The 235,168-nt window shown below is 40.2% G+C and overlaps 3 protein-coding genes and 1 long non-coding RNA gene across 5 annotated transcripts; 2 read left to right on the plus strand and 2 right to left on the minus strand.

The window, feature by feature from the left end:
* The first annotated feature begins 64,058 nt into the window (after positions 1–64,058).
* On the plus strand, positions 64,059–65,546 carry adrb2a (adrenoceptor beta 2, surface a). Its single transcript, XM_066649791.1, has 2 exons — positions 64,059–64,210; positions 64,329–65,546. The coding sequence occupies exon 2, from the start codon at positions 64,332–64,334 to the stop codon at positions 65,544–65,546; it is 1,215 nt and encodes a 404-aa protein (XP_066505888.1). The 5' UTR covers positions 64,059–64,210; positions 64,329–64,331.
* A 26,572-nt stretch (positions 65,547–92,118) lies between these two features.
* On the minus strand, positions 92,119–116,184 carry sh3tc2 (SH3 domain and tetratricopeptide repeats 2). The gene is made up of 18 exons (XM_066649394.1): positions 116,145–116,184; positions 109,208–109,306; positions 107,971–108,099; positions 107,511–107,638; positions 106,323–106,428; positions 106,051–106,194; positions 104,049–104,244; positions 103,420–103,493; positions 101,827–102,022; positions 101,229–101,362; positions 101,084–101,134; positions 99,276–100,994; positions 98,190–98,367; positions 97,550–97,700; positions 96,225–96,347; positions 95,930–96,080; positions 93,283–93,479; positions 92,119–92,851 (listed from the first exon to the last, which is right to left on the minus strand). Exons 1-18 carry the CDS (start codon positions 116,182–116,184, stop codon positions 92,324–92,326), a joined length of 4,344 nt encoding a protein of 1,447 aa, XP_066505491.1. The 3' UTR covers positions 92,119–92,323.
* A 9,505-nt stretch (positions 116,185–125,689) lies between these two features.
* Positions 125,690–232,545, plus strand: ablim3 (actin binding LIM protein family, member 3). Its single transcript, XM_066649198.1, has 21 exons — positions 125,690–125,911; positions 138,594–138,731; positions 169,141–169,324; positions 183,437–183,552; positions 184,702–184,828; positions 185,031–185,124; positions 191,857–191,944; positions 206,912–207,042; positions 210,445–210,474; positions 211,401–211,530; positions 211,979–212,077; positions 213,603–213,653; positions 219,351–219,470; positions 219,883–219,953; positions 221,609–221,762; positions 225,947–225,976; positions 226,649–226,704; positions 227,746–227,806; positions 227,918–227,925; positions 229,445–229,525; positions 230,709–232,545. The coding sequence occupies exons 1-21, from the start codon at positions 125,899–125,901 to the stop codon at positions 230,820–230,822; spliced, it is 1,896 nt and encodes a 631-aa protein (XP_066505295.1). The 5' UTR covers positions 125,690–125,898; the 3' UTR covers positions 230,823–232,545.
* Positions 193,231–203,990, minus strand: LOC136673614 (uncharacterized). 2 transcript variants are annotated; one of them, XR_010795948.1, is made up of 5 exons: positions 203,337–203,990; positions 202,870–202,971; positions 200,338–200,439; positions 198,251–198,345; positions 193,231–194,164 (listed from the first exon to the last, which is right to left on the minus strand). It is a non-coding gene; the product is annotated as an uncharacterized lncRNA (long non-coding RNA). The 2 variants fall into 2 exon arrangements; XR_010795947.1 differs by lacking the exon at positions 198,251–198,345 and having other exon boundaries at positions 193,233–194,164; positions 203,337–203,907.
* Positions 232,546–235,168: the final 2,623 nt, after the last annotated feature.

Here is a 235,168-nt window from a genome sequence, read left to right on the forward strand (position 1 = left end):
GAGAAGCTTCATTATTCACCCAGAACAGTAAGGGGGGATGATGATAAAAGAAGATGTAATATAAGGCCAGAGGAATTCAAACAAAACAATATGAGAAAGAATGTGAGGTGCGCTTTAATATAGAATAAACAGTTAGAATACAGGGGTACGTACAGGGGTATATCTACAGTGAATTAGCAGTTTGTTTGTTTTTTGATCTTCAATTCTGACATTAAGAATTCCCCTGTCCACTCCTTCTGAAACATGTAGAGCCAAGTACTGCTTCTTTTTGAGTTGCTGTCAACCCAACACACATGGACAGTTTAACACACTTGGAAGAGAATGCTAACTGGTCAGTTTTGTCATGTCCGCTAACAGACCTCTGACTGTGCTTGCAGTTCCAATCGTTGTAAAAACAGATGTTGAACTGTGCACTGATTAATCTTCAATAAAAACAATGGAATAAAATGGAACTGTTTTGAGCCTAAAGTCAATATGCCCAATGCCAAGTTTTAAAGCCCCCCAGTCATTGGGCTGTGTGTTTCTGTAGTAATGGCGCTCCATGCATTATAAATGTGTGTGTGTGAGAGAGAGGCACTGAGACACTCATGGCACTCATTCTCATGGTCTGCAGAAACTTGATATTGATATTGACAGTTTGAATCAGAGATAAGTTCTGGACTTGATCTGTGATCAAGCATGGGTCACACATGCAGCACCAATCAGCACAATGACCACCACTTGTTTCTACTGTCACTGTCCATTCTCTTAGCTACACTGACCAGACATGAGCAATTTGTAGCTCTACAATTAAAGCCTGTAGTCCACCTGTTTCTCTGTTTCTAATCCCTCTCAGGACCACCACAGTTATGAGCAGGTGTGAGTAGGGTGGTGGATCACTCTCAGTGCTGCAGTGAAACTGACGTGACGGTGGTGTGTTAGTCAGTGTTGTGTACGTTTAGCAGACCAGACGCAACAGTGCTGCTGGTGTGTCATGAAAAATGACACCACTTCAGTAATTTGAATTATTAGTCACAGCACATGAAAGCAGTAAGAATATATTTGCTTAAAAAACCTAATATTAGAATAAATACCAATATTATGATTACAGTAAGTCGTGATGTACTGTATGTGAATGTGTTGGTTTAACCCTTTTGAAACCTCTCATCATAACAGCCCAGTTATTTGAGGTTATTGCCCAATACCTAGTTTTACTGGTTAATAAATACTTATTATATTAAATTAAGTGTGCTGTTGATTGAACAAATCCATACAATCAAGGGGAATATACGGAAACAAACTTTGTTCTTCACTGTCGCTCACAACACATCTACTACCTTTAGTTAAAAAAAACATCTTTAATATTTAGTGTATTTGCTTTTGTATTTTTTGATATAATTGTATATATATATATATATATTATTTTACATTTAGCGCTCATTTCACAATATCTTAAATGTTCACACACACACACACACACACACACACACACACACACACACACACACACACACACAAGACCTCTGGATTGAACTTGACTTGAGGGCATATGAACTGAGCTGAGAGAACAGCCACTAATGTAAACAGTGGGGATTAGAACAGTTATGACACACCTGTCCTATCGCCCCTTACACACTACTCATTAATATGGATGACCTGAAGTAGTTTGGGGCGACTGTTTTCCCTCAGAGTTTTTATTCTGTCTGAGTGGTGTTTACTGAACTCTAGCTGTGTGTTGTGAGATAGCTCAGAGCTTAAATATGCATGCAGTGTTCCTTCTGTCAGCTTTAACACTAACAATGAAGCTGGGAAAAACAAATTATACTGCAGCAAGGGTCAGTAGTACGCAGAGATTCCACTCCCTGCCCAGGCTACACAACTTCGCTTAATGCATTGACTGAAAATGTTGCCCCTAGTAACACTTTCTATGAACATTCTGTAAATGCATACATAAGATATAACATATTATAACTCCTTCATAAAGCATTATATACATAAACGTGCTTAACAGTTTTAAACATTGTTTATGAATGGCTAATACACTGAATAATAATTAATGTACGTGGTATATCATTTGCCCTGTGAAGGACTGGCGTCCCCTCCAGGGTGTATTCCCGCCTTGCGCCCGATGATTCCAGGTAGGCTCTGGACCCCCCGCGACCCTTAATTGGATAAGCGGTTACAGATAATGGATGGATGGTATATCATAAGCCAATTCTGTAAGCTTAAGTGGGGGTTAGAGGAATACTTTTATGGGGGTAATAATTTCATTTTATGAAAATGATTTATGTTTTTGATGAGCTTTGTTTGAAACAGGTTTATAGATTATTTTAAACTTTATATTTGTAGAAAATGCTACCCTCACATTTTCTAATCACCCCCCCCCCTTCTCTTTCTTCCAAATATAGACTTTTCAAAGAGTGTTTGCATAGAAGGACACCCCATCACATTTAAATTGAGACATTCAAATTAAGCTTGTTTATTTGATCATTATCTGAAGTCCATACACAGAACTGATAAAATATATAGATACTGTTACTGAAACGTCACTTAAAGCAATGTTTTCTATCTGAGCTCCAGTGAAAAAGGACAGTTTGTCCAGTGCAAATTTTTTTTTATTAAAAGAAATCATTTAAATCTTGTTATTTCTGATTATTAAATATTTTGAGTAGATTGTAAGATTATTCAAAGAAATGTGCCAATATCTGCCAAGACAAATAAATACACTTTAATAATAATAGTAATAATAATAGTAATAATAATAATAATAATCATATAATGAGAAATATTTAAATAGTTGGCTGATTCGTGATGTTTTCTCTAAATCGAATATTATTTATTGCAATGTGTATGCATCGTCTGGGTAGATCCATATGTACCCTCCACAGCAGATCCAATCCCAACCCATTAGCGCGGTCCATCTGTCCCATTTGTACACATTTATAGCCTGTTTTCTCCTCTGTCAGCCAAGAGAGTTTAGTTGGTGATTGACAAACAATGCACAGTTTTCTCCCCTCTTTTATTAAACCCTCCAGCTATTTGTTTATCTTTTGGACAACAGCTGTTGTAGCAATATGTTCCTACTGGTTTCATCCTAACTAATAATAATTGTCCCAGTTCAACCAGGTCATCTTACCATTGCATCAGCAAAGAAAGCATGATGCATTTTTCTTAGAGTGAATGCCAGTAACTTCAGCATCAGCATTCATTAAAACATCATTTAAAACTCTAAGGAGGGATGTCTACTCTGCTTAGATCATTGTTCTGTACTGTGACTAAATATTAAACAATGCAAATTTCTTCAAAAAACTGTACCAGCTGAGACATACATCTCCACAATCTTTGAAATGTAAGGAATGTTAAGAAATTAATCCAAAAGTTTTAAGACTCAGGAACAGATGTGCGTAAACCTGTTTTTAAAAAGTCCAAAACAAAATCTGAGGTAAGTTATGCATTTACAGTACACAGCAGACAGGGGGCGGTGGACAACAAAACCTGTCTTCAAATTTTTGATTCATGGTATGAAAACAAATGGACAGGAGCAGGGATGCAGGCTTTGTATCTTAGAAACCAGTTCCTCTTGTGATATTGTTTCAAACTGATTAGAAATAACTATATTACAAGGGGCAGGGAGCACAGTTGAGGCAGTCGCAAGCAAAATGAATAAATAAAAAAATAAAATGTTAAATGTATATATATATATATATATATATATATATATATATATATATATATATAAGCTGTGTATTTAGTATCCTGTGTTATTATTATTCATTCATTCATTCATTATCTGTAACCGCTTATCCAGTTCAGGGTCGCGGTGGGTCCAGAGCCTACCTGGAATCACACACACACACACACACACATTCACTCACACCTACGGACTACCCACTTCAAACCCACACAGACACAGAGAGAACACACCACACTCCTCACAGACAGTCACCTGGAGGAAACCCAAGCGGACACAGAGAGAACACACCACACTCTTCACAGACAGTCACCTGGAGGAAACCCACGCGGACACAGAGAACACACCACACTCCTCACAGAAAGTCACCTGGAGGAAACCCAAGCAAACACAGAGAGAACACACCACACTCCTCACAGACAGTCACCTGGAGGAAACCCACGCGGACACAGAGAACACACCACACTCCTCACAGACAGTCACCTGGAGGAAACCCACGCGGACACAGAGAGAACACACCACACTCCTCACAGACAGTCACCCGGAGGAAACCCAAGCGGACACAGAGAGAACACACCACACTCCTCACAGACAGACACCAAGAGCGGGACTTGAACCCACAACCTCCAGGTCCATCGTGCTGCCCTATTAATATTTTAATTATTATTATGTATATTATTAAAACAATCACTAATATTTGTTTTATTTGATACTTTTATTTACTACAAGAAAATTGAGTTTTACAAATCCAATATAGTTGTATAATATGCTTAATGCAAACTCATAATGAAAAATATTAGACATATTGACTAAGTTTAAGATGATTTTACTTGCCTAGATTACCATGCATAGATTTGAGCATTTATGTAAGTATTTATTATTAATTTATAAAATGTGCATTTAATGTATATATGAAGTGAATGAGATCTATTTAAATCTGACAGAGAAATTTCCGCAGCAGCCTTAGAAAATCCCAAATGTGTCTCCTTTTAATACAGTTTTTAATACAGAGTGACTCCTGTATATCTCCTTTTTATCTGATGTAATTTCTCTTGAGGATATTTAGTGTTATATGCCACTAAAAAGCAACATTTCAGAAAAAAAAATCCCTCTAACACCAGTATGCTACAGGCATTAGGTGCACAATTCATAAAGGTTGATTTTGTGTTAGTGGTATGCAAATGTTGAGAACCATATTTAGGAAAATAATTAAGTACATATGATGTAAGAGCAACAGTTCTGGTGTCAGTAGAGGGCGTTTTTGCTGTGTGCTGAAGTTGGTCTGGGAAGCAACTTTTGAGACAGAGAGCATTCCTTTAGATAAGGTCAGGTCAGAGGGGAGCTGACCACTTGAACTGGCCTTCGGTACAACATTTCAACACATAGAGCTGGGAGAGAAGGTCATATTTCATCTGTTCAGAGGCTCAGATGCTTTGAGTAGGGCACAGTGCCTTTGGAGGTTTGGAGTTGCTGTCCTGGAATGGAACTGATGGGCTAGAATTAGCCCTTTATAATAACTATCACAACAATTCACAGTTGTGTACTGATTACATTTTGAGGTGACTGTATTCAATTTTGACACTAATTCAGCATTCAGTTTTTAAAATGCAAACCTTCGTGTATTGTTTTTCAGTAAAGAGTTCAAGCAACGTTAAAACAAAGTAATAGCAATTTTGCTTAATGATGTGTGTGGATTGTAGTAATTGCTTTTCAATTTGGCACTAAATCCTCTCCATATATTACAACTAAATATTATTGATTCTAAAATTGTTGCCATAGTATCTATTATTCTCTGACGTAAGTCACAGGTGGTACTTATTGTGATTATTATTTTAAGAAATTGCAGGTAATTATTTTGAATTAACAGCACTATATTAACGGTGCATTACTGGTAGATGAGCTATCAGTAAATGATTGCAAATGTACAGGATGTCATTTTTTACACACCATGAGTAAACTAGAGGACATACTGAACCTAATCATCTCTCTCTCTCTCTCTCTCTCTCTCTCTCTGTCTCTCTCTCTCTCTCTCTCTCTCTCTCACTCTGTATCTCTCTCTCTCTCTCTCTCTCTCTCTGTCTCTCTCTCTCTCACACACTCTGTATCTCTCTCTCTCTCTCTCTCTGTCTCTCTCTCTCTCTCTCACTCTGTATCTTTCTCTCTATCTCTCTCTCTCTCTGTCTGTATCTCTCTCTCTCTCTCTCTCTCTGTCTCTCTCTCTCTCTCTCTCTCTCTCTGTCTCTCTGTCTCTCTGTCTCTCTCTCTCTCTCTCTCTCTCTCTCTCTCTCCCTTTCTCTCTCTCTCAAGGAACAGGTGAAGATGGAAACACAGGCTCATTAATTCAAACATTGCCTGAAAAAAATGAGATGAAATTGGGATTAAATATATGTAGCTGATGACCTATTTGCCAGGCAGTTTTTCCCACATTTTAAAAACCTGAGATAGATTTTTTGTTTTTTTCTCAGAAACATGTTTTTTCCCTTTAACAACAGCACCATGTGTAACAGCTTGACAGAGTCTAAAACCTCCAAGAGATACTGAAATAGATTTATCTACACACTCCAGTGGTTAACATTTCGTGTTAATTATTCAAAATTCTTTTACATTTATTTACATATTAACACTGCAATCTCTTTGTCATGTACTTGCACACTTACACAACTGACCCAGTCACTCTTTCTTATTTACAACAGTTCTACCTTAAACACAGATATCTGTCGAGTGTAATGTAGTGTGTGGGAGGGAAGTGCATTCTCTCAGAGTGATTCAACTTTGAAAAAGAAAACTCTTTTCTGTCTTTCACTTCTTCTTTTTTTCATTTGAAACCCCATAAACACTTCATTGTGGAAGTCCTTTGATAAAGTTTCATGTGAGTCTGAAAAGACATTTCATTACTGTCATCGGTGGAATAAATGTAGAATAGTTGGCAGAGCCTTACGCATATTTTTGGGAGTGGCCTTCTAACAATAGCCTGTGGTCAAATGTTTGATGTGTGTTTGTTCTCATGTCTTCCCTCCACCCAATGTCTCTTTTAAAGTTTCTCTACCACAGAATGCTATACACAGCACAAAATAAAACCTTATCTAAAGAAGTCATTTCAAATCTAGTCGAGGTAGCTAACGGCACTTGTTTTGAGATCGTCGTAAGAATATTGCATGACTATTAAACCTTATTCCACTTGCTGTTTATCCAGTGTCTAACCCTAACCCTAACATACCAAATTATTTTACAGTGGAGTAAAACCCTCTTACTGGATATAATCATTTAAAACAAGCAAAAAAATCTAGTAATACATTGATAAATCTTATAATATTCTTACTTACAATCCCATAACAACTGCTGCCGTCTAAAATGAACAATTCTGTTGGATATAAGTCTGTTTCTGCCTGGATAAAGGCATTGATTTTGCTGTTCATCTGCCAGAGAGAAAGAAACAAACCCAGCAGTGTGTAGACTCATATATATTATATAAAAGCCAACAGCTCAAGACATTTAATGAAATATTGTGTGATGACTGGACTTTCACCAGAAGTAACATACAGAAACAATACACATTTTATTCTATCATGATTCCAGACCTGATACATCTGTCTTAATGTTCTTATTTTTATTTTAAGGGAACTCCATGCTCCATGCATCTGAAATGAACAAGCACCTTGGTTCCTGAATGTACACTGGGTATGTTCTGTGTAACTCATGTTTGATGGGAACCACAGCAGACTGCGGGAAAGTGGCACAGATGAGTGTTCCAGTCCAACTACAGCTGGAATGCAGCTTCCACAATGGCAGGTAAAGTACACTGAGGCCAGTAACAATTTTATCTATGTATCTGTCTGTCTTATTATAGCTTCAGTTAGGAATACATTTAGAACAATGTCTAAGTTCATAATTCAAATCAAATCCAAATAGGAAAAGAAATAAAGCAACTTTGTTAATGTTGCATTTATTGATATAAAATCATAAACAAACAAACAAACAAATGGCTGGGAGGGATTTTTCCCCCTGTAAAAATCTAAAGTGTTTATAGCAAATTTGCCAGTGTTGAATTAACACTTTAACACTCACAGTGTTGATTTAATACTAACAATGTTCATTTGACTTGGCAGATTTGCTCTGTATGCTCAATGCTATGTGTGGATGTAATTTGACTAAAGCCCTCCAGCACTAAAATCTCTGGAGTGATAGAATCCAATGCACATCCACATGAGTTTACGTGGTGCTTCTGTTCTAGGACTAATTGTCTAACATCGGTAAAAAACCCATTCATAACCACTGTGGCTGTCATCAGGCCATCACAGTCATGTTCCAGCATGAAGAGTAGAGACTGATACTGCAGCCAAGCCTGTGTAATTTCTTGTTAATCCCATTGAGTTCAGAAGATACTGTGTTCATATAGATTATTTTTAGACGTCTTGATTAAACACTGCTCTTATAATGTATTGGGAAAAAATATAGCCATGAGCTATTATTGATAAAGATTAAAAGTATCAAGTAGAAAATAATTTAAGCTGGACATTGAATAAAGATCAGAGAATAAAGATCAACTAAAGTTCTTATGAAGCGTTTGGCATTTAGAAGAAGCTAATTGAAGGTCAGGCATTTGAATCACCCCTTTGCTGCAAAGGAGAAGACATTAACAATGCTGCTGGTATTTCTGAGGACAAGTCAATAGCCTTTGTGCTGACTGACCCTATATGGGATCTAAGTGAATGTTGTAATCACTTTCAGCTGGAGGTTAATGTAGTGTATGTTAGCCTTGTGGGCTTTCTGTCCTTTAACCTGACTGGACACCAGGGGATTGTATGGTTAATGCACCATTGTAAGAAATAAGAAAGAAAAAATATTCATGAGACAACATTAAAGTAATTTGAGCCAAGGGCTCAACACTAACCCAAAACACTAACAAGGATAGTACAAAGACCAATGAAACAAATGAAAACACAGCAATACAAAAATTACCAAGCAGCATGGATTTCAGTGGTGAGTGTACATAGCCAACCAGTGAGCAGCAAACCACATATAAAACTGTCACTAAATTGACAGTCACCCTCAGTTTACATTAGCAGCAGCTAACAGCAGAGTTAGCACGTCACTAGCTTAATATGGGCTCCCTCAGTGGACATTAGCAGCAGCAAGCAGCAGAGTAAAGTGAAAACAAAAGACCTTGGTCAACGGTCACAGCCCACACAAATGGCAAAGCAGGCACCCTCTGAAAAGCAGTGATGGTTAGCAAGCACAGCTATTAGCATTGGTAATAGCAGGCTGAAGACATGTAGAGAGCAGCATTGGAGACAAAACTGCTACACTCAGATAATTTCAGAGACAGTTATATATCAAACAAAAATGATTGTACAAATAAGGAATAAGCCACAGGGAGCAGCAGGAGTCAAACAGAGGGATGCCAGCCTGCTCTCATCCACTATCATTCACTGTAATCTCAATGTCACATTAAATTCTTGCAATAATATTTCAACATCAAGTGCAAAGCCTTCCCAGAAGATCAGAGGCTCCTTCTGCAGTGAAGAGGGAACAATTTCAGAAGAAATACTGGAGGAGCCGGTATCATCAAATATTATTCCATATACCTTATAACAGCAGTTGGACCATCGTTTTGGAGAAAAAAATAGACAATGGATATGGCCATTTTGCAGAAGTGTGAGTAGGTTCGGGTCAGGTCACACATATGTTTGAATTCAAACATTTGGAATTTACGAAAGGCTTTAGTGTTTTAGGTAGGGCTTAGGTTCGGGTTTCCTTTTCATGTCAGTGAAGGCCTCATACACAGAGAGCCACTGTCCAGAGTAAGAAGTAGAGGAAGAGAAAACACAAAAAAAGACAAGAGGGAAATCACCTCTTCCCCATAGTCGCTGGTGCGTGAAATGAAAGCGTCCAGTATAATCAACAGTTAATAATAAAAAAAAAAAAAAAAAATGAGAGGCAGCTTCAACAGAAGAAGCACTGAGTGCAAAAACATTGCAACGTCTCATTTGTACTCCTGTGCACTTTCTTTCACCCCTCTCTCTCTCTCAGGTTATTTGTACAGAATATTTAGAGAGCTATCCCACTTCCTCACTGCTTTTAGAAAGAAGGAAACAGTGTGCCACACCCACAGGCTTTTTGTGTGAGTGTGTGTGTGTGTGTGTGTGGGGGGGGGGGGATTAAAACATGCAAATCGGAGGCTTTCGGATGCAAAGGTGAAAAGGGCAAGGGGATGGAAATAAGGAAAGACCAAGGGATATGAAAGGGATGGGGGGGGGGGGGGGTGTTTACACAAGGGGTGACAGAAAACATGCCATTAAATTATTGATGAAAAACTAATCATTACAATGAAAGGAAGATTACTTACAGTAAATAATGCACTGAAAATATGAGCATATTTATATTATATTCATACTAACATCACACATTGACATTTCATTTATTCATGTGGTCATAAACATCTGGGAACACCTGCTTATCCAACATTTCTTCTGAAATGAAGGGAATGCTTTTTCTTTTCTAGTGCATCCCTTTTGAAAACTGTTTGTGAGAAGTAGCTTAACACCTCACTGTACCAAGTGTGTTAATAGAGACTTTGTTTATTGTTTTCTGTTGAAAATGCTTTACTCTAGATGTTGGAACATTTCTATTAGAATCTGATGGACGTTTTTTTGGACGATTACTTCTAGGTCATTAACCTCACTACAAACCATTCATTGTTCTTCTGTAACTGCTTCGTCTTTCTCAGGGTCACAGTGGATCAGGGGCCTAGAATCATTGGGCGAAAGGCAGGAATAAAACCCGGATAGGGCACCATTCCATTACAGGGCACTACAGTCTCATCCAGTCACATATATTCGCATGGTCAATCCACTGGCAATATGTGTTGTTGGACTTCAGGAAGAAATCTGAGCACATGGAGGAAACCCATGCAGATACTGGAAAAACACAGTAAAGTCCTCAGACCTGAGGTGTGGGTTGACCACACAAACCCAGGAACCTGGAGCTGTGTGACAGTGACTCTGCCTGTAGCACTACCAGGCCAACCCACTCCGAAAAATATTGGATGTGGCTCCATCACTCCGCAGAACCTGTAGCCTGATGCTTTATACCACGCTTGCTGACAATTAACACTGAGAATGGTGAACTTACCATGCAACCAAGCCTGTCCCTGGCATGGAACATCCTGTGCCTTTCTCTAGAAATTTGCTTGGGAATTTGTTTGCTTGTTCTAACCATTACTGATCACTCTTCAGATACATATGCATCATTCAAATCTGTTATGTCTAATCAAATATATCTGTGCTGTGGCTTGAAACTTGTATTAAAGAGGGCATGTACAATTGTAGGGAAATACCATTTTCTCTTGTATATTTACATTCAGAACGTCTGTGTCTTTTAAGATGGAATGGTATGTTTGGGGAAAAAAAAGAGTAATATATTTGGGGGAAAAAAACTTTAGATTGTGGCTAAAGTATAACAGCAGGAATAAAGAAACATTTTAGTTCATGCTTTTCAAAGTTCTTTCCATTGTTTAAAAAAAATCTCTTGATGCTTTTAATTTGCCCTTGAGTAGAGAGTATGAAGGTCTTGTAATGTGGGGCTTTGTAAACACATTACACACACATTTGAGCATGCAAACAAGAAATAGCAAAAATAGCAAATGGTAAGGAAACATCCTCAGAATAAAAAAAACGAACAAACAAACAAAACGTTTTTTTATTAATTTGTTATGTGGCTTGAATTCACCGCTGTGAGATTATTGGAGATCGCTGGAACATTCATGTCTACCTTTGTGTCTAAATCAGCAAAAAAAGATGCTTTAATAGCAGGAATCTAAAGTGTAAAAAAACACACACACACACACACACACACACACACCACCCCTCCACAACGTATCCTAGATGCAGGATGTGATACCAAACACAGAAAGAATAGTTTGTGCTCACTATGACTTCATTGTGTACCAACAAAAAAGACTATAATACAACAAGGAAATAAATTACAGTCTTTAAAAAAACTAGTCATTGGGACAGGAATGCTGAAACCTGACCTGGTCTACCATAGAGTCTGAGCAGTTTCACCATTAAAATAGAACTTATTTAATTATTTTTATACAATGTAAGGACATGGGGGTTCCTATAAACTCTATACCCCATAGTTTTTACATTGATTGCCAGTTATGGTTGTTACTCTAAATCTTTCCAAGGCTCGTAATTTTCAATGTGTCCTTTGTGTCCAAAGGTCTGTAGACACATCTTGTAATGAGTGTATTTAGAATATTTAAGGAGCAACACCCCGGCACTGGACTAGAGTCATAAAAACATCTATACCTGATATCAGTACATTTTATGAGATTGTAACATAAATGTTTCCTATATCAAACCTAATACTTGCAGAACAGCAGTCGTTTTTAAATGGCAAATATAATGGGAACAAACATGCTTTGAATTTAGAAGAGGTGTGGGTTATGTTCAATTTGATTTATTTCTATATATCCATTCAGCACAACTGGGCATTTTCAAACCCTGTAATGAATGAATCGATGAATGAAAACAGAAATGGACACATTGATGTAGCTTTTTGTCTGACACTTGTAAAATGTAGATTTGTAAAAAGCACATTATAAAGTGTGTCAGGTCTCTCTGTTCTACACTGGTTTTGAGATATCACCAGACATGTCCTGTACATGCTTAAAAACAAACATGTGCATGCTACCAAACGCAGGAGAAACCATGCAGATGAAAGGTCACTAAAACAAAGCGTTTGTAGTTTCCCATAGAATTCACACATCCCTGGATTATCTCAGTGTTAGAACCAGACGTACTGACTTAGAACAGAGTATTATTTCATGTAAAACCCACGCTACAGCCATGGTACACACTCCACTCAACTCTCCTTTGGCTTAAGTGAAATAGTTTAAATGTAAATCTAGTCAATATAGTTTCATTTCTCATTATGAGATTTTCAGGACGCAATTACAATTAAAATTAGAATTAGTCGGTACATTGACTAAATTTAAGATCTTTTCACATTTTTTTGTACTGTGTGTTATCAGTACAGTCCAGCATGAGTCTCCATTACAGAAAGAGGGTTGTAGTGTTGTGTTACATGGCTGAAAATGTGTCCCCACATAATGAGTCAGTGATGTGCTGTAATATTGTTAGCAGACATGTGTAATGTGATAGGGCTGATATCGCCAGATACCTCTGCATGCAGGTTATTCTGTTTCGTTCAGGAAAACATCATTAGCCAAATATACACCATAAGTCCAAATATTTTTAGATACCCATCATAACTAGTGAATTTAGGCACTTTAATATAGATCCATTTGTGACCACATGGTATAGCATTCATAGAACGCATTATGTACTGTGGGACACTCTGGAGCAGCTGCCCATGAGCCTACAGCCTCTGTGCCCAATAATAAATATAAATAAATATTTATATGCTTTTTTTTCGCAAATATTTGAAAGTTAATATGTTTTGGCAGCACCTTGTGACTGTTCAAACTTCAAGCTGCTCCAATCAACAGCTTCGCTGGCCTCCTATTCACCGTCAGAGTCAGGTGTATAAAGTTAGTTTGTACCATGGGCTTGAGGTCAGTAACTCAAGCTCAAACTGTGTCAGTATTTACATTTGCCATTTAAGCATTTGCAAAAAAAAAAAAAGAGGAAACCATCACAAGACACAACTTGTGAACTTTGTTTACTGAAGTTCTTTTTTTAAAAAAAAAGTAGTGTTAGCGTAAGAAGACCATAGGTTTTATACAAAAGGACAAGACCATAATCAGTCATTAACCTAGACTAGTTGTACGTTATTTTAAACATCATGTCTTATTAGGAGAATGCTGGTGGAGACAGGGAGTGAGGTGAGGTTCAAAATGGATTAGTGATGGAAAAGTTTTTTCCAGTATTGCTTTGTCTGAAATATCATATATTTTATAAGAAGAACCCTGATGCAGAATGTATTAGAGACAGGAAAAGAAGCTGCAGTGTGCTTAGTTTCTTATGAGCCTCTTGTGTCTTTTTCTGAATTGTTTTCAAGTGCCTATAAAGTTCTGTGACCTCAGTGGCAGGGACTGACTAAATATGAACACACACGTATTGCTTATAAACATAGCATTCCTCTCGGCTCATGTTGCACATGCTGTAATGTGATGTGATGAATAAGTGATTTTATGCCTTAGTTTTAAAATGGACTTATGGGTTTAAAGTAGAAGTTCCTCACAGCTTTCAGGTTATACTTTAGGATCAGAGTGCAGTATTTTACTGCTTTTTCTAGATAGGATCCGGCTTATAGCTAGCTAATATTCTGGGTATGGGGTGGGCTTTAACTCAGCAATATCAAACTCACTGATGAAGCTCTATCCAGTATTCTAGGGATTAGTTTGAGTGCTCTTTGTGATCCAGAACTAATCATGCAACTTCAGTTTCTCACTAATGTTCATGCAGCTGAGTGCTTTCGAATTCTCAAAAACAATGTTTCAGTCTGAATCCAATCTAGTCTAAAGCTATCCCAGAAGAGTAAAAGCTGTTACTGCAGCAAAAAAAGATAAAAATCGTGTTAACACACCTCATTTCAGAAGAACTGTTGATGAATAGTAATCTACAAACTTTTGGGCATACAATGTTGGTTCAGTGTTGCTTTCCAGAATCACCAGATGACCATTCGCAAACCTTGTGACTTTTTTTTTTTTTAATGTTTCAATGTCACACTCATACTTGTGCATTTGTTTATACACAGCCCTGCACTGTTCCAACACAAAACCACAATGGACTGTATCTGTTTATCAGATCGTTAGAGGCAAGTGATACAAAGAACATTTTGTTGGACTAGAGGCAGAGCAACATTCATCAAGTTAATTCATCCTCAGTTATTAAAGTAATCATAATGGCCATCTTTAAAGTGAGTGCTTTCCATTTGGAGCGCAAATCTATATGAGAACACGCCAGGATACATTTGTCTGTCTGCATTCCTGATGTTCCTGATTGTGTCCCAGTAATTTTAACAGTATTAAAGGCCTCTATATGACTCCCCCATCTAATGAAGTTCTCACACACCCTGTTAACCTAACGCAATTTAGACCCTTTCACTTACCATCAGATCAATCATGCAGCATCAATTGGAGGGACGATAACAGGAAAGAGTAAATAGAACTGGAACTCTTTGAGACCAAATGGAAGCTAGAGATCTGTAGGGGCTTGCTGAGATGATATTAATTAAGCATGCCCTTGCCAGTGGATTATTGATCACCTGGTCGATGGCTTATTTTTCACCATGAAGCTAAACACATCAGGACTTCAGGTCGTAAGACTGCATTAAAATAGAGCGAGATGACAGGGGGGTTCAGAGGTCACAAATCATTAAAAAATGCTGAGCATGACCTTTAGTCAATCTGCTTTGTTCACAATGTTCAGAATGAATTTAAGAGCCCACACCAGTGTTTAAGACACATGAGCCAACTCGTTTTGCAGAGTAGACAGCAGTGCAAATTAGGAAACCATATCAATAGCAAAGATTATATTATATTACATTATATTATATAAGATTATATTTATATTATTTTTAATCTTATATAAAATCAAGGCGTCATGTTGGTGCAGCAGGTAGTGTCGCAGTCTACAGATCCAGGGGCCTGTCTGTGAGGAGTGTGGTGTGTTCTCCCTGTGTCTGCGTGGGTTTCCTCCAGGTGCTCCGGTTTCCTCCCACAGTCCAAAAACACATGTTGATAGGTGGATTAGCGACTCAAAAAGTGTCCGTAGGTGTGAGTGAATGTGTGTGTGTGTCGCCCTGTGAAGGACTGGCGCCCCCTCCAGGGTGTATTCCTGCCTTGCGCCCAATGATTCCAGGTAGGCTCTGGACCCACCGCGACCCTGAACTGCATAAAAGCTTACAGATAATGAATGAATGAAATCAGTCAGCTTTATTGTCATCACAGATGTATTAAGGGAAAATTAAATTTAGTTTCTTCAAGACACCATGCTAAAATAAGATATGTAGTTTTTGTAGTTATGCCAAGTGAAAATGGAGAATCGGACAGAAGCTCAAGCTCAATAAATCTTATAGAGATCAGTAAAATAATGCTGTGATTGGCCCCGATACCGATCCTTGAGATCGGATAGGAACATCCCTAGCAAGAACTGAACAAAAAGAATGCACATCCCTTTACAGTGCTTTCCTTGATGGAACACACAAATGCAGTGAAATATTTTTTTTTCCTCCCTTGCCATTTTTAAATAAAAAATATAATTACATCATATGTGACTGGATACAAGACTTCAGCTGCTCAACAGTCCACGATCACCATTACCTGATTCTCCTCTTCATGATCCATAGATCTGCACCGCAGGGAGACCAGTCAAACACATGCCCTGTGGGTATATGAAGCCAAGTTGTTGTAGCACATACTGAAGGATGTATTGCTTTGTCTTCCTGAAAAAACAATATAATGGTCCTATGGCTCCCGCCATAATCATAATGGTCCTTTATGTCATTTGCACAGAAAATACAACATTCATTTTTTCTGAAAACAAGCTGAAGCATGGACTCTTCTGCCAATGCACACATTTCTACTAAATTTACGGATCATCTGAAATAATTGTGGACCTGGAGAACCTGTTGGGTGTTTCTCATAGAATTGATGTATGGCTTTGTCCTTGCCTAATTTACTAATTGAGTTTTAGGTTCCATTTATTGATGCACTGGTGGACTCAAAATGACAGAGTACTCCCAAGCCCATATGGCGATATTCATCACTGCAACATGACGGATACTTATGCAGTGCCATCTGAGGGCTTGAAGGTCATACTCATTTAACATTATTGTCCAGCCTTATTTGTCATTTGTACAACATCATGACATTAATGCATTGACCTGTGGTGAGATACAGGTAAACTCTCTACAGGAGGTAGCATTAATATACATGTGTAATAAATATATTAAAGACCAGAAAAATGAATACAAAATATTCAATATACAAATACAAATAAATTAATCTAAAGGTAATTCAAAATGGCTCTGATATTATTCATTCATTCATTCATTCATTCATTATCTGTAACCCTTATCCAGTTCAGGGTCGCGGTGGGTCCAGAGCCTACCTGGAATCATTGGGCGCAAGGCGGGAATACACCCTGGAGGGGGCGCCAGTCCTTCACAGAGCAACACAGACACACACACTCACACATTCACTCACACACTCACACCTACGGACACTTTTTTGAGTCGCCAATTCACCTACCAACGTGTGTTTTTGGACTGTGGGAGGATACCGGAGCACCCGGAGGAAACCCACGCAGACACAGGGAGAACACACCACACTCCTCACAGACAGTCACCTGGAGGAAACCCACGCAGACACAGGGAGAACACACCACACTCCTCACAGACAGTCATCCGGAGGAAACCCACGCAGACACAGGGAGAACACACCACACTCCTCACAGACAGTCATCCGGAGGAAACCCACGCAGACACAGGGAGAACACACCACACTCCTCACAGACAGTCATCCGGAGGAAACCCACGCAGACACAGAGAGAACACACCACACTCCTCACAGACAGTCATCCGGAGGAAACCCACGCAGACACAGGGAGAACACACCACACTCCTGACAGACAGTCATCCGGAGGTCCCTGGAGCTGTGCGACTGCGACACCTACCTGCTCTGATATTATATAATACAATAATACTATAAGTGTCGAAGTGAAATGGTATTGGTAAAGCATACATTGCTTCAGAACTTTTTCAGAAGCATGATATCCTGTGGGTAAAAACTGTTTATTAGCTGGTCTGTTCTAGCTTGGACGCTGCAGTACCTCATTCCAGATGGTAGAGTGGTGAAAAGGCCAAGTGCTGGATCACTATTTCCAGTCAGATCTTTTGTTTTTTCAGCCGGAATGTTCTCTTTGTTGCCTATGATGCTATTTCACAATTTTAAGTATTGTAGATGATAAAAGACATAAACTAAAATTTGAAATAATTTAAATTTCTATCATGAAATCTGATATAAAGTGATGAGTAATAAGCAATTATTGTTTGCAAATCATGAGCCTTTGGTGAATGCTTCTTTAATACCTTTAATATTCACCTGAAACCTTTCTATGTGCATTTGTCAGTAAAATAAATGTCGAAGTGTATTCACAAATTACAAACTCTTATTATTATTGTATTTTACAAAATGTCCCAGCCTTTGGGACCAGGATAAATGCAACTTCTGTCTCATATAAGACTAGCTTATGAATTACAAGGTCTTGTTGATGGCTGTTAGAAAATCTGTGGATTTTATTCTAAGCCATTTTTTGGTTTTGGGACTAATTTCTTCAAGTAATTTTCACACAAACTTATTAAATGATGTAAAATATTGGCAATATATTTATGTTACTTATGAGTTATATTACTTATATGTTCCTTCAGAATATATAATGGATGTCCCGTAAGCTCTGTTCTGCTGAGTGTAGTGATTGTAGCATGTCCTGCATAGCAGCAGGTGAAGATTCTGTGCTTGGCGCCTAAAGATAGAAACAGACAGAATGCAAGTGTTGACTAATGCTTCTCTCACAAATGCCTCAGGTGCAACAGGTGTGCACCCAGCTATAAATTATTTCACAGAAATTCTAGTAAGAAAAAGAATAGCAGCAATATATATATATGTTCTGCTTGAGATTTAATTCTATGAACAAAATAAATGTTGAATACTGTGTGTGTTGTAAAATAAGACATAAATATGAGTTCAATTCTCTAGGTTATTGGGCATGACCAAACATATACGCTTGAGCTCACAGTAGGATGGTGTGTGAGTGTGTGCTGGGGGTTGGGTGTGGGGTAATTGTTGTCTCTCTCTCTCTCTCTCTCTCTCTTTCTCTCTCTCTCTCTCTCTCTCTCTTTCTCTCTTTCTCTCTCTTTCTCTCTCTTTCTCTCTCTCTCTCTCTCTCTCTCTCTCTCTCTCATACATATTTATAAACATGTGATGATTGTAATCTGATGTTATCAAGGTGCTGTCTTGTGGTTTTAATTCGGATGAAGGCGATGTTTCACTACGAATGAGTCAGCGAGGAACCAAATGCAAGCAATTCTTAACAAAAATAATATTTTATTCTTATATACCACCTTTTCAGAAAACCAACTCTGAGTAACAATGAGATATTTAATACACTGGTGAACGCCAAACTACAGGTAACAGTATTCAGTACCGTTCTACTGAGGAACAAACTGGAAGGCTGAATGCAATGAACCTCTTAGGCCAGGCGATGCCTGTTTACCAGGCAAATATTAATGCAGAAAGGAACATGCCTTCCAGCCCCGTAAAGGCATGCCAAAAAAAGTCCCTAAGAACAATCTTCACCAGTTGCCTCAAAAGGGCCAAAGACAGAGAACAAACCAAATGCATTATGAGTGGGAAATGTTTTAATTTACCATGAACTAATCAGTGGAACCCAGACATTTAATACTGCTACTAGTATTAGTTTGGCTCATACATGCGTTTTCCAGCATGGTAATTATATCCTCATTACTCATAATGGCTTGGACTTATTAATATAAAGAATCACCCATTTAAAAGACAGTGATTTAATTTTAGACACAAGCTGTGGAAGCTGTGTTTGCCCCTTCCCCACAGTTTGTGTTTAACAAACATTAAATGACATTAAAACAAATGGCCTTATATGGTGTATGTTCCCCTCATGCTGCTAAAGTAACACGGACTTTCTGACTGTTCAGCACAAGATGAAGATGTCCTGTGGTGTTTGACCTAGATGTCTGCAGCAGATTCTTTATGTGCTGTAAGGTGCAAGGTGGGGACTTCATGGATGGGACTTGTTTTACTTCCACATGCCACAGATACTTGCTACGATCTGAAAAAATTGGAGGCAAAGCCTTGAAATCTTTATGTTCCTCTAAGCCAGCGTTTCTCAAAGTGGGGCGTGTAGGTATTTGGAGGTGGGCCGCACGGAATCTAAAGAAATGGGCATTTCTTTATTAATGAGCTCGTCTTTATTAATGCCTTTCTGTTTTGCCTATAAAGCTTACTCACTAAAAAGCACCCACTCACAATGGATTCATTAATAGCTCTTAAACATAATAAAAGAGGATTAGAGGGACCCCAGAAAAATATAGCTTGTCTGGAACTAAAATATGCTTTTATTTGCAAACCTTTATTTTGAAAATGTGCCACAGAGATTAATGCGTTTTGTCTGCAGGTCTTCTTTCAAATCAAATCAAATTTATTTGTATAGCGCTTTTTACAACTGATGTTGTCACAAAGCAGCTTCACAGAATTCCAGTAAGACAAGATTTGACATGAAATGTAAAGAAAACCCAAAGTGAGCAAGCCAGGGGCAACAGTGGCAAGGAAAAACTCCCTCTGAGCTGAGGAAGAAACCTGGGGAGGAACCAAGGCTCACAAGGGGTGACCTATCCTCCTCTGGTCAATCTACTGGTAATAATAGTTAGGAGTCAGTGAGAACTGGTGGCTGGAGCGTGGGCAGCTGGTCTGAAGCGTGGAGGAGGATCTCGACAGTCATCCATCAGTGTCCAGATGGACAGGTGGGACTCAGAAAAAGGTAAAGGGATAGAATTAGTTTTGAACTGTTTGGGTGAATGTAAAGCAGAGAATGTGAACATTTCCAGAGTGTGTCTAATGACTCCGGCAGATCTGACTATGACAGCTTTAACTAAAAGGAGAGAACCAGGAGGACACACAGACACGGGAGCATCCTGAAACACTGGCATCCCTCCGCTCCACCGTCAACAAACCTGAGTGATCGTGAGAAGCGGCGGACGACACCAGCGTCTCAGTTTACTATAATTCCCTGTGTCCATGGACCCCCCGAATCTGCCGCCTTTATCTATGGGGGAACATTAGCTACCAAAAGATAAACTAAACAAATGAGTTTTTAGCCTCGATTTGAAGATTGCGACTGTGTCTGAGTCCCGAACATTTTCTGGAAGATCATTCCAGAGTTTGGGGGCTTTATAAGAAAAGGCTCTTCCCCCAGCTGAGGCCTTCTGAATTCTGGGAACAATTAAACATCCAGTATTCTGTGATCTGAGTAAACGTGGAGGCTCATAATAGGAAATAGTATCTTGAAGGTATTCAGAGCTTTATATGTTAGTAACAGAATTTTGTAGTCGATGCGGAATTTAACAGGCAGCCAATGAAGTGATGATAAAACTGGGCTGATATGTTCAAATTTTCTAGTTTTAGTGAGGACCCTAGCTGCAGCATTTTGAACTAGTTGAAGTTTTCTTAAATTGCTGCTGGTGCGTCCTGACAGTAGTGCGTTACAGTAGTCAAGCCTTGAAGTAATAAAGGCATGTACTAATGTTTCTGCATCCTGAAGGGATAAGGCATTTCTAATCTTGTTGATGTTGTGAAGATGTAAAAAAGCTGTCCTAGTGATTATTGCCTATGTGCTGATCAAATGATAAATCCGGGTCAATTATGACACCAAGGTTTTTTTCTGCTGAACCAGGTTTAACTGGAAAGTCAGCGAGATTTAAAATTAAATCTGATCATTTATTTCTTGCCACCTTCAGACCCAAAAGCAGGACCTCTGTTTTGTTGTTGTTTAGAAGGAGGAAGTTACGCAACATCCAGCCTTTCACGTCTTTTACACAGTCCTCTATTTTCTTTAATCTGTGTTTGTCATCGGGCTTTGGCTGAAATATACAACTGCGTGTCGTCTGCGTAACAGTGAAAGTTAATGTCATGGTTTATTATAACTGTGCCTAGCGGTAACATGTATAATGTAAATAATAATGGTCCTTTCAGCCTTCAGTAAGGCACCTGTCCAAATATAGAGCTGCTCCAATCACCAGCTTCACTGGCCTCTGATTCACCATCAGAGTCTGGTTTATAAAGTTAGTCTTTACCAGCTCTGCGCTTGAGGTCAGTAGTGGGACTGTCAATTACAGTTATAACAGCAGCTTGTATATAACGGTTAGGGCAACAGTAGAGGATCTGAGAGTTGGTTAACATTAACATTAGTTGTGTTTAGGTTGTGAGCAAGCGGTCTAAATATGCAACAAGTTAATGTTAGTCTCTGGCCATGTCCCAAGCTGCACACTACTGCACTGAATAGTATGAATATATATATATATATATATATATATATACACCACCCTTAGCAGTGTTTCTGTAGTGCAGTATGTAAAGATCCATAGTGTGTTGTTTGGGACACAGCCTCACTCTCTAACATTAATGTTAATCAAATGCTGTTCCACATCATTGTAAATGCAGTATTTCACTGCCTTATTTACATTCACTTATAGCTATCTAATATTTTGACTCAGCAAATCGATATCAAGCTCACTCCTACGTCCTTGCACCTTTCTTGGTGAGAATCTGAAGCACAGTTTAATTAGAGGCCAGTTTTCTGTATATTTCAACATTGCTGTTAATGTTGTATCTGGTGTTATGATGTTAAGCTACTGATGTAGAGATAGAAGTTGATGTTACTTAAGCAGTGGCATAGCCAAAAAATGAACAACGTGTGGGCATAATTTTGTCTCACCTGGAGGAGGGAGTTGGATTATTAGTTTGGGAGTGTTGTGGTTTATGATTTGTCTTTGTCAGAGCCTGGGGGCACCTTGTGTAATATACAGAAAGCAGTGGCAACATCTCAGGTGCCTTGCACTCTGGCTCTGTATCTGACTCGTGGAATGTGCATGAAACAGTCAGGAAGGAGAGTATGCCCACATGCACCAACATGCATGCAAGGAATCAGCTATGACCGACTGGGTCGACTTTGGGTCAGTTTAGGCCCACCCATGGCTAGGACCCTTCTTTAAACCATTCAGACCAAGCCATCATTTACCATTTCCCACGGTCCAGTTCACATGACCATTAGTGTTGCGCGGTATACAGATAAGAGAAAAGTATTTCAATACATTTAAACGGTACAATACCCCTATATAATGAGTACTGGTACTTTAGGAAGGGTTGTTTTAAAATAAGAGCGACATTTCCAACGAGTGCCACAGGGGGCAGTGTACGTCCACAGTGCTTTGCTTCCTCTCCCTGCTTCATTGATTTTACCGCTATAGTTTTAGCGATTTTTCAGACTTTCTAGCGAGTTATTTAAAAACAAAAAACCAGACTAGCACCAGCGACTTTCTGCACAAACCTTAAGTACTTTTTATAGAAGAGAATCGCCGGTAGCACAACCCATTAGAACACCGGGACTGACCGTGAGCAGGAGAGAGGTCTCTCTCCGAAGATTCTCTGCTCCCAGAGACAGAGCTTCCTCGATATGGCTCGTTGCTCCAGAGACGGAGCAGCACGGTCGGTCAGAATGAGCTGCTAATGTGCTAAAAGTGCTGCCAAAGACACGTTTGCTTCCTCTTATATTGAATTTATTCCCATATAGCATCACACTTAACAAGCAGATACCAGCGATTTTGCTGACCATCCTCAGCTTGTAGAGAAAGTACTTTTTTACTTTTCCTGACGTTTTAGGTTTTTTGAGATGGTATCGTTTCAGTATCAAAGTCATAATTCTGGCATCGTGACAACACTAATGCCCATTATAAGCACTTCTTATATAGGGGTCAGCATGGAGACTCTGAAAAGTCTGTGGCTGCCCCATACACAGAAAGCTTGTGTTCTGAACATTTTTCTGTATTAGTACATTCACAATGGCAAACCAGGGTGGTTCCTGTGTTGCAACATAAACACCATAATGTGTGCCCAATATTGTGACATCACACTTTTCAACCACCATGGGAAAGTCTATGTCATGGCTCTGGAAATGAGATTCTGGTCATGGAACCGGCAAGTAACTCTTTCACAGATAACTGAGGAAGCAAGCAAGTTAGCTACTCCACTCTGTTTTGTAGATCTGAGGAAGCATATGACTGCATTCCCTAAGATATCCCTAAGAATGTGTATTGTAGATAATGCTGTCCTGCTGGATTTTTCATTTGGAGGCCTCCAATGTGCACTTGAGTGATATGCAGCTGAGTGTGAAGCTGTCGGTATGCGGATCAGCACCTCCAAATCTGAGGCCATGGTTATCTCCCAGGAGCATATAGCATGTTCCCTTAAGATAGGGACTGAGAACCTAGGAGTTTAAGTATTTCAGGGTCTTGTTTATAAGTAAGGGGAAGCGTGATTGTGAGATTGACTTTATTATCTGTGCCGCGTCTGCGGTAATGTGGTCAGTGTACTGGACTCCCATGCTGAAAAGGACCAGAGCCATGAAGCAAAGCTCTCAATTTACCAATCAATAAACCAAGGCCATAGTCACATTGTATTTTGCGGGATACTTCCACCAATATTCCGATATGCTCAGAAAAAAATATATTTTACTCAGTAATCTTGGCGGCAGAGCAGATAAGCCAATCAGCACGCAGCACACTTCAAGGAACAATATGTAGTCTACCTTAAACAGCTTCCAAATGAATGTGTTCCACGGAGCTGTAATAGGGAAAATAGAGCCTCTGTGGCAGCTACACCAGGTCCTCTGCTGGTTTGCTACACTAAGCAACTTCTGAATCACGGGACGGCGGACTCTCACAAGAAATGTGTACCTTAAACAGCTTCCAAATGAATGTGTTCCACGGAGCTGTAATAGGGAAAATAGAGCCTCTGTGGCAGCTACACCAGGTCCTCTGCTGGTTTGCTACACTAAGCAACTTCTGAATCACGGGACGGCGGACTCTCACAAGAAATGTGTAACGCTTAATGGCACATAGCTCATAGGTGAATTGTTGCCTAGCTACAAGAAGGTCTTCCTAACTTTTCAGCTTGCTTTAAGTATCTTAAGTGAGACCTATTTTCCCAGCCTCCTGTTCAAAAAGATTGAGGTGGTTTGGTTATCTGATAAGAACGCCTCCTGCACACCTCCATCTGGAGGAATCAGGTACGACTGCAAGGAGATCCAGGACCTGCTAGAGAGTTTATTTTTTCTCCCAGGTGGCCTGGGGATACCAGGGAATCCCACAGGAGGAGCTAGTTAAAACTGCAGGGGATAGAGATGCCTGGGCTTCTTTGCTCTTCCTGTTGTCACCATGACCCTGAAATGGATTAAGTAGAAAATAAGATGATGAGGAGGAATTAAATTCTTTCCACGAATTGTTATTTCTCACAGAAATAGTCTGTAATTTTCCCCTGAGGCCTGGCTGATAGCTAAGCAGGAATTTGCATGTTTATATCAAAGGGAATGCACCACTGTTGCTGAGAAGTGTGTGGAAGATCTTTTCGAGCACCTGAGCTATACGTCAACCCTGAAACTTTATGGCTGTTCTCCTCTCTGCCTTTTCCAATTACATGAGTCACTGAACTCATCCCATGCTTAGAGCCACATATCACCCCCTCCAGCTCCTCTCGAGCAGAAGAAAAGCTCTCTGTGAACATGCATCCATTGTTTGTATAGGAGTGTCCTCAAGGTGCTGGAGCCCTTCATGGAGGAGTGAAGCACGGCCCTCCCTCTTCTTTAACTTTTCAAGTTTCTTTGTGCATGTTGCTTCCAAAATGAAATGAATTACTAATTTTTTTTCTTTTTCCCTTTGCTGCAGTAAAAGCTTTTAATCTTCTGGGAAGGTTTTATAGGAAATATTGAAAAATTACTCAGGGTCTGATGAGATTCAGCCACATAAATATTAGTGAGGTCAGGCTGATGTTGGCTGATTAGTTCTGGATCACAAATGCTACTCCATCTCTTCCCAGATTAGACCAAAGCATCCATAGCTAGCGGCTATAGGGTGGTATATTGATAATTGAGAACTTAATGCTCTTAATCTTCTAAAGGTGGCTAGCATGTCCTTTTTTGGGTCATCACAACATTGGACACCCTTGAACTGGACAGCTATACATGGAGTGATGGGAAAAAGAGCTAGAGACATTCTTTCCACCAAGAGACAGCAAGGATTATTATGCCATGACCTCTTAATAAAAATATCTGGCAATACATTCTATGAATTCTATATTCACAATGCTATAAAAATGTATTAATAAGGCATTGTATCTTATATGTTAGTCTATAAATATAATTAAATATAAGCTTGTATATTTCCTAATATACAGTATATAAAACTTAATGAAATGACAATATTAAACACAGCAATGAACTATAGCAAGACTTAGCTGGCGCATATTATTTTCACATATTAATGCATTATGAATTTATAAAATCTTGTACGTTTATTTTATAAAGTGCAATGTATGTATTCAGCTATCATGAAAGACATATGTCTGTGTAATTTAGCCTCTTGGAAGGTCACCTACAGTAAATTATCACCACTTTTTTCTTTTCTTTATTGTAGGTCAGGCCTTGGTACTGCTTTTGAAAGTGGAGATGGATCACGTGTCCATTTGCTATGTGCGTAACACTGTGTGATTGATAAGAATAGTGTTACACTTATGCAAAGAGCCAGAACCCTTTTCCAGGCATTGCTTTGTCAGACATGATGCCAGGGAACATAGCGTCTGATGGGCATGGCACACTGGGGGTGCCATGAGCCATAAATATAACCCTTTCCTCTTGCTGAGAGAGTACAGTTCACCGTTAGTGTTTAAGATGTGGAGGACCGGATGATTGGAGGATTGAGAGAATCTCAAGCATTACATAAGATTCAAAATACCAAGAAAGTCCCAGGCATTACTGTGAATGAGCTGGAGGACAGAGACAGAGTCTCAAGAGCACAGAGAGATGTCAAAAGGTTCATTCTCGCTCTGTGACATATCAAAGTGTGTTAACATTTAATCATTCTTATCATCCATTTAGTCTGGACTACATTTAAATATAGCTCTCTTTACAAAAGATTTGGTATTCATAACGCATAGCACTTTATAAAGTAAGAGTCTATGACGTGATAAAATCACTTCTCTTCCCTTCTGTACATTTCTGTGCCCTTAAGGCCACAATAGTTAAAAAAAACTTTAAAAAGGTGGATCATGGCTCACCACTTTGTACCAAACTTTATGAGAGAATTGAAAAACAGTTTAAAAAGAACATTTCTTTACCCAAGATCACAAAACAACCAGTCAGTCAATATCTATTTATAGTATCATAATGAATGTTGTCACAAAGCGTTACACAGATCAGCGCAGGAGAAAGAAAACAAAGAATGTAGCTCTTTCATCTATATATATATATTTTTTAATATTGAGAAAAATTGAATAAATACAGGGTGGCACGGTGGTGCAGCAGGTAGTGTCGCGGTCACACAGCTCCAGGGACCTGGAGGTTGAGGGTTTGATTCCCGCTCCGGGTGACTGTCTGTGAGGAGTGTGGTGTGTTCTCCCTGTGTCTGTGTGGGTTTCCTCCAGGTGACTGTCTGTGAGGAGTGTGGTGTGTTCTCCCTGTGTCTGTGTGGGTTTCCTCCGAGTGACTGTCTGTGAGGAGTGTGGTGTGTTCTCCCTGTGTCTGTGTGGGTTTCCTCCGGGTGATTGTCTGTGAGGAGTTGGTGTGTTCTCCCCGTGTCCGCGTGGGTTTCCTCCGGGTGCTCCGGTTTCCTCCCACAGTCCAAAAAAACATGTTGGTAGGTGGATTGGCGACTCAAAAGTGTGTGTGTGTGTGTGTGTGTGTCTGTGTTGCCCTGTGAAGGACTGGCGCCCCCTCCAGGGTGTATCCCCGCCTTGCGCCCAATGATTCCAGGTAGGCTCTGGACCCACCGTGACCCTGAACTGGATAAGGGTTACAGATAATGAATGAATAAATACAGAGAATTAATATCACTTTGGATCCCTCAAATAGCACAGCCACATGGGCTTGGGAGTACTTATGGAATCTGTTGTCACTTAACACAACCTGCCGCTTCATCAACCTGAAAGCTAAACTCAGATCTATTCCCAAATGGTACCAAGCTTCACATCAAATTCTGCATTTTACTGCATTCATGTCCCAAATATTTTGCGATATGGGGTTTGTATTATATGAAGATATATGTCATGTAATGACTTGTGACTGCATTTATGAAGTGTTATTGATGTAGGTTTCATAAGAAGTATTTCCCAACATCTTTTACCAAGTGGAGGCCTACTGTGGAAAAGACTTGTAATTTATTTAAAATCTTCACTGAACTGTGAATGAGGAATGATTGATTAACTATCACTGGATTTTATCTGAGAAAAGAGCAGTGAAATCTGGCCAATGTTCCCAAAGATTACAGTAAACACAAGGCAGAACTAATGAAAGGTTTTTAGAGTGCTTGCGTCTGCTCACATTTTTTAGACAGTGTTTAAGAAATGGATGTCTAGGTCATGGATAAAAAGCCTACACTTTTTCCCTTGACGTGGGTTAACCAAAAGTGTCCATCCCTTCAGCTTCAGTTTCACACCAATAATGAAGTAAAAGCTGTGACAGACCAAATGCAGGGTGTTTGGTTTGTCAGCAGATTTCTGAAAGAGCCTAGCAACGGAAAAGGTGACTGACCTGCCACAACCTTCCATTTAAAACAGAGTACATCTACTAAAACCATTAAAATCCACAACACATAGATTTATTAGATATATTAAATCTATTAAAGACTGTAAATTTCCCCAAAGAAATAAATGCCCAGCAGGAACAAAGCTATTTAAAGCACATATCTAAATTCTAGATAGCAGTTATTCAATTAACACAGACACATAACTTCATAAAAAGGACATAAAATGGGTTGCTCTGAAGCAGAAGAGGCCATAAAGTCAACATACTCAACACTAAGCGGCACATAGAGGGGTATCAGACCCTCCTGTGCTGGGCAGTGTATACTCTGGAGAGAGGGAGCTTCATCATAGTTTAAAAATATAGAGAAGTAAAAACTGTAACTTCTGAAAATACCAAACAAATTGCCTTCTGATTCCCTTCATCACAGAAGAAGCACTGGAATAGAAAGCGTCCGTTAGCTTCTGACAATAATGTGTTTGAAACAGATTCAGAGTTCCAGGTTTGCAATGAAATCTAGTTTTGGATAAAGAAAACCTTTCATCCTGAGAAAGACCAGAACACGCAAATACCACATAATCAAACACAGTCCTGGGCTCTCTCACAGTTGGGAAGTTCCATTCCGTGGATACTGAATGTGCTGAAGACTTTTCACACCTAATAAACATGGATCCATGCCTTGGATTTGGAACTACACTGTCACAAATAAACTATAGACTATACTAAAGACTGTAGACTAAACTAAAGACGATAGTGTGCAATTATTTGTCATTGTACAACATATAATGAAATATGTGTTCCGCATTTAACCCATCTGTGGCATTGAACACACACAGACACACACACACACACACTAGTGCATTAGGGGCTGTGAACACACCCACAGTGGGGGCAGCCATCCCCAGCGCTGAGTGTTATGAGGGTTCTGTGCCTTGCTCAAGTCCTAAACACATGCTGGTAGATGGATATACCCACAGGTGTGAATGACTGGATATGTGTGTGTGTGTGTGTGTGTGTGTGCGATGCCCTGCAATGTACTGGTGCCCTATCAGGTGTGAGTTCCTCCCTTGTTCCCAATGTTCCTTAATAGGCTCCAGACCCAATGTGTTTGACAAAGATGGATTGGTTTTAATGTAATCATGTTCTTTCATTAAGCAGAATGCCTCAGTGGGAGTTTGTGAGTGTAATTATGCATTATTATAACTTAAAAACAAGCAGCTGTACTTCAGCAGTACAGGTACATCCAAAAACACTTGCATGTTTGCAGAATTCCAGCTGCCAGAATGGCTGCATATCAACTATTTGGATGGACTAATAGTTCATAGTTTTAACCTTGGCTAAAACAAACAAAAAAAATGACTCACAATATATAATCACAAACGTCCAGCCTGCAACTATAACCCCAATCCATAAAAATGTTTTATAATGTTGGTGAAGGGTGTGTTTCATGTCTCTGGTTCTGACAAAATATATGATAGGAAATGTATTAGAAGTATCCTTTGATATCAACCACATGGCTTTTTTTATGAACATGAAATTTTGTCATTTACCTTAAACTATCAAATTAAGTTTTGTGAGTTTTCAGCTTTTCAGCTCAAGTTTTTAAATTACTCCAACGAAGAGGAAATTCGAAGGAGTGAAATGAACCTGAAACTGTCAGTTATGGCTATGGGCGGGGCTTTGGTACGCTCAGGAAGTGCTCCCAGCATGCACCGTTGTCACGCCCTTGTCCTGTCGTGTCTGTTTTCCCTGCCATGTGCTCTCTTAGCACATGGCTCTGTTTGTTATTGTTCATGTCTCCGCCCTGGTCCAGCCTTTGTTCCTCCTCCTTGTCAGTGTCATTTGTAATCCTGCCCTCACGTTAGCTGTCCCAGGTGTTCCTTGTCTGTGGTGTGTTTGTTTGACATTCCTCATTTGCTTGTCTGTCTCTAGTCTGTTTGTCTTGTCTGATTCTCATTCCTATCAAGTTGGTTTGTGCCTCTCTAGTCTCTTTCTCTGGTCTGTTTAACTTTCCCTTGGTGTGTTTGTCTGTTTCCTTCTTTTCCTTTGCTGCGTGTGCTCGGTTTGTCTATTTCTCTCTCTGCTCTGTTAATGTTTCCTTTCCTGAGCTTTGTGTAACTTGTGGTTTTTGTCTCAAATCTATTAGCTCTTTGTCTAAGGATCCTGTCGTGTGATCCAAGTCTATCTGTCCTTGTTTTGTTATCTTTTGTATAAATAAAAGTATTTTTGTGTTATAGTGAGTGCTTCCGCCTCCGTCAGTCCGCGCGATACTGACAACCATGAACCTGACAACCACCTTTTTCAATTTTTTTGAGGTTTTCATTGTTGTGCTGTGAAGGTGGGAGTAACACATATATGATGCTTTGAGGTTGTTTATTGGTGTTTGGACCTATTAAACATTTCTTTGTAGCGAGAACTGTGTTTCATCAGAGCCCTCACCCTTAGAGTGAAACACTGCAGCTTTGGTAAGGTTCCCGCTGAGTCTCTTTACAAGCCTTTCCCAAATAGTACCTATTTCTTATTCTTAATCTCTGATTCTTTTCAGACAGTTTTAATAAAGAGTGTTAAAGGCAACTATGATGCTGGACATTCTTCTTGACACTGGTCTTCACAAATAATTAACTTTAAATACTTAATGTCAATACCACTTAACTTAAATACCTATGTTGGAATGAGTCGTGTAATTTCAGCATATGTAGTTAAGTTGAAATAACAAGCAGTTTAAAGTCAAATCAACTTGCAGAAAGTAATTAAAAGCCAAACTTGACTTAAATGAGTTGAAATAAATAGTAATTCTAATGGGATTTAACTTAAAGGGAGCTTTTGAACTCATGTTTTTGAGTTGAAGCTGGTGAAATGTTTACAGTGACTTGCAAGTGATAGCAACTGAAATGTGTTAAATGCTGGGTACAACCTACTATAATTGGTCTTGTCATGCACCAAAATATAGTTTATTTATTTATTTGTTACTGTTTAAAACAAAGTAGGTGGAAGATTTGAGGCAGATTAAATATTATGAAACACAAGTGACACAGCATTCAACGACCATAGTCACACTTCTGATTTCTCAGAACACATTTAACATTCACTGCAAAACTTAGCAGCTGGTGGCAGAGATGAGGAACTAAAAACAAAATGTGCAAAAAAAAAAGAATTACACATCCATCCTAAAAACCCTCAGTGCCCTAGTGTGTGTAGAGAACAACCTGCTGGTGCATACCACTGCACATAGACAATACTTTCCATATAAAATCATATGGCTCCCATTTGTTTGGTCAGTTTCTCATTTGGAACAAAACCATGCTACACTATTTAGCCCTTTTTTGTGTGTTATTCTCCGGCACTCCTTTGTTTAGATACTTAGGTATCTGCTGTAAATGAGAATAGGTTCGCCATGCACAATGCCAGACATGAGCTAGAAGTGTTAATAAAGGAATAAATACTAGGCGGTGGACCAGTTGTACTGCATTCTCTGGAATCATGGAGCTCTATCCAAACCTTTGTGTTCCAGATCTAATGATTCAGCATCACTGACCTCATTAATATTTCTGTGTTAATTTTCCTGTTAACTACATTTTAATAAGAACAGCAAACTTAGAACAATGTCCCTGTTTATGCCCCTTATTGCAGAAAACAAACTTTGGGCAAATGACTGTATTTAATGGCATGGCAGTTTACACAGGATTAATATGAGCTGGGGTTATTTTTATTTATTTATTTATTTTTTTTTTTAAATGTAGGTAAAAGCTGAATATTTGCTGACATAAATTGAATTCAGTTGGCACTAAAATTACTGAGCAACCTCCCTCTATAAAACTAATCTTATCCTAACAATACTGTGGCTTACTGAAAAAGATGAGTGAAAAATGTGAGTGTATAAGAGTTTACTGCTAATAACAGCGGGTCATAAAGTGCAGAATCCCAGACAGACAGGAAAATTGGAGGCTGATGGCATGTTAACTCCTAAATCTAAAGAATATAGGACACATCTGTGAAACACGTCTTATGCTCGCCTGCCAATATTTGCATGTGTACATTCCGTCTGGATGCAATCACATAACACCATGTACAGAGCAGGAGAATGTACGAAAGAAATACAATACATAGTTACAGTACGTTCTTCAGGGACTCTACAGTGCAGGATGTTCCACTGGGCCTCACCCTCTAGTCAACCTCTAGCTCTGAGGCGTAAATACAGGACTCCAGAGTCATTATGAGCTGCTTCCCTTTCTTTTAAACCTCTTCCACCCTTTTTTGCCCTCTCTAAACAGGTCAAGTTCCCTTACCCATGACCACCAGGGGCCCAGCTGAAGTAGGCCAAAGGACACATTAGAGAAAGAAAATGAGGCTGTCCAAAGATGTTAGTGTTGTGACATATTCATGATATTGTAACCTTCTCCGATAACTCACTGCTTGGTTTCATGGCATACAACCATTTTAAAGACAACAGTAGATAACAGAAGGTGGTGAATGTGAAGATACATGTGAAATAAGAATATTCTGTACCTGTCTTCGTGTTTGTTTTAAATTATTACACTTGCATTGTCCTAGAATGTTAGTTTTAAACTTTTTATTTTATGTATTTATTCACTTTTTCAGGGTGAATAAAAAAGTGACTATATCCCTGTATAAAAAAAAACACCATTGACCATCAGAACTGAGCTGCGAGTTCCCTGAATTAATGGAGCCCCATCTGATATGGCGTGTTTGTGATCCAGAATTTATCATCAAATATCAGCACCTAACCTAACTAATGTTTACACTGCAGCCATCAGATCCTCATAGCAGTGTTCCAACATCTGTTACAAAGACTTCACACAACAGGAGACAAATTCCTGATTAATACCCTTTATTTTTAGAAGAAATGCTGAATGAAAATATGTCTACAAACTTTTGGCCTTATTGTTTAGCTAGTCATGAAGCGTGTATTACAAGAAACATTTCAATTTCACTTCCCTTCGGCTTAAAATGCTGAGAAGGAACTGTATCTCGTGTGCTTCAGGGTGATGAGTGTTAGACTGGGATTTTCATAAAAGTAGCTGCAGGCACTACTTCCATTAATGAAGATGCAAATTATATCAAATACAGACAACCATCCCCATTCTCAACTGTGCAGCGACACTGAGAAAAGTCCAACCAAATATATCCAGCCCACAATGTCCACTGATGCAGGACTATACACACAATGGCCACGTCAGTGCTGAGAATGATCAACCAAAATCACACCTGCTCTGGAAGAAATTAGGAGCTGTTTATATTGTAAGATGTCCTCTTGTAAGTAAAGAGTCACTGTGCTCTAACACTTGCTGAGATAATATCACTCTGTACTAAAAACAGGAACTCAGCAATTTCTCGTCACTGCTAAGAATATCTGCCCTTGTTGCAGCTATAGTATATGAATGCCGTGCCACTGAGTGTTAATACCAGTCGGTTCAGAAACAGTTTCTTTCCCTCATCAGTCACACTACTTAACTCCTATACACTGGACTCCATTCCACATTAGCTACACCACTGCCTCATTATACACTGGACCTATTTAACAGTATTTATGTTATCAATATTCTCATTCATCAATATTTAACTCTTGCACTTTACTGCCATTTTGCACCCTGCCTACAATTGCACAATACTGACATTTTTGCACCCTACCAGTTATTGGACAATACTGCCATTTCTGCACTATGTTCCATTTTTGTCCTATCCCAGTAAACAAGGAACGTCCCTGGACGTTCAAAATAGGTCTAAAAGTAGTCTGTCCATCAAAGACATATTTTAGACGTCAATGGACGTCCAAAATCCATCTTAATAAGTTAGTTAAGTGGTGACCAATTAATAACGTCAATGGACGTCCAAAATACGTCTAATAGTCGACTTTTCAATGTCTGTGTTCTTGGATCAAGATGGCGCCGGTGTGTGTGGCTGGCCGTCTGCTGCTCTCACTTTGCCTTGTGTTGTTAGTGTTGCTAAGCTTTGGCACTTCACATGTGAAGTCTCTACTGGTGTATGATCGCCAGTTTCTCCTGGATCTTAGATATAATACCTGTGATGTAGGTGTTTTTAATCACAGTGGACAGAATCCTCTGCCCCCGCACCTATCGGGTATTCCGAATCACCTGCGCCGGGCCTCGGCCCAAACAATTCAGCGAAAGCGTCGCCGCCGCCGCGGTAAACGTGGCGGTCGGCTAGTGAAACTAAAGGTCTACCTCTCACAATCGTCATCCAGTTCCCGGCCACGACGTGGATTATCCCCCCAATTCGTGGTGTCCTGGCGTTTTCTGGAGCCCATCAGCATCTCCCTGGTACCTGTCATCGGCCTGGATGAGGGATCCCGTCCCCGCCGCCCCTGCTTTTCCCGGCTCCGCGAGCGTGGGGTGAATCCCCGCAACCTGAGGACGCCGCTTCGTGCACCTAATCTGTCTAAAGCACAGGCCTCAGCTCCTGCCAGGATCGGCCTTGTGAACGCCAGATCACTGGCAAATAAAACTTTTATCCTGAGGGACTTCTTCTCTTCTCAAAGCCTGGATTTTCTTTTTGTGACAGAGACTTGGATTGGTGCTGGTGAGTACAGTGCTCTCGTTGAACTTCTGCCGGCTGGCTGTGGTTATTTCAATACCCCGCGGACGTCAGGCCGGGGAGGAGGAACGGCGACTGTTTTTAAAAATAATTTTAAATGTAAACAGCGCACTGTATCACCCTCATTTTCCAGTTTTGAAGTCACTTTATTTGAGGTGGGCCGCTCTGACCCGGTGCTGTGTGCTGTCATCTATCGACCCCCTAAATACAATAAGGATTTCATAAATGATTTTTCTGATTTTTTGGCGGGACATATGCCGAAATATGATCGCATCCTTATCGTCGGGGACTTTAACATTCACGTGTGCTGTCCAGATAAACCGCTGGTGAAGGACTTTGTTGACATCATTGACTCTTTTAATTTAGTGCAGTATGTGTCCGGGCCCACACATGAACATGGACACACCTTAGACCTTGTTCTGTCTTATGGGTTGTCTGTGTTAAATTTAGAGATCCATGATGGTGGGTTTTCTGATCACATGCCTGTTTTATTTGATGTTGTTTTCTCCTGTGCTGCTTTTAAACCTTGCGCTCCTGCTCGGCTTGGTCGGAGTTTTAACTCTTTCACTGCCGGACAGTTCACCTGCGCTTTCGACCAGCTTTGTCCTCCTCCTGACTCAGCCTCTGTTAATACGGAGGAGCTCAGCTCCTGGTTTCACTCCTCCTGCCGAACCATACTGGACTCAGTGGCTCCATTAAGAACTAAACAGCCCAAAGTTAAACCTGAGCCCTGGTTCAATGACCAAGCGCGTGCAGCAAAGCAGAAGTGTCGCAGAGCTGAACGCCGATGGAAAAAGGATAAGCTGCAGGTTTCATTTCAAATGTTAAAAGACTGCTGCCGTTCTTACCAGAGCACCATCAAAGAGGCTAAGAGAGAACACTTGTCAAATATTATTATGGCAAATTGTCATAAGCCACGTGTGTTATTTAAAACCATTGACTCTGTTCTTAAGGCCCCTCAGCCCGTCTGTTTGGAAGCATCTCCTGACATGTGTAATGACTTTCTGCACTTTTTTATTGATAAGATTGTTACTGCAAGAGCTCTTATCACAGCTCCTGCTGTTGACCCCTCTGACTCTGCCCCTTGCTTGGCTGTGTTTGATAGGTTTGAGCCGGTGACTCTGTCGCACTTGGAGGATGTGGTGGGCCATTTAAAGCCCTCAGGTTCTCCTTGTGATGTTTTGCCTCCTCACTTTCTTAAAGAGATTTTTCATACTCTAGGGCAGCAGGTTCTGGCCATTATTAACAGCAGCCTGTCTTCTGGTGTTGTTCCTGTGAGTTTTAAACATGCTGTAGTACAACCCCTGCTCAAGAAACCTAGCCTCGACCATACAGTATTGGCTAATTATAGGCCTATTTCCAAGCTGCCTTTTATTTCAAAGATCTTGGAGAAAGTTGTTTATGCTCAACTGAAATTATTTTTGGATGAGCATAATATTCTGGAGGTTTTTCAGTCTGGTTTTAAAACCTTGCATAGTACAGAGTCAGCGTTGCTCAGGGTTTTTAATGACATTCTCCTGGCCAATGATTCTGGGGACCATGCAATTCTTGTCCTGCTGGATCTAACTGCTGCTTTTGACACAGTGGATCACAACATTTTAGTTTCCCGCTTGCAGCATCTAGTCGGCATTTGTGGTAGTGCTTTGGACTGGTTTAGGTCCTATCTGACGGACAGAACTTTGTGTGTGAGTTTTGCTGGCTCAGAATCCTCCTCAGCTCCCCTATCATATGGAGTTCCACAGGGCTCAATCTTAGGACCCCTCCTTTTCTCACTTTATCTGCTCCCATTGGGCTCTATCTTGAGAAAACATGGCATTGCATTTCACTGTTACGCTGACGACAGCCAGATATATGTCCCTTTAAAGAAGAAAGATGCTTTCTCAATTAAACCACTGTTGTTATGTCTCAATGACATTAAAGACTGGATGGCTTTAAATTTTTTACATTTTAACGAAAACAAAACAGAAGTGATGGTGTTTGGTCCCAGTGGTCCCTGTGAAGCCCCTCCAGTTGATTTGGGCCCCTTGACTTTGTATGTGAAGCCAACTATCTTAAATTTGGGTTTTAAGATGGACAGTGATTTTAAATTGGACCGCCAAATAGGCACAGTAGTTAGGTCCAGCTTTTTCCACCTGAGGCAGCTGGCAAAGGTGAAGCCAATTCTCTCTTACAAGCACTTTCAAACAGTAATCCATGCCTTCATCACATCCCGATTGGATTACTGCAATGCACTGTATTTTGGAGTCAGCCAGTCCTCCCTCAGACGTCTCCAATTGGTGCAAAATGCTGCTGCCCGACTCTTAACGGGATCACGTAAGAGGGAACATATCACTCCCATTCTGGCCTCTCTCCACTGGTTGCCTGTGCATTTTAGAGTACATTTTAAGATTCTTTTATTTGTTTTCAAATCTTTAAATGGACTCGCCCCACCTTACCTCACTGAGCTGCTACACCCCCACGTCTCTGCTCGGTGCCTCAGGTCAGCTGATCAGCTGCTCCTGGAGGTGCCGAGGTCAAAACGTAAGCTCAGAGGAGATAGAGCTTTTTCAATTGCTGCGCCGAAACTGTGGAATAGCCTACCATTACAGATTAGGCAGGCTTCTTCACTTTCGGTTTTTAAAACTTATCTTAAAACCCATTTTTATTCCTTGGCTTTCAACTCAGCATGAGACGTTTGTTTTCTTTTATTAATTTTATTAGTGTTGTTTTTATTTAAGTTATTTATTTTTCATTATTGGTTATTTTATTTTGTTTTAGTTTGTTTTATAAACATCTTTTGTACAGCACTTTGTTTTAACTGTTGGTGTTTTTTAAAGTGCTCTATAAATAAAGTTGAGTTGAGTTGAGTTGAGTGTTTGGACGTCTTTTCAACTTTCATTTTCAACCTCAAGAGAACGTTGATTAGACAGCAGTCATTACGTTATTTCAGCGTTCAATCAACGGCTAACTGTTTACTGGGAAGCTACTATTTGCATTTCTGGTAGATGCTAACTGCATTTCGTTGTGTTGTACCTATACAGAGCAATAACAATAAAGTTCAAACTATCTATCTATCTATGAATAACTCATCATCATTTTTTCTTCCAGGCCAGAAGTGTCTAATGTCTCATTATTGTCTAGAGTTGTTTCTCCCAAAAATTTTAGGAGAATCACTTCAAGTCTCCTGAGGAATCCACAAGCAACTTTGTGCAGTTGGCTTTTCCTGTGAGTGGACTTTTGAGGACAGATCTGTAGGAGAGTGTGCAGACAGTCAGCAGATGGATTATAACAGGCCGTTTCCTCTGAGACTCAGGAACGTGGGTTGGAACTTTAGACCATATGAAGAAAGAAACGTTCCAGTCAATGCTTTTTACGACTCCCTGCATTAACGAGAACTCTGATAAATGTGTTCTTTTAGATTTCTATCTGGACATTAGTGTAAATGACATTGCTGTTATTGCATAATAGGAACGTAGATTAGATGAGGACATAAACCTTGAAAAGACGTCTTTGACTTTCAACATTCTAATATGCATTTTGTCACTGTCGTCCTGAAAAGCTTCCAGTTAATGACACCTGCATAGTACAGTATTAAAAGTTTGTATACAACTCTTAGGGCTTTGCAGGAAGAAGTATATCTTTCTTTTTTTATAACCTGAGACTTAATTAATAAGGCCTTTGTGAAAATGTGTGACTAGTATACGTAACACAGCTGAAACTTATTGTATACATTTATGCTGACCTTGCCTTTATTGCACATACTGCTGTTGTTTGGAGCTGAGTGAAACGCTTTGGATTAATCTTACAGCTCTCAGTTATCACACCCTTCTTGTTTGCATCGAGGCTGCTGGAATTTTTAAGAGTCTTCAGGACAGCTGCATGCAGAGCTTTGGATACTCAGGGTCAAATTCCATTCTTTTCAAAGTAGCATATAGTGTTTTAAGCACGTTGTTTTGCTACTAAGTTTAGTCCATCATTTCTCATCTGATTTATTGGGAAAAATAGAAAATAAAATACGTATGTTGCCATGACTTATTTACAGACCATATTTAATTTTTTCCCCATAGTGTTGAATGCAGCAAGTAAAACTACAAAAGTACTGCCATAGATAATGAGCCTCTGCAGAACATGTGTATTTTCCATTACAAAAGGCCTGTACTGTGTTCCCTGACTCCATTCCCTATTACTGTATTGCATGGTGGTTGTGTGATGGCACCAAAGGTAGAGTTGCTGCCAACAGGTCTAGGGTTCTAGGTTAAATCACTACCTCAGGCCACTCACTACCCTGTCTTAAGGTGTGTTCCTACCTTAATCTTCATCGCACAAACAGCTGAAACACACCAATATTCCTCCTGCAAATGTACTTCAACTATGTCCAAATATTAAACAAATTGTTACAGTGACTGAAGACAAAGAATAACTGCTTTTAACTGTAAAAATGAACTAATGTGGGATGCAGATCATGAGTGATGTGCATATACATGAAGCTATGACTGATGTGAGGAAAGTGGAAGTATTTCAGATGAGGGCAGGACTCAAAAGCATAGCTTTGTTGACAAGGAGTGTGTGTTTGAATGACCTACCTGTAAGTCCAGAACTGTCTCTTATGGTGCATCATGAAGAAAAAACAACAGACGTTGGAGATCCACCTGCAAAACTTTAACAATTAGTTAAACTGAAGATCAGTTACCTTCTTAGTAAGCCTCTGTTTCCAAAAGATTGGTTTATATTTACAGAATACCATCAGTTTGTTATGTGAAAATACTGTGAATCTTGTGGTTATACTTTAAATTATCGCCCTCTAATTACTGGGTAAATACAGAGAAAGTACCTGTTAAGTAAAAGGTATGATTCTAGAAATATGTGGATGTTACTGGTATCTTACAAACATTTTACAAATAAGGAAAAAGAGCAGAAGGGAAACACCCATTTCATCATTAGTCAGCTGTGTCCATATAATGCCTCAATATGTAGAGGTAAATAGTGTAAAATATCTCAAAAGTATGTGATGATGATTATTGTGGTAAATCACATCTCCTGAACCTAATGAGTATAAAGCACCCTGAAACTCTGCTAATGCCTGTAATGACCATGTCCTTCTCTGAATGTGCACTGTAAATAATTTTAAAGGATCCATAATTACATTCAGAACTACAATCAATACAAAACAGTAGGTGAACTCCTTATATTTATATATAATGACAGTAATAGTCACTTTCATAAACTGCCATACTTTTAATTACATTTTGTAATCTATAAAGATGCTTAGAAGTACAATGGATTCAGAACGTGTTACTTTGTAAAATGTACTTGTAAGATACCCAGTAATTACCACATATTTCTAGTATCATACCCTTTATTTATGCAGTACTTATTTTATCTTATGGCTAACTTTTACCCAGTAATTAGTGGGCTGTATTTTAAAGTATTGCCCTTTTTGTTATGTGAAATAAATGTTGAAGAGGCTTCAAAAAAATCACAGATTCTAAACGTTTTTGGAAATTAGGTTGTTTTATCAAACGTCTACATCTAGTGTTAAAGGGAATATGGGTATTTTACCGTTCTCTCTCTCTCTCTCTCTCTCTCTCTCTCTATCCTTGTGGGGCAATGGACTTGTGCCAAGCCTAACACAATGCCACAGTGGACTGACCACAGACCACAAAGGAGCCTTAAAATATGTTACACAGCTCTCAGCTACTGACAGCCCTTTGACATTCCCGTGTTATAAAGACCTCAGAGACGTTCTAATACAGCATTGCTTATGTCCACAAAGAAATTTGCCACATGTGAGAGAACCTCTGCCCTCCCTGAAACCATCCAAACAAATGAGCTACAGAAACTACAGATTAAACTAACTCATGAAATGAACATAGGGAGTCCAGTCAGCCAATAAGAATAGTTTTCTTCTTGCATTTAAATCATTTGTGATTTAGTGTTGCTACTTTAATATGATTTTCTGCCACATTTGTACCCTATACATGGCTAAGCAATGGCCCTACATGGCCCTACAGTGCTCTTTCATTTGGTTATGATGAATTGTAAATAAACTTCAGTGCTCTATTAATACAAGATATCTCTCTTTAATCATAGTTTATATCATAGTACTTGTGCTTATTCAAGCATAGAAGAGTTTCAAGAAACAAAAGACAGTTCACAAGTTACTTTTAGACTCATTAAACAACGCAGAGCACAAAATCGATGCCAGGGGCCAATACTGAGGCTTTCTGTCATTCCTGCTTTAATGAGCTGTGTCCAAAGACCAACCACAAGCAGCAATCTGTCACCTACTGACACCTCATATGAACTCTTAATGTCATTTGCACTAACACCTCATAATCTCTGTAGATAAATATCAGATGAAAACGAGAAACTGCGCTAAGTTCACTATGCCCTACCAAGCGCGCACTAAAAGCGTATAAAGCCCTGACTTGAACTGTGTACAGGGTGGGCCATTTATAGGATACACCTTAATAAAATGGGAATGGTTGGTGATATTAACTTCCTGTTTGTGGCACATTAGTATATGGGAGGGGGGAAACTTTTCAAGAAGGGTGGTGACCATAGTGGCCATTTTGAAGTCGGCCATTTTGGATTTAATTTTTGTTTTTTCAATGGGAATTTTATTGGGAATTTCACAAGAAAAACAATGGTGTGCTTAGTTTTGTATCCATATAAATGACCTAGCCTGTAGAAGTGCATCTGTGTTCACTGAGGTTATGGTGCTTCATTCACTATGTTCGGGATGTGTTGGAATAATGTTTGAGATCCAGAACAAACCATCCATTAGTAGCACCTGACATCAGTAATATTTATGTGGATAATGTCAATTAGCAAAACAAAAAAAGATCTTCCCACACTTAATGTAAATCCTATTCAGAAGTTTAGAGGGTGTTACTGGAACAAAGAATATGACTAGCAAGCCCCTTTTAACACCCTCCATTTGAGAAAAATGTTGCCAATATCTACAATCTTGAATCCCAGCATTTGGCCCCTCACTGGTACGGACCGAAATGTCCGTAAATGTCAAAATGTCAGTTCAGGCTCACAGAAATATTTTGAAGGCAGCATCCTTATAATCTCTTTATAATAAGCGGAAAAAGAGGGATTATAATAATGTGTTTCAAAGAGCTGGTGTGTTATCTGATAGCTCCAGTTATAAGCTTTCCTCAGTCTCATCAATGCGATTCATTCTTTAGCCGTGGGTCATAACTCAGCACTGGATTCCCAGACAAATCCCACTTTAAACATTGATAAGCGTCTAGCAGCATGGCTAACAGCTACCTCACTAGCTTTTGAATTTATTACTTCAGTATCTCCTCAAGTCCTTGAATTAATCTTAGAGATGTATGTTCCATTTTGGCCAGAGCTTGTAGCATGAATTTTTGACCTTTTTTGCCTTTTTTTTTTTTTAAATCACAGAACAGTCCTCCTTAATATTTTTGAAATTTCTCATATCTCTGGATTTTTTCCTGTACAACAAGATTACAAAGATTACAGAAAGGAGACTTATGCTGAAATATCTTACTGCTCAGAAATTTCTTCTTAGAAAAAGAAAAACAGTGCCCTCAAATCTCACCTGTGTCTCCTCCTTAGTTTTGTCTGAGGTCTCACTAAAGACTTAAATGTGCTCAGATTTGCTGAAATAATAACACACTCATTTAAAAACTGGAAATCAACCGTTTCTTACAAAAACTAAGAACCTTCTCAGTTTTGATAGATTTAAAATATTTGCCAGACCTCCTACAAGGCCGACCTAGAAAAGGCATTTTCACTTACTGACTGACTGACTGACTGACTGATGACTCCTAAAGTAGAAACGCGCATGCGCTAATAGGAACTGTTAGTTCAGCCACATTTTCACAAAGAGAACTTAAGGTGGCGCTACCACACCGTCTGTTGTTAATTCAGCCATATTTCACATTCCAGTTCGTGAACTAATTTTGGAACCCTTCACCACGTTTCCACTGACATAAACAGGTTCACAAACCAAAAAAAAAGTTCTTCAGTGCAAACCATGGCTGAATAATAAAAAATAAGACAGGAACAAGCTCTGTTTGTGTATGTTTCTGGGGCTTTGTTTGGTACGACACCATGCGCGTTGGCCACAGCCTCAGCTTGGCGTTAGTTAGTTCACAAGTTCAGCAGGACGACTCAGAACTCAGCAACATTTACACACGTATTATATCTCCATATAGCTGCACACACCTTCTTTAAACTTCACATGCTTTAACCTGTTAATTGATTAAATATGTAAATGTAATTCTTAAAATCAACAAAATGTTCTGGGTCTTCTTTTTTCTTTGATGGTAGATCATCTAGTATTCATTTTTAAATAATATGAACAAGAAAAACATTGATGTTGGTGGATATTATGAACAAAACTTTGTGCTCTTTTTTATTTCTGCATTTATTACCTGCCCTCCATATTCTCTGTAAACACAATCACATAATAAAACCACATGTAAACAAAGACATTGATATGAAGCACCAAAGCTTCTCCAGACCTTCCAATGACAAAGGGATGTATTTTGGGCATTTCCTGCTTTTGAAATGTCAGAAACACTTCTGTGAGTATGGCTAAGGGCGGATGGCAAAACTAGGCTTGCCCTTGTTGTCTCTTGTTGATATGTGGACAGGAGTGTCTCAAGGAGTCCGTCTGATGCATTTTCTCCTGAGAAATTTAAGAGGGATCATTATTAGGTTTACTGAGCCCATACCTGTCAAGATTGGCAATAGAAAATAAGGTACATTTTCTGGAACTCCAGGGCTATCTCACCACCCTTATCCACATACTCCTTTCCTTTAGACTCCTAGTCAAGTATTTGCTTAAAATATCAGTGTAACCAAGACTGGGTTAACTAATGTTCAGAAACAGATACTGCATTGAAAGTGAAATGTTGTTAACACCCCTGTATTATTGGATCATCTCAGGTGGAAGCTGGTTGAAGTCGAACTGATGCGTGAATCCGGTGTTTGTGCAGTGAATGTTAATTTCCAAAAGTGTCTGTCTGTCGTAGCTGTAGTTCGCAAGAGTTATTTGCGCAAGAAAACAGGAGATAGCTAAGTAAATAAGTGTAATATTACTAAAACTGGTAAGACGCTGAGCCTCGCGGTGTGATCGCGACGCCATCTTGGTCTTGGAGCGATGCCATCTTGGTCTTTGTGTTTTTATTAATAAAAACACAAAAGGGCATATACATTCAGTACTCAGAAGCATATTTGTGTATTTATTTCAATTAGGATATGTACATATCACTTCAACTGTGTTTTAACTGTGATTTTAATAGAGGCTACTGATGAATGAGAAGTTTGGTAGGGGAGGGGGATTAGGGAAATGGATGTTAGATTGACAGTGGGTAAGAGTGTTAGAGATAGAGTAGTTGGGTGAGTTGTATTCTATTTAAATTGTTACATGACCCTGCCAAATGTTGCTCTTCATTCCATACGGGTTAACCTCCACCTGAAGAAGGAGATACAGTTAAAATGTTTAGCCTTTCTGGCATGTACCCCATCCTCCATCTCATGTTAATTCATTTCCCCAGCCTTCGCACTTCTTCCTCTCTGCGGTCATCTTCTTCTCCTCCTTTTATGGCACTTACAGTTTTTTTGTTACAGCTAATGTTCTGCATATGCCATCTGCTTTACCAGAGGGAATGAAGTGAACACATCTATCAGGAGGTTATGGCTTGTTTTGCCTACCATCAGCATTGCTAGGGTTAGGAGTTTTTTAGAAAGGTAAAAAGTACAGGAGATTTACAGGGAAATGTTTTAAAAGGAGGACAGCAGAGGAGAGGGGTAAAATATAAAAGAATCCCTGGAAAAAAGGGAGGGTTGACAGCTATGCATGAGCCATTAGTGAACAATTTTGGAGCAATCAAATTTTCCTTTGGGCTCTGATTAAGAAAGACGTAAGCTAATCAGCAGTGCTACCAGCTCATTCAAAAGTAAAGAACCACTTCTGTCATTTAAAATGTGATTAAATTTAGGAAAATCAAATAAAGACACAGCTATATGTTAAATCTCTAACTCTGATCGTGAATTTAACTGTTGAGAAGGTAAACACATCATCAACATTAAAGTCATCCACTCAGCACTATAAGCCGCCCCCACACACTTTGGAGACAAAGAAAACTGAACACATCACTAGACCAGAGTTAGTAAAAACAGCTTGTACATGTCTCTGATTTTGTTCCATTTATGGTTTCAGGGGAGAGCCCTAATGCAGGCAGGTTTAATGAAAAGACCAAGATTACAGCTTTGAATCATCTGAACATGGCAGGTCCTTAACCCCTGGCCCTGGAAATGCTGAGGTTCTTCTGATGCTCTCTCTCTGTCCAAGAAAAGCCTGCTCTGTATCACAGAATTCAACCAAGTATCAGAGACTCTAATGCTTCCTGATGTCATTTCAGACATGGCGAATGTGCCCCAGTTCTCAGAGCTTTAAGAACCTCACAGTGTCTGGATGATGATGTTCCAAGAACTAAAAAAAAAGTTGAGAAAAAAGCACATGAATGAAAGATGAGAGATTATTAGTTGCTTGAACAAAATGCTATAGCTGTATATTTAATACAGCAGATTAGCACTAGTATAACCCTAGATCATTCTAGTCTTCCACACCACTCCTTACACTTGTATCCAATGGTAAATTTCTACATAGTGTAATATCATATGTCCACAATGTGCCTCAAATTTTGGAGTACAGATAATGTACAATCACAATTCAGCGCTCATGAATCTCAGACTTGGAGACCCAGTTCTTGACACATTTATATGCTTTGTCTCACCTAAATCAACGTAAATAATTAGAAAGCTTTCAATGAGGCGTGTCCCACAACCTAGGTTGCAGCCAATGTCTTCCAAAGACTCTTACTTGCTGTGTTTTCTAATGGAGAAACTGTAACGAAGGAGCACTGGTCAAATACAAATGCCTCAATATCTTAAACCTTTTTTTCTTCATGTAGTTTATGCACAAATAACTGGCTAATTTAAGGCCAGAAGGAAATGTAGGTTGCTTCTCTCTGTGTGACTGCATATATCTGCTGTATTTAAAGAAACGTTCACTATTTAACAGCCTTCTATAATGAAGAGTATAATTTGGGGTTATTTATTTATTTATTTATTTAGTTTTATTTATATATTTATTTATTATTTATTTTTATTTTTATTTTTAATGACATTTTCTTGTAGTTTTTGGAGGTAGCTCTGTGAATAGAATATTAAAAGCCTTGTATGCTTTAGAGAATCCACTCTATCCACTCTACTCTATCTATTGGTTGTGTTGTTTGTGACCAAGAGTGTTGTGTCTATATTTATATTAAAAAAAAAACAACAACAACAACCTTGTGATCTTAGTCCATTTCTTTTCCTTTCACAAGACTTGCCCTTACACTGAGTTCTCTCAGTGGGCCTTTTAATCCCTTGACACTTACTTTCTCAGGACAGTGAATGGACAGAATAAAACAGAGAAAATGAAATGGAATAAATAAGAATGAAGAAATACCACTCTGCAAATTAGGCGTTTTAATTAAGTGAAAACATCTTAAATATTGTCAATATCTAATATTTCTCAATTTCAGACTTCTAAAAATAGTGTGATCATTCAAACATATTTCTCTATGTTTTTTTTTCTTCCAGCTTTAAGTCATTTTAAGCCCCTGGGAACACTGAGCAATTCACTCAGTGCAAGCCTTAAGTGATTGTGAGCTTTGGAGCCAGTGCAGGCAGCGAAACAATCAGTGGTTTTACTAAGGGTGAGGCTCCAAACGAGTCCTGGTTTTAGTCAGGGTAAGTCACTCAAGGGTAAGGTACTGTCGCTCTGACAGGCAAAGGGCAAGAGACAGCAGACAGATGATAGCCTTGTGAATATTTCACAAGTAAATATTTTTAACACAAGTATTTGCTGAAGCACTCAGATTTCACAATCAGTTAACGATGGAGAAGGTCATTTTATCCTCGTTCCAGTGTACCAGAATGTCCAGTGCTTGACTACAGTCCATGTCACTGAGCTATGGACTTTTTGTGGTATAGGTAGTCTAGACAGATGGATGACTAAATCTTTTTTTTTTGTTTGTTTGTTTTTGAACAGCCCTTAGACTGCTATATATATTGTTTTTATTTTATTTATTTATTTATTTTAATATCATTCATTCATTCATTCATTCATTCATTATCTGTAACCCTTATCAAGTTCAGGGTCGCGGGGGGTCCAGAGCCTACCTGGAGTCATTGGGCGCAAGGCGGGAATACACCCTGGAGGGGGCGCCAGTCCTTCACAGGGCAACACAGACACACACACACATTCACTCACACACTCACACCTACGGACACTTTTGAGTCGCCAATCCACCTAACAACATGTGTTTTTGGACTGTGGTTGGAAACCGGAGCACCCGGAGGAAACCTACACAGACACAGGGAGAACACACCAACTCCTCACAGACAGTCACCCGGAGGAAACCCACGCAGACACAGGGAGAACATATCAACTCCTCACAGCCAGTCACCCGGAGGAAACCCACACAGACACAGGGAGAACACACCACACTCCTCACAGACAGTCACCCGGAGCGGGAATCAAACCCACAACCTCCAGGTCCCTGGAGCTGTGTGACTGCGACACTACCTGCTGCACCACCGTGCCGCCCCTATTTTACTATCAGTGCATTTAATTTATGGCTTATTCTGTTGATGTAAAGATTAAAATGACCTTCTCCAGATTTACTATAACATTCTTGAAATCCTTAATTGAAATATATATAAAGGGCCAATTCCAAATTAAATTCCCAAACACTTGTTTTTTTTTTTTAATACTAACTAGATATATAGTAATTTCTACAAAAGTGTATTTTAGTTAAACACTACTAGCAAATGTTGTTTTAATATGATAAAAAGCGAGGATGTAGAACACAACTATGGCCACCCTGTATCAGTTACAGAAAAAGAAAAAAGTTTTAATGAAAAGCCCAATAGTGAGGTACAGCTGGAATTGATTTGCTTGATGATTTCCATTACAAGGAATTTCAGCATAAATTGCAGGATATTTGTTTCTAAGTGGCGGCACGGTGGCGCAGCAGGTTAGTGTCGCAGTCACACAGCTCCAGGGGCCTGGAGGTTGTGGGTTCGTTTCCCGCTCCGGGTGACTGTCTGTGAGGAGTTGGTGTGTTCTCCCCGTGTCTGCGTGGGTTTCCTCCGGGTGCTCCGGTTTCCTCCCACAGTCCAAAAACACACGTTGCAGGTGGATTGGCGACTCGAAAGTGTCCGTCGGTGTTAGTGAATGTGTGTGTGTCTGTGTTGCCCTGTGAAGGACTGGCGTCCCCTCCAGGGTGTATTCCCGCCTTGCGCCCAATGATTCCAGGTAGGCTCTGGACCCCCCGCGACCCTAAATTGGATAAACGGTTACAGATAATGGATGGATGGATTTGTTTCTAAGTTCCTTAAATGACTTTAATGAAGAATAGATCTCTAGACTGCAGGCAGAGCTGTTTGAAACTTTGTGCAGGTGCACCGTTAGTCAAGCATGCAGACTTTCCTCTGAACGTACATGCTTCCGTCTGACTGTTCTAACTCACCAGATAGGAACTGCGTTAACTGGCCCCAGGCTATTTATAAGAGCTGGAAAGCAGCCCACGACATAGCTACAAAAACAGGCTCTGGGTGTCTGTACTAAAGCCAGGGGGTGGTGAGGGGGTCAGCAGCTGAACACTTGTTTAAAAAGAGAGAGTGCATGGCCAGACATTGAAGCAGAGAGAGGGAGGAGTTGTCTGGGAACAGGAAGTTCAGGAGAAGACGGATCTCCCTCTTAACAACACAGGATAACAAAAACAACGGCCAATTTCTATTTATTAGCTACTGCCAAAACATAGAAGTTAATGACTTTTTCCTACTTGCATTTAACACTGCATTTACCTACACAGACCCTTGCTCACACTATAGCATTTTTATGTGCTCTTTCTGAGCCATAGGTCCCAATGTATATGCAACTTTTGGAGGTATCCTTTGTAAACAGTGATTCCAGTGCTTGTATTTTGCACAAGACTTTTATTGTGTAACATTTTTATAATCTCTATAGAAAAGCTGTACTTTTCCGTTGTACTTGCGCTATGAAAATAAAAATATGATGATCTTTCCCACAGTTTTTTCCCCCTCAATGCCCAATTCCTAGTCTTGTATAGATAGGATTGTGTTGTGTTCTCTGGAGTAACAGCTCTCCACCCAGTGACTTTGGGATGAGTTGCAGTGATGTTTGTGGCCCAGAACTGATTATACCTTACCACTACCTGACCTCACTTTTATTAATGTTAAATACTTTCAAATCCTCCTGGCAATATTCAAGCATCTTGTCTAAAGCTTTTCCAGAAGAGTTGAGGCTGTTACTTTAGTAGAAATTGACAAATTCCCTATTAGTACCCTTCGTTTTAACACAAATTTTAAAAAAGGTGCCTAGAAATTTGAGTTGTGTTGTGTAGTTATTTCTTTAAAACAAGAAATATGAAGACGTTTGCTGCAAATCTCTCCCTCTGGGTGAATGAATCAGAGTTATGATAGTATGAATAGTATGAATAATGAAAATCAAGGAGGGAAAATGGATGCCTGGAGAATAGTGAAATGCATTATTCATGCCATCAATAGGCCTCACCCTCATGAAGCCCTCATGCAAATGAAGGGAGTTTATTCATCACTCATTCACTTTCATGGTGTATAAATATTAGCAAGAAGCAGAGGAGTTGGAGTATTGAGGTGAATGCCTTTATCACTATTCGCTTCTCAGAGAAGAGGTGATGTTTATAGTTGTTTTATTTATTGATATGTTTATTCTTTTTCTCAGCTGCACGCACAGCTTTCTAAACTCTTGCTTCTCATTCAAACAATAAGGTTTAACACTGAAGAGGAAAAGGGCATGACTTGGTCTTACCTCACTCCTAACTTTCACTCACGCTTTCCATAAGGTGTCATGCAAGATAAGTCCAAAAGTTTTAGACATTCTGTTATAAGTGATTTCTGTTGTTTTAAGGTGCCCCTTAAAATATCACATGTTCAATTTTACAATATAATGCTGTAGTCAAGACCAAGACTTTTAGTATCAAGTCAGAGTTACTGAGACATGGAGTGGATGAGAATGAGACAAAACCATGATGTTTCATCATTCATTCGTTGTCTAAAACCGCTTATCCAGTTCAGGGTCACGGTGGGTCCGGAGCCTACCCAGAATCACTGGGCACAAGGCGGGAACACACATTCACTAACACAACAGTTTTTGAAGTCGCCAATCCACCTACCAACGTGTGTTTTAAGACCGTGGGAGGAAACCGGAGCAGCCGGAGGAAACCCACGCATACACAGGGAGAACACACCACTTTCCTCACAGACAGTCACCCGGAGGAAACCCACGCAGACAAAGGGAGAACACACCACACTCGTCACAGACAGTCGCCCGGAGGAAACACACGCAGACACAGGGAGAACACACCACACTCCTCACAGACAGTCACCCGGAGCAGGACTTGAACCCACAACCTCCAGGTCCCTGGAGCTGTGTGACTGTAACCTTTGAAAGAAAATGATTGTGATGATCCTGTGTCCTTCTGATGAATCTTCTGATGAATCAGGCATGACCACAATTTATCAACTGAATATTAACCAACAGTGTCCATTCCACCCATTTTTTTATTAAATGGAAAAACATAAACATTTCAACATGCCTTTGTGAACTTATATACTGTCAGGACAGAACAGAAAGCTGACAGTCGCGGAACACAGTAAATAGTTATTTTAATGACGTTATCCAAAAGAGTAATCACAAGGCAGGCAAAGTTCAAAAAACAGGAGCAAACAGTACCTCAGAGGATGAGCAACAACTGTAGTCAAAAAACAGGCAGAGTTCAAAAACCAAAGAATACAAACAGTACCAAAAGGGACAAGGCAGGAGAAGTAAACCGGGAAAACAGGCAGGAAGTAGGCAACAAGAAATCGTCAGACAGATTACAAGAAAACACGTTGTATACTGGGGTGACCCAAAGCAATACTCGGCAGAGAACAGTTCACTGAAATGGGTTTAAATAGGGAGACAAACAGGTGTGTGTAATTAGAATTCTGGCGAGGGAGACAGGTGGGTAGTCATGTGACTGACGGGTGCATTCTGGGAATTGGAGTCCTGAGATGTAGGCGTGACACATACAGGGAATTTGCTATGGCTCACTAGGTGGGCCTTGGCCCATATGGTGGCCATTTTAGGACATTTTCAAAGGTATATATTTTCAAATGAATATGTTGAAACCTCCTCTCTCAGGTACTCAGGTATCATAAAATACTGCTATAAGTCTCAGTTATTGCTACTTGTTCAATACTTGTGAGCCATTTGGCTCACCCATGAGTTCAGGGCAGCTTCCTGGTCCTGCCTGTCCTCAAGCAGACTCAAAATTCTCATATTCATGACTACAAATCCCAGAAAGTGGCTGCCAGCTAGCTACAACAGGCTAGAGAGATTAGTGATTAGTGGATTAATAACTTGTTACACCTGTTCTCTGGTGTATTTAGCCCCGTCATTCTGTATGTAGGATTACGAAGTATTGCCTTTGTTATGTTTCAGTGCATACCAAGCTTGTCTGTTTCTAGTTTTTGTACTGCCCTTTATATCAGTTCCTTTACTTTTTCTGAAAATATATGGGACCCATTACAGAGAAAGGTATGAAATAATATTTCCCTGTTAGCCAATCTGTCAAAATCTGCAGCTTTGATTTAGTCATGTACAGAAATGAATCATTTTCAATAATGGCTGAAAAAAGTTCAGTTTCTAATTAATGTTACCTCAGTCAGATTCAGGTGGCAGGGTATATTGTTCAACAAGTAATTTTTCAAGCTTAGCCATAAAAAGCCTTAAAGCTTAAATACCTTACACCTCACACCTGGCCACTAATACCTGACAACTGACACCTGATAAGGGCAACATGGTGGCACAACAGGCAGAGTCACACAGCTCCAGTGTCCAAGGGTTGTCGGATTGAGCCCCACTCTGGCTGACTGTCTGTAAGGAATTTGGTGTGTTCTGCCTGTCGGTAAATGGATTGGCTACTTAACAGTGTCCATAGGTGCAATGAACTGAACTGGACAGACGGTTACAGACAATGAATCAGTGACACCCGATAACTAATGCTGCATTCGAGTGATGTCAGAAACAGGGAAATATAAATTTTCATATTTACGACTGGTAAGCTCTCAATCTTAGATGATACACAGGTTTACAAGATGTGACCTATATCACAACCTGTTACAAATCCCCCTGGAGAAAATGCGGAATATGCATTTGAATCATTTTTTATGTACATTATCTGTAGATAAAAGTCAATTATGATTAGATGTGTTATTACATTTTGGGGAAATGTTGTGTATAGTTGGGTGGATTTTCAGTTGGAGTATATACAACCTCCCGATGAGCACCTGAACACAGCATAATGCCTGATACCTGCCACTTGAAACATTATATGGACAAAAGTATTCTGACCTCAGCACTCTGACTCTGCTTTGTAATTTTGTGGTCTAAAGCTTTGGGCTGAGTTGTTGTGGTTCCTAAATGCTTTCACCATAGCACCATGCTCAAATTCTGTGAGCTTTTCACAATGACTAAATTCTTTCACAAGTGTTTGCAAAGGCATACTGCATTGCTTGGTGCTTGATTTTAAACAGCTGTATCAATCAGACTGAATGAAAAACCTGAATTCAATTATTAGGAGTATGTCCCAATATATTTGTCCATAGAGTGGATCTGACAACTGACACCAGGTGACAGAGGTGCAATAACGGAAACTTGAAGCAATGTTTTATGATACCTCAGTCAGTCAGCGTGGAGTCAAGACTCAAATTCATTTGAAACTGTACACCTTCTGATACATAAACTTGATTAGGGAAAGACTGAAAACTGGCAAGGATCTATGTCCACATCCTAAAATGGTCAGCATACGGTGCCATTTGGTTCACCCATGAGTTCAGGGCAGTGAATGACAATGTAACGCTTCCGGGTCCTGCCTGTCCTCAAGCAGATTCTAAATTCTCATATTCATGACTACAAATCCCAGAATGCACGAGTGGAAGTGGCTGCCAGCTAGCTACAACAGGCTAGAGAGATTAGTGATTAGTGGATTAATAACTCGTTACACCTGTTCTCTGGTGTATTTAGCCTTGTCGTTTTGTGTGTAGGATTACGAAGTATTGCCTTTCTTATGTTTCAGTACATACCAAGCTTGTCTGTTTCTAGTTTTTGTACTGCCCTTAATGTCATTTTTTTTATTTTGTTGTCTGTCTGTTCTCTGATTGTTTGGCTGCCCATGTTTGATCCTACTTCTTTTCTTTGATTCTATAATAAGTATTTCACGTTTTACTTTTTCTTAAAATATATTGCACACATTACATGGAAAGGTAGGAAATAATTTTTCCCTGTTAGCCAATCTGATAAAATCTGAAGCTTTTATTTAGTCATGTAGAGAAATTTGTTAGTATTCAGTAATGGCTGAAAAAAGTTCAGTTTCCAATTAATGTTACCTCAATTAGATTCATTGGTCTCTACAACAATATCCGAGTCCACCTCTCCCCGACACAGAGCAAGTCCAAATATACCTGACACCCTGTCACCAAGGGTCATCCTTGGGCCGGGGGGGCCTGGGGTACCTGTGTGTGAGAAAAGAAAAAAAAACAATGTATAAAAGAGTTTAATCTGGGTGAGCTATAGTGTATTTAAAGGCAGGAGAGCACTTTGCTGCAGAGTTGCTATGACATGGTAGTATCTATCCCACTGTGGTACTAAATGCCTACCAGAGTCATTTGTGTAAATAGTGTGTATATCTTTTGGTTATTTTTGTTTTGCTGCTGATTTTGTTTGGTGGTGTTAAAGGGAGATTTACCTGCCTTCTGAGCCTTTTTTGCATCTCAGCACCACCTCTCTCAGGTAATTTACTGACCACTCCTCCCCACATAACCCTATGCTCATTTAAAAAAAAATGTGTTGGAGTTGTTAAAGGTGTCTTCAAACATTTGGTAATTTATGACTAGATATTGTCTGGTGGTCCATTTAAGTACTTCTCCCCAAATTAACCCAGTGTTTTGTTACTGTTTGTCAGGTTCATGAAAAGGAAGGTGAAAATAATATTCTTGAAAAAGACTGGCTTGAGGGAGGCCAAATTGCAAATTACTTTTTTTTCTATTAAGGATATTGAATTTATTCTGGATGAAAATGTGTATGTGCTTTATCTCTCTCTGGCACGCTGTGAACAGAGCACTTTTACGATAATGAAAAAGTGCAGGTGTTTTGGAGACTCTGATGGAAAACAGCATGATGAAAAATGAGGTGAAATGATCACAAAATCACAAGGGATGATGTACCATATGCTGATCAGCCAAAACATTAAACATTGTTTCTATACTCCATTTTGTTAGCTCCACTAACCATATATGTACACTTGGAAGTTTTACTTTATATCTGTTGTCCTACATAGCCTGTTAGTCCTTTTTACCCTGTTCTTCAATTGTCAGGACCACCACAGGACACTACACTGGCATGGTTATATATTTTGGTGGTATGTGTGACCCGCCTGACGTCTGACCCGCCTGCTAAGAGCTCTAAGCGAATCCCTGTGAGAGCAGCGTCCCGTTCATTGGTCCAAATAACACTGGAATCACAGAGGGAACAACCTAAGCTTTCGATTCACAATAATTTTACGTAGAACCATACGGAGCTCCAGAATGCTGCGTGATTCTTACACAGAAAGTAAAAACACAGTGGCCTGGTGAGTGAGTGAAGTGTTTTCGAAATATAACAGATATTTCCCTCAGTGTAAAAGTTAGCTTACCGGTTAGCTTCCTTTTCTCTGAGGGAAAAAATCTACCACCACTGTAGTCCTTACATGTAGAGTACGGATACCAACACAGGACAAACGTAATCTCATTGTGAACCTCTCAAAACCACTGAATGTGGTAGCAACTGTCTCATTTGACTGTCACAAGCAAGGGAGGTGGCCGAAGTTAGGGGGCGCTAATAATCTTAGCAGTATTAGCACCTACTTAAACAAAAGTGATTTAATCTAAAACATATTTTCTTTAAAAGGCAAGCAAGTCTTTGACAATAATCTACACACATTTGACTCCTGAAAAATGTTGATTTGTGTGAGTAAAGTCCTTCTATTTATTTACATTTAGCTAAGATTTCCAATATTGTAATTAAAGTGGCTGGAACTAGCAGTATCGACGCTAGTGTGTCTAGTGTGATGTTAGAGTGAACAGTTAGTGGGTACAGTGTTTAAAAACTCCAGCAGGACTGCTGTATCTGAATCACTCTGAAACACACCACTACCACATCAGTGTCACTGCAGTACTCCACCAACCAAATATAACCTGCTTAATGGGGGTGAAAGGTGTCTAGCAAAGTATGCAAAGCAACAGATGGACTACAGTCTTTGTTTGTAGGACTACAAAGATATGCTATATGGTAAAGTGAGGTGAATACAAATGAATGAAAATTTTAGCTTGGTTTGTTTCTAAATGCATCACAATCCAAAGCCAATCAGAACCAATTATTTCAGATTCAGATCTGAAATATCTTAAATATCTTAAACGCACAGTAGGCCGCCTGTTTAGTGCTAAGCGATAAACAGATATGGAGAGCATAGAGAGCTTATTTGTAACAGTGCCAGTAATATGAAGCTACGGTTAGTTTTAAAATAAGCAGATTTAAAAATGTTTGAAATAGACGCATTAAAGTTGGCAGTATTCATTTACCAAAAAACCATTGAGCTATTCATGAACAATAACATAATGTGAGCAGCCTTAATTCCTGATAGTGGCATGTACATCAGACAAAAATCTCCAGTGGAAGTTGAACATGCAACAAGGAACACTGATCTGTGAGAACTGGGGCGCAGAGCCATATTCAGTCCCAAAAAAATAATCCCATGCAAACACAAAATGAGTAAAAAGCAAGATGGAAGAGAGACTTCCAAGTGTTGAAAAGAATAAAAAAATAAGAGGATGTTTCTCTACTCCTGCTCCATGGGTGGGTAATATATATATATAAAAAATAGCGAGACAGCTAAATGCATGAAAGTAAACGCAGACTGAAAGTGCAACTCGAGTTACAAATGATATTCTGTGGTGTTTTAAACGGTGAATAAAACCTTCATCCAAGTAGAAACAACAGTCATTTTTTTTCCTCAACCCTATCATTCCAGCCTTATAGAAGCAGAGCATCTACACATAAACAAATTGAGAGAACAGCAGTTCCCCACAGTCATGGATGATGCCTTTAAAAGATGCAGAGGACAAAGTGCATTGCAATACACTTGGGGTTGAAGCTTCTGAAGGCGATTCTAAAAGGGAGTGAGTTTTGCTGTGAGAATTGGACATGTTGCCTTTTTAAATCCTCTTAGCGGGACACACTCGAAGGTGATGAGCCGTTTGTAGCATGTATCACAACGACTGGAGGATTTGGAGAATATAAAACACACGGTTGGTTACATAACATTCAGAAGGAAGTACAGTAAGTGTATCATCATATACAGTGTAACCAGAGGTTTGTGGACACCTGCTCAGTTTTGTTATAAAAATTTCCACTTTTCTGGGAAGGCTGTATGCTGCATGTTGAAACATTTCTGTGAGATTTGGATTGCACAAATACATGTTAGTGAGCTCAGGTACTAATTTTGGGCGATTACTTTTGATCACTCTGACTTATTTCAAATATAGAGATGCTACAGAGAGAGAAACTACAGACTGACAAATAGATAGACAGAAACTACTGTCTAATTCCAGGATGTTTGGCAGGTATCCTGAGAGAAAGCATGAGGAAATGGTTTGACCATCTGTGTGCTGCTCCAGCAGATATGCAGCCATATATCTCTCAGCAAGTGTCAGAGAAACTAGGCCAAACCTATAACACTCCCCCTTCCCATTTACATCCGTCACTCTCATTTTCTCTCCTTTTTTTGCCTGCATCTGTCCGTGCTAGTCCCTCTCACTGTTACTATGTGTTGTGGCTTGACATTTATCAGATATTCTCAGATCCATGTTTTGCTTTTATTTCCAGAATCATTCCTGGGTCTGATCTTCACTGACAGGTCCTGTTTACATTAAACAAGCATGCAACTAATCAGAAAGAGTGATAAAACTGCATTTCCCAGTTGTTACAGGCCTTATTGATTATTTTAAAGCAGACAGAACAGTGACTATTTGTGCGTTAAATGATCATTAAAAAAATTCAACAAATTTTCTTAATGTGAAGCAGATAAAGATTGTAATTCAGTTACTTACACATTAACAGTTTTGAAAGGATTTGGCCAAGACCGTCATATTTCATTAATTATTACACAGTTGATAAAGCTCAATGCTCTAATGTACAAACTGGGTCACAGTTTATTCCTTGATTACATGTGGATTTAGTAATGAACACAGCATAAGGCATACACCTCCATATATTCCATACGTTTCATTATAAATTTGTAAACATAACTGGGTTACTGCAGTGTTTATTACTATTCCACTTATGCTTCATATACATATAAATACTGTGAATTACCAAAGGTTTTTAAAATGAGGAAATGTGACAACATCATAAGTTATAATGAGATGTTTCATTCAGATATACTCAAGCTTGAAACAAGTAAAGATATAAAAGCAGGCTTATTTTGTTACTGTGAAATTGGGCCACGTTACATAATATTTCTGATAAAACATTATATGAACTTTCTAAAAGCCTTTTACTTCCAATAAATGTGTTTATTATGCTTCTTGAATACTAAGACCTTATAAGGTTTAGCATAAGCCTGTATATTAGCATGTGTAGCACCTTGTAAAGCAGTAGTATATTAACTCACAGTCCATTATATGTATTCACAAGAAAATTTTAGTCCAGAGCCTTGTAACAGTGTTACAGTGCTTATTTGATTCATTTTGAATCCATCTTATTTTGTTGTTTGCAGGTATTTATAACTTCTATACAAATTTAGGCCAAGTATTATGAACAAACCACATTTCCATACAATTTAGGAAGCTTTGCAAAACATCTTAAAAAGAGCATCTCAGAGAAGCTGAGTCAGAAGTAAACATGAAGTAGGATTTTGTCATTCTGCCAAAGACGGTACGGGCAAAAAGAGTAACACTTCTCAACATAAAATAGCAAAATACATAAGGGTTACATTGTCTACAGCACAACATCATTAAAAGTTTCAGAAGATCTGGAGAAATCTCTGTATGCAAAGGACAAAACCCAAAAACAGACTCTGGATTAGAAACCACTGCATGGGTTCAGAAAATATTCCCAAAATAATTAAAACTCACAAATGCAAAGAAGAGACCATATATAAACAGGATTTAGAAATGCTGCCGCATTCTCTGGCTCCAAGCTCATTAAATGTGTCCTGGGGCCCAACAAATCAAAATTGTTTTGGAAATTATGGATGCCACATCCTCTGGGCTAAAGAGGAGAGGGACCAACCAGCTTGTTATAAGCACAGGATCCATGATGATATGGGAGTGTAGTAGTAAACCTGTCATGGGTGACTTTCATATCTGTGAAGGAACCATTGATGCTGAAAGATACATATTTAGATACATGTTTAGGGCAAAATACTGCCATCCATTTTTTTTGTTTGTTTTTGGAAGGCCTCCATTATTTCAGTAAGACAAGCCAACTCACATTCTACATGGATTACAGCATTATGGCTCCTTAGTAAAAGAGTCCAGGTATGAAACTAGTCCAGACCTGTCACCCATTGAAAACAACTGGTGTGTTATGAAATGAAAAATGAAGACCCTGAACGGTTGAGCAGCTGAAATCTCAGATTGTTAAGGGGCTAAAGTCACTCTTGTTAATTATGTTAACACTTAATGTTATCCTGCATTGAAAGGGAGAAGAAGAGGGTCTAGGGGGAGAGCAGTGGCTCACATCTATTGTTCCACTATGCATTCATGTATTCTTGAGGTTTGATTGTAATGGCAAATCCACATCAATGATTTTCAATGTAAAATACAGAATGCAGGAAAACAACATTAAGCACGGCTTGGAGTCAGATATTACTTCCAGGACTTTAGAGCTTGCTTGCCACAGGTTTATGACCCCAGAACACTATTCCATGGAACATGCCAAAGCAGTAAATCTCACATGGCATTATGCAGGGGAATGATATTTCTGAAATGCACAGAATCACAAGACACATCTGCAAAAGCAGTGTGTTTATTTCTGTCCTGGTCACATGATTTTATTAGAAAAAAAAAAGCTGGGAGCAAATTAGGTTACATCCTGTTTATATGCTTCATGTATGGAATTTGGAACATGATTTGAAGTGTTTCTGAGGTTTGAAAATATGAATCTAATTTGTGTTTAAACCTAAGTTTGGCTTTGGACTGGTGCATTCAGAAAATAAAACCCATTATGTTGCACATTTTAATAAGTTATTTTGAAGTGTTTTTCTAAGGTTTGAATAAATGAAAAAATTCTATTTGTTGATTATAAATGAAATATTAATTTGTTATTTCTTTGCATCAAATTTCTGCCACATGGTCATATTTTTAACAGGGCAGTTAGAGAGAAAGTTGACAGCAGAATGTTAAACAGGTTTCTTCAGGACAGACAGGGTAATCCCAGACGCTGCATTATAAGCTTCTGGCAAAAATATAGAAGCTGCAAGAAAATCAGAGGTGTGCTGTGCACGAAGCTGGAGCTGAAATTGTTGATGTCAGAGATTTTGGAGAATAATTGTGTATAAGGGGTGGTATATGGGGGGATTTAAAGTTATTGGGATCATTGGAACTTCTACCTTCATAGTCAGAGGTGTTTCCTCTGACGTCCACTTAAAAAAATTACAAGGCTATGAAATTTGCTTGATTAAAAATTGGGTGCATTTGTTGCACAGAAATACACAATTTTCGATATAGTCAGGTTTAAACATGTGGCAATAGTATGTGTCTGAAATTATACACATATGGAGCACTTTTCATTCATTCATTATCTGTAACCGCTTATCCAACCCAGGGTCACGGTGGGACCAGAGCCTACCCGGAATCATTGGGCGCAAGGCGGGAATACACCCTGGAGGGGGCGCCAGTCCTTCACAGGGCAACACACACACATTCACTCACACACTCACACCTACAGACACTTTTGAGTCACCAATTCACCTACCAACATGTGTTTTTGGACTGTGGGAGGAAACCGGAGCACCCGGAGGAAACCCACGCGGACACAGGGAGAACACACCAACTCCTCACAGACAGTCACCCATAGGAAACCCACGCGGACACGGGGAGAACACACCAACTCCTCACAGACAGTCACCCGAAGCAGGAATCGAACCCACAACCTCCAGGCCCTTGGAGCTGTGTGACTGCGACACTAACCTGCTGCACCACCGTGCCGCCCTTATACAGCACTTTTGCATATTCTAATTATTGTTTAGGGGGAGTTTGTAAGTGGGGCAACAGTCCAAGTGTCTGCCGTGGTCTTGCCCCTGCACATTTTTGAAAACACAGGACCAAGGCAATGAATATGTACAGGGAGGAGCAAACAAAAAACACCTGGGAAATAACACGGGGCAGGGCCAAAGACATGTGAGGGGTGTGGCAAAATGGCAGCAAATAGAAGAAGCATTTATTCATTGTCTGTAACTGCTTATACAGTTCAGGATCATGGAAGGTCCAGAACCTACCTAGAATCGTTGGGCACAAGGCTGGAAATCACACTTAATGGGGCACCAGTTTCTTTCAGTGCATCACATGCTCAAATATTCACTCACACCTATGGACACATTTGAACAGCTAATCCACCTACCCACATGTGTTTTGGCAACCGGAGGAAGCTTGGGCAGATACAGGAAGAACTCCTCACATGCAATTCCCCAAGGCAGGGATTGAACCCAAAACCCCATGACCCTGGAGTAGAGTGACAGCGACACTACCTGAGGCGCCACCATGTCATCCTTATGGAAAGAGGCAAGGCAGGTTTATTTATAGAGCACCATTCATACACAGGGGCAATTCAAAGTGCTTTACAGAGTCTAAAGAAACAATAAAAAAGAAAGTTAAATTAGGAGCAAGAATAAAAATAATAAAAGTAATTTAAAACAATTCAAATAATGCAATAAAAGAAAATACATAAACAGAGCACGGACATTTAGAAAAATAAAAACAAAATGCATGCAATGTCGAGCAACACTGAATTTCTTTTCAAACACAGCCCATAAACTGCACACGTTGGCATCAATTATGGGCAGATTGTTCCTTGGGAGAGCAGGTAAGGCACATTATGTTCTATGCAGATGTAATTTCTCCATCTCGTTCAAGAACAAGACTGAAGAGCTATGCACTTACAGTGAAGAACAGTGACACAGAGCCAATACAAACGCGCTACCGAGCTGAATATACACACAACATGTCATCTGTGCCCCTGTCCCAGAGCTGCAGTTTCCTGGTATATGTCAGCCTTCTATTTTTCCTTGTTGTTGTCTTTGGCAACAACATTATGGTCAAGCCTAGCGGGGTGTTCGGGTGTATTTTGAGCAAGAACATTGTAGAGATAAGAGGATTAGAAATACACTTTTCTTCTGGTCCCTTCCACATGTGTTGGACAGTAATGAGGTCTGTGATAATGCACATGCCTTAGCAAATGAAGGCTGTTTGATCCTCAGGGAGAGCAGCCAGCTTTGATAACAACAGCAGAGGCTCTGACCCACACACCGCATGGATATCGTATGACACGTCACAACATACTCCCAGCTGCCTGTTGAACACCAGCTCATCCAGGATTTCTTCTGAAAACAAGGGCATTAACAGGACGTTTGGCAGCCAATTGCTGGGGGGCAGCCAATACCATATGCTTGGTATTGAGCATGATGACCTTTAGCTAAGGTGCAGCTACTTGAGCTACTCCAGAGTTCCATTTAAAGAAGCATGCATGTAATACAGCATGCTTTTAAAATGGCTACTGCAGTCCAATACATGGGAGAGAGTTGTCTACTCCACCCCCATCCTCCCCAGATGCAAATCCTACACAGGTAGTTCAGTGTCCTGAACCTACACCAGTGAGCGTAAGACAAGTACAAGGACTTTGAAAATGCAAAGCAATGATGAGTCCTGCACTACAAATGTATGTGCTTGCAATTTTTAACAGAGTTCAATAGCAAAGCAGCGAAGTGCAGCGAAACGAGACAAGTCATTGGATGAATGCTGGGCTTTGTCCCGCCCATCGGACGCTCAGCATCTCTGGGGGTCTATGGGGCAGTGGGCGGGCCTCGGCTGGCACGGACGCTCAGCTTCTGCATGATGATTGGATGATCTGTCTGAGGCTGAATCCCTTTTTGATTGACAGCGAAATGAACGAATCAGCGATCCTTTGGTGTAAAGATCCGTGGGAGCACAGGCGGACACACTTCACATGGGCCAAGGCTGTTTAAGAAGCCTAGCTCTGCTGGCCACTGAGAGGACACAAGTCAAGTCCCTGGAAAAGACGCCTTGTTGGTACGACAGGGTCACAGATCATTTTCTTAAAAAGGAACGGAGGGTAGAATTTACGTATAAATAAACCAACACATTTTATGATGTAGGCCGAAATTGAACTTCCCCTCCTTGAAAGAAAGGTAGTAGAATCTGTTGTTATCTCTGTTCATTTTCTTGCTTCCATGGCTGCAGCATGCTGTTTGTCTGCTACTGCGTGGCATACCTGGCAACTCGGCGTGGAAATAGTACTGGGGATTGGGCAGTGGACAGGATCCCAAGTCGAATCGCAAAAGGAGTTCCACTCTAGAATAGACAGTTCTTAAAATAGAGCACACTTTTGTGATACCAGTGCTTAAACGTACCATGTTTCCTTAATCTCTGATGACAGTTCTGGCTCATTTTACATTTAGTACAGTAAATGTATTATGTATTGCTCCTTTAATATTATGTCTATCTTTGTACACTCATTTGAATGATTTTTGAATGAATGTGTCACTAACACTGAAATGCAAAACCCATTTCTAGAAAAGTTGTGACATTTGTAAATTGCGATATATGTTTTTTAAAATATCTTTTAATTCTCTTGAACATTTACAAAACCTCCACTTCAAAAATGTAATAATTGGTGCCCTCAATTCCCAAGTGGTATTACAGTGAAAGGAAAGATGGTGTAACCATTTTTTGAAGCCTAAATCTAAACTGAATGAAATTCACAAAGTACCATCAAGTTCAGTGAAACCGCAATTTTTTTCTTTGTGCTTTTATAATTAAATAAAACTAAGCCTATAACAAATCACAAATTTTTGGTTTTTATTGCATTTTACATTATCATTATTACATTTTATCCTCTACTGTAACAGACAGGTTCCGCTTTATCACGAGTGAGAGCACTTTGAGCGAATGTAATTAGAATAAAAGCTGATTGATTTTTCAGATGGACCTTTGTGTACCTCCTCAACGTACTCAAAATGGGACATGTGTTCCTACCAGGCTAAATATTCTGACATCTTATGCAGTTAAATTACAATTGAGCTTTGCTTTCTCCATGGCTGAATGTGTCAGATTTCTAATAATGCCATGGAAATAAAGGGCCAGCAGTCACACAACATGGATGGACATGTTTCTTCCAAAACGTAGGCAAGAATTATTTGCAACACAAAGAACATTTTTAGGAATTGATCCATGAAATAGTGCACAGTTGTTGTGAGTTAGACAGTGTCTTTAGTGTCTTAATACCCTCTGATATTATTCTGCAGAATGTTGAAAACACATTTTAGCAATCAATAGAATCAATGATTCTATTCTTTGCTTTTAGTTTTTTAAGACATCTACATGTTTGTAAACATTTCAGATGCCCAGTTGTGGTGGGGTTATTTCTAAAAGAGTGCTGTTTATCTAATGGGGATTAGTTTTGGTGGTCTGCTAGTTTCTGCATGGTTTTCCTGTTTGTGTCTTTTAATAACATTTAAACTCCCCCCAATCCTTGCTTTCTTTCACTTTTTTTCCTTTCTAAAAGATGAATGGGACTTCAGGGCAAAGTTAGAGTCTAGGTTTTGCTAAACAAAAATATTTGCTGCATTAAAGTGTTGAATTCTATATAAAATGTATATAAATAAATCTTCTACCTCCACTAGATCCAGTGTTTCTGGGACTGAGATAGCACAAGGTACACATACAACTGAATTCTTTCAAGTTTGTTTATATACATGGGCGGTAAAAACATAATTGTAAAGTTAATGTTTTAAAAGCTAAATTTTGGAAATGTCAAACTACAAAATTTAATCATGGAAAAAATATATTTATTGATATAATGTTGAAATGGTGCATATGTCTGCCTGTTGTTTTGCAGCTGTACAATGAGCCTTCAACTCTAGCTACAGAGCAGGCAGCTCATTGGCTACAGATCAGCTGTGATGTCATGACAGAATGTTATAAAAGCACTGACAAATGGTCTGAGAGCCACATTCAGTGGAGCTGTGCGTACACGGAGTGTGTATGTGCGTAAATGAGACAGAGTGCAAGAGGGGATTAGAGCAAGCAAGGGCTTGAGAGAGAGAGAGAGAGGCAGAGAGAGAGAGAACATGTAAAGAACAATCAAACAGGAACTAGTTAAACTCTCCAAAGCTAGAGATTTGTTTGTTACTTTGCATGGGAGGAAACCAAGAAGCAGAAGGTTTGTAGATTGTTTACTTTTTTAACACTTAGTGCTTATTTTCTTAGGCTCTGGTTTGAAAATATTTTGCTCAAAAATCTTTCTTTGTGTTTTCTTTCTTTATTCCTTTTCTTTTAAGATCATGGAAGTCTCAGAGAGTCCTTCACAGAACTCTTCTAACGCAACTAACTTTTCTGGTTACACTGAGCTCCAGATGGTTCTTCTTGGAAGTGCCATGTCTCTGCTGGTCTTGGCCATCGTCCTGGGCAACGTTCTGGTCATCACAGCTATTGCACGTTTCCAGAGGCTTCAGAATGTGACTAACTGCTTTATTATGTCGCTGGCTTGTGCTGATTTGGTCATGGGCCTTGTGGTGGTACCATTTGGTGCCATTCACATCATCCTCGGCACGTGGTACTTTGGAAGGTTCTGGTGTGAATTCTGGACGGCCACAGATGTGCTCTGTGTGACTGCGAGTATTGAGACGCTTTGTGTCATCGCCCTGGATCGATACCTGGCCATTACCTCTCCTTTTCGCTACCAGTCAATGCTGACCAAGTGCAAGGCTCGGGTCGTTGTCCTGCTGGTGTGGATCATTGGAGGACTCATCTCCTATTTGCCCATCCACCTGAAGTGGTGGATCTCAAACGATCCAAAGGCGATTCAGTGCATGAATGACACCAGTTGCTGCGAGTTCCAGCCCAACCAAACCTACACCATCATCTCCTCCATCATCTCCTTCTACATCCCACTGATCATCATGGTGTTCGTCTACAGTCGGGTTTTCCAGGAAGCCAGACAACAGCTGAAGAAAATCGTCAGGAGCGAGGGACGTTTCCACCAGAACGGATGTCAGCAGGAGATCAGCAACTCAGGAGGGGGCAGCGAGGTCCAGATCATCAAGAAACCCAAGTTCTGTCTGAAGGAACACAAGGCTCTAAAGACCCTGGGGATCATCATGGGCATCTTTACACTATGCTGGCTTCCTTTCTTTGTGTTAAATGTGGTGGTGAGCATCCACAAGTTGGAAAACATGGAAAACCCGTACAAAATTCTGAACTGGATTGGCTATGCCAACTCTGCTTTCAACCCACTCATCTATTGCAGGAGCCCAGAGTTTAGATACGCCTTTAAGGAGATCCTATGCCTGAAGAGGGCTCGGAACCCCAACCCTAAGACATTCAATGGATACAAATACAGCGGGCACAGCTGGCAGAGTGAGCGCCAGGGACGGAGCAAGTGCAGCTCTGATGACAGTGACCCAGCCGAGGGAGGCTGTGAGAAAGAGGGATGCATTTCTGCCGATAGAACGGACTCTAATGGAAACTGTAATAAAAAACTCACAAGTGTACCATGAGCCACCTCATCAGCCCAAACACATTCCACTGAGACTGATATGCCAAAGAGATGAGGCATTTAAAAAAACAAATACTACAAATCATCTTTCTGGTAAGTGCTCCCGAGTGAGGAAATGGAAACGCAGAGAGTACACTTTCATATTTAAGTTTTCACATGCATCTGTTTTGTGTCATCTACCTCACTTCTGTGCATATTTTCCACTACTTTATTTGTGTTTCTTTACATGCCCCATAGTTGTGCCACTCTAAAAAATGCTGAAACTGCTGTATTCTCTTTCAAAAAAAAGTGATACGCACATTTAAAAAAACACCAACACACATTGAGGAATAAAACTTAAACTTAATAAATTTAAATGACTGGTGATACATCTGCGTTCATGTGGTCAGAACATTTAAAGACAAAGGCAGGTGGTGTACTTTTATTTTTTAACTTGTTCCTGAATCATGTTTAAATAGATTTGATGTCACTGAGAGGCTTTCAGCTCGGGAACATGTTTTAATCTGTAGAGTATGTTGTAGAGTACCATTCCTACGGTACTATTTTTAATACAAAATGTCTTTACAATTTGTTCATAAATTCAGAGTCACCTTAAGCAATGTCCTCACCCGCAGCGTTGTAACGTACAACACAAGAACTGTTTGACACAAGACACCATACAGCTGCCAACACCCAGAGTGTCGCAACACAGTGAGGGACACTAATCTTCATACCAAATCTTTTTTCCACCTGACACAAGTGCATTCTGTCACTTTTTTTAAGTGTGAAAACTGTAAAGTTTATACTGTAGCACCTTGTTTGTGAAAGTTAGGGTTTTTTTAAGCTCTTAGAGCCATTGAGGACCATGTGATTGTTTGTCAGCCTTTTCTTATATTAAAAAAATATATATAAACCAACGCAGTGCATTAATTGGACAGTAACATACACAGTCTTTCTTATTTTGATTTCTCTTGTTTGTACGTCAGTGAACTGGACTTGAAACAGTAAGGGATAGGTGCAGAATGTCCTAAGGCATAGATGCAGAAATATATTTAATGATACCTATAACTGTTTTGTTTTTTTTATAGAAATCACATTTCAGTTGATACACAGACCCCTCCTCAATCTTTATGGCAATTACCAGTGATCTAAACTAACTGGACAAATGAACATTTACCTACTATTTAATACCAGATGTTGCAATTCCAATGAGTCTCCAACAGTCTTCAATAGACATCACTCCATAGACAGCACCAAACACTTGTGATGCTATGCCAGACCTGTTATATAACGGCTTGATTTGTTCCAGCTTGTTTTGGACATTAGTTTTGTGTTTAAAAAATGTAAATAAACACTAAGTCGATTTCATGTTGTAAGGACAGTTTCAGATATTACACTTTTGGCTCTAAAATAGACCATACAACATTGAACATTGTAAGATTAATCACTATCCAATGCATTTGTTTGCATCAGGTGCAGTTAAGTGAGTTGTTTTTGTTCATTTGCCGAATAATATCGTAAATCAATACAGGAGCATATCATTACTTTTTATTAGTCTAACATTTATGAATTTATTCATACTCACCTGCTGTATTTAAGGGACTTAAATACAAATTGAAAGGCATCAAGATTCATGTTGTTTGGACAGCGTTATGTGACACTATATGCTGTCTTTTTTTTTTTAAAGTTCTCAGATGAGTCCCCTGTCCACAAAACCTATAGATATAAGTTTAAATGTATGACCACATCATTTATTTCTTGGAGGCTGACTAATGGTTTGTGTCTTGTGGTAAACCCTTTTTTTTTCTTCTTTACAGCTGTCTTAACTACAAATGTGTCCATGTCCTTGATGTTATTTTTGATCGTTTTATTCTGGTAACACTTCACTGTGAGTGGCCGTTCACAATGTTACATGACACCTACTGTACATAAACCTTTAATGACAACTAACATAAACCTGCTTAAGAATCTTCAAAGCCTTCTTCCAGTCAAAGCGTCCGTTGTCATAACACTTTTAGACTGAAAGTGACTAAAGCAGTTTTATTATGAACATATGCTTGTAGATGTTTTTGTAGGTTTATGTCAGTCATCATGAAATGCTAACGTAGGTGTCATGTAGCCTTGTGAATTACCCTCCCATAAAGTGTTTATGTCTTTCTTTTTGAATCGAAACATTTGTGGTTTTCCTGAACGTTAGCTAAGCTCACAACTCAACCAAGAGTGGTTGATGAAATAATTATCCTACAGCACAGCTGGCTTAGAAATGCCCCAGTGGCCAATAGTATTTTAATATGTTTCCTCTAAAGTGAGGAATGTGGTATCAGTGGTAATTATTATTTGAAGATATATTCACAACGAATCTGACATTCTGCAGTTTAATCCCTTAGCCTTTGTTTCCATCCAGTGCGCAGGAGTGCACAACTGTGTCCAGATTCAAATGCACTGTAAGAATATTATGAGGTAAATCATGCTGTTCTTTGAGAGTTTTGAATCTAGTATTTCATCATTTGGGCTTGTTTCAAGCTTTAATTCATTGAACATTAAACTGATTTGAAACCAATTTTCTGTTAACGGATTAAGAAATGCTTACTATATAAATTCCATCCATCCATCCATTATCTGTAACCGCTTATCCAATTTAGGGTCGCGTGGGGTCCAGAGTCTACCTGGAATCATTGGGCGCAAGGCGGGAATACACCCCGGAGGGGCAACACAGACACACACACATTCACTCACACACTCACACCTACGGACACTTTCCAGTCGCCAATCCACTATATAAATTCACTTAAGCAAATGAAAACTAAATAGATTAAATACATTCCATCAACATTAGGTTCAAGATGGTTTCCCTTGTAGTGAAGAACTCCACAGTATCTACAAATCTTGGTTTATATTTTTATATACGTCTGCTTTTACTGCTCACATTCTCACTCTTTTTTTTTATCTCACGTTATTTTTCAATCTCTCTCTGTGGGCACAACTATGGACATTGCCAAATCTTGACAGTTTCCCCCAGGGAACTTTCTGAACCCAGTGGAGAAATGTCCAAGAAAACATATAAATTCCCAAAACTGTGTTTATCTAAGGAATGATGTAACCACCAAGATTTTTTGGGGGGGAATTAGGAGGTACTGACTTTCCTGACTGTAGGTGATGATGGGTTTAAATAATGCAGACAAAGCACTGAACAGACTGCAGAACTTCACTGCAGAACTTCACAGGACTTTAAGCTGAAAGGAGCAGTCAGTCAGTTTTACCACTAAAACTAAATTTATGAATGTAATCTAATATAGTTTTTACATGTTTTAAGTGCACTTTAAATTCTTTGTAGTCCCTTGAATTAACTAATTTATGTCCCACACTGGTGCAGCCCTGTTTTAAGATTTAAGTTTAGCGCATCTACCCAGACATATTCAGGCTATTAGGTGCCTGAACATTATCCGTTCCATATTGTGAAGACTGACTGAGTGCTCCTTTAATGTTATATATTTGATGGTAAATATGTGTATGGATAATTCCAGTGCAATCTGAAGTCTATTTGTGAGCTTTGAAAAATACATATGTCTGAGCTGTGGTGTTGAAACTGTGAACTTTGTTCTTTCTGTGTTGTATAGTTTGTTTGTGCTATTGTGTCTGTCGTACTGGTTTGTGTTGTTTAAAAATGTTGTCTTGCTCCCTGTATAATGAATGTTTATAGTCGCCAAACATGTTCGTGGGCTCCAATTCTGATAAACCCTTATCATTTAATAGTGTCCTTAGTTCTTCAAAATGTAATACATCAAAATGCAATTCTAACAGGATTTACTGTGTACAATATGCCTTTCCTCTGCAGACAGCACTGTAACGCAGAAAGAATGCATGTTTTTTTAATGCCAGCTTGCACTGCTCCCTTCTGGCAGCTCTCTGCACATGCTACACTGTATGGTCAAAACTTGTGGAAAATTGTGGACACCTGTTTATTCATTGTTTCTTCTGAATGAAAAGGAATTAATCAGGGGTTTGTTCTTAAGATTAGATGCTGGGACATTGCTGTAAGTGTTTGATGGCATGCAGCCATGGGAGCATTGGTTAGGTCAGGTACTGATGTGGATGAGTACTCCGTACACACCACTCCAGCTCGTCCCTGGACGGAGCTCCGTTACTTCAGACAATGCCGTTTATACTGTTTATGATTGGCATTGAGCATGGGGAAATTCTTTCTATGGAGAGTTTAAAAGCTGTGTGTTCATAATGTATGTCCGTATGCAGGGTTTACAAACTTTTCACCATATAGTATACACAGTAAATTCCCCCGTGTTAAATCAACACTATTAGTGTTACATTAACACTGTTAGTGTCATAAAAGTGTTGATTTAACACGGATGAATTTACTGTGTGCTCACATAAGTGTCCAATGTACATTATTAATGAAACCCATTAGTAAAATATAAAATATGTTTTTGAATATCAAGCACTCGAGCAAAAATATCCTGTTGACACGTGACCTAATGGGCTCATTTGGGCAGTCAGATTTCAAAAGAAATCATCAAAGCTGTAACTTTTTTTTTTTTTTTAAATACCTTTGACATATTTCAGATCTAATCCCATCTTTAAATGTAAATGTACATGTGTAAGTAATATGATGCAGATATACAGTTTATTATTATTATTTATTTATTTCTGTTATTTGGTTATAAAGCTGTGTTCATAACCACTGAGAACTTTTTTTTAAACTTAAAATGCAGAGAAAAGTGAAAAGTGGATGCTCCTAGTACTCAAGTTTAAGCTATGGGCTTCTAAATGGCTCATAAAAAGTGTTTACAATGTAGTTAACTAGCTGTTTGGTTAGTGCCTTTTTATTTGTAAAGTAGAAGAGTAGATAGTGGTAATTCAGAGATAGCACTGTGCACAAATACACACATATTTCTGGAACATTTTAATTGGAATGTTTTTCAGTAAACTGTAAATGTTTACTCCCTAAAATGTTTGCAAATCCCATAAAATAAAAACATGAAATGGAATGGCACATGGAATGGCACCCTGTCTGCGGTGTGTTTCTGCCTTGAGTCCTGTGATTCCAGGTAGGCTCCAGACCCAGTGCCAGGATGAAGCAGTTAGATTATATGAAGTAAATTAAGTGAAAAAACAAGCAAATTTGCACACTGTAAAATGAGATGACAGGACCAATAGAAGTGGTCTACAATTACTTGAAAGTTAATGCAGAAATTATTTATTGCATTACAATTTAAAACAGTTTTGTGAATTTTTTATTTTGGAGACACAAGGATTTGTTACAACAGTAAAAATGAACTTGTACCTTGTTTTGTGGGCACTGCCACTTTATTGTGAGGTAAATCTGACTTTCCTGACTTTTCTTTGGAAGCTGGCAATGACAACTCTCACTTGGCTTAGACACAGCTTTACTAACACTACATGCTGAAATACCATGGGAGTTAAATGATGTAAACAATCTGCTAATCTAGAGCTTCATTCTACCCATCTGTAGGCTTCCCTGTCAGAAGAATGTAAAAAAAACTGCATGCATTAATATAAATACAGACAACAAACCATTCCAAATCTGCTTAATCCATGGCATGTGTACAGTGTTGAAGAATGTACCAGTTTAATGTTTACTTTTTGCCCTTCTTCAAGCTACTATCGCACAAGAGTTATCACTGTTTTGTAAAATGTCTGTTGTCTAGTGATATTTATGATGTAAAAAAAATGTTATGGCTTTTGTATTCAACAATAAATAATATATTTAATGCAGTTCATGAGGCAACAACCTTTCTTTTGTCTAAAGTTCTTGGGACAGTGTGAAATAGGTTTAGTAAAGACAAGTACTGTGAAATGTTTTGCAGTGGAACACACATGAAACTTCATATCAACATACGACTAGCACACCCTGTACTTTTTATACATTTTATATGAGGATGTTTTTGCTGTACTGACTCTAAATTCAGGAGAGCGCTAACTGCATGAAAGTAAACAGACCAGGCATGCTACAAAATTAAAAAACACTAAGTAAATGAGTAATTTTAAAAAAGTAAATCTTACAGTCAAAAGTAAATAAAAAAGTAAATCTTACAGTCAATTTTAACTTCAGCCACGTACAAACAACTGTCATTTTATTCCCTCAAACATACCGTATCACCTTTAAAAGCATGGAGCTTCTGAACGCAAACAAATGAGAACAGTGTTTCTCCACAATCACTGATGTTGCCTTTAATCATCACTTGTTTTCTCTCTTTCGGTTTAAATAGCTACTTTGTCCAAATAATGGTGAACGTTGTTTAAAATAAGATTACTTAGTCATATACAAAAAGTGGACGAGCCTCATCAGAATGGGTTTAATACTGTCACAATACAGCTACACAGACCAGACCATTAGGAACAGCATTTCCTTTGTTTTGCTTTATATTTACTGCTGAGGATATGTGCATGTGTGCATTTCTAGCAGGGACCAATAACGTATAGCACACTTACATGAACAGGGGAAGCACAAAACCCATAGTGGAGATGCCAAATAGTGATCCAGACACTCATGGACATTATTCCGACTTGCTGGTGCCTGTAGTAAGCTAGGTCTCATGGGTAATAAGGTTCTCGTCATACACAAATATGATCAGCCCAAAACAACATAGCTATGTTACTTATAAACAGGTAAATATGGCCTTCATTATGTCACAGCCTCAATGTCTTAAAGAAACACTTCTAAAAACAAGTGTATGTATATATAGGATTGTTTCTGAGAACGGTCTAGGCTGCCCATGACTGTTTATCATGGACCTGAAGTATTTGAAGTGTTATTTTTCCTCTTGGGATGTATTTCATTCCCGTATGAAAACCCCCACCTCTCAACGGGGAGTCGTTTGCTGCCAATGAGTGTTTGCTTCAAAATGTGGAGGAAAATCTGTCAGATTTATAAGACTACATTCGTTCTTTATGCATTAACCATTCAAGTAACTCCCCCCAGACAAATCGGACCGTATACTGCTCTTTAACGGAGCAGAAGCTATTTCAGTCTGGGAAAGGAAGCCCAAAGCATGTGATCTGAATAGGCTTGATATTATAATTTTCCATTCCCAGCTGAAACATTCTCCTTTTCTTGGATTCCATCAGGTCTCATTCTCATTCTCTTCACTCATCAGATTTGGCTTCTACAGGTTGAATTCAGCACATCAGGAGATGCATGAATGTTAGCAGTCCTGGTACAAGCTCATAATGAAAAGGCAAGGACTGATTTTAGTGAAAGCATTGTCTGATTATCAAAGGAAAGAAGCTGTGTGATTTCTATGAGAATATACACAGTAATTTCACCAGTGTTAAATCAACACTGAGAGTGTTAAAATATTACACTAACAGTGTTAATATAACACTAATAATGTTGATTTAACACTGATGAATTTACTGTGTATGCGGAGAACATTTGTAAGAGGTGAATTCAGCACCTATCAGAGATACTGACATTCAGCTGGGTGCACATAGCTTGTATAGGCTCACAGACAAGCATGAAATAAAATATGATGCTGTGGAAGAGCTGTACACAAAGCTAAGTTTACCATGCTCAGTAGCAAGCATGAGCTATAGGGGATAAATCCTCATAGCCGTTTTCTCTGGAGTTATAGATCTCAACCTTCAAGATGCACTGGAGTGGAGTTTGTGATCCAGAACTAATCAGTCCCTCATTATGTTCTCATTATCAAACGTCATCAGTTGCTCAAAGCAACATTTCAACATCTAGAGTGAATCCTTCATAGATGATTAGCCGTTTCTAAGGTGGGGAAACATTTCCTATAAATGTTCTTCTTTTACTGATTCACAAGCGTTTGTGATTGCAGATTTTGCACATATTTAAGATAATACAAACTAATTATCAAATTTAAAGATATGTTTGTTGTTAAGCCCAGTAAAGGGTACATAAAATAAGTATGGTGTAATCAGATCCATTAATAAAATCGATACATGTTCACTTTAACTTGCTTCATTTATTAGAGCAACATTTCACGGCCACTGACTGGTGCAGTTTATAATTATTCATCTGTTTGCTTGATCAAACAATAAAAACACCTTTAATCTTTGATGGATATTAAATAAAAGATGGACCTATTTCAAACACAACAGCCAGTCTTTATTTTTTTAAATGCAAAAAATAAAAGGGTCGTAACAAGTTTATAGCAGATTCACATGTATTTACCCACTAAATAATAACCATAAGCCACCTCCATATCCTGAATGTTCTTTACGCTAAACAATAAGACCCTTAGCTTTAGCTAAAATGGCTGTCAACACAAAAAAACCATGACATGTTTAACTGCAGATTAAGGGACATGAAATCCTAAAGACAAACAGAAAACATGACCGCCAAACAAGTAAATTAAATAAATAAAATTAAATTAAATAAATAAAAAATGTATTCCATTGACTTCAAAGTAAAACTTTTGGAAGGAAGTGTGGGTTGAAACATGGGGGAATGTTGACTTTCTTTTTCTAAATAAATTGATTTGTTTGTAAATTTACAAGATTGACATAATCTCACGGGTTGTTTGGGACACTACAAGCATGAAATAAATAGGATATTTTGAAGCATCTACCATAAGGTCACCATGCCCAGTGCCAAGCATGAACTGGAGACATATAAATCTCCTTTTATTTGTCTCTGATTCCTCTGGAAAGATGGAGTACATTCCAACACTTTTGGGATGAGTTGGAGTTATGTTTTTGATCCAGAACTCGTCATCCAACATCAAAGCTTGTTTATGTGACAAAAAGCCATTGCATCCTTAGAGAACCATTCCAGCACCGTCTTCTAAGATGTCCTAGGAGAATGGAAATCTTATTATTCATGGTTCCTGGTTGTATAGTTCATAAAGAAACAATGGATTGTATAATGCATGTTTTTCTCACCACCAAAAAAGACAAAAAGAAAATGTAGCCACTTCAGAACCCACTTAATATTTCTGCTCAGGGGTCTATAATTTGATGATCCCATCTAGAAAAATGAATAAAAGCCAGACAAGGCCTAGAGTCAATTTACAGAGTGCAACTAAGAGCGGTTATAGTCAAATAACACAAACCTCTAACTGAAGTAAGTGTGTGTGTGAGTGTGAGTGAGTGAGCCATTAACCTGTGCTCTCTGGCCAGCTGTTAAGTAAATACAGTTCAGCCCGGAGGACTTCAGATGGAGAGAGAACAGCCTTCTGTTACTGCCCCAACCATAATGACTATCATTAAATATAACGCCCTCAGGAGCTGCTTATCCCCCACTTACCGCTGAATAAAAGTCCTACTGTTAACTAGTGCCCAGGGAGTAATGTGAGTTTATGCACAGGGAGCTTATTATGGCATCCTTATTAGCTCTGTTTAATGAGTAATTTCTGCTGTTATTTATATACACTGGTTTTATGATTAACCCAGTTACTGCAATATTCTGTCAATGCTCCAAACAGCAGGTTTTTCCACGTTTAAAAATCCCAGCAACCTTCTTCACCTCACATGAGACTTCAGCAGTGGCTTGCAATGAAATTACTAAACCTTTTCCTCTATGGCTTTACACTTCCATCAGCGTAATACACATAAGGTTAATGTGTTCTGTTGATTTCCAATAACTCATGTCAAACCCTGAGTACTATGCTTCTGTCCTTCACACCTTTTTTATTTTTATTTCATTTATTTATTTTTATTTATTTATTTATTTATTTATTTATTTATTTATTTATTTATTTAACTTTACCTGCCTTTTTTTAAATGAATATTATTTGCTGAAAACTTAATTTAGGGCAGCAATTTTGCACTACAGGTAGTTCTGCAGCTATGAAGCTCCAGAATATTGGGTTAAACAGGGTCAGAATGCCTTAACTGTCTGTGAAGAATTTGTTGTGTTCTGCCCATGCCTGCATGGCTTCAATTTCCTCACACAATTGTCCACAGTTTTGTGTGTGTGTGTGTGTGTGTGTGTGTGTGTGAGAGAGAGAGAGAGAGAGAGAGAGAGAGAGAGAGAGAGAAACTGTGAGTGTGTGATTCCGTGCAATAGGCCTGGGCCATGTTTGGGGTTGTGTCTTTTTCCTGTCGTTTTTAATGTATTTTTATAATATTTTAGTGTCATTTTACACTTACATTTGAAGATTGTAAAAGTGTACGTCCAACGGTTTGTGAACATCTCATAATTAGTGGATTCATCTGCTTCCATACACCCACATTATGGACACAGATGGCACAGATTCAGTTGGCATCTCAGATCACAGTGCCCAAAGCCATTATATAATATTCATTGATTCATTGTCTGTAAGCGCTTATCCAGTTCACGGTGGGTGCAGAATCTACCTGGAATCACTGGGTGCAAGGTGGGAACACTGGAGGTGGCGCCAGTGCCTTACAGAGTGACACACACACACCTACGGACACTTTTGAGTTGCCAATCCACCTTCTAACATGTGTTTTTAGACAGTGGGGGGAAACGGGATAACCTGGAGGAAACCCACAGGCAGAACACACCAAACTCCTCACAGACAGTCACCCGGAGCGGGACTTGAACCCACAACCTCCAGGTCCCTGGAGCTGTGTGACTGCAACACTACCTACTGCACCACCATCCTGCCCAATGTAGACTATATATATATATATAGGGGAATAAAGCCCCACAGCACTGGGCTGTGGATCAGTGGATACATGGCGCCTCATTCTAGTATCTTTGGGATGAGTTGGAGTCGAGTTTTCAAAACTAATCGTTTTACATCTGTACCTGATCTCACTAATGGCTTTGTAGCTCAATGCCATCAAATCCTCACGAAATTGTACTCTTAGCAAGAGCTGAAGCTGTTACTGCAGCAAACGGAGACAGAGGGCAAATTGATACATTTTATTTCAGAGGAAGTGTTGGAGGGGCAGGTGTACACATAATAACACATAATACGTTGTGCCCTGCTCTCCATACCTCTCATGTTTCAGTCTTGAAATATATTGTACAATGTAACGATACAACAATAAAACTTCTAACTCTAGCTTCCTGACTCTCTGGGTGATGGGCATTTGCTATGGTTGGTTTGTTGGCCCACAGGTAAAGGAGAACAAGAGTGATAACTGTCTACCCCCTGGGAACAGTGTGATGACACACTGCAAGGCACCACTCAGTCTGCAGTACTGGACTCTGAGGGACTGCAGGCCACCAGCAGTTAAAATCTTTCCCCTGCCCCAGGGTTAAATCAGCAAAGACTCAGGGGTTGGCTTTACACTGGGTCTGAGAGTCCAAGAAAAATACTCTGCAAAATTCAGCTCAAACAAGAAGCATGTATCCACAGACTGTGTTCTTTTCCCACTTTGGGTACAAGCACCTTACATTTTATGTGTAGTGCAGTGTTTACCATGTCAGAGTCTTGTTTCTGGACATATTCCACATAGAAGGATTTCTCAGTTAAAGTTACACTAAGTAGATTTATTGCCTTAAATGTACAGCTTCTAAATCATTGTGATTTTTCACTGACATGTAGTAAAGATGTAGTAATTGTTGCTACTCTAGGCGTAGCACTGCAGAAACTGCACATTGTAATTTTTAGAGGAGGGTAGGATATCACCCCACCTCACTACACCACCCTTTTGATTTCATGACAGTGCTGTAAAAGTCAGTCACATTCTACAACTGTAGGGGGAGCCCAGGAGCAAAAATACAAAATCTTATAAAGTTTATCTTTAGCTTAAAGGTGATGTTCACAATTTTAATAAAAAAGCACCTTTTACAAAACTCTGAATGCGTTTCCTCACAGTTTTTCTAGTTCTACAGTTTGTTGCATGCAAAAAAAAATCAGTCTGATGTATTTCGAATCACTAGTGTCAGTAAATGGGTAAAAAAATCATCTTGGTTCAGTAGATGAGGCTTTCTCTCTCTGCTCGTGGCTGTCGAAGTTGTTGAAATGTTGTCACCAAATTTTGAAAAGCATGAACTGAGATGAATGTTGGTGGATTGGTGACTCAAAAAGTGTCCGTAGCTGTGAGTGAATATGTGTGTGTGTGTATCCCTGTGAAGGGCTGGCGCCCCATCCAGTGTGCATTCTAGGTAGTCTCTGGACCCACCGTGACCCTGAACTGGATAAATGGTTACAAATAATGAATGAATGAGTAGTATACCTCCAGTGGGAGGCGCCCAGGAGACCACCTCAACTGACTCCTCTCAATGCGAAGGAGCAGTGACTCTACTCTGAGCTTCTCCCTAATCACTCACGCTCCTCACCCGATCACGGAGAGTACACCCAGTAACCAGTTGGAGAAAGCTCATTTCGGCCGCTTGTATCGGCGATCTCGTTCTTTCAGTCATTACCCAGAGCTCTGAACAATAGGTGAGAGTCGGGACATAGACTGACGGGTAAATTGAGAGCTTTGCTTTATGGCTCAGCTCTCTCTTCACCACGACAGTCCGGTACAGTGATCACATTACTGCAGACACTGCACCTAACCTACGGTCAACCTCACGACCTCTTCTAATCACTCCATGAGTGGGTAATATTGTCTTATTTTTGATTTACTAGATGGAACTCACTTTAAATGCAGGAGAGCGCTAAATGTATGAATGTAAACACAGATTCAAAGTGCTGCAACCCTAAACAACTCAAGGAACAAATGATTTTTTGTTGCAATACAAACAGTGAAAATAAACTTTAACTTCAGGCACGAACAAACAACTATTTTTTCACCCTCAAACCTACCATTCCACCTTAAATGACACAGAACGTAAACCAGCCAGAGAACTGCATTTCCCCACATTCATAGATGTTGCCTTTAAGCCCTAAGTTGATGATTTTTACAGTAGGAATAGCCCATTTCTCTTTTGCAAATTTGATCATTTGACATTGAGCTTATCTGCCTGAGCTCTGAAATCCTGCTTCGTGAAACAAACCCTTGCTCGTTCAAAGGCTCCCCCTTTACTGCAGCTTCATCTCTTGTGTCAAAGCTTTACAATAGCTGTTGGAGGCGGCACGGTGGCGCAGCAGGTAGGTGTCGCAGTCACACAGCTCCAGGGACCTGGAGGTTGTGGGTTCGATTCTCGCTCCGGGTGACTGTCTGTGAGGAGTGTGGTGTGTTCTCCCTGTGTCTGCGTGGGTTTCCTCCGGGTGCTTCGGTTTCCTCCCACAGTCCAAAAAACACACGTTGGTAGGTGGATTGGCGACTCAAAAGTGTCCATAGGTGAGAGAATGTGTGTGTGTGGGTGTCTGTGTTGCCATGTGAAGGACTGGTGCCCCCAGGGTGTATTCCGCCTTGTGCCCAATGATTCCAAGTAGACTCTGGACCCCCGCAACCCTGAATTGGATAAGGGTTACAGACAATGAATGAACGAATTAATAGCTGTTGGAACATTTCGATGAGTGTTTAATTGCATTCATCACTGAGAACCTTAGTCAAGGCAGGTACTGTTGGGTGTTGAGTGATTTACTGTGTGTCACAAATGTCACATCAACGTATTCCAGAAGAATTTAGAGAACAGAGTTCCTCTGCATTACAACCAAACCTCTTCTGCCCATGCTTGGTATTGGGCATGGTGAACCCAGGCTCATGGACATCTGCCCTAGAGCATCCAATTGTATTATTCTGTATGGGAATTATACAAACTGTGGGCACACATTTGGACATTTGTTCCCACAAAAGATGCATCTTAATATAGTTGTATCCACTTATTATAAACATTTGGTGGTATTCTGTATACAGTAGCCAGAGGTGGAAAATATGTGGAGGAATACGTCAGAGAACAATGAAACAAACACATACTCTAACATAAGCGTCATGATGCCATAAGCGCGCACACACACACACACACACAGTGAGAGAGACATAAAACCAACGAGAAAAGTGGAGCTGAATGAGACGCCAGAGAAGCGCTCTCAAAGAGATTATAGTTGCTCTCAGGAGCCATTTTCTCAAAATAAAAGCCCTGGGTTCCTATTGCTGCTTAATGATTTTGCCATTAGAGTAATTCCAGTGTCTTATTTTCTTCCTTTAGAACATGTTGTCCACTGTGTTTTTCACACCATGCCACATGGGCCAAGAAGGAGCTGTGACCACACTGTGGTCGGCAAAGAGACAAGTGGTTTTTATCAGTAAGGAACAAAACCAAGAGAACACAGAAACACATCATGATAATATTTTCAAAATATTCACGATTACAAATGTTATATACGTACTATCTTTTTTTTTTCATTTGACTGGAACAAAGAATAACAAACCACCACCACGTCAATATCCCGCAGTGCTGAGAATGATCCACCATCCAAATAATATGTGCTCTGTGGTGGTCCTCTCGGGGTCCTGATTATTGCAGAACAGGAAAAAAGGGGACAAACAATGTGTGCATAGCAACAAATGGACTGTAGTTTGTAAGTGTAGAACAAAAGGCTCTTGTACGGTCAGTGGAGCTGAGAGAATGGAGTGAGTGTAAAGGCACCATGTGTAGCAAAGTAAAATGAAGGAAAAGTTCATCTAGATTCTACTCACAGAATGTGTAATGGAGACTGGATGGAAGAGTTTGTTCATCGAAATGGAAAATCAGTAAAAGCCCCATCTACAGGTTTAATAATGAATGACTTACATTAATTTTGGGCATCTTTTATTCAAGAATATTAAAACACTTTGCACTGTGACTAATTTCCTGTTTTACTGATGTACAACGCAAAGATCTTTAAATATCAACTCAAATGTGCAGCGAGTAGCAATTCAAAGTCTACCTGAATGAAAATGAGACTCTGGCGCAGCAGGTAGTGTCGCAGTCACACAGCTCCAGGGACCTGGGGTTGTGGGTTTGAGCCCTACTTGGGGTGACTGTCTGTGAGGAGTGTGGTGTGTTCTCCCTGTGTCTGCGTGGGTTTCCTCCGGGTGACTGTCTGTGAGGAGTGTGGTGTGTTCTCCCTGTGTCTGCGTGGGTTTCCTCCGGGTGACTGTCTGTGAGGAGTGTGGTGTGTTCTCCCTGTGTCTGCGTGGGTTTCCTCTGGGTGACTGTCTGTGAGGAGTGTGGTGTGTTCTCCCTGTGTCTGTGTGGGTTTCCTCCGGGTGACTGTCTGTGAGGAGTGTGGTGTGTTCTCCCTGTGTCTGCATGGGTTTCCTTAGGGTGACTGTCTGTGAGGAGTGTGGTGTGTTCTCCCTGTGTCTGCGTGGGTTTCCTCCGGGTGACTGTCTGTGAGGAGTGTGGTGTGTTCTCCCTTTGTCTGCGTGGGTTTCCTCCGGGTGACTGTCTGTAAGGAGTGTGGTGTGTTCTCCCTGTGTCTGCGTGGGTTTCCTCCGGGTGACTGTCTGTGAGGAGTGTGGTGTGTTCTCCCTTTGTCTGTGTGGGTTTCCTCCGGGTGACTGTCTGTGAGGAGTGTGGTGTGTTCTCCCTGTGTCTGCGTGGGTTTCCTCCGGGTGACTGTCTGTGAGGAGTGTGGTGTGTTCTCCCTTTGTCTGCGTGGGTTTCCTCCGGGTGACTGTCTGTAAGGAGTGTGGTGTGTTCTCCCTGTGTCTGTGTGGGTTTCCTCCGGGTGACTGTCTGTGAGGAGTGTGGTGTGTTCTCTCTGTGTCTGTGTGGGTTTCCTCCGGGTGACTGTATGTGAGGAGTGTGGTGTGTTCTCTCTGTGTCTGCGTGGGTTTCCACCGGGTGACTGTCTGTAAGGAGTGTGGTGTGTTCTCCCTGTGTCTGCGTGGTTTTCCTCTGGGTGTCTGTCTGTAAGGAGTGTGGTGTGTTCTCCCTTTGTCTGCGTGGGTTTCCTCCAGGTGCTCTGGTTTCCTCCCACGATCCAAAAACACACGTGGAAGATCTATAGGTGTGAGTGTGTTTACCTAGCCACTGGAATGCATCGCATTGCAGTGCCAGCCCGGATAAACAGGGAGGGTTGCATCAGGAAGGGAATCCAGCATAAAAACTGAGCTAGATCAATGGTGTGGATCGCTGTTGATCCACTGTGGCGACCCCTGACAAAAGGAAGCAGCTGAGAAAAGGTTGCCAGGACAATAATGCCTCTTCAAGGGCATTACCATCTTCAGTTTTATTCATCACTATAGATATTGCTCTATATTTTCCTCTCTCTCACTCTCTCTCTCACTCTCTCTCTCTCTCTCTCTCTCTCTCTCTCTCTCTATGTATATATATATATATATATATATATATATAATTGAATTTTCATTTTACAGAACAATTTCCCTTGGTTCAGACTTTACTAGAACCTAAATCATGTAATGTTTCTGTTTTTGTGAACGTGAGATTTAAAGCTTTATTTTTATTAAACTTTTCTCCCTTTTTTAAATTTGCTGACAGCTGACTTATTTAAAAGAGGCCAATTTAAGGTTGAGATGTAAAATACAGCTGAGATATCACATATGTAAAAATCAAGTCTATTTCTTTAATTTCAGGAGAAGTAGACGTAAGCCTGCAGCCGTCGTTAATTACACACTGTTTCTGTTAAATGTCATTCAGAGATTGGGAAACATCCCATCCGTTGTGGCAATGTTCTCTGTTTGACATCACTTGCACTCTCCATTAGTGTAAAAGACTGTTCCCTTGGCTGTAAGTCAATGGTGAAATTAAGCTTAAAAAACATAAACTCAAAGTTCAGATGGCATGGGTAGAAACAGAGATCCTTAAACTACACACAGGAATCTTATGATTAAAAGCAGAAATGTGTATAACATATACAAATATTCTTTTATATATAAATTAATAATAAAGATTATAAGGGATCAGACTTCCATATGATTACTTTCACAGTACTTTGCACTTTAATAGTTAAACTCCTGCAGATGTCCTCATAGTACTTTGGCACAAAATATTTAACAACAAACATAGAGAGTGGCACAAATTCTTAGTTCATCTGCCCTCAAATTGACCTCTAGGTTTCAGCAAATTGAATCTAGGTTAAATGTGATTAATGGTAGCTAGGTAGTGCATAAAAAGTGCATCAGAGATTAAAACTATTTTAGGAAGTGGTGGGTCCTCATTTCTTTTACTGACACTAACAATATAGGAACATTATTAGCACCAGAGGCGATTGCTCTAAGACTGCAAGGGAAGCTCAGCTTCCCCTAAAATGTCAAAAAAATAAGTGATCAAATATATACTGTTGTGTGTACATGTCAGTGAATAAATATGCACTACAACACACTCAACTTTTGTTCAGAATCAGCTTCTTATCACTGGTAAAGACGCGGCTTTCCTCTCAATCATTCCCACAGCTTCACGGTGCTTTAAACAGAGTTCAATAGCGAAGCAGCGAAGTGCAGTGAAACGAGACGAGTCATTGGATAAATGCTGGGCTTTGTCCCGCCCATCGGACGCTCAGCGTCTCTGGGGGTCTATGGGGCAGTGGGCTGGCCTCGGCTGGCCCGGACGCTCAGCTTCTGCATGATGATTGGATGATCTGTCTGAGGCTGAATCCCTTTTTGATTGACAGTGAAATGAGCGAATCAGCGATGCTTTGGTGTAAAAATCCATGGGAGAATTAAATTTTCATTCTGTTCTGAGATGAACCGGAGACTTTCTTAATCCTCTTAGCTGCATTTTCTTTGTAAAAAACGACTAGTGACAAATCGAGCTTTTATTTCTGGTGGGTTTTTTGTAGCTGCCTGTGTTTGGAGACTGACTTCTATCACTCTTTCTGACTTCTATCGCAGTTTCTGTCCAGCGGGTGCTGCTGAGCCCCTCCACCGTCACAAAGCACTCACAGGGGGACACATTTCACATGGGCCAAGGGAGTTTAAGCAGCCTAGCTCTGCTGGCCATTGAGAGGACACTAGTCAAGTCCCTGGAAAAGACGCCTTGTTGGTACGACAGGGTCACAGATCATTTTCTTAAAAAGGAACGGAGGGTAGAATTTACGTATAAATAAACCGACACATTTTATGATGTAGGCCGAAATTGAGCTTTCCCTCCTTGAAAGACCAGCATCCGCCACTGATTAGCACGTATATATAAATACTAAACTATTAAAAGTTTGGGATTCAGCCTAAGTTGAGTTTCATCAAGAATAAATTCAATTTGTTATTAATAGGAGTGGCTTCAGTTGATTAAAAAACAACACTTACTATAAAAGTAAGCGTGAACTCCCTCTTTTTCTCATCAAATACCACCTCGTTCGCAATTCCCAATAATCTGAACATCTCATCATTATCATAAGCATTTATTTTCCCCTTGTATATTTTTATTGTTCTGTTACTACCACTTGGGGGTCCTGGGCTGCAGCGTTTAAAGAATTGATGTAATTTTTTTAATTATTTGACATGATGAATTGTGTTGAATATGCCTAGAGACATGAAATAACAAGAAGAAAAAAGATCCATTTTTATTTGAGGAAGACTTTAATAATGAAACAGGGAGAGGTTTCTAACAGTGCGCCCGAATGTCCACTGTCTTTGAAAGTTAGGAAACCAATAACTGAATTATATGATGGCATAAAACGTGTCTTTTCTTGTGGAATGACAGGAAAATCTTTAACTGCTTCTTTATGGTAGATTTCTCATGGCTGAGGTAAAAAAATGCAAACCTGTGCACTGCTGTGTACAAATGATTCCAGCAACTAAGCAATTATATAATATATTAGCTTGCCTCTTTAAGCTTCTATAGAAAGAACCGAACCAAATTGACTCAGCCAGGGAAGCATAGGGAGACTAAATTCTAAAGATATTTAAGCAAAGGACACTCCTTTATGTTTATGGGTGAAAACCCTTAAACCAAATCTTCCCCTTTTCTCTGACCTGAAGTGACCCAGACTGGTTTAAAGTTTCTCTTTTCCGTCATTGTTTTTATATTGCTGACATTAATTATAGAGCTAACTAATACAGAAAATAAAATAAAACAAATATAATTGATCATATCTGTTATTTCTGTGCCAATAACAGCATTCTGAATGCATTTCATAAACATAAACACAGAAATATAGATACCAGTGACTCAGTTTTTAAGATTTAAAAACAAACTCTGTATAATGAGACAATCTTTAGTCAAACATGTTTTAAAAAAAAAAATAAAATTCGATGCACAGCAAAAATACAGCACAGGTCAATGAATGAAAACAAGCAGTTATCATTTATATGTTTCAAAAATCATTTGCAAGTAAACTCATTTACAAAACCAACAAAGAGTTTATTTTAATCCAAGTTGAAGAAAATATTCCCAAAAATACTCCTATGGTTTGCAGCATGGACTTCCATATTACTGTAAATCCATTCTGGTCAAAATGCTGCTTCTCTACAATACAGCTTAATGACGAGGACAAATGTAGTGGAGGTCCACACCCCTAAAATTAGCAGCAATGTATTGATGGGTTTTAATTGTTATGTAACTGTAAGTTGGATGAATTCAATGTCTTATAATGACTAATTTTTTATTATTTACTCCTAATGTAACAGCAGTTAGGGGAATCCAAATGTAAACATAAGGCGGATATTAATGGGATTCTCAAAACCTCTGCAGGAGGAAAACAGATTAAACGCTGTACACTATTTTGACAAAGGGTTCCAATTACTCTCGTTGATAAATGCCATTAAATTCTCATTGAAAAATCCTCCAACTTTTACTCTGCAGCAAAGAATGCATCTGCAGGATGAGCACATGTCCACATATTTTTGACGACTAACATAAGCATGACACGTTAATTTTTTCTGTACTAAGTCAGAGTAACGTTTATATTTGGAAATGTGGCTTGTGTATAAAATGACTATATTCACTTTAAACATTGCCCCCACATCTGACATGACAAATCACTTGCTATATAAAATATCCCAGACCTTCACATGTGACACTGGATAACCTAGGCTATTCATTTAATCTAGGGGTGGTCTTAATGTTCTGGGTCATTTGACTATAAGGTAAGAACAAATAAGAGGTGTTTCCAATAAATGATGGTGATTGGCAGGTGTAGATCTTCTGATATTTTGCAGCTTCATTTTGAAGACAAACCCAGTTCTAATAATAAATGGAATACTCTGAGGAATGTGGGCTGTAAGGTGAGGTCAGGTCATCTTAAAACAGATGGGTTAATGGAATGTCTTGGCATATCACAGCACTCTGTTTTCCTTGGTTTCAGTGGTTGTACGTGGACACGGTGAAGTGGGATCGAATTTCACTCAATATGAACATCTGGCAAGTTTTAAGTATTAAACGTCAGTCGCTTTCTCCAATAATTATTCACATTATGAGTCAGCCATTATACAGACCCCTAAAGGCCTACATCAGGGATTCTAAGTCAGTTTTAAAGGGTACATCGTTATGAAAAACAGATGTTCTCAGTGGTTGTACACATTCATGTTTACTGTCTACCAACCCATCACCTTTGAAAGACAATCAAGTCAGTTGTTTGTGTCAACAACATGCACATCAACAAGCCATTCAGATTTGTACAGCCCCTCATCTGATGTGTAATATATCTCCAATCACAGAGCACAGCCTGTTTTTGTAGTGAGACTTCAAAGATGTGGTAAGAGAACTCAATAAATATGTGAACAAGAGAAATTTGTCTTGCTGAGTTCTCACTCCTGCACCCCCAAGGTTGAGGTGAGCAGTGGTTCATTGTTATTTGAAGAAAAATGCGTTCAAAAAGGCCGTTCTGAATGGAACTGTTTAGCTGGAGTGAGAAAGCTGATGTTGTGTTTGATCCTTGTGGTATTTTGACCAAAGCATGTCACAGACCCTATGTCATTTTCTCATTTTTCACGTGAATGTCCCATAATCCATGCAGATCCACTGAGAGACTAAAAAGCAGTTTGATTCCATGTGAATTCCATGTAAAAAATGAATAAAAAAAATAACCTTTATTAAAAACTCTGTTCACTACTTTTTATACTGACACCTGTTGGCCTGTAACAGTGGTTCTGTATAAAATCTACTTTAAACATGAATGCTCTTCTCATTCAGGGGCTTTTGCTTTGATTCTCCAACTCATATGTGTCGCTTTTATTCACATTATAAATGAGCACATTCAAAGGTATTGTTTACCACTTTTTGGTGGTAACGATGGCTTATTGATCCTTCACATTTTCACCGGAACCGTGCAATGATTGAGATTCTTGCCCACATTGTGTGAGGGAAAAAAGAACGAAAGATGCCCTTTCTGAGGTCAGATCTTTCTTTTCCAGACTACGCAAGGGCATTAATATACAGAACTGATACATGGAACAAATCCCAAAGCACGGATCATGTTTGAGAAGCAGTCCCTTGCTGAGCCGAATGTGAGAAGCTCAGCAAAACATTACAGTTCTGACGGAGGCTTACAGATTTAAAGTGTGCTTCTGTATAGACAGGAGTTGGTACATTGGTAAAATCAGATCTTCCTGTGGGGAGAGTAATAGAAGCCATCAGCTGGAGACACAAGAGTAATGCACTGAGTATAATGACGGCTCAGACTAAGCTATAAGTATCCGCTGAGATGATATGATTAGTGTTCTCTTCTACAAAGACACAGGCCACCATTACCGCACAAAAACACCACTGATTTCCCCGGAGAAGAGCAGATAACACTCTACCTGTTCCTATTCGTCGTCTTTCTTTTTTTCCTCCTCAATTTCCCACAAAGCGTCATCAGGGACTGAATGAGATCAAACTCAGCTCAGATTCATTTCGGCACGTGTAGCAAGGAAAATACATTGACATCTATATACAAGGGCCATTTCATTGTTTATGTTCACTTTATTTCTAAGAGTATGCAGCCAGTCCTGAGCAGTAAAGGGGTAGTACATTCACTGCATGATCCCAAACTCCACCCACAAGGACAACCATTGGCTAATGAGTTGTTGAATGTTCTGTTTTAATTAGATGCCTTTCAGAACATCTCCAAAAACAAACAAAAACAAACAAATGAGATGAATGCCAATATAAGTAGGTGTGGAAAAATATAAAGAAACCTAGAAGCCATAAATGTACTTAAGTGAAAATTTCAAATATAATTTAAATATACATTTAGGGGCGGCGCAGTGGCACAGCAGGTAGTGTCACCGTCACACGGCTCTAGGGTCCTTGGGTTGTGGGTTCGAGCCCCGCTCTGGGTGAATCTATTAGGTGTGTTCTCCTCGTGTCAGTGTGGGTTTCCTCCGGGTGCTCTGGTTTCCTCCCACAGGTGGATTGGCTACTCAAAAGTGTCCATAGGTGTGAATGTGTGAGTGTGTTTTGCCCTGTGATTCTTGGTGGGCTCTGCAGACAACGGATGAATGAATGTACATTTAAGGTGTACAAAAAGAATTGTTATAATATGTTTGTGACAAATTGGCTGATCTAATCCACATATAAAACAGAAAAAATATATACTCTACAGAGAACTTGGACATGCTGGAGGAAAACAAATGTGGCATAACATTTTTAATTAATGGAGCAAATACATGTGCAGAAAGCGAGCATAGGTGCAGGAGAAAGAGAGCAGAAACTGGCTGAGGCTCTTTGCCCAGTGTAGAGGTTCTGCTGATATTTGGTTTAGCCAGCTCACTTTATATGCTGCTCGTGTGTGTCCTAATGTTAGAAAAACAGACATACAGCAACAGAAGACTTTCTCATCCACTGTTTCCACTGAACATCAAATCTCCAAATGAAGCAGAACTAATGGACATTAACGTTTACTGATGCAAAACAGAAAACACTCGATTGAGGCTTCATGCAGAGTTAAACTAAGCGTATTCCCTCTGAAATGCAATGCTTAAAATGACTCAAACATTTCTATGGGAATGGGTCAAGGCCCTGCAGAGACAGAGGGAGAGTTTTCTTCTCCAGTTTCCCCAAAGCCACTATTCATTGGCTCAAAATTACACATCATGTGTCCAAATGTGTGTAGGAATCTTTTACATTGCCCTCAATGTGGTCACAGCCTTTCAATCATTAGCATAATATCTGTGAGAACTCCACATAAAGTCATGACATTAAATTGGCCACTCTTAAACAGCTCTTGAAAATGGGTCAGAAGCTGCCAGGATCAGTGCCAACACTGGCATTAATGAGATCATTCAAGTTCATGATCAAATGTGATCTCACTATGTGGCTGAACGCCATCAAATCTTCATAACAATGTTTGAATATCTACTATTAACCAGTCCCTGAAGAGCAGAAGATGTTCTGTTCTCCAGAAAAGAGGCAGAACCTGTATATGCTTTTTATTTCAAGAGAAAATATATAGCGCAGTGATCTCAAACATTAAGACTAACTCCGCCTACCACCACATAATAACCTTCCGCTTAAAGCTCAGTCACATAGAGACATTTATAGTCAAGACTGCCCTCTTGTGGCGTTTTTCAGAAAGTGATTTCTACCCCTTTATTTAAGTACATTAGTCTGAATGAAATGAATCAATTTTTCCTCACCTCGATTTCAGCCTTTTATGTTTTGTTCCCAGTTTCTTCTTTGAGGGATGTGGAAATATTTTTCGTTTTACATTTCAAATAAATTATTATTTTTTTTCAATTTAGCATTATTCATTCATTCATTATCTGTAACCGCTTATCCAGTTCAGGGTCGCGGTGGGTCCAGAGCCTACCTGGAATCACTAGGCGCAAGGCGGGAATACACCCTGGAGGGGGCGCCAGTCCTTCATAGGGCAACACACACACACACCTACGGACAATTTTGAGTCACCAATCCACCTTCCAACGTGTGTTTTTGGACTGTGGGAGGAAACCGGAGCACCGGAGGACACGGGGAGAACACACCCACTTCTCACAGACAGTCACCCGGAGGAAACCGACGCGGACACAGGGAGAACACACCACACTCCGTCACCCGGAGAAAACCCACGCAGACACAGGGATAACACACCAACTCCTCACAGACAGTCACCCGGAGGAAACCGACGCAGACACAGAGAGAACACACCAACTCCTCACAGACAGTCACCCGGAGCAGGAATCGAACCCACAACCTCCAGGCCCCTGGAGCTGTATGACTGCGACACTAACCTGCTGCACCACCATGCGAGTGTGGATCTAACACAGGAGCAAGGTGAGGGTCCAGGACCCCCTAAATTACCATTTGGACCCGTGAAAATGATAAAATATTTATTATGGGGTGTCCCTAAAAAGAAACGTAAGGAACAGGTTAAAGTGTTATGGTATGTGTAAAACATCACTTGTGAATAAACGACTAAATGTGAATTTAGAAAGGTTCAGAAATTCAGGTTTTGCCTTTGAAATGGAGGTATACTGCTTTTATGTTTCTTAACTAACCAGCACAGCAGCACTGGTCTGTCACAGGGTGGCGCTGTAGCGAATTGTTCAGTTGGTCAGTCTTGCTAGTGTTTGCCCTGCTTGAGAAAATATCAGCCGTGTTTCTCACTCTAAGCTGAGTTTCTCCTCTCTCCTCTATCTTGTTATACTGAAAAAAAATTAAATCATAAGGAGTGTTCAGCCGATAGTAGAACATTGGGGCCCAATCTGATTCTAAGTGGGTATGTCACACACTGCATAGGGGAATATTTAAAGGAGAGAAAAGATACCTTAGAGACAGCAACAAATTACAGCTCATACAACATTCAGGACAAAAGTACTCCACACTGAGACATTGTGAGAGGCTTCTAAATTAAAGCAGAGTTCAACCAGGTTTAAACTGCTTTCAACATAGGTTGAAAACATGAATTTACATCAACCCATTTGCCACTGAGCTCTACTCAGTGAAAATCCCCTCAAAACTCTCCATCTCTGTTGCACTATTGAAAATATTGTGTTTGAACGTGCAGTTTCTCCATATTCATTGTGGAAACTGCTGTAAATGGGTCTGCGAAAGTTAAAACGTTTTCAACATTTGTGTAGAGGCACATCAGTTGAGTCTCAGAGGGGTCAGGAGGACAGCAGTGGGTGCATCTGGTAGTTCCATTTCCATATTTGTGCCCAACCAGCAAGCTTCACGCATACCGCAAGTGAACAAGCACACGACAGTAGCTTCCACTATATAAAACATTTAGTGAGAACGCAGCTTTAGACTGTTCCCAGTAAACAAGGAACATCCCTGGACGTTCAGAATAGGTCTAAGAGTAGTCTGTCCGTCAAGGACATATTTTAAACGTCAATGGACGTCCAAATTCCATCGTAATTAGTTAGTTAAGTGGTGACCAATCGATAACGTCAGTGGACGTCCAAAACGCGTTTTATACGAGTAATTTATTTCGGGACCAATTAATAACGTCAATGGACGTCCAAAATACGTCTAATAGTCGTCTTTTCAATGTCTGTGTTTGGACGTCTTTTCAACTGTCATTTTCAACCTTAAGAGAACGTTGATTAGACGGCAGTCATTACGTTATTTCAATGTTGAATCAACGGCTAATTGTTTACTGGGTTTTGATTATGGTTCAGAATATGTTTTCTATGCCTATCTGGGGGCTGAGCAAGGTTTAGACAACTGCCTCGGGTGGTGGCAGTTTTTTTTGCCCCAGTTCATCGCTTTGCATGGCTCCTCCAGGCTGAATGTTTGTCAGGTTTGACATTAGGGAAACAAGGAATCTGCTGCTCTACTTCAGCTGTTATCACACAGGAAATAGTGGGATTTATTCATGCTGAAACATGACAGATGAAGCTGGAATTCGGCCTGGTCCTACATTTTAGTGGGTTACATTTAAATAAGGGCGAAAATCATTTCTGCCAAGTTTTAAGACCCCTATCGACAGACTCAGAACAGTGATTTTATAGCATTACTGCTCTTCTTACTGTACAAGATACTGAGGCTGAAATTTCTGCCAAATTATCTGCCACATGGATTGTGATTTCACAAATTTGTTTACCAGCTGGGTAAAAGAACATTGGAAATCAGGATTTTTCTACTTTAAATGTTGTGGTTTGATGAAGTATGCTTCATATGGATCATCTTCTTGAAAAACATCAGTGAGAAAAATGATTAGAATTTGATCTGAGCGTTGCATTCATGGTCACTTTAATAATTCATGTTTTTTTTTTCATTAATAAGTAGAAAAAACATCATAAAATGTTGACAGTATAATACAGTTAAGGAATAGACTGCTTTATTTGCAAGTCATATATCACACTTCAAGTGCCAGCGCCCTGATAATAATTCAGAGTACTCAAACAATAGAAAATATTTCCTCCTTTGTTTGTAGGAGAAATCAAAAATAGAACTAATCAATATTTAATATTAAGACACTTAAAAAGAGAATTCCACAAACGGATCCAGATATTTACACAATATAATCAAGATTTAAATAAAGTCCGAGTGGTTTCATCACCACAATAAAGAAATATATTAGAACATATCAATCACACCACTCTGGGACTGTGAATCTGAAAAAAAAAGAACACATGAACGTAATATATAATGGAGTCATGAAATAACCAAACACCTCCTCTCCATTATTGGCTTCAAGTCTCATCAGCTGAAGAGACCCTAAAAAGCATCGAGCAAAGTGTCTCAGACTTCCCCCTTCCTTGCCCCCAGTCTACAGTGAGCTTGGTCCCTACTTTGCAAGCTACTCCTTTTCCACAAATTAACAAAGTTTCCCAGGGTCTCAACCAAATGCATGTGACCTGCTTTGGTGAAAATTCCACAAGGATCAAGCACCATAGCAGCATTCTCACCCTGTCTAAGCAGCTCTGTTCAGAACAGCCGAGTTCAGCACATGTTCCTTTGCCACATACAGCTCACTTCAACCCTGGAAATGAGACACAGAATATCTCTTATTTCTCGCTCCTGTTGCATAACTTGTACATGATTTAACCCCACATTTAGGCAGCTAACAAAAACTATTTTGTGGGTTGGGCGGCACTCTAGACACCCAAATCAGTTCGCAAATTCAGTGAAACATTTGTTGCCTTCGTAATGTCTCCTTTAAACATTTCATTTTCATAAAGAAGTCTTCTTTGAGGAAGAGAAAGACATTCGGAGGCAAATCGTTTTAGTCAAAACTTTGTGTTTAGTACTCTAGAGTCTGTGGGGTTTGTCTGGTTAGTTTGATTGAAGCAGTTTGTTTCTGGATGGGTTTGATTCTGTGATTCAGACTCAGTCTCTTCCACGTTCAAATTGTCCATATCCTCAGAGAAAGCCTGATTGTGTTCGGTATCTCTGTGGGCAGTGATAGTGTGGCTTGTGTCCGTTGTAGTGGACCCTACAATCGTGCTGCTTCCACTGTTCACACTCCCTGAGTCTGCATTAGAAAAATTCACAGATTCAGAATCAGCAGCACACTCAGGACTAGCCTGGTCCATATTTTCCTGCTCTGTATCTGTAGTGGAGGTTTGTCCATCCAGCTCCAGCTTCAGACTCTGAGCACTGTCCATATACTTTTGGCTCAGCTCTACATCTGGTAAGTGGTTGGCATGGATCTCTGCCAGCTTCATGTAGATGATGTAGAGAGCTTGAGGGTTTCCTCTGTCCTCCAGAGCTGCTGCAAGTGCCAAATGGAAATAACCCACTGCATCAAATGCATCCTGTGGAGAAATCACAGAGTGCATTTATCTGTATCGTACACTCTATATCCCAAGACTTAGTGAATTCCTCTACTATAAGGTGCACTCATTATAGACATAGATGCACAATCTCCATAGAAAAGCAAGAGCCGAAATGTGTGTGTGCTCAAGGTTCAAATTTACTTTGAAAACATGCAGACGTGTGCCCTAAAAAACAAAAGCCATTTTATAGCTTGGCCTAGTTTAGTAAATACACAAGGACTTTTACAATAATTATATATTAATGCTGCCACAATCACTTGGAAGTACTTTAACATTTAAACAACTGATATTTAATAGAGCTCATTAAAGTACCATTTAATTTACTAAAAGCTTCTTTAGGGAATCTCAAGTGTTTCTACTTGTACTTATAACACCACATTATCCCAAAGGCCCCCTTGTGGCCTACTCACCTTCAGCTTGTGCAATGTTAGGTCTGCAAGTCTGCAATACACTTTAACGTAATACTGAGCCTCAGCAGTGTTCTCCAAAGCAGCAGGACACAGAGATAAAGCCTTCAGGTAATAGTTCTCTGCCATTTCATAATGACCCAGACAGAAATAAACAGAAGCCAAACGGTGGTACGCTGCCTTCTCATTCACACGCACACCTGCAGTCGGGAGAGTCATTTATTAGATGACTGATAGCTGTCAGTTAAAGATTATAAATAGACCTCTATATGGTCAATGTCCTAAATAAGTTTACAGCAGAAAACAATTAATAATAATAATTAATGCAAAGAGATTTTATTCTGTCTATCAAAATTGTTCACGCAATGTGTGTCCATGCAGAAAACAGTACATTTGAAAATATGGAGGAGAAATACATAAGAAAAACAAATACATGTTTATGATTTTCTCAGAATAGAAATTCAATAATTCAAAATTTGAAACGGTGGTGCAGCAGGTTAGTGTCGCAGTCACACAGCTCCAGGGACATGGAGGTTGTGGGTTCGATTCCCGCTGTCGGTGAGGAGGTATAGTGTTTTCCCTGTGTGTGTGTGGGTTTCCTCCGGGTGCTCCGGTTTCCTCCCACAGTCCAAAAACACACGTTGGTAGGTGGATTGGTGACTCAAAAGTGTCCGTTAGTGTGAGTGTGTGAGAGAATGTCTGTGTTGCCCTGTGAAGGACTGGCGCCCCCTCCAGGGTGTATTCAGCTCCACTGACCATACAGAAGCATTTGTTTGTAGTTCTACAATTACAGACTGTAGTCCACCTGTTTCTCTGCATACTTTATAATCCCCATTTCACCTTGTTCTTCAATGGACAGGGCACTAGAGGACCACCACAGAGCAGGTATGATTTGGGAGGCAGATCATTTTCAGAGCTGCAGTAACATACACTGACCTGGTGGTGGTGTGTTAGTGTGTTTTGCTGGTATTGCATGGCTGCTAGAGTTTTTTTTAAAGCCCTCAGTGTCATTGCTGGACTGAGAATAGCCCACCAACACAAAAAATCCTGTCATGTGTCCACTGATGCAGGACTAGTGGACGACCAACACAAACTATGCAGCAACAGATGAGCTTCTGCCTCTGACTTTACATCTACAAGGTGGACCAAATAAGGTAGGTGTATCTAGCAGAATGGACAGTGAGTGGACACAGGGTTTAAAAACTCCAGCAGCACTGCTGCGTCTGATCCACTCTACACCAGCACAACACACACTAACACACCACCACCACGTCAGTGTTAATGTAGCGCTGAACAGGAGCAAGGTGAACTGGGGATAAGTATGCAGAGAAACTATCTGTTGAATAAGAATTAATTTACATACTTTGATACATGATTATTTCATTAAAAGGCATCTGTGGAGGGGTTGGATATATAAAGTTAGTCCTTGAAGCTGATAAGTAAGAAACAAGAAAAAAGTTGTCGCTGATTGTTCACTTCTTGCTTAATATATCCCACCCTTGACAAATGCTACTGTATAATGAAATATGATCAATGTTCAGGTCATTGTTATTAATTTCATGCCTAATCGATGTATACGAATATGGGTGTTTGGTATAGATGTGGCACGGTGGTGCAGCAGGTAGTGTTGCAGTCACACAGCTCCAGGGGCCTGGAGGTTGTCGGTTTGATCCCCGCTCCGGGTGACTGTCTGTGAGGAGTGTGGTGTGTTCTCTCTGTGTCTGCGTGGGTTTCCTCCGGGTGACTGTCTGTGAGGAGTGTGGTGTGTTCTCTCTGTGTCTGCATGGGTTTCCTCCGGGTGACTGTCTGTGAGGAGTGTGGTGTGTTCTCCCTGTGTCTGCGTGGGTTTCCTCCGGGTGACTGTCTGTGAGGAGTGTGGTGTGTTCTCCCTGTGTCTGCGTGGGTTTCCTCCGGGTGACTGTCTGTGAGGAGTGTGGTGTGTTCTCCCTGTGTCTGTGTGGGTTTCCTCCGGGTGACTGTCTGTGAGGAGTGTGGTGTGTTCTCCCTGTGTCTGTGTGGGTTTCCTCCGGGTGACTGTCTGTGAGGAGTGTGTTGTGTTCTCCCTGTGTCTGCGTGGGTTTCCTCCGGGTGACTGTCTGTGAGGAGTGTGGTGTGTTCTCCCTGTGTCTGTGTGGGTTTCCTCCGGGTGACTGTCTGTGAGGAGTGTGGTGTGTTCTCCCTGTGTCTGCGTGGGTTTCCTCCGGGGGCTCCGTTTTCCTCCCACAGTCCAAAAACACACGTTGGAAGGTGGATTGGTGACTCAAGATTGTCCGTAGGTGTGAGTGTGTGAGTGAATGTGTGTATGCGTTGCCCTGTGAAGGGCTGGCGCCCCCTCCAGGGTGTATTCCCGCCTTACAGCGGTTACAGATAATGAATGAATGAATGAATGAATGTTTGGTATAGTGTATAGCTGACATGGGTCAGTGGGTCAATTATATCTGTTGTTAGGATTCCCAGCTCAGACAGGAACCACATGCTATACTCCTGACACTCCCTTTGCCTACATTTGTAACATGATTAGAATTGTAAGTTGCATATGAGTTTGTCTCAAATGCTATAAACGAAAATGTCCTAAACATTATGGGCAACAGTATATCGTCATGGATCTATGCCTATTATATATAGCCTAACTGAAAATATATTGTCTTACCAGTAGTGGTGCTGATCTGTATTGCCAGCGTTGCGTACTGCAGAGCTTCGTCATACTGTCCTTCCTTCAGCAGCAACTCGGAGATTTTGCTCAACAACCTAAACTCTGAGTGAATATCTTTAATGCACCTCGCAAATGGCAGACTCCCATCCTGCACACAGCACATTTACACAGTACTCACTCAGGCCTCATCATTTAAAATCAAAGTTTACTTCTAAAGCACTGACATGCAAGTTTAAACAACATTACAAATATTGTTTTCAAGTATATGCTGTGAGGTCGTAATGACACATACTCTAAAAAATGGCAGTGCAGCCAATCGATTTCTGTGTCCTTTGAAGAAGACATCTCCAGCTTCTTCATAAATGCTCAAGGCAAATCTTGGATCGTTCATCCTCAAAGCCGTCTTTACTGCTGCCTGGAAAAGTGCAGAGAGGCCATTAAAATTCTGCACGCAAAGTTTGTATAATCCCATAGAAAAGCATGAAACACAATGGGATGCTATGAAACATCCACGCGAACCTAAGATCGCCATGCCTAATGCCAGACATTGAAAAGAGAAGTGTGTATGGAGCAGTGAAATGGATTTGTCTGAGTTGATGAAACACTATCCAGAATCTTTGGAAAGAGAAACTTAGGAAACACTCACACTCAGATTGTTATTCATGCATTTATTACTTTAGTTAGTACTGTTTTATATGTGCTCCTGTATTTGGGCTTGGGAAAGTAAAACTCTCGCACTCAAACACTTACATTATTTACGTGTTCAGATCTGAACAAACCATTGTGCAAATCATTTAAACTATAATTGAAAACAAATACAATAACTCAAATGTTGAAAGTGAGAAACTGTGTCGATTTTTGAAAAGTTTATGCCCATTTTGAATTTGAAGCCAGCAACACACTTCAAATAAGTTCGTACAGGACAAGAAAAGAGTGGTAGGATTGTGTAATGCAACAACAAAATAGGTTAATTGTCAACAGGTCAGTTATATGATTGGATTTAAAAAGAGCATCTCAGAAGTAAAGATGGGGAGGTGTTCACCATTCTATTAAAGACTGCACTGGCAAAAAATGAAACAGTTCAAGAATAACGCTTCTCAACATACAATAGAAAATAACATTAAGATTCTTCATCTACAGTTTAGAAACTGTCCTGGGGTCCAAGTAATCAAATTTAAAAATTCTTTTTGGAAATCATGGACGTCACCCAACAGGTAAAGAGGAAAGGTACCATCTGGTCTGTTATAAAGTCACATTTCAAAAGCTGTGATGGTATGGGGGTGCATTAGTGCACATGGCTTCGGCAAATTGCATATCTGTGAAGGCACTGTTAATGCTGAATGATGGTTTTGAAGCAGCATGTTGCCATGCAGATCTTGTTTTTCAGGGAAGACCTTGCTTGGTTTCCTCCTTTCCCAAATGTTTACAGTGTCAATTTAAGAAGAAATAATTGGCAACACATTGGTAAATATGCCACTGTACCACATTTTTTTAAACAAGTTGCAAGCATCACATTAAAATTGACATTAAATTATTCAAAATTGTATTAATTATTTTAATGTGAGCACTTTTTATGTATAGTTTAGCTCATATATATACTTATATACTTTCCCTTACCTGGAGGTACATGTCAGCCAGCTCGTCCTCATGGATCAGGTAATAGATGCGTCCCACCTGCAGCCATGTCTCTGACTCTTCCTGCCTCTTCCCCAAGTCTATGGAAATTCTCAGGCTCTGCTTAGTGTAGTCCAGAGACTTCCTTGAGGACCTAAGACCCGTGCCAAAAACTCAATAAAATACTGACCCTAACAAAGCATCACATATTCTGTAAAAATTGTCTGAAACAACAATTTTAGGACTAAAACTGTTTAGTTCAATCTAATATGCAGTTTAATATTTGCTTAACACATTTGACTTTCAAGCAGGTAAATTTGCTCCTGTGAGTTAGGAGAACACAGCCCTAGACAAATGATGCACACTTTGAAACATGTATATTACAAAATAAAAAAGAAATGTCTCAATTGTCAATAACCATGTTGTCTGAGTGACTAGATGTAAGGCATCGCCAATAATGATTCATTCATGATGTGAGCACTCAACAAGAGACTTGGCTTTACAGCTTATACAGTTTTAAAATACAAAGGCTATAGGCTATGCTTTTCAAATACAGTGAGTTGAGCATCAACAACGTAAATATGCATCAGTCAAATGCCCTATAGTACAAGCAGCACGCACAAACAGAAATGCTTTGGCTTACTTCTCTGTGTTGAGCGAGAGGTAGAGACTGCTGAGAATCTCCAGATACTCTCCCTCTAGACGTTTGTCCTTTAGCTCTCTGGACAACCCAACACAGTGTTCATAGTAAATGATGCATTGTCCATAAAGGAGCAAATCAGCGTAGTGACGACTGAGGACCTTAGCCACAACCATTTGACCTGGAAGAGAAATATATATATATATATATATATATATATATATATATATATATATATATATATATATATATATGTGTGTATATATATTATATATATTATATTATATATTATATATCATTATATATAAACATATAAGTAACGATAGCTGAATATATTGGTGAATTCAGTTCATATTCCATCATCGTCTTCAACCGCTTTTCCATTTCAGGGTTGTGGTGTTCATATTCCAGTATTTTTAAATATTCAATCAAACCTTTTAATGATATAACCTTAATATGCCTTATGAAATATAAGGCATAACATGTGCCTAGTTAACCACTTACAATGATATTAATAAGCTAAGATGTATTGGCTGCAATATTTAATGTGGAAATGGCCAGAATGTGTGTTACAATAACACATGTATTACCACCATTTTTGATGTTTTAAAGTCCTAAATTTAGTAAAGTTTTGGCAAAGAATTTAGCTACATCACTAAAATATTCATTCATTCATTCATTCATTCATTCATTATCTGTAAGCGCTTGTCCAGTTCAGGGTTGCGGTGGGTCTGGAGCCTACCCAGAATCATTGGGCGCAAGACAGGAACACACCCTGGAGGTGGCGCCAGTCCTGCACAGGGTGACCCACACACACAAACATTAACACCTACGGAGTCGCCAATCCACCTACCAACGTATGTTTTTAGACTGTGGGAGGAAAATGAAGCACCCGAAGGAAACACACGCTGACACACACCACACTCCTCTCAGACAGTCACCCGGAGCGGGACTTGAACCCACAACCTCCAGGTCCCTGGAGCTGTGTGACTGCGACACTAACTGCTGCACCACCATTCCACCCATCACTACAATATAACTTCTGTATAATCTGTAAACATCCAAAAGCAATATATTTCTTTCACTCACTGTGCAGGTTTTTAGCACTTATGGCGATCAGAAGTCCAATTTCATAGGACAGTCTGACCTCTTGACTTTGTCCTTTGTCTTTGTAGCTTCTGCCAAGCCACAGCAGAGTCTGAACATGCTCTTCATCACACGGACTCTCTGAGAGAAACTGAAAGAGGTGCAGAGATCTGAGCAGAAATCTCTCGGCAAGGTATGGAGCTCCTATCGACAAAGCAAGGCAGCCCAGATTAGAGAGAGCTAGAGCCTCATTTCGCTTATTCCCATTCTCCTGTGAGACCTTAAGAGCACAGTGTAAGTTCTTGGCTGCTTCTGTAACCCTGCCTCGTTTGCGGAGGCAAAGAGCCAGGAGGTTGTGGACTACACCACGTTGTGTTGGACTGTCGGTTTCATTCAGAGACTTAAGTAGAGGTTGTAAAGTAGACTGAGCTTTCTCTGGATTCCCTGTCAACACCAGGAGCCAGGCATGTAGCACTGATGCCTCAAAGCTCTCTTCTTCATTAATATGACTGCCTGTATCTACAGCTTGTCGAGCAAAGGGCACAGCCTTGTCCAAAGCTCCGTACTGCTGGAAGACATTGGCCAGACATAGGCATAGGTCCCTCTTGGTCTTCAGGTCATCTCCAAGGCTAGCTATAGCCAAGGCCTGCTGCAAGTAAACCACCACTTGGGCTGGAGGAAGTGTGGTACCATCTCTCCACCTAGGATTCAGTCTGTATGAGTTCTTGATGAACAATTCTATCTTTTGAAAGGCATCTTCCAAGGAATGGTCATGTCCCGAGTCCAGACTGAGAGAAGCTAATGCAAGGTAAGGTAAATACTTCTTGTGGTAGAGTCTGCATAGTATCCAGTTAAGATCCATAGGCCCTATAGGCCTCCTTTCCTCTGCAGAGAGAGTGATAATCAGGAACTGGAGTCTCTCCACAAAAGGCAAAGCCTCTTCAATCTTCCGGTGCTGCAGAAAAAGGCAAAGGATGAGGTAGCAAACCCGTGCCTCAAGAAGTTTGTCGTTGTTAATTACAGCTTTCCGTAGGATAGGTTTGAGCAGTTCAAATTCTTCTAGAGAGCAGAAGTTGTGAGACGGAAGGCATAGTATAAGAGCACTGGCCTTCTCCAGAATAAAAGGCAACTTATCTGTCATCTTTTGCTTGAGGTAAACAGCAGTGAGGTTGGTGTACAGCGCAATCAGCAAAGGTTTGTCTGCAAAGCCCTCCACGGGTATCTTCAAAGCCTCCTCAAAGTAGACTCGAGCCTGCGAGTACTTGAGTTTTTTGGCACATAGCCTACCCAGAAGGAAGCAGGCTCTCCGGTGGGCCCACAGCATCCTGCCTTTTTTTGCTCCCTCCCTCAAGTTCTCCAAATGCAGAAGCACCTCGTCCTCCGGAAGACCACCAAATATCGTGTCCAGGAAGGAGTAGGAGTGGTCAAAAAGTGGCTGGAAAGTGTCCTGGAAGTGGTCCAGATTCAAGAGCATCAACACAGGGTCAACAAACTCAGCCTCATCGGTTTCCCAGATGCTTTCATCCATGTAGTTGGGCGGATCCTCCTCATATTCATCCATCTCTCGGAAGGTGTCATCCAGGCTGAAGGAGAAGGTCTCTGGTTCCCTTTCTAGATGAATCTGAGATGCATAGAAGGAAGTCCGAGGGGAGGAATGGTAAGGTGAGGTTTCACTCTTTTCCGATAAAGTGCTCTTCCTGACATCCACTGGGGTTTTGTGTTCTAGGTAATCATAAAAAATGAAATATAATATTTTTAACCAGATCAGATAAAAGTAGAACAGTTATGCTTCCAAAAAATAAAAGGGTTACCTTGCTTAGGTTTATTTCTGATATACATGAAGTCTGAATCATCCAGTTTATCTGTAAATACATAAAAAAGATTAATTATAGTTACCTCTAACAGTGTCAATGTATCACTCGGACCTCAAAAAATGTAGTCCCTGTGTTTTTATACCTAATCTGTACACAGTACTGATGTCTGTGGAGAAGCGTTTCTCCAACAATCCACAGTGGAACTGTTCCTGGCAGGGGTTAAACTGCGATAGAGCCACTCTCTCCTCTTCACTCAGAAAGACCAATTGTCTGCTGCTGTGAGAGTCCAACAAAGGGGGCATTATCAACCACATGACTTCTATTCTGACCTCTTCATCACATCACATAACTGTACTCCCCTCTACCCCAACCAACAGCCAATGACATAGAGACACATTCAGTTAAGGTAAACAGAAAAATAAAATGATTGTTTACTACTTCAGTTCATCAGACAAAGTTGCTTTTTTTCTGGAGCAGTGGAATTATCTTCTGTGGAGTAATGGAGAACTCCACTTTTGGGATGATTTGTGATCTTGAAATAATTGTTGACCTCAGTAATTTTCTTACAGCTAACTGCTGAAAAATCGTCACAGCACGATTCTAACATGCAGTGAAAATATGAGACTGTAACTTCAGCAAAAGTGGACAAACCCCCCCCATTGATAGTATTCAGAAAAAATGCTAGAAGTCCGCACATGTTTGGCCACAGTGTAAGTTTCATTTGTTCTGTGTGTTCTTACAGTGGTTTTACGTTCTCAGGTCTGACATGGGCCTTGTGGACAAATCCTGTGTGTCCAGTAGAGAGGTGTTTTCCTATGAACATGGTCAGGGAGCTGATGAGGAAGCCCTCCACCTCAATCAGATCTCCCTCGCTGAAATGCAGTTCGTCTTTAACCTGTGGGCAATGATCCACCACCGCCACACACACACCTGTTACTGTAGACAAAGAGAGAGTGTGTAGAGAAATTTAAAATGTGCTTACTGAATAAATTACATCAGGCAGCTACACGAGTGAACCATGATTCTAGATATCACTTAGAAATCTAAAATTTAGAATCATTCATTCATTCATTATCTGTAAGTGCTTATCCAATTCAGGGTCGCGGTGGGTCCAGAGCCTACCTGGAATCATTGGGCGCAAGGTGGGAATACACCCTGGAGGGGGACCCAGTCCTTCACAGGGCAACACAGACACACACACATTCACACATTCACTCACACCTACGGACACTTTTGAGTCGCCAATCCACCTACCAACATGTGTTTTTGGACTGTGGGAGGAAACCGGAGCACCCGGAGGAAACCCACACAGACACAGGGAGAACACACCACACTCCTCACAGACAGTCACCCGGAGGAAACCCACTCTGACACAGGGAGAACACACCACACTCCTCACGGACAGTCACCCGGAGGAAACCCACGCAGACACAGGGAGAACACACCACACTCCTCACGGACAGTCACCCGGAGGAAACCCACGCAGACACAGGGAGAACACACCACATTCCTCACAGACAGTCACCCGGAGGAAACCCACGCAGACACAGAGAGAACACACCACATTCCTCACAGACAGTCACCCGAAAAGGGAAACAAACCCACAACCTCCAGGTCCCTGGAGCTGTGTGACTGCGACACTACCTGCTGCGCCACCGTGCCGCCCCATTTAGAATCACTTATTGATAATACTTCCTACAAATTCAAATAGGCATACAAAAGCTTTAAAGCATTTTTTGTAACATATCATTTTAATTTACAATTCTAACATTCTCTTTTTGGCAATTTATGGTAACTGTTGTGTAGTATTAAAAATTGCCAGTTGTCATTTTATTCAACTTAAGACTAACTTAATTTAAGCTGTTTGAAAATAAAAAATGAAAGGAATTTATCTTCTATTGTATTCGTAATGAGTTCTATTAAGTAAAGACACTGCAAAAGCATGTGTATTGATTTGTTCTGTTATGGGGAATACTATTGTATCTGAAAGTACCTATAGTCAGGTCAGTAAGCTACTATTTAGACAGGGCTATGTCCAGAACATGGCCGCCATCTTGAAAGCCGCCATATTGGTTCAAGGGCAAGTTTTTCCAATGGGAAGTTGGTCATGTATCATGTCAAAGAAATAAAAGGGTGTCCTGTGACTTTTAACTCAACCTTTCTAATAGCTTACTGACCTGATTATATGAAATCTTATTGTTATCACATTCATATTCACTCACTTATATCTATGATATATAAGCTACTATTGAATATCGGTGATCAATTCAAAATGACAGGTGACTGCAAACTTTTAAAAGTGCATATATTCGTGTGTATAAAAAGCACCTCACCCATGTGCTGATCAAACAGACTTTTTTCAGGTGAAATCCCACCTGCACTGCCAGGGTACTTCCTCAGAAACCACCTTTAAAACAGAATAAACCAGTTCTGTTACTGCATGTCATGTCATACAAGATCTATACATTCTTCTACATAGTGATGCCATCTAAATGGTTCCAAGTGAATGGTCTAGCATTGCTTTAAAGTTTGCATTGTCCCTGAGGGAGTCGTCAGTGTTATGTGAGGCCTGGAACACCTCTTAAATATACTTCACATAATAAGGCATGAAATGGTTATGAATGTGCTGCTAATGCATGTGTTACTGCATATTTATAGCTTTGAGATAAGCTTTTGAACTAAAAGGTGGAATTGTATGTAATGGGATTTGATAAAACAGTCCAGAAAGAAAATAGTTGAAACTATTTTACTATCATCTACTGTGCATATAAAATCACAAAAGACATATGGATTTTCAGTGGTGTTTGTGAATAGTACATAATTAGCTATCATTTGAAATCCCAAATGATTTGTATCAGCACCATTGCGAAGGAAATCTTTTTCATATTACAATTCTCTGAATGAGTTTATATGCTGTGTATTTAATTATTATTAACTGATTACTGTTCCAGTGGAAACTCACTGGTAGAAAGGGTATGGTAAAGGCTGCATGGCGTAGACAGGCACTAGTCCATGATGACCATTAGACAGCAGTGTTCCCTCCCAAATTCCTTCCTGTCCAATATCCTTAACCATAACCAGGTCATTCTTCCTGTAGCTCAGTTCCTCTTCCTCCTGTGTACACTCTCTGTTCTGCAGAGCTTTGGCAAAGAACGAACCTGCAAATCAACACATACCAGCCTGGTTACATTTCTTCACACATACAGGTCCATAGATTTGTAAACAGGCAATATTTCTTCTGATAAGCTGATGGGAATTTTGTCCCTGTTTACTGCCGTAACAGATTTTAACCTTTAAACTTTACGCTGGAACATTGCTGAATTGTTCACAGTCATGGCAAATTGAACCACATCTCTGGAGTGTTTCACTGGAATGTGCTGCTATTCAGCATCCCCACCCCACAAGAATCAGCTGCTGTTCAGCCACAGGGGCATTAGTGAGATCAGGCACGACTGTTAAATGATTAGTTCTGGATCACAAGCATCATTCCAGCTCACCATAAAGGTATTGGCTGGAGGTTTGCTGGGGGTTTCATAACTCTATAACTCATATTTGGCATTGTGCATTGTGGCATTAGGCTTATGTTTGCCTTTGCTAGAGCATTCCATTCTATTGGACAAATCTATATATATGGAGATTATACAAGCTCTTTGTGCACAAATGGTCATCTGTATCTTTCTGCTTGTCCTCAGTCTGTTTCCCCTGATTATTCTGCCTCTGTCTGACTCACTATTCATATTGTTTTGGATTTCTCTGAAGTAAGAGCTTTTTTTGGTTATGTGTGATTTACTGTTTAGGAAAATGGTAGAAATCTGTGTTCCCTGGCTACATTAAATGTTCTCTGATAATATCAATTTAGTCTCTATTGACTGTGTGTTAAACAGAAGTTTTCCTTAAGCACTAAACAAGTTTACACCTGCTATTAAAAGCATGTCTTAAAATGGAGAAAATAACTTATTTAGAACTAATTCTTGTTCTAATAAGCCCTGGCACATAACTCCATGTTGATAGTGTTGGTAGTGTTGATTTCCAGGAAGAAAGACAGAGGCTTTTTGTTTACATTTACACACAGAGAGAACTGTTGCGTCTTCAAGGGCAGGCTAACCCTTCATCCTGGAAAGAAAAATGAGAGCTCAAAATGTCATTGCTTCAGTTTCACCACATTCATTTTTGAATATACTCACTGAGAACAGGGAAGTTTGGTGGAGCTAAAGAGGAAGTTTGTCTTTCACTAGACCAAAAATGTCCGCATTAAAAAACATTGCAATCATAACATTAAAAGTGGTTTGTTTGCTTTGTGAAATTCTCCTTTCTAGATAGGTCAGTGGTGGAATGCAAATTAGTCTAGAAAGAAACCACTGTTTTTATATTTTACCCCTATATTACTATAATCAAAATTACATATAAAACCCAGACGACATGGCTACATATGTGTTCTTTGTAACGGCTCGCTCTGATCACCACCACTGTAAAGAAATTTGTAGAGAGTCAGAGAGTCTTTCTACAGTCAGCTATTTCACATCAAAACTCCCTGAAAAACGTTTACATCTCACAAATAAAGGACAAATAAGATTGTCCGCATGCTGTTAAACCAATTCTCTCTTATTTATTTATCAGTTATAAACAAATAAGTGAGCTTTAGTTTAAAAAAAAAGGCAGACACTGTTCTTTAATTTTTGGGCATTTATATTTTTTGTGTGTCTTTCACATTTGAATATGGCATACATCTCACTCAAACTATAGGTGGTGTGGTATTGTGGTAACAACACTGGCTCACATGTGCAAGACCTGGGTTCAATTCCAGGTTTGGGCAACCGGTCTGTGCTGCACCAGTAAGAGTCCTTAGGCAAGACTCCTAACACTTTGTTGGACTACATGTAATAGCTGTAACCTTGTAAGTGACTCTGGATAAGGGTGTCTGCCAAATACCTTGATTGTAAACGTACACTTGACTGAATTCTTACCTTCTTGTAGAAGAAGCCCCAGGTAAAGGGTTGCCAGGTGTTCCTCATCCACCGTCACACAGATTTCCACATCACTGAGCAGAACAGGGTCCAGCCAGAAAGACTGGTCACACAGAAAGTTCTCTAGGCACCTTGCCACATATCCTGAGACACACACATCAATATTACACACTGTAGTAGTTGGGAACAGTTCAGTAGAATATTCACTGTATCTGGTGTGTGTTTGTTTGTTTATTTGTTTGTTTGTTTGTTTGTTTGTTTGTTTGTTTTACCTAGAGCCAGGTAAGTGGAAAATTTCCAAATTTCCTCCACTGTTTTGAAGGTGATGACAAAATGGTCCTTATCGGCATGAACTGAAACCAAGCGTGCAGACAAATCCTGAAGAAAGAACATTGCAAAAACCAAAAGCTGTAAACAAAGTATTAAATAATAAAGCTGAAAGCTTACTTGGCTGGTAAAAATTTGGATTGCAACATGTCCATAAACGTGTGAAGAGTTGACTCATCAGACCACAATAAACACCTCCCATTTTAACAATGTGTCTCAGCTTTGTTGATAAATGTATGCTATCGTGCGCAGTAAAATCATAACATTCAAGGTTTTCAACACAATTTGTATTGTGTATTGTAGATTGTGAAATACCTAAAATCCATGTAATTACACTGCTGAATTACGCTCAATTTTGGTGAGGCCAATCCTACACTTTAGCTATGACGCCCCAGTTACACATAATGCCACCAACATGGGAGGGTAAGCGCAACCACATGTTACTACAAGACAAGTATATAAATATAATGTGAATATCAAACAGAAAAAATATATACCTTTTGAATGAAAATGTATTACTCTGAGCTGTGAGGATAAAAATCCCCTGACACTCTAAAATGCCTCCTTTCATCTTTGTAAATCTGAGGCAATATCAGAGTGAGTTTATATTAACAAAACCACATAGTTGATAAGATAAAATCTTGCCTTTGTACTGGAATACTTTCTTGACATGTTAATGTGAACTATGTCCCGTTTTATTGTTTTCTTCTTTCCATTAAGTCCCAAAATTCATTCATTATTCATTCATTATCTGTAACCGCTTATCCAAGTCAGGGTCGCGGTGGGTCCAGAGCCTACCTGGATTCATTGGGCGCAAGCCGGGAATACACCCTGGAGGGGGCGCCAGTCCTTCACAGGGCAACACAGACACACATTCACTCACACACTCACACCTACGGACACTTTTGAGTCGCCAATCCACCTACCAACGTGTGTTGGACTGTGGGAGGAAACCGGAGCACCCGGAGGAAACCCACGCGGACACAGAGAGAACACACCAACTCCTCACAGACAGTCACCCCGTGCGGGAATCGAACCCACAACCTCCAGGTCCCTGCGACACTAACCTGCTGCGCCACCGTGCCGCCCCTAGATCCCGACAGTTTTTGGGAATTCAGAATAGTAAATCTTACCTTAAAAAGTTGAATAACATCTTGGCTGTTGCTCTCTACGACCCTCAGTCTGGTGCGTAGTGCCTCCTGTAGCTCACTGTCAGGATCTACACTCGACCGCCTCTTTCCACTGAACAGAAGGATTACATCTAGCCCACACATGAATAAAGGCGGGTGACAGTTAGAGGTTGAACCTATGTTTATTATCAAACATGGCTTATGGCTTCATGTAGAGCCATAAAAGGAAGTATAATGTCTATTCTGAGTAGCTTACGTGGCTTTTGGACTGATGTTATGCCTAGCATTGACAGTACGCTTCCCTTTGTGGGCAAAAATCTCTGCTACACTGTGCTAGGATATGATTATACAGAGTGGAGACATTATGGCTGGCTGAAAGAGCATTAGTTCTGAGACTGTGCTGAATCAGACCCGGCCATTACTGTCCATTACAGACACTTTGCCACTCAGCTTATGCACATACCTGAAGAGTAGCGCTCTCCCACAACTGAGGAGACAGTGTTACTCCCATAAGTTTCCTTAGTCTTCCAGTAACTCTCTCCAGTGATGCCTTCTTCCTCCACCTCAGCTTCTGTCTCCACATCCTCATCTACTGCAGCAAACAGAGAAAAGCTGACTCAGAAAACAGTCTCAGAAATTAGCTTCAGAACTCTGTCTGCTACATATGAAAAAACCCTAAACTCATTTGAGCATAATGAAACTGAAGAAAGTGTTTTCAAACCTTAGTAGGCCATGTCAAATTGTGCAACCAGCCCTTATAACTGGTGAATGTAGCTGTTTGTATGTGCTGGCATTTATGGCCACAGCAAGGAATTAAATGAAATGGGACACTGTAGTAACTGCACAGAATAATAAGATCTCCATGTCCAATGCCAAGCATGGACTAGAGAGTATATAATCCCTAAGCTAAGGGTTTAGGAGAAGTGAGATATCTGTGCTCCAATATCGAGTGCAAAGAAGTTCCAGAAATGTTTAAGACGTTACTGCAAAAAAAGGAGACAAGCTCCATGTTAATACACTCCTAAGAGAATTGTTGGATGAGCTGGTGTCCACAAACTTTTGGCCAAAACATAGTTTTGTTTATACTCTTAAGCACCAGTTCTATATTTTGGAACAAGCATGTTAATTGAAGTGCAAATTATCCCTTTAACCTCCTATAAACGTGTTTTACACATTCCCTATGTGTGAAATACAATCCTTTGCTTGTTTATAAGCGAGAGCTAATCAGAACATCAGCTTCCTTTTGAGGAAAAACAGGAAGTGATGGCCATATCATAGCAGTCCTATTAATATCAATCAGGTGCTCTTAATAATGGGGCATTTTCTCTTCAGGGTGGATATGAGGACATGACCTTCCCAGTTTTGAGCATTGTATAAAAAGGATGTTCAGACCTTGTTGGGATGAAACGGGATGTACACATTTCTATCATGTAGTGGTGTAGTCGGTTAATAAATAAGTTCAGCATAAGTATTTTCCATAAGTACACACACCCCCACACACACCCACACACACACACATACTTATGACTTGGAAAGAAATACTTTCTTGTGTCTAATGTTTCTTATTTTGGGATTTTTGTAAATGTATCGTGTGCCAAAATGAGAAATATTGAGACATATTGAGTTGATTTCTCTTTCCAAGCTCTACATTTGTTCTGTTGCAGTGCGGTGTGTTTAAGTGTCAAACGTGACATTCTTACCACTGGCCATGACATCATTTCCTGGGAATAACACATGGGCTCCGGTTAGTGTGTAATGGGGCTCGTTCCATAAAGCATCGAGTTCAGCAGTGGATATGTCTATGAAGAAGGTGAGGGGAGGTAACAGTTAGGCGTTAAAGCAGATTAATTGAATGAAATCCTGAGACCATTTCAAACAGAAAGGTGTTGAAGGAAAGGGGGATTTCATCATGCATCTGGATGAAAGCTATGAGAGCAATACAAACCTCTCAGGGGATGGACAGCATTAGACACAACACATTGACATGCACTCTGAGGCAAAAGCCATTTAGCCTCCGTCAGCTTCCATCGCATCAGTGCGGTCTATAGCTGGATTTTTTCAGATCCCTTGATTTCCCAATAATTTGGGATTAAAATTTAAATGATTTCCACTGCACACCGATGCTTCAGTGACAAACCCATCAAACGGACTGGAGTAAAACATTTTAAAACTATCCCGATAAACAACGTGCCATTCTATTAATCACAACAGACGACAACAAACCATTATTCTCACATACAAAATTAGTCACAGGGAAGAAGAATAGTACAAACAGGATGCAAACAGTAGCCTTAGGAAGGGTCACAGTACAAATAACATTACCTTCATGGGTAGGACTATTACCCATGTTTCCCTGAAATACAATGAAGAGCGCTTCTGTAAGTTACTCTTCTCTCTCATGGCAAAAATCTATGAGAACCAGGGCAGGACCAACCTGAAAACAAGAAGCAGTTCCTCAGACACGGAGCCGGGCAGCAGCAGCAGCATGCCATTGTGTGGATGAAAAATTTGCTCGGTTCACAGAATCAATGGCTCCAGATTGAAAAGTCATCCAGGAGATACTGGCCACTGGATTAACTCTCTCTCTTCCTCTCGGTCTCCCCCTCTTTCTGGCTCTCTGCCTTCCTGACTTTCTTCTTGTAAGCACTCGCTCTCACTCCCTGTTCCCGTCCGTATGCATCTGATGCATTCACTAGCCCTCATCTGTGTATTTCTCCCTCTCCCCCTCTCTCTCTCTCTGGCTGGATGTAGTGGACAAAGAGCATTTTACAGTTGGCATACTGGTGTGGGCTGGTCAGTGTGTGTGAATGTCAGTGGGGAGGGCTTCTATAAAACAAATGAACATGTTTTGTTGTCCTTGATACAATAGGCAAGGCAAGGCAAGGCAAGTTTATTTATAGGGCACCTTTCGTACAACAGCAATTCAAAGTGCTAAATTAAAAACAAGAATAAAAATCATAAAAGTACAGTAAAACAATTAAAATTGTGCAATAAAAGGAAAAGCATAAAAAAGAGTAAAAGACAACATTATTAAAATGATTAAAACGATTAAAAATGAAACAACAAAAGAAAATAACTAAAGTGCCATTACAGAATGAAAAGTGAAGAGTATTTTAAACTGAACTGTAAGCTGCTGAAACAGGAATGTTTTAAGTCTTGATTTAAAAGTGTCTAAATCAGGGCTCTTCTAATATTCTCAGTCGGCTGGATCCATTTAGCTCTTAGTCAGCTGCTTCTCCATGTTTAGTTTTGACCTGAGGCAGGACTAAGGGACTAGTTCCTAAAGATCTGAGAGCTCTGCTCGGCTCATATTTCTGTAGCAGATCTGAGAAATACACTGGTCCTACCCCATTTAGACATTTATAGACCAGTAATAACACCTTAAGGTCTACTCTGTAACAGACTCGTCTCCAGTGTAAGGATTTGAGGATGAAGGGGGGGTGATGTGATCTCTTCTTTTGCTCCGAGTGAGAACTCTGGCAGCTGCATTTTGAATCAGCTGAAGCTGTTCAATGGTCATTTTTGGAAGTCCAGCTAAGAGACCATTACAGTAATCAATGCTAGATTGGTTAATGGTTTAGTCAGAAAATCTCTAATCTTACTGATGTTCTTAAGATGGTAAAATGCTGATCTAGTAACCGCTTTAATATGAGACTACAACTGAGATCTGTCCATTGAGATGAGTCCATTAATACACCAAGGTCTGAGCCAGTGCTTTAGATTTGAGGGCCCTCGAGTCCAGATACGCAGCCAATCTTTGTCTCTCATTGCTGTTCCCAAAAAGAAAAATCTCTTGTTTCAGAAAGTTGTGTCCCATCCAGTTTGTGATGTGTTCAAGGCATAAATAAGGCATGGATAAATTAAATAAAAGTGGACCAAGAATAGAACCCTGAGGGACACCACAGGTCACTGGAATGTTCTCAGAAATATTATTTTCTATTTCTACAAAGTTGTTCCTGCCTTGCAGGTATGAAACAAACCACTTTAGGGCTGTTCCTGAGAGTCCAACCCAGTTTGTGTGTCTATCTATAAGAATCTTATGGTCAATGGTATCAAAGGCAGCACTGAAGTCAAGAAGTAATAGAAGAGATACCTTTCCAGCCTCCGTATTTAAGCGAATGTCATTAATTACGTTGATTAGAGCAGTCTCAGTGCTGTGATTAGACCGGAACCCGGACTGGATTTTGTCTAGGCTGCTGTTTAAGAACAAGAAACTAGTGATTTGCCTGAAAACAAATATTTTCTCAATGATTTTGCCACTGAACGGTAAATTAGAAATTGGTCTGTAGTTACTTATCTGAGATGATTCTAAATTATTCTTTTTTAGAAGAGGCTTTACAACTGCAGTTTTTAGTGAGCTTGGAAAGACCCCCGACACTAGTGAGGTGTTTACAATGTGGAGTATGTCTAGTGCTATAGTGTGAAACACACTCTGTAAAAATTTGGTTGGTAGTGTGTCAAGACTTCAAGTCGATGGTTTGAGATGATTAACTGTGTCAATTAAAATGTAATTATAAACAGTACTGAACACTGACATTTTAACTAAGGAGTCTTTATGAGGTGATGGAGAGGGTACAGACTCACTGTAGGATATATATGTACTAATTGCTTGTCTGATATTCTGGATTTTAGTGTTAAAAAAGAATGCAAACTCATTATCTCACTAGTATCTCAGTTGATACTAATTCAGGGGCCATTGGTGTGGGTGAATTAGTGAGTCTGTCGACCACGGTGAAGAGGATTTTACAGTTATTAATGTTGTTGTTGATGATGCTAGAGAAATAGGATTGTCGTGTTTTGCATATTGTTGTGTTGTATTCACGTAGCTTATCTTTGTAGATTTCTTTGTGAATATGAATACTTCTTTTACGCCATCTGTGTTCTGCCTTGCGACACTCCCTCTTTTGGATTTGAACAACAGAAGCGTTTCTCCATGATGCCTTCTGTTTGCAAGACAAAGTCTTCACTATTACTGGCCCAATCTCATCCATAACACTTACGATTTTTGAATTAAAACTATTCAGCAGATCAACAACAGAGTTGGACCATTCACATGGTGTAGTGCACATTTTACTCATGAAAAGTGTAGCTGTGCAGTCTTTAATAATCCTTTTCTTGATACAAACTCTTCTGCCCATGATGACTGGTGAGGCCCACATATCAAAGAACACACAGTAGTGATCTGACAACGCGACATCCTTCACAGTGGTCGATATGTTAAGACTCTTTGAGATAACGACACCCAGCGTGTGACCATGACAACGTGTACTCCCTGTAACATGCTGTGAAAGGCCAAAAGAGTCCAATACAGCATGTAGTTCCTTGGCGATTGTCCTTGGGATTGTCGATATGTATGTTAAAGAACCAGATATAACAAAATGGTCAGTAGAAATAAAAGACAGCATCTCTGTAAATTCATCAATAAAATTAGCACTGTACTTCGGAGGCCTGTAGGCCTAGTAATATTTGTGGTGTGGGCGGTATCCATATTTTTCATACCGTCTCAATATATTATCACGGTATACGATATTACCGTAGGGAAGAGGTGGTCGGTTGGGCTTCGCTGAGCCCTATATCTGTGAACACCGACACGTGTTGACAATAAAAACCTGTTTCTGAGAGTATATTTTAGCAACTGGTACTAAAGGAACAGAAGAATAAGTGAATTAAGACAGTGTATACTGTTTAAAAGCGCAGCTAGCGCTAACAGGCTAACACCACAGCAGATTTTTCAGTGAACTGAGGCTCAAAACACACATATTTAGAGGACAAAGCCATACACCTGTGGAAACAAAGTCGAGTGAAGTATTTTCTGAGAATTTTGTCTGATTACAGCTTTCATCCTCTCTCTTTTTTAACCCAAACTCAGCGCTAAAATCACACTGCAGTGGGAGACGGGAATTGTGTTTTATCCGCCACCCATTTTCAGACTGTGATATCAGCGATCATTGAGCTCCCACAGTGACCCCTCCCTGTGGCTCTTTTAAATACACATGAACATTTTAGCTGACTTTTAAAGACAGAGAACAGAACTTTGATGCACCACACACGTCACAAATACCGCCCTCATTTTGAGATACCGTCCGCATTTTTAATTACCATGGTATACGGTATTATCATTATACCGCCCAACCCAAGCGGTGTCCTTTTCAGAACTGCACAGAGGTACTCAAATGTTGTGAAGTCACCAAATGATAAGTGCTAGCACTAAAAAGAACCATGGCACGAGATATGTTTAAAAAATGAAAGTTTGGAGGAGCCTACACTGTCTGTGAGGAGTGTGGTGTGTTCTCTCTGTGTCTGCGTGGGTTTCCTCCGGGTGACTGACTGTGAGGAGTGTGGTGTGTTCTCCCTGTGTCTGCGTGGGTTTCCTCCGGGTGACTGTCTGTGAGGAGTGTGGTGTGTTCTCCCTGTGTCTGCGTGGGTTTCCTCCGGGTGACTGTCTGTGAGGAGTGTGGTGTGTTCTCCCTGTGTCTGCGTGTCCGAAGGTGTGAGTGTGTGAGCTAATACTTGAGGGCGTGTTGCCCTGCGAAGGACTGGCGCCCCCTCCAGGGTGTGTTCCCGCCTATTTAAGCTCTTACAGACAATGAATGAATAAATTATTTTATAATACAGGTAAAGTGTTACCCATTTTGTGTCTTCTGTAACATCTTCATCCTGATCTGATGCTAACTCATTATTTTCATCTTCTTTCCTCTGTAAACATACAGTATGAGGGAAAACACTGGAGACAAGCTGCTCTCAAGCATGGTGTCCATTTCTTTGTGTTTTTGGGTTTTATGTTTATAGGTGAGTAGTGATAATTAGAGGGTGCTTGTGCTGTTTCGTAAGCATGCAAAAGATACTGCAACAAAATATCAATTAGTGTGAGGTATGTGGGTGTTGTATGTCTTTATGCTTTTAAAAGAAATGCTGCAAATTAACGGTCCTTTGAGATTTGAATAAATTAAACTTACACATTTTATTATTAATAGTAGTATTATTAATTTATGTTCCTTACATTGTATCATCATGTGATGGTGGGGGCCAAGCCAGTTGGTAGAAACTGGATTTTACTCATTTTGGGATAAACATGTGCAAGTGTGCCACTTTTGAAATGTGGAAAAACAATCAGAGAATAAAGGCTGCATTCCAAGGTTTATGAATTCTATCATTTTAAGATCTCCACTTTCATTTATTCATTATCTGTAACTCTTATCCAGTTCGCGGTGGGTCCAGAGCCTACCTGGAATCAATGGGTGCAAGGCAGGAATACACCCTGGAGGGGGCGCCAGTCATTCACAGGGCAACACACACACACACACATTCACGATTGAGTTGCCAATCCACCTACCAATGTGTGTTTTTAGACTGTGACACAGGGACACAGACACAGGGAGAACACACCACACTCCTCACAGACAGTCACCTGGAGGAAACCCACGCAGACACAGAGAGAACACACCACACTCCTCACAGACAGTCACCTGGAGGAAACCCACGCAGACACAGAGAGAACACACCAACTCCTCACAGACAGTCACCCGGAGGAAACCCACGCAGACACAGGGAGAACACACCAACTCCTCACAGACAGTCACCCGGAGCGGGAATCGAACCCACAACCTCCAGGCGCCTGGAGCTGTGTGACTGCGACACTAACCTGCTGCACCACCGTGCCACCCAGACCTCCACTTGTTCTTTTTCATTTATCTTAAAATTTTCATTAAATAGAACCAAATCTCTCTGTCACTTGTTCTCTCTTTTGCTGACACGGTAGATGCTCTTCAGTAGCGTGTAATACTCTCCGTTCTGTGGTGTTTCTGTGTGAGAACAGACTCTCTTAGGGTGTAATTAAATAAACAGCTTAGACATGCCTCAGTATAACTCCACAATGGCATATAACACACTTGTCTGTCCTGTCATTCAGAAGGAATTTTGATCATCTCTAATCTAATAATAGGCTTTGAATGGCTGTGGAAATGACAAAGTCATGTACTTTTAATAATATATAAGTTAGCACAAGGTAGCACATTCGTGGATGGCCACAACTGCTGTATTAAGATATCCACACCATCATTGGCTCTTTTGCCAAATTCATGTCACGGTTGCTTACATCTAGTGAATAATATGTTTCACATAGGAAGTGTGTTGTCCATTCATTTCAGCAAAGCAGTGTGGCATGATCACACACACCATCAGAGAGAGAGCGAGAGCGAGAGAGAGAGAGAGAGAGAGAGAGAGAGAGAGAGAGAGAGAGAGAGAGGCAGGCTTGTAACTTGAGTAAAGGGAATGGGCTCTAAGTTTAGAATATCTCTGTCCTGGGTCAGTGTGGTCTCCCAATATTACAAGCTAGCGAGTGAGTCCTGAAACCAAGCTAAACAGAGGACCAACAGAAATGGTCTAAAAACACTATTTACATTAAACCTATTTGCCTCCATCTGACTAATGTACTGTTTTTAGACAATGACAATATCTAAATGATATTACAGCTGGACAGGACAAAATGAATTGGAGCAGAAGACAGAATGTGCTGGTAACTCAGTAACTCACACACAACTGTTTACAAAGTTCTAACAAGAGGAATAAAAAGCGTTTAAACCACTTATTCTGTTTACACACATACACTCTCAGCTGTCAAATCAGTGTCCACTGTACCTGTGTCCAGCTGGCTGCCTGCTGTGTGTTTGTTCCTCATGGGAATGCCTTGTACCGTGAGACACAGAAGAGTTCCTCTAAAGTTATTAGAAATGCCCTGTGACTGTGAAAAATCTGTGTGTGTGTGTGTGTGTGTGTGTGTTTGGGGGCGGGAGTGTGCGCTTGTGTCCTTACCGCATGCGTGCTACAGGGGAAGAAGATTACACTGAGGAAGTGTATAAACTCCACCTCTAAAACTCACCGCCCCCCCCCCTCCTCCTCCTCCCTCTCGCTTTTCATTTCATAGTCTTTTTTGCTATGTTATCTCTTTTTTTATATATCTCACCCTGACTCAGTGTTGCTCACAGTATTTTCACCCTTTCTCTCTCTCTCTCTCTCTCTCTCTCTGTGTGTGTGTGTGTGTGTGTGTGTGTGTGTGTGTGTGTGTGTGTGTGTGTCTGACTCTGGGTCAGGGTCAATATCTCCTATTTACTTTCTTAAGATAGTTATCACTGGCTACAGAGGAATAAAAAACAAATCTCTCAGAACATTTATAAAATTTCAAATAAACAAAAACCTTTGCACAAAGAGAGCTAGAGTGGAACCTTCCACAATCTAGAAATACACAGCATGGGAATGAAAGGCAAACGACAAATAATAAAGCTATCCGTCTGGTTGGGCTTGTTCTCTATTCATAATAAGCAACATATGCACCTTCAGCAGTAAGATATGTGTTGTTACTCACTTTACTGTTAATTGCTCTCCGTCCAGACACCTGGTTAACGACAGCATTCCAGTCATGTTTTAGATGAAATCCTTTTGATCTTTTTATCCCACTTTGTTTTAGTGACTTGTGAAATAGACTTTCGGATTTAAGCTGCAACCCCAGCTGAGATTTTCCGTAAGCTGTTTCTGGGACAACTCCTTTTTAATGCCTGACCTCTGCTTTGCAAATTCTTCTCCTTCACAGCTTATCGTTTTATCTCCAGAGCAGATAATAGGCTGAGCTTTGGCACTGCTGTGGCCATTTCTAGTATTTCTGTTAAACATAAACCAACTTGAACACTTCAGGTCTTATGAGGCTTCTTGGTAAGCCTTTAGATACGTAGCCTTAGCAGACATATGGAGGTCAGCATGTGATTGGCCACTTGACTGGAGTTAGAGGGTGGTACCTAATCCCACTCTGGACTGAAAATCACAAATGTGTGGACACACACACACACACACACACACACACACACACGCACACACACACACGCACACACACACACACACACAGGAAGAGAGAGAGCCCACCACTAACAGAGACATATTCTATCAAAACCAAGAATGACAATCAGCCTCATGCCTAAAGAGTGGGGTTTAATTTCATGCAAAATACAGCTGGCAACATTCACATTTGGCTTAATGATTAAATGGTTAGTGATTGTCCCCAGGACTAGAGTTAAAGAGGCTATAGAAGACTGTTCTAATACACTTTTCAGCTGAGAGTTTGTTAAAGAATGGATTGGTTTGTTTCAGGAACCCAATGTATTCCCTCTATGACAAGACTTAGTAGACCTCTATATTTTTATGGGTGGACAGTTTTATAATTTTTTTGAGGGGGATTGAGGTAATTGAATATCTCATTTTAAAGGCAAGGCACTAAAGCCCAGGGTTATTTTTCTATTACTTACCTCAGAACATATTGTTCAATTTTTTTCATTCATTCATTATCTGTAACCCTTATCCAGTTCAGGGTCGCGGTGGGTCCAGAGCCTACCTGGAATCATTGGGCGCAAGGCGGGAATACACCCTGGAGAGGGCGCCAGTCCTTCACAGGGTAACACAGACACACACTCACACTTTGGAGTCGCCAATCCACCTGCAACATGTGTTTTTGGACTGTGGGAGGAAACCGGAGCACCCGGAGGAAACCCACGCGGACACAGAGAGAACACACCACACTCCTCACAGACAGTCACCCGGAGGAAACCCACACAGACACGGGGAGAACACACCACACTCCTCACAGACAGTCACCTGGAGGAAACCCACACAGACACGGGGAGAACACACCACACTCCTCACAGACAGTCACCTGGAGCGGGTATCGAACCCACAACCTCCAGGGCCCTGGAGCTGTGTGACTGCGACATCTACCTGCTGCGCCACCGTGCCGCCCTATTGTTCAATTTATTGTATTAAATATATTTGCTTTTTACCTATAGCTTTATGCTTCAATGTCTATTATAACCATAAGTAATGATGGCTGTGAGTTATGAAATGCTCTCATTGGAATGTTATGTTTCAAAGCTGAGATATTGACTGATATTACTATAAAGGAAGTGCAATAACAGGCTGAGGTGTTTACCTAAGGGCAGAAGTGATGAAGGGAATTCAGGGAAGTTTTGTGAGAGAATATTCCAGTGCCCTGCACCCTATGCCCTATTGCCTGCAGGAAGAACAGTTTCCTGTTGTTTTGTGCTCCGTCAATTTCAGCACAATGGTAAACCCACTGCACCACACTCAGCCCATGAAATACTTCAAAAACATTCAAAAGTGATAAATATAGGTTTAATTTTTAATTTTAGGTGTTTTTTTAATCACAAAAATACAATATTTGCCATATTCAGGCCAGTAGGTGTCAGTATAATAAGTGTGAAATGTGAAATCATCAAAAACTGTGCTTTGTGCTCATTGCACAATAGTAAAACCACATTTGGCCTCTACATTTCATTAATCTGTGGCAGTGAATACCCACACTAGTGAATTAGGGGCAATTAACACACACCTGGAGCCATAAGTGATTAATGATTTGTAAAACTGTAGCCGTTGCAGTATCCTATGGTCACTTTCTTATATCTGGTTATATATGGAGCTCATATATAAAAAATTGAAATGAAATGTGTGTAAACTTGTCACACTTAGTTGTTCTGTTAACTGCATTCAAAGTTTGCAGGGCTGGAGAGACCCCAACATTACGGCCTAACTGTGGACCATCAGAGAAGGTTTTATAAATGCAGTGAAATAAAAACATGCAAAGTACCACTGTAATTTTTTGCTCATTTTAATTTAATATGATCATCGGTGGCGCAGCAGGTAGGTGTCGCAGTCACACAGCTCCAGGGACCTGGAGGTTGTGGGTTCAAGTCCCGCTCCGGGTGACTGTCTGTGAGGAGTGTGGTGTGTTCTCTCTGTGTCCGCGTGGGTTTCCTCCGGGTGACTGTCTGTGAGGAGTGTGGTGTGTTCTCCCTGTGTCTGCGTGGGTTTCCTCCGGGTGACTGTCTGTGAGGAGTGTGGTGTGTTCTCTCTGTGTCTGCGTGGGTTTCCTCCGGGTGCTCCGGTTTCCTCCCACAGTCCAAAAACACACGTTGGTAGGTGGATTGTTGACTCAGAAGTGTCCGTAGGTGTGATTGTGTGAGTAAATGTGTGAGTGTGTGTTCTCCCTGTGAAGGACTGGCACCCCCTAATGGGTATGAATGAATGAATGAATTGTGCATTTGAAAATAATGCAGCTATTTTGACTGGAAACACAAGAGTTCTTGAACAAAATATTATGAGTAGTACAGCGGAGTATCACTTGTAGCCTACCTAGTGCTTTTTGGTGATATATAACCATCAGCTTTGTAGCAGGGCTTTTTAAATGTAAAAAATGTCTTGTAAAAGCTTTAAATGTCCATGATTCATTTTGAACAGCCAAAAAGTCTTGTTTGTATATTTGCAGTAACATAGTATTAGTGCCTTATAGGTGCAGGTATTAGCATTAAGAAAGAGGGTTTTTTTTCTCTCTAGTCTTAAGTGGTGTAGTGTTGTCCGAGTTGCAGCTCCCCACCAATGCATACACTGAATTAAAGAGCATCTGAAGTAGAACATTGCTGAAGTCTGCTACATCTGTCTCATGCAATAACCCTAAGACCCTGTCAAAAAGAGAGAGAGAGAGAGAGAGAGAGAGAGAGAGAGAGAGAGAGAGAAAGAAAGAGAGAGAGAGAGAGAGAGAGAGAGAGAGAGAGAGAGAGAGAGAAGGTTGTGGGCCCATCTCATATCCCTCCATTGTTCTGCTTCCTCCTTTCCCGAAGGCCTTTGTTTGGCTCAGGACTTTGGACACTCCACAGAACAGAAGAGTCACAGAGGCCTCAGTAAAACACACAGAAAAAAGAAGAGAGGCAGCAAAATAAGAGCTTCCTGTTGAATGCAATCCCAGCAGTCTCTCTGTCTCCACACGCAGAAGGTGATAAGAGGTGCTAAAATGTAAAGACATCTTTTGAATGGGCTTATAATGCTTGTAACGTAACCGTACAACAACAAGAAGTGAATATGATCAATAAAAATGCTGACATATCTGTCAAGTTAAAAGGGCTTTTATCATAGAAAATCCCCCTCGTACCCCTTACAGTTACTGAATTAATTTACAAACCGGAATCCCAAAAAGTTGGGACACTAAACAAATTGTGAATAAAAACTGAATGCAATGATGTGGAGACGGCAAATGTCAATATTTTATTCGTAATAGAACATAGATGACAGATCAAAAGTTTAATCTGAGTAAATGTAATATTTTTAAAGGAAAAATATGTTGATTCAAAATTTCACAGTGTCAACAAATACAAGTAGCAACAAGTAGCAATAAGTGGCTGGAAAAAGGAAATTGAGCATATAACGAACAGCTGGAAGACCAATTAACACTACTTAGGTCAATTACAACATGATTAGGGATAAAAAGAGCTTCTCAGAGTGTCAGTGTCTCTCTGAAGCCAACATGGTAAGAGGATCACCAATTCCACCATTGTTGCGCAGAAAGATAATGCAGCGATACCAGAATGCTGTTACCCAGCGTAAAATAGTAAAGACTTTTAAGTTATCATCATCAACCGTGCATAACATCATCAAAAGATTCAGAGAATCTGGAACAATTGCTGTGCGTAAGGGTCAAGGCCGTAAAACTCTACTGGATGCTCGTGATCTCCGGGCCCTTAAACGTCGCTGCACCTCAAACAGGAATGCCACTGTCAAGGAAATAACAGAATGGGCTCAGGAATACTTCCAGAAAGCATTGTCAGTGAACACAATCCACCGTGCCATCCGCCGTCGCCAGCTGAAACTCTACACTGCAAAGAGGAAGCCATTTCTAAGCAAGCTCCACAAGCTCAGACGTTTGCACTGGGCCAGGGGTCTTTTAAAATGGAGTGTGGCAAAATGGAAGACTGTTCTGTGGTCAGATGAGTCACGATTTGAAGTTCTTTATGGAACACTGGGACGCCATGTCATCCGGACCAGAGAGGACAAGGATAACCCAAGTTGTTATCAACGCTCCGTTCAGAAGCCTGCATCACTGATGGTATGGGGTTGCATGAGTGCTTGTGGCATGGGCAGCTTGCATGTCTGGAAAGGCACCATTAATGTAGAGAACTATGTTCAGGTTCTAGAACAACATATGCTCCCAACTAGACGCCATCTCTTTCAGGGAAGACCCTGCATTTTTTAACAAGATAATGCCAGACCACATTCTGCAGCCATCACAACATCATGGCTACGTAGGAGAAGGATCCGGGGACTGAAATGGCAGCCTGCAGTCCAGATCTTTCACCTATAGAGAACATTTGGAGCATCATAAAGAGGAAGGTGCGACAAAGAAGGCCCAAGACGATTGAACAGTTAGAGGCCTGTATTAGACATGAATGGGAGAGCATTCCTATTTCTAAACTTGAGAAACTGGTCTCCTCTGTCCCCAGACGTCTGTTGAGTGTTGTAAGAAGGGGGGATGCCACACAGTGGTAAAAAATGGCCTTGTCCCAACTTTTTGGGGATTTGTTGATGCCATGAAATTTTGAAACAACATATTTTTCCCTTAAAATGATATATTCTCTCAGTTCAAACTTTTGATCTGTGATTTGTGTTCTATTCTGAATAAAATATTAGATGTTGGCACCTCCACTTCATTGCATTCAGTTTTTATTCACAATTTGTTTAGTGTCCCAACTTTTTTGGAGTCTGGTTTGTACATGTAAAGTAGCTGAAACATAACATAATACGATGCGTGCACACACACACACACACACACACACACACACCCACAAATTCAATGTTATTGGATTCTGAAGGGCTATGTTCTGGTCTATGGCAACACTGGGGTCTGTCTCAAAGATGGATTCCAACCTGTAGAACCAGCTGAACCCAGTTTTGGATTTCAGATGTCCACTGGTGTAAAAAAAAGGGCCAATTATATCCCAATCCCCGTCCCATTCCCACACACACACACACACACACTTTGTAATGTTGTAGACATGTCTGAAATAAACTGAGCAGCCTCAGATGAAACTAAAAACACCACACCTAATGCCAGACATGGGTTAGAGGAGTAGTAATACCCCCAAGTGTTTGATTCTCTTCATAATTGGAGCTGGATCCACTATCTTTGGGATGAATTAGAGTAGTGTTTGTGATCCAAAACTAAAACTCACACATGAAGCCCTGCTTTCAGTAATGTTTGATGCGACTGAACGAAGTAAGCTCCTTACAGCACTTCACTTTCTACATCTACGAAGTTTACATGTTAAATAGAAAGACGTTACAACGACAAAGAAGGAGAAAACTAACATGTTCTCCATTTATATAAAAAAAAATTGTCTACATTTAAGTTGTGTTAAAGGTTTAAAGTTCCCAGGTGTTTGTTTTTTACAAGTATACAAACCCTAACTGTGAGTTATTCCTATAAAGAACAACTCTTTAAGTGCACTCTGAACAAATTCCCCTCTAAACACCTTCAAAAAGGGCAGAAAATGATTTGAATTACAATCAGCATTGCTCTAGTGTAGTTTTTGTAATTTTAATGTTGTTTTAACTGTTTATGTTTTCTCATTTTTACTATGTACTTTCTTTTTTTTTTTTTTTTTAATAAAAGTCCTGTCTATTTACATTTTATCTTATCTTAATTTCTTTTCTAATTATTTTAATTTTAAATTGTGGTTACATTGTTAATTCATTTATAATTCTAATTTTGTCATATAGAAAATGTTTAAAGCATTTCGAGCTGCATTTATGTATGCACGTGCTATATTATTATTATTAATGTTGTTGTTGTTGTTGTTACTGCGCGGTCCTCATAATGCAAACTAATAAAACAGCGACCTCTAGCGTGTATGTAAATAAACGCGTGTGTTCCTCATATTTCCTGCATGATTGATTAAATAATAGTAATAAACAAACGAAATTTGTTTAATTAGCAATTCTATATCGTCGTTATTATTTCTTATAGGAAAGCTATTTGTAAATTAAGGACTTTGTCCAATCCTTTGTCCAGGGGTGTCATAGTGGACTCTGGGGGAGGGGCTCTGAGGAGTCTGGAATTTTATTTTCCTTTAGATATTAATACCATTTAAAGATCACAATAAATATTGCTAACAAATGTAAATGTAATGTGTCATTTCAAGACGAAAATAAAGAAAAAACATTCATTGAATTACTGTTACAGTCTTTAATGAACCAAAGTGAAAAGCCACTGAGGCACTAGTTGAAATAGCATTATGCTGCAGAGGAAACCTGGTTATTGATGAAGGTAAAGTAAGCTGCTAAAAAAAAGCCAGTTACAATGTTCGTGATTAAACACTGCAGTATGTAGCGCAGACTGAACTGATGTTTATGTTCTTTCCTGACGTTACGACTGTGTATTTTACAGACACCTGTATATAATCAGTTAATTGTTGTTTTTCTACCTGTAGATGGATATTCAATTTTTCCTTTTGTTGTGTTAAGGCAGGCAACTCCTTGAGGCTTTACTTAATCTGTACAATATCAAAGAAATGTGCTGCTATGTGGCAATTATCCCAGACCCCCTTGGTTAAAGCTTAGCCCGCCTAATCATTAATCTCTAGTGACGGCCCTGGGACTGTGTTTTGAAAAAACGTTTTCTCTTTTTATCGTGCAGTATTAGGACGCACAAAGGGAAAAGGCAGGGGAAGATAGACTACGTTTTCAAGCAAACCCAAGTAAGTGAAGTTGACAATTCGCTACCACAGGCTTGCAATGTGTCATCCCTCATGTGTGTCTGCTTTTTGGTTTTCACTCAAAGATCCAGGAGATGTGGGACCATGGAGCAGTTTTATTCACCTGGCACAAATGATAAAACGTTGGGACTCCACGCAAGGGAGCATAAGGTGAAATGCATGACTAATGCTAGTCTGGGGAAAGAAGGAATAGTAGCTACCTTCACGTGATTTCAAAACATTGACAAAAAACAAATTATTTCCATATTGTAGGCCTAGATATACATAAAATACAGAAATTCCAGAACTTTTAATTGGTTGTAATTGTAATTATAATTTGGCTATGATAATTTCAGAGAGAGGGTGACATGGTGGTGCAGCAGGTAGTGTCTCAGTCACACAGCTCCAGGGAACTGGAGGTTGTGGATTCAATTCCCGCTCTGGGTGACTGTCTGTGAGGAGTGTGGTGTGTTCTCTCTGTGTCCGTGTGGGTTTCCTCCGGGTGACTGTCTGTGAGGAGTGTGGTGTGTTCTCCCTGTGTCCGTGTGGGTTTCCTCCGGGTGACTGTCTGTGAGGAGTGTGGTGTGTTCTCCCCGTGTCTGCGTGGGTTTCCTCCGGGTGCTCCGGTTTCCTCCCACAGTCCAAAAACACACGTTGGTAGGTGGATTGGCGACTCAAAGGTGTCTGTAGGTGTGTGTGTGAGTGAATGTGTGTGTGTCTGTGTTGCCCTGTGAAGGACTGGCGCCCCCTCCAGGGTGTGTTCTCGATTTGCGCCCAATGATTCCAGGTAGGCTCTCGACCCACCGTGACCCTGAACTGGATAAGCGGTTACAGATAATGGATGGATGGATGGATGGAATTTCAGAGGGGATTGTACTTCTCCCTACACCAGAACACCCCCACTTTTGAAAAGCTTGAATTAACCCCCTGTACCGCACCATTGCAATAGTATACTAATTTTAAATATATATATATTTATTATTGTGGTTTTATGGGATTGTGGGATTGTGGTTGAGGGGGGCCCATGGATTCTGCTTGTGCATAGGGCCCAAATTTTGGTGCTACGCCCTGTGTGTGTGTGTGTGTGTGTGTGTGTGTCTGTGGTGAACTGAGATGGACTGGAGTATCGTCCAGGGTTTGCAGGAAATAAGCGAATAAACACACGTTTCTTCTGGGTGTTTATGTACCCCGAACACAGCAGCAGGGGGAGCTATAAGCTTGGTTGTTGTTCCTAAGCTCAGTTTCGTGTATACAGTGTAGAGGGGTGTGTAGTGTGAGAGCGTAAAACCCAGCCCTCACCCGCTCCACCGCTGACCGCGCGCTCCCTCCTACGCCACTTTTCGCGTGACGTCACTCCCTCTCAGCCGGTAGCCGCTCGCAATGTGAGTGTGGAGTCTCTCTCTCTCTCTCTCTCTCTCTCTCTCTCTCTCTCTCTCTCTCTCTCTCACCTGAGAGAGAGACATCCACTAAATGCACGGAATGTGAGCAGGTTGATAACATTTCATTGCATTATTGGACTCCATTATTTGAAGCCAGGATCCTAGCAGTTGGCAGGGGTGCACGCGGAGTGTGTGTGGTGTATATGCGTGCGCGTGTGCGTTTTTTTATTTTTTTTATTTTGTGTGTGTGTGTGTGTGTGTGCGGGAACACCCGGCCGTTTCCAGTCGGAGAACAGCGCCAGCACTTTGAGAAAATGCCGAGCGGATTGCTATTTTTATTCCTTTGAAATTTCGTCTCACGTGAGGTGTTTGTGTTTTTACCTGAACTTCCTCGTAAGGACCGGGCTGAATCGTTAAAGGCTCATCCTCAGCATCATGAGCGCGAGCGGTGAGTAAAACGCTTTCCTTTACCTCAGGTGAGGCTGTGGTCTGGAGGGACGCCCACTTCATCACACATCTGTTATTTAGTAAGACCTCATCTTAATAAAATCTCATAATCCTTGACTCACTTAGTCATGACTTCTCGTCTCAAAAGTAAGACTTAATAATTACCAAGTTTTTTCATACTTCTGACCTACTATTCCAAAATATTTTTTTGCTATCCCATAATTATGATTATTAACTCATATTTACGACTTTTCTATCCCTTAATAGTGACTTAATTTATGACAATAATGAGAAAGATCTTCATAAGTATGTCCTAAGGTCTCACTGTTAAGATTTAGCATCTCAACGTTATACTTTGCATTTTATAATAATGACATACTGTAAGTGCATCTATAAACATGGGACCTATTTTATATATTTTAATGATATATTTATGGGACAGTGTATTCAAACTAATTATGAGATTAGTTCATCTTCTGCTGCATAAAGGATGACCCTCACCAAACCAAACTGTTATGTTTAGATTCAGCTTTAGCAGTCTTTACAATATTCTTAAATATATGTTCAACGTGCAGAAAACTACTGCTCATTTATTTATGCATGCCATGTGTTTGGCCAGAAGTGTGTACATTTCCTATAAATTCATATCGTTTATTAATGTGACATTTATAAAAAATGTAAAAAGTTAATGCAATATACTTTTATACAAAATAAATCTGTACTACACACACTTTGGTCAGAGCTTTGTCTAAACTCACACACACACACACACACACACACACACGCACACACACACACACACACACAGAATATATATTTTATATTCTTGTGCCTTGTGGGAAATGAGGGTTTGGCCATTTGTGTCATTGAAGCTGCTTTACTTTGACACCTATGTGAATGATTATGGGTCAGTTACTGCTTAAACGCCTTGTTTGGGATTTGACTTCTATAATAGCAGTATTAACAGTCAGAGTTGTAGGTACAGAATGTAAAGAACAGGAAAAAGTATATCTAAGATAAATAGATAGAGAGAGAGAGAGAGAGAGAGAGAGAGAGAGAAAGAGAACAACTACTTTCCAAAGATTGCTGTCAGCTGATGTTGTTACTTGCCCAAAGGCAAGGGCACTTTTTCTCTATCTTTTCATCTGATAATCAGTATTTTATTTGGGAAATCGCTCCTGCTCGGCCTGAAAAAGCACATATTCTTCAGTCAATAAGGAAATGACCTCGTCTGTGTAATTCTGTTGAATGATGCTATTCATCTGCCACCTTTGACATCATATGTCTCACATTCCTATGGTGTGCTGCTGAATTCCACTCTCAGCTGACGAGGCCAACTCTGGGACCATCCCATGTGTGCGTGTGGCTGTCACATTTACACAAATGTGTTTTACAAACTTGGCACTGGGACCCCCAGGACCTTTCTTTTTTTTTTCTTTAGTAATTTTTAATATTTAAAGTATACAAACAACATTTCTGAAAAACTTAATGATTCATTTTTAGGAAGATAAACTCACATTGATATGAATAATGAATTGCTTTACAATGCACCATGATCATTTTATTAGAACCTGTGCTTTGTGGTCCTAAGTGTTTAAAGTGATTGAACCCACCATATTCACCTTCTCTAAGACATCACTTTGTCTCTTTGCTGGAACTATAACCGTTTTTATGAAGAATCCGGTGTTTTCTACTTCACAGAGTTTGTTAAAGGGCAATTCGTCTTTGCTCTGGTTTACAGCAGGAAAAAGGCAAGCAGGGAAATATTCCAACACATGAACACTCAGTCTGGTTTTTGTTGTCTCAGTCTTAATTTCTTGTTATGGTCTACTTTTTTAAAGAAGTAAATTATATGTTTCTTTTGAAATGATTGGCAATGCTAGATTTTGTGTGAGATTTGATGGCATTTAGCCCCAGACATTAGTAAGGTCAGGTCTGATGTTGCTTGAGTAGCTCTACATCCCACATTCCACAACATTCATTCATACATTCATTGTCTATAACTGCATATGCAGTTCAGGGTCACGGTGGGTCTGGAGCCTAACTGGAATCATTGGGCGCAAGGTGGGAACACACACTCACACATTCACTCACACCTATGGATGCTTTTGAGTCACCAATCCACCTAACAAACGTGTGTTTTTGAACCATGGGAGGAAACCGGAGCACCCGGAGGAAACCCACGCAGACACAGAGAGAACACACCACACTCCTCACAAACAGTCACCCGGAGGAAACCCACGCAGACACAGGGAGAACACACCACACTCCTCACAGACAGTCATCCGGAGGAAACCCACGCAGACACAGGGAGAACACACCACACTCCTCACAAACAGTCACCCGGAGGAAACCCACGCAGACACGGGGAGAACACACCACACTCCTCACAGACAGTCACCCGGAGGAAACCCACGCAGACACAGGGAGAACACACCACACTCCTCACAGACAGTCACCCGGAGCGAGACTCAAGCCCACAACCCCAGGACCCTGGAGCGACACTACCTGCTGCGCCACCGTGCCGCCGATTCCACAACTTATCCCAAAGATACTGGATGTTGTGCAGTTCCACAGTCCAATGCTGGGGGCTTCATAGCCATAGGCACTGGGCCTGGTGACCTTAGGCTCAAATGCATCTGCTGAAGATCGTCCCCTTCTGTTAAGGGTGCTTTTCTAGAGATTGTGTGAAAATTGTAAACTGTTTGTGCGCAGCTGATTGTCTTTGTCAGTTCTGGGTGCACCTTAGAATAGCAGAAATCACCCACCAATATACATTTGGACATATTTTGCAATTCTTCTTTGTTGAAATGGGTAGTCTTTATACAATTACACAGATGACTCAAGGTCTTGATCTTACCTGCTGCTCAATGCTATGGACACATGGCTACTCCAAGCACAATCTCCTAGAGGTATCAGAAAGGCACTGCAATTGCGCTCAGGTCGTTTTGTCTTTCTTCATTTACTGCTCTCTCCATTTCTATTTGTCACTATCACATCAACCACTATAGCCACTATTTTCTGCATCACTGGAAATCCAGCTTAGCACAAGATTTCAAATCTTCTTTCTTTCTTCACTACATCCCTCTTTATTCTTCTTCCTTCCTTAATCCTTAATACTTTCATTCCTTCTTTCCTTTATTCCTTACTGAATGCCATCATGGCTAAGTGTGGGATAGAATAGTATAAAGTCTTCCAACACTGTGTTATGGAGCAGGGGCTCTGTGTTCTCTAGAGTGATGGACCCGCATCCAGTAAGTTTGGAATGTTTTGGAGTGGTGTTTCTACAAACCCAATTCCAGTGAATTTGGGACGTTGTGTAAAACATAAATAAAAACTGAATATGATGATTTGCAAATCCTTTTCAACCTATATTCAATCGAATACACTACAAAGACAAGATATTTAATGTTCTAATGGATAAATGTTATTGTTTTTGTGCAAATATTCACTCATTTTGGATTTGAGGCTTACAACATGTTCCAAAAAAAGTTGGGACAGGGGCATGTTTACCCAATAAGCAGGGAAGTCCCTGAAAAAGACGTTGCTTAGATGGCAGCATATGTTGCTCCAAAACCTGTTTGTACCTTTCAGCATTAATGGTTCTTTCATAGATGTGTAAGTTACCCACGCCATTGACGCTAACACTGACCCTATGTGATATGTTTTTAATGCAGTGCCGTCTGAGGGTTTGAAGGTCACGTGCATTCAATGTTGGTTTTCGCTTGGTGCTTACTTGGAGAGATGTCGCCAGATTCTTTTAACCTTTTGATGATATTATGGACTTTAGATGATGAAATCCCTAAATTCATTGTATGATTTGCTCACACAGTTATTTACAAAGTGGTGAACCTCACTTCATCCTTTTTTGTGAGCAACTGAGCCCTTCGGGGATGCTCCCTTTACACCCAGTCCTGACACTCACCTGTTTCCAATTAACCTCTTCACCTGTAGAATGTTCCAGACAAGGTTTTTTTTTAGCATTCCTCAACTCTCCTTGTCTTTTGTTGCCCCTGTCCCAACTCTTTTGGAACGTGTTGCAGGCCTCAAATTCAAAATGAGTGAATATTTGCAATAAAAAAAACAATAAAGTTTATCCGTTTGAACATTAATTATCTTGTCTTTATAGTGTATTGAATTGAATATAGGTTGAAAATAATTTGCAAATCATTGTATTCTGTTTTTATTCATGTTTTACACAACGACCCAACTTGGGGTTGTAATTCAAAACTGATTTTCTAACGTCAGCACCTTACTTTACTAAGTAAGTACTGGCTGAACACAATCAAATGTTCACAGAAATGTCCCAACATTTACTGTAAATTCTTCAGTGTAAAGGATGTTACAGTAGAAAATGGGGACAAACCCTATATTATATACTGTTTAAACTGTGTCAGCACTTTCACAGTCTATTGTGCTCTCTCTTACCTGAGATTTCAAACCTGCCGCAGAGTGCAACATCCCCTCTCTCTCCAGTTTATCTGCGTCTCTGAATACGGCTGCTGCTGATGGACATGGGATTGCATTTCTGACACCATTCAGGACTGAGCATTAAGTGTGAAGGTGGAATAAAAAATAGCGAACTTTATAAGGTATAGCGAATATTAGAGAACTTACATTTAATAGGTCTTTTACTGCCAGCAAAATACAAACAATATTCTTGATACTGATTATGACTATGCTTTTTTGTTTTCTTTGCATCAGCCTGGGCTCATGTTAACATTGTTTAATAGAATAGCGCTAGATAAGAGTTTCCAGACTATGAATGAATGATTGCTGGGTGGCGGCATGGTTGTGCAACAGTGTAATTGTTACACAACTCCAAGATCTTGGGGTGGTCGGTTTAACCCCTGCCTTGGGTCATTGTCTGTGGGGACTGTCTGGTGTGTTCTCCCCATGTCTGCATAGGTTTCCACTGGGAGCTCTAGTTTCCTCCCAGAGTTCACAGGTGGATTGGCTATTCAAAAGTGTCCATAAGTGTGAGTGAATGTGGGAGTAGCTGATGCCCTGTGATAGACCAGTACCCCGTCCAGGGTGGGTTCCTGCTGGACGCACCACGACCCTGAACAGATGGAGCGATTTAGATGAACTCATCTATTACCCATTCACACTTTCCACTGACATCTAGTTGGATTTCATGGCTAAACTAATTGGAATTGCGGCTTTGACCTTCACAATCAATGATGCTTGCAATTAATGAATTTCATTTAGTTGTAGGTCCACTTCATCACTGAAAGTTTCTGCTCAATGCCATCCCTAATTATGAGACATTTCCTAGGATGTTCTTGTTTGGTTTGGTTTGGTGTAAAATGCAACATTACTACACTGAACAATCACTGCTTGCTTTATATCTACAGTCATTTTCCATTTTACCAGCTCTACTGACCATACAGGAGCACTTTTTTATTTCTACAATTACAGCCTGGCATCCACAGGACCACCACAGAGCAGCTATGATTTGGTGGTGAATCATTCTCAGCGCTGCAATGACATTGACGTGATGTTCGGTGTTAGTGTGTGTTGCACTGCTATGGGTGGATCAGACACAGCAGTGCTAATTGAGTTTTAAAACGCCTTGTCCACTCACTGTCCACTCTGCTAGACATACCTATTTCATTGGTTCACCCTGTAGATGTAAATTCAGAGACAGTAGCTCATTGCATCTTTACATCTACAAGTTGCTGCACAGTTTGTGTTGGTCATCCTCTAATCCTGTATCAGTGGACACAGAACGCTGTTTTTGGGATATTTTTGGTTGGTGGACCAGGTTGTCCAGCAGTGACACTGAGAGCTTTAAAAACTCCAGCAACCCTGCTGTGTCTGATCCACGTCACCACGTCAGTGTCAGTGCAGCGCTGAAAAAGTCCCACCACCCAAATCATACCTGCTCTCATGTGGTTCTGTGGGGGTCCTGACTATTTAAGAGCAGGGAATAAGAAAGTATGCAGAGAAACAGGTGGACTACAGTCTGTAATTGTAGAACTACAATGTGCTTCTGTATGTTCAGTGGAGCTGGTAAAATGTACAAGAAATGTAGATACAAGTTAAGTGTTTCATTCAGTGTAAATTACAATGCAGTGTTAATATATTGGGCTAGCAATCAAATCTAAACCTGATCTGTTGAGTCAGTGTGAGGAAACACACTAAGGCTCTGTAAACAGTGGCATCTGGAGAACTATCTCAGCCCAGAGAGAACTTGGTGCTCGTACATCTTCATGCCGCCCAAAGCTGTGATTTAGCATTGCTCAGAACAAAAGAAGGAGAGAGAAGCATGCTGCCACACTAACACCTGTCAACATGCTGTTCTTCTGCAGATTTTATCTTAAGATCTATTGCCTCATCTCTAGAGTGTAGCTGCTCCAAGGCTTGCATTATGAAATTACTTTAATTTCCCCCAGAAATAATATGAATCCCCTCCTCCAGTATACACAGTGTGTACAGTTTCTTTGTCCTAGCTTGGGTGGGCAGAGGAAATGCCACCTGATGACGAATCTGTTTCTGCTAGTATAAAATACTCAACTTAAAGAAAATTAGCTAAAACAACAGACTGTTGATTTTTTTTTCTATTACTTTAACTTACAGCACTCCCCATGGGAATTTTAATTTAAAGTAGCAGATGTTGAGTTTCAGTTTAATAATAGAACCCAAAATAACCCATTTGTACTGCACAGCATTTTCTACTCATAAAAATGCCAGACAGCATTTTCCTCTGTGTATTTTTGGCTCCTTAATAGGCAGCATTGTTTATTTCTCTGATTGTCTAGCACTGCTTTTTATATTAAAAGGACAGTGCCTCTTGTTAGGCACAACAAGAGGTAATAAGTCGAAATGGTCAGTTTTGGTCTCTTATAACAGCACTGAGTCTTCCAAGTCAGTGAACAAGGCTTGGGTCTATTTTCCTGATAATAAAACTCCTACTGAAGCTTTATAATGATTCTAGTTTCCTTGGGAATATACAGTTCCTCTATGGAGTTCCCATGGGAATAGACAGCAGCTCATATAGACAAAGACTAATTTGCACTTACAGTATAGGTACAGCAGAGGTAGAGCACTTGTCTAATCCTAGTTTAATAACACAGACTCCATATGGCACTCAACTGTATTTATGACCGTGGTGTCCTATGAGCCAATCATAGGCTTTGGACAAAAAAGCCTAGTGTGGAGATGGTGGAAGCTTGATATTCTCAAGTACGCACATCCTCCTGGTTGAGTGAATGAGTAGCACAGAGCCATATACATCAATAGATTCTCAATTAATCCTCCCGTCAAACCTCTGTCTTAGACCTCATCAGCTGAAACATCATGCCATTTATAAAGTTCAGTGTTGGCTGAAGGCTGGTTCGAGTCCTTGAGGCCTAACAGGTCACAACTCATTTGATATGACCTTGGGTTTCAAACACGGGTCAATTTGACTCCTGTCACTGGAGCAACGTGGCACTGATGTAAGAACAGCCATAAATCACCTGTGGGTGGATTCTCTATTGTAAGGCTGAAACATTCAACATTTTTATATCAAAACCATAATTTGAAAGTCTATTTTTGCCGGCCCGCCATTAGCCACATAGCCATTGTCACAGACCCTTGTCATTGGAAGGTCTGGAAAAGGAATGGTGCTTCATATCAATGTCTTTGTTTACATGTGGTTTTATTATGTGATTGTGTTGTAAGTTTTGTTCATTTTATAAAACACCGCCATCAGTGTTTTTCTTGTTCATTTTATTTAAAAATAAATACTAGATGACCTACCACCAAAGAACAAAGAAGACCAAGATCATTTTGTTGATTTTAAGAATAACAAATACTTATTTATTCAATGTAACAGGTTAATCATGTGAAGTTTAAGGAGGCTGTGCACAGCTCAGTGTCTCCCCTCCACTTCCCTTTATGATATTTCAGGCAAAGACACACACTCACATGAAATAAGACAAATTCAGCAGTCCCCCTCTCTCTGTGAGATATAATACGTGTGTAAAAGTTGCTGAGTTCTGAGCCGTCCTGCTGAGCTTGTGAACTAACCATCGCTGAGCCGAGGCTATGGCCAACGTGCATGGTGTCGTGCCAAACACAGCCCCAGAAACACACACAAACAGAGCGTGTTCCTGTCTTAGTTTACTAATCAGACACGGTTGGTCGGTGGAAACACGCCAAATGGTTCCAAATTCACAAACTAGAATCTGAAATATGGCTGGACTAACAGTTCCTACTCATGCATGCACGTTTCAACTTTAGGAGTCCGTCAGTCAGTCAGTAAGCGAAAATGCCCTGTAGGCGGTCCAATAAAAAGGAATATGTTAGTCCTCGAGAAAAAATAAAAGGCCTCTTTATATAGTAAATAGTGTGGATCCTGAAGCAGTTTTCCCAGCAATAGGTGTCTGCACAGTTTGCTGATTGCTCTAAAGCTGTCCTTTAGTCAGTTAGAAAAGTTGTGACACTTCCTAACACTGCAATAATGACTAACAACTGAAATGTATTAGATTTCCTGAACATTAATTTAACTCATAAAAGTAGAATGAAAGTATTTTCAATGTTTTCACTGACAAACTCTAATTGTATTTTGACATAGCGTCTTTTCAGGAAAATGTCTGTTTCAGCAGAACAATGCCATACCTCATTCTGCACGAGTTACAACAGTGTGGCATCTTAGTAATAAAGTGCATGTGCTTGAATAGTCTGTCTCCAGATCTGTCTCCTATTGAATTACAAAAATTTGTTGTAAAAAACGTATAAATATCTCTCTGGCCCAGCTTTGAGTGTTTTGCAGGCATCAATTTATACATTTATTTATATTAAACTAATAGAATTTGTCATTAAAAGGCACTGGCAAGTAAAATCATAATCCAAAAAAGCAGCATTTTGCCCCAACAAAAAACTAAATGAGTTGAATCAGGTGTGGCTACATTCCAGTGCTCTGGGATAGAAATTGATGACCTCTGCCCTGACCCTGTAACGGCTCTACCTTTATCTATTAGTATCTGTCTATATTTGCTTGCTGACAATTGCATTCAAGGTTAATTGCTTTTTTGTCCACTTAGTTCATTCTCACTGCCAGCACTCAGTGAACTACTGTGAAATTTATAACAGCACTTTTAAAAATAATTAAATTGGGGACTAAGGGATTCCATTTTAGCTAGTTTTTATTTGAGTTATCAGCAGAGTGGTGGACTCTGTTCAGCCCCTCTTGTTTACACCTATCTCTCTTGTCACTGCCCATGAACCCGTCCTGTCATCTCTACTTTCCCACAATCCTCTGTGACTCTAATCCCTTTGGAGGCTTCTGAGCCCAGGGCAGAAATAGCTGCAGCCCCTAAGGCCCAGTGGTTATCACCTTACACCTTGGGCCGGATGTCACTTAGCTCTGTGCTAAATATTACTCTTCATAACCAAAGTCAAAAGCAAACTTTTCTATACCATGATCTGACTTTCGGAGTTATAGAATAAGAACAAATGTTTGTGGACACCTGCTCAAACAGCATGTCTTATTAAATGAAAGTGGTTAATAGAAGGTTTGTCCACCATTTTCCTGCAGTAACAGATTCTACTCTTTAAAGTAGAATCTTTAAAGTAGGCAGTGAAACTCTTCTGTGATTTACTGCCATTAAGCCACATAAACATATGATACATTGTAGATCACAGACTCCAAATAATTGCAAAAATACCCCATTAGCTGATGCTTGGCATTGGGCAGAATGGCTTTTTCCCCATGACAATTTTTATAAACTGTCCACATAATAGTTTTCTTAAAGTTTGTACATTTGTTTAGTGTAAGGTAAGTGCTTGATGCAGTAACATCAATTATTCATTAGTTTTAATGTTATTTTTTGTGCCAACAAGAAGCTCAACTCAATGTCTGTGCATGACAGGTAGATTGAATAGGACGTTTTCCTATTCAAACCATATGCAAATATCTCTTCTTGCTATGTATTACACAGAAGCTTTCACCCGTTTGTTAATGAAAGGCCTCTACTTTGAAGGAAATTCATTTAAGTGCCATGATGGGATTAAAGGCTTTTTAAAGGCTTTCTCTCTCTCTCTCTCTCTCTCTCTCTCTCTCTCTCTCTCTCTCTCTCTCTCTCTCTCCCTCTCTCTCTCTCCCTCTTCCTTTCACCACCCCCCTCTCTCTCGCTTGCTCATATAGAGATGTATTGAGTGTGAGGTGTGATAGTGCAGGTGTGAGGGAAGAGTGACTGAGTGTACCCTCCTGTGCACTGTGTCAGCTCAGTGTGTTATCAGGGATTACACAACCTCTCAGCCAGAGCCTCTGAATACATACATCCTACACACACACACACACACACACACATTCTGAAAACTCACAATCCACATTAAAAGATGAGTGATGGCTGTGTTTTTTAAAGCCTGGTACTGTCTGCTAAAACCCTTCATTTAAGGAGGAATGTTGCATATGCTTTATACAAACTCAATTTCCCAAAAAGTTGGGACATTTTCTAAGTATTAACTTTAATGTAATTTCAGTTTCATTTGGAATTCAGTAATTACAAGATTCTGTGGTTTGTTATTCTCTTGAAGCTTGTTTGTACTGAACAACTTAATTGTATTTTGGACTAACAGAAACACTCCAAAATTACGTTGAATAAAATCTTTTTACATTGACTTCCAGTGAAAATTAAGAAGGTTTTTTTTTTCCTTCTCCTGTAAAGTTATTTTTTGGAGATTCATGTGTTGAACAATGACACTATGTCTGAATATGTAAATACATATGAAGCAGTGCTTGACTTTTTGGGTTGTCTTTCTGTTGTATATTTTGCATATGCTCTGTTTGTACATTACTGAGGCCGAGTGCCCCACACACTTTGCAGAAAACAATGTTGGTGGGTGTCTGTTTCAAATCCAAAGAAGTTACTGCATACAATGTTGCTAGTGTGAACATGAGCCTCTGTGGGAGAAAAACTGTATTAATGGGTCATTGTTCTGTGACTTTGAAAGAATGAGAAAACAGTGGAACTCTGTTTTTTTTTCAGTCGGCTGACAGCTTTTTAGATTATTTTTTAAGAACAAGACCATGTTTGTTTCAGTAATGGCTCTGATGGAGGTTCTTATGGATGAGATGGTGCTCTTTAGATCTAAGACTGCAGTGTAAGGGTCTAAATGATTGCCAACCTGTTATGATCATAACTTGTCAAGGAGCATTTGGTTTAGCAGTTTTTAAAATACAGAATTTGTGGTCGAAATCCAGAAGTGTTGAGTGCTTCTAAGATCATTTGTACGTTTAATTCAGAATACCAACAAATAACAAATAAATCTAGTTTCTAGATAAATGTATTGTTGTCTGGTTTAATAGTTGACACAAAGCTTCTATAGTCTCCAAAGGAAAGCATTGGCAAAAAATAAATAAACCGTAATACTACTAATAAGAGCCCCCTCCAGGGTGTATTCCCACTTTGCGCCCAATGATTCCAGGTAGGCTCTGGACCCACCGCAACCCTGAATTGGATAAGGGTTACAGATAATGAATAAATGAATAATAATAAGACGCTTTTGTGTGGGCTAGAGGGTCATAAAGCCCTTCAGCACTGGAAGTGGTGGAACAGTGGGAAGTCTATGAAATGATGAAATGCAATCCAATAATTTTGGGAAGATTTCTACTCTCTTTTAGAAGAAATATTTCATGAGCAAGTGTCAAAAATGCTGTCATTTTCACTGTATTGTGGTAAAAATATATATATATATATAATTTTTTTATCCCAGCTCTAATGATGCTTTTGCCAATTGTGATAAAGAAAATAGAACCAAACAAATATGCAGGAGGGTATGACGGATCAGTTGCAAGATTATTTTGATCACATCTGTATCCTTCTCTTAACTTGATGGTTAATTATTTTTCTCACATTCAAATTACACTAATCTCAGTGTGACACCGTTTCCACCATGCTCAGATTATTTATTTACCCCCCCTCCCCTGACTTTTGGAGCTGTGAGAACTACGATTCAGTGAGCCTTTTAATTGATGTGGTGGTTTTGTTTTGTTGCCAGCATTGTGGCCATAACAATGCAGCTCCAAATGAAAGTGTAAGGCTCCTAGAAGTCTGCAAAAGCGCCATGGAGAATTAATGTTGGATGCAAAATGCACCTTAAAACCTGTGGGAAAACTCGTGGGAGTCTGTTTTGGAGTTTGGACTGGAACATAGAGTTTGGGTGGGGAATTTCAGTATATTTAATTAAATACTAGGCCTGTTTAGCCCCAGTGTTGGTAGCATGATAGGGAAATTTACCCTGGACCCTGGCCTGGATAATTGTTTGCACTGCATATCCATGCCCTTCTACAATATTTCCCACTTACACCAATCCATTTAAAATAAAGCCAGGGGAAGGGGGGTTGTCTCGTTTTAAGGCGGTTTCTCAGTAATTGATTCACTTGCTGGCAGAATGTTTGAGTGCCTCTGATGCATTTTTAATAGGATAGAGATCAGTAAGGAACCCTCAGCCATCAATAAGAGTCAGCAGAGATGGAGAGAAGAGCAGAGAGAGAAGGAGAGAGAGCTTTAGACAATGGGAAAAGGAGAGGGTTTAGACTGCATGCTCTTGCCTCAGGCTCCATGTGTCTCCATGTGTTGCCATAAGATGACATCGACTCAAGCAGCTCCTTTTATAACCTAGTCACTGTGCTTATTTACCCTTAATTACTGTGTGATGTTCCTTAGAGCCGTCTTTCTTGTTCCCAGCAGTTCCTCATCAGCAAAGCTCTTACGGCAATGAGAGAAGCTCTGGACCAATCTACTGCTTCCGATGCAGAGAGGTGTGTAAAGGGGAAGTTGTACGAGTGCAGAGCATTCATTTCCATGTCAAGTGCTTCACTTGCCAAGGTAAGGTCTTGTCATCCATCTTTAACTTTAACACTTGGTCTGTTCTCTTGCTGCCTTAAAGTTGTGTTGTCAATACTGTATTTACAAGATGAGTGCATATACACCTCACCACAAAGCCATAATTACAACTGGGAGAGGCCCTTACTCTCATTCATGTGCAATTCTGGATGGTTTATACACAATGATATAGTGCACATCTACTCTTTATTTTGTTGTAGTATCACAAATTAAATTAATCATATTTGTCCATTAATACTTTTAATCTAATAATCATTTGAGAAATTTGTATACGCACATACATCCACATTAATGCATATACTCATTTACATTGTGAATGCACATAATATGTGGATATGCTGTATATGTTGTATAATGTATTAAAATTACAATTATTTTTAAGTGCTTATTTTCAAGACATAAGTTTAGGTCTAGGCCAGGACTAGTAAAACATTTTAGTAAAACATTTTCCAGTGATGGGAGCATACACTGAACGATCACTAGGTTACGACTTGTATCTGCATTCATTGTCCATTTATCAGCTCCACTGACCATACAGGAGCATTTTATTCTACAACTACAGACTGTAGTCCACCTGTTTCTCTGTATATTTTCTTATCCCCATGGAGCTCCAGCTGCACTGCTGTGTCTGATCAACTCGTACCAGCGCAACACACACTAACACATCACCGCTATGCCAGTGTCACTGCAGCGCTAAGAATGATCCACCACCCAAATCATACCTGCTCTGTCGGGGTCCTCTGGGGTAAGAGCAACTACAAAGTGCTCCTGTATGGTCAGTGGAGCTGATAAAATGGACAGTGAGTGTAGATATCAGGTAGGTGTTTCTAATTCAGTGATCTTTCAATATATTAGATGAGGAAATACATTTTAAAGGGTTTATCGTACATTTGTATATGTATATAATTTGAAATGTAAACATTCTCCTTCTCCTTTTTTTATTTTATGGTAATAGTTTTGGAGAATTAAATATGTGTTAATTCATTCATTCATTATCTGTAACTGCTTAACCAGTTCAGGGTCACGGTGGGTCCAGAGCTTACATGGAATCAAAGACAGTCACCCAGAGGAAACCCACGCAGACACAGGGAGAACACACCACACTCCTCACAGACAGTCACCCGGAGGAAACCCACGCAGACACAGGGAGAACACACCACACTCCTCACAGACAGTCACCCGGAGGAAACCCACGCAGACACAGAGAGAACACACCACACTCCTCACAGACAGTCACCCGGAGGAAACACACCCAGACACAGAGAGAACACACCAAACTCCTCACAGACAGTCACCCGGAGGAAACACACCCAAACACAGAGAGAACACACCAAACTCCTCACAGACAGTCACCCGGAGGAAACACACCCAGACACAGAGAGAACACACCAAACTCCTCAAAGACAGTCACCTGGAGGAAACCCATGCAGACACAGAGAGAACACACCACACTTCTCAAAGACAGTAACCTGGAGGAAACCCACGCAGACACAGGGAGAACACACCACACTCCTCACAGACAGTCACCCGGAGGAAACCCACGCAGACACAGGGAGAACACACCACACTCCTCACAGACAATCACCTGGAGGAAACCCACGCAGACACAGGGAGAACACACCACACTCCTCACAGACAGTCACCCGGAGGAAACCCACGCAGACACAGGGAGAACACACCACACTCCTCACAGACAGTCACCCGGAGGAAACCCACGCAGACACAGGGAGAACACACCACACTCCTCACAGACAGTCACCCGGAGGAAACACACCCAGACACAGAGAGAACACACCAAACTCCTCAAAGACAGTCACCTGGAGGAAACCCATGCAGACACAGAGAGAACACACCACACTTCTCAAAGACAGTAACCTGGAGGAAACCCACGCAGACACAGGGAGAACACAGCACACTCCTCACAGACAGTCACCCGGAGCGGGACTCAAACCCACACCCACCAGGTACCTGGAGCTGTGTGACTGCCTACGATACCCCTCTAAATATGCATTAAAATTGTTATTTTATAAAAATGACATTCATGACCTCTAACATGAGAATCCCAAATTTTCATTTTTAAAATCAAAACTCAGAAATATTTTTTGATACATATATTATCCCCAAGAATAAAGCCAATAGCTACACATGTTTTTGCAATGCTTTTTTTGATGGAAAAAATGCAGTGACAAATCCGGTGACTTAATCTTCTAGTTATTTTGTATTGAATATAATGAAAATGGTCATTTTTAATGCTACTCAACAGTTACAATAAAATGTCAATAGCAAAAGAATGTTTGAAATTTCAATTACAATTATATACTTTAAAAAAGAACGTATATGTACATGTAATATATAATGGCTATGGTAAATGTTATGGCATATGTTTGAGAGATTGGCCCATATTATTTTGCTTAAATACTACAGAAGCTTATATTGTGTATGGTCTTTTGGCTTCTGTTGAAGAAGGGAAATGGGTTTGTTGGCAGATTGTAATATTCAGTGTTACTCTGGTGGCTGCTCGTAATTTAGGTAACGGGGCTGGCCAGGCTGCTTGGACCACAATAAGGAAATGCTGTATTTTCACTATAATAACGGTTTACTTTAGGTGAGAAGCAGAGTGGATAAACTGGATGTTAGAATGGCTGTCTGGGCTCTTGTGCTCCTGGGACTCAGCAGTGTTTGTTTGTGTCTGACTCCCTGGTCGTCTGAAGCAGTGGCTTGTTGTATAATAACATCGTCTGGTCTTGCATCATCCAAACAGCTGGGAGACGATCCCTTGTCTCAGCATATGCTTGACTTTCTTGTTTTTGCAGCAACAATATTTTAAACGTACTATATTGGAATTTGTTTTAGACACATACTCATCTAATGTTTCACTACATGAAAGGTATTATTTTACCCATTTAATCCCAGATTTTTTCCAGACACAATTATCCAATTTATTATTAACCCTTTGAAAAAAAATCTCTCTGTATTATTTTACATTTTTCCAGGAAAAATGTATGAAAATGTTTGTTTTTTGATTAGCCACAATTGTGATCTGTGGGATGATATGGTGCATATGCATTTAACAAATGTATGCTATGCAGTCACATACATTCTTGTATGTCCTAGCCTTGTTCATAGCACATTTAACACTTTGTCATTAGCAGACCCCAGTATTTCCACAAGAATGCTCTACTATATTCTAGTGTGACTATTTAACACAGGGCGGCACGGTGGCGCAGCAGGTAGTGTCGCAGTCACACAGCTCCAGGGACCTGGAGGTTGTGGGTTCGATTCCCGCTCCGGGTGACTGTCTGTGAGGAGTTGGTGTGTTCTCCCCGTGTCCGCGTGGGTTTCCTCCGGGTGCTCCGGTTTCCTCCCACAGTCCAAAAACACACGTTGCAGGTGGATTGGCGACTCAAAAAGTGTCCGTAGGTGTGAGTGAATGTGTGTGTGTCTGTGTTGCCCTGTGAAGGACTGGCGTCCCCTCCAGGGTGTATTCCCGCCTTGCGCCCGATGATTCCAGGTAGGCTCTGGACCCCCCGCGACCCTAAATTGGATAAGCGGTTACAGATAATGGATGGATGGATGGACTATTTAACACATTGAAAAACCCTTATGAGTACTGAAAGCATCAGACATCAACATTGTTTCCATTGTACAACATGTATTGAAACGTCCAATTATCCATCCATCCATTATCTGTAACCCTTATCCAGTTCAGGGTCGCCGGTGGGTCCAGAGTCTACCCGGAATCACTGGGCGCAAGGCAGGAATACATCCTGGAGGGGGCGCCAGTCCTTCACAGGGTGACACACACTCACACACTCACACCTACGGACACTTATGAGTCACCAGTCCACCTACCAATGTGTGTTTTTGGACCGTTGGAGAAAACCATAGACGTAAGTTCAGAATATGCATTTAACTGCCTGGCTGATGAATGACCTGTCTCCTGCTCTTACTCCAGGTCTGATCCATCGCTATCACAATCACTGAGGACAGCATCTTACTCATTTTGAGAGATAACTGCAATTTTGCATGGCCTTGTTTTGATGCACTTTAATGTGTATGCACTGGTTTATGTTGCACTAGATTGTACTAGTTGCACTTTAATGTTGTGTATTGTTTTGTGTTCTATGTCCTTTGCACTTTAATGCGTGTGCACTGTTTCATGTTGCACTAGCTTTACACTAGTCGCACTTTAATGTTGTGTATTGTCTTATGTAGCACCTTGGTCCTGGAGGAACGCTATTTCGTTTCACTGTGTACTGTAAACACTATATACTGCTGAAATGACAATAAACTTCTTGAACTTGAACTTGAACTTGAATGGTCACTTGAATCCAACATGTGTAGAAGCTAAAAGAAAAAACATTGTAGAAAGTTTGGTAGAAGAAGAGCTATATATGTGTATAAGTGGATATTTAGATGCATTGTGTTATCCCACCACTGGATATTATTGTTGCCATCAACACGTTTACTAACAAAATTGAGTAAATGAAAATGCATATATCCACACTAGACACTTTAAAGATTTTATGCTTCAAAAGCAATGGTTATCTCTTTACTTTAACATGCTTTAATAACGTTTTCTTTGAGAGCTTTGGTGCAGTCAGGACATAAACCGTTCTGGTCATGTGACAGTTTACTCTAAACATGTGACACTGTACATATTTCCCTGAGACACTTTCTTGTTTATATACTTGCTGGAAATGCATTGATATATTTTTCAGGAACATATTTAGAGCTGCAATAATAATAATAATAATAATAATAATAAAACCATTGTAACCAATGGGATTAACTGCCTCATACTTATTTAGGAAGGCTTTAAAATAACTAAGGCTGAATGATTAGTTCTTGATTATAAACACTCCAACCACTCCCAAACACATTGGCCTGCCCACCATCACTCTAGAGAGCACATATCCCACTTCTGGGGTGTTTTAAAAAACTTCTTGGTAATGTTGACTTCAAGTTCATGTGGGTTGCTCCAGTGCAGTCCTGCAGAGGTCATACAAGCTGTGGGTGCCAATGAACACTTGTGTCGTTACCTAGAATAGACTCATTAGAAGGAATGTCAGAAACATTTTGGCCATATTTTCTACAGTAACACGGTGTTTTATGTAACTTGCTGTACCTTCCTGTTCTGTATTTGTCTCCAAACTGCTTTTTCCACATGGTGGAATTTAAGGGGTTGCTGTGGAAACTGTGTGAAGGGGCACCCTACCCCTGGTTGGTGGTTATTCTCAGCAATGCTATCAAACTAGCAGCCAATGGGAGCCTTCCCTTTCAAAACCTAGTGCACAAGTAGGGGGTGGAGCAGAGGGAGAGAGAGAGCGAGAGAGAGAGAGAGAGAGAGAGAGAGATAGGGAGGGAGGTGGGGTGGTGTTATATACTTCCCTACTGTTATTACAGGAGGTGCAGATAAACGTGCTCAGCACTAACATACTCCCCACGAGTTTTTTCTTTCACAATCTCTCCCTGCCCCAATACTTTATCACTTGTAAACTCACCTCACAAATTACTGCAGAACTATTAATTACAGCATATGTCTGGTAGTATGTGGACATCCCTTCTTTTATGAGTGAATTCTAAAGTGCTGTTTAGAAAGTGCACATATTCCTGACACAGGTTGCTGACCTTTTGCTCGCACACTTTGCATAATGTCTATAGGAAAGCTTTGTCAGTAAAATGGAAAGTTCAAGAACAGCTGCACATGAGGCTAAAACCACGCATTTGTCAAGGTCAGAGTCTGATATTAGGCAAGAACAATAAACATGGTTTCATTGTATGTAACCGCTTATTCAGTTCAGGGTCGCAGTAGGTCCGGAGCCTACCCAGATTCACTGGGCTCCAGGCAGGAACACATCCGGGAGGGTGTGGCAGTCCTTCACAGTGCTACACACTCACACGTATGGACACTTTTGGGTTACCAATCCACCTACCAATGTGTGTTTTTGGACCGTGGGAGGAAACCCACACGGACACCGAGAAAACACCAAACTCCTCACAGACAGTCACCCTGAGCAGGACTTGGGTCCCTGGAGCTGTGTGATTGCGACTACCTGTTGTGCCATGGTGCTGTCTATATGGTTTATTAATATTTTAAAAAGACAAATACCAAATGCACAAAGGCAGAAGAAATATATATGTCACTGTCCAAAGAAATACATGCATCTCCCAATAGTAACGTTACAGGACAAGGAGAAAACCTTCTTAACTTTCAGTGTAAGTCAATGTAAAAAAAAAAGCTGCTGTGTTTAAATTCTGTATTAAACTAAAATGATATTTCAAAGAGAAAACAATATCTGCAAATTAAATCAGGAAAACAATACCACGATACAGAAATAGCAGTAGTGCAAGAAATAATTAAATATAAAAAAGGGGCTGAACATGACACTATTAAAGCCCTTACTGTAAGTTTTTTTGTCCTGTTATTGACTACTTTATATAGAGCAACAGGTGTTTATTCACTCTCTCAGTCAAATCTTGCTTTATTGACAGTGTAGATTTGGACTCTGTGCATTGGGTGACAGTGTAGACTGAAAGTATGAATGAAATATGTGCTGCAGTGTTGTGGAGCTCAGCTAATTGGACAGGAGTATCTCTCTGGGGCAGTGAGTTTTAAAAGGCATCCAGCTTCAGGCAAATTGTCCAGTCAAAGGTCAGCTAAGCCACAGTGTAAAACCAAGGCCAGATCAAACATGAGTAAAACTTGTGAAAAATCCTTGTGGGTGAAAATAGCCTATTAGTGGAAAATGACACTTAAACACAAGGAAACAATTACACGTCTGGTAACCACTAATTTAACTTTCACTGACCATGTTTTTTTACTGGGAGACAATAGAAAATGAAATGTTCAGTTGTGGTTTTTAATTGTAAAATAATTAATAAAATAAAACAAGAAACCGCTGCCCAGTCAACACAGTCTTTCTTGTTTCTTGCAGCTGAGCAAAAACCCAAAATGTAGCCATTTATCAAACTAGACACTTCCTATAAAACAAAATCATTTCAGAGACACTTCTTTTAGGTGATTTTTGCTTTTTGCCCATGAAGAAAATACTGAGGCAAAAGTCTGGTGTGACCACAGCTTAAATACAAATGCCTGTTTTATCTGGTCTCCCAAACTCACTGCACTTTCTGCTCTCACCTCAAGCTCATTTTTTGTTTGGGTTAGCGTCTTGTTTGGAATGAGCTGTATTTATTGATCTGAGATGATGAGTGGGAAACAGAGTGTACATTGTGATGAATTGAAAGTCAGATTGAAGTTGGTAATTCAATATGAAATCAATATCTCATCACAAAAGTATTTCACATGGCTTTTTTACGTTTTAAGTTGTTTTTTTTCACAACTTGAGACCGTTCAGGTGAATTTCCCTGTGTAGTTTTGAATCTAAGTATATTTTAGAGGAGAATTAACATTCCTATATTGAGGCATAGTGTAGATCTTTTTGTTTGGTTTTTCTCTGAAGGACGTACGGGGTTTCAGCCGTAATGACATTACGGAGCTCAGGTGATGATGGATGGTAAGTTATGGATCATAGTCACCACTCCAGCTGTATTGGTTGGAGCTCACTTGACCTTAAGAATGCAGTTCTACTGCTTCACAGCCCAGACCCCAGGGCATTTACACCCCTCTAGCATACACTTTGCACTGGGCAGAGGGATTGTACACTTTCCTGAGAAGATGTGTGCACATTTATATATCTATTTCAACTGTGGGTGCACATTAAATGGGACATATTATGAAATAAAATCTCTTGTTCAGTGCAATTGCACATTCATTCGGATATATTTAGTACCTACAACCCAAAAACAGAAGTAAGACAATCCAGACAGTTGTTTGTGGGCTATCCTTTAGAAAACTTGGGATACAACGAGCCATTCTGATTTTGCGTTAGTTCAGATGTCAAGTTCAGAGACTTTAGAGCTCTCCAGTCTCCTCATAACAGTAATAAGAGGCACATAAATATAAGAGTACAGGAGAGAAAAGGAGAACCAAGCAAACATTGCAAAAGATAAATAAATAAATAAATAAATAAATAAATAAATAAAATAAATTCTGCTCATGTGCTCTCGGGTTCAGGTGGACATAGCCTCATTCTCATTTAAAGGAACAGGTGCTGAAAGCGGGCGGCACGGTGGCGCAGCAGGTAGTGTCGCAGTCACACAGCTCCAGGGGCCTGGAGGTTGTGGGTTCGATTCCAGCTCCGGGTGACTGTCTGTGAGGAGTTGGTGTGTTCTCCCCGTGTCCGCGTGGGTTTCCTCCGGGTGCTCCGGTTTCCTCCCACAGTCCAAAAACACACGTTGCAGGTGGATTGGCGACTCGAAAGTGTCCGTAGGTGTGAGTGTGTGAGTGAATGTGTGTGTGTCTGTGTTGCCCTGTGAAGGACTGGCGTCCCCTCCAGGGTGTATTCCCGCCTTGCGCCCGATGATTCCAGGTAGGCTCTGGACCCCCCGCGACCCTAAATTGGATAAGCGGTTACAGATAATGGATGGATGAAGGTGCTGAAAGCAGTAGGCCTGGATAGGGCTGGTTAGACAGGGTAGAATGGTGCTGTATAGTTTGATCCTTGTGGTGTTTTGACAGAAGCATGCGCAGCCATTTTATTAAGACTCCAGTGAACCGTGCTAACTTGTGGAAATATGGGTATAAAATGTCCCCGTTAATGTAACTGAATTGACCTGATATTGACTTGGTAGTTACCTGGTAAATGTATGATCATTTGGACATAGAGCTTTTATGAGCTTGTGGTAGATTTTGTGAGTATTTATTAAATGCTGAAATGGCTACAGAGAGGTATGTGCTGATAGGGCCGAGACTATTAATCTAAAAAAAAAAAAAACGGATGTTGGTTTTTATAAGGAGTTGTTTCCTAAAGGCAGTTTTAACAAGCTACAGCCTCTGGGGCAGATGAAGGTGTTACAGAAAGATTTAAGGCCAGCTGTTTCCAAGGACACACTGATGACTAATGTATGTATGAGGGAGACTGACATACCTTTTCACATCTCACACACACACACACACACACACACACACTCACATTCTTGTTCACGCACACACATACATACTCTCTCCTCTTGCTCTCTCTCTTTCTCTCTTTCTCTCTTTCTCTCTCTCTCTCTCTCTGTGTGTGTGTGTGTGTGTGTGTGTGAGTCCCTCTCTTGGGCACACACCAATATGCTGCCACACAAATGCTCACACAGAGGGTCATCCATTGCCAGCTCGCCCCACGTAGACACTTTATGTACATCATTTACAAACACTGTACCCAGAAAAGTTAGCACTGAATTAAAAGCATACACATTTCTGTAGGGGAGATAATGGCATGGGCTCAAATACACTTCCCAGGACCATTGTCTGTGGAAACACATCATTGCTGCAGCAACAAATACACAGAGAAGTATCTACCTTCTCTGGAACTGTGTTATGTAAATCAAACTGTGAAATTCTTCTTGGAAATATTGGATTTCACATCCACAAGAGTAGAGGGACCACCCCGGTTGTAGGAAGCACACAGTTCAAAAGCTAGCATCTGTGATGGTATGCCGTTACATTAATGCACATATTATGGTGACGTACACATCTGGGAAAACGCTGTTAAGGCCTTGTTTATTTTAGTAAGACAAGTGCAATACAAATTCTGCATTGGATTACAACAGCAATGGCTCTTTAGTAAAAGAGTAGAGCTGCTAAAATAATCCAGACCTGTCACCTATTGAAAAGAATTGATGTATAATGAAACACAAAACCCTGTAATGGAGCTGAAATGCTATAACATGCAAGAATGGGAAACTTTCGATTCGTCCAGTGTTAAGTTTGTAGTGTTGTAATGTGGGGCGGCACGGTGGTGCAGCAGGTTAGTGTCGCAGTCGCACAGCTCCAGGGACCTGGAGGTTGTGGTTTCGAGTCCCGATCCGGGTGACTGTCTGTGAGGAGTGTGGTGTGTTCTCCCTGTGTCTGCGTGGCTTTCCTCCGGGTGACTGTCTGTGAGGAGTGTGGTGAGTTCTCCCTGTGTCTGCATGGGTTTCCTCCGGGTGACTGTCTGTGAGGAGTGTGGTGTGTTCTCCCTGTGTCTGCGTGGGTTTCCTCCGGGTGACTGTCTGTGAGGAGGTGAGGAGTGTGGTGTGTTCTCCCTGTGTCCACGTGGGTTTCCTCTGGGTGACTGTCTGTGAGGAGTGTGGTGTGTTCTCCCTGTGTCTGCGTGGGTTTCCTTCGGGTGACTGTCTGTGAGGAGTGTGGTGTGTTCTCCCTGTGTCTGCGTAGGTTTCCTCCGGGTGACTGTCTGTGAGGAGTGTGGTGTGTTCTCCCTGTGTCTGTGTGGGTTTCCTCCAGGTGAATGTCTGTGAGGAGTGTGGTGTGTTCTCCCTGTGTCTCCGTGGGTTTCCTCCGGGTGCTACAGTTTCCTCCCACAGTCCAAAATCACACGTTGGTAGGTGGATTGGAAACTCAAAAGTGTTCGAGTGAATGTGTGAGTTTGTGTGTTGCCCTGTGAAGGACTGGCGCCCCCTCCAGGGTGTATTCCCACCTTGCGCCCAATGATTCCAGGTAGGCTCTGGACCCACCGTGACCCTGAACTGTATAAGGGTTACAGATAATGAATGAATAAATGAATGTTGTAATGTTCAATTGCTGCCTATTCCACCTCTTTACAGTTTAACAAGATAATCCGTATTCACCTCTCCGTGGTTTTATTCTTGTGGCTGACTGAGAAAGAGTCTTACCTTATTGTGTATATCACCATACCTGAAGCCAAGTGTCAGCTAGATATCTGCCTTCAAACCACTGCAGCCAACCTCTATTCAGTTTGCAAAATGCAGACTCTGGAAGTCTCTATAACATTAAAACCACCCTTTATGAAAAACGCCCACAAATGTCCATATAATAGCACTCACAAAGACAGTAGAATATTAAAAAATGAACAAACAACCACACAGAAAGATGCACACAGCTACCATCAAGGCACTTGTTTAAAAGAAATGTAACTGGTTTCTTTTAACTGTGGTCTGAAGTTCTCTGTGCTAGATGCAGAAGCATGGAAAAACCATTAAATCCTCATTTTGTGGTACATCTTTTCTATTCGACAATCTAAGTCAGAGTCAGTGGGTTACTGATGGTTGTTTCATGTGGTGTGTGGCGTCACAGTTGGTATATTTTTTGTTTCTTCCTTGTTCTTGTTTTCTGTTAACAGTAAGAAAGACAAAAACACCATAACGTAACAAATAGAGTTGCTTTATTCATTGAACTGAAATGCTGTATTTGTCAAGCAGTTGGTTCTGCTCGTCTGACTCTGCGTGAGGAGACGTTAGCTTCAGGGCTGTATCAGTGTGTGAATATGTGACTGGGATTTAGAGAAAGACTTGCCATTTTCTCTCCTCCTCTGCTCCCCTTCTTATCCTATACTCATCTCTTTATTATGTTCCGCTACTTATTCGGTGTAGATGAAGGCACGGGATTAAAATGAATTCATTTTTCCAGGCATTAGTAGCTGAAAGGCTTGGGTATTAATCACAGTGATTAACCTCCCATTTAAGGCCATTTAAGAGCAGGTAATTAGAGTGTGTCAAGAAAGCATTGTAATTGGAATCTAAAAGGATAAGAAAATCAGGATGAGAAAATACTGTAATCAGTCTCTGTATGAAAGCAGAAAAATTGCAGACATTTGGAAAAATCATTTTGTAAAAGCATTCTCTCTTTGATCTATAATCACGTTTACTATTCAAGGTCTGTTTTACATATTACCAAAAGTTTGTGGACACCTTCTCGTCAAACATTTCTTCTGAAATGAATAATGTTCATAACGAGTTTCTCCCTTTTTGCTGCAGTAACATTCTTTCCTCTTTATTAAAGAATATACTGGAATATTGCTTTCAGCATTTGATTGCTTACTGATGTCGGAGGATTAGTTCTGGATCGCAAACACCACCCCGTCTCATCACAGAGGTATTGGATGGATCTCCATCACTCCAGATAACACAATGCCACTGCTTCACAGCTCATTGCAGCCCATATGCCCTTCTAGCCAACACTTTTCATTGAGCAATGTGACATTAGGCTCATGTGCAGCTGCTCCACAGTGTTCCGTTTAATTTCATGCTCTTCTATGGAGAGAATTCAATTACGTATGGAAAATTAAATGTCCACAACATATTAAAAAGGAATGTCCTCAAACTTTTGTATATATTGTGTTATACACGCTAGCATTAACGCAAATGGACAGTCTGATTTGCTTTTTTTTCTGCCCAAAAAGGACCCATCTTTACTTTTCCATGACTCATTTTGTGAGATAAAACAGGGCCCCCTGTGCTTTCCCCTAGTTTTTAAAAATGCGAAATGTTTTGCCACAGTTTTGCTTGATATGATTATTATTTTACTTCTAACCCATACTGTGTATAGTTTATACTTTGTAAATGAAAGCCTGCAATTTGCAGTTTTTTTTTTCCTACTGAAGACTGAAGACTGGAGCTGCGGTGGTTGTGGGCTATGTTCCGACGTGCTGTACGTATGACATAATGACCACATTTTCCTTCTGTGATTCTTAGTTTTGCCTCCGCTAATCAGAGCATCAAATCTTTCAGATGGCCCTATATATTAGACATTCCTTAAAATCTGAGGGATAGAGGGGTTTAAAGCCACTCAGCACTTCTGGGCTTTGTGTTCTCTGGAGTGACGGAGTTTCGTCCCGTTTGTAAGGGATGAGCTGGAGTGTTGTCTGTTATCCAGAACTAATCATCCGTCTTCAGCATTGTCATGGGGGAAACACTGGTCTGCCTGCGCTGTTAGATACAGCCCTGGAGGTAGAGGAACTTTGGGTAGCGTTTTAGAATAAGACTACACTTACAAAGGTTTATAAAGAGTTTAATCTGTTTATTAATGTTAATAATTAGGTGGTGAATGCATGCATGGCATGAATGGTGGTGAATGGCGCAGCAGGTAGTGTCGCAGTCACACAGCTCCAGGGACCTGGAGGTTGTGGGTTCGATTCCCGCTCCGGGTGACTATCTGTGAGGAGTTGGTGTGTTCTCCCTGTGTCTGCATGGGTTTCCTCCGGGTGACTGTCTGTGAGGAGTTGGTGTGTTCTCCCTGTGTCCGTGTGGGTTTCCTCCGGGTGACTGTCTGTGAGGAGTTGGTGTGTTCTCCCTGTGTCCATGTGGGTTTCCTCCGGGTGCTCCGGTTTCCTCCCACAGTCCAAAAACACACGTTTGTAGGTGGATTGGTGACTCCAAAGTGTCCGTAGTTATGTGTGTGTGTGTCTGTGTTGCCCTGTGAAGGAGTGGCGCCCCCTCAAGGGTGTATTCCCTGCCTTGCGCCCAATGATTCCAGGTAGACTCTGGACCCACCGTGACCCTGAATTGGAATCAACAATGTATTGAACAGATTTTTAACCATTTATAAGCCTTTATAAGCCTTATTTGAAAGTGGTATCGAACTCTAAAACATGAAACAGACTGCTCTTGTGAGGGAACCTCCAACCTGGAGGAACAAGATGACCTTGCCCTTAATTGAGGGGACACCTTGCACCTTTTGGAACATGTATGTACAGTTTGAAAGCCAACCATCAACTCCCCAGGGGTGGTATGTGAATTTCATTTGTCTGACACTGTGGGTCAATGCCAGTCTCTTCAATTGATTTCTAAAATCTAACGGAACTCTTGAAGCTATTTAGCATTACAGATGTACTCTAGAATCCTGGAGCAAACAAATCAAAAAAGAAAACGTTGCTTACCATACGGCAGGAAAATCACACAGTATGTGAATTCCAGCTCACAAACTATTAACCTACACACAATTGGTTGAATACTTCTGTAAGCCACAGCCTGGAATTGTGAGGCTAGACTGACCCTGTGTTTCCATTGAATACTCTGCAATTTTTAGTGACTCACTAAAGCCCACTGTTAACTGCTGCAGCAAGAATATGTCACATGTGTTTAATGTATGTGACACTCCATGAGATTCTGAACATAATCCTCTGTGGCAGACTATGTGGCATCAATTATATGCATGTGCTACTAATCAGAACACGCAATGTGTGGGCAAACCCCTCTCTCTGAGCACTGAGCATCATGATCTTAACTGCAGCTGTTTCAGAGCATCTCATTCCATTGTACATTTTCGTATATAGTTAATACATGCTGTGTGTACAGAATGAACATGTTCGCAAGCAGATGAATTAGGGGTGTCAAAGCTATTGGGTATATAGTGTACTGAAATATAGTGTACTGTGCACAAGGCAGGAACACACCCTGGAGGATGCGCCAGTCCTTTACAGGGCAACACACACCCATACGATTACAATTCATGTGAGTTTGAAATCAAAGCTGAAAAATCCCTTTTCCACAAGTTAACACATTTCCCTGGGGGCTTCCTTAAATGTCATGGCCAAGCTTTGGTTAAAATGCCACAAGGATCAAACACCACAACATCTCACCCCATCTTGCTGAGAATGACCGGTGTGTACTCCAGTTCCTTTAAGTGATAATGAGTGGCAGACAGATCACACAATCATTTTTCACTGGTTTACCTTGTGTCACGCCCTCGTCTCGTCGTGTCTGTTTTCCCCGGTCATGTGCTCTTTCTAAGCACATGGCTATGTTTTGTTTATGTTCTTGTCTCCGCCCTTGTCCTGCCTTTGTTCCGCCTCCTCGTCTGTGTCATCTGTTAACCCATCCTCCTCGTTATCTGTCCAGGTGTGTCTCATTTATGTCTTGTATTTAAGCCCTCTTGTCTCACGTCCTGATTGTCGAACATTACTCATTTCTCTGGTGTCTTCAGTCCTGTCGGTCATGTTATCTGTCTATCTTTGTAGTTTTCCCCGTCGTTGTTTTATTTCCTATTGTCATCGTTTCGCTTTGTTGTCCGTCTGTCCAGTTTACCCTGTTTATTTCGTAGTGTCTAGTTTAACCTGTTTACCTTCTGTTAAAAGTCTCTGTTTTGTTATTTTCAGTTAATAAACGTTTACTGTGTTTTAGCAAGTGCGTCCACCCTCAGTCAGTCCGCTTCGTGATCCTGACACCTTGGTTCACTTCCTTCTCCAGTCTTATTTTCACTGGTTCCTCATGGGTCTCTCATTTCTCCACTCTTGTTTTTTCTTAATTATCTGGTCATGTCTGTTTTACACAGTTTAACCCTGCCTTTGATGACATGAACATGGGGTGTGGAATATTCCTAATGGCCCTGCAGCCTACTTCTAATGAGATGCAGTACAGAATGGCTTTGTGGTCCCTAACTGAACAAAGCTATAGTCAGTATATAGACAGTCCTGCATATAAGGGTGGCAATGTTTAAAATAGGTCTAGACTACTAAATTACTGTTTCATAATGTGAAGAAGCATCAACATCCTCAATGAACCATGTTCATTTGAGTGACTGGTGAGGGCTGACGCTAAGTTGTATGGGAAGTTTACTATTTGAATGAAGGTTGTCTTTATTTACTTGCTCCATATTCCCTCAATATGACTTCAGCAGTTCTGACCCAATCCCTATCTTACAATGAGGTATTCTTTTAAATAAACTTCTATTTAAGGTTTTTAACATTTATATATAGAACAATTATAACATTCTCTAAAGGTACATATTCTGCGATGCTAGGTCTTGTTACCATTACAGCATTGTGTTATTGTTTATTACTGCTAAGTAGGAGGGCAGCACAGTGACGCAGCAGGTAGTGTTGCTGTCACACAGATCCAGGGACCTGGGGTTATGTGGTGTGTTCTCCCTTTGTCTGCGTGGGTTTCCTCCAGGTGACTGTCTGTGAGGAGTGTGGTGTGTTCTCTCTGTGTCTGTGTGGGTTTCCTCAGGGTGACTGTCTGTGAGGAGTGTGGTGTGTTCTCCCTGTGTCTGCGTGGGTTTCCTCCGGGTGACTGTCTGTGAGGAGTGTGGTGTGTTCTCTCAGTGTCTGCGTGGGTTTCCTCCGGGTGACTGTCTGTGAGGAGTGTGGTGTGTTCTCTCTGTGTCCGCGTGGGTTTCCTCCGAGTGACTGTCTGTGAGGAGTGTGGTGTGTTCTCCCTGTGTCTGTGTGAGTTTTCTCCGGGTGCTCCAGTTTCCTCACATGGTCTAAAGCACACGCTGGTAGGTGGATTGATGACCATAGATGTGAGTGTGTGAGTGAATGTGTGTGCGTGTGTCACCCTGTGAACGACTGGCGCCCCCTCCAGGGTGTGTTCCTGCCTTGTGCCCAGTGATTCCGGGTAGGCACTGGACCCACCGCGACCCTGAAATGGACAAGTGGTTACAGACAATGAATGAATGAAATGAATGCTAATAAGACCGGAAGTATTACCAACAAACTGAACATTTATATTTTTGTTTTTTCAGATTGGAAAGATGTAATACAATACTTTCTACATCTCTGCTCAAGAAAAGCTTAGGCATTTAATAAAAAGGAGCGACCCTGGTTGAAATATGGACAATGTTTCTCTATTTTATTCTGATTTGTCTGGCACTCTGGTGAAAGAGGCAGAGAGAAGGGGATGGGAGCTTCCAGTAGCTATGGCAACACATGGTTGTCCAATCATTAAGCCCATGCAATGGTTGCTGGGGAGACATTCTCCCACATATGAAGGACTAGGCAGAATGGCATCTATGTGTTAGACACAGAATTCCCTCAGTGTCTGCTGAGGTGGTGTTTGGGAGGGGAGTCTACTGTTTAATAGCCTTTCAAAACCTGTACCTTTCCTCTAGAATAATAAAAAAAAATCCTCAGGTGGTCTCAGCTTAGATGTGCAACCCAAAACAAAACAAAACGCCTTTAGCTGGTACAATACACAAGAAATCTGCTCATTCAGCACATTGTATACGCAGCTCCTGCTTCTCTGGAAAGGCTGTAGATTAAATGTGTGTATATTGCTGAGAGGATTCCTTGGCAGCCACATAAACACTTTCAAGATCAAGTTCTGATGTTGAATGATTAGATAAGTTCATATACACCACTCCAGAGAACACAGTCCAGTGCTGGGGGGCTTTATAATCAGTGTAGTCCATAGTGCAGTTTGACATTGAGCATGATGACCATAGGATCATGTGCAGCTGCTCCCGTGACATTTATTGTTTTGCTTTGAAGAAGATACAAGCTATCACAATTGGAGCAATTTCATGCAGCAGGGTGTACAAATGATATAGATGTGTATTAAAAAAATGTTAATGCAAGTATGTTCTCTGGTCCTGAGCAGGTTCATTATGGAACCAGTAAATTAAACAGTTAGCTGTCTATTTCATCTATGAATGAAACCTCAACCTCTTTTTATTTAACTTCCTCTAAATGCCTCATTTCTTTATTGTTGTATTCTTCTGTGACGTTCCGGTGGCCTCCACGCGAGAGCATCTGGAGGCTCAGTGGATGGCTGTGCAAGAGCTGGGGAGAGTAATTGCTTGGTTAGTTTGTCCTTTTTTCTGCTCCCCCTCCTGTCCCCCCAATCTTTTGGCTGGGTCTAAACGGCAAATTAATTACAGATGATGAGCAGCTCATTAGCCTCAGTATGTTGGGAGCAGAGTAGGTAGGAGCTGACAGATGTGAGCCCCAGGACCACTGCTGTGTCATGTCACTGACTTTTGTCGTATGTTGTTTTCCCTTCAAAAGCAAATGGCCTTGTCCATAGCTCGCGACCTGAGCAGTAGTTGACGGATGACGTGCTGACATCGGTTGTTATGTGTGTTGGATAACGTCCAAACGTGAAGCTCAAATTTCATTTAAATTACAATTGACCGTTGTTTCCTGTAGTTTCAGTGTATTCAAGTTGAAATAATAATCTTCTGGAGGCTGTCGAGTTCACTGTATGTCTATGTTTTCTTTTAAATTGAAGAATATGTTAATAAGTAGCATGTCCCACTTTTCCGCAGTAACAGCGTCTACTCTTCTGATACATTGCTGTAATGATTTGGTGGCATTTGCACATGCAAAAATGAGTGAAGTCAGATATTTAATACTGATTATTAGTTCGGGGGAACTAGTGTTCTCACAGCAAAACAAAGTCTCCTGTGTTTGTTTTCATTCAGAAGCTTCGCATATTTTAACAGTATGTTTGAATAAGAAACTAGCTTACCTTGTCTGTACGTTTTTATTCGCTGTTTGGATTTTCACAGAAACTCATATGGAACTCGAGATGTTTTATGAAAGTACATACACTTTCTGTATGTGTTTACTTTCATGCAGTCTCTTGAATTTGCCTAATTTCAGTCTTTGGAATCTAATAAAAAAATAAGTAAATATTACCCACCTATGGAGCAGAAAAAGAGCAAAATCTACATGTAGGAAGCCATGGCCTGCTAACCATAAGAGCCAGCAGGTCAATGACGGAAGGCCCCTGAGCAAAGCACCTAAACCTGAACTGCTTCCCGGGTGCTGTGGCCAGGGCTGCCCACCACTCCCATCATGTGTGCTCACTGCCCCCTACTGTTCACTAGTGTGTGTGTAAATGTGTGTTTCACTGCACGGATTGGTTAAATGCGGAGAAGAATATTCCTTTATGTGCAAGCATCGTCGCCAATAAAATGCTTCTTATTCTAATCTAATTGTAATTCTATTCTCTTTTAATGCTTTTCAACATTCTGAGCTTCTGAGGTTTCACCACCTTTCAAACACTTCCAGATGCCATTTCTTTTTGCCTCAGTCAGCGACGTACAGCAAAGAAGCCTGAGCCATTTTGGGCTGAGAGCCTTCATTTTTTTTCCCAATTTACTGAGCTAGGGCTGTGTATAAACACCTTTAAGTCAGTGCATGGCACTGAACAAGTGTTGTATGGTGGTTTATGGAATGTCCAAGGTGTGTTTCTTGCCACTCTACCAAATAACAGATGCCTTGTTGGCTACTGGCATGAATTGGCTGCCCTCACATAATCCGGGTGAATGCTGCACATTGGTGGTAGTTTTACATTACGTAAAAGCACTCTTCTTAAAAATAATAGCTCCAAATCAATGCAACTGACAGTAAGTAAATTAGGACTCATGGAATACTTAGGCTCGTGTGTAGCTGTTTCAGAGATTCCCATTCCAATTCATGCTTTTTCTAGGTGCTGCTTATAATAGGTGAATTCAATAATTGTAAGGTGTATTTACAAAACATATAGGGCAGACCACAGCAGGTTAATTAATCTGTCGGTGTAACAATGTACATGTCTAGTCTGCTGAAGCAGTACAAGGAGCTGGAGGCCATATAGCAGCATGAAAATAGAAGCTGGTATTTGGATCAGAGTGAGACCTGCTGAGTTACAGCATCTGGATTTGTGCAGACGAACAGAGAGGGGAAGAGATAGAGAGACAGACAGAGAGACAGACACCAGCATGTCCCTGTCAGCCCTGCCTCACTATTCCACAAAGAGTTCTGTAAATATAGGTGATAAAAAAGTAATTGTGTTACTTGCTGAGAGACAAAAAGAGATCTTAGGAAAAACATGTAAAGTAGAGGGGCAGTCACAAAGAAAGGGGAGATAGAGAGTGGGGCGGGCGGGCGAATGGGGTCTTTATGGTTCTTGGGGTACAGGGACGTTCTACAGAAGGGAATTTTAATTGCGTCTGTTGGCCGCTGATAAATATATAATCAGACTTACCCCCGCTGTTCGGTAATCAGTTCTGTTTTAATGACCCCAGTGCTGAGATTCAGCAGCCTCCACAGAGAGAGAGAGAGAGAGAGAGAGAGAGAGAGAGAGAGAGGCCACTGCGTGATTTCTGCACCTACATACGGTTCTAACCAGGTATGAGAATAAAAGAATAAAAAAAAATAGAATGCTCTGCAGCAGCTAAGCATGGCCAGAAATGATGATGCTTAGTGCCCGGCAAAAATAGTCTTGAGTGTGACAACATCTAGTATTCAGTTTCAATGAAACTGCTTTCTGTGTAGTGATATAGTTACATCCTGTGAATTTGGGATGTGTTGTGATCCAAAACTAATAATCCAATGTCAGTACTTGACTTCACTAAAAGCTCTTCTGGCAGAATGCAATCAAGTCCTTACCAAAATGCTCTAAAATCTAGTCTAAATACTTCTCAGAGTAGTAAAAGATGGTACTGTAGCAAATGGAGACAAACTAAGATGATTTAATTTTAGCTGTAGGTTATTTTCTGTGTGATGAAGATGGTTTTTGTTTTTAATTCTGAGAGACTACATTTTCCTATAGCCTCAACCGGCATATGTAGAGTACATTTTAACAACACTAACTAATCTGCACTAACCAGTAGAAACACCCACAGTATGACCATTAAAAACATCTGTTACAGAAGTGGTGGAGAAATTAAGTACACTGTCCTCACAGACAGTCACCCGGAGGAAACCCACGCAGACACAGGGAGAACACACCACACTCCTCACAGACAGTCACCCGGAGGAAACCCACGCAGACACAGAGAGAACATACCACACTCCTCACAGACAGTAACCCGGAGGAAACCCACGCAGACACAGAGAGAACATACCACACTCCTCACAGACAGTCACCCGGAGTGGGACTTGAACCCACAACCTCCAGGTCCCTGGAGCTGTGTGGCTGCACACTACCTGCTGCAAATATTGCCTTAGTTTAAGATGATTTAGCTTTATTTATTGATTTATTCATATACTTTTTTTTCCAGTGTAGTGTGCCATATTGTCATGCTGCTATAGATTATGGAATACATGATGTATATCACTTAAAGGAAATGTTCATTCCTTTTTCAGGGCTTGTTCAATGACTTTGACAAACCTACAAATAACCAATCGTATACCTCAGGCTTTTGTATGGGACCCTGTCTCTAGGGCAACTGTGGAAGGTTCAGGATTCCTATGGCAACTGTGAAAGCGGTCGTCCCCCTTTCAGCCAATGGACAGCTTCTCAGAAATGCTACTGTCAACAGAGCAACACTTTTAATAATTACAGCCTCAGTGCCTTTAAAACTCTGAATGATATGTTTCCAACCCTTTCACTTTACATGGAAAGTGCATTAAACCCCCAAATGTGAAATCATTTTCTTTTCCACTTCTGTTCTTACCAGGAGTTGATAAAAATGCTGAGGCTAAAGCTATGGATGTTTGTTTTTATTTACCAAATGCTTTCAGACCTGTTGCCACCTATGCCTATATCACATAATGGGCAGTTTAGTTAGTCAGGCATATTAGTCAGGCTGACACTACTGATCCTGTATGGGACTGCTGTACTTATGCCATAGCATTGGATAGTATAAACATATTTGAGCTTAATGGATTTGAGCCTATGCTTTTAACAAGGGGACCCTATCTTCAGCCCTGAGTTGAAAAGCAAATCAGTAAACCTTAGTGCTTAACCAAAATGAAAATCCAATTTTGGCCAAACCCTAAATTCATGGCGGTAAAAAAAAAGTAGAAAGCTAACTAAAATATATTTATTAAAAATATTACATTGTTTAGACTATCTACCATGGTATTTAGCATGCAGTACATTATGCTCAACAACAGAATGGTGGATAAGTAATTCTAATTACTTTTTAGCTGTACCTTGCACTAAGGCACTATTTTAAATAAGAACTGTAATTATAAATCTATTTGTTCCTTCCACATAGCGACACATTTTCAATGCTTCTCTGAGCCATTGATGAAACTGTTTGAACATTAACAAGCTTAGGACAGTGACCAAAACAAACAGAAATCAGTACCTCTCGTTTTATATGCCTCATTTGACCAAAATCTGAAAGGGCCATTTTGACCATTTACAGCTGAATTAGTTTGGAAACAAAAAAGTACTCTGCATTCCTGATAAATGTGGCTCATTCTGCAAGAAAAGAGTCACTCTTTAAGGCGTTTAATTAGCTGTACATTCAATATTTAACTTGCATTATACTTCCATTCTGACTGTCTATATTGTTCATATCAAGCCCCGGGAAAGACAGGCATCAAGATATTTTGATTCATTTCAAGGCATCTTGATGCTCAAATCCATGACCTTCTCTCAATCGTGATAACTCTAGCTTGTTGACTTTAATTCTTGGTCCAGAGACAGTGGCATTTCTAGCTTTCTCTACTGAGCCTTCCATTCTACAAAATCCCTGCTTTTGCTGCATAACAAAGACATATTTAGGACCATTTGCTCTTGGTAAGTTCATACTCCAGCTTTTGAACTAATATTCTCTGCCCTTTTAGAAACAATCCAAAGGGACTCATGACTGAGTCATGCTCCTTTGAAGCAATCTTTCTGGTGATGACTGTGGAGAAACTCGAGAGTTTCATAATCTTTATCCATTGTGTGAGGCTCAGTGCTGCCCTGTGGTGAAGGAGGAAAGATCGTGAGTGGACCACGTCACATGACCCATCCACACTGAAGGGGCGAGAGTGAATTTTTCTTGTCTTTCCCTCTTAGCCTTTTTTTATTCTATGTCTGTCCTATAAGCCGCCTGCAGCTCAGAATCTGAGACACAGCTCAGCCTCTCTCACAGAGTGGAGAATATTTGTGAGCTCTGAATGGAGCTGGGAGATGTACTAGTCAGTATAACACCCACTCCTCACTTCATATTCAACTTATAGGCAATGTCTATGATGGTGGGGAAATGTTGTTCTCTTGTTTGTTTACATTCAGAAGCTCCATGGTTTTTAAGGTGGAAGTTTAAGTTGTCTGTAAGTTTTGATTCACTGTTTGAATTACCACAGAAATTAACTTGTTACTCGAGTTGTTTAGTTTTATAGCACTTTCGTTCTGTGTTTACTTTCATGCAGTTTGTGTTCTCATCTCGGTTCATGTTTTTCAACATTTGGAGGTATATTCATTGTGTAAAACCTTCAGATGCCTTTTCTTTCTGTGAGAAGAGAGAGAAGGCCTAGCATAATGGACAGAGACCCTTAGGTTTTTATCCATTTACTGACTGTCAAGAACGAGGAGGGCGGACTGACGGAGGTGGACGCACACGCTAAAACACAGCGAACTTTATTTATGAAAGAATAACAAAACAGAGAGATTACGATAACAAGACAATTAAACAAACTAAACTAGGACACAGAGTTAAATAGACAAAACCTAAACACGGAGTACTGAACAGACTAAATCTAAACACGGAGTGCTAAACAGACTAAACATAAACATGGAGTGCTAAACAGTGCTAAAGGGACAGAGACTAGAGAGCTAACAAACTAACAGGACAGAGAGCTAAACAGACTGAAGAGGAATACAGAAAAACTAGAGATATGGACAGACAGACTAGAGGGTTAAACAACATGACTAGGAAGTAAAACAACAACATGACACGATAGAGACAGACAGACCGGACTGAGTGAAAATAGAAGCAAAACAAGACTGGAATTGGAACGAAACAATACAATGGAAGCAACAAAACTGTGAATTGGAACGAAAACGAATGACCGACAAGAGGAAGTGAAACAAGGAGACTTAAATACTTAACACAGACAAGACACACCTGAAACAGATAACAAGGGTAATAAGACACGGACGAGGAGGAGGAACAAAGGCGGGACATGGGCGGAGACAAGGACAACAACAAACAGAGCCACGTGCTAAGAGAGCACATGGCGGGGAAAACAGACATGACAGGACGAGGGCGTGACACTGACACTGGGGCTTTGTAAACACAGACCAGTTTTGAGTATGCAAACTGGAGAGCTAGCAAGTGTTGAGGAAGCATTCACAGAATTTAATTCATTCGTTCATTATCTGTAACCGCCTACCTGGAATCATTGGGATTCACAAAATTATATATATATATATCCATCCATCCATTATCTGTAACCGCTTATCCAATTTAGGGTCGCGGGGGGTCCAGAGCCTACCTGGAGTCATTGGGCGCAAGGCGGGAATTATATATATATATGTATATATATATATATATATATATATATTTTTTTTTTTTTTTTTTTTTTTTTTCTTTCTAATGACTAAAATACACCTCAAAAATGTTTAACTCAAATCAATTATCTTAGTTTTTAATGCTCAGAATTGTTAAAAGAGCATTATAGTTAATGATACATGCACTTGTGCCTCTGTTATTGGATCAAGTTTATGATCTGTTTGTTGCTCATTCTGTAAATTCTTTTAGTAGTTTATCTAGATTCTTGCCAGGCCATTACTTAAAATCAGGATGTATTCTTGATGACTTCCCTGGTCGCATGAAAGTTTAGACAATAAAATAATAATAATTTTCACACCTGTGTACAATTTTGTTTAGTTTATCAACTTATAGCCCCTTGTTTTTGAATTGTGGTGGGAAGCTAAAGCACCCAGAGGAAACTCACACAGGCGTGAAGAGAACACATCCACTTCCGCAGAGACAGTGAGCTGTGGTAAGGATCGAAACAAAGATTCCTGGACCTTGCTGCTGTGTAATAGCGGCACGAACTGCAGTGTCACATGCTGCTTTTTCATATTATCTCTTTATTAAAAATGTTATAACTGTTGTTATTCTCCACAACCTGTAGTGTATAAGTAGATTAATTTGGCCTTCATGCCATATATAAAGTGGAGTGGTATATTCATATAAGTGGTTGACAAATAAGAAGCGTTCTTCACACATTTTAGACCATTGGTTTGGATTTAAATGGCCAAAGGTAGATGATTACAGGAATGTTGTGGTGGCAGGTAGATAGAGAGTGGGTTGGGTCATTTGTGAAGCTGTATTGGATTGGCATAGTATACTTTAGATCATATCCTGTGTGAGATTACATTTAGATAAACTGGATGTTTAGGTGTTAATGAAGATTTCATTAGTTGTTTGTCAGAGATTTTGCATGTTGTTTTATTTAGATAGTGACTGGCTCTTTTGAGGGTTATAAAAGTTTAAGAACAAAGTCACCTGTTTGAAGAGGTACAGTATTTTTACAAATTACTTAGTAGAAAATACAAAATTTGAACAATGAAAATCCCATATGAAAATGTAAAATAATAATAATAAAAAATGTATTCAACAGCTAATATTTGTAAATACACCATTGTTAACAATATAAACACAATCAGTGTCACTGGGTAAAATAATTATTTTTGAACAAGCCAAATATAACGTAGAGTGGTTTGGACTATATCTGATGGAATTTCCCCATTGCCTAGACCTTGTTCTAAGGTAAAATGTTGCGTTTTCTATGGAGGCAGGACAGCAATGCTGAGCAAACTAATCTCAGCTGAGACAGCACGAAATGTAGAGTCTTGCTGTTTTCACAGTTTTTCAACTGTTATCTGACAGATGCAGCAATACACTCTGCTGTTGTGTTACTGAAATAATGCAATATTATTTCCCAGCAAGTCAGTCTGAATTTGCTGTAAATTATTGCTAGGATTCTGGTCAATCTTTATTTGATGGAAGCTGAAAATAAAAAAAAAAAAAGGAAAATTTTGGCAGATCTGAAATGTCCCTCAGATTGTGCTGATAATAAATAGATGATAGACAGACTTTGTATAAATAATCATGTGTTTGGAAATCACACATTATGTAACATTCCACTAATCATGTTTACTATAAACACATTATTATACAAGCTCTTGATACAGATTTATGATTAATAAATGGTTATTTTTCATCCTACTTGAAAGCATTTCTCTCTATCACTCTCTCTCTTTCCCTCTCTCTAGGAACCAATATATATTTCAATTTCAATAAGCTTTATTGGCATGACCATATTTAGATACAGTATTGCCAAGCCATTAATACAACAATACTGATTAATAAATAAATAAATAAATAAATAAATAAATAAATAAATAAATAAATAAATAAAAGTAATAATAATAATACACACCGCGACCCTGAACTGTATAAGGGCTACAGAATGTTTTATCTGGGGCGGCACGGTGGCGCAGGAGGTTGTGGGTTCGATTCCTGCTCCGGGTGACTGTCTGTGAGGAGTGTGGAGTGTTCTCTCTGTGTCTGCATTGGTTTCCTCCAGGTGACTGTCTGTGAGGAGTGTGGTGTGTTCTCTCTGTGTCTGCATCGGTTTCCTCCGGGTGACTGTCTGTGAGGAGTGTGGTGTGTTCTCCCTGTGTCTGCGTGGGTTTCCTCCGGGTGACTGTCTGAGGAGTGTGGAGTGTTCTCCCAGTGTCTGCATTGGTTTCCTCCGGGTGACTGTCTGTGAGGAGTGTGGTGTGTTCTCTCTGTGTCTGCATCGGTTTCCTCCGGGTGACTGTCTGTGAGGAGTGTGGTGTGTTCTCCCTGTGTCTGCGTGGGTTTCCTCCGGGTGACTGTCTGTGAGGAGTGTAGTGTGTTCTCCTTGTGTCTGCGTGGGTTTCCTCTGGGTGACTGTCTGTGAGGAGTGTGGTGTGTTCTCCCTGTGTCTGCGTGGGTTTCCTCCGGGTGCTCCGGTTTCCTCCCACAGTCCAAAAACACATGTTGTGTAGGTGGATTGGTGACTCAAAAGTGTCCGTAGGTGTGAGTGTGTGTTGTCCTGTGTAGGACTGGCGCCCCCTCCAGGGTGCATTCCCGCCTTGCGCCCAATGATTCCAGGTAGGCTCTGGACCCACCGTGACCCTGAACTGGATAAGCGGTTACAGATAATGGATGGATGAATGTTTTATCTGATGAGAGTGTATGCAGTTTTTCTTGAAACATGAATTGTCAGTGGACAAAGATACTTTTTTTTGTTAAAATCTAAAGTCCTAGATCAATCAAAAATGTCAAAAAAAAGTTGAATAATTTACAATATTGTTCCCTCTCATTGTTGTCCATCTCATAACGAGGAATATTAGATATGATGGATAGATTTGTGATATAATTGTTTGCAGTGTGTGATTATTATGCCTGCTCCTTGCTCTTTTATTGGCTTGCATTGGATAATTTTTCTCACCAGTCTTTTTACATGAGCACTGGTTCAATCCTCTGTAATGAAAATGCACATCACTTTATCATTTCACATTCTCTAATCATTTGATGCTTGCGTTTACTCTCCCAATTCTCATGGGTATATGTTATTGTTGCTCATAAAAACGCAGCATTGATCTTTTATTACGCTGTAAAATCAGCAGTCCCAGTTTTAGTAGAAACCCGTCTGGACTGAATTAGTCTCAGTGAAACGGCAGTTGTGTTGCCTGCCAATAAAAACCTCATTGAATCTGAAGAGACTGGATGACAAGCAGACACTAGAATGTTGATGCTGTATTCGATTCATTAGCTTCAGCTTTATTTCTGACATGACATCCAATTCTGTCAACTTTGTGATATTTCCATGTGCTTAGTCACACTCCATTTCATTCTGACATAAATGCTGCCTTAAACTGCAATTAATACTGGGAATACAACAATCGATGATCTGCGTTTACTGATTCTGATACACTATATAGCCAAACAATTGTGAACACTTGCTCAACCAACATTTTATTCAGAATCAACGTGGCTTTAGATGATGGAACATTTCTTTAAGTACGGAATAGCATTCAGCCACAGGAGGCACTGATGTCCCTTTCCACCACTCCAGCTCATCTCAAAGGTATTGGATAGAGCTCAAAATCTCTCCTAAGAACAGAGTCCCACTGTTCCACACACCAGTTTGGGAGGCGTTTATACCCCTCTAGCCCATGCTCTGCATTAAACATTGTGATAGACTGTGATTGGTTGCAGCTGCTCCAAACCACCCCATTCGGTGGGATATGGCAATTTCCTATTGATATTAGTAAGAACCCATATCTACAAAAACCCACCCTTAACTGCATAAATGAATGACCATTATGTAAATATGTGACAGAAACAATTAATATATTTAGATAAAAATTTGAATTTGGTCGTAAATTGGTTAATGCCTGTTTCTGTCTAAATTAAATTTGCAAGACTATATAAACAAAAAGGATATTCATTCTGATTGTCCCACTTGGTTTTATAATAATTAAACATTGGGAACACTTTAATCTACTTTTATATTCTATGATTGCTTTTATTAGCTTTAATGGGCTGTTTAGCTTTACAGGTGCAGCCCACACAAGGCTGCGGCACTATCTTCATTTACAGCATCTTAGTCAACACCAAAATGCATTACAAGTAGAGGTGGCTTTGAATTAATGATTTACAGTGACACATTTTGCAAAAGGCAATCATGGCCAATTCTCCAGGCCAATAATAGCTGGAATGATGGATGACAGTGTGGAGGGAGGCAGAGAGAGAGAGAGAGAGAGAGAGAGAGAGAGAGAGAGAGAGAGGGAGGGAGAGAGAGAGAGAGAGAGAGAGAGAGAGAGAGAGAGACGGAGCGAGAGAGTGAGAGAGCGAGAGAGAGAGAGAGAGAGAGAGAGAGAGAGAAATATAATGACATTAGACCAAGAGGGAGAACTGCTGCAATGAATGTAGGATTTATAAACTGTGATCACCCATGCAATAAAATGGTGCTCATTTTAGAGCTGTTCCATATGAGGCATGAGACAGGATTTTTTTTATCTCTTTTTTATCTCTCTCTCTGTGTATATATATATATATATAGAGAGAGAGAGAGAGAGAGTGAGAGAGTTAACTGAATTGTGGGCTAGGGGGTATAAAGCACCCTGGTATTGAGCTGTGTGTTCTTAGGAGAGCTGGAGCTCCCTCCAAGTCTCAGCTTTGAAATGATTTGGAGTGGCATTTGTCATTGAGACCACATCCGTACCTAACCTCATTAATGCTTTTTCTGGCTAAAAGCCATCATTTCCTCACAGCAATGTCATGAATGATGAATATGTGTGGTCAGTGCAGATTATGCAATCACAGCACTTCTCTGTTTGGTCTTTTTTTTTCATTCATGAGTATCAGCACTGTGCTGAGTCACAGTCCTCCAGAATTAGCTGGCACACTGGAAAGTAAGGCTTTTTGTGTATATATGTGTGTATGTGTGTGTGTGTGTGTGTGTGTGTGTGTGTGTGTGAGTGCTTGTATAGAGTCAAATTTATTGGCCAAGTATGTTTACATGCATAAGGAATTTGTTTCTGGCTGTTGGTGCCTCTCCAGTTTTTAAGGAGTGTACGCTGTACATATAATTTACAGAAATGATACAAAACACAGACAATGTACAAATATCTAAAATATAGGTCCGAAAACGTACACATTTTTACATACAATGTACACTAAACAAACAAACCAGACTAGTTGCAAATAGGTGTTGTATGTGTAAAAGTATCTTGGTGTCATAGTATGTTGTTTTTATCATAATCTTCTGTCTCAAAAAATTAGTAAAATAATAAATAATAATAACAATAACAATAATAACAATGTTTCATCATTTCAACACCTTAGCTTCCCTTTATATTTGGTGGCTATTTCATGACGAATGGACAAACAGAGAGGATCCACAATTACTTTTCATTAAATGACACTACACAATTACATTGAAAGTTATAATGAAAATGCACCATTTTGCAGATACGAGTAACAGTTTGATGTATAAGTATTTCTCATCCCCAAGGTTGCACTTGGGCAATTTCTTGGCAGTTTAGAGCTGCCACAGATATTGATCTTTGAATCCCAGCTGAGCCATGTCCTGCCAATAGAATGGCTTTGCTCTTGTTAGGAGAGCGTCCATCTTTCCCTTCACTATTTGTTGACTTCATGCCTCTGCATTCTAGCAACTCGTGTTCTCCTGGGCACACTCAGTATTGTTTGTTTAGCTGATAGTTTTGAGCTGAAAATTTATCGCAGACACGATCGAGTAAAGGGCTTCATTACCTCCTGGTGAATAAGTGCACTGTGTTGTTTCATTTTTGCTCAGATGAATTTTCCAGCGATTACATTCGCATCAGCACAAATTGACACATCTGCACTTCTCAGCCTTGCTGGTAATGAACGCTCCACCATGTGTGAAAAACCTTGTTTATGTTTTGCTTGTAATTTAAACCGGATGATGCTCAGTCTGGTCGACATCACAGAGAAATCTAATCACCCTCAGAGCGCAAAAGTGAGAGAGAGAGAGAGAGAGAGAGAGAGAGAGAGAGAGAGAGAGAGAGAGAGAGAGAGAGAGATGGAAGCGACCTTGGTAAAGTCTAATTGGTTCAGTGAGTTTACTGTTTATGATCTGTATGGAAGAACTCCATTTGACCCGAGGGCAAATGGTTTTAAATAACAGACCATGATTAGCCTCCAGCAGATGGGGTTTACACTACTGCTGTACAACCAGATCACTTTATTAAAATTTGACTTTACATATATTCAACATCATTATTTCATAATGTGCATTTGTCTCCAGTTGTAGGACAGCGAAATTCTTTTCATAATTTGGCCCAAAGTAGTCATGATCTGATTGAAATGGGAACTTTCAGCTTTAATTCAATGCATTTAGCAAAAACATTGTATTCACTGTTTAAGAATTACAGGAACTACATCTCTGTCTAAACCAGTTTTGAACTTGAACTTTGAACTTCTACAAGAGTATTTGTTTTAAAGCAACAGTAGATATACAAATTTTAGTGTACGACATATATTGTGTGACGTATCTATGCGGTCATGTCTGAATCATTCAGGTGAGAAATAGACAATGCTAGGCACAGGCCCATATATTAATCCTCACTCTCCCTCCCTTTTCTGCAGTGTGTGGCTGTGATCTGGCTCGTTCTGGGTTCTTCCAGAAGAGTGGAGAGTACATCTGTACAGCAGATTATCAAAGACTTTACGGCACAAAATGTGACAGCTGCGGGGACTTCATCACAGGGGAAGTCGTGTCAGCACTTGGACGGGCGTACCACCCCAAGTGCTTCGTCTGCAGCGTCTGCAGGTCAGGAATTGACCTTCATTCCACTGAGACAGAACATTCAATAAGAACCACAGGCTGTTTATCATATTACAGATTAAACAAATTTAATAGGAGAAAAATACTGGAGTGGACATACACGTGGCCAAAGTTTCTTCTCAATTGAAAGGTATTAATAGATAATTTATAACAGATAATTAATAGATAATAGAATATATTTTATAGACTATTAGATTGCATTCATCCACAAGCGCTTTAATGAGGTTAGGTACTGATGTTGGGTAATTAGTCCTGATTCCCAAACACCCATCCAACTCAAATAAAAGGTATTTAATGGAGCTCCATCTAGGCCTAGCTTCACAGTGCTTTAAACAGTGAGGACGCTGAGCGCCCACAGAGTTCAATAGCGAAGCAGCGAAGTGCAGCGAAACGAGACGAGTCATTGAATAAATGCTGGGCTTTGTCCCGCCCATCGGACGCCTCTGGGGGTCTATGGGGCAGTGGGCTGGCCTCGGCTGGCCCGGACGCTCAGCTTCTGCATGATGATAGGATGATCTGTCTGAGGCTGAATCCCTTTTTGATTGACAGTGAAATGAGCGAATCAGCGATCCTTTGGTGTAAAGATCCGTGGGAGCATTCAATTTTAATTCTGTTCTGAGTTGAACCGGAGACTTTCTTAATCCTCTTAGCGGCATTTTCTTTGTTAAATACAACTAGCGACAAATGGAGCTTCTATTTCTGGTGGGTTTTTTGTAGCTGCTTGTGTTTGGAGACTGACTTCTATCACTCTTTCTGACTTCTATCTCAGTTTCTGTCCAGCGGGTGCTACCGAGCCCCTCCACCATCACAAAGCACGCACAGACGGACACACTTCACATGGGCCAAGGCCGTTGCAGCCTAGCTCTGCTGGCCATTGAGAGGACACTAGTCAAGTCCCTGGAAAAGACGCCTTGTTGGTACGACAGGGTCACAGATCATTTTCTTAAAAAGGAACGGAGGGTAGAATTTACGTATAAATAAACCGACACATTTTATGATGTAGGCCGAAATTGAGCTTCCTCTCCTTGAAAGACCAGCATCCGCCACTGATTAACACATAATATTTCTCTGAGTAATAGAAGCTCTTCTCCTGTTCTTATTACACAGATTTTCTTTGTAGCATTTAAAGTGCTCTGACTGTCATTCCATGGGCTCTAATTTAAGCTGTAAACTGTATTTATCACAGATATATATTAGATCAGAAATATGAGCACACTGAGCCCTTTTTAATATTCTGTATATTTCACCAATTAGCTCTGTCAGATGCCAGACATCAGCATTCACTGAATGTGTTTTTATTCACATGTTCCATGAGAAGCAGAGAATGCAAACTTCTAAAACTAGTCTTCGGAGCTATAGAAGAATATATAAGACAGCCCAGTTTTATATCTCAGAGCCGATGAATTCCAGAATGATGCCTGACACTCATTAGAAGACCTCTGAAGCTTTCGAATGCATTGTTAATGCCTCATATCTTCCCCTAGATCAAATAGTTTTGTCAGAATATAAAAAGCAAAACATGCGAACAGAAGGGATTTTTTTTTTTGATGTTCTGCTTGGTTTGAGGTTAAAAGGGTTTTGTCCTCTATGAATTTTCCCAATGGAATATTTTGGCATTTGATGGAGCATGTCTAGAGAACAACGAAGAAAAGGCAAAGCCTTGCTCTCCATGCAGTTTTTCTGGTGCTCCTTTCCTTGTAGAAGTAGGGCAGAGTATTACTGTAGGAATTACTTTCACTTTTTTCTTTTTTTTAAGCTTTTTATTCTCTCTTCCACTGTCAGGGGGTATTTCCACATGTCCACAACTCCCTCTCTCACAATCCCTCTCTCACTCACACACACAGAATCACACACACCGAATCACACACACCGTTTGGCTGTTTGGCCTACAGTTTGTAGACATCGGTTCATCCAGCATTGCATTTGAAATGAAGGCTATCAGAAGATTGTTCCCTCCTTTGCTGCAGTAAAAGCGTCTTCTATTTTGAGAAGGTTTTACTTACTTTGAGAGTTTAGGATACGGCTTTGAGGATTTGATGGCATTCACCCATGAGAGCATTAGGAGAGTGATAAGCTCTTGATCACAAACACTGCAACTCATTCTATAGTTATTGGAAACATACATTTAGACGTAGAGTGTATGTTACAAAGTGATTTTTTTATTTAGTTTTGTTCCATGAAGCCAACATCAGAAACCAAATTTGGAAGAAGGTTACTAACTTGGTAATTAGATTTTTTTCATTGATTTACCTGACTTTGCTTGAAACTGTGCATGCTGGACATAGCCTCCTGTGCAGTTTCTCCTGAGTGTCCCATGTCATTTCACGCTTTTCTATGGAGATAATGCACACGGTGTGCACAACAACACAGGAGTATACAGGGAGAGCTAAGGGAGACAAATATAGGAAGAGACAGAGACTGAAACTCTTAGAGAAGAGTGAATGAATACAGGCTTCGTCTCTCCGAGTCTCAGTCAAACTGACAGGAGAAGAGCAAGGAGAGCGCTCGTCTGTTCCATTACCTTCTGCCAAACACCGCAGCGCCATTACTCAAATCGGACTGCATCTTGCAAAATGGCAATTTCCTTTGAGATGAGGGAAACAGACCTAATCTAACGGTATATTTAGATACATTGATAGCGTCTGCTCTTCATATGCAAAGCCAATTTCCAAGTCCTCTTTTTTTTGTCTGATTCACTTTGCAGATAACCTTGAGTCTCTCTCTCTCTCACTCTCTCTCTCTCTCTCTCTCTCTCTCTCTCTCTCTCTCTCTCTATTTCTTTCTCTCTCTCATGCTCTCTCTCTCTCTTTCTCTCTCACTCTCTCTCTATTTCTTTCTCTCTCTCTCATGCTCTCTCTTTCTCTCTCATGCTCTCTTTATCTTTCTCTCTTTCTCTCTCTCTCTCTCTCTCTCTCTCTCTCTCTCTCTCTCTCTCTTATGCCCTCTCTCTTTCTCTCTCTCTCTCTCTCTCTCTCTCTCTCTCTCTCTCTTATGCCCTCTCTCTCTTTCTCTCTCTCCTTTCTCTCTCATATATTTCACATGAACACTCTTTTTATTGTTTTTTTTGTTTTCAGAAATGTTACAAACATGAATTCTCCTCCCAGGGCCCTGGCAGGTTTTGGACCAGTTAATATGGGCCTATTATTTTCCAGTTGTAGCTACAGTGTAAAGCCTTCAGCCCAGTTCTGCAGGAAATTAGTTCCACTAAATAACTTCTCCCCCTCTCTCTGCTTCCTCCCATTAGAAAACAGGGAGAAATTAGCATTTGATGAATGTACACAAGGAGAGGAAAATCCATTCGCCAAGAGGGGGCCGGGATTGCTTTACAGAAGCCGTTGCCACTGAGCACTAAAGGCTCAATGTAGCCTACAAAAAACTCTTATCAGCCTGGCCATGCAGCAAACAGCAGCGGGACGGCGAGCTAGAGCTAAGCTATAAGCTCTAAACTACGAGGACCTAAACAGAACTGCTGCTTGAGAAACTATTTTCCAGGCCAAGTATGATATTTTGACAGGGCTATACATTGTAGTGCTTTTCAAATGCCGCAGCTATTGATTTAATGTGGATAATATCGCTGCCAGAACAAAATGAATAAGGTTCTTTAAAAAACTTAATTTGAAGTTATTTTGGAGAAATGTTGACCCATTGAAAAAAGGCAGGTGGATTTTTAAGTTTGGAATATGGAAATACAGTTGTTTTGTTTGCAAATCCAAAAGCACATCTTGTTTAGACATTACAAGACATCATGTCAAGATATTATTTGATGTATGTGATCATGAAAGACTGAAACAGCATGGCATTGTTGAACGGTTTAAGTGGCATCCTCTATTAAATATGGATAGAGTACATTTTTAAAGTGAAGAAAAAGCAGACTGTGGAGTGTATGTGTGACCTTAGCACATGTGTGAGACACTAGCAGGTGACACTTGCATTGCTCCACATTTGTCTCTGGTGGGTGTGTTTGAGGCCTTTCATGTAGTCACGTGTATGTGTGTACAAGGTCCGAGCTTTGTGATCTGTGATTGGGTTGAGGAATTAGTTGGAGCCAATCATTGAAAAAGTCTCTTCACCAAGTCATAATTCATCTGCATGAAGTTGAAAAAATAACCTTGTCACTGGCTGCTGAATCGCCTACAAAGTGCATTTTCCCATAAGAAATGACTGGTCCCATAGGAAATGACCGGTCTCTCTGTCGCCTGGTAGTGTGAAAGCACAGTAAGGGGAACACATTAATGTTAACTGACTGTAAACAGGAAATGAACATTTATAACCTGCTGGTCATATGAACATGATTGTATATGAACTACCTTTCAAAAGTTTGGAATCACTTTTCTTAAATTACTTTTTAAATTAGGGCGGCACGGTGGTGCAGCAGGTAGGTGTCGCAGTCACACAGCTCCAGGGACCTGGAGGTTGTGGGTTCGATTCCTGCTCCGGGTGACTGTCTGTGAGGAGTGTGGTGTGTTCTCCCTGTGTCTGCGTGGGTTTTCTCCGGGTGACTGTCTGTGAGGAGTGTGGTGTGTTCTCCCTGTGTCTGCATGGGTTTCCTCCGGGTGACTGTCTGTGAGGAGTGTGGTGTGTTCTCCCTCTGTCTGTGTGGGTTTCCTCTGGGTGACTGTCTGTGAGGAGTGTGGTGTGTTCTCCCTGTGTCTGCGTGGGTTTCCTCCGGGTGACTGTCTGTGAGGAGTGTGGTGTGTTCTCTCTGTGTCTGCGTGGGTTTCCTCCGGGTGACTGTCTGTGAGGAGTGTGGTGTGTTCTCCCTCTGTCTGTGTGGGTTTCCTCTGGGTGACTGTCTGTGAGGAGTGTGGTGTGTTCTCCCTGTGTCTGCGTGGGTTTCCTCCGGGTGACTGTCTGTGAGGAGTGTGGTGTGTTCTCCCTCTGTCTGTGTGGGTTTCCTCTGGGTGACTGTCTGTGAGGAGTGTGGTGTGTTCTCCCTGTGTCTGTGTGGGTCTCCTCCGGGTGACTGTCTGTGAGGAGTGTGGTGTGTTCTCCCTGTGTCTGTGTGGGTCTCCTCCGGGTGCTCCGGTTTCCTCCCACAGTCCAAAAACACACGTTGGTAGGTGGATTGGCGACTCAAAAGTGGCACCCCCTCCAGGGTGTATTCCTGCCTGTAGGCTCTGGACCCACCGCGACCCTGAATTGGAAAAGCGGTTACAGATAATGAATAAATGAATGATTATGATTATTTTATGTAGTATTAACATACACTGTAAAATACTAGTGAGACCTGTTTTACATAATTCATTTAAGGGATAACAATTTCTTATTAATATAGTTAATATCAAATAAAATACTGCAAAAGTTTGTAGACACCTTTACTAAGGAGTGATTTCTGCTATATTTAGGTGCACCTATTGCTAACACAAGTGTGCACACACAGCTTTTATAATCTCCATAGAAATGCACTGCCAGTAGAATAGGACTCTCCTCAGTAGCTGCACATGCACCTAAATCACCATGCCCTAATCATCCAATAGCAGCACCTTACGTCAGTAATGCTGTCTTGGCTGAAAGATATTAAATCCTCACAGCAATGTTATACCGTCTAGTCTAAAGTCCTCCCTGAGCAGCGGCTGTTACTGCTGCAAACAAGGGACAGACTCCCTGTTGGCATCAGATCAGAAAAATGTTGTTAAAATTGACGTGAACACAGTTTTGATCATTATTGTACACATGACTACAAACACTGTATAAAAATGTGTGTGTCTGTGTGTCTGTGTGTGTGTGTGTGTGTGTGTGTGTGTGTGTGTGTGTGTGTGTGTGTGAGGCTCACACAATCAGGCCTAATCTCACAGTCTTGGTTTAACTTTGTCTTACCCAGAAGTTAATTTAAAACTCATGCTTAAATATAAGCTGTGATTTAGTGTCGTGATGTGGTTTCAAATGAAAATAATATTTCACACAGAAAACAAAGCTGTGGACACTTTTTCACTTCATAGTCTTGATGCTGGAAAATGTCAGCGCAAAACAAACCAAATAATAATGTCATTTATAAATCTGATGAGCCTAAGTGCTGAGCAGTTCAGTCAAGTGAAAAGGTTTGCACACACACACACACACACACACACACACACACACACACACAGAGCAGTGGGTAGATGAGAGTTAATGTGCATTTCAGCTGTGGCTCGGTGCCCTGTGGGGGACTCTCAGTCACGTGATTGAGGCCCTCTGAGGGTCAGATGACGTTTCCCCGTATATAGATGAGGCCACAATAGCCCTGTATTATTGCCCAATATGTGTACTGTAGAACGGAATAATCCAGTTCTAATGAATCAGAAAGCTTTACCCATGACAACAGTGTTTTTACCTAATATCTGATTGCATTTTATATGATGTGCTGTATGAGCTAGATGCCAGTGTGAATTTAATGGCTTTGCAAAGTGTAGAGATAACATGTTTTTATGTTTAAAGGCTTGTAGACATCACTATATATAAGTGCTTTTAGGGGCACTCAGTGTGGTAGCAAATGCACATGCATGCACACTTTGAATTATCTTTACAGGATAGCATGACTGGAAATGTAATACTCTGCTGCAGTCACACATAAGTTCACTATGCCCTGTGGAACACTTAACTGAATATTTTTTGAGCGATGCAGTTTCATCCATTACTTCTGGAATGAGGCGGAGTAGTTTTGTGATTCAGTAATCATCCAACAAAACTACCAGACCTGGGTATTGTTTGACTGAATGCAATCAAATCTTCACTGCAGTGTTGAAACCTCTGGTGTAAACTCTGCACTTGAGAGTGTCTTAAAAAGTATATATACTCAGAAGCCCTCTGTCAGGCCTTCGTCCTGTCATGTCTGTTGTCCCTGGCCATGTGCTTTTAACACATGGCTATGTTTTGTTTATGTCCTTGTCTCCGCCCTCGTCCCTCCTTTGTCCCGCTTCCTCGTCCGTGTCATGTGTTAACCCGTCCTCGTTATCTTTCCAGGTGTTTCTCATTTGTGTCTGTATTTAAGTCCCCTTCCTGCACTTCCTGTTGTTGGTCATTGTTCTCATGTTCTCTCGTTCTTTGTACTTTGTCATGTCAGTCGTGTTATCAAGTCTGTCTCTGTAAGTTTCCACGTTGTCGTTTCATTTTCTGTCGTTTAGTTCTTTAGTCTGTCTGTCCCGTTTGCCCTGCTTGGATCCCCGTTTCTTGTCTTTTTGTTAAAGGTCTCCTTGTTTTGTTATTATTTGTTATTAAAAGTATATCTGTGCTTTAGTGAATGCGTCCGCCCTCAGTCAGTCCGTCCCTTGATCCTGACACCCACCATCTCTTCATGTCACACTCCTCACAGACAGTCACTCGGAGGAAACCCACGCAGACACAGGGAGAACACGCCACACTCCTCACAGACAGTCACTCGGAGGAAACCCACGCAGACACAGGGAGAACATGCCACACTCCTCACAGACAGTCACCCAGAGGAAACCCACGCAGACACAGAGAGAACACGCTACACTCCTCACAGACAGTCACTCGGAGGAAACCCACGCAGACACAGGGAGAACATGCCACACTCCTCACAGACAGTCACCCAAAGGAAACCCACGCAGACACAGAGAAAACACTCCACACTCCTCACAGACAGTCACCCTGAGGAAACCCACGCAGACACAGGGAGAACACACCACACTTCTCACAGACAGTCACCCAGAGCTGGACTTGGACCCAGAACCTCCAGGTTCCTGCAGTTTTATGACTGTGACTTTTTTGTTCCTTTTATTTAAAGATAAATACTAGATGATCTACCACCAAAGAACAAAGAAGACCAAGAACCTTTTGTTGATTTTAAGAATTACAATTACTTATTTAAATAATTAACAGGTTAAGGCATGCAAAGTTTGAGGAAGATGTGCGCAGCTATATGGAGTTTTATAAACACACTAACGCCACAAAAAACCTCCTCACCATTTCCCTTTACAATATTTCAGGCAAATACACACATACACACATGAAATAAGACAAATTCAGCAGTCCCCCTCTCCCTGTGATATATAATACGTGTGTAAATATTGCTGAGTTCTGAGTCGTCCTGCTGAACTTGTCAACTAACAATTGCCAAGCTGAGGCTGTGGCCAATGCGCATGTTGTCGTACCAAACACAGCCCCAGAAACACACACAAACGGAGCGTGTTCCTGACTATTCTCTATTATTCAGACACAGTTCGTACTGAAGAACTTACTCTTATTTGGTTCCAGCTGGGAATAAATTTTTCTGGTACACAAACCAGTTTATGTCAGTGGAAATGCGCTGAACGGTTGTATCATCTCTGAAATATGGCTGAATTACGGCGGTCCGGCAAAAAGTACTTCTGTTTGTCTGAATATGGGACATGATCAGTGAAGTTTCCACATCACAGCAAAACCAAGGTTGAGTGTCAAATACTTTCCTGCACTATGTTGTGTACAGTGTAGGTTAGAGGTCTTCCAATCTGGACAATATGCTGTGATTGGAAGATTGTATATACCAGGTGGTTATGATCCACATGGTATACACAAATGTCATACAAAAGTGATTTATCATAAAATAACAACAAAGCATGTTTTGTGTAATAACCAGCCTGATCTTAATAATAATTTTTTTTATTCTTTAGAAATGAGACAATTACGGCATAATAAAATGATTCATCTGCATATTTGCCATTTTCTCCAGGGGAATACAATAATAATAATAATAATAAGAAGAAGAAGAAACATCATACCTCTGTCAAACTAGTACACTGGGTGTAGAACCTATAGTGTTATGATCTTTGAAGTGCACTGTGTAGGGAATATGACACTATTTGGTAACCAACTACAGCCTTAATTGACTAAGACAGTTGGAGGTCACATGGCTATTTTTTAATATGCCTAATGTGTCAATGTTCCTCCCATACACTCCTTTTGTCCTAGAAGAAACAATAAAACAATTTAAATATCACATATTTTATATGTTTATGAATATTTGAGTTTTTGGGTATATACTCAAAATGGCGTCTACTTTAGTGACATCACAGGAAATGCAAGGATGTTAGTGCAACAATGGACAAACTCTCTATTGTCCACAAAATTTTGACAATATGTGCAGTATAACCTTGTGGACGAGCCCAGAGGCCTTCTCACTTGTGATCTTTAAGCAAGGCCAGCTGAAAAACATGAGGAGGGCTAATGGCTTGGCAGCATGGCCAGTGTTTATGGCTTCTGGCATTGCTGATTTTGCTGCATATGTCTGCCAAAACACACACAAACACTCACATGCACCTCCCCCTCATGCACACACACACACACACACACACACACACATATTGACTGGATGTCACCATGCTTGGCCCGTGCCAGCACTAAAGCCACTGGGTGTATGAGAGTTGTCAAAGTGTGCACCACACTACCAGAAAAAGACATAGTCCATCTTTAACTTCAGTTATTCTTACTTTGAGCATAAGCACCTGTGTCATGCTTAATTAAGGAGTCCATATTTATCCCATATGTCCATATTTATCCCATAACTCTATCCACAAAGTAGTCAGACTGTCTGGACCCTATTATAACAGCCCACGTCTTTAGTTCTACAGCAGTCCTTTTACTTTCAGTCATGACCCAAGCGTCACATGGTCAACTTCTTTCAATGAAATTCCCTGGAATGACGGTGTCCTGCAATTGTACCTTGTTTGAAAAGTTAACTCATTCACTCACACACACACACACACACACACACAAAGGACACTAACGGCAAAAATAACAGCTGGAGCCACCTGGTAGTGTTAGGCATGGCTGCACACTTTACCACATTATACACTTAAGCATGAACACACACACACACACACACACACACACACACACACACACACACACCAGTAAAGTAGGCCAGAACAGGTTGGAGGACTGTCTAGCAAGCATTATGAAAATTGTTAGAAAATGACCCCCCCCCCCCCCCCCCCCCCCCGCCACTACTATATAAAAAACATATTTTAAACAACAGACATTAGACATTTACCATTAAATGTATTTTAGTTACTATATAATGTACATCATACCATAACATAAAGGCTTACTAGTCCTATGATTTTCAGCACTGTAAGTGTAGCTTTTTCTAGCATTTAACTTAGCTTGCTTTATTATGTAATTTGAGATTAATTTGATTTTTTAATATATTTACTGAATATATTAAAGGTAGTGTCGCAGTCACACAGCTCCAGAGACCTGGAGGTTGTGGGTTCGATTCCCGCTCCGGATGACTGTCTGTGAGGAGTGTGGTGTGTTCTCCCTGTGTCTGCGTGGGTTTCCTCCGGGTGACTGTCTGTGAGGAGTGTGGTGTGTTCTCCCTGTGTCTGTGTGGGTTTCCTCAGGGTGACTGTCTGTGAGGAGTGTGGTGTGTTCTCCCTGTGTCTGCGTGGGTTTCCTCCGGGTGACTGTCTGTGAGGAGTGTGGTGTGTTCTCCCTGTGTCTGTGTGGGTTTCCTCCGGGTGACTGTCTGTGAGGAGTGTGGTGTGTTCTCCCTGTGTCTGCGTGGGTTTCCTCCGGGTGACTGTCTGTGAGGAGTGTGGTGTGTTCTCCCTGTGTCTGTGTGGGTTTCCTCAGGGTGACTGTCTGTGAGGAGTTGGTGTGTTCTCCCTGTGTCTGTGTGGGTTTCCTCCGGGTGACTGTCTGTGAGGAGTGTGGTGTGTTCTCCCTGTGTGGGTTTCCTCCGGGTGCTCTGGTTTCCTCCCACAGTCCTCTCATGTGTCTGTGTTACCCTGTAAAGGATTGGCACCCCCTCCAGGGTGTATTCCCGCCTTGCGCCCAATGATTCCAGGTAGGCTCTGGACCCACCGTGACCCTGAAATGGATAAGCGGTTACAGATAATGAATGAATGAATGTATAAATATATTAAATGTCTGTAGTTAAAATGAAGTTCTTACAGACCTTAACAAACATGTATCTCCATTTTTGTAGATTTTTTTTAACAAAGCAGCTGTCCTTCACACTGTGAAAATTTCACGATGAATGAACCAATTAAAGGTTCCAAATTTCCTTTAAATACAATCATTTAATATTCACTTACATTGAAATTTAAAAAGGTTTTCCTTCTCCTTTAAAGTTACTATTTTAAAACATATGATTTTTAATTGGACAGCAACAATATAGAAAAACCAAGTTAAAACCAGCAGTAAACAGAATGTAAACAGGAAAAAAGAAGGATACATTGGGAGATCAAATGACCATGGTGGGAGAGTCATGGGTAGACAAATCACTGTCAAGACTCTCAGCACACAGCTTAGTGTTCAACCTCTCGAAATCTCTGCCGTTAATTGATCAGTAGAGCGTTTTGAAATATGGATATGCACTGAGAGTCAGGGACAAGTTGCTAATCAGGTAACAACATTAACTTTCTCTTTTAACTGTCTACTTTTAAATAGCGATGGAATTGTAAAATTTTAAAAGAAAGTAGATAACGGTCAGACAAAGTTGTTTTACTCACAGAAACTCTCAGTGTAAGGAAGACTGCAGTGAAATCCGCTCTTCGCATTCTGAAACCTGAACACAACGTCCCTGTCTCTCTCTGCTGGGCAAGTCTTTGAAATCAAATGCTCAATCAGACTCTAAACAAAGAGAGGAATATTCTTCCAACCTCATACTGAGAGGTGTTGCTCTGAGTGATTAGAGCTGTCAAAACTGGTGAGGATCTCAATTTAATAACGTTACTAAATATGACATCTGCCTCCCTCAACACAACAGCCTGGGCACTGTTGTGGATTTTATAGAAATGCAACCGGTTCATCATCCCAGTGCTCCAGCAGGTAGAGCTGAGCTCAGTATAAATGAAATGCTTAATGTCAGCTAAGAGAGAGAGCAAATTTCCTCTCAAGCCATTGTTAATGAGAAATGGCATCCTCCTCCTGTTGACGTGCCTCAGCTCAGCAAGAATGAAAAACGAGTGAGAGATTTGTTGTATGATGAGGCACATGTATTACACAGAGATGATGCAGGCAGAAGTGGGGTTTCCATCCACCTAATTTTAAAAAGGGAAAAAAGCCATAAAATGAGTGACAGAAAAGGTAGGATGAGAGAGAGAGATCACAGACATAAGCGTACGCTGAAGTGCAAAGTAGCAAAGTTTACTCAAAGTCTAATATGGGACACATCCCGAGCCTGTAAAATTAAACACCTGTACAGAAGGGCTACATTCAGTCCTAGACTCTTTGAATATGGAGGTAAAGGTGAATATTGATGCTGTCCAAAGAAGATCTCCAGGATAATAACTTTAGGATAATAACCATTAAACTAACTGAACAGTAACAGAATATTCCATTTTCCCCAAATCATCCACACCCAACTTATTGGTTACTTTCTGCAAGCTTCTTATCAATATGCTTTTCAAATCTTCAGCTGCGATTCTTTTTTTACATTTACATTTTGGCAGAAACTGTTGGATGGGTGAAGGTCAGTTTGTCTGTAGCAATTGCTTTCTCCCAAAATTCATCAGACGAAACGTCAGCCAGTTTCAGCCAGGGCCCCTGACGCTGACCGCCATCCGATCCACAATGCACCAGACCCGGATTACTACCTCTCCCACAGGTGGTGGGCCCATGGGAGAGTGGACCCATGTAACTCCTTCGGGCTAAGCCCGGCCGGACCCCATGAGTGAAAGTCCGGCCACCTGGCGCTCGCCAAGGAGTCCCTCCCCCAGGCCTGGCTCCAGGGTGAGGCCCCGGTAACCCTACTCCAGGCAAGGGAGGTAACCAGTCCCTATATAAACAGAGCAGGAGTCTGGTTCGTATGGCTGGCAGTAAGTCCGACTGGTTTCCAGTCTGAGTTGGACTCCGTCAGGGCTGCCCGTTGTCACCGGTTCTGTTCATAATTTTTATGGACTGAATTTCTCGGCGTAGCCAAGTGGCGGAGGGTGTCCGGTTTGGTGGTCTCAGGATTCCATGTCTGCTTTTTGCGGATGATGTGGTCTTGTAGGCTTCATCGAGCCGGGACCTCCAGCTCTTGCTGGACCAGTTTGCAGCCGAGTGTGAAGCGGTAAGGACGAGGATCAGCACCTCCAAGTCCGAGTCCATGGTACTCAGTCGGAAAAGGGTGGAGTGCTCTCTCCAAGTGAGATCCTGCCTCAAGTGGAGGAGTTTAAATACCTCGGGGTCTTGTTCACGAGTGAGGGAAAGATGGAGTGTGAGATTGACAGGCGGATCGGTGCAGCGTCAGCAGTAATGCAGGCTCTGTACCGGTCCGTTGTGGTGAAGAGAGCTGAGCAGAAAAGCAAAGCTCTCAATTTACCGTTCAATCTACGTCCCGACCCTCACCTATGGTCACAAGCTTTGGGTAGTGACCGAAAGAACGAGATCGTGGGTACAAGCGGCTGAAATGAGTTTTCTCCGCAGGGTGTCTGGACTCTCCCTTAGAGACAGGGTTAGGAGCTCGGACATCCGGGAGAAACTCGGAGTGGAGCCGCTGCTCCTCCACGTCGAGAGGAGCCAGTTGAGGTGGTTCGGGCATCTGGTCCAGATGCCTCCTGCACGCCTTCCTGGTGAGGTGTTCCGAGCATGTCCAACGGGGAGGAGGCCCCGGGGCAGACCAAGAACACACTGAAGAGACTACATGTCTCGACTGGCCTGGGAACGCCTCGGTATACCCCGGGGGAGCTGGAGGCGGTGGCTGGGGACAGGGAGGTCTGGGTTTCTTTGCTCCGACTGCTTCCCCCAGTTGTTCTGTGACCTCTGCCTTAGTTAGGCCTCCAACAGACTTGACATCATCAACATTCATTCATTCATTCAATATCTGTAACTGTTCAGGGTCACAGTAGGTCCAGAGCCTACCCTGAATCACTGGGCGCAAATCTGTCAGTGTAACCAGCCTAAAGGAAGTAGCATAGCTCAGTTCTCCATATCAGCACAAACAGGCGAGCTAATGATGTGTTCAGATGTTATCAAATAAATAAATAAATAAACAGTACTAAATTCGGCTTCAGAGATGGTAGGCTGGGTCAGCAGATCTAACAAATGCTTCAGTATGAGATAAGCTATTCTGTTCTAAAAATGCTTGACTGTTGAATGTAAGTCCTACTCATGTATATGTTGTCATCGTTAAAATGACTGTGCTTGAGTTGCAGGATATTAATTTTGCTTTATTTCTCTTCTCTTTTGTAGAAAGCCTTTTCCAATTGGAGACAGGGTGACGTTCAGTGGGAAAGAGTGTGTGTGTCAGCAGTGCTCCCACAAGCTCGTCTCTTCAAATGAGCCGATCAAGATTCATGGCCCGAGTCGTAAGTCTGCCTCAAAACAGAGGGTTTTATGAATGAAGTGACATTTATAGTCACAATGGAGTTTTTCTCAATTATTTATTTTGGTGTGTATTTCTCAATGGGCTGGACCATAAGGTTCTATATATATATATGCAAAACAGTAACACAGGCGCACGCGCGCACACACACACACACACACACACACACACACACACAGTCTTAAACATAGTTGATAAGCAATTCTCCTTGAAATTATGCAGTCAATTTTAGAGGAGGCTCATCAACAGCTGAGTGGGGAACTGATCATTAATGGAAAGAGTTCAGCTTCTGTGTGTGTGTGTGTGTGTGTGTGTGTGTGTGTGTGAGTGTGTTTTAGTGCCTTGTCTATGACTGACTGACTTTGTGAGTATAGTGTTGGGGGGAGGGAGGGGAGAGTGAGAGAATGTACCTACATGTTCCACTGAAATTTGGCCACCAGGTCACTGTGGTGATGAATAAAGCTAAACATAGCTCCACACACTCCCCAAGAAAAATGAAGGATCCACTGACCTTTCAGTGTACACACTCTGCAACAACACCAGCCTCCATCCCTCATAACACACAGCTAGTGTGTGTGAAATCCCAGAAATCACTCACATATCAGCACAATGTTCAGTGAAATGCCAGAACAAAAAAAAAGAACATTTCCTGACTTTTTTAAACATTTTTATTCTAAATATGACAGTTTTATTCCAATAAATGAGCTACAAATCATCACAAAGTGATTGGATGGAGCATATTTGCTTCATAGTTCTTTATACCCTTTTAGCCTACGCTTGGCATTGAGCATGGTGACCTTCATATCTTTGCTCCAGAGTATCTCATTTCATCTCATGCTTTTCAGTGAAGATTACACAAACTGTGAGTTCATAATTCAATATCTGTTTCCACAGTTAGTGCACCTTAAAGTAGCTCAATTCACTGGTTATTAGTGTACACATATTAAAACATATTACGTATTTTGTTTTGTCACGATTTTGCTGAGTCTCAAAAATAATTCATGAAGCATCAGATTCAGTAGGAGACAACAGAAAATCAAATAGATATTAAAAATGTTATTCTAAGACAGCAGAACATGAATATTTGATATAATCTCTCTCTCTCTCTCTCTCTCTCTCTCTCTCTCTCTAGACTGTGCAGGTTGTCAGGAAGAAATTAAGCAGGGTCAGAGTCTCCTGGCTTTGGAGAAACAGTGGCATGTGAGCTGTTTTAAGTGTCAGACCTGTGGCATGGTTCTCACAGGAGAATACATCAGCAAGTGAGCACACGCAAGTCCCCACGTTAACCACTTTAGGCTCCACAGAGTGGGTCCCCCACATGGGAGCAGCCATGTTTAACATAAATTCAGCACATTATTTATCCTCAAGGCACACTGATAACAATCACAGTATATTTGCTTTAAAATCTAGTTTTCTGATCGATTAATGCCACTGTGTTTATGTGGTTTTGCCTGTTTTCAGAGATGGTGTTCCATACTGTGAATCAGATTACCATGCACAATTTGGAATAAAATGTGAGACGTGCAACAGATACATCAGTGGACGAGTTCTAGAGGTGAGTGTGATGGTCCCAGTGACATAATTACTCTGGAGAACATCGGCCAACCCATAAACAAGTGCTCTGATGTATTCTATCCTTTAGCCATAGAAAGTGGTCAAGCATTTATTCACATCTATTCACAAATATATTCGTGCTTTTTGAATATGTGATGTGTCCCAGTTTGTGGTCACCTGCTCATTAGAGTTTTTTTTTCTGAATTAAAGTGAGAGAAAGCCATTGTTCTCTCTTTATCTGCTTAAGTACACTCCCAGAAAAAAAAAAGGTACAGTATAGGTACATTGTTGTCACTAAAGGTACAAACAGTGCAACTGTCCCTTGTCCCACAAGTGGTTTTAATCATCTGGGGTTGAAGAATGCGCCGGCGCATCAACGACCATTCGTAATGTTTCTATTAATATCTTAGCGATAGCACAGCGCAGAAATACGGTTCAAACTCTCTGTGAATGTGCAGAAACCGCTCTTTCGATCGCCTGTTCTCGCGACTCTACACGATACTGTACATCCCGAGTTACAAGCCTATGTATAAGCTTTAGACACACCTCCACTGCCTCGCGCCGTGTCTAACTGGTGGATTTGCTTGTTTTTAAGACTCTGATAAAACTATTTCAATCACCAAAACAATTCATCCACACGAGGAAAGGGATGTTTTCATAAGAAATATAAAGATTTTCTAAAATCGGATTTAAGTTTTTCAAGGTTATAAACAGATTGTCTCTTCATAAAATGCTCTAGGTCACATGGGCCTCTCTTAACGACAGCGCTGAGATGGTTCTGGACATTTTGATATACAACATGTGGGCAATATATTATAATACTAAGTACTTTAAAGATGAATTTCAGAAAATTGAGAAAATGTCTCCAAATGACTCCAAAGGGTTAAAGTCCAGTTGTGTTCCATAAAGGTACAATACATTCTCTTCTCCAGAATGTGAGGTGAATGTTTGTAAGATTTCATGATAGAACTGTGTAAAATTACACAACATGAGTCCTGGAGATGACACGGTGCCTGTGAAATCAACAAAATGTTAAAATCTATAATTATAACAGAATAAGGCAGGATTATGTTCCCTAATTAAAGGTCCAGAATATTTAACCTTGAGGGTACCACCACAGAAACAGCAAAAGGTACAACCACACTAACAGTGTACCTGCCTCTACTCTTTACATCAGATATTAGAAAATGAGTATTTGAGGCCTTTCAGCCATGACAGCATTAGTAAAGTGAGGTACAGTTATTCTATGATTAGACCTGGACACAAACACCACTTTAACTTGTCCCAAACTACTGGATTAAACTCCATAACTCCAGATTAAGCAGTCCAATCAAATGAGAGCGCGCTAGAGAGAGAGCACCTGTGTTCATCTGTTCTACGGCATAAGTGTTGAGAGGGACCTGGACTGATCCGTTCGGCAGCATGAGGCAGGAAGCGCCAGCTATAAAAAGATCAAAGGCTAAAATATGAGGAGATGGATGGGAGAGCCCAGAGAGACGGCAGGATAAAAACTGCCTTTTGAAGCAGAGCTCTCAAACACACTCTCAACAGGCGTTCACAAGTGTTACCATGAACAGAGAGCAAAGAATATGGCCCGGGGGAGGGGAGAAAGGGCAAGAGAGAATCAGTTAGTGAGGCGGAGTGAGAGGAGGCAAGCAAGGGATGCGAATAGGTGAGCAGGTGAAAGGACAGAGAACAGTGTGGGACAGGAATACTTCAGAAGGAGGGGTTGTAGTGATGATCTATTGATCTCTGTGTCTTGTTCTACTTCATTGTAATGTAATGCGATATTTTATTAATACTTAAATTCTTGTCATACATGGCACCAGTTACTACCAGGCGGGTAGGTTTTCATGTTGTACATTAGTGAGTACAGGAACCTACTTTTTAATGACTTCATGTTTAGCTATTACTATCTTTTCAGTGTTGAACTGGATTGTGTGCTGATTCTGTGCTGCATTGTGATTGGGTCATACCAGTAACCGAAGAGCGTTTTATTTTAAAACAAAATGCACAAAAGGTTAAGAATAACGCTGTAGAAATCATTTTCGTCTTCTAAAAATAGACAAACATTGTCCAATTTCAGAAAGATTTTGTGTGTATAACAACTCAGACTGTACGAATGACTGTAAGAATGTCATTCATCCCAGTGACATGACAAAATATGTGTTCAACACAACCCTGTACAGGCTAGAAGCTTTTCCACACTGTGTATCAGAAAGATGAGAAACGTATAGCTTTGCTGACTTGTGACCATATACTGGCCATATACTGTTTGACTACATTTTCACTGCACAAAATCTTTAATTTAAAGGCAACCTCTATGATTGAGGGGAAGTACTGTTTTTGCATTTGTTTATATTGAGAAACTCAGCATCCTTTAATGCGGATTGATATGTTTGAGAGGTAAAAATATCTTTTGTTTGTTCGTGGCTGACGTTTTACATTTTGAAACTCATTTGTAATTGTTTTGTAGCACTTTCAGTCTGTGTTTACTTTGATGAAGTTAGCTCTCTTTTAATTTGGAGTTTCAACTTAAGTAATAACTACTGCTAAGATAAGTCAATATTACCCAGATATGGAGCAGGACTAGAGCAATATCCTCATTCCAGTTCATGCTTTTCAACGCTTGGAAATCTGTTTGTTGTCTAAATATTTGAACATATTTCTCTGCCATGAGAAGAGAGAGAAAGCCTAGCAGACTCGGCTGAGACACTTTTTTTTTTACCCATTTACACACTCTGGGACTTTGTAAACACATTACACATTTTGAGCATGCAAACAGATTCTTATAAAGTGTTTTTTGATTAAACATCATATTAAAAGTCGTCCAAACATAATCATCTCCTGTTTCTGCATGGTTTTGTGAAATATCACCAATGAAACGTTGTGAGGTAGTGAGGTCCTTAAATCAGCTTCTGAGGTGATCAAACTGCATGAACGATGACAACAATATATGACATGTCAGAAATTCCCTCAACACTCTGTCGCTACTTGTTCGGGCAGTTGATCGGTCATTGCTTCCTTCCTCACGCTGCATGTCAAATGAAGGCTGATGTGGCTGAAAATTGGCTCAGTTCTATAATTTATCCAGAGGCTACCAAATAGGGCTTAGAAACAGGTTTAAATCACACAGCGTGTGTCTGGTTTAAATCTTGATTTTACGCATCATGTTTTTACATTTTAAGGATATTTCCCTCACCTCCGGCTCCATGTGTTTGTGCTCCCCGCGGGGGAAAACTGAAAGAACAAAGAGGCAAATGCACATTGAGGAACCAGAGAAAGAAAGAGAGAGAGAGACAGAAACTATGTGTGACAGTCACAGAGGGAGATCAACATGATGAGGTAGTTTACATACAAATGAGAGAAGAGATCATTTGCCAGGAGAGACAGTTCCGAGCTGATGAAGCTTAACGGTAACACGCACCCTCCAACAAATGCACACACACACACACACACACACACACACACACATACACACACACACACACACACACACACACACTCAGAGGCACTGCTCTCTTGCCTGGGTGTGTGTCTGAGTGCTTAGTGTGAAGTGCTGTGTTCTAGTGGGAGGGGCTTTTTTTTCTTTCTTTTTTTTTTGTGTGTGGGGTTATTTATAGCTAGTGGGCCACAGACTGATTTATCTATATCCTGTAGGTTTGATCTGCACTCTATCGCCCTCTGGGAGGCTCCTCGTGATACAGCACATGGATTGCTTTCTAATTCCTCTAACAGAGAAAGCATAAGCTCCTGTTGCTTCAACCCATCTTTAGCTTTCTTCAGTCCAGGCACCCACCTGTCCATACAGAACAAAAATGTTCTATTTCCTCTAATAAAAAACTCTCAGCAAAATGCATTCTTAGCATAATTTGACATTCTTTTTCATATGAGAAAAGCAAAAATAACGTAACACCAACCTGACACTGAACAGAATTAAAGAAAGTAATACTTCAGCAGCCTAGAATTTGTGGACACCTCCTTATCCACTTTTGCATGGTGGCTTGATGATTAGCACATTCAACTCTCAACAGTGGGATCTTGGATTTAAGTCCCATCTGGGTGAAATTGCATATTCTCCCAGTGTCTGGGTGGGTTTCTTTCAGGGTCTCCAGGTTCCTTCCACAGTCTAAAAACATGAAGGTTAGCTGAATTGGCTACTCTACAAGCCTGGTGTGAGTGAATGAGTGTGTATGTGAATGAGTGTCTGTACGTGTGTACGCCCAGACATGGTTTGGCACTCTATGCTGGGTGAATCCCCTAATGCCCAATGCGGACGGTCGTTCCTGCTTGAGAGTACACTGTCCGCATTTGATGGCCACTTCTCACAGGTTTGTTTGTTGAGGGTTGAATGGAATGGCATTCTATGTAGTGCTGATTGTAAAGAGCCCTGCGTGTCTAGAAAGGGAAATGCACTATATGTATAAAGATCGAGGTGAAACTATAAATCAAATAAATAAATGAAAAAAGAAAAATGTGACCCGCTTTGATGTAGAGTGCTCATTAGACTAGATGTTTCATCATATTCACATCTGTCATAAACATTAGTGAGTTCAGATACTGATAATTAGTTCTGGATCAGATTGTTTGATGGAGATAGACAATAATACGGATAATAGACAATAATATGGAGCAAAATCAATCAAACCTCCAAGAAACTGATTGACTCTTTGCTGAAATTTTAGCCACTGAAAACAGTTCACAAAATAGAGAGTTCTTGGTTAAATGCTAATAGGTAGCTACTCATCCAAAGGTTTCTCCCAAAATGAAGGCTCCATTCTTCTTGGAAGGCTTTACACTGTGATGCAACATTTCTGTTTTTCTTTTTCTTTTCTTCTCTGGATTTAGTGCAATTTAGCAGCAAGAACTCCATGAAATCCAGCTCTAATTTTAGTTGATTTCTTTTGGACTATAAATACATTTGAACTAATCCACTGAATTACTTCATCATGAAGAGTGTCTAAGAACATTTGGACATTACATCTGATCAGATAGAAGTGGTGTCCAAGAAAAGACAGAGGAAATGTCATTAGGTCTGTAAATATACTAATGACATAAATATGTGAGGGTCATCCTGAGAATCCAGAGAATCTTCCCTTTAAGCCGATAAATAAGATTAAGTGAGCAGTTAAGGTTCACTGCCGGTCGACCAGCACATCAATTAGCACAGACACTAAAAGAAAGCACACACTTATTTAGAACACACGTCAATCCCAGGCTATTTCTAGAAGCTTTTCTAGAAAGCAGTTGGTGGAAGTGTATTTATGGCTGAAGTGAGTGTACTAGAGGGTGTTTTTAAAGGGTGGAAGCCATGTGAGTATATGACAAGACCTGAGAAAGGAAATATGTTATTAATGAGCACTTTTAATACTTTATATGTAGCTTAGGATAAAAACAGATTGCTCTTGATCTAATATACTTCTACAGCCTTAAAGATTCTGAACCTTTTGGCCTCCAGCGTTCCCTCTGTAATGAAGGGATTTTAACCTCCTTTGATGCAGTTTCAGCCACTGCTCTTCAGGGAAGACCAGATTTCTCAAATTAGAAGCAATATCCACAAACAGTAGGACATATAGCATTTTGTATGGAGGAACCATGTGGGTTGACACCTGTGGTGGAGTGAACGCATGAAGAGACGAGGCACTGTTGTGTTCACTGAGCACCGAATTATCTGCAGACTCTAAGGAATAGTTTTCTCCGTAACTGATGCCTGGCAAAAATGAGTCTTGGAGGTGCTTGAGAGCAGCCAATGATAATCAAGAGATTTTCTTAGCGTAGCTGAGCTGATGAAGTTTCAGGACTAGAGCGAAACTGGAGCTCATTGCCCTGTTGGTTTATACAAAGTCAGCTGCTGAAATGTGGTTCATGCTCCCTGTCATTTGTTGCAGCCGTTAAAGCATTTATCCTTACAGATTTAACAAGCTTTTCCCTCTGTGTTTATGAACTAAGAATCCTTCTTCGTGGGTTCCTTTCTAATAAGGATGCACTGAAATGAGAATTCTTCCCTTTCAGGACACTATTTGGTTGAAAACTATAAAAAAGTTAATAAAAATACCAAGACTAGGCAAGCCTAGTTTAGCCGGACGGCCATTAGCCATTTAGCCATTGTCACGTGTTTCTGGCATTTTAAAAATTGTGGAGGCCAGGATTAATTCATGCAGAAATGAAATAAGGAGCACAAATATTTGTTCATAATATATAACACTGGCAATAGTGTTTTTCTTTTTTATTTTATTTAAGATGATCTACCACCAAAGAATAAAGATAACTGAGATTTTAAGAATTACAATGTCTTATTTAAATTGTGCAGCAGTTCATTTTTAGCACCTAAATTTCTAATTTGAATTTTTCATTCTGTCTTAAATGCTTGTGAACTGTAGCTTGTCATTGGTATGTGGTGTATTAAAGTTCAGCAAAGTATCAGATATTTTGGATTGTACTTCTTGATAATACACATGACATTGTGGATAACTCATTCATTTAATTTACTGTTCCTGGGAGAAAAAAGAAACATTTTCATGTTTGGATTCATTCTGCTGCAGAGATTTCAATGAGAATGGTGGGACAACAAAGGAAACAAAGTTTTTGTTATCACTATTTAGGCCTGCTTTAGGCTTCTTAGTTTTTGTCAAAGATAATAAAAGTCCAATTTGACCATTGTTAATGGCTAAAATTTTGGTGCATCCCCACTTTAAAAAAATATCCATGATCCATCCTCTCTCTTTGCCTTCAGGCTGGAGGGAAACACTACCATCCAACCTGTGCTCGCTGTGCCCGGTGTCAGATGATGTTTACAGAGGGTGAGGAGATGTACCTGACAGGTGAGTAAGACTCACCAAACACAGGCATAATCTATTGAAGTGGATGAATTTGAGGAGCGGGAAAACCTAAATAACACAGTGTATAGTTTGTGGACACTTGCTTATTTAAGAAGAAGAAGTAGAAGCACCTTTATTGATCCCCTTAAGGAAATTACTTCTCTGCACTTGACCCATCTGTGTTAGTGTGAACACAAACACACACTAGTGAGCAATTCTTCAGACACCCTAGGAGCAGTGAACACACACCACATCAGAGCCTGAGGAGCAGTTTGAAGTTTAGGTGCTTTGCTTCTTTAATCTCAAGGCCATGGCTGCCCCCCCAAAAAGGAAGAGACATGCCCTTGTGTTTCTGCCTGGCTTCAATCTGATGACCTTTTGAATGTGAGGCAAACGTGAGCCACTACAATACCACTACATTACTACACTACTACTAATTTCTGAAGTTATTAATAGATGGATTTAAAGCATACACAAACACATAATTATGGTCCAGTACCACTGCCTAAAGTTTAGAGATGCATGCACACTCTCTTATTTCTCTCTCTCTCTCTCTATCTATCTATCTGTGTGTGTGTGTGTGTGTGTGTGTATCTCTCAAATTCTGCTGAGAGCTACGTTGGCTACATTGACTTTTAAACACTTTCACCTCGGGGCATGTTGACTCGTGTGTCATACACTAGCGCTGCTGTCTCATCATCTCTGCATGGGTGTTTGAGACAGGACACACACACACACACACAAACTGGTGCAGAATATTAACGCCTATGTGGCAAGAGCATATGCTTTCATATGACTCTAAAGAAAAAACGATTCTTTATACCTATATTTAGACTTATAATTACTATGAATTCTTTATTATATAGTCAGATAATTAGAGCTAATTATGGCACAATGTTATTCCCTGCTGTAAACCATCACATCCATGGTTGTCATTGACATCATGATTCTCCTCCTCATGATGTGCTATAGGAGACAAAACCTGGTCTACAGACAGGTCAGTCAAGCACACAAACACACACACACATACTTGTTTCTGTGCGTTGTGGGGGTCACCTGGAGGAATACTCACATTGTGGGGTCTACCCTTTCCCAAGGTGCTACAGACTTGAAAAAAATCATGCTTTGTCAAAATGCACTTGTGAATCTTAATATCACTTCAAATTACAAATATCTCACCAAAATTGATTCTGACCAGACGACCTCGTGACTTGTGGGGACATTTCAGGTTTGGAGTATATTTGGGGACCAAATATTACACAAATCACCTGTTCTCATTCTTTGTGGGGACCAATTTCATTTTGAGAGAGAACAATGTGTAATCTATAATTAATGCAGAAAAACAACTAATCCAGGCCGATGCATTCGTTTAAAGATTAATTTATTAACCTTTAACGTTATTTGAACTAATTTGTTCTTTTATTAAACTCTGAAAAAGATAGGCACAGATGTGTACATACTGTAGAAGCAATGTAGTTAGCCAAAAACTGTGAGAATAAAACACAATATAAATAAATAATACCTTGAATAACTGATGAGCTTAGCTAGGATAAAGAAAATTAAAAATCAATATGAACACACACAATATAAACTCAGAATAATTTACATGAAACAGTCCATCTATGATATTAACCAAGAACTCCATTACGAACACTGTACTTACACTCGCTGTCCATTATATTAGTTACTCTTACCATGTAGGAGCACTGCCATGTCTGATCCACTCATACCAGAGCAACACATTAATTGTGCTTGTGCAATGCATGGGACCTACACTACTGGACTGTTTGGTCCCTGGTTGGCTTTTCACTACCACAACCTCACCCCAAGAAATGTATCTGGAATCAAAACAAATCGCGCTAGGTGGGGGTCCTCTAGGAGTACTGCCCATTGAAGAACAGGGTGAAATCTGGTAAACAAAGCATGCAGCACAAGAAATGGACACTATTCTGTAAATGCTGAACTACAAAATGCTCCTACATTGTAAATGGAGCTGATGAAATGAACAGTGAGTATAGACACAAGGTGTTCCTATCAAAACTGCCTGGTCCGAGAGAGCTTTGATCAAGTCTGAAAACAGAAACTTTAAAACAATATAAATCACATCACAACATTGCAGAGACAGGTTTAAGAGCCCACTGTTCAGATGTATACAGTGAACAAACAGCTTTCCAGGAACTTTCCATCAACATGAGCTTCTCCACTCCATGGAATTCACTGGACCTAGGTGACAAAAAATATATATATATATATATCTCAAAGGAAATTTCCCTATGCCTAAATTTTAATAAAAATTTCTCTTTTACCAACATCTTTTTTGGCACAAATTGCATGATTTAATAAGGCTGTTTTTCTTACAACATGCAAAAGAGAAAACAGACCTACATTGGCACTTAAAATGGTATCAAGCCCCAAATTAGGATTATTAGCTATTTTTTTTTTGCAAAAAGTGATTAAAATAACAATTTAAATAGATAAAATTGTTTTCTCCCAATCCAACAAAAAATGCCCAAAATAACTACTGCCTCAGAATTATTAAACACCTTTTAAAACCCTTTGTGACAGGTGTAATTAATACTTAGTAGAGTACCTTTTTACCATTTCTTTATACTTGAGTGAATCCATCTCATTCATAAAACAAGTACGTTCATAAATATCATTCAATTACATGTTTCTTGATGGATTCCTGATATATGATCACACTGCACGATTGTAGCCCCGATTTTCTTGTCAAAGACGATGTTTTAGGGGATCACGGGAACAACCCTTAGGTCAGAGGCAAATCAACACTATCTCGATTGCTACGTGTGAACCGCTGAAAGATGTGATACAAGAGCTTGCCCAGAAATCGCTGATGCCATGCAAACAGCCAATAAATATCCAGTAGTATGAGACTTGTGACTGACAGTTAGCGAAGAGACAAGCTCCCATCAATGAGAATTTGAGGCATAGGCTGATGAGAAGAAGAACTACACTGTTGTCTGTGTTGTGTCTACTGGTCCTGTTCTGTATGTATTTTAAGATCTTTGTAATTACTGCACTGTACTCTCTGCACTAATGTTCTGGAGTCAAATATGGAGTCAAAAAAGGGTAAAAAATTTTGAGTTTGTAAAACAATACTCACAAATGTAACAGACTTTGTAACTGTGTTTGAGCAACTACATACACGTTAAAATCCACAAATGTATACGTCAAATTTAAAACAACAACTACAATAATAATAACTTAAATTCACAGATGTGTAAAAAAGATTTGCATTTGTAAATGAAATGTTGTGAATGTGTGAATCAGTAAAATACTTAAAATGTGCAAGAGCAAACCTTTTTTAAAGGTTCCAAATGTGACAGTGGGAGTTTTTGAATGAGATGGAAAAAAACACACATTCGCCTTCTCTGCTGTGTGTGCGAATCTCTTTTTGCAGTTGCGAATTAAAGACCCTGTTTTGAAGGCCAATTGATGGACCAATAGGAAAGCTTTAGCTGGACCAATCAGATCGCAGGGTTTGTTTAAACAATCGGATTTGTTGCTGTCAACCATAGCGCTTTTCCACCAAAAGAACTCTGGTTCTTGAACCAGTTCTGTTCCTGATTCTAGGAACATTGGTTCTTTCCAGTGAACCACCGCATTTCTACACATTTTGAGGGGAACCAGGAATACGTCATGAACGGAGACACTATGGCTGAGTTCAGAGGCATCCTGCTGACCTTGTGAACAGCGGAGAAACGTAAACAAGAGCCCAGAGCTTCAAATACAGCGTTATCGCCCAGTGGAGCTTGACAGGGTCATTCACAACGTTTCATATAAATAAATAATAGGAAAAAACAGGAACATGCCCCATTTTTATGTGTTTTTGGTGAAGTTAGGCGCAATTGCATGTGCGTTGATCAAAGCCGCGGCTCTTGTTTACGTTTCTCTGCTGTCCGTAGAAACGCGGCGGTTCACGGACCTGAGTTCATTTTGTGGAAAAGCGCTATGGTTGACAGCAACAAATCAATGTTCCAATTGGTTAAACAAACCTCACAATCTGCTTGGTCCAGCTAAAGATTTCCTATTTGTCCATCAATTGGCCGTCAAAACAGGGTCTTAAATCCGCATCTGCAAAAAGAGATTCGCACACGCAACAGAGAAGGAGAATGTGTGGATTTTTCCATCTCATTCAAAAATTCCCCCAGTCACATTTGGAACTTTAAAAAGGTTTGCTCTTGCACATTTTAAACCGTTTGAGAAGTTACTGATTCACACATTCACAACATTTCATTTACAAATGCAAATCTTTTTTGCACATTTGTGAATTTAATTTATTATTGTAGTTGTTGTTTTAAATTTGTGCATTCCAATACATTTGTGGATTTTAGTTTTACGTGTATGTAGTTGCTCAAGCACAGTTAAAATTTTGTGTATGTAGTTGCTCAAAAGCAGTTACAAAGTCCATTACATTTGTGAGTATTGTTTTAAAATGCACCAGAGCAAACCTTTATGTTCCAAATGTGACAAAAAATGCACACATTCACCTTCTCTGCTGCTTGTGTAAATCTCTTTTCACAGTTGTGAATTTTTGACCCTGATTGGCCAACTGATGTACCAATAGGAAAGCTTTAGCTGTACCAATCATATAGTGAGGTTTATTTAACCGATCAGAACATTGATTTGTTGCTGTCAATCACAGCGCTATTTCACCAAAAGAACTCTGGCTCCTAAACCGGTTCCATTCCTGATTCTTGGAACCTTGGTTCTTTCCAATGAACTGCTGCATTTCTACACGTTTAAAGGGGAAACAGGTATACGTCATTAGCGGGGGAGTCGCTGTGCCTGAATACAGCGCCAGCACCAAAGACTGTTAGACTCATTGTTAGAGTCATTGTTTATTCTTTGTTTACCATGAAGTCAGACCCGAGTGAGATATAATACTGTGTAAATGTTGCTGAGTTCAGAGCCGTCCTGCTGAGCTTGTGAACAGCAGAGAAACGTAACCGAGAGCTGCGGCTCTGACTAACACAAATGGAATCGCACACAAACAGCACCAGAAAAAAAAAAACAGGGAGTTTTTATTCTTTTTATTTATTTATTTGAAACGTTGTAAATTACCCTGTCAAGCTCCGCAGTGCAATAACGCTGCATTTGAAACTCAGCTGGGAACAAACTTTTCTAGGTCGCGAACCAGTTTGTGTAGATGGAAACATACCAAACGGTTCCAAATTCACCTTGCGAACTGGAACCGTTCTGGTTCCTTTTTGGTGGAAATGCACTATCAGAGATACAATAGAGTAGGGGTCCCCAATTACTTTTACTCAAGGGCCACATCCAACAAACATCGTAAAGGCAGGGTGTCATTCTCATATTTTTTCATACAGTACTTTACAAGATTTATTATTTTGGTTAATATATTAAGTCTATGTAAATCGGTAGGCCTTACTAACTACAGTTATTTTATTTTACAAACACTTCAATGAGAGAAGTGATAGTGGCAGGTGGAAACGAGATACCTGAATTTTTGTATTTAAATTGTATCAGCAGCAAATTGCAAGAATGCAAACCCCAGCCTTGTATGTGTAACGAGACCAATGGCCTGATGTGGCAGCAAGTCCAGTTTATATTATTACATTTATTCAAACTAGGAACTATGACTAAACGTTAACTACATCAGTGGCATAGCCACAAATTGATCTTTGGGTGGGCCTGTGTAAAAGTGTGTGGGCACAATTATTCTTTCTATAATAATAAGCAGTGTGATTTATGAAATTGTAGGCTGCCAACTTTCTGAAACCAAATTTAGGGACACATTTATAGCTTTACTATTTTAAATACTTTACAATTTATATAAATAAATCATGGACAGTTAATACAAGTGAGGACCAATGAGAAGCATGTTCTGTGGAGTACCTGCCCCTCCCTCTGGCTAAGGGAGACCTGCAGAGCTTTTGTCTGTTTCAAACTATAAGTTTTTACAGTCTAACCTCAAAACAATATAATAAATGGTGTCCTGTGTTGGTTCAATACCAAACACGGCTTTCAGTGTCCAAATATCGAACAAAGTTTGGGAACTGTACGGAACGTGGGTGGCAGGCACATGCAAGACCAGTAGAGATAGGTGTTATGGGATTTGTAGCCAAGTTTGCTGCATCCATGCATGTGAACTTCGATATCAGGTGCCGAAAACTATGGGCAGCTGTGGAGGAGTTATCAGAACCAGCTGAAATTCTAGTCAGCAGTTGTGGAAAAGAAAAAAAATACTTGGGGAAAATGCATATTACTTAGAGAAATACACTGTAACGTAAACTGTAGTTCAGAAAATGTTGTCTGTATACTGACCTGTGAGTGTACTGCTATACTAGGAGTGTCTCCCTAGAAGTGGTCCCTACGATGCTAGACCTGACAGTGTGTGTCACCAATACAAACTGAAAGAGCTGTGTCAGAAAAGAAAATAATAACAAATTCAAACTAGACCCTCAGTGACACCAGTCATGAGGTAACATACACTGTAGTTCAGAAAAGCTGTCTGTATATTGACCTGTGAGTGTACTGCTGTAGTAGGAGTGTCTTCCTAGAAGTGGTCCCTACGACGCTAGACCTGACAGTGTGTGTCACCAATACAACCTTAAAGCGCTGTGTCAGAAAAGAAAATAATAACAAATTCAAACTAGACCCTCAGTGACATCAGTCATAAGGTAATGTACAGTGTAGTTCAGAAACGCTGTCTATATATTGACCTGTGAGTGTACTGCTATAGTAGGAGTGTCTCCCTAGAAGGGGACCCTTCTATGCTAGACCTGACAGTGTGTGTCACCAATACAACCTTAAAGAGCTGTATCAGAAAAGAAAATAATAACAAATTCAAATTAGAACCTCAGTGACATCAGTCATGAGGTAATGTACACTGTAGTTCAGATAAACTGTCTGTATATTGACCTGTGAGTGTACTGCTTTAGTAGGAGTGTCTCCATAGAAGGGGACCCCACTATGCTAGACCTGACAGTGTGTGTCATTAATATAAACTTAAAAAGCTTTATCAGAAAAGAAAATAATAACAAATTCAAACTAGAACCTCAGTGACATCAGTCATGAGGTAATGTACACTGTAGTTCAGATAAACTGTCTGTATAATGACCTGTGAGTGTACTGCTTTAGTAGGAGTGTCTCCCTAGAAGGGGACCCCACTATGCTAGACCTGACAGTGTGTGTCATTAATATAAGCTTAAAGAGCTGTGTCAGAAAAGAAAATAATAACAAATTCAAACTAGACCCTCAGTGACATCAGTCATGGGGTAATGTACACTGTAGTTCAGATAAACTGTCTGTATATTGACCTGTGAGTGTACTGCTTTAGTAGGAGTGTCTCCCTAGAAGGGGACCCCACTATGCTAGACCTGACAGTGTGTGTCATTAATATAAGCTTAAAGAGCTGTGTCAGAAAAGAAAATAATAACAAATTCAAACTAGACCCTCAGTGACATCAGTCATGGGGTAATGTACACTGTAATTCAGATAAACTGTCTGTATATTGACATGTGAGTGTACTGCTTTAGTAGGAGTGTCTCCCTAGAAGGGGACCCCACTATGCTAGACCTGACAGTGTGTGTCATTAATATAAGCTTAAAGAGCTGTGTCAGAAAAGATAATAATAACAAATTCAAACTAGACCCTCAGTGACATCAGTCATGGGGTAATGTACACTGTAGTTCAGATAAACTGTCTGTATATTGACCTGTGAGTGTACTGCTTTAGTAGGTGTTTCTACCTAAACGGGGACCCCACTATGCAAGACCTGACAGTGTGTGTCACTAATATAAGCTTAAAGCGCTGTGTCAGAAAAGAAAATAATAACAAATTCAAACTAGACCCTCAGTGACATCAATCATGAGGTAATGTACACTGTAGTTCAGAAACGCTGTCTGTATATTGACCTGTGAGTGTACTGCTATAGTAGGAGTGTCTCCCTAGAATGGGACCCCTCTATGCTAGACCTGACAGTGTGTGTCACTAATATAAGCTTAAAGAGCTGTGTCAGAAAAGAAAATAATAACAAATTCAAACTAGACACTCAGTGACATCAGTCATGAGGTAATGTACAGTGTAGTTCAGAAACGCTGTCTGTATATTGACCTGTGAGTGTACTGCTTTAGTAGGTGTTTCTCCCTAAACGGGGACCCCACTATGCTAGACCTGACAGTGTGTGTGTGCACATTTGACCAAAACCTTTTCAATAGTTCCGTCCTGAGAGGGTCCCGACAACGTAAGGCCTGAGAGTGTGTGTAACCAGTACCATCCCTAAGGCCTCACCCAAAAGCAATGAACTATCACAATTTTGTACCAGAGAAATTAACTTCAACTGACCACAGTGACCTGCCTCACTAAAATCTATTTCAGTGACTATATGGACATAAAACCTTTTTAAATACCTCCAAGTCAGAGGACGGCGCTCCAGCGCTGAGCACAGGACCGGAAGCTCAGTGGGTTTGTTCTACCATGTCCATCATGTCAGCGGTGTCCTCTCATGCCTTCTACAGAGATTTCAAACAACAGTAAAACATTTCGGTGAACACCACACACAAATACATTAGTATTTAAAGTACAATACATTTTACAACATGTTTAATCTCTCATCAGTTAAACAATTGCTGAATCAAATTGACTTGACATGGATACACCATGGTATTAAAAAACGTAAGACACATTTGTCCTGACACAAGTAACAATTTCAGATTATACCACCAATACAACCGCCAATACAACCTGAAAGAGCTGAATCAGAAAAGTAAATAACCAATTGAAACTAGACCCTCAGTGACATCAGTCATGAGGTAACGTACACTGTAGTTCGGAAAAGCTGTCTGTATATTGAGATGTGAGTGTACTGCTATAGTAGGAGTTTCTCCCTAGAAAGGGACCCCTCTATGCCAGACCTGACAGTGTGTGTCATTAATATAAGCTTAAAGAGCTATGTCAGAAAAGAAAATAATAACAAATTCAAACTAGACCCTCAGTGACATCAGTCATGAGGCAATGTACACTGTAGTTCAGATAAACTGTCTGTATATTGACCTGTGAGTGTACTGCTTTAGTAGGTGTGTCTCCCTAAACGGGGACCCCACTAGGCTAGACCTGACAGTGTGTGTCACTAATATAAGCTTAACGCGCTGTGTCAGAAAAGAAAATAATAACAAATTCAAACTAAACCCTCAGTGACATCAGTCATGAGGTAATGTACAGTGTAGTTCAGAAACGCTGTCTGTATATTGACCTGTGAGTGTACTGCTATAGTAGGAGTGTCTCCCTAGAAGGGGACCCCTCTATGCTAGACCTGACAGTGTGTGTCACTAATATAAGCTTAAAGAGCTGTGTCAGAAAAGAAAATAATAACAAATTCAAACTAGACCCTCAGTGACATCAGTCATGGGGTAATGTACACTGTAGTTCAGATAAACTGTCTGTATATTGACCTGTGCGTGTACTGCTTTAGTAGGTGTTTCTCCCTAAACGGGGACCCCACTATGCAAGACCTGACAGTGTGTGTAACTAATATAAGCTTAAAGCGCTGTGTCAGAAAAGAAAATAATAACAAATTCAAACTAAACCCTCAGTGACATCAGTCATGGGGTAATGTACACTGTAGTTCAGATAAACTGTCTGTATATTGACCTGTGAGTGTACTGCTTTAGTAGGTGTGTCTACCTAAACGGGGACCCCACTATGCAAGACCTGACAGTGTGTGTAACTAATATAAGCTTAAAGCGCTGTGTCAGAAAAGAAAATAATAACAAATTCAAACTAAACTCTCAGTGACATCAGTCATGAGGTAATGTACAGTGTAGTTCAGATAAACTGTCTGTATATTGACCTGTGAGTGTACTGCTTTAGTAGGTGTGTCTCCCTAAACGGGGACCCCACTATGCAAGACCTGACAGTGTGTGTAACTAATATAAGCTTAAAGCGCTGTGTCAGAAAAGAAAATAATAACAAATTCAAACTAAACTCTCAGTGACATCAGTCATGAGGTAATGTACACTGTAGTTCAGAAACGCTGTCTGTATATTGACCTGTGAGTGTACTGCTATAGTAGGAGTGTCTCCCTAGAAGGGGACCCCTCTTTACTAGACCTGACAGTGTGTGTCATTAATATAAGCTTAAAGAGGTGTGTCAGAAAAGAAAATAATAACAAATTCAAACTAGACCCTCAGTGACATCAGTCATGGGGTAATGTACACTGTAGTTCAGATAAACTGTCTGTATATTGACCTGTGAGTGTACTGCTATAGTAGGAGTGTCTCCCTAGAAGGGGACCCCTCTATGCTAGACCTAACAGTGTGTGTCATTAATATAAGCTTAAAGAGGTGTGTCAGAAAAGAAAATAATAAGAAAATTCAAACTAGACCCTCAGTGACATCAGTCATGGGGTAATGTACACTGTAGTTCAGATAAACTGTCTGTATATTGACCTGTGAATGTACTGCTTTAGTAGGTGTGTCTCCCTAAACGGAGACCCCACTATGCAAGACCTGACAGTGTGTGTAACTAATATAAGCTTAAAGAGCTGTGTCAGAAAAGAAAATAATAACAAATTCAAACTAGACCCTCAGTGACATCAGTCATGGGGTAATGTACACTGTAGTTCAGATAAACTGTCTGTATACTGACCTGTGCGTGTACTGCTTTAGTAGGTGTTTCTCCCTAAACGGGGACCCCACTATGCAAGACCTGACAGTGTGTGTGTGCACATTTGACCAAAACCTTTTCAATAGTTCTGTCCTGAGAGGGTCCCCACAACATACGACCTGAGAGTATGTGTAACCAGTACCATCCCTAAGGCCTCACCCAAAAGCAATGAACTATCATAATTTTGTACCAGAGAAATTAACTTCAACTGACCACAGTGACCTGCCTCACTAAAACCTATTTCAGTGACTATATGGACATAAAACCTTTTTAAATACCTCCAAGTCAGAGGACGGCGCTCCAGCGCTGAGCACAGGACCGGAAGCTCAGGGGGTTTGTTCTACCATGTCCATCATGTCAGCGGTGTCCTCTCATGCCTTCTACAGAGATTTCAAACAACAGTAAAACAGCCTACAGTTAATGAAATATCACAATTTAATATTAAACATTTGGTAACCACAAATGAGACCATCAGTGTAATTTAATGAATACACAGTCTTTTATTTTAATCTACATATTATGCATAACCTAGCTTCAGTTCAAAAATTGAAAAGTTTTAAAAACACATTAGCATTTAGCAGAAAATAAAAATAAAAAGCTGAATTTTACCAGTACTCCTTATATTACAAATAACTACTCTACAACTGCTTAAAGGCTGCTAATTTAAAACATTAAGTGAACTATACAGGCAAAAAAAAACATAATGCACAATTTAATCTTGAAGAAAAGATTATACTAGATTTACCTTTATATGAGTTTAGAGATACCTTCCAATACATTGGTGTTGATAGTGGCACTGATGACATTCTGTGCTGCTTCATCAAGTGCTTTCACTCTCCTCCGTCTCAATTGTACTGTCCTCCTGGAACTCACAATATGCGTAAATGTAGGCAGACAAATCATAACCTAGCCACTGAAATACATTGCATTGTAATGCTGGTCCCAAGCGTGTATAAATAGGGAGGGTTGTGTCAGAAAGATTATCTTTTGTATAAACTATGTCAAATTAACAATGCAGATCACTAACAAGAGTTCCATATCGGATCAGAGAAGGCCCGGGTTAACAACGTCCACCATTGGGATTGTTTCCTGCCAGTGTACCAGTGGAAATTGTGATACTGTTGGTCACAGGAGGAGAAGGAGAGGGGGAACAAGAGTTGAGAGACAAAATAAAGAAGAGGGTGAGGAAGGTGGAGGTGAGAGTGGAAACACTGAACGTTAGCACTATGACTGGTAAAAGGAGAGAGGTAGCTGATATGGTGGTAGAATTTGCCCCAAAAAATGCACATGGCAGTAGTAAATACTTATTTTCAGAAGAAGGAAGAGCATAGGGTGACATTTAAGATAGGAGGAAGGTCTACACATGTGGACTATGTTTTATGCAGGCGAAGCAACCTGAAGTAATTTAGTGACAGTAAGGTGGTGGCAGGGGTGAAGTATAGCAAGGCATCATCAGACGGTGGTGGTAGGTAGGATGTATTTGGAGGTGAAGAAAAGGAAGTGGGTGAGGGCTAAATCACAGATCAGATGGTGGACGTTAAAGTAAGAACAGTACGGTGTGTGATTCAGGGAGGAGGTGAGGCAGATGCTAGGTGGGGTGGACGAGGTGATGGACAGATGGGCAGAGACTGCAAAAGCAGTGAGGGAATCGGCTACAGGTACTGTGTTTGTTGTATGGACAGAGGAAGGAAGGGAGGAGACTTTGTGCTGGAATGAGGAGATCATGCAGGAAATCTTAAGAAGGAAGTGGTCGACAAAATAGAATTGGAATCTCAAGAGAGATGTCTAAAGAAATACAAAAAAATGCAGCATCAAGCAAACGGAGAAGTGACAAAGGCTAGGGAAAATGCACGTGAAAAGTTGTATGAGAATATGGATAGTGAGGTTAGAATAAAAGACATGTATCGACTGGCGAGATGAGAGAGGAACAGGATGTGAGGATGTACAGCATGTTAGGATGATAATGAATGTAGAAGGTATTGTGCAGACTAATGAAGAGATGATATTTGAAGGGTGGAAGGAGTACTTTGAGGAACTGATAAATGTTTGTGAGGAGAATAGGGCGCATGTTAAGGTTAGTCTGGAGCTATGGAGGAACACAGTAATTCATTCACTCACTTACTGTAAGTACACATCTAAATGTGAATAAACATTTCTCGTATTCTGAGCTTAGATGCAGATCAGTCGAGGGGTCAGTGCATTACTCTCCTTTTTCTCCTCCCAGATCTTTCCCTTATCCTCTTTCCACCTGCCCAGGAACGGCTTCTGCTGTCTCCCTCTCCAAAATCTCTCTCTCCCTAAAAGTAAACAAATACAAACAAACCAAATGTTACAAGCAAGTCAGGCTTATAGTACACACCAAATGCTCACTGATTTTCAAATGAAGGAGTTGCAAATATAATCATAGGCTACACTGTCAAACACATTGTTTTAGATTTGCAGATTTTTAACATCTCAAAGCAATTTTACGTGATTTAAACTAATTACAAAAACCCACATATTGGCACTTTCTCAAGTGAATGCACTGAAAATACAGTTTTAATAAAACTCTGATTATATGATTCTAATAAAATATCACGTTTACTCTCAATATTAAACATTTACAAATGAAGCGTCGCCTTAAACACTTGCCTCTAACTGGCCTCTATAATGTAAACAGCTGAAGTAACTGTCTCTCTGTCTCCAACACGCATTCATGGAAACAGAGTCCTTTAAAAACTTCATTTTACAAAACCAGCCGAATATTTTCTCTATATCCAGTATATTTAGTTAGTTAGCTAAAGCACGAAAGCTGTTGTTAACGTCACATTTCACGGGCCTCTTTCTCTCTGCACTACTCTCACACGGAAATATAGCCCTTTAAAACATTTAAAACAGCTTAATAACTCCCATTCTCTCTATATACACACATAAATACGACTAAAATAAGCGTTACATTACCGAGTAAAGCCATATATTTAAGCCTTTGTTTATTACCTTTCAGCTCGTCCTGTGCACGACCCCGCAGACTCTTCGTGGAACAGAGGGATTATGGGAAGTGTAGTTCCTTTGTAGTTCCGAGTTGCTTTTCCTTCATTCAATGTAGAACGGTGAAAACTACAAATCGCCATTTTATATTCGCTTCCATTACACAGAGCCATTATCTTCAACCAAATGTTCGGCTGAGCTATTTTAATACATAAAGAGTGGACTATATTTACACGTATATGTATTTTACTCTTGAACGTGTCACCATTAAAGACTTTATAACGCTGTGTTTGAACTAAAAGTTTTAATTTAAATAATTTAATTCACCTCCTCACTAACTTACAATATACTACACCAGGATTAATATTTTGTAACTAAATGTATGTCCATGTACATTTCTTGTTAAGATTATTTTCTATGTTTAAAAGACTAACTAGTTGTGTACGGTGTTTTATTTGTGTTTACCTTGGAGAAGGAGCCATTAATGCAGTGTTTAAAGGACCCTAGTTCATTTAATATGAGTCACTATCAGTGTTGCGTAGACGCAGTAGTGAAGTGTGTATGGACCCCCACGATCTGTGTGTTCATGCAATACCACCGAGTGCCACCGGGGGCGTGGTGAGCAGAGTCACACACAGATGAGACACACGGCTGTCAGGTTTGTGTGAAGCATGGGGGCCAAAAAAAAACTGCACCACCCATATCAGCATGGCCTCCTGAGTCAGCTGACCCATTTTGGCTGAAAACATTGTGGGGACCAGCAAACCGGTCCCCACCATGTTTTTGGTCCCCACACCGTGAGTGTGCTAACAGGTTGCGGACCCCACCATGTAATATAAACAAACACACACACACACACACACACACACACACACACACACACACAGTGTCTATGAAGATATGTTGTTGTAGCACCCAGAGAACTCATTAGGTTTGTCACATAGAATCGATGTATGATTTTCCTCTTGTTTAATATAGTTATATGTTGCATGTCTTGATGCAGCAGTGGATTGTGTTATGAAACAACGGTTTTCCAAAGTGCTCATATGCCGTTTTGTTCTCATTTATCACAGTTGTATGACAGTTTTTTTTTATCCCAGTCCCTCATGCCTTGCCGTCTGAGGTCTCAAAGGTCAGACACTTCAATAACGTTGCCCTACAAAGACAGAGACTTCTCTAGATTATTTCAGTCATTTTACAATCTGATGTAGAGTAGATGTACAGGAGGACCCTCCTTAATACTACATTTAATTTCATAAGAAATATGAGGTGAGCTGGTGTCCACAAACCTTTGGTCGTATAGTTTAAATGAGCAGATGTAAGTGATGTTGTGATTCCTTGTGTGTTTTGCAGGTTCTGAGGTGTGGCATCCTGTGTGTAAGCAGGCTGCTCGAGCTGAGAGAAAGCTGAGAGTAAGACGTATGTCTGAGACCTCCATCTCTCCCCCAGGATCCAGCATCAGTTCCCCTAGCCGAGTCATCTGCGTGAGTACTCCTTCAATCTCTGCTCATTTTTTTTTCCACTTTCAGGAGAATACAAAATAAAGAGTGCCAAATACAAGTGTCATCTGGAGGTGTATAATGCTCCCTAGCATTAGGCTCTGGAGCAGTGGAACTGTTCTCTGGAGCAATGGAGTTCCATCCAGGACCTAAGGGAGGAGTTAATCTAGCATTTATGATCCAGGTTTTATCGCTGTGTATATAAGGCTGTATATAAGACTCAATAATGTATGCAACATTGAATGCAGTCAAATCTTTACAGAGATGTACCAACATCTGTTGTAAAGTCATCACATAAATAATGCTGGGCATGTGGGTGTGCTCAAACTGTTGGCCATTCAGTGTAGCTCCTCAGACAATTCAGGATTATAGTGTTTATCTATAGTGTGTCAAGCAGTGACTTCACCTATAGAGGTCATAGTTACAGGCAGCATTGCATTCCATAGTAACTGTCACTCAAATATCACTAAAAACGTGAAGAACATATTGTGCTCTGGGGTGTTTTGTAAGTGTTGTGCAGTGGTATGTAAATGTATGTGTGTTGGTGTGTGATTGATGCACTGAGTGACCTTTGTGCTGAGTGTGGGATTGATGTCCTAAATATGCTGTGCAAGCATGTGCACTGTCCTGTGCCTATGGCTGAAGGTCAGAAACCAGACTCTACCTAACACATCCAACATATGAGAGTAACATATGAGAAGATCATGAAATATTATTAGTCATTAGATATCTGCTGGGATAATTTGATCCTGCCGAACACCACCAAGGTTTGAGTCTGGCCTTTGGTATGTGCATGTGCATAATGAACATGTGTAATGAACACTAATATAATTCACACACTCACTCCCATTAAACTCCCAAAAGTTGTTGTTATTGTTATTAATAGCATTTACATTCATTTTGTCAGCAAGTGCATTTACATGCACACTAATAATATGATCACTATCAGATTTCAGTAGTTTTCTGGTTATTCAAATGATCAGATAAACATGTGCTCAGATTTCTAAGATCCTAGACCTTCATTTTAGTCTAGTAATTGTGTTTTCAGGCTTACTCTGATTCTACATCTTAACATGTACAAACAGATCTGGATAACACAAGTTTTCTAGGAAATGTTAAACACTAAATCCTTATTTTAGCACTAAAACTGTGAAATAGTAACCACTCTTTTTGCAACACCTAAATAAATAATTACAGGTAAAAATGCTCTGTTTATAAGGAAACTGCACTGTGGATTGTGATCACTCGCTAATATGTGCTATGTATGATTTTTTAGTAATTCTTGCTCATTTTTTCAGTTTTTGAGATTTAATGCTGTGTTGCTAAGAAATAATTTTATACGTTAAAGTCTAAAAGAAAGAATTTAAGTTGATAAATTGCTGCGGAAATCTGATTGTACACACTTTTCTGATTATTGTGTACATATAAAAGCACTCAGTTTGTGTATTCCATTAACAGTTTCAGTCTTCTTCATCCTGTTCTCATTGCATTTTGATGTTTGTGCTAGTGTATGTGTTTGTGTCATGTCCCTCTCCTCAGGCCAGATTGGAGAACGAGTTCCTAGAATACAGAGATCTGGCTGCGCTTCCTAAGGTTAAAGCCATTTACGATCTTCAGAGGCCTGATCTCTTTTTGTATGAGCCCTATCACAGATACTACTCGGACGACAGGCTTGAGCGCCTCAGCTACGGCGAGGTACTGCCCCAGTGGGACTTTAACCCACTTTAAAGCTGTGCACCTTCCCAGCATGCAGCTCGCCTGACCTAGCCTAGCCTAGCCTAGCCTAGCTTAGCCTTAAAGCCTGTTCTTGTGTTCTCAGGACACCTTGGTCTGTCTTACATATTTGTGCTTATTGGTTTCTGTTTATTATATGTGTTTATGTTGTCAAAATCCTTCCGAGCTTGTTGTTTTTCACAGTCTATGCCTGGAGATCTTACATAGAATCTTATGGAAAAGTTTTGCTACGGTCAGGGTACAAGTATTTTAAGTGTAAATATGTGAAACATTATTTAGGGAACAGACTATTTATTTATTTATATACATTTTTAAATGAATACAATACATAAAATTTTGCCATAACATTTTAGGTCATTTCACATTTTCAATCTGTGTTACATTCAGCAAATATTTTTTTTTATCGTATTAAAGTGTCTAGTGTTGTTAAAAAATTTAAATGTATTTTTATCACAGTAACTGAAAAAATTAATAATATGACTTTTTAATATGACTCTGTCTGTAGATATGTTTTTTTAAGCATGTGATAATATGTATATAAAAACCGGCCACAAATATAAGACCAAAACAATACATGTGCTGGCTGGTTATACTGGCTGATATGGGCGTAATATTCATTTCCACATATCAGTGATAAATGTTGGTCTGTCTTATACTGTCAGAAATGTGGCTTAAGGAATACATTGAAGATTTAACGGTTTTATGGTCTCATTTGTATAATATCTGTCAATAATATGACAATTAAAGGCTTTCCCAGTAAACATTTAGCCGTTGATTCAACGTTCAAATAACGTAATGACTGCCGTCTAATCAACGTTCTCTTAAGGTTGAAAATGAAAGTTGAAAAGACGTCCAAACACAGACATTGAAAAGACGACTATTAGACGTATTTTAGACGTCCATTGACGTTATTAATTGGTCCCGAAATAAATTACTTGTATAAAACGCGTTTTGGACGTCCACTGACGTTATCGATTGGTCACCACTTAACTAACTTATTACGATGGAATTTGGACGTCCATTGACGTTTAAAATATGTCCTTGACGGACAGACTACTTTTAGACCTATTATGAACGTCCAGGGATGTTCCTTGTTTACTGGGTTACCAATGGCAAAATATTTCCGTGCATCCCTAAAATGACTTGCTGTTGCAGCTTTTAGAGGGCCATGTATTTCTGTTCAAACCTTCCAAAGTGGGCTTGCAGCGTTATATATTTAGCTGGGAATATTTCCCTATTTAAGACGTGGTCAGGTTTGGACAAATTACTTCCACACATACAAGCTGAAACTTTCCAGTGTTTCTGTTTTCACTTTGCATTTTAAACACTACTTCAACAGCAGTTACTACTCACTGCCTTCTTAAGATGAATGACTGTCCCTCCCTTTCCAAGTGTGTTTGGTTCCTGCCACATAAACTGTTTCCGATGGTAGTGAAAATGTATTCTGCTCTTATCAGGCTGCAGGAAACAACTGTTATTAAATCATGACAATGTAAAGGGTTTAGTATTAACATTGTAGCCCCTTTTTTCTATTCACTTCCACTCACACATCACACCAAGAACAGGAATGAAACTTGCCCTCAGAAAGACTGTTAATCTGACTCTCTCTCTCTCTCTCTCTCTCTCTCTCTCTCTCTCTCTCTCCCACCACAGTCTCTGGGAACCCTCTCTCCATATTCTCAGGTAATAAAATAAGTCATTGTATAAATTATGGAGTCAAGATCCTTATTAAAAGTTTCATAATTAAAAGTTTATAAAGTAGTTATAAGTAAAACACCAAATGCTGAATGTTATATAAATTATGTTTATTTTTATTTCATTAGTTTTAAACTGTATATCATCCCAGATAGGAATAAATAAATATTGGACCGAATCTGTACCCGTTTTGGCACTAAGCCTGGACATTATGTGGGCCAACTGTCATGAGTCAGGTTTGACATGGGTGTGCCAGATGTCGATTTGACCCAGAATTGGTCTACAACACACCCGACATCTTGCCCATATGAGATGGACATGTTGCTCACCCAGAGTCAACCCTGTCATTCAAGTCCAAATGTGGGCCACAAGAGAACTGCAGATGTGCCACATTTGGACCAGGCCACCGTTGCTATCTGGGATTGTTTGAAAATGTCTTGTTTATGACAACAAATCTCTGGACAAAATATCCACTAGGGCTAAGGAAGTTCTTGAGGGTGTTAGATTTCATGGCACATGCTGTAGTTTAGTTATGGATTTAGTTTTTGTTTTGACATTTTACCACAGATGTTGGGTTGGGCCAAATTTTTTAAACCAGTCTTGTCGTCTTAATCAGATATTAAAAAGCCAGTTTAACCAAAGATTTAGCAGCTTTAAGATCATTTATTTGTAAAGAGACTGTTGACTGAAATGTTTCTTCTAACACTAACCTAATACAACAAAGCCTTTGGGAAACCCAGCCCTGTTTAATCAAATGAAAAGATGAATGGACAGGAAATTGTAACTGTTATTACTCTAGTGTCATTTTCTGGCCAAAAATATTCTTTAAATTATCACTCATTTGTAAGAGTATCACACTTAGGACAGTGTGCATATATGGGTGTGGGTGTGTGTTGGTGTATGTTGGTGTGTAGGATATGTACGACAGTGTGGACCTCAGGCAACGGCGTTCCTCCAGTCCCGGTTACATCGATTCTCCCGCATACAGCAGACAGGGAATGTCACCCATCCTCCCTCGCTCTCCACAGCATTACTACAGATATGGTAAGTGTGTACATAGCTTATATCAACCATAAACCACATAATACACTGAATACACACTCTGTGTAATACACACACTGCATACTGATGGCTTTATATCTGACATGTCTTTGGCAGGAAGTAAGATAAGTATGTTAAATGTTTATAGTGGATGTGTTTTAATATCAGACAAAAAGAATGCATGGGGTGGTGGGCCTCAAAACAAATTAGAATACATTAACCTCCATGGTATGCATTTATTTTTTTATTTATTTTTGCTTATTACAAATGGCACAGTATGACTTTCCTTTGTTGACTGAAATGCATACTGTCCCTGGCTGAGGTTCTGAGCAGAGGCACTGTCCCTTCTGATTTGTGTTCTGACTGAGAGAGATTTTTATTAGGGCTTTCATTCATGCTTTTTTTTTTTTTTTTTTTTGCTGTGGCTGTGATTAACTGGGGCTTGGCTCAGGCACAGAAAGTGGCAGGAGTTCGCCATACTATCCACAGCTGGAGGCCAGGTCCAGCACACCCACCACTAACCAAGCTCCCAAGCATTTCCATGTGCCAGGTAGGCCACAGCTCTGCTTCACATCCATTTGTAGCTCTTCCCTTCATCCTTAATTGTACGCATCAGCTTGCAGCTTCATCTTGCGAGAACCCTGCAATCAGTCAATCAATCAATAAATAAATAAATAAATCCTGATTTCTGTGGCATAGTGGCGCAGCAGGTAGTGTCGCAGTCACACAGCTCCAGGGACCTGGAGGTTGTGGGTTCAAGTCCTGCGCCGGGTGACTGTGAGGAGTGTGGTGTGTTCTCCCTGTGTCTGTGTGGGTTTCCTCTGGTTTCCAACCCACACTCCAAAAACACACGTTGGTAGGTGGATTGGAGACTCAAAAGTGTCCGTAGGTGTGAGTGTGTGAGTGAATGTGTGAGTGTGTGTCACCCTGCGAAGGACTAGCGCCCACTTTGGGGTGAGTTCCTGCCTTGCGCCCAGTGATTCCGGGTAGGCTCCGGACCCACCGCGACCCCGAACTGGAGAAGCGGTGAATGAATGACTTTGATTTCATGAAAACAATGCAACCACTGTGTAGCTTTGAGCTGATCAAGTGAACATAACCAAAACAAAACATAGGGTGCAGTCATGGCCTAATGGTTAGAGGACCGGGCTTGGTACTGAAAGGTTGCTGGTATGATCCCCGGGACCGGTAGGAACATCCATGGCTGAAGTGCACTTAACTTAACATCCAAGGCACTGAACATCTAAATGCTCCCAGGGTGTAAGGGATGGCTGCATGCCGCTCTGGGTGTGTGTTCACAGCCCCTAGCACACAAGTGGAAAAAATGGCTCTCTTTCACCTCTGCATGGCAGTATTAAAAATGAAAATACTATGTGTGTTTGATTCAGAACTGGTTACAAAACCTGGAGGAAACATGTTTGAAAGTAGCTTACACTGTTAGAGCGTGAAAGAAAGTTTCTTTTCTGGAAAACATAAATATTCATTATTGTTTGTGATTAACTGGGCTGAATATCCAGACCTTCACCTAGAATACTATTTGATACAGCCCAACCAATATATCAGTTAGCCAATATTTCAGCTAATATCGAGATGACTTTTTTTTTCAATAACTGCCCAAATCCTTCTAAAAGTTTTTTAGAAATTCATAGTTAACAACTATTGATTTCTATTTCTGTTCTGTCAGCGAAGAGGGCTGTTACAACCATATTTGAACTATTTAAATTAAATATAAGTCAGTAAAGCACTGTTTTAGCTCTAGGGGGGTCCTACTATTTACATGTCACTCTGGCTCTGTTTTCAGGTCCAGTTCAACTGATTGAAATGTGCAAACATTAGACATTGTCCAGTGTTTTTTGTACTTTCTTAACTTTCTCTCCTTCCTGTCTGAATTCTTTCACCCACACACCCATACACACACACACACACACACACACACACACACACAGTCACTGTAAAATCTGACTGATAACATTAAATCTAATGAGGAAGTACATTTACATTTCTCTTCAGATACCACTTCTCCTTCTCCTCCTCATCACACTTTCTCCACATTTCACCTCTTTTTCTCTTCTCAGCAACAGCGGACCCCAACATCTACAGGAAGCCTCCCATCTATAAGAGAAATGGTAGAGTCAGCTCGGCCCTCGCTCTCCCACTTGTTCTAAGCGGCTTTGCCTCTGGGAAAGATGTAGTGTTAGATGTTCTTTAGCGTAGCTTAAAAAAGAGTAGTGGTTTGGCTTTGGATCAGTTCAATCAAGTCTCGTTGGGTTTCGGCACAACAACATTTCCCTGCTTTGATCTGCCTCATATGGTTTGATTTTCTGTTTAGGCAGGAAATACAACTTTGCAAATAAGAGTCATTGGGCAAGACGCCTAACACTGCATATGCCTATATCTGTAGCATGGTTAAATATTAGAAGCTTCTTTAAGTGCTGCCAGATGCTGTAAATGTAAATAGTAAACTTCTGTTCTGTGAATGTACCCTTTTTATGGCACAAGAAAGCACCCTTTTACTCAGGAGGGGGATAAAAAAGGATGATGTTCACTAAAATAGAACTAAAGCCTATGATGTGCAATTGTTTTTTTCCTTAACTGGGAAGTAGCCACATTTCATTCAACAAACCATGAGTTATTGTTACTATGAGGTTAGTGTTTTGCCAGATTGGGTGACTTTGGGTGTAATTTGGACTGTGCAATTTGTTTTGCCTTAATACACGTTTTAAAAGACTTTAGTTTTTTTACTTTTTCCTGGTTGAGTTTGACAATAAAGTTAAATTTGGTGTTAAAAAAAAAATAAGAGGGCCATCAGACTAAATTACATTTTTAAAGGCTATTAAAGATGTGGTTAGTCTGACAGGATGAAATACTAAATGGTTAAAATACAGTATGGCTATATGGTTAATATGCTATATCGTTTAGTAGTAGCCCTGTGAAGGACTGGCGCCCCCTCCAGGGTGTATTCCCGCCTTGCGCCCAATGATTCCAGGTAGACTCTGGACCCACCGTGACCCTGAACTGGATAAGGGTTACAGTGAATGAATGAATGAATTAATTAATTGTTTAGTAGTAATTTTTCAAATAAGCAATCTAGCAACTCTGTGTGAGGTTCCAGCTTATACAACTGTTTCTGAAAAAGCTATTTCTACCCTGGGGGGAGTTTAAAGAGCTTATTTTAACACATAATGTTGTTTATCTGGTAAGGATCTGTATTCTGTGTGAATTCAGTGAAAGATAACTGTCAGAGTTAAGAACATTAGTAAGAGTCCATCAAAGAGGCATGAATCTCAACACATCTCTCAACCGTAGTGATAGTGCATCTTTCCCTGTTAACTGCATGTTAAGTGTGTGTATGTGTGTGTGCGTGTTTCATTATGTGTGTTTGTGTAACAGGTTTCTTTGTGTTACACTTGTACTAGATGTGGCCAAAGGTTTGTAGACACCAAAGTTTGTTCTGAAATGCAGGGTATTAATATTAATAAGGAGTTGGTTCCCATTCTCCAGCAGCAAAACATTCTACTCTTCTGGGAGAGGGCTTAGTATTATAATACATTTATTCAGGTGCTCAAATATTTCTATGTGTTCTTTGTTTTATATATTTTATATTGATCAGTTTATAGTGTAATGCTTCTGACCAGTTTGACATGAATTTTCTGCTAATTTTATGGAGTGTATTGCAAGCATCAGACGTCACGGATTTCAGTGAAAACAGGAAAACTTTCTTTGTACATTTGTCAGTTAAATAAAAGTTCAAAAGTATTAAAAATCATAGATTAATTTTTTATTGCATTTTACAAAATTTAACAACATTTCTGGAAATGGTGTTGTAGTAGAAATCACAAATCATAGGTGGTGTCCACAAACCTTTGGACATATAGTTTTTCAAAATATACGGTAATGTGTGAAAGCCAAAGAGACAATACTTTGTTCAATTTTCAGTCAGTACAACCTTTAAGTTCCTGTTTTTAATCTTTCAGGGTTTTTCTGAGATTACGTTTATAAAAATCAACTTGTACATTGAGTTTAGTGCAGCATCGATGTTTGCCGCCCGGCATCGATGTTTTCATTAGAATTAACCTAAATGATGGCTGGTCTCTGATTTTGCACAGTACACCTTCAGTACTGTATATGAGCATTACAGGCTTGTGACATTTAATTTTATATTAAGTTTTGAGAATTATTTATAAAGTAGAATGCCCTGCTAGATACCTAGCAAATGAGTTATGAATTACTCTCAGAGCTCATGCAACACACAATGCACTGAAGACCTTATCACAGGTCAGTGAAGATTGTATTCGTCCCGTTTTATCATATATCAGTTGAGAGTCAAAAACCTTATGCTTTTGAAAGCACTGAAAGGTTTTGTTTCGGTAAAGAGACTCCTAAGACATACATGAGTTTGTACAGATAATGCAAGAGTTTAGACACTGCTTGTCCACTTACCATTTTTGTTAGATGCAAATCACTTCAAAGAGCTTCCATATAACTCCCTCACTTGCTCACACTGTCACCACTGAAAGAGCAACGCCAATGAAATTAAAACAAAAAAATGTAACAAAAATAAAAAAAAATCTGATGTGTAGTTTACTTTATGTTCTTTTGAAAGGACATTGATGTTGTCATTTAACAAAAGGATCCTCAAAGATATGACTTTTTGTTGTTGTTGATTTGTTTGTATTTTAGTTTTTAATTTAATCAAATGGAAATGTCAACAGAACTGCAACTGCCACCTTTTATGCTTTTTTTTTAAACTTTATATTTAACACCATAAATGTAATCTAACAACAATATTAACAATAAACAACAGTCAATTTAAGCGTATTGTCAGGAATCACGGGGCGGACTGACGGAGGCGGACGCACTTGCTAAAACACAATATTTATTTACAAAAAGAATAACAAAACAGAGAGACTTGATAATAAGAAAACAAACAGAGAGCTAACAGAGACTTGGACAAAAGGAGCTAAGTGAGCTAAACTAGGACACAGAGTTAAACAGACGAAACCTAACACAGAGTACTAAACAGACTAAACATAAACACAGAATGCTAAACAGACTAAACAAACATGGAGTGCTAATGGGATATACAGACTAGAGAGTTAGACAGAGTCATAAACAGAGGACTAAACAAAGAACAAACCTAAAAGAGGATCAACAGAGACAGACAGACTTGGAAACAACAAGACAATGGAAAATGAAACGATTAATAACAGAGACAGACAGAACGAGAACATGATACGACAGAGACAAACAGACCGGACTGAGCGACATCAAGAAACACAACATGACTTGGGAAAGGAAACAACAAGACTGGGAATAGGAACAAATGACTGACAAGAGGAAGTGAGACAAGGGGACTTAAATATTTAACACAGACATGACACACCTGAAACAGATAACAAGGAGGACAGACAAGGAGGCGAAACAAAGGCGGGACATGGGCGGAGACATGGACAAAAACAAACAGAGCCATGTGCTGAGAGAGCACATGGCGGGGAAAACAGACATGACAGGACGAGGGCGTGACACGTATAAAGCATTTTCTCTGTATATTGTCATAGAAAAAAATCAACAGAAACATGTCATTTATTCCAAGGTGCTCAAAACTAACATATGATGATGTTAACCCAAGAAATGACACAGTTGCTCTTATCTTCAGGAACACAAGTACACTCACACAAGATTAGCCTCATGCCTAGTCTTCCATTCATTTTGTGCAGACTTGCCTTAATCTAATCCATGAGTATTTCTTACCAAAACCCTGCCCATAATATTTCAACAGGTTTTTGTCCCACAACCTGATATATTCTAGGTACACACACACACACACACACACACATTTTTTAAAGAATATCTCATAACACATACAAAATATTAGAGAGATTAGCTTGTTTACAGATCACAAGCCTGTAATGAACTCCTCAAGAGGAGTTTTTTGGTGCTTGTATGAAGGAGAAACATACATATTTTAAAGAGCTCATGCAACAGTGAACGCATTTCCTGTGCTGCATATCATCACAGTCCAAAAAACTCTTGAACCTGAACACATTTGCTACTTTTAACACTGTGTGAAAATTTCCATAGGAATATTCCAAAATGTCCTGGAATAAAATCTCTTTTTAGTTTTAAATTGCAAAAAAAACATGTAGGAATCTTTTGCCTTCTAATGCACACAGCAAATTCACTATTAGTGTTAAATTAACACAGAGAGTGTTGAAAAGTTTATATTTTTACACTAATGACTGATTTTACACGGGTGAATTTGCTGTGTAGCGTCACCATTTTGGAGGGGGTTTGGGATGGTGATGATTTCCAGAGAAGAGATCATGCCCTTTTCCACTCGTATGATTCTCCTACATGTTGCATCCAAACTTTATCCCACTGCTCTTTATTGAATATGAATGAATGAATATTAATAATTCCCGTATTTTTCCCCTTTTTTCCCCCTTTTCATTTTGTGTATCACATTGATTCAAATCTCTGCACATTTCTGCTCTCCTTTTCCTGACCAACCTCTCATTCTGTAAGTATCTGCCCTCCCTTTAGTGTTGTGCATCTGTCTGTTCCATATCCTGTGCATATCTCAATCCATCATCCAGCCTATTATGAATAATACTGGCCAGTAAAATCATAATAAATCTGATGTTACATTTAACATTTGGAAGTATGATTTTGTTGTAAGAATATTATACATTTATTTATTCACACTTTTTTTTAGACATTTAGCTTGTTATTAGTAATCTAAGTCCCACCTCATTAACAGAACTTGGTTCTTGAAATAACTCACTATTCAGATTAGGTCCCGACAGGTTAAGGCATGATCTTGACTATCAACAACACAATAACTTCAGAATATTCTTACAACATTCTCAAAATAAGATGATTTTACTTTCCAACGTACTTTTTTTGTTTTCAGTGCCGCCATTTCTTTAACCTTTGTGCCTCGTCCTGTAAAGGGCTGTTGTTGTCAGTGTGAGGTTTGTTGTAATTCTAGAATTTGGTTTTTAATGCTAATGGGAGTTCAGTGGATTTGCAATTTGACTTTGGGATAATGCTTAAAGAGCACTTTACCGTGTTCATGTCCATTATCTGACCGCAAGCAGAACTCATGCTGGACATTTAAGGTGGCGGAATTAGTGAAATGTACAGCTTTATCAATTCAGAGTGCTGAACCTGCTGAATTCCTGCTCTGAGCCAATTCCTCGGGTGTTCATGAGGTCTTTAATAAAACGGACCATGGTGTGCCTTTCTTCTGTCCATATTTTTAGGCGTAAATGTCCATGTGGGGATCAAGAATGTTTCATTCTATAGAGGAATGGCAGAATTATAAGAAATACTTGAGCTTTATTCAGCTTAGTCTCTTTCCACAGACAGTAACTAGGTGAAATTAGGCTTCTTCTTTTTTTTTTTAAGGTAAACAGCAGGGCAGAGTTGTAAAAGCTTAAATTGTCATGCCTTTAATGAACAAAACTTTTATGTAATTTCTACCCAAATTACTTTAATTCAGTGTCAGGCAAAAACAAAACAAGATTGAGCATACTGTGGCCAAAGTGACTGTTTTTGGATGATTAGTTCTGGACCACAGACAATCACTCCTTCCCTCTGTATTTGGATCTTTATTATTTTTGTATGCTCAGCTATTGTGCTGTTTGAGTGGGCTGTCATCCTGGAGAGTTTCTATTACAATGTAATGTTCTTTTTGTGGCTTTAGACCACATGGACAATGCTGTATTACTAATCCTGTAATGTTGTCCTGATGTTTATTTCTCAGCCCTGATGAGCTTCCCCTGCTCTTCCCTCTCTTTGTGCAGACAATCACAACTCAGCCACCAAAAGCAAGACGAGTGAAGATCTCCTCCAGTCCTCCAAGTTAACAATGGCATATTCCCCGGAGCACTACCAGCATTCACAATCTGAATGCTACCAGTACACCAGCTCTCCGAAATGTAGGTGACAAATTCCTTGCTGGCTGTAATGCAAGCATTGCCCTCTTTGTACTCTGATCCATTTTGTGTGAATGTGAAAAGGGCTGGGCAGATACGAATGCGCTGTGTCGCTGAGCGTCGGCTCCCTTTGATGTGATGCAGCTGTTTGGTCCCAAACCTCAGAGGATATGAGCTGTCAAATAATAAGAGATTACACTGTGATACGAATGCTCAAACTGATCTTCCTGCTTCAGTTTGTTTGTTTCAGTGAACCCTGAATATGAGGACAATGATTTAAACTTGTTTGGGGTCCATAAAGATGGTTAAACACACCCCGCACCCCACACCCCTCTGTCACTTGTAACGATTCTGTTTGATGTTCTTTGCACCACTTATCGCTCTCTATCTGTCTCACACTCTCTTGTCTCCACAGCTTTACGGGTTCCTCGGAGAAGATTCTCCTCAGGAGGAGAGGAAGATGGTTGGAATTATGGCCTTCAAAGAGTACGCTCCTTTTTAGCTCTATGACTGAACATTTGTGGACTGGTACTCTTAAATACAACATTTCCTCTACAATTCTCTGCTTGCTTCAGTTAATGCAGTAGAACCTTCTACAAACTGGGAAAGCATTACACTAGATGCTTGAACATTTTTGTGCAGATTTGATGGATATTAACAGATCATGTACTAATATAGGATTATCATTAACTGATCATAACACGTCTAGCTCATCACAAAGGATGTATATGGAGCTCTGTATTTCCAGAAATCACAGTGTTGGGGCTGGAGCGATTATACCCTTCTATTTTGTGGTTATACCCCTGTATTGCACTGGGCATAGTAATCAAACATTCAATTTCATGCTTTTTTGCTTTATTATGGAAATTATACAATTTGTGAATATCGTCATTGTTCAATGAAAAATATTGTTGCTGTCCAATTAAAAACATGTATCTCCATTTTTATCCATTCATCATTTGAACACTGCAGCTGTCCTTCACACTGTGTGAAAATTGATGAATTTTCATGATGAACCGACCAATAGAAATGCTCCAAAATTACTTGGTTAAAATCTTTTTACACTCACTTCCATGGAAAGTTAAGAAGGTGTTTTCCTACTTTTGTAAAGTTGTTATTTTGCGAAATACATGTTTTGAATTGGAAAGTGACAATGTGTATATACATGTTTTTCATTTTTAAGTTTAATAATTAATTTAAGCAGCAGGTTAGTGTCGCAGTTACAGAGCTTCAGGGACCTGGAGGTTGTGGGTTCGAGTCACGCTCCGGGTGACTGTCTGTGAGGAGTTTGGTGTGTTCACCCTGTGTCCGTGTGGGTTTCCTGCGGGTGACTGTCTGTGAGGAGTGTGGTGTGTTCTCCTTGTGTCCGCGTGGGTTTCCTCCGGGTGACTGTCTGTGAGGAGTGTGGTGTGTTCTCCCTGTGTCCGCGTGGGTTTCCTCCGGGTGACTGTCTGTGAGGAGTGTGGTGTGTTCTCTCCGTGTCCGCGTGGGTTTCCTCCGGGTGACTGTCTGTGAGGAGTGTGGTGTGTTCTCCCTGTGTCTGCGTGGGTTTCCTGCGGGTGACTGTCTGTGAGGAGTGTGGTGTGTTCTCCCTGTGTCCATGTGGGTTTCCTCTGGGTGCTCCGGTTTCCTTCCATAGTCCAAAAACACACATTGGTACTCAAAATTGTCCGTAGGTGTGTGAGTGTGTGTTGCCCTGTGAAGGACTGCCGCCCCCTCCAGTGTGTGTTCCCAACTTGCACCCAGTGATTCCAGGTAGGCTCTGGACCCACCGCGACCCTGAACTGGATAGGGGTTACAGATAATGAATGAATGAATAATTCATTTGAACACAGCTGTCGTTCTTCTGTTTTTCATGATGAATGGAGAAATGCTCAAAAACAACTCGGTATAAAATCTTCCAGGTTTTTCCCTTCTTTTATAAAGTTGCTATTTTGGAAATACATGTGTTTTTCATTGAACAATGATAATTTACACTTGTGTGTGTCCAGGGTGTTTAGTAAACTCTTTGACATATACTGTGTGCCTGATTCACTGTAATAAATTCTGATAAAAAAAAAATCAGTTTCCACTGATTAAATACAGTTTTCCTCTCTGTACTTCTCCCTGTCCTACTATCTCTCTCTCTCTCTCCTCCTCAGATTCAGGGTGGGATTGGGAGGATGATCCTGAAGGAGGAGATGAAAGCCCGCTCTGGTTCCTATGACAACGACCCCTGGGGCAGCGCTAGGAATTCCCGCAGCGGCAGCAAAGAGACGCTGCACAGCACCAGCTTCAACAACACCATCAATGGCTGTGAGTACTGCTGCTCTGTGAGTGCATGTGTGTGTGTGTGTGTGTGTGTGTGTGTGTGTGTCATCTGTGTCAACAGGGGCCTCATAAAAACTGAAATATACTTCACATCTCTGAAATGGTAACTTAATAGAAGCACAAATAACACAAGCTTCATTAACACCATAAACAACTGAGTGCTGCTCCCGTTGGTTGTGTGTGTGTGTGTGTGTGTGTGTGTGTGTGTGTGTGTGTGTGTGTGTGTGTGTGTAAATATAAATTTGAAAAGAAAGAATCTGGATATATAGTCAGCATTTAAAAAAGTCAGTATGCATTTTAAAAGCATAAGGAAAATGAAAAGATCAGGTTTTCTAAGCTAACAGCAAACACCCCCAGGGCCACGATACTCTTGTTTCATGATGCTCGCAAGTTGCAGCCATGGAGCTAATGTTCCACTGTGGTGGAAAATACACCCCCCCACACCCCCCTGCCCCTCTTTCAAGTGCTCATCGCATCCTTCTGGCACACACTGGGGAAAGGAACTGGGAATATAACAGGGGCACTGTGGTTTTACCTGGGTCTTTGGGTGATTTCAATAGATTAGCTGCACAAGGTTTGTTATTAGGAAGCATGCCACAAACGGAAAAATCTCATAGTCACTGTGGAGAAATGCAAATATCAGAAAATATATGCAGTAACCAGAACAGAGGAAACATATTTGAGCCAAACACTAAAATGGCAAGTGAGTGCGAAGTCTTCAAACTAGTGTCTTTCCAAGAGAAGGAACAATAATCTGAACGTGTAAAGCAAGTTGATGTAAAGAGGTTTTGTCCTGTCATTGTTGAACAGTACACAGCAAACTCTCCAGTGTTAAATCAACACTGTTACTGTAATAATTTACCACTCGCAGTGTTAAGTTAACACTAAAAGTGTAGATTTAACACTGGAGAATTTACTGTGTACTGTCTACAGTGATAGGCTTTGTAAAAAAAAAGTGACTTTTAGTGTTGGTTTTAGGTCTCTCCCTTTTCAAATACACAGGAAGCTGTAATTCTGAGGACACTGGTGTACTGTTGTGTGTAGGATAGCTGCTGTTTCTATTACTGTTGTACTGATGTTGAATGGGCGGCACGGTGGCGCAGCAGGTTAGTGTCGCAGTCATACAGCTCTAGGGACCTGGAGGTTGTGGGTTCGATTCCCGCTCCGGGTGACTGTTGTGTTGGTGTGAGTTGGTGTGTTCTCCAGGTGCTCCGGTTTCCTCCCACAGTCCAAAAACACACATTAGTAGGTGGATTGGCGACTCAAAATTGTGAGTGAATGTGTGTGTGTGTCTGTGTTGCCCTGTGAAGGACTGGCGCCCCCTCCAGGGTGTATTCCCACCTTGCGCCCAATGATTCCAGGTAGGCTCTGGACCCACTGCGACCCTGAACTGGATAAGGGTTACAGATAATGAATGAATGATGTTGAATGAAGGTACTGCTGTCGATAAAGCCATGGCTCTGAGCCATTTAATTAATCTCATTGAAGCCACAGCCCACTTTAAAGTAAACTGTGGGATGGAGTCCCCTTTTTTAAACACGGTTACTCTAAACTCTTCTCAGTGCCCATGTTCACACACACTTAAATAACAGTATCCTCATCTCCACATAGCCAATAGTTCTCCATTCAGTTACTGACTTAACTACTTTTAGCTGCATCAGTTGTTGGCACACATTATATAATCTTCTTGGAAAAGCATATAATGAAAATAGGATATTGTGGAGCACCTGTGTATGAGCCTAAGGTCAACATGCCCAATGCTTACGGTGGACTAAAAAGATATTAATTAGGCTTTGGCTTCTCAGAAGTGATGTGAGTTTTATCTAATACATTTTGGAAGAGTTTGTGTGGTGTTTATTATCCAGAATCAATCGTCCAACATCTGTATCTAAACCTCACTAATGTTCTTGTGGTTGTCCTCACACCCTTTAGCAATGTCTTAACGTCTAATACAACACCTTCCCAGGAGAGCAGAAGCTGTTATTCCAGCAAAGGAAGTGAAGCAGAAACGTGTGTTTTGTTGTGTGCCAATGTTTATTACCAGTCTACATCCCTAGGAGGATAAAAAGAGGTAGAGATACTGTGAGTTTGAAGGAGAAAGAGAGTGAGGGGTGGTAGTTTTATCAGTGTTTCTCTCTGTAGTATTCTGTGACCCATTTATAAACAGAATTCACGCAGTCTCCTTGCAGTGTTTGACTTACAATTAACGGTATATACTCCATTTTGCTTTCTCTCACGTTCTCTCTCTCTCTCTCTCTCTCTCTCTCTCTCTCTCTCTCTCCCCCTCTCTCTTTGCACATGTGTGCGGCATGTTCTCCTCGTTTCTATTTTGGTGTCTCTCGTGGGGGGGTGCACAAAGCAGCTGGAATCTCTCTCTCTCTCTCTCTCTCTCTCTCACACACACACACACACACAAACACACACACAAAGACACACTCATTTCTGCTTTTTTTCTGCAATTGTGTGTTCCTGATGTGTACAGCAGCTTCCTGGTGTGGTGTCCTTGTTGTGTTTTATTCATGAGCAGTAGGAGGAGGATGTATTCTTCATTTATCATTGGCAAATCGAAAGCATTGACCTGAGGAACTGAAAGAGCCACGGCGGAGGGTCAAGCACATCATTAACACAGTCTCAAAAGTTGGTTGTACTTTGGGATACAAATAACCCCATACACATTCAGTGATGCTGAGGACATCAATGAATTATACTTAAATAAAACAAAGCAAATTGCATTCTTCTCCAGATATAAAAAGATCTAGAAAGAGGTAGAATAATATTAAAAATAAACTTACTCGTAATTTCATAATTGAGTGAATGTGTGTGTGTGTGTGTGTGTGTGTGTGTGTGTGTGTGTGTGTGTGTGTGTGTGTATGTGTGTGTGTGTGTGTGTGTGTTTGTGTGAGTGTGTGTGTCTGTGTTGCCCTGTGAAGGACTGGCGCCCCCTCCAGGGTGTATTCCCGCCTTGCGCCCAATGATTCCAGGTAGGCTCTGGACCCACCGCAACCCTGAACTGGATAAGGGTTACAGATAATGAATGAATGAATTAATAATTTCATAATTAGAAACATTAGGGCCAGTCTTTTATAGGCAGTTTTTGGCCTAGTGTTTGCTTCTAGCTATTACAAATATTTTTCTATAACACTGGCAACCCTGCTACGTCAGAGCTGGCATAGTCCAGCTCAGCACTAAGCCAGACAGGAAGTTTATTCGTGGCATAGATTGATTTGAAACAAGTTCAAGGTCGTAGAAATGTAGATGTTAGAGGCCCTTCATTTATTTAATTCCCAGTCTAGACAGTAATTGAGTTTAACTGTTTTAGGAGATGTTTCTGAAGTAATTAGATATAAAACAAGACCTGGTGTTGCACCAAAACTGTCCCCATGAGATAAACAGCACTTAAAGTTTCCTTGTGTGAGTAGCAGCAGCACTGGAAACATCTGTGTCTAATTTCCACTGTCATTAGACTACTCAACTTTGTGAATCTGAAATGGGGAGGATCTGTGAAGTAGAGGAATATACGCCTGAAAGAAGAACATCTGTAGATATAGCAAAGAATCTGCAGATTATATTTACCACCATGCGTTGTTGCGGGTCAACCGTCGTAATATTCTTTTCTTCATTTATTTTTAATTTTCTGTTGCCCCTTCATCCTGTTCAGGTCCAGAACCTACCCGATATCACTGGGAGCATGGAAGAAACACACCCTGGACGGGGTGCAAGTCACTCACTCAGACACTCACCCAGACACACACTCACGTCTAAGGACAATCTAATACACAGCCAATTTACCAGCATGTGTTTTGTTTGACTGTGGGAGGAAACTATAGCACCTGGAGTAAACCAGCACAAACACAAGGAGAACACAGTGAGACAGTAACACTACCTTTTGTCCTACTGTGCTGCCTTCCTTCTTAGAAGCCCAAAAAATTGTATTCTGACTGCCATTTTATATCAATAAGCCATGATAACACTACTACTGAAGTGTTTACATGAACAACCTGCTGCTCCTTCCTGTTGTGCTCTGGATGTTTCACTGTATTTGGTTTTTGCAAAATGTCTGTCTCAAATCTTCTGGCTGTGAACCCCCTTGCCTGCACTAGTATGGTATAACACTGATGGTATAACACTGAGCATCTTCTTCATATATATATTTTTGTCTCCTGTTTCAGCTCCACAAGCTCCTTATCCAGCTGAAAATGGTGAGTATGTGTTCAGCTGCACTTCATATGAGCAATAGAATGAAAACAGGATGTGGGACTCTGAATGGCCAATGGTTTGTGAAGTAATGTGTATAGTACAATAATATAAGGGAGTAAAAGTGAGTTTATTAACCCTTTCCTGTAGTATCAGCTTCTACTAGTCCAGAAACATTAGTAAGTTCAGGTACTGATGTTGACTGATTAGTCAAACTCATTCCAGAGGTATTGGATGGGGCGAAAAGAGTTCAGTGAACACCGTTCCACTGCTCCCACAGATCAATGCTGTGGGATGTTATACCCCATTAACTACTGCTTGCCGTGAGGCAGGGTGGCTGCATGCATGACTGTCCCCTTTCAGTACATGCTTTTCTTTGAAGATCCTACAGACTGCATGCACATTTGATAGCACCTTAAATAGCTGTATTCACAAATTATAAAGTGTGTCTACAAACTTTTGGACATACAGACTATGAAGAATTGAGTTCAAGGATGTATTTAAAAGTAGAAGATGGAAACTGATCGTTGTTTTCGTTGCAGATCTGAGAGAGATCTTAGGTTTTTGCCCAGCGCCATCTAGTGTTCATTATTGTATTTAAATTCTGAGGGGAAAAAGGTGATATTTTAATACGTTTCATGTCTCTAATCAATGCAATGGTTTTGCTGTTTGTCCAGACTATGTGTCAAAATCGGCCTCTTTACCAGGGTACGGCAGGAACGGATTACACAGGGTAAGATATTCAGGAATAATTAAATCATTACAACTAGATTAAATCTGTTGTTGTTCAGCAGAAGTAATATTTATTGCATTCATTGAAACTTCTGAGAGCATTCATTATTTCTCAGTGAAGGAACACATAATTTTGGTCTAAAAAACAAAGTTAGAGCTCCAGAGTCATCAGTGGGACTCATTCACAAAGCAGCACATCAACAGCACAACAACAAATTATTCATTCGTTCATTCATTGTCTGTAACGGCTTATCCAGTTCAGGGTTGCAGGAACACACCCTGTAGGGGGCGCCAGTCCCTCGCAGGGTAGCAACAAATTAAACACAGAAAAAGCATTCATTCATTCATGCATTATCTGTAACCCTTATCCAATTCAGGGTCGCGGTGGGTCCAGAGCCTACCTGGAATCATTGGGCGCAAGGCAGGAATACACCCTGGAGGGGGCGCCAGTCCTTCACAGGGCAACACAGACACACACACACATTTACTCACACCTACGGACACTTTTGAGTCGCCAATCCACCTACCAACGTGTGTTTTTGGACTGTGGGAGGAAACCGGAGCACCCGGAGGAAACCCACGCAGACACAGGGAGAACACACCACACTCCTCACAGACAGTCACCCGGAGGAAACCCACGCAGACACAGAGAGAACACACCACACTCCTCACAGACAGTCACCCGGAGGAAACCCACGCAGACACAGGGAGAACACACCACACTCCTCACAGACAGTCACCCGGATGAAACCCACGCAGACACAGGGAGAACACACCACACTCCTCACAGACAGTCACCCGGAGGAAACCCACGCAGACACAGAGAGAACACACCACACTCCTCACAGACAGTCACCCGGAGTGGGAATTGAACCCACAACCTCCAGGTCCCAGGAGCTGTGTGACTGCGACACCTACCTGCTGCGCCACCGTACCCCATTACGCACTGATGTACAGTTCTTGTGTGTAATTTTGTCATTTTAAAACTCATCTTCACCAATCAGAGTAATGCTTTGTTAGTTTGTTTTTATTTGTTTTTCAGCAGCAAAATGCAGACTATTTTGAGTATGACAGCAGTAATGCAGTCAATTGGGGAATCAGAGGTTAGTTGTAGTAGCATTGTTGTGGCATTAGATACATTTTAATAATTTCCTCACATCCTTTTAATTATAATTTGAAAACTAACACAGTTTGTTTGTTTGTTTCTCTTGCAGAATACACGGTGAGTGCAAGTGGGTATTGAACACAGATGTGGGAAGCGTGGCCTAAATTTGTCCTTGTTTACAAATAACTTGGGTAGAATAATGACTGCAGTAAAAACAATTCCTAAATTCTAAATTCCTTGATTAGGAAAAAACAACAGCTCAAATATGTATTGGTGTAAGTTGTACTGTGTTCAGTCCAACTCCTCAGAGCATCCAGTGTCTATCAGCACAGGAAATGAAATGAGTAACATAGTGTCCTTCTCTTTTTTGGATTGTTTTGGTCTAAAATAAAAATCGAAAGCTTCAAGGTCAATGGTAATTACTCAATCACCCAACAGCACACACAGAAAGAAATCTAAGTAGTCACTGTATTCAGTTGGTTGCTAATTTAGTGGTAATTGTTGCATTAAAATACTCCTTTAAATAAATAACACACACACACACAGAGAGAGAGAGAGAGAGAGACACTCTTCAAGCCAAGGATTTACAGTATTTCAACATGGTGAAATCTGAACGGTCAAAGCAGAAGAGAGGAGAAATTAAGTGCCTCCAGGTCGTAAGGTCACAGGAAACTTCCCTGGACCGTCCCCTGGGTCTGGAGGCTTCTAGGGGGCTTCCAGTTTTGGGTCACCCCAGGGGCATTGGCCTGGGTGACCTCAAGGCGAGAATGTAACCGTCTGGACTGGGGCATACTTCCTGTATTTGTCACAGCTACTGTGTCTGTAGTTTGTGAGGTTATTTTGTTTCATTTCCATGAGAAACAGACGGGAATCCAGCAGAGGTCCAATGTGAGCCTGGTTTCCTGAGAGCAATGCCCAGTATTTTACAGTTATACAGATGTGTATTCACCGTACTCACTGTACATTAGTGCTGTTACTATCAGTTATAGCATCCTTTGAGTAGCAGACCTCATATTCTGGTGGAGTAATCCTTGACTTAACAGTAACAAATCATATACAGTATATAGCCTTTAAATGTACTGTGGGAAATGGTGCATTAAAAGGCTTTTTTTTTTAAATATATACTATGATCAAAATTTTGTGGACATCTGTTCACCCAGTATTTCTAAACGAAGGTTACTGAAAGAGTTTAAAGTCTAGCCAGTGTTGGGCCTTGTATGTGATGAAATCATGAGCTAATTCTTCAGTGTGCACTAATGGTTGAACACAGCTGTCGAGACTATTATTTTTTCAAGTATTCAAGGTGGATTGATCAAGTATTCAAGGTGTTTTTCTGGGCTAAATCTACACATAAGTGTGTAGTTATATTTCTTGTACAGATAAGAGAAAGGAACATTGTGTTTTATGCCAGCTCTCAGTTCCCAGCACAGGTGTGAGATATAATCAGCACATAGTTTTATTCTGTTTACACTGTCTTTTATCCTGTCTTTGTCTTGAGCAGTGTATTTTATTGATGCAGTTTAGCTGAGGTTATGCTCAGAGTGCTGTCTTTTATAAATGTATGTCTATTTGGCCTGAGAAATATCTTTCTTTCTCTTAAATTCTGTACTCTTTTGATGGCATTTTTGTTCCGCAGGTTTACCCCTATGAGGCTCTGATAGTGACCACCAGAGGGCGAAACCGCTTACCAAAGGATGTGGACAGAGCCAGACTAGAGGTCAGTCTCCTTATTGTACGTTTTGTGAAGCAGTCACTTTTAAATCTCTGTTTGGAAGCATATTTAAAAACAATAAAATCATTGTTATCCCAGATTTAGGCTTTAAACTGTAAGGATTTTTCTGTGTTCCATACTTTTGAATTATTACTTGAGGTTTACAAGTTTTAACTTTCAAGATTCATATTTAGTGACTAAATTCTTTTTGTTTTTTTATGTAATTGTCTAAAAAGTATTTACATTTTTAAAATCAGTTTTATGTGTGGAATTACAAGATTCTATCTGACTCCTGTACTGTCAGGTGAAATATTATGTGATATTTCTTACCAAATGGATACAATTTAATATGCACTTCACATTTGTGTTTATCTAACATTTTTTTTTTCTGAAAAGGCTATTAATAGTGAGTTAATCCCCCTTCTTTGAGGATGGATGGCACTCAGACATCTCCAACCAGTATTTTGGAGTGGTGTAATTTTTCCAGGACAATTACCTCATATGTACCCGACCTAGGGTGACCAGATCTGAGATGGTGATGGTTAGCTGAACCTATGTGTGCTTCTAGGTCCTTTACACCTTTATTTGCTACACAAAATATGGAAATTTCTTTTTTAATTCATCCGAGAACTCACATTTACATTTGGGCATAGCTGCTCGAGATGAGGGTGGGTACATGAGCGTTGCCTGACGTAAACAAGGACTACTGACGTGCAGACTGACCAATTAAATGTTTACAGAGAAGGTTATCGACCAATAACGGTAGCTCTACAGTCAGACCGTCCAATCAGAAGATTTTAGGCTACTTCACCACGCCCCCTTCTCACTCAAGCGAACCAATCGGAGTAGGGGAGGGCGGAACTAGTTTGTGAACGAAACTTCTCGAAGTTCTATGTGAGCTCTAGAAAAACAAAATGCCGGACGTTTGTGAAATTCCGCCCGGACATTTTTTTAAGTCTAAAAAAAGAGAACATGTCCGGGTAAAAGAGGACGTCTGGTCACACTAACCTGACCACAATAATGCTTTTGTGTCTGCCATTAAATCCTTACATGTAACCCCTTCCCAGAAGAGGAAAGGGGAACAAACACTCTATTAATATCGTTAATCTCAGAAGTGTTTAGAAATACAATGTACATTTGGAATAAATGGAACCTATATCAATCTGATAAATACATATGTGTTTTCCAGAGGCATCTCTCTCCAGAGGAGTTCTACCAGGTGTTCGGGATGACCATGGCCGAGTTTGATCGGCTGGCACTGTGGAAGAGGAATGAGATGAAGAAGCAAGCCAGATTGTTCTAGTGTTCACATATCTATCTTTTACATAGATATAGACATAAAGAGTCAGCTGTTCAAACTCAGCCAATCAGATACTGCCTCTGCAACACACCCATGCTCAGCAAAAGATCATATCTTAGCAACAGAAGTCATCTTAAATGCAGTGGGTATATCAAATAGTTCTTATTTTGAACATATTTAATGCGCATTCAGCTTATTTCTGGAAGTTTGACTTTTCTGTAGAAAAAATGTCTTATCCCAATGGCAGGTTTTTTTTTTCTTTCTGAAATAAGTCAAATTATTTGATAGAGAATAAGACACACAGTAAATTCTTACCACAAACTGATGATGAGGAAAAATAGGCTTATTTACTGGATTTAAGATGATTTAAGTTATTATTAAGATATTGTCTTTTGCAGTGTACTACATCTCCACAACAGAAGCGTTGTGCCACTTTACATTAGACCGACACACACTTAGTATTAAATGGACCAGGATCTGTGAGTAAGAAAAAGAGAAAAAACTCAGCTTGAGCTCATATTTCAGAATATTTTCTTTATTGTAAGTATTGCTTTATTTTTTTTTTCTGTGGATTGCGAACGAGAGAGAAAATGTAAAGATTTAGGATTTCTGCCTTATATTTGGGTTTAACTTGCACCAGCAGAGTGACTAGAATGTAGACACTGTCTGAAATTTCTTTTTGTTTGTTGTTCATAACACTCTTCTTTTTAATACTTAGTTTATTTCTTATCATGGACCATTTCTTGCAGCTTAATATTATGGTGCACGGTGGAATTACAGCAAAAACAACAACAAAAAAAGAAAAACAAATCAAACAAGCAAAAAAAAAAAAAGTTAGACTGATAGAAACTTAAGATTTTGCATGACCATGGAAGCCAAAGTTTGTGAGACTAAAACGTAGGAAAGGAGCACCACTGTTTTTGGTACTGAATGTAAATTTTCATAGAAAGAGGACTATAGACGCAATCTTAAGAATGTGTTCCATTCTTAGAGTTTTGTGATGGTAGCGATAGGCGTCAGTGGATAGTTTATTATTATCTCTTGCATATCTTGAAGAAGAATATCAACGAATATTTACATATATCAGCCTATACAAAGAATTAAAAATAACGAGAAGTAATATAAGAGGGTTGTGGAGTTTCTGTTTGAATTAGTTTCGTATGTCTTTTTATTTTCTCCTTCAGCAAACCTCCATATTGGACTTAATACCATTTTTTTTATTTCTGGCGTTCGGTTAGTACTCATTGTTACATCGCTTTTCTGTTACGTTGGTGATTATTTGTGATTATGGATTGTTTGGACAATCAGAAATGCACCCACTACGATGTGTAACTGTACTAGAGTGTACGTCTGACTATTGCAACAAATACTAGAACTGACCACTATTGCACTTAATTAGGACCTAATAGTGAAGTCCATAATGCCAAGGGATAATGAATAATGATGTGCATTGTGTATGATTACATTAGTTTTGGACCTCACGGATGGGTATAAAAAAAAGGTAACTTTTTTTTGTTTTTAATTAAAAAAATTTTATATTTCTGGATTTTTTGCGTGTAGTGTTTACTGCCTGTCTGCCATTTGAATATTACAAAGTGTTCAACCAACATCGTAGTCGGATGGGAGAGTGAAGTTAGAACATATTTTTGATTCTTGGTTTTTTAAAACAGTACGGCTACCTGTCTAGCTAACTTTATTTATCTGTCAGTACAGATTCAGCAGAACTATGTACATCTTATATTTAAATAAAAAGGTTGTTTCTTGTGTAGAATTGCTCTCCCTCTCTCTGTCTCACACACACACACACACATTTCAGCAGGTTTCTGATGTTGAGAAATAAACCAAGACATTCAGAGTGATCTGGGAGTCAGGTCTATAATACAGACATGGCCAATTTGTTTACCTTTAGGTATGATCAGTAAACCTACACTTGTACTAAGTGATTTTGCGTGAAATACTAATAAAACAAAAATTGTGAGGGGGAAAAAAAACCTAGTCCTTTCACTATGTGGCCTAAATGTTTGTTTGATGGCTCTCCGCTTTGAGAGCACTAGTTGAATCAGGTTTTAATGTCAGATGACAGGGTTTTATACCATCCTGGTGGATACTAGGCATTGAACATTTATTTTAAACTTTTGTGCAGCTTTTTCACATTCATTTTGAGATTTTTTAAGGAGACTGAATATACAGTGCAATATATTTGTGCACAGCAGAACCTTTATGTTCACAACTGGTGCTGCTTAGGAGGGTTTTTTTTCCATTTGTTTTTATTTCTGTGAGTGGGCAGAAAGTTCGTCTGGGATTTGCACAGCCGTAGACACACCCTCGTCCCTAATAAGTTAACTACTGGAGTCAAGCCAGCCTCCACTTGGAAAAGCTTGGTCAAACTAGCCCCGCTTAGTTTTGGTGGAATTGCGTATTCTGAACATTACGGTAAGAGCGTGTAGAGGAACGAATTTCAAAATAAAAGCCAAAAGTCACTGACAGGAAATGTATGTAATAAATAAAATATCTTCTAAATAAATATTTGCTATTTTGTAGATATAATGGAGATATCAGTACATGTCACTTCACAATAAAGGATCTTCAAATGTTTATATTTCTGTCATTTATATTCTAATTGTTAAGAGAAGTCCTCCAGTTTGCTCACACCATTTTCACTTCCTAATGAGAGTACAACACCTGATGATGTCACTCACTTAATATAACATCATTCTGATTTTTCATACCAAAATAAAGGCCCTTTGTGTTGTCCAATTTCTGTAACTTTAATTTCAAATTTAGATCATTATTAAAAGGGAACCATTAGTTTGCACAGAACAAATTCACTTCATAATGATAGTACAACACCTGGTTATGTCACTCACTTAATATCAAGTCATTCTGATGTGTCATTTCATAAAAGAATCACTGTAAATTATCACACAGCAGGTAGTGTCGCAGTCACACAGCTCCAGGGGCCTGGAGGTTGTAGGTTCTATTCCCGCTCCGGGTGACTGTCTGTGAGGAGTTGGTGTGTTCTCCGTGTGGGTTTCCTCCCACAGTCCAAAAACACACGTTGCAGGTGGATTGGCGACTCAAAAGTGTCCGTAGGTGTGAGTGTGTGAGTGAATGTGTTTGTGTCTGTGTTGCCCTGTGAAGGACTGGCGCCCCCTCCAGGGTGTACCAGGGTGCAACAGCCATGTAAATGACAATTTATAGGTTGTATTTCCTTTATGTTTAAACTGTTATTAAATGGTATACTCTTGTTATTACACACCACTTTCACTTCATAACAATGTTAGTACAGCACCTGAATGTGTCAATTATTTAATATCAAAACATTGTGGTTTTGTGTTTTAACATTGAATTTGAATCTGTCTAAAAATCGGCATCGGCATCGGCCATCAAATAACCCATATCGGTCGATCACTTATTTTTGATAACCATGTGGTTTGGTTGCTCCACCTCAAGAACAGGGAACTTGATAAATGGATATGATGCTTTTGAACATGAGACAAACATGTAATGAAAATTTTTAGCAAAATTATATCTAATCAAAACAAAGCCAGATAATACTCACAGCTCATCAATCACAGTGGACATTTATACTTACTTTAAATTGTGTTTTAATAATTAACTGAATTAATAATGAACAGTTTTTCCTGCAATTCTATGCATTATTATTTTTGGTGTTGTTGTCATTGGTTTGTAGTAGTTTTATTTGTCTGTATATATTTTATACAGTATATTCACTGCTAATCATTCAATACATGTTTGTGAACTTGTGTAATCTGTCTGTGTATAGTCACGAATATGGATTTTTTCTCTGTGTAATATATCTTCTTATGTCTAAGATGCTTGGTGAAATTAAGTGTTCTATGTACCACAATAAATGTGTGTACATTCAGCTGAACAAACAAAAAGTCTACATCATTGCCTGCACCATTGCCTATGATATACACTGAGATGTTTTTATCTTATTTGACTTTCTCTGACTGAAATGGGGCAATGGTTAGAGACCGGGCTTGGTACAGGAAGGTTGCCGGTTTGATCCCCAGGACCGGCCGGAACATCCATGACTGAAGTTCCCTTGACTGAACCTCCAAATGCTCCCCGGGCGCTGGAAATGGCTGCCGCCGCTCTGGGTGTGTATTCACAGCCCCTAGTACACTGGTGTGTGCATGTATTCACTGCCACAGATGGGCTAAATGCGGAAGACAAATTTATATAAAATACACATTGTATTGGATCGTGAAGTAAGTTTTAGTAAGAATATGGACATCATTTCTGTTCTGTGTGTTGAAAAGTTTTTTAAGGGCCAACACACTGACCATAAATGTGTTGGGTAATGTTAGTTTTTGTCATGC

Source organism: Hoplias malabaricus, chromosome 17, assembly GCF_029633855.1.
Source record: "Hoplias malabaricus isolate fHopMal1 chromosome 17, fHopMal1.hap1, whole genome shotgun sequence".
Taxonomy (NCBI): Eukaryota; Metazoa; Chordata; class Actinopteri; order Characiformes; family Erythrinidae; genus Hoplias; species Hoplias malabaricus.

Excerpts from the sequence above, each read along its gene's own strand:
- adrb2a (XM_066649791.1), top strand. The coding sequence starts at position 64,332 with ATGGAAGTCTCAGAGAGTCCTTCACAGAACTCTTCTAACGCAACTAAC.
- ablim3 (XM_066649198.1), top strand. Across the intron at positions 184,829-185,030 it reads ACAGGAGAATACATCAGCAA|AGATGGTGTTCCATACTGTG; the intron begins GTGAGCACACGC and ends GCCTGTTTTCAG. Across the intron at positions 210,475-211,400 it reads CCCTCTCTCCATATTCTCAG|GATATGTACGACAGTGTGGA; the intron begins GTAATAAAATAA and ends GTTGGTGTGTAG.
- sh3tc2 (XM_066649394.1), bottom strand. The coding sequence starts at position 116,184 with ATGAGGAACAAACACACAGCAGGCAGCCAGCTGGACACAG. Across the intron at positions 101,135-101,228 it reads CAGTACTGTGTACAGATTAG|ATAAACTGGATGATTCAGAC; the intron begins GTATAAAAACAC and ends ATGTATTTACAG. Across the intron at positions 96,081-96,224 it reads CTGCACTGCCATTTTTTAGA|GATGGGAGTCTGCCATTTGC; the intron begins GTATGTGTCATT and ends TGCTGTGTGCAG.